This window comes from Corvus hawaiiensis, chromosome 6 (genome assembly GCF_020740725.1).
Source record: "Corvus hawaiiensis isolate bCorHaw1 chromosome 6, bCorHaw1.pri.cur, whole genome shotgun sequence".
NCBI lineage: Eukaryota > Metazoa > Chordata > Aves > Passeriformes > Corvidae > Corvus > Corvus hawaiiensis.
In genome coordinates, this window is record NC_063218.1 from 22,924,107 (window position 1) to 23,159,592 (window position 235,486).

Below are 235,486 nucleotides of genomic sequence, written 5' to 3' on the forward strand. Positions count from 1 at the left end.
CCCTCATTCCCCACAATAGGATGAGGGGAGAAGAGATAAGAATCAGAAGAGTAAAAGTGAGAAAACTCATGGGTTTCAATAAAGACAGTTTAATAGGTAAAGGAAAAGCCATACACACAAGGAGAGCAAAACAAAGAATTCATTCACCACTTCCCATGGTCAGGCAGGTGTTCAGCCATCTCCAGGAAAGTAGATCTCCATCATGTATGATGATTACTTGGGAAGACAAATACCATAACTCTTAACATCCCTCCTTCCTTCTTCTCCCTCCCCCTCTTATATGCTGAGCATGATGCCATATGATATGTGATATTGTACTAGTTTGAAAACAAACTAGTGGGAGACACCAAATTAGAATAACAATAGGGAAATAAAAGGAGGGGGGAAAAAAAATAAAGGTGGATAACACTGAGTTAAATTGACAGAGTCAGGATACAACCTGACTCCCTGTTAGTCAGGGTGGTGGTAGCAGTCTGGTAGAATGGTGGCTGCAGTCCTCCTGAAGCAGTGATCCTGTAGAAAAGGGTCTGCTCTTCACCAGAGGGTCCAGTGGTGGCTATGTAGCTCCTGTCCTCTAGAAATCCAGTAGAAAGGTTGTCTCTGGTATTCAGTCTCAGATTATATCCAGGATGGAATGCTTGGTTCCTCCCTCTGGGTGGAGCATCTAACAATGGGATAATGAGTCATGAGGCCGAGTGTTGATTAGGCTTATTAAGAGAAGATAGTCCCGAGGGAGTTATCTCTGAGTCAGGCGGCAGGACAATGATGGGCCATTAACGAAAGATAGTCTGGGGGGAGGAGGCAAAGAAACACTGCCCCACCTGATTGCAACAGCTCATGAGGATGGTGATAGAATACACTGCAACCCAGGCCAGATATACCTTTGATCAGCTGAGGTCAGCTGTCCTGGCTGTGTGTACTCCCAATTCCTTGTGCATGCCCAGACTCCTTGCTGTTGAGGTGGTGTGAGCAGAAACTGTCTGAACCAAAACCAGCATAAGAAACAATTTCTCAAGACAAGTAACACCATCCGTGGAGCTTGACATGAATACAAAACTAGAGTGGACAAATCTCTAGAAAATACGTAGCTGGTAGAAGCAGTGAACTATGTGCCCTCTATGATCTGCATGAGAGCTTTTTGCATTCTACATGGGAAGATCTATTCCTGCAGATACCTGTAGTGATGTGCCATATTCTTATTTCCTGTATGAAGTTATTTGGAGGTGGGGTTGTTGAAAGAGATGAAGTAGGAGTGGCTGCGGAAGCAAAGTGCAGGTGAGAGTGCTGCAAAACAGGTCAGTTCCATTCTTTGTGCTTTTCTCCCATTTTTGTATGAAGGAATAGTGATAACATCACCATTGCTATTATGCTGTGTAGAGAGAAACCCTATGAAACATGCAAGATCTAGAAGAACTTAATGTCCTCTCACCCTTCTGTTTGCCTCTGAAAATGTTCTATATGGGCCTAGTCTATTTGTGAGTCTGTGTGATACAGAGCTGACTTGACTGAAAGCTCCTCAAGAGAGAGGCTCATCACATACCTACTGTCAGGAGTGGGAATAGACTGGGTTATAAGGTGCCTTGTGCTCTTCTTTCTGTTTACTGAAGTACTGCCTTGTGGCTGGTAAGGGAGTCTACCCCCTAATTTTTGGAGTCTTGCCCTAAAGCTGTCTTTTCAGTTTGGTAGAAAATGTATGTCCCAAATTTCTGAGAACTCATTACTCCTGCTGGACAGTAAGTTTAGGGAGTGCTGCCAGTCAACCCTGTGCAAGGACTTTCAACTTAGAAAGGAATATTCTCTCTCTTAACTTTCTGTCCAAATACTGAATACTACAAGGGAAAGGGTTATACATGAGTTGAGTGATTGAAAACAACATTACAGAAAAGTGAAACATTTGAAAGAAACACCAGTTTCTTCCTCATGCATTAGTTCTGCTGATGGCTGCTACTTTAGGTTTCCCCAACAACACAGGAAGCTATTGGATACAAATAAATTCTCCTTTCTTTTTTATGCTGCTTACTGTTAGAAGATGAATGGTTATTTGGCTTTAAATGGAACAGCAGACTGTTCTGACTGCAGACCCACTGGCTTTGGCTTGCTTTCCTGTCTTAAATTTCTTTTCACACTTGTTTGTGCAGTGAGAAGGCTCCTTTCCAGAGACCTGGCTTAGATGGAGTTCACTGGTCTACACACTGCTGTCTGGTCTTGCTAGCACAGAATGTTCCTTGCATAAGTTAATAAATCACATAATGTGTGATGTGATCAATACATCCTTTCCATATTGAAATTTCGCTAATCAGCTTCTCCAAGAAAGTAGGAGGCCAAACTTGGTACATGCACACTTCAAATCCTGTTATGTCTATCAACATGTTGTGTCAGGGGATTTTGTCACAGATGCTGGCACTGTAAAGTCTGTAAAGCAGTAATTATGATGTGTTTCTGCTTATGAACCACTGTTCAACAGTAGGACATTATTTTTATCCCCATGTTTAGAATTATGTGTTTATTTTAGCTTTAATGTTACAGCTATGGGCTTGTATTCTTAGTTCTGCCACCAACTCCTGTGCCCTGGAGAATTCACTATTGGTCTCTGTCCTGTACTTTTGATTGGACAGCAATACTTCTGAAACCACTCCAAAGTTTTTAGGCAAGGTGAACCACCCAAGGAATGCTTTGTGAATGAGCTGCCTGGTTGAAAGGTAAAGGAGAAACTCAAAAATTCCTTTGCTGATTTCTTGATATCTTATTGTTTGGAAAAAAAAAAAATCAACTATCCTTCTTATAGAGCTTTCCACAGAATAATTTTGACAATTGTTTTAAACCTGAAAATCCTTACAATAGGAAAAAACCTGTTTATTGCCTTAGCTTTATTATACTTTTCTTTGTGTATTACATTGACAAATTCTTGTTGTCTTTTAACCCAGAAAAGCACAAAGTGGTATTTTAAGGGTGAATCTAAGGCAGTCTGAATTCATCCACGCAGACCTGTTACTGAGAAGAAGAGGGGATAGTAAAGTACTTATAACTTTGCTTAGATAAGTGCCACTTTGGTGTGGTATCATAAATAAGGTCTGTGCAGTTTTAACAATTAAATTAGCTACTGGTGGCAATGAGGTGTTGTCTCCTAAATATATTTGTTGGCAAGTGTGGACACATACCTAGAATTGTGATGTGTGATAGGGTGAAAGATATGTCTTTAAAAAATCCCAAAACATTGAAAACCACGATCATGTAACAAAACAACCAACTCCTCACCTTTAGTGGTTCACTTTCTGATGTCTGATGGAACATTATAGATCTGAAGGGCAGTCCTATTGCATTCATCTGACTGGCACTTTAGTAATAACTTAATTTGCTGCAGCTTCAGTATAGCTGTGCTTACCCATTTTAGAGTTTAACTGAGTATTATCTTTCATGTTCTTACTGTGTGGTCTTCTTGTAGCTGAAGTGTCTACTGCCATATTCTTTTGGGAACATTGACTTTCATTCAGAGATACATTTGAGCTATGGAAACGTTTAAAATTAAATAGAAAGAGATAACAGGCAGGCAGTGACAGAATATCTCACCAGTGTAGTGCTAAATTAATTAAACACTGTGAACTCATTAGTAAAGTTATGGAAGATACAGGAGGCTATAATATATATGGATTACATCGCTGCAAAGGCTTTCACCCTAACACAAACTACTCTGGGTTGGGTGTGGGTTTTCTTTTTCCAAACAGGACTTTTGTACATAGAATAATGGCCTTTACTCCAGTCTGGAAAGTCCTCTCTGTTTCATCAGCACAGATGTATGGAAAAAAACCAGCGGGAGAATGAGAGGAACTGAAAAGGATCAAATTAGTCTGTAGAGGATACTGTCAATGGAGGTAAAAGTGAATATGAGCTGATAAAAGCTGCTGTAGTGCTAATGAGAAGCAATGGGCTGAGCATGGCTGCTCAGTGTGCTTCCTAGAGAAGAGTGTCTTAACTCTGCTTTTGGTGTTACATCAGACAGTGTAAAACTCCCTGCCCCAAGGGAGGTACCTGGACATTCCCACCTGGAACCTGAGCATATATTAACCCATTGAACTTTGTGTTTTGTGAGCTTCCCTACCCCTGGATTAAGTCTGTGACCCATCACTTCGACCAATGGATGTTGCAATTGCAACAATCAAGTCTCATCACAGAATGCAAGGCTGGTGACTATATAGCTTTCCACTCTTATCCTTTCTTTCTCTCCTTTCCCTTATACATTTTCTTAGGTGTTATTTTTATGCTTTTATGTTGTTGCTTTTCTAACCAAAATGGCTACAAGTACCTTGTTCTACCTTAATGTTCTAAAGTTTGCAAGTAAAAGTTTGTCATTGAACCTCCTGAGAAGTTTGTTGTTTCTTCGTACACTGCCCAGAGTAAATCAAACAACTTTCTCCTAAACCCACTGAGCAGATAAGGGCATAACACTTCCTTGCTTGGAACTGGGCCATAAGGCTTGGAATATGAAGACATTTACATGTGAGTGTAAATGTGATGTGAGTGACTGGGATGAAGATGTACACTGCAGAAGGGACAATGATGCAGTACAGGAGCCTGCACTGTTCTTGGTTGTGCATGTTATTAGCCCAAAAAGGAACAGGCTGTGCACAATCCAGCCAACTCAGTCTCAGTCACAGATTCCTGGCAAGCAGATGCTATTTAGGACTGGCATCTATTTTAAAGAAACATAAATCAGAAAGCTATTACTTGTGAGACAAAGCAATTAAAACATAGTGCATGGGATTTCCTCTTTCTTACATGTTTACTGCTTGTTCTTTCTCCCCACCTATTGCAGGGGGTCTGATGCTGGTCAGCACCGGTGTGCCACAACCTTCCTAGAGAGAGCATCCTGCAAGGAACAACTCTTCCAGGGATGATGGCAGGCCTCCCCGGGCAGCTGGTGATTTCAGCAAGTGTAGCAATTTCTCAGCTACAAGTGATTCCAGCTCTTGTGATTCAGCCCTTTGTGAAATCACCCAAGGAGAACTTGGGGACAGAGAGACAGGAGCCTCGTTTGGCTATTCCACAAAGGTAGCTTTTATTGTCCAGCAGCCCCTGTGATGGGAAGGCCAGGAACAAAAGCTCCCTGATCAGGGGCAGAAACAGGGGCTTTTTATGGGAAAGGCAGGGGGTGGGGTAGAAACCAATTAGCCAACTGGGTACAGGTTATTACCATATAGAATCAAGGCATGGTGGGGGTGGTTCACTTTGTCACCATGACCCAAGGAAGGTTGCACATGTCTGGGGAGAGTTTTTTTGGCCTTAGGCCTCTCCTCCAAGGGAGTGTAGAGGGTTCCTGTGCCAAGGACTTACAGCCCTCCACACCCACTTTTTAAGGAGAATCAGGGATTTGAGTAATTTGTTGGGTTTTTCATGTGTGTTATTGTCTTCTTACTTTTTCCCCACCTGCTGGTTTTTCTTCTCTGTATCTGGGCTTTCGAGGCTGACATATATCTGCAGCATGAATGTGAAGTTATGGAGCTCTGGTACAAGGCCATCCGCTTTCCCTTCTTTACCCCCATACACATGTGCCAAATGCTTTAAGAATCAGTCAAGAGGACTCCTACAAAAAAAAAAAAATAGCACTGACTTATCTCTGCTCCTCCTACCACCCTAGGGCTCCTTGTGCAGTATTTAAGCATTGTTGTTAGCAGGATGGTAATCCAGCCTCCCTTTGGGGTGCTTGGAAACCCTAAATGGATTAGGCTTTTATCTCACTTTCGAGGGTTTCCTCCATGCACAGACACTGTCTCAGCTGTGTACTTATTCTCGAATTTCAATCTAGATGGTGACCTCTGCATTTTGTTCTGTTGCAGTGGGTGGGGCACAAGGGGACCCTGTTCTCTTTCCTTTCTTTTCCCAGGCATCCTGCATGCAGATGAGTATTCTTCCCATACAGAACTGATGACACTTCAAGTAAATCAGTGCTGCCCCTAGCTGGGCTGCTGGATAGGAACAGGAGATATAACTTGTCTGATCCTCCTTTTTTAATAGTTTTGCCCTGTGTGAAGGGTGTGTCCCACAGCAGTATATCTCAGCATATCCTTAGTGCGTAATTATGCTCTGGAGCTGAGTTTTAACAGTGATAATTACCTTCCCTGTAGTTTTCCAATAAGGCACCTCCACATGCTTTACATGGGTTAATGAATTAAGTACCCCATGCAACATCAGTCTCTCTCATTATGTTTGTTCCATGGAATGAAGGAAACTAAGCATTATGATGGGAATTGACAACAACTTGTAGCCTCATGCAGACCACCCAGCTCTTTCCACAAAATGAAAGTGTACATTCACTCTGAGCTGGATAGCTTTTGGGTCCTGACTTGCAGCCACTAGCTCGTGATGCTAGGCAATGCTTCCTCTTCTTCATGTCTCTGTCCTTTTCACTTTGGCTCTTCCATCTGCCCACCTGAACAAAATCCATTAGAAGAGAGCTGACAACAAATAACACGGGGTGGGAATCTTTCCACTGCACCCTCTCCCCACCCCCGCTCCTGTCCATACAAGATTGATAATGAAACCGATACCTTTCACCAGCGTAATTTTCATATTTAATGAGCGTGACTCAGAAACTATTACATTAATTAGTCAAATCCCACAAACCGTTAATGGTGCACGCAGTAATTAATATTGTATTCAATTAAAAGCTGACCTGTTTCAGGTGCCTTCCCCTGGTTTGGGGGGCTCTTTGCAGATAGCGTATGTTCCAGTGCCTGAGGCCAAGCCTTTTATTTTGTTCCAGTGGTGGGTATGGGAGGTATTTTTTTCCTGTTTAGAATTTATGTTTTTTTTCTCCATGAACATATGCTGGTTTCTCCCCCCAGCCCCCCACCCCTCCATCTCCAAACGTGCTGCTCTCACTATACAGACAACCTGCTTGCTGTGATTTATGGGTTAGCACAGCGCGGGGCTCACAGACTGGAAAATTTCCAGTTTACACAAGAATTCCCTGAAAAATGAGCTTGGTTAATTTATTTCTTTCATTAATGAGTTTGAACTGTGAGATAATCTTTCTGAAATCCACTATCCTCGCCTTCACAAACCCTGAGAAGCAAATAGGGTCCCTGCTCTGCTTACACAGGGCTCAAAATCACACCTTTACTAGCTGTGGACAAAAATGTGTGGTCAAAACCTATTTTTGAAACTTATTTAAAGAGGAGAGGATTTTTTTTCTCACCTGAAGGTAAGGGGTGGAGGTCCTAAGTCCTAATGTTAATGCTGTGGTCCTGCTCATCTGAGTTAGCTCACTGCTATATCCTGCTGAAGCCTGTGGAGTTGCTGCTTATTGGTTCTGTGCGAGGAGGGTGCAGGCTTTAAGATAAGCCCTGTCCTGTTCAGCTGTGGTTCCCTGGTTTCCTAAAATCCACAGACTATATCCAGCAGTTACCTGTGCTGTTTCCTCCTGTTCAGTATGAGGTGAGGAGTTGTGCATAGGTCCACTCCTGATGCTTTTTTCTGCTGATGTCATCTGAGGAACACTGGTTACAGGTGGTGTTGTTGCTTCAAACCTGTTTGGGCCATTCCATCAGAATCATTAACAACAGCCCCTTTGATTGTTTGTGGTATAGTATTATTAATATTATTATTATATATATTTAAATTAATTTATTTTTGTAGTGTGTGTCTGTTATGTTTGGTTGGGTATTTTTTTCCTGTTTCGTTTTTCCTCTGTTGTCCTGGTCACAGTTATGGTATGTTTCCAAGTCCTACATAATACTTCTACTTCTTGCTGAATGGCTTGGAGTATGGTAGCTAATCCTTTCAACATATTCAGAGATCTCGCTTGGGCTGTCTCTGATTTTCCTATGTTCTGACATAAGAAGGATGTGGACCTGTTGGAGCAAGTCCAGAGGAGGGCCATGAAGTTGATAAAAGGAGTGGTGCCTATGAAGACAGGCTGAGAAATTTGGGGTTGTTCAGCCTGGAGAGGAGCAGGTTATATGAAGACCTCATAGCAACCTTCCAGTATCTGAAGGGGGCCTACAGGGAAGCCAGAGAGGGACTCTTCATCAGGAACTGCAGTTATAGGACCATGGGTACAGATTGAAAGAGGGAAGGTTAGGTATTAGGAAGAAATTCTTTACTGTGAGGGCAGTGAGACACTGGAAGAGGTTGCCCTGGGAGGTTGTAGATGCCCCAATCATGGCAGTGTTCAAGGCCAGGTTGGATAAGGCCTTGAGCAACCTGGTCTAGTGAAGTCCCTGCCCATGGCAGGGAGTGGTTGGGACTAGATGATCTTTAGGGTCCATTCAAACCCCTTAACATTCTGTGATTTTGTGACATGCAAGGGGGCAATATTGAATACTTCTCTAAACCTTCTCACTAAAGAGGAATAATGAGGAGCCATTGTCACCCATGCATCTCACAAAAGTTGTGTTTGTAGATAAATATTAAAACATAATTTGTAATAAAATCACCCTGCTTGCTGCTGAACAATTTGGTATCTGCTTTGGCCAAAGACTTTTCCACTGAATCACTGCTCTCTAAACAAATCTCTTGGTTTCTGTTGCCATATTGCATTTTTATCCCTTAAAGAAAAAGATACTGCTATTTGTCCTAAGTTTCTGCAGAACAGAAGGGGAAAATGTGCTCATCTTGAAAATATGCTATTGTTAGAAAGACTTTGAATGAGAAACATATGAAATATCACGGTGATTTCATTCTAAATAAGTTTAGTTATCTTTTAAGAAAATTTAAAAACCCTCTTTGAAACAAAATAATACAGATGCTTTGTAAACATTTATTATTATCCCTTAAATCAATAAAATTTACAAGTTGTTGAACTTCTGAAACAGTTTTCCATTAATATATGAGCTCCTTTATACTGACACTGAGCCTCCTGACAATGGGTTTGCTTCCTGTAGAAGTCTTTTGTGATTCTTTTGTGAATATTTTTAGGAATCCAGGTGCTCTGCAGCATGGCCTGAGAACTTAGTGTGGATCATGCAGGCATGCCAATATTTGACTTCAGTGCTGTGTAGGACAGGGAGAATGTTGCCTCTTGTTCCTTGACAGGAATTACTATTTACTTTATTAAATACCTCAAAAGTACCAGCTGACTAAAGTATCACAAATTCTCTTAACCTGCATATGCTTCTTTTGGAAGGGCAGATATCAAGTGGGGATGACTATGAAAATGACTGCAAGTGCTGATAAGAATATTTGTGTTTTCTGAGCCACTACCACTCAATTTTCACTGGGGGTTGGCCAGTCTTAATGAGTCTCACTCAACAGGAGCCAGTGGGCTGTCCCCTGTTCTTCCCAGATGGCTCCTACACTGCAGTCACTGCTGTGGCTCGGCCTGCATTAATGCAACACGGTGAGCACCTTGGGGCTGGGGAACTGATGAAACACATGAAACCTCCCACAGGACCATGGTAAACATCCCATGATTCTGAGATTGTTGGAGTCAGGAAAAATTATCAGCACTCTTTCCAGCACAAATCCACATCATAGCCCCATACTGCCTGCTGTGAAGAAAATTAACTTTGCCCCAGCCAAAACCAGCACACTGTTAAATGTGACACAGATATTTCTTGGAGCTGGTTGCTAGCTGACAGGTTTGCCCTTCTATATTCTTTTCTTTCAAGAATGGTTTGCTGTCAAAAAAAGCAAGACCTTCCTACATGTTTATATTGTGTTGTACGGTCTTCAATACTTGGTGTTGAACAGAGAGACAGATCTTTGACTTGGAGGGTTAGCTCACCTTTCTTCCTTCTGTTACTGTGCTAGACTGTATGGTTAGAGGAAAACAAGTGAATTTTCCGTTATTTTCAAGGGCAGGAGTTTTCCTCTGAGGAACTGGTGATCTTGACTAAGAAAAGTGGGGGCAAAGCAAAGTTGAGCGCATACTGAAGCTGAGTTCCTGTCTTTCCTCTAGAGACTGAAGTTAATGGGGTGGCATGTGAAATCCCCTTGGTGCACAATGACAGTCACTGAATATCTGCCAGTTGTTTTCCTCTCCTTATTAGGAAGTTTATTGTGCCTAAATGAAGGAAAGTATAAATTTTTTTTTTTTTTGGGGGGGAGTGACATATAAATGTACATACATACTTCATAACAGGAAAAACATAACAATTTTCTAAGTCTTGCCGACCGTGCTTTAGTTTCAGTCTAAGTGTAAGCTCTAAGATAGGTGGGCAAAAATTTCTTTGTTCATGTACAAGAGTGTGGAAGGTAACACAGCTACACTGAGGAGAAACCATGGGATGAGTATTGCTTGATAAACTTGGGATGACAAGAGCCTTTTGCGTATGGGTTTCTTATCCTTCTCACTTGAAAGGAAATCAAAATGTAAATAGGAACATGTTCTTTCTGCCTTTGATTCCTAGGACAGTCCCACTTCTTTAACGTAATTTGCAAATGAGAACAAATTCAAGTAAAACTAATTGACAATCTCTAAAAAGAATCAGAGAAAGAAAATGTGATTCAGCTCTTCTGCTTGAGAAAAAGACATTTCTAGATCAAATTACATTAGAACAGTAGCTATCTGGTTTTTTCTTTCTTTCTTTGTAGAAACAGCTTAATTTGATTTCCAAAAATATTGCCATGAAGAACTGAAAATATTACTTGCTAAGTAACTAATTTGGAGGATAGATAAGAACAAATAGCTTGGATGTACCTGCATTTTATTTTTTAGATTTTTTATCAGGTAGTGAAACCACAAGTGATTGGACCCAATATATTTATAAAAATGCACGGTCATCCTAGAACATGGTTCCACCGAAGCAGTTGTCTGCTTTATCTGCTTACAAACATGATGCTATGTTTTTAGCAGCTCTATTACAGATACCTCACAGAGGATCTTTGTAGGGCCCATGCACAGTTCTTAGCCTTCAGCTGTCACACTTCGGAAAGGCAACAGGGCTTTAAAAATTATTCATATCTGAGTTTTACCCTTCTTAAATCTCTTTGCCTTGACATCTCTTTTTGCTTCATACTAATTTTCTCTTGTAAATGGCTGTTCTTGCTCCTACATCCATTGAGGTCTACCTGGCCTGGGGCTGCTAATTTGTGCCTTTCTCATTCAACAAGTTCTTCAGGGACCTCACTGGTTCTCTCTATAAGGAAAAGGACATTTTTCACTGCCACTATAATATGCTTAACCTGCTGTAGTTGAGCTTCTGGAGGAGTTTCATTGGCATAACCAGTTCTGTAAACCTGCCTATAATATGTCCAAAGTGACAGGCATGTAAATACAGATATGACTGCGAAAATCTGGTAATGCACAACCATAAGGATGTCTGCTTAACAGCATAATGTTTCTGTTACTAGTTAGCTACTTTCTGTAGAGAAAATCTACAGTTAAAAAACACAGTTGGAGAACTTACTGGCAGTCCTTTACCTTATCTTTTCTATTCCAGCTCCAGCTATTTGTTTCCTGGATTCTTATACAGCATAGTTCATTTTATCAGTGGCGTCTTCATAATTTCTGTGGCTCACAGTCCTTTGTCTAATATCTACTAAATCTTCTAGCCTGAGCCCAGAGACTTCTCATTCATTCATTTTTTTTTTCCTAGAGCCTGAATGAGTAACTCCTTGGCTGATGCCCAGTTTGTAGCTACCTGGAAATCTCCTGGTTTGGGAGTACTTGCTGTTTTTACATATTTACATATCTTAATTCATATGAAGACAAGGGCATTGTCTTGGCTTTTACCAACAGTCCTGCAGGCCAAGTTCTGGCCTGATGGAAGATGCATGAATGTGCCCTACTGTGAATATTCATGTACACCATCAGGATAGGTTTCACTTTTTAGGACCGTTACCCATTCTTTCTGTTCCAGTTGAAGCTCCCTCCCTACATCATCTCTATTGCTGTGCTTCTTTCATTATGCACTTCTCTCTGACGTTGCCTGTCCATTCTGCTTGTAATGGAAGTCACCAAGCTCTTGTTCCTGTATGCATCTGCACTAGAATTGTCAAGAGAGTAGTAGCTGTGGTCCAAAGCACATGATTCTTTTAGTTCAAAGGAAAAGATGTCTAGGAAAATGCTTTATTTTGATTTGCTTTTTCATGTTTACAAAGGAGGTACATAAAGGGCAAACAAAAGGGGTTTTTTTGTACTGGTATGACTGGATAAATCCCAGCCTGGGTCAAAGTTGTCTCTCACCTTCCTCCTTTGCTTCCATGACTACCTTCATCTGCTACTATAAACATGTCCACCAACATAGGTGGTTGCTGTTACATTTCATTTCTCCCAGCAGTCTAAGCAAGAAGTAACTCAGAGTCAAAAGATTATCCTTTGTAGCCCCTCATCTTGGATGGACCATCTAAGCAAGGCAAATGTAGTGGCATGCAGGATTAGGCTTGGAAACTGATGTTTGCAAGGAGCCTCAAGTACAACATAAAATGATCTGAAACTTTCCAAGAACAGTTTTGAAGCGTTAAAGATGAGAATCTTCACATTACTCCTACTTGCTCAATGGTAGCTGGATTAGAGGGCGTAAGATTTGGCTTGCTGGACATGGATACCTTTCAGAAAGCAGGGGACATCTGCACTTTCCTGATCACAATGCTGAGAGCTGCTTATGAGGATGGCAGTACCCATGCATGAGGAAAGCAGTTGTGAACTCTGCGTATCTGTGTCTCTGTGTATATATTGTGTGTGTATCTCCATTTCCAGCACAGGAGAGAATCCAACAATATTTCACCCAAATGAGAAATGTTATTCTGCAGATTAAAGCCACTCAGTGCCTGGTTTTGTCTTTATTTATGCCTTTCTATTTCCTTCTCTGCTGACATGGGTGCACATGCCAGGAAGCACTGAAGGACATAATTGGCGTTGTGAAAAATTATTGGGAAGCCAGGACGTTCCCTTGCAGTGATCCCCCCCTTCTCTTTCCCATCTGTCACCATCTAATGTGACAAAGTTTTTATCGGGCATTGAGGCAGAGGAGATTAAAAGTAAATACTGCAATCAGGAAGCAGCTGGGGGGAAAATGTAACACATTTCACACTAAGCTGAACAGCTCATCAACTTAGCCTTGTATATCTACAGTGGATGAGAGGGAGGGAGGACTGCAGGGGGATGGTGTGGTTCAACATGCTTCTCCACACTGGGTGTCTGAAGAGGATCCTGTACAAACAGGACTCGTGCTTTCCGGCGCTTGCTTGCTTTGGGAAGGAAAAAGCCCCAGGAACCCTAGTTCTCCACTTGCTTTTGCAAGAAGCTCCTGTAAAACACTGTTTTCTCAGTCCTTAGTTAATGTATTTTTGAACTCCCTTCCTGCTTTAGTGATGATGTGGGTGCTACCATGTCCTGTTCAGCTAAGAGGGCTTTACCAGACATCTATCTCTGGCTGGTGTGGGCATCCAGATGCCATGCCATCTCTGGGGAGCTGCAGGATGGAAAGGTTGTTGGCTAAATGGGAGACACTACAGGCAGATACAATAATGTTTCAGGCTCATGAAACTGGACACTGAGATATTTAGTATGCACTGTGCTGGGCACTGTTATATTCTGTCCAAATGGATCTGCCTGCAAAGGCCAAGAAACTGAAAATTTTGTATCATATTGCTTTATTCTTATTTGTGCATGTAAAACTTAACGTTGTTGAGCACTACCAGTCATATTCTCTTCTTGCAAAGCTTTTAGAAGTGTTTGTTTTCCTTCGCAAAAATGTTGCCTACTTCTTCCTTTTGTGCTGTGATGATATCACGTGAGCTCAGTGCTGTTGAACAAGAATAGACTGGTGCATGTGGAGGACTGTGAGAATCTTCTCCTTATCCCTAGGATAAACAAAGCTTTGGAAAGTGATGCAGGCTTTCCTGGCATCCCTGCCCCTGTGAATGTGTCACCTGCTATGGAGGGTCAGGATCCTCCTACTTCAGGAGAATCTCAGTTTCCAGCATTTGTTTGGTCCTTGGCTTTATAGCTGAGTGCCAATAAAAGTCCAATCTATGTCATTTTGGCTGTCATTTCCTGTAAGACATTTTTTCTTCAATTTTTCCAGGAAATCCCTGTTTCTTTAATTAATTTTATGTGGTTTCCTTAATATACAGTTACTTTGTCGTTTTCATGTCACTTCCTCTTCAGTGTTGATGAGAAGTTCTGTCATTGTTAACAAGTTTTCTAAGGATAAAAAAAATCCTGAAACCTTTACAGCTACTTGCTGAACAGTTAGATTGAACAGTGTGTCCTAACATGGAGGTCCTTTTGCTGTGCTTGGTAATCTTTCAGGATTCCTAAAACTACAGACAGTCTTGGCTCTGAGGTAAGTTATTGTAGCTTTTGTAGTTTGTTTATTTGTGGTTTTTAGTGGTGGCCTTCAGTTTCCAAACCCTCCTGTGCAGCTGTGGTGGGGAGCCACCTGGTTTGGCCTCATGTTGCCTTTTGGTGCCCTGCTCTGGTAGTATCATTCTGGGGCCATCCAGCTAGATAAACTTGACCAGGTTGTAGAACATATGCCAGCAGTATGTATTTTGTCCACACTTACATTATTGGCTAAGGAACCCTAATATCTCTGTAACATGAAGGGATTGAGGTAAGGATGTCAAGCTCAGAAGCTTGATGTGACCTGACAATGTGCACTTGCAGCCCAGAAAGCCAAATGTATCCTGGGCTGCATCAAAGGCAGCCTGGCCGCTGTTCTACTCTCTGGGGACCCCACTGGGAGTACTGCATCCAGGTCTGGGGTCCTCAGCACAAGAACGATGCAAACCAGTTAGAGAGGGCCCAGAGGAGGGCCACAAAGAGGATGAGAAGGATGGAGCACCTCTCCTATGAAGATGGGCTGAGACAGTTGGGGTTGTTCAGTCTGGAGAAGAGAAAGCTTTGGGGACACCTTAGAGCAGCCTTGCAGTACCTAAATGGGGCTACAAGAAAGCTTAAGAGGGACTTTTTACAAGGGCATGTACTGAATAGGACAAGGGAGAAGGGCTTTAAAGTGAAAGAAGGTAGGTTTAGGTTGGATATTAGAAAGAAAATCTCTGCTGTGAGGGTGGTGAGGCACTGAAACAGGTTGTCCTGAGAAGTTGTGGATACCCCATCCCTGGAAGTGTTCATGGCCAGGTTGGAGGGGGCTCTAAGCAACCTGGTCTAGTGGAAGATGTCCCTGCCCAAGGCAGGGAGTTGAAACTAGATGATTTTTAATATCCCTTCCAATCCAAACCATTCGATGACTCTTTGATTTGCAATAAGGCAAAGGGTCATTATTATACTTTCTTCAGTATCCCTGCATTATAAAAAGTAGAGATTTTTTTCAGTAGCTCATATGAGATCAATAGTTGCTTGCTAGTGTTTGGCAGCTAAATTCTCATAGTGCTGTCTGTAACAAGCTAGTACCAGCCCTCATTATGGACTACTCATGTGCTCTTCTATTGATGCAGTTACATGCTTTATCTTAGGTCAGTGGGCCTTGATCTGACCTTCTATGTCATTGTTTCTCTGAACATCGGAAGGCCACTGTCATCTTACAGACTGGAACTGGAAGCCTTGCTCTTATTCTCTTTCCTCTCATACTGGCATCAAAGCCAGAAGGAGAAAAAGAAGCCACTGTCATGCAGAACATAAGATACAGAGAAAGTAAAATGAGGAGGGAGGAGCTTGGGAAAAGTGCTGGATGGGCACAGGAATGTGTGTAGGAAAGATCAGACTGGACCATGAAACCCTCTAAGGATGGAAGGCTTCTGTACCTACAGCATCCTTAAAACCTCATTTGATGTCCACGAGATTTTACATCTTTTGGTATTGTGTAAGGTATTGGGCAAGCTGCTAGAGTTGACCAAAACAGAGATGGGACACACATTAATCAGGAACTGACTGCAGCTGCATTGGCCTGAACATATCAAGAAACTGCTGAATAAATCCTCCCATGTTTTCCACCTGCCCCAGGAATGCATGTTACATGGGACCTTTCAGGCTGATTCTGTCAATCCTGCTAGAAGAATTTTTTGCCCAGTCTTAACCTATGCCATATTTCTTGTTAGCTCTGGCGTTAATAAAGAATATGGCAAGTAGTCCATAATGTAATAAAGGAGGGAAATACTTTTTCTCTTTTTATTTTTGACTATACTTATTACTGCAATATGTCAGCATGCTAATTCTGATAGGCCAAGAAAGAAAAGACAGTGGTCAACACCTGAAAGTTTTATGTAATTCTAGCACTAGATTATTACCTTTTACATTCAAATGTCTATGAGCTATTTCTTTTTGGATTCCAAAAGAACAAATTTTGGTTAAAATCCCTGAGGAGGTGGGTCTCTCACCCACATTGGATAATTCGTCATGACTTCGTTTTCGGTCAGATTAGAACCCGCATTTGTACTGCAGCCATTTCAGAAGTGATACGGTGGAGAAAAAGACAAGTACTCAGCTTACACCATGGCATCCTGGTAAGAGCCACTGTTGGCATCTCACTTTCAAAGGCACCATATTTATTAGAGAATCTCTGCATTTTTTTTTTAAATGCACCTCACTTAATTCTCTGACAAAGTCATGGAGGTAGAGATGGTGTTGCTCCTTTAAAGCTTTTAGACTGAGTGGAGAAAATATTGAAGTTGATTACCTATCATCTCAGTCATGAGTTCCCTGCTTCACTCTGTATCCCTTAGGCTTGGAAGATATAAAGGCTAGATTCCAGATTTGGGATTCCCTTTTGCTAGATATCAAGATGGAGAACAACAGCAGCTGATCAACCCAGGCACATACTTGGTGCATTTCCTTTCCCATTCCAGGTTTAACAGAGGAGAAGGAAACTGGGTGATTTGCTTCAAGACATTAGTGCAGAGCATCATGCTTTGACTAAATATTCACTCAAAATTCTTGCCAGGAATTTTGCCTGAGCATTCCTCCTGTTTAATTTTTTTGCAACCCTTAAGAGGCACAAGCAACCTATATTGATGGCTACTGATGTTTCATTGCTATTTTCTGTTCAATAGTATTTTTTTAAAACAGAAGGAACTGATGGTTTTTAGCAGCTTCTGCCTGAGGGTGCAGTCATGTGAGCAGGCAGACTCAGCTCTGGGTTGTGACCTCTCCAAGGAATGCTTTACTGCAAGAAGCCCTGTTAGAAGTAGTGCAGAAAGTAGTACTTTTCTAGGGTTAGGTGGATGCTCTCCTGCTAAAGATTCTGCCTTTTGGATAAGACATAGAACTGAAGTTCTGAACTCTTTCATATTTTTAAAAGTGTTCCATGACTGTCTGCTGGGTGTATTGCTCGTGCTTTGTTTGGGCAATACCAAGTACTGTGATGAAGTGCAAGTAACTCAATGGGATTTATACGAGCTTATGAAGCGGAGAATAAACCCCATAGTTTGCACAGTAAATCAATTTGTAAAGTGCTTTGGGATCTTTCTGGATGAAAGGCCCTATATAAATGTAAGCCATGACCATTCATCATTATTGAATATGAAATAGAGATATACACTCTATCAAGCTAGAAGCAATAGGCTTGGGCTCATGATTGCTCACAGGAGCCAATCAGTCATCAGATCACGACATAATGCAGATAGAATAAAAAAAGAAAACCCACAGCAAATCATTCCAAGCAATGCAATTAATGGGCATCCAGTATAAATAGTGATCTCAGTCAGGAAGAGTGGGCTTTTCCTGAGCAGTACAGTTGATGCCAGTGTGCTAGCAGGGGAAGGAAGGATTCCTTGCCAGCAGTATACCATATAAACCTACAGCTAGATATGAAAATATTGTATCTAGGCTTTTCAGAATTGGCTTTTCTTTTTCCATTTGGGAAATGGAACAGAAAATGGTTTTGTAAAGAAAGTGTTAGCTTTTGTTCTACAATGAACCACAGAGATGTTAATTTTTTGCATCAAGTTGTTGTCTAGGGACCTAGTGTTTTCAGCTAAACTTGGTCATCAGATGTAGCATCTGGGGCTCTTGCAATGCAACATGCATATGCATGGCAGGGTATATAATCTGTTTCTGCTGCTTATCCTTGAAGATACCGACTGCTGTGATGTGCTTTGTTTTGTGACAATTAAGTCAAAATGTAGGCTCTCCAGTCCTCTGCTTCAGAAGCCAAGCAAACTGAGGGCTTTCTTCACTTGTGCTGGAGTTCTTTCTGTCTGTATTTTGCCTTCTGAGGGAAGGCAGTACTTTGTATGAACTTCCCCTCCTCCTCCTTTCTGTTGTGGTGATGTCTGTCTGTCAGACTGCAGTGATGCCATGGATATAATATTATGCTCTCATTTTCTGTTTGTTTGTTTGTTACATAAGAGAGATTGAGCTTTTATAAAATATAAGGGAAGGAGGTGAAAACTGAAATAAGAAAGTGAAATAAGAAATATGAAGGATCCCATTTCATAAAATCCATCTTACCACAGATCAGCTTAGGAAGAATGGGAAATTCCCATCTTCTACTACCATGACCACCAAGCAGTAGCCTCAGGTTGTATATAGTCTTTATAATGCCCTAGTACAGACTTGCAGCCTGACATGTTCTGAAATCACTAGATGGGGCAGATACAGCGTCTGAGACTACCCTACTGTGCCAGTGGTGCTGCTAACACAATTCAGTACTCCATCAGAAGTATGGCTGTAGGATTGGGAGGTGGAAGATCCTGGACAGTCAACCTGTAGTCCTGATGAACCTTGTGCACAAGACTTTCTGGCAGCCATCAGTGCAGCTGTGTTCAACCACACTTTCTATAGCTTTAGAATCATGTGTGTGCTAATGGCATATGAAAGTCAGTTACTGCTTGGCCATGTCAAAGTGGAGCAAAAAAATCAGAAATTAGAATCTTTAAGGTTCAAAAAGACATCCAAGATTGAGTCCAATCTTTGACCAAACACTACCATGTCAACTAAACCATGGCACTAAGTGCAGTTTTTTCTTGAACACTTTTAGAGATGGTGATTCCACCATTTCTCTGGGCAGGTCATTCCAATGCTTAACAATCCCTTCAGTGAAAAAATTCTTCCTGACGTCCAACCTGAACCTCTCCTGGCACAGCTTGAGGCCATTTCCTCTTGTCCTGTTAGCTGTTGCCTGGGAGAAGAGGCCGATCCCCACCTTGCTGCAGCCTCTGTTCAGGTAGGTGTAGAGAGAGATAAGTTTTACTTTGAGCCTCCTTTTCTCCAGGTGAAACACACCCGGCTCCCTCAGCTGCTCCAGACCCTTCAGCAGCTTTGTTGCCCTCCTCTGGACACACTGCAGCACCTCAGTGTCTTTCTTGTAGTGAAGGGCCCAAAACTGGACACAGGACTCAGGGTGTGGCCTTACCAGTGTTGAGTACAGGGGGACAATCACTGCCATGGTCCTGTGGGCCACAATATTGCTGATACAGGCCAGGATGCCATTTGCCATCCTGGCCATCTGGGCACACACTGGCTCATGTTCAGCTGCTACTGACCATCACCCCCAGGTCCTTTTCCAATGGGCAGCTTTGCAGTCACTGCCCCCAGCCTGCAGCACTGTGTGGGGTTATTGTGACCCAAGTGCATGACCTGACACTTGGCCTTGTTTAAACTCTTACTGTTGTCCTTGGTCCATTGATCCAGCCAGTCCAGATCCCACTGTAGACCCTTTGTGTCCTCAGGCAGATCAACCCTCCTGCCCATCTTAATGTTGTCTGCAAACTGACTGAAGGTGCACTCGATCCCCTTGTCCAGGTCATTCATTAGAAGGATCATATCAGAGAAGTTACTGAAATTAGCTGCAGCCCTGCTCTGTAAGATATATAGCGTGGTAAGGTGCTCATGTTGTAAAACAGGCAGCCTGGTTATAAGCAGGAGGTAAAGACTAAGTGTATCTCTAACCCACTTGCCCTGAGGGGAAATTTTATTCTGCACGATGTCCCTCAGTGGAGATGGGAAGGGTGTCTGGGCTTCTATTTTTCCTATGTTTGGGTGCAGCTTGCGGTCTCCCTTGCCTCTGCAGGTTATGTTACAGGCTAACAGCAGAGGTCTTGCAAAGACTTCTTAGACTGAATTGAGTCATGATCACAGAGTAAAGAGCATGTATTGAGCAAACCATTAGCATCTTCTCATCAGAGATTAATTAATTAGTAAATACCCATTTTAGGTCTTATCTCAGTAGGTTTCTGAGAACCCATAATAAAGGCAGCAGCTGATGCCAAGGCTGATAAATAAAGTAGAAGCATGTTTTATCTTAATTTTTCTTATCTTTTTTTCAGGATGGGAATTACTTGCAAGGCAGGATCTTGGCCATAGTTTTTTCTTGTATGTTTGAAAATAGTACCATTTCAAACAACCCTTTACACTTATGTCTGACAATGCATATTCTAGCTCTCTTTTGGTTTCCCACATCAGACATCTTTAGAGTGCCTCTCAAATACATGCCCATGAATCCTCATAGATGCACAAACTGTTATTTCACAGCTCTGAAATTATCTTTGCACCATAACATTGCAATTGCATTGTTATTTCTAGCAGCAATCAGTATCTTTTCAGTCAAGCTTTTAATTAGTTAATGTAGCTAATTTTATAGTTTTTTGATTAATTGATTAATCAAGTAATTTTTTGCAGTACTTCTAAAGGTAATGCGTGGTATAAGTACTAAACTATTAGTTGTTGATTTTGTTTTAACACTGTCCTAATTGGCCAAATTCTACCAAGTAGTTTATTCACATTCAATTCTTTAATACTAAATTTGCCACGGAATTCTTTCACTTCATGTGAGTGGATGCTAGTTACATTTAAGGTCAGAAAAAACAAAATAGATACCATCAATTTTATTGTGTGTACAGAGATAATCTGTACAAGGCAGAGCAACATAAAAAAGAGACACTATTAAAATTATCAACTTTCCATTAAAACTCTGCCATGTCACAGGCACCAGTTGGCAGCATAAGCTTCCACAGTTTTTGTGTGCATCTGTTGTTTAGACCATAGATTCATATGTGCAAGAACATATCCTTACAGAATGCTGGTCCCTTTACAAGGTAGTTTCTTGTATATAAGACCAATATATTTAAATAAGTAAGTCACCAAGTGAATTTCTGTATTTGCCAGTGGTCTTTTTTTTTGGTTAAGGCTATAACTGGAAAGCTTTAATATACACTGCAGCCAGTGCTCAGTGTGAGCACAAATAATCTTGTGGCAGCTGTGGAGCTTTGATGACAGAGTTTGTACTAGCCTCGTGTTTTCCCACTCAGCACACTTCCAAGGTTATTACTAAATTCGTGTTAGCAGGTTCTGTAAATGTATCTGTATTCACCACAAAATCACATCTTACTTAAATCATGGGGAAGAAAGGTGAAAAAGGCCTGCTTGCGCTCACTGCTCCATATTGTGGTCTCCTCTCTGGAGAGCTAGACTGTTTTCTGTTGCTTTCTTGACAAGATACGCCCTCTTTCTTTCCCTTCTCTCTCTGTTCATTTAAATTCAGAGTGAGAAGATGAGGGGAATGCTGAACTCCTGACCTTTCCTCCACCCCTCACTCCCCAGCCTTGGCTTTGAACTAGATACTGTGAACCAGAGACCTTTCTTTTGCACACAGGTTAGAGATTGTGGGGCAAGGATGTGTCCCTTTTCCTTCCTTTGACTCTGCTAGCAAATATTTCATTCTTGTTTCCTGTCCCCAGTGGAGCACAGATGATCAGGCTGTCCTACTACATCTGGTCCATGAGGCCTCGGAGAAGGCAAAAGTTGTGGCATCTGACACAATCATTTAAGGGGCAGATACCGCATTAGGAAAAAAGTGAAGTAAGAGGTGGGAGAATACAATTTGTAAATTATGCCTAAATATGCCCTAAACGGTCAGTTGCAAACAAATTCAGCTGCCCTCCCATCTATTTTCTGTTCTGCATGAGGTATATTTACTGTCCTTGAATTACAAATCACATGCTGATTTTGTGGTGTTGCTAAGGCATGCCAAAATGGCATGTAATTTTTGCAAGAAGTGTGGGTTAGAATCCATGTGGTTAGAGAGCAGTTCTGCAGTAAAGGAGCTGGGGGTTCGGGTACACAAGTTGAACATCAATCAGCAGTGTGACTTTGAGGTAGTGAAAGCTGAGCACATACTAGATTGCATTAATAGGATTTTATCCAGCAAGTCAAGGAGTGATTATTCCCCTCTATTTAGCAATCACAGGACTGTCCCTGTAGTCCTGTCTTCACTTTTGGAGTTCTTAGTATAGGTAAGATGTTGACAAAGCGGGGCAAGTCTAGCCAACAATGAAAACGGTGGTTAGAGGACTAGAGCACATGAGATAAAATGAGAGACTGGAAGACCTGAGTTTATTCAGCTGGGAAGAAAAAGCTAAAGGAGGTCTAATTGGAGCCTTCAACTGCTTAATGGATAGTTAAAGAAAAGACAGAGAGAGTCCCAGCAAAAGAATGAGAGGCAATGAATATGACCTGCAACAGGGGAGTTATGATTGTTCTAAGGAAAAAGTTCTTCATAATGGGAGTGGTTACAGAGAGGCTGTCTTCTTCAGAAGAGAAGAGGATTCACAATTTGCCCTGAGCTGCCTGATTTAAGTTTGAAGCTGGGCCTGCTTTGAGCAGGAGTTTGGATCAGAAAACCTCTAGGGTTCCTTTCCAATCTTAATTCTGAGATTCTAAGTGTGATTTTTAAGACAACTACACTAAATCATGCAGTGAGTTAACTTGGAATAAAGCTAGTTCTTTGCTTTAGCCAGAGAAATGGGCAAAGAGCTGAATGACGTACATGAGTTTTGGTACTTTAGCCTTCTCTTGAACTGAATCAGAAGAATATCCTGAAGAAAAGGCTTCCTGAAGTCAACACATGCTTTATTTGGTATTATACAATGGGTTTTTCTTGATGGATGGTTGTATGTGTATGAGCTGCCCTCATACACCTAGATAATGATGAGTTTCAGTGGCATTAATTAGAACTAAAGGGGACAAGTGTGCCCCTGTGAGTTTATGTGTGCTTGATAACTACCTTAGAGAACTGAGTAGAAAAATGAGGGGTCATAATCAGAGATTGAAGTCCTTGCTTTGTAAAACGCCCTACTGAACAGATAATGCCATGGAAGCTAGGCTTGCAGTCAGACATTGTTTAATGTCTTCTTGATTGTTTTTGTTCTGCTTTATTCTGTCAGAGGGAGTATCAGAGTACCATAATCTCTCTTCAGTTCTGCTGACTGAGAGAGGTTTTGAAAACAGAAATCCTGAAGGAGTTCCTGTAGTTAGTGCTAAGTTTCAGGTAGTATGAGAAATGCATTTGTACTCTCTCTTTGTGAGTCTGTTTCCAAATGTTTGCTTATTTTTACTCACTTTATGCTTACCATTTTTAAAATAGTCTAGGTAGGACTTGGTCTTCTGCCAGCTATGGCCAGCAGTACGTACTGTGTCTTGGGATATTGGAAGCAGGCATAGGGAAAACTTTCCTAGGGAGCCTGTGCTGCAGTGAAAAATGTTACCTATAGATACGGTGGAAGTTCAATCATTGGAAATTTCCAAGACTCAGCTAGACAAAGGCACAGCTGACAAGTTCTAGTGATGGTAGACAGCCCGTTTCATGACTCTCGCAAGACCCCTGTTCTCACAGGAAGAGCAGATATGTTCATAGTGTAGCCAGGTGTCTTATATCAAACAATGCTACAAGGACCACTTGAGCTGAGACAGGTGGCCTGTGCTGCACCTTGGGGCTGGCCTGGGTTTGCTGGAGAAGGTGTGGTGTGAAGGCACTTAAAGTGCTATATCTGTTTTCTTCTGGGGAACTGCTGGCTTGCTGCATCTCCACATCAGTTTGCCTCCATTTTCTCACTGTGTGTGTCAGAGGCATGGCGCCAGCAGCAGCCTTGGGAATTGCTAGAGAAATCAGTTTATCATAAACTTGCACAGCTCAGCCCTTTCTTCCACTTCACGCTGGAGTTTTTTGCCTCAAGCTTAGAACCACCTTGTGAAGATCAAACTGTAGCAGGGAGCAATCACCCATTCCCTCCTGGAGAGCAAGAAGAATATGAAGGACCCATGGTTTATCCAGCCTAACAAAGAATTGATGACACTTGCAGCACTGTCCTGCCCTGCTGCACTGAAGATATAATATCTAATGGGAAGACTCCTAAGGCCTGTCTGTTGGAGACAACTAATTAAGCTGATAGATGACCTCTAAGTCGGCTTAGTGAAATCAGTGTTGGTTCCACTACAACATCCTTGTCTGAGTGTGAGAGCAGCTCCTTACATTTTGGCTGGTGCAGGTAGAGAACTGGTTTAAAATGAGATTTTGGTTGAACTGGTAAACTGTTGGGGAAGATGAAACAGGAAAACCTTGTAAATATGATTGCCTGACAAAAGATTTTGGGAATATGAAAACTACAGGCAACATCGAAATGAAAGCCACTTTTGAAATACCAAGTCTTAGTTACTGAACAACTAGAAAACAATGGTATGGCCGACTGAAGTAATCCCCTCTTGATGGAACAATACCCTCTGCTTGCAAACAGGTCCAAGGGTCAGAGCAGACCCTACTAGCTCAGCAGAAGGGGTCCAAAGAGTAGTTTTTAGAAGTTGAGATGTAACACTCTATGGTAATATAAGAACTCTTATAGGCTGTATGTAAATGCTATAGGATTTGTATCTTGTATTAGATTGGTTAGTGACAATTAGAATATTCAGTACAGAAGATGATTTATTGTATTGTAACCAGGACTTCAGACATTCTCTCTTCCACTTCTACTCTTGCTCTTACTCTTGCTCTTACACTCTCTCTCTCACCCATTCACTCTCTTGCTCTCTTGGGCCTGCTCAGAGCTGAGTCTACCAGCTCTGAGCAGTGCCCCAATACCCACGCCCTTTACAATAAACCGACTGTGTCCCGAGACCTGCCTACAGAGATCTCTCGTCTCCATCCGTCTCCGTCTACGTCCGGCCGTCCCGACTGGACCCCCAGAACCCCCGAAACCTACAGTAAACCTTTTTCATGTGTACAAGTGTTTATGTATTATTTTCAAGACTTCATCATTAGGTTTATATGGATGAAAAAGTTTCACTAGTCACTGCCTGGATTATCAATAATTAATTGTTAGGATGAGCTTCACTGCAGTCATGTATTGCCAAGGCTGCAAATAGACATGTTCTCCTGCTCATCTTGGCTTTGATAGACAAAAACCAAGGAGACTGGCTGACCTCATGTTGCTGGACCCAACAGTAATTATGAGACCAGTTACTATACCACAGACCCATTCCATTGATTTGCTGTTGTACATTTCCATGTTGTTACATTACACAGCTGCCCCTCAGATAGGATATGCCAACCCTTTCCAGGAGGAAGCATGATGGCTCTGCAGGGCCCCACACTCACATGCAGTAACTGTGCACTTACCCAGGTTTCATGCTAAGATCTCTGGAGAAACAGCCCAGAATTCTCCATGTTGCACTAACTTGAAAATAGCTTTTTAGAAACTCGTTTCCACTGCACCATGCAAGAACTTCGCAGAATCTTCTGAGGCTGTGTGCACAAGTGCTCTCTGTGTGCCTACGTACCAGGTGAGTCCAAGTGTGCTTCACCATCAGCCCATGCCTGCCTATGACTGAGCTGTGGGACAGCATATGTGCAAGTGGTGTTCTGCTTGTGACTGGATTGCTAATTGCAAGATCATTCAAAGCAAGGCGACGGAAGTGTGATTGAGTGATTTAACTGAACAGTTTGTCAGGCTTGAGGTCTTCCTCTTTTAAAAAAAATGAATACAAGCACTGGTGAGCCACAGCAAAAAAACCCCCCAAGCTTGTGCAAATATTTACAGGATTATGTTGCGGGAAACAGACATTGAGACTTAGAGGTGGCAAAACAGTCAGCCTTTGAAATAATGCTGTGCATGGAGACTATGGGGATGTCAAATGCTGATGTGAACAGGGGCTTGTTTCACATATGGCCACAGGATTTGGTTCAAGTTGTTTGGGGTGATCCTGTTGTGCTATGTAACTGTATGTGTGCTGGCATGGCAGACTGATGGAAGAGATCAGTTTGTGCTGAAATACATGACATGGTCACTAAATCAGTAACTGCAGCTTCAAATAATCAGTTCAAAATAGTCTGGAATAAATCACTCCTTGTATGTACACATTCCACTCTCACCTCTCAGCTGGAAACCATCTTGTATCACATTTGAAGGGAAAAAGCATGACTTAGCACTCTGCACAGAAGCCAAAGCTATTCTGTGGCATAAAGTTGTTACGTGAAATTATTGGTCAGAACTCAGGACCTTTTCCATTTATACCACAGCTTTCTCAACACTGAAAACAGTGATAAGTTTTATGCCCACTTTGTATTCCTTGGGCATGCCCTAATCGATCCTTAAAATGGAATCACAGGACATGCCACACCCTAATGGACTGTGCGGCCTGTTCCAGGACTTCCTCTGACCCTGGGCTTTTGGAACTTTCCTCACTGGTATCTTCTTGCCTTTTTTCAGAAGCTCACCGTGAGTGATCGTAAGGTCTGTTCTTGGTGTGATGTGAGCTTTCAGCCTGATTGCTTGCAGAAGAGGTAGATGTACCTGATCTATTGACTTCTGCTCTGTCCTTGTGTGATCATATCTATTGCAGGTATGTCCAATTGAAAATTGTAATTATGGTTATATACAGGAGAGCCAAACTTACTGCAGTATGGGTCTATATGGATGTCTCAGAACATCCTACATTAACCCACTTTCCAGGGGCCCTTTGCAGTTATGGAAGTTATTAAAAATTTGTGTTTCCTTTATTAAATTCATCTGACTTTTCAAATAACTGAATTTTCCTGTAATGTTGTCACAAGAGGGCAGAATGGGGGTTTGTACATGCAGCAACATTTAGCACAACTGAACAAATTGCTGTGTATCAGCTGAACTGTGGTAGCAGCTGTGTGCACAACTAGCCTGCAGCAGACATGGGGTAATTCCACTTAACGCTGTCTTCTCCTAGGTTAAGTCAAATGACCTTGCATTTATCACATGCCAGAAGCATGCACATGCTCAATTATCAAGCTAGGATTATATGCCACAAATTCTTAAGGCTCAGTAACTTAATCCTCTATTTGAGCCCTAAAGGATGTTTGTGTACCTTGAATGGGTATCTTCCCTATTTTTATAAAGCCAGACTCACGGGCAGTCAGAGTAGCATATTCTGCTCTTTGGAATGATCTGAAGAATCTGCAGCTCATTTCCTTACAAAAAGCTGGTGTTGAAAATCTGGGACTGTGTAAGTAGTCCTGTCCCAGGCAAGGTTAACTTCACCTACTGATAGTTCCCCAGCATGAACTACTTCCATACCCATGGCTGAGTTATTTCCACCGTTGCAACAATCTCAGCTTAAGGGTGACTAAAGTTGTTGACTTCAATCTGTTTGGCTACTACAATAACCACACAGAGCACTTTGAATTAATTCATTGGCAAATACATAATTCAAAATAATTGCTGTGATTTTCCTTCCCATTGTTAATGGACTTTGAAACTGTCTTTCATTTATAAAGAAATCACTCCCAGCTTTGGAATTAATAAAGCACTCAGTGAGAAGTGCCTACTGAACTAGTCTGCAGCTATCTGACCAACTTCTAAGACAAGTTAAATGGATACACATTTGCCTGTACGTAGACAAGTCTTCAGATACGTTGGGGCTAATTCTTGAGTTATTTCAAAAAAGTGCACAACTCCCCAAGAAAACAAAGGTTTTTCAGTTTCTGACTCTGTTAAATAATAATTGGTGACAGCACCGAATTGCATGTCCTCTTCTTTCTAGGTGAGAACCATGAGGCTGTAGTCCAGAAGGGACCTAAAAAAGTGTCCTTTATGATGGCTAAGTCTTTACTAGCATATGGCACAACTGTAGGAGGTGCTGTGCGTAGTGTTTTCCTGCTGATCTGCTTGAAACTACAAAAGAAAGGAAAAACAAATGAAAAAGAGGCTAAGTTCACAGACTTCACGCCTGAGCCATCCAGGTTCCTGAATGAGCCACATGAAAACCGATCAAATACATTCTTCCCAAATTAACATCTCCTCTAGTTTGTTAAGCAGAACCTGTAAGACTCTAATATTAGTATCTTCTATAGTGCTACACACAACTATGTCTGAAATCACCCTTACTCAAGAAGCATTTCTAAGGAGATTACATTGCGTGGTCCCACCATGCAATGGGGAGGGCCACTCAAATCGATGTGACTTATTGGTGGGATTTGTAGTCTCTGGGAACAGTGCCACTGGACAGAAGAGTGTGTGAAGGATTTTACTCTCCTACAGTAAATTAGGAGCTTGTATTGAGAGCAAGTTGCTCTCATTCAGGCCAAGTTTACATGACCTCAGTCTGACTCATGGATATTGTTCCTCCTGTTTTCCCTTTTTCCCAGCTGCTGCTGAACACTTGAGATGGCAATGGCTTGTTATCTGCTCCTTTTTGTGGGTACGGAGGAACCTGTGCTCTGTGTGTGAGCATGCATGTGTGTGTCTGGCTGCCTGTCATTACAGCACTAATGGAAATACTGCACGGATCACAACTCTCAATTAGCTCCTCGGGAGATTGCTGTGACAGCCAGTTACTGAACGGCAAGGCCTGAAGGAATGAATTAATTTGTAGTACACGGCAGTTAGAGTCACAGTGTTAGCAATGGAATAAGACAGCAAAAGACCCTGATTAGACTTCGGCGGCATGGTGCAAGGGACTGTTACCTGGGGGACTGTTACCTGTTACCTTTCTTTTTTTGTCTATCACTCCTCCTGGGGTTAGAAAAGATCTCGGACCGTGAATGAATGAGTTTAGAGCTCTTGTTTGGTTCTTGGAGTCACTGTCTGCCTGAGGCTATTTGGCGGCCGGCAATGGGCTTTCATTCAACACAGACAAGGGCATGCTGCTCTCCTCCTGGCCTGGAGCCAGGGCACAGCTAAGTGAGTGGTATTCAGGGGAGGTAACCCGATCTTTCTGTCCTCTTCAAACAACAGCTCTCTTCCTTATTAGTTCAGATAACCGTGTATCACAGAGGGTGTCCTAAGGCTGGTGCACCAGGGGATGCTGGTGTCTTGCCTTTGCAGTGATACATTTATACACAGACACAGAGGAGCAAAACGCTCTTGGTAAGGCAATCTTGGGAATCTTTATAGACAGTGTACAGTTTCCAGAGCTTCTGCCCACAAACAGCCACATGTTCCCTGTACCCTGGTACCACACTGTTCAAAGATTTGCAGTCTCTTATTCTGTCATTCACAAAGAAAAGTATTGGCTTTTATCAATTATGCAATCATTTTTTCTTAAAATTTGTTTTGACATATTTTATAGAGATGGCTTATTCGAGTGCAGAAAGGATTTGTCACAGTGGGACACCGTCCCTTCTTTACCCTTGATCAACCCCCCAGTGAAAAGCCATGCAAAGCCAGTGCAGTTTTGCACGTGATACTTGTTTCGGCTGAGTCAGATCTGACCCTCTGAACTGTGTGACATGCAGTGCTGGGAAGGAATAAGGTGAAAATAGAAGAATGTCCACAGAGCAGTTCTTGTGGAAGGTAAGAAACATTAAAAGAAAGTTTCTTGTGAGACTGTGTTGCTCTGGTAGGCTAAGTTCTTCATGTTCTGGAAAGAAAGATTTCTGAGTGGGGAGGAAAAGAGAAGTAGTTAACTGACAATGCAACCCTAAAGGTGGTTGTCCTCCATTTATCTGTAAAAGGACATGGAAACAGCACCAGCCAAGTTTTTTTTATGCCATTCTGGTTTTTAGGCACAAGAGGAATCTTTTGTTTTGACCGAATTCCCAAGAATCATTCAGTCTGTGACCCCTGCATTGTGAACCAACAAATGGAGCAGTTAACGTTACCCTTGTTAATAGAAGGCAGGAAATCAAGCCCAAGCGCCTCTCAGCACTGGTGTCCTTGTAACTTGCAAGTCATCAAAGTGGTTGTTCACACGTTTGCAGCTCTGGCAGTGCTCCTCCTGTGGGCAGTATTGCATTGGTGTGCTTTTATTTTCCTTAATTTTGAGTGCAAACAAAAGTCCAAACAGTCGATCTTTTTCTCTTTGCAGCCTGTGGCACTTCTTTGATCTTTGTGTCTGCTGTTTGTATGAAGCGTGTCCCTTGCTGCACATTCTGGCCAGTAAGTGGTGCTCCCCTCTTCCTTCCTGTGGCTCCATCCTTTGTGCAGAGCTGAGAGTGCTGTCATGCATTGCTGGTGCTTTTAGGTGTGTCTCGCCCAGACGGTACGTCATGCTTTGATGTAGTGTATTGATACAATAATGGTATTTCTAATGGGAGTCCTAATGGTGTGTTGTTAATGACACTTCTTGGCACTGTCCCATTGCCCGTACATACTGCTACAGAGGTCCTTGAATAGGTTCCTCTGATGCAGACCACCAGATGAGATGCGTCTCAACTGGGTTTATGTGGGTAGTGTTGAATGTGAAGAGAACATTTTTGTGGCTGGCATGTCTATAAGGAAACTAGAAATACTGAGAAAACGAGACCTTCTGATATTGTATTTTTTGGATCCACACATCCCAGTACTATATTCTTGCCAGTTGAAGAAACATGTCTCTTTGCAAAGCTATGTGACTTTGCTGGTATATGGGATGTGACTTCTCCACTAGCCCTTTAAAGACGGGATCTTTTCAGTAACGTTATTCCACAGTGAATTTTAATGAATCCAGTTGTGATTTTTCCACTCTTGATCACTATCGTCCTGGGGTTTTTTTGCCTGGATATAAAACTCTAACATGCTGACCTGGTACCTGTGTTGAGTTTGTTCTACTATGTAAAAAAACATGACACCAAGCCAGAACTAGTTTATCCTTAAGTGATGGTACAGTTTTAGAAGTAGCAAATAGCTACCCAAATAGTTATGTTGCAGAGACAGGGAGTAAGATGTGTCTGAAGAATAGGGAGGAAGAAATGGACTAAAAGGGAGAAGCAAAGACGATGGGAGTACAGAAAGAGAGGAAAATTGATAAATAAAAAAAAAAAAAAGAGAAGTGACTAAAGCAAGAGAAGAGAGAGGGAGATTCTCTCCTGATTAGAATTCATGAACTCCATTCTTACATTAAGTCTATATATGACACCTGGCCTTTAATGTGAAGCTGCCTACGAGCATTAAAAATTAAAAGCAGAAGGTAGGATCCATCCATCTCAGGCAGCGCTGCTCCCCTCCTATCTGAGCTCTGCACAAAGCTATTACACATTGATAAATTATTTTGGGTAATAGCTGAGATATTACATTGTTTCTGAGTGAAGGTAAAATCTCTCCATGACATGGGCATTTATCAGGAGCGCATTTCATCCTATTTATTATGGTTGAGACGAGATCGCAGGCTGCGGGCAGAGCTAGCACGTCGTGCTGATCACCTCCCCCATCGCCTCCCTTCCCTCTGTCACTTAGATGATGGGATATTGATGGAGCTCATGACAAGTTAATTATTAACTAAAGATATGCAGTTCACCTTTGCCAGGGGAGGGGGCACAGAAGAGAGCAACAATAGTTCTTAAAAAAATAAATATATCCATTGTATCTTAGGATTCCTTTCTCCACCTTCCTCTTCCTTCTACCTGTGGTATTTTACAGCCGCCCAAATAAATCAGATACATTATATGAATACCAGTATGGTCTAGAAGGCCAACAAAAATGGAAGAAGCTCTAAGAACCTTTAGTTTTCCTCAGAAAAAGTTTACACAAAAGTTTTTATCCATTCACTTGGCACTGGAAATAACTAGGGAGAAATTTTTGTTGTCCACTAGTAACAGTGATTTCTCTCACTCTTGAGAGGGCCAGAAAGCACAGGCACAGAATTTTGATTCTGTCCAATAAATGAATACATTCTTTCCTTATAAGGAAGAGATGTCTTGACACTATCTGAATATTTCAGCTACTCCCTTCCACTGAGTGCTGGATATTCCCCTGAAGGCTGGCTGGTTGTGCAGGAAGGTGATGGCCACAAAGACAATGCTTGCTTGCGTGCTCATCTGAGCTCCCAGGCTAAACAGGATGAGTTTGCTGGCACATGAGGGAGAGTTGCTCAGTTAAATGGTTCTGATCCTGAAGTTTGTTGACTAGGTTGGAGCCAAGGCAGTAAAAGGCAGTTGGGTGCCAGAGGTAACTAGTACACCATTTTATACTCAGCTCCTTCTGGTTTGTCCATATATTATGTTGTTCAGGTAGTTCTAGGAAAAAGGAGCCACGGATGTCAACCACCACAACAGTGGTAATTTAGAAAATAATTGCAAGGTAAAATAAAACAGTCTATCAAAGGAATCATTCCCTCCAAATGCTCACTTAGGAAGACCTGACAAGTAAGTTTTCACCACATAAGAGTCCTTCAGGAAAAAATGAATGTCTGTTTGTTTTTCAAAACCCAAGCTGCTCTAGATGTCAGTTTAAACTACAGGCGCACCAAATTTCACGCAGGTTGGATTTGAACCGTACAGCTCATTTAGGACCCATCTAATTCCCTTCCTTAAAGAAAGCATAAGATTATTACTTCTGCATTGGAAAAAAAGAAAAAGGTTATTTTTCTAGTTGTCTTCTTATGAGCTGTGGTAAGGGATGCAAGATCACTACCTTTGTGTCTGCAACAACCTGGTCTACCCAGAGTAAAATTGTACATTCTTCTTGCTGTTCTACTTGAACTATCCCAAAACTTGTGAAAGCTGCTGTGTGGTCTCTATTCTTTTGGTGTAAAACATACTCCTGTGGAGCAGCACTGATCAGGGTAAGGGAAAGCCAGTACCATTCTTTGAAATCCACCAGTTCTGTTCCCTTGGATTAGTGCCTTATACAGAAGTTTCAGGAGCTAACATTTTGTTTTACCGATTTTTGGCTTTTCCTATGAAATCTGAAGTTTTGTTTCTGGGCTAATCGTGAAAGTTCCTTTAAAAAAATTAAATTATTTAAATAAGTGAAATTTCCTATTCTATAGCTGTGAGGACTCTCTCTTTGAAAATACGGATTTCTACTTATTTGCCTGAAAATGGGAAATTTTAAGTACATTTAAGCAGATTGATTTGGATTCTCAGGTGTAACTCTTCCTCTGTAAGACTATGCTAGATACACATGCGTTGAAATTGCTGTGTATAAAAGCATAACTTTCAGAGCCTTCATTTTCTTCATATACTTTGGCTTTTTGAAATCTCTGAAAATCTAGCTGCTTGCTATCATAGGTATGAGAAAGAGAGATGGGATTGGGCTCCCACGTACAGATAAGTGAGTGCTGTCTGAAACATGGTGGGTAGATTAGCAGTCTGGTTTCCGAGTAAGAAACTGCCCATCACTGCAGTAAGGCTAATCTCCCTGTCCTTGTCTGGTCATAGTGATCAGTTTGCCCTCTACTTAATATAATAAGATATATAATAAAAATGTATTAACAACTGTGAACCACCCTCATCCCCCTTCCAAAACCCCCTGGGATCCTCCAAGGTTAGAGGATGTGCAATATACTCACCTCAAAGTAAATTCACGTTCATTATCTTCACCTTTTATTGCACACCTTGTCCTTGTCCGTTGCCTCTCTTGCAGCTGCTTTTTGCTCTGGGCCTTGGTCTGTAGTCCCTGCCTATGCAAGGTATCTGTGTTGACATCACTGGCAAAATACTAATGGTGTAATACCTGGTGGTCCCATTTATCTTCCAAATATAACTTTCTGGTGAGCTTTGTGGGAACCATATCAGGCTGTGAACTTGTAAATATGTGTTCAGGGGGTCTGGGCTCATATGCTGTCTGTAACTTCTCCAAGGCAGAGGCTCCATCACTCTTTCCAAGCAACGTGCCCACCTGCTGGTTATGGTAATGACAAGGCTTATAGCTTTTTTCCTAATTTTTTAGTTTACCTAGACTTTCCTCCTAGATATCTCATAACTCAAGCTGTAATTTCTTATGCAGAGAATGCCTCTCACACTAACACAGGTACAGTTCAGTACTCCCAGATTGTTCATTTACACACAGTTCTGTATTGGTATGAATAAGGAGGCAATGGAGAAGGGATTGCTCTGTTTGAAGTTGGAAATCATTGTGTTTAAAGAATAAGCATTGAAAGCCCATAAGAAGAAGCCTTATATTGAGAGACAATAGTATGAGTACATTTTTGTTGAGGTCCAAAAGTACCTAACCACAGTATAAATATTTTTTGGCAAAAAGATGGTGATGTGTGGTTATATTACCTGCTGACTCTAGAAATATAAGAGAAATCTGAGTTAAGTTTATACAAGATTTATTAGACTTAGCTCAGTTTTGAATGTAACTCAGTGTGATTTAGCTGATCTGTACCTAGGAGAGAATGTGTTCTGCCTGGCAGTGTGGGAAATGTCACAGGGCAGACAAAGCAGCAAATCAGACAGACCGAGACTCATCAGAACAGGGTTCCTTCACAAGAGCTCGAACTGAATGTGGAGTTTAATCAGTGCTGTGTCCTGTTTTATGTGATAAAGTTTTCCCTGAGTGTGAGCTGTGTTGGGCAGGCATCCTACTTGTTCCACAAGGCTTTATGGCTGTGCTGCCGTGGATGGGAGGTCATGTGCTGCTGCTGTGGTGTGCCAAATCTGGTATCCTTTGCTAACCTGGTTCCTTGTCATTTGTTGTGACTGACACAAAAACAGTTGAGAAGGTGCAAGGACTCCAGGCAGGTGGAAAGTTTAGGAACAGCTGGACTGTAAAGTCACATCTACTGAGACTGTATATGTAGAAATTGGCTTTGTGTGCAGGGGCTCAACTGTTGATCTCCATGCCAACTCAGGTCTAGATCTATCCTTAGACTTGCCTTACGTTTTTCAGTTGTGCCAAACTCCTGGCATTAATAACAACTGAGGTGAAGATTGCACTAATTATTTGTGTTTGGAAATATTACTTGGTCATCTTTTCATTGTGGTGAATAACCCCTTCTTCCTTTTATATTCTAGTTCTAGACTAATGGAAATAACAACCCAACTCTTAGCTTTTCTTTCCCTGTTCTTTATTTCTCAGTATCTTCAGCAATTTGCTCTTCATGTATCTCTTACTCATAAGGGAAGATAGCAGAACCCTAGCTGGTCTGTCTTCTGTGGTATCCGTTATACTTTTGTGTTCCCTGAAATGACTGGCAAAACCACTTCATCCTTCAAATCTTTTCTTGTGATCCACTTCAGTATTTTGATGCTTTTAGGAAAACAACTGGTTCTGATGTCAGCAAGAAACTTGATACTTATTAGTATCTATTTGTCTTACAATTTTATATTAAAAGCATATTTTAAAATTATTTTTCCTAAAGTCAGCTACTCTTTCTTCTGGCCAGTCTGCCACTGTATGTATGTCACCTTCTTTCTGCCACTTCTTTCAGTCTGGTGTGTTGTGCCTCAGCTCAGTCTTCACATAGACTTAGGCAGTAAAATGAAGAGTGAGACCTTGTGCATGAGGGAGGTGCGGTGGCTTTGAGTGGTACCATAAAATAAATCATTCCTACTAATCATGTGCTCTAGGCCAGACATGGTGCTGCCTTCCAAACATGGCAAGCACACAGTGAAACACACGAAGTACCACTACGCTCATTCCGTACACCTGCAAGCACTGGGCACCCCCACGTCCCCCACGTTCTCCCCACCACAGCATAAATGGAGGATCATGTTCCATATGCTCCCAGGTCAACCCTCAGAAACAGTTTAAGTAGCTTGGAGAAACACACAGCAACTTAAAGAGTTAACCCTACAGTAACTGGGAGAAAGAGGGGGGAAAGAGTGTAATGGAGGGGTGAAGAGTTTCCATAAACCCATTGCCTCAGCTCAGAGAACCTGCTAAGGGGCAGTGGTCAGAGAGAAACAGAAGGAGAGAGAGAGATATCAAGTGTAGTAATCAGAATGAAAAATGGAGCTCCGGTTACTTTAAACAAGAGCTAATTTATCACAAGAACGAGTGGATAAGTAGCTGAGTTTCAGGCGTTCAGTAAGTTCCCCGTTCTGCTCCAAAAATTATTCCACCCCTGTCTCCATGCTCCCATAAATCATCCCCTTCTTCACTTCTGCTCCGATTACCAATTACTCCTGCCTACGACACACTTTCCCCTGCCCGACACAATCTGATGGGCCCCTGCCTTTTAATTTTACAAATGCTTTTCCTTCTTGCTTCTCAGCTCCCTGTCCCTACTCCTCCCCTCCCCAGTTTCTCTCTGTATCTTTGTTTCCCCTTCCCTTCTTGTCTACTTTTTTTTTTTTTTTTAATTTGAAGAGAGGGAGGGCAGTAATGTTTTCTGGAACCTCCCCCCATGAGGTTGACTGAACTGAAGGAGAGGAATAGAAATTAATTATTTTCCCAAACCTGAACTCTCTTTGGGTTTGTGAATCCTCTTCCTAAGCACATGTTGAATTCTAGACCCAGTACAGCTGTATCAAAGGTGAAAGTCTTGTTCTTGACAGGATGTGTTGCTTTTTGTTGAGTCTTTGAAGGAAAATATAGGGTTTTTTCAAAATTTCCCTTTTCTTTATTGTACACAGAACTTTTTGCAGAATGGAGATATTTTGTGAGCTGCACAGCTGCAGGAAGAAGAATTTTAATTTATATTGTATTGTGCAATTTTTCTGTGTATGCTTCACCACTGCTAATATTTACACTGGAGTACTTCTAGCTAGTTGTCATACAAATGCAAAAGGACTTATCTGTACCAAAACCCTGATTTACAAAAGGCTCACACAAGAAACTTTTGTTGGCTTCGATGACTCTATACATGAAATCAACCTAAACCAAACTTGTACTAATTAGCAAATATCTACTCAGGGAGCATATGTTGAATTTTTTTGTATAGCTACACCTTTCTAATATAAAAAACTTTGATGCTGCTTATGAATGGTAATCTAAAGTATCATAAGTCTGGTGCATTATTCAGATGCTGGATGCATATGCACATGGATTGCATATATAAAAATTCTAGAAAGAGATTTCAAACATCAAAGAACTGGCATACGATAATGTACTGTTTTGCTTCTATACATTTTCTTTTCACACATAAATTATTTCTGAATGTTTGCCCAAGCTACAGTTGGAGAGTTTGAAATCCCTGTATGTCATGTTTATGAGTTCAGCATAGACTCAACAGCTCTGTTTGATTGTAGTAAAATAGTTTCTGGATGCTTCATTGAGACTTAAATAGCCTTTGGAAAGTAAAAAACTGGTTCAGGAGGGCTAACTTGCATGAATCTAACAGATGCTGGCAACTGCTAAGTTGGAAGAGCCATCCCAACTGAAGGGAAATGTTTATGCAGGTCATCAGTCTGGCCTAATGTGCACAGAGCTGTTATTTTCACCTGTAAGACATTCCACAAAGTTGCCATGAAACGTACTGAATCTGAAAAGAGAAAATTCCTTTGCCCTGCTGAGAACAGGGTAGGCAAAGTGACAGCTCTGCCTGCTCTGCTGCAGAGAAAGCAGCTGTCCGGAGCTGATTTTTGTGCAGGATAATGGATGGAGGAGATGGATTACCAAGTGATAAATCACACAAAGGAATTGGCTGGTGCCAGAACCCATGAGCAAGAAAATAGCTGGCATGCTCTGCAGTGGGTATTACCATCTCCATCTAAAGAGTCCCAGCCTTTATGAATAAACAGTAAGACGAAACAGGAGTTAATTATAGCACAGCTTCTTGACATAAGGCTTTTACAGCAAAACAAGAATGGCAAAGGGAACACATCAGTTCACGTTTATCAGACAGTTTATCTTTTTCTCTTTAGGGAAAGAGTTGAGGAAATCCTCTCTGTTCTCATTTCCTCCTTTTATTCTCATTTTGTCTTTATTCACATTTTTCAAAGCCCTAAGTGTTATTTTCTGACCAAGGAGTATCACAGGAATCTTTCAATAAAGAAATAGAGGAGCTAACTGAGCATGACTCAAGTCATTCCTATACCACATGATACATATGTAGTCCCTCCGTCCTGTCAGGGAAAGAATGGTTGCTGGCATTCACTATGTAACTCAGTAATCAATAATACTGCTCCACATCACCCTAAAGACCCGTGATACTCTGAGCTCAGTATACTTTGGGCTGGGAAATCCATGCATAAAAGAGAGTTACTTGGACATGGTGGAAATTTGGCTTCATCCTACAGCATCTTCCTGTGATCCAAAAGACAATATTTTGTTGGGTACTTTTAAGTGCACCCAAAAAGCGTGCTGAGATGCACTTTACATATGAAATCTTTTTCCTTTAAGACCAATACAAGGTAATTCATAATTCTTCTACTGACTATGCACATGAAAATAGAGCCAAAATAGAGCGCCATGCTTCTGACGTGTAGGGAAAGTTGCTGGCTCAAGGTCAAGACTTGTCAGGATGAAGAGTGTTCTGTTTACCTGTCTTTAATAACAATACTTTATTATCATTAAAAGCATAATGGAGAAAGAGGTTTTTGATATTGTTATCTAAAAAGCTGTCTTTGCTGAAGAGAGAAGAATCACAGAATCACAGACTGGGTAAAGTTGGAAGGGACCACAGGCGGTCATCTGGTCCAACCACCCTGCTCAAGCAGGGTCATCCTAGAGCACATGGCACAGGATTGTATCCAGACAGTTCTTAATTATTTCCAGTGAGGGAGACTCCACAACCTCTCTGGGCAATCTGTTCCAGTGCTCAGTTACTGGCACATTAGAGAAGTTCTTCATGTTTTTAGGTGGAATTTCCTGTGCATCAGTTTCTGACTCCTTCCTCTTGTCCTGTTCCTTGGCACCACCAGGAAGACCCTGGCTCCATCCTCTTAGCACCCTCCATTCAGATACTTACAGACATTGATGAGACCTCCTTTCAGTAATTTCTTCTTGAAGCCTTAACAGGTCCAGCTACCTCAGCCTTTTCTTGTAAGAGAGATGCTCCAGTCCCTTAATCATTTTTGTTGCCCTCCATTGGACCTGTTCCAGGAGGCCCATGTCTCTCTTGTACTGAGGAGCCCCGAACTGGACACAGCACTCCAGATGTGGCCTCACCAGGGCTGAGTAGAGGAGCAGGATCACCTCCCTCAAATGCTGGCAATGCTCTTCCTAATGCAGCCCAGTATATTTTCAGGTGTCCAGTACTAGGCTGGCATCCCAGTGGAAACTGCACTAAAGTAAATTGTATTATTCCTGACTTGAGAGTATCCTAGTGCACACGGGCTGTGTAAGCATGAAGATGACAATGGTGATCCTCTTTTGATACGCCTGTGGCAGAAAGTTGTCAGCAAAGAATCAGAAGTGGAAGATATACAAATGGCACTTTGTGCAAGGTGTTTCCAACATGTCAGGTTTCCTGAAATGTGCAGCAAAAGTAGAGCTTATGCAGCTCTCTAGGAGGCTGGGGAGGTGCTGGAAGTCCTCAAAGAGTTAATGAGAGCAGGTCTTTGAACTCGTCATTTCAGCACAATAGTCCTTTGAACTAATATTTTCAGGACAACAGTCCATGGACATGAAAACTTAGAAGTTTTGGATATAATATTTGAAGCCTTGATGACTAGATACTTCTTTAGTAATTGTAACCTGACACTGTTGTTTTTAATAATGTAAAACATTTGACCGAATCTTGACAAAGTCATTCATTATATGTGGAATTAGCCCGTAACTTGTTTCATGACTTGTAGAGCAACCGAGATTCACTCTCCCCAGACATATGGGCACTGGGTTAACATCTGACACACCAGCAGGCCCTCACCAGCACGTGGCACTGACTGTCTCTTTTAGACAAAGATCCTTGAAGCTTTACCTCTATTTTTTGAACATAATTTTTAAAAGGTAGTTTGATAGCAGATTAATCTTCCAGCTGGCTCCTCCCAAGGACCTGGTATATACTGAACATCGACGTGACAGATCTGCTACCTTGCTCTGCTCCCTGTTGAAAACTCTGTGTGAGTGATTTAATGTTCAGAGTTTCCCCAGAAATCCTTACTATTTCACAGCAGTCACATTCTAGAGAAAAAGAGAGTGACCTTAGTTTGCCTTGAATCAAGCTGTCTAAAACTTATGTTTATTAGATGCTCTGACAGATACACTGTCTTATGGCCTTATGAAATTTGCCACAGAAAGAACTTTCAAAAGGGTTTTTTTTGTTGTTACGAAGATTTGGCTGCTAGAAATCTGTTTCCTCCCTGCAGCTTGTGTTTTTTTGGGACAACACTGACATGGTATCAAGGCAGTAAACATTCAGGCTCTGTGTCCAAGCAGAGACAGACAGTTGTGTTGCATAGTCTGAAACCTGGTAGAGCTACCTAAGACTGCAATACAAGACAGATGGGCTTGCCTGGACTGCCTCCCACCCCATCTCACCTTCCTTTGGATCTGATAGGGAGCTTCCCCAGGACCCCCACATACAAGAAGCAAGGGCACTGCATTCTCTTTATCAACTCTTCACCCTCCTTTTGTGTGACACCAGCTGTCCATTCCCCACTTTAAAATGTACTGACTCAGCTGGTTGGGAGCAAGAGCAAATCCGAGAGCTTCACTGGTAGAATACCATTGAATTTGAGGTGAAATGATTTTGTTGAAACCTTGATTTGATGTGGGGTCATAGATGTGCCTGAGGCTTTCTCTGCAGAGCAACTGTGGCAGAAGCAATGGCCATTACACTTCTCCCAGCTTCCTGTTCTCAGTACTGTCACCCTCTGGTGAGAATACTTTGCTCAGAATCCTGGAGAGAAGATTTGTCCCTCCCACCTCAGCTGGGTGCATGTTTGTGAATCAGGAAGGAGGCTGAGAACTTCCTATCTGTTCCGTAGGTGACTAAATGTTTATGATACCATCACTGTGAGAATGGGCCTTTCCCATATCGAGAGATCTTCAGGCTAATACTACCTGCCACATCCATTTTGTCTTGAAAACAAATCTCAGTGAGGAAGGTTATCATGGAGCTCTTTAACCAATCCCCTCATATGTCCATCACAACAAAGAAAAACCAATTAGGCTTTATTCCGTGCTTGCCTAACCATCATCGAGGAAAGAAAAGAGCTGACAGGATTAGGGATGCACTGGGATAGAGGAAAATGGCTCTATTTCAGAATCCTTACCTAGAAGAAGTACCCCTTTTAATTATTTTGGTTTTCAGTGACAGTAACACTGTAAAGGGACAGGACTTAACACTTGAACTGCCTAAAGCATAGTTTGAGTGACCCATCTAATGCATTCAGTCTCTTTCTACACCAACACTTTCTAATTATCTGACACTGAATTTTCCAAATAATACTGTATACTTATTAATTTTCTGCAATGAATTTAATTAAAGAAGCCCGTTTTACTCCCCCAGAGGAAGAAGCTGAGTTAATGTGTGCTATGAGGAGAAAAACAGTTTCTTCAAGCATACAGCAAGATTCCTGCTTGCAAAAACTTTAGCCAGAAGGACAGCAAGGTACAGTGAGACAAGTGGATTTCAGAAGTAATACACCATGAAAATTTTTCACTTAGCATTTTCTGGAAGTTGACTCTGGGATTTCTTATGACAACTGCAAGTGCAACATTGACCTTTCTACAGTTTTAGAGTAGCAGAGTTTAACTCTGTTGTGAAAAGTGTTAACACTCAAGTCTTCATTAACAGAGTAGTGGGACCCCACAGCCACAGATAACAGGGAAAATGGAAAATACATTTCTGAAATCTGTCTTTGAATATGTTACATTCTTGTTAGCTGTTATGTAGAGTTAACCTTACTGACTTAGGGATCAAAAAGAAGCATTTCTGATATTTTTCATCGCAGTTTAATCAGTCAGGAGGAAAGGATTCAGGGTTCTGTTCCTCCCTTACTAACTGAATCTGTGACTTCCCAGAAGAGATGTGGAAGGAGGCAGGGGAACAGTTGCATTGTGCCTGTAGCTTTAGTCAGGGCCAGGCACATTTATGCAGTAGACAATTTCTTACTGACAAAGCACAAGGAATCAGAATACAGCATGATTTTGTGAGACTTGTTTGAGTTTACTCATGACAAATAATGACAGCTTTATGAAAACAAGCACATCATTTTTGAAGTCATTAGGCTTCAAGTATTCACATTTTCCCATATGGGTCTAACCACCATTTTATTTACAGAAGTACAGGAGAGAGAAATAGCTATGTGCATACATTGCAGCATGCACTTATGGCCAAAAGTTTTCAATAGAAACCATTCATGTGGTGCACCAGAGCGCAGCTATGGCTATATGACCTTAGAGGTTCTATGGGGCTCATCTATTTCTTCTGGAGGAAGAGCCTCCAGGGGTTTTTGCAATAGGCTTTCAACTTCTGATTAGGAAAGATTTTGAGCTTGTGCAACTCTCAGTGAAGTAGCTGGTGTTTCCAGGCGCTCAGTACTATTCTGATTTCGAGCTTAGCTAGATTTTGGGGTAGCCTGGCTCTTTTTATTTATGTGCATATTAATGAGGATGTTCTGGCTGGAGATTTTTTATTCCTTTCTATGAACATACCTGCATTTTTATAACAAGACGTGTCCTGTAAATTAACAGATAAATGTTTCTTGTGGTCGCTTCAAATACTCCCCATGGTTCACAGTACAAAAATGTGATGGTTTGTAAACCAAGTGCCTGCCTAATTCAGCTTGCTTTCTCAAGTCTCTCCTGCTGTGGGAGGGCATTTTTTGGGCCACCTACCAAGCTGCATTTTTATTGTTATTAAATGCCTTCATCCCTAAGTGCTAGAAATCGATCTCCTTTAATTCCAGACACTAATATCTCTGGAGAAATTCTTCTTCATATTAATTCAAAACAAGAAGAGGCTAGATAAAAAAAATGGCTAAGTATGAAGAGTCTGGTTATGCAGCTGAGCCCCCAAGAGTGTGTAAGAAAATATAATATTATAGTAAAGAGACCACTTCACGTCACCATTGCTCACCCCCAAAAGGGGACAGAATTACCTAATATTGTGCTGTAAACCATATACCATTAGTTGGCAATAGGGATTTCTCTCTAGCTTATACAGTAGTTTTGTACTCTTAAAGGAAAATGACCTGCACAAGAGCAAAACAGGTGGTGGAATAAAAAGCAAAGAGATAGCTGGCTTTGATAAGATAACTGGCTAGAGCTTGTTTATCACAAGTTCAGAAAATTGTTAGATAAGGTGTCACAAGGTGATTAGTGGAGGAATCATAACGGTGACTGAGTGGGGGGACAGCAACAGGTGCTGCTGAAAGTTGAAATATTATGCTGAAAGGAAGCTTTTCTCAGAACTGATCTTCTCTTCATCATTGGCCTTGGCCAAATGATTGACATGTCCTGATGAAAGGTCCAAAGCTGAGAGGCATTTTCAGCATAGAGATGCTTCCAGTACAGAAATGGAATTATTGTGCAATAGTCCAAAAGCCTGTTAGGACCACTCCTGAAGCTGCACATACAATTCCACCATCCATCCCAGAGGGATGGGTACAAAGGGAGCTGAGCACAGAAAGGTACTAGGGTGACCAGTGACATGGGGAATGTGTTTTGCAGGATAATAAGAAATTTGCTAGTTTAGCCAGGCAAAATTAGGAAAGAGGGGATATTATTTCTGTCTATAAATACATCAAACTGCAAAACTCTCAAGAGAGAGAACAGCTATTTAAGCTTAAGGAAATGTTGGCACAAGAACAAACGGGTATAAACTGGCTGAGAATAAATTAGACTGGAAAGTAAACAAAGGTTTCTAGCCATCAGAAAGAGAAGTGAGATTCTATAATATACTTCCAAGGGAAAAGAAGCAGAATAAATTTTAAGATGGAACTTGATCTTTTATAAAAGGTCTTCTGTGATGGAAGAGAGTAGACTGCATGACCAAGGAGTCTCTTCCAATCTGTACTCCCACTCTTCTCCCCTTTCCTCACCCTGTACTGTGCTACTTCTCTTCCTTGGTACTCTGAGCTCCACCTGCTCCTGCTCTGAAGGCACCATGGATCCCTTATCAGAATTCTGCACTGCAATAGGTTGTTTTTAATCCTCCCCGTATCTCTCTATTTTTTTTCCTTGCCAAGCTTGCTGGGCTGTAATGTTTCCCTTCGTGTAATCCATCACAGACACAATGTCGCTTGTGCAAATTAAAATGCACCTTGGAATAATAAAAAAGGGTGGTTTTTTTTTCCTTCCTTCCCAGCAGCAGTTCCTCAACATAAACCATTTGTCTCTGGAAAGAAATTCAAGAATGTTAACCCTGTGTATGCTCCTATAGGGTACACAGCACCTCCTGTGGGAACAACACTTAAAGGACACCTTGCAGTTGTGGACCTTGCAGATGTGGACCTTGCAGATAGCTGGAACTGTAACCCACTACTTTTCTGTGAAAACATTGGTGATAGGGTCCAGTGCAACAAATTAGAGATGCCCCATGTCAGGACAAAGAGATACAATCCAGAAAAACTACATAGCAAACCTTGTGGTGCTCCACAGAGCTCAAATGGTCTGAGGTGAACGTTGTACATTGGGACCTTTAGAAGCAATAGGAAACTATATGAAACTATAGGAAACTATATGAGTGACAGAAGAGCCACCAAGCTATCCTATACTGCTGTACAGTTCTGGAGGCTATAATTGGCTCATGGATCAGGCACTGGTCACTTGTGATATAGAAATAAACTTACAATGAACTATTGCTGAATGAATTCCATCCTTGATGAGATGCTGCATATAAAAGGTTATGTCAAGGACAGAATTTTATATTTCTTCCTTCTTTCATTTCGGGGGAGGGTGTGAATTTCTCCTCAGTGGCATATAAATTCCATTAAGGTAAAGATGCATTTTAAAAATCTGTTTTATGTGGTAAGAAATGTCCAGAGTTGGACTGAGAGGTAGGCAGGCACTAGAGGATTTGAGTGCTTGGCCATAGAGACGGTGTGGCATTGCACAGCCATCTAGGCTGCAATAACATGGGAATAGTAGTGTGGACAGTAGACCAAGATGGACTACATTCCCTGTGGAGAAGCACTGATGCTTTGATAGAAGATGCTTTCACCAGGTCATTATTGAGAGATAGGACGTCTTCATTATTTGTGGCATAGGCTTTTGGCTTATGGTTTCAGCTTTTGTGCATCCTAGATTTTGTTCAGACAAGATGGATGATTTTTCTTACTTCCCAAAAAAACTGTTTCACCCCAGACTTTGACTCCCATCACAGATGTTGTTTTATTTACTATCATAGTAAGAGGGCCAGTGGGTCACCTGATACTCCCACAGGGTCAGTATTCTTTACTCTCCAGTTCCTCTCTTTCTTCCTGTTTTCCAGTTCAGGAGCTTACTAAGCTCTTCACTGTGTGATCTTACTGGAAACTAATGTTAGTGTTAGTGCGGTAACACTTACATGGCTTTCATGTCAGGCACAGGGCTGGAATCATCCACTTCAATGTGGGGAGAAAGCACGGCCCCAAAACAGGAGCTAGACTAAGCCACGCAGGATGCAGAAAAGACAGCTGGTGTGTGAGAGAAAAAGAGGGCCAAGCTTGGCTGGAAAAAAGCAATTCAAAGCTTCAGGTGTTCAACAGAGGGGATATCTTTATTGTTCTTTATTCTTACTTGAAGTAGCAGTAGTGGTTAGACAAATGAGCATGAGTTCAACAGTTCAAAATGCACAGGCATACTGAACATTGCTAGCTAGGCTTCCAAAGGAAGCTCTTCTCTCTTTGGGATAGCCTGGTTTTGTCCTCACTAATTCCAGCTCTTTTTTTTTTTTTTAACTGAGCCGTAGAGGCTGGATAGGTGGCTGGAACTCACTCTGTAAAGTAGCAAATTCTATTTCTATATCGTGTTTTGTCTCAGTAGCAAGGCTGTTCTATTTTTCAGTTTCACCAGGGGTCCCAAACAAATGACATAAAACCCTGTGGGATTGTTGCTTTTGAATTTTTTTTTCCCCAGTTCTCCTTACTGTGAGTCTTGCTGTTTCCAAGCTTCATCATTATAATCTGAAAATAATAATTCCAAGTTCAATCTCTTCTCAAAATATTTGTTGCAAAAGAAATAGTGCTGTTTTCTTACAGTGTGATTGTCTTTCTTAAGCTCCCTCTTATAATGCAAATTTCATAATTTAAAGAACCACCAATTTTCTGGTAATCTTTCTATCTCCAGTGGTTACAGAGAAGATTTAAATTCCCTTAAAGCCCAGCTTCCGAAGGAAACAAGGCTTAATTGATCACACTGTTTGTCCATGAGAGTCTTTTTCTGTCTATTTCACACATTCCTCACAGTAAGTTTTGTATTGAACCTCTCACCCATAAGTAAATATACCTGAAAGAGATGCAGGGATCTTAAATGTGCTAGGTCCCATCAATTTCCCTGGACAGAGATGACAATTTTTCAGTATCAGAACTGAGTGAAAGATTCCTAACCTCACCACTTGCTAGGTAGACAAAAAGTCCTGAAAAGGGGATGTATGAACATCTTAGTTGTGGGGAAAACTCTGATTGGAGTTTACCTGTTTTTATATGCAGCATAATAAATTCAGCACAAGACACAGATCTCTAGGAAGCTGGGATTCATTCATCCCCCTGCTCACAAAGCTACTTGTCATGGGTTCAGTAGGTGCTTTTAGGATTCCCCAGACATGCTCAGTTGAGTTCTACCTGGTGTGTGAATTTGTACGTTTCTTTCTATTGCTTTCTTCTAGACTGAACTTGCCCTTTCCCCTGAATACTCACACTTCCCCCATTTTGCTTGTGCTCTTAATCATAGGGTGTCTTTAGCAATGCATTCTGTTTAAGTGTCTGTGTCCATGGTCACCCTTCACAGGGTGAAGGAAGGGAAGTAGCCAGCAGTCCTCAGATCCTAAAGAAGACAAGTCCAAGCTAATGTGGCAGAGTCTTCCTGCTTGAGGGGGCCTTACAGAGTTGTTGTCTGCAGTGAGATGAGGGTGCCTGCCTAGTTCATGGACAGTTAAATATGTGGGTTGCTGTGCTGGTTTGGGCTGGAGTAGAGTTAATTTTCTTCACAATGGCTGGCATGGGGCTGTGTTTTGGATTTGTGCTGAACACAGGTTGATAACAGAGAGATGTTTTTGTTATTGCTGAGCAGAGCTTACACAGAGCCAAGGCCTTTTCTGCTCTTCATACTGCTAAGCTGGTGAGGAAGTTGGGAGGAGACTCAGCCAGGACAGATGACACCAACTGATCAAAGGGATATTCCAGACCACATGACATCATGCTCAGTATTTGAAAGGGGGGGAATAAAGAGGAAGGGGGCGTGGAGAGGGGGGGAGGATGTTCAGAGTGATGGTGTCTTCTCAAGTCACCATTACGTGTGAGGGGGCCCTGCTCTCCTGGAGATGGCTGAACACCTGCCTGCCCATGGGGAGCAGTGAGTTGATTTCTTGTTTTGCTTTGCTTGTGTGTGTGGCTTTTGCTTTTCCTGTCAAACTCATGAGTTTTTTCACTTTTACTCTTCTGATTTGCTCCCTGATCCCACTGGTGATCTCCGTGATCACACTGGGGGAGTGAACAAGTGGTGCTTGGGGCTTGGTTGCTGGCTGGGGTTAAATCATGACAGTTGCTAAAAGCTTTAGATCAGCTTGAGAGAGAGCATTTGCTAAAGAAGGAGATTGCAAACAGTATGGAGAATAGGGAGTTGAGAAAGCCTATATATGAATCCTTGCTCTGTTTGGCCTTGGAAGCTCCCTTCCCTTGCAGAGTCTGTTTCCCCAGATGCAAGCTAAGAACAGTAACAGCTATCTGTGTCTCTTGCCAATAGTGGAGTAAAATGAGATGTGCTTGCCAGTAGAAGGATCGCAGAGTATTGTTCCTGTTCTCTTAAAGAGAACTGGGACTTTAGCAGGATCTACTTTCACTGGAGTTTAGCAGGAATGACTTTCCAGTGCCACTTAATATTGAGAGGAATGATCTGTCAGAACAGCAGTGCTTGAAAGTCCTTCCTGGGTCACACACACAGGTTCACTGGGTGTCATGTTTTCTGTTTGGTTCAGTGTGTGAACAGGGCCAACTTGGGCCATAGAAGGAGACAACAGGGAGCTGGTAAAGGCAAAACTGGGCATGATACCCCATCCCATTCTTAATTCTATGCTGACCAATAACCTTTTCCTCACTACCAAGGCTTGGACTACAGCAAGGGCAGCTGCACTGAGCAGAACGCTAATTCATCAAACCTGCTCCTCAGGAAGCCTGACTGAGGTGTTTGCTTTGGAAGCCTTGCTTTCACTAGTTACTGCCATTGCCCTGGTGGCCTCCTCCTGTGAAGATGAGGTAAGCCCCAGGAAGGGATTTTTATGCACCTCTGCAGGAAGGCAAAGCTTTGTGTGGAGTCTGAATCTGGGGGAGCACTGAATGGTATTGGACACTGTGTACTACTTTTTCCAATCTGTCTTAACAGCAGTGTCCCATAGTACCCTTTGATAATTACTAGGGCAGTGTGAGAAAGTTCACGATCATCTAGAGCTCTGTGATCCACATCCTCTTACAGGTCTTCTGCACTGGCATCCAGTGCTGTCCTGACCCTGTCTATTGAATTCAATGCTCTGTGGAGCAGCTGAAGTTCTTAGCTAATTGAAGAGAAATTATTACCTCTTTCTCCCCTGCCCTTTTCTGCAGCAACCCAGGGAAGATGAATTGGTCTGTTAATTCAGAGCAGAAGTAACTTGATTGTTGTGTGCTTCTCTGGAAAATGACCACACTGCCCTGTGCCCATGTCTTGGTGTTTGTTGGTTTCATTGCTCTGACAGCATGAAAGATGTTTGGTTTTGTTCTATTGCTGTTATCATTTATCATCCTCTTGTAAAGCCAGAACCCGCTGCTCACCCATCCTCCCTCTATGGTAGGTTTTCTGCTTCCCCTCCACTCCTGTCCTGGTAGGGAAACTGCTGGTATGCCAGAAACAAACTGTCTGTCCACTGAAGAAAAGACACAGGATCCTTTTTGCTCCCTGAAATGACCGTTGTGATCAATGGTGATGGTTTGACTGGGTTTTGGGTTTTGGAGGAGCAGCTCCAATCATGGAGTGGAGAGCTGATAGTGACCTTATTTTATCCCATAAAGATGGTAGTTGGTCCTGAATCCAGGGCACTGTTATATAGCTGGTGCCTGTGGAAGGACATAATCATTCAAATGCTAGAGATGGTGAATGGGATGCAGTGTGAAAAATCCCTATCCTTCGGCTGAGTAAATATCTCAATGCTGCTTGGGCTGTAGCATGCATGTGTCAGAGCTGTGGAATATGTGGGGACAGCACATACCTGAAAGAGCATCCTGCCATCTTCTGTCTTGTATCCATGTCCCCAGATAATCCATAGGCAGCCCTCTAACTGCAGATCAATGGTACATCAGTTTCTGTGGACAAGCTGAAACAATTCAGAGGGAAGCAGAAATATCTGATAGGACTTGGAGATTACAGGATGAAGGAAGGAGACTTACCATTCACCCCTTCCTTCTCTCTGGCAATGTTTTCAGATACAACAGCCTGAAGCCTACAAAAATATAGTCTGGAACTAGAGGTATGCAGCACACTGCTACTGTTTGTGGTGTTAATATCGACTGTGCTGAAGGATTTGTTTCTCCTCCCTTCCCTGTCTCACTCTTCATTCAGCAGTAATGATTAAGTCTCATCTCCAGAAGCCTACAAACATTGTACTGTGTTTCTAGAAATATTGTGTACACCCTGTACAGGACTCCTCACCCACCTTGGAGAGCCAGGCTGCGATGGTAAGACTGCATGCAGAAGGACCAGCTCTGTGAGGTTTTTAATGATGTGAGCTCTTTTTGTGGGAGGACTGGGTCTGGTGTCCTCCTAGTGGTTTAGAGGGGCATGCATCACAAATCTGCAGCTGGGATGGTGGCACCTTCTCTGATGTCAAGTTCCTTGTGGACCAGGGTAGCCCTATGCTTTCTATGTTTTCTAGGAAAGCAGAAGTTACTCTTCACTGTCTGGTATATCTGGACATTACTTCTTATGTGAACTCTCTGTAATTCTGTATTGCTTGCCAGCCAGACGTGTACTTGTGAGAATTGTTGCATCAAATTGGCTTCCTAACACAGCACTAGCTCTGTTCTTGCTAGACTGAGAAGGATTTTGATAGGTACTGGACCTCATGCAGAAGGCCACTTTGATATAAAATCTTCCTGTAAGCGGAATGATCTCATTCCATGGGCAGGCCATCATCCTTTTCTATACATCTGCCAGAGTTGCCAGCACTAGACTCTTACTATCATTATTTATAGAGCAATATAAATGTTCTGAGCATTTTACAGATACATGAGAAGATTCTCCCTCTTCAAGATGCTGACAGTATCTCATATACATTGGAGAGATGGGACAATAACTCAAGTTCTGAGGAGGGCCAACATGTTGCAAGAGGAGCTCAGAGCAGAAGTCTGCAACAGGAGGCTGTAAGAGGAAAGATATTGGCAACAATTTGGCGCAGGAAGCAGGTGTGGGTGATGTGGCCAAGGTTATGGTGAGAGAACCTCAGAGGAGGTGGCAAGGTAGAAGTCTTAGGACTTGACTAGTAAGAGAAGAGGGAACTAGTGGGCAGTAAAACTGCTATTGATGAATGGATTAAAACCTACCTAGCAAGCAGTGCTCCATTTCTTTTCTGCTCTCAGCACTGAGAAGATTGAGAACTTCTGCACCCTCCCCACTCTCCTTCTACTGCCCTGGCTGCTGAGAAAGAGAGGGAATGATGTTAATGACTGTCGTTAGCAGTACTTATAATTCATCTGCCAGAATGGGACAAAGGCTGAAGTTCACTTGTAGTTGGTACAATGAGAGTTGTGGTGTTTTTTCCGTGGTGACTGTTGGGGTCTGTGTGCAATGTGTTTCGCTCCTCCTTCATGACATGCTGAACAAATCCTTCATTGTTTCTATGCAACTCTAGTTTTTAGTGTCAACTTGTGGGTCCCTAGGCTGGATGCACACCCCTGTTCTAGGTACATATAAGCTTAACAGCAGTGGAGTTGCATGGTTTTTTTACCTCTCCTTTATGGATTCATGTTCCCCTGTGACTACAAACCACAAGTCAGCAATGTCATCTGTTCAAGTCAGCGTATGTGGTCTGCACTGACCTTCCTCCACAAGTATGATAATGATTGTGGGAGAAGACTGCAAGTTTTGCTTTTTTGTGTCTGTGGTAATGGGCAACAGCTGCTAGACTGAAAGACACCCTTGTCCTCCCCCCTCACCTCCCTCCCCGACTTTGTGCCCATCTGGGGCTAAATACTCCTGCTGCCTTTTATTAATCTTCTCCTGGGACAGCACTATCAGTGGCCCATCAGCGTTCAACATGCCCTCAGTCACTAGCGCTAACTCGATTAGGGCAGTGAGGAGTGACTTACAGGGGAAGCTCTTCTCCACAGGCAGTATTTGCATACAGTGATTGATGCTGATAGCTCCTCTAAACACATCCACATTTTGCATTTTAAATAAAGCAATTGCTGTAGAACTGCTCTCTGTCACTCTGTGGGATTGCCAGTACCAGCACAGGATATACCTTCCCTGTCTTGAAACAGCCTTTCTCCTTCTCAGAGGACACTGCAGTGGGATGAGGAGAAGGTCACTGACCCCACCTTATGTTTGAGGGCATGACATTATAACCTGTTGTGTGTCCTGTCTTGTGAAGTGGCTTGTGGAGAGTTCTGGGGGCTGTGTGGTCACTGCCACACAGTTGGTGGGCTTTCACTGGGAAGGTGAAGCTCATGTGGAGTATGTAGTCTGAAGCCTCATGAGTTTCCTTCAAACAGTCTTTCCTTGTCAGATTTCAGGCTCCAAGTAGGCTCCCCCCACAGTCACCACTGTCTCTGTGTAGGGAATAGATGAGCTGACTGCATCATGGAGCACTGAATATATAGGTGTATTATCCACAAGCATTTTTCATATTATATGTATGTATTATGCATGTACACCCCCCCATATAAATCCCATATCAAAAAAATCCATCTCGCAAATTGTCCAAAGAAGCAAAAGATGCCATACTTTATTACAGTTTCTACTGTGGATTTTATTAGCAGGGTGTGTCCAAGTGAAATTCTGATTTGGAAGGGGGGTGGTCCTAAGCCATGTCTGTCTCTGAAGAGGAAAGTGTACAAGGGAGGAAATGGGTATGTTTAACTTCTGTTTGAAGGAAAGACAAAAGGAACAAAACCAGATCTGTGGTGATACTGCTGGTATCACAGGCTGCTTTGCAAAGTGGCAGTTGTTTTATCTTCTTTGTCTATCCTAAGTGTTTTCTTTCTTTCAAAAAAAAAAGGAAATTTGCCCAGAAAGTAACCCCCTTTGAACAGCAGCAGAGACTTCGTAGTTTAGGCTTTGAGTCCCTTGGAGCAGGCACTCAGTCCTCCCCTTCGTCCTTGGGGTGCAGGGTTCACTATGGAGGCTAAATAAACAAAACTCACTGACATCCACTGTCTAGTGGTCCCAGAAAGAATGGCTCTAGAGGCTGCCAGTGCTTTTTGCCTTGCAGATTGCCTGCTGCACTTTGAGGGTTTAACACCTTCAACAAAATTCTGAGGCCTGCTGGCACAGTGTTCCAGTGAGGCCCAGAAGAGTTTTCATTAGGCTTAGTAGGAAATACCTGTTTTCACTCATTCCTGTCATTACTTTCTCATCTTTGTGCTTATCATAAAGGACTTGCCATGTCCTGCTAGTTGCCCATTTTGTGTCTGAAAACTTCATGGCAGTGCAAAACCAGGCACTTCACTACTGGGCTCACGCTGTCTGGCTCTGAATGTGGGAGCTCCACAGTGAAGGTGGCCCTTTCATCTGCTGCCACACCATATTAATTTTGCAAATGTGACAAGCTCAGCTTTGCAAAAATAACGTATTGCCAATGTCTTGTTCTATTTAATATTGTATTCAAATGGTCCTAGTGCTCAGCGACAGGGGCTGGGGGAACGGCTCTGCAGACTTCTTTGTCACTTGAGTGGCAGCTGGCTTCCAGGAGTAATTATAGCTGTTCAGTGCTGTGGTACATCAAACCTCTTGGGGATTAGTGAAGCATCAGGTGCATGGTGACTCAGAGGCAAGAACAGAGATGCTCCACTTCCCAAGCCATAAAGGTCATAATCTTTAGAAATCCTAATATCCACTTAGACTTTGGACTTCAGTGAGAAGGAAGCATTGCAGTGACCTTGCAGAGAGCATTCTAATTTTCCAGAAGTCCAAACAGAGAAATTTAGACCTTAGGAGTTTGAAAGTGAATTGCATTGCCATCATGTGGATGCATGGAAGTGAACATCTAGTCAGAAAATTTCTGGAACCCTTGTTTATTAGTTAGAAATAAAAACAAACTCATGATAGTTATGAAAGTTGTTAAGTCAGAATGCTTATCAAAATGTGGAATGAAATGATAATAACAATTTAACTATGGTACTGTCCAAGTAAACACTGAAGTTAGTTTGACCCAAGTAATATGGGTTATTAGTATGAATTAGAGTCTAACATGTTCATTAATATCACTACTTAGTGATATTTAGGGCTTAAAGAATTAGGTGTTAGAAACATTAAGTAATAAAAAAATGAATATGCAAAATAGCTAAAGTGGTACAGGATCAACATGATTCTTTTATGTCTTCTTCAGGGTGGTATTTCCAGACACTGAACTGCATGAAAAGGTATTAGGGAAAATCCTATCTGCTCTGCTTGAACAATTAAAGCTGTTAAAACTGGTAACTTGTCTCATTTCTACTTAAATGTGATTTTATGTAGCAATTACAGTATCAGAAGCAAACCTGCCAAATTAATGAGTGTGTATTGGGCTCTATGTAATCTTAAATTAATCTAAGTCAACAATGACTACTCAAGATAGGGTAGGTCTGTAAATACTCGCGGTGCAAAGATCTAAACAGAAGATGTGAAACTGTAATAGTGCCTGCCTGTGCTCTTTTAGGGCATGTCAGCTGCAGGCTGGGTGCCTGTGTGCCTCCAGCTTAGGTTTTTGCAGGACACATACCTCAGCTTCTGAGTTTTCTGATTGGGATCCTCTACTACTCTGCCTCTAGCCTCTGATGTTTCCCCATGGGTAAGAACCTAGTATATTACCTGGCTGTCCCAGAAGAAACCCATGCTGGTTTCTGTCTTCTGCTTCAAGCTCCCTTGCTCCCAGCTCCTTGAGTGGAGCATACCCTGTATCTATTGCATGTTCTGCTCCTGATTCATCACATCCTGGCTACACCCTCAGTAGCCTGGCCATAGCTTGGCCAGCATCTTTCATAGGTCACTGCTACCTCACACGACTTGTTCAGAAAAAGGTGTTATGCTGCAATATAAAAGCAAATCCTGAGTCAGGCACAGAACTGAGACACTTGCTGGATCATTCTCTTCAGTGTATCTTACCAAGGAAACTGAAGAGGTGATCTGGCCTTTCATTTCATCCTAACATTCCATCTGGATCAGGAATCATATAAGGGCTCACGTAGAAAACTCTTTGCTAAAATGTTCTTTCATGTGGTTGCATGGTCTTAACATGGTAAAGCACAGTTTGCAGTGGTTTAAGGAGTTATCCTCCTAGAAGATATAGTTCTTGTCTGTTAAGACTGGGACAAGTGAGAGACTGATGGTGGATCACTGGGACATCATGTAGGATTTCTCCTATTGCCATTTTTCTCTGTAGTACCCACAATAATAGAGTTATGACATGAATAAATACAAATATTTCTTCATGCAGTTTTCTGCAGGACAGAATTAGGTGGAAAGAAGGAAGATTTTCTGCAGGACATAGTCAAATGCACAAAAAGTAAAGAGGAATGATCTAAGCAGGAGACCAGAAGAATCAACAGGACTTTTAAAGTATTGAGAAGCAGTGGAAAGAGGGCAAGGACACGGGAACAAAATGAAGTGAATTCTCTGTGATAGTCCTTCCCTGTGATTCTAATTTTACTTGATAATTCAACCAATTTACCTGATTCAGAGTAAAGTTCAGTGGTCTGTGACTTCCCAGATCATCCCAAATGCCTTTTTTAGAACAACTTACAGCATTTGCTACCCTTCATTACTCCAGTATAACAGCTGACCTTAATGAGAAAATTCATGCCTTCAGCAGCTCAGCCACTTCCATTCCAAACTCCTACAGATCTCTTGGATGTACATGATACACTGTCCTGGTGATTTATCTCTTATTTAGCAGCTTGTTCCAACATCTTCTCTCTTGACACTTCAGACTCAGAAGGTGTCTCATCTTCATTACTTGGAAAGGGTAATTCTAGGAGAGACTCCAGTGGGTCTCTCTGGTGCAGTCTGGCACAGAGAAGTACCATCTTTTGATGTCTGGGCAAGTACTTGTCTTTAAGATTTGCTTCTCTTTCTTGTGTGCTGCAGAGACACATACAGCCATCTCTTCTCCCCAAAGAAGAGTACTAGGAACCACACGGATGTGGGAGCAGGAGAGACCCTGCATCTGACACAAATGTATACAGGTTGAGCTGCATTTCAGCAGCTGCAGTTTTTGCTGCTGGGAAGCAGTCCCAGAACTTCTAACACTCCTCAGTTCCTTTTTTTGATTCTTTGCTCCTGGCTATCAAAACACAGATTTGGGGTAACAGGTTGAATTCTGCTTTTTAGACAAAGAGATGATTAGATATTTGGAAGACTAGATATTAGGAAGAAATTCTTTACTGTGAGGGTGATGAAGCACTGGACCAGGCTGCTCAGAGAAGCTGTGGCTGCCACATCCCTGGAAGAGTTCATGGCCAGGCTAGATGGGGCTTTAAGCAACCTGGTCTGGTAGAAGGTGTCCCTGCACATGGCAGAGGGGTTTGAACTAGATGATCTTCATGGTCCCCTTTCAACTCAAACCATTCTGTGATCCTATGATTCTATGATCCAACAGAAAATAAAAGGCACCTAAACTGTGGACTGGCAGGGAAATAATATTGTGCCCATGTCTCCCTAGTCCCATTAAGAAGTGCAGGTTGGGGACTGTGAAGGAGAGAAGTAACAGAAGAGAGATTATTTATTTATTTAACCTGCTTAGCAGCAGTAACTGTGAAGCATAAAGCTATCTGCAAAGGGTGATTGATTCTTCAGCAAAATCCGGAGCACAGAGATGCTGTGGTACTGCTTAATGCTCCCTTTGTGTTATAATCATTTTTTTTTCTCTCTGTTTGTTTCAGAAGTTCTATGTGTTCCTGACTTGCTGGGTAGCTAGTAACCTGATGAGCACTTATGGAAGAGATGATTATTTCATTTCTCCATCATGGCTGGGAAGTCACCAGGATACTTTTGTGAAGGACATCTAGCCATCTCTGCTCACCTTGTGAAGCAGTGCAGATTAGTTGCTCTCCCTTGGCATATCACAGTGAATTGCAACTATTCATAGACATAATCCAGACAGTTTCTGTTGCAGTTTCTGTTCTTTTACTCTTTGGAGTCTGCCAGATGAACAACTTGTGCTGTGGAAGGTGCAGAGCCAGACTCGGTGAAAAGGGCATTTGCTGTGATGACCTGTGTGAGAATTAATGGAACCAGCAGAGTATGGCACCTGTTACCAAGGAGGTGACAGCATCAGTGCTTAGCATGATATGTCACTGACAACTTGGGGGTAAGTTATTTATTCCTTGTGTTGGAACAAATAACACACACAGCGGGCAGCTGTAGGTAGCCTGCTTGTGGAGATATCTTTGCTTGGGAGAATGTCCAGAGGATTGACAGGAGCAGCTCAGCAACATGCTCTAGGACACACAGCAATCACAAACTCCAGAATGAGTCATTGATGCACCCTTTTGTGAACATGTTCCACGTGAAAAGCAAAACCCAAAGACAGTTGTCAAGTCCCAATCCAAGCTAATTCAGCCAATGCCGTGATTAGGTCTCCCAGAATTTGAGAGGTCCGAAGCATTTTTTATATTAGGTTTCAGTCACTTTTTAGGATATACTTATCTGCAAACCCCATTCCCCGTGAAAGAAGAGGTGAGCCAGGGGCCTGCTGTGTGCAGTGAGCAGCCATGGAATGAAAAGGAGGACCCTGCCCCAAATGCTTGCAATAGGCTGTAGATGGCAGAAGGAAGTGCTGAGCTATAATGGCTCAGTGTGCTGGGCAGAGATGTTATCCAGCTGCAATCTCTCTTACAGAATTCAAAATACACTCAGGGTGTATTCCTCTCACACAGTTTTACTCTGCTTGCAGCACAGGCTAGTGGGCTCAGAGGAAATCTGCAAAATGGTGTCACATTTGCTTATCTATTAATTACAATTTTACGCAGTATTTTTATAGTTATGATAATAACCTTATCATTTTGGTAAACTCAAAACATTTTATTTGCCTGTCCACTGAGTTTTTGTTTATCCCTTGCTCATTTACAGATGACAGTACCCATTCCTAAGGTAGTCCAGGCATTTTCTTTTTCTTTTAAAAAGGCAAGTTGGTCTCTTGATTCAAGCAAATTGAGAAATGGAGCCTAATGTATGTCCAGGCAGGCTTTGTTCTTTTTTTACTGGTTGTTTCTCTCATGGTTACATTTCTAGGAACATTTAGAAGGTGCTACAATTTATTTTTAAAAGGAAAAGGTTTTTATTTTTTGTGATCCTTTAGTGTGAATTTTGTAGTGTTTCTATAATTGCTGTAACTCAGTTTGGATGAATAACTATTTGCAAAGCAAATAATCGGAATGCAGCACTGGCATTAAAGCCATTAAAGTTAAAGCACTGGCAACACCACATGTGGCTGTGTGCTGTCCTGCTGCATGGCCTCACTGGCTTATGCTGGCAGGATTTTGAGGCTCTCTCGAGTTGTGCAGTGGAGCCTGAGGTGAACATGGTATTTCTCTGGTTTGGAGTAGTTTGTCCAGTTAACAAGAGCTGCTGCAGCAGCTGCTGTGATCTAATCTGACTGTGGACATAAGTTTGAGAATGATAGGAAAGGATAACCTGACCTAAAGGGCATCAACAGTGTAATTTTACAAATATCCTCCTGTAGGCCTTCCTTTGGTTTGGAGAAAGTTGTTTGGGTGACATTGCATTTCTTGCAGCACTGGAAAGCTGAGCAAAACTTCAGCAATGGGGAACAATAAACATTATTAGCTGGGGTGACCCTCCTTCCAAGTGGAGGGCATCCAGAACAGTGAGCTGGCTGCTAGCCACAGGGGCCTTGTTTTTAAAGAAGCTGGAACACACTGTCCCACCAGAGGTCTGGAGAAGTTCAGGCTGCCACAGGGGACGGGAGATTCACTCGTGGCTTCCTCACCCACATGTTTCTGGCAGTGTGCTGGAAACAGGACAGAAGGAGGGAGTCAGGAGAAAAAGAGACTATCCAGTAGTGGAAAAACCAAAAATATATCCAAGCTAGCCAGGAAAATAGGCTGGATCAGAGCAGGAACCTTATGATGAGAAATCATAGCGCTGTGATGAATAGAAGAAATGTGCAGAAGGAGCGATTTAGGGTTTTCTGCATCTAGAAAAAGTGAGTCTGAGCTAGAAGAGCTCAAAACAGCAGAAGAGCTGGGGATAGCATCCCTAAAAGCTGATGTCTGTGCCAATGCTGGAAGCATCACTCCCTTGGGACACTGCTGAATTTTTATGGTGTAATGACAAAACCAATGGAGGATATGATTGTCTGAGTCTTGGTTACAAGAGTTCATTAGACTGAAAAACACCTGATGAAACCATACTTCTTCCTAAGACTGACCCAGAGGATCATTTATTTGTAGTAGCATTAACTACTGACAAAAAAATAAACAGAGTTTGGTTGATGTGTTTGAGTTCAATGATGTAAACAGTAATAAAAAATTATTTGCAGCATTGACTGCTTTCAGTGTTGCGATGGAAAAGAATTTGCAATGCTGGAAATACAATTATTGAAGGTGATTATAATTTTGGCTTTAGTTAAATTATTTTCATTCCAAGTATAACACTCTCCACTCCAATGAGATTATTTATAACTTATGTATTGCACTTGAAATAATTGGCATATGGTGTAAATTAACCCCTCTCAAAAACATGATTCATGTGCTTTGTTGTAACTGATCTATTAAAAGCAGCTTTGCTTTATGTTGATTCTTGCCAATTTAGGCAAAGCAATTTGAGTTTACACTGTCCTGGCTTTGCCTTATCTGATCACTGCCCTGCTTTTTATAATTTAACAATTGCAGTTACATCAGAGACGTATGATAAAGCTTATTGAAAATATAATGCCAGTTTCTTAAAATCAGAGAAAAAAATGTATAATAATTTCATTCATCGTAATAATTAATTTGTTTCAATTAATGTTTCAAATGGTCAATGTGCTGATTTTAAGCACCTAAAGAAGTAAGAGTTTGGTATTTCTGAATTAAGCAAGCTGGGACTTCTAAACAGAAATCAACTTCTTACTGTGCAATAGGAAGAAATACATTAAAAAATTATTTTGTTCAATATGTCAAGGAATGTATTAAAATATCCTGGGTTTAAAACATTCATTTATATTATAATAAAAGGATTACATCAGAGAAAGACCAAGGTGCCTTACCAGTTTCCTCTATTTTTCAGGTGGATGAAAAAAAGATTGAGGAAAAGACTGCATCCATATAAAGGAGGAAGGATTCCAACCTGTTATTGTTATTATTATTAGGAAAATGATTTAAATAGCCTAATCTTTTTTTTAAGTTACTTTGAAGGCAGTTGTGAGCTCCAGTAGTGCTGTGAATGAAAACATAACTAAACAATGCAATGGGTGTGTACATTCGTGTGTAGCTAGCTACACAAAGAGGGGTGTCTATATGTCTGTATATATGTATCTCAGATAGGGATTACATTTTTGAACTTGTCTTTAAAGCATCAAGATCAAGTAGTGGAAGGCAGCCATTTGCCTTTCTCATTGTCACATTTTCCTAACTCAGTTGGTGCTGAGTGTTCCCAGGGAAGGGGTAAGGCTGGCAGCTGTACGTCCTCCCTGAAAAGAAATGACTGTGGGTGAAATCAAGAGACCTAGATCATGAATAGTAAGGAAAATTGAGCAGGACCTTTGATCCTTAAATTGAAGGACCTTTGATCCTTAAATTGCTGGGACACTTGATCATACCTCCTTGCCATGTTTTTACATTCTGGCCAGTTCTTCTCCTTCCTGTGACTTCACTTATAATTATTTGGATTCTGCTAGCCGAAGAATTTCTAGCCCTGCCCATTTCTGTACAAGGAAGCACACAAAGACCAGGAGCATGACAGGCCTCTCACAGCTGATTAAGGTTAAAAGACTCGCTGGATGCAGTTCTTTTGGAGCAAGTTTGTTGTTTGTGTCCAGCTGGCAGCAGTGTTTTGGATCGGATGATGTGTTTTACTGAACCATCCTTGCACTTTCCAAACCCAAGTCACATCAGTCGCTTACCAGCGTCTCTCCCCCAGCCACCCTAGCACACTGCTAGGTTAGTCCTCCTGCTCCCCAGGCACAGGTGTTCCACTTTTCCCATGGTGTCATTTCAAAAATGCTGCAATGGGAGAAAATCTCTTTGTAAAGAAAGCCAGGCACACAGTGCAAGCTCTCCAGCTTTCTGTTTCTGGAAGTTGAACACTAAAGTTTTCTGTACCTCAGCCAATGTTTGCTTTGATTCCCTGTGTAATACCTTGGCCTGAAAGAGAAAATTCATCATAGAATTATAGAATAGCCTGAGTTGGAAGGGACAGTTCGCTTGCTGGTTTTTCTTTTATTTTGTGTGTAGGTAGCCACAAAAAACTACTGCACTCATTTTTTAACATTTGAAATTTAAGAACATATCCCAGCAGTTAAGCATGCCCTTAACTTTGGTGAGAGAAATGTGTTTAGAGAACTCAGCATTGATTAGTATAGAAATCTGTTTCCCTCTCCAACTAGCCAGAGAAAATGCAGTATTTTCCTAGTATTTCCTGTGAAGCTCATCTGTAAGAGGAAATATCAGGGCTGGCCTCACTTTCTCCCAGTGCTACATGGCCTTACTATGAAGACAACCCCCTTCTCATTTTTTTTCTAATTCCAGTGTGACTGAACACTAGTAAGCAAAGTAAAGAAAGCCTCAAAACACCTAGACAAAGAAGGATGCCCAAGAAATGTCAGTGAGGCAGCCACAACTTTAAAGTAAGGGACCGAGGAATGCTAACAGCCCTTATATGGTGTTTGAAGAGTGGAGCCCAGGCCCTCTGTAGTCCACTGGCTATCCTTACCAATCTCTTGACACCGTCAGCTCTAGTGCCATATTAATTTTCAGAACCCCAGAAGCAACAAATTGACATCCCTTTGCTATATTTAATCTGAAGTAGGATCCATTTAAAGTCCTACTGAGGTGGCCAAATCCAGATCTTCTGTGAATGGATACAACATTCAGAGCACTTAAGCACGCAATGTAGGTGGGCTCTGTGTGACTGTGAGCTGCCTGTGTGAACTTGGAAGGGGTTTGTGTTGGTTCCAAGACTGAGTCCATCACAGTCAGGGTGCTGCTGGCTGTGGGGCTGGGGTAGCTGTTTCCAGTGTAGAAAAAGCTTGTCATGCTTCTCCTTCATCTACAGCTCCATGCCCATCTTGGTTTTTCATTCAGGTTCATTTTTTAGCCTGTGGCCTTTCCTACTGGCCACCACTAATTCAGCCACCACCTCCTCCTCAGAGGGCAGGCTGAGCAGCCTCTTGATTGCCTGGTTTGATGCATCATCCCAGTGAGTGCCATTGCCCAAAAGAAGGACCTTAGCAGTGTTGGCTGAGGTGTGTTGGAGATGGAGGTGCTTAAACAGGGTGGGATGGTGTCTGGTACCTCTGACAGATCAGACGTAGAACAAAAACCTGGGGTCCTTGTTTCTCACATCTCTGCCCCAATTACCAGAGTGCATTTCCTTCTGCTTTCTCAAGCAGCTATGAGCTTTCCCTCTTACACCACCTGACCACCAGATCAATGCGAATGCTGTGACTTTAGCACTTGCATCCACTTCATAAGCACTGGGCAGCTGCTGTAATGCTTACAACACTCATGATGTCACTGCTGGGTTTAAGCCAGTGGTCTATTTTATGATTAGAGGTTTTGTTTTTCACTGGAACAACTTCAAGGCTTTTTCATCGCTAGCTCCTGTTTATTCCTTGCACCACTGAAGTGTAGAATGGAAAGAAAATGAGTGAGTGGGAGAAATAGACTGGTCTGTGGCAGAGACTGGCAGCACTGCCAGTCTTAAAAGTCCTCAGCAAAGCTCATCTCACAAAATCTCAGAAGCTTGCTGAGATTTTTTTTATATGGGAAAGCATGAAATGAGCATTTCCAAGTGAGAGGGGTGGGGGTTTCCTGCTCTTCCGCAGCAAATACAGACAGATCATGCCTTCCCCCACACCAGCCTTTTCTGTGGAGCCATGTGCATTCCAAGGGACAGAACAGAGCAGCTCCTAAACACAATAAACATTACTCTGTCTGCATTAGTTTTTACATTTCTTTGTTTTATTTCTTGTTTTGTTTGAAATTACCTGTACCACAGGAATACAATTTATTTAACAGGTTGTTATTTTTTTAGGAGCAGATAATAGTTAAGTAGATAATGTTTATTTCACTGACTGTCTATGACTCCCTGCATCATTCTCACAGCCTCTGTCTCTCTCTGGCCTCTCCACATAACCCAGCCACAAGAACAGCAGAGCAGCCTTTGGCCATACGATTGATTATAGCTTGTGGATACAAAGTGGAAGCTCTGTTTTCTTAGCTTCAATTGGTAATAAAAGCTCAACATTACATTCTAGGGTCTTTCTCAATTACTTGCCCCTCTAATAGCTGCTTACATGTTTCTGGTGAAGCATGTTTTATTTTATATATTTATAATAGTTTTAAAAAAAAAGATGACATAGCTTACAAAGAGAAAAATAATGCCCCCTTAGCATAAGCAATACTGCAAGGTTCTGATTGTTGTGGGGACATTTCTTGTAGCTTCACAGTTTTGCTGCAAGGTGTAATGCCCAAGTTTCCCCAGAAACCTAAATTCAGAGTGGTAATTTACCTTTTAATTGATCCCCATGAAATTTGTTTTGCATTACAGGTCAGACACTGCTGTTCCCAGAGAAGAATGTGCCCAAAACAGAAGAGCTGGTCACTTGGGAAGAACTGCCTTTTGTAGTAGCTGAGAGGTACATGGTTTTTGTTATCCACACATGCAAATCAGGGGCTGGAGCTGCTTTTACCATAGTTGCTGGTCTGGGTTTATTCACTGTCACTGATACACTTACCTCTACTGCTTCTCTTTTCTTTAAGTCATAGAGCCCGTCTGTTTTCCAAGGCTCGAGCTCCATCATCTTTTGCCCCATGAAGAAGGACAGCTGTATGACTGCTGACTCTGTGAATCCTGTATTACAAATGAGCAGCATAAAGAGCACTGACCCAGAACCCATTTCCTAGTTCATGTCTCACCTTCCACATCCCCAGACTTTTTTGTAAGACTGTGAGCATTCAAAGACCTAAGCAGTAGCTGAAGCTTTTTTTCCTACTTCAAAGTGCATTGGGAGAACTACACTATGTTACACTCCTCTGCAATCCAGCTCACTGCGTAGCTGGAAATGTTCCTCAGCTGTGTCAGTGTGATAGCACTAGTGATGCACAGCAGATCACAGTAACTGGGAAGAGATGATTGTGATTCTGCACTTGTTTGAAGGGCCCAAGAGACCTGACCTGCTTCCCAATTTATGATGGTACAAGCCTTTTAAGGGTTAAATCTAGACAGGTGTTTCTGTCCCACTTCCTGGGGAAGAGTTTCCATTCCTTGCTAAGAGAGTTTAGTATACCCTAAGTACTGTCTGGTTCACTTCCCATCCTATTTCAGAAGAAATGCAAACATTTCCCTGCATATTATCTTCAAGCAATGGAGAATATTCAGATGGGCTCCAAGGTTATGCAGCTTTAATGGAGAAAAAAGTTCCTGGAAAAAAAGGTATTTGGTATCTTTATATTGCTCTGCCAAAGCAGGAGTTGCCTCTATCCCATAGCCCTAATCTAAGAAGCCAGCAGTCTCTGTGAGCTAGAAGCTAACTCGGCAGCTCTCCTTAATTATGTTTTGTAGTCAGTTTCCTGTTACAGAGAGCAGGCCTGAGTCCAAACAAAAGAAAGCTAGAAAAGCCTTTTGGGGTTGTTTTTGGGTGGTTTTTGGTTTTGGTTTTTTTTCCGAAGGAGGGGAGTGTGAGAGTGTGTGTTTGTGTGTGAGTAAGTGACTTTTCCGGCGGGGCCCAACAGACTAAGAATTGCTTCTTAGGATCTTTTCAACCCATTTTGGGACAGCTACCTTTGCACAGCAGGCCAGGACACAATGTACTGTGGCTGAGCTGTGTGGGACTTGGCAGCATTGCAGCAGTGGTCAAGTTAGTCAAACTTGCAGGTGATAATGCAACCCAGCACATCTGTGAAAGCATTTATGCCACACCCAGGAAGAGTTGCCAGAGCGCAGCACACGGCAAGATGGCTCTGTAGTGGTGGCATGCATTTCACATTGGTCCCTCAGTCACAGATAGGTACAGGGATAATGAGTGCAACCAAAAGCCTCTCATTTTCTCCCCAGCTGCCTCTGGGAGGGAGCTGGGGAGAGAAGCACAAATATCCGCTCAAAGCACAAGGCCGCTGTGTAATTGCTACTGCTGTGAGCACAGAAGGAGTCCCAGTTCCCAGGTGCCTTCTGCCCCTTAGGTCTCTGCTGGTTTACTAATATGCCTGAAGCAAGACAATTCCTTTATCAAGTGAGTACAAAATGAGTGACTGTGTAGCATAGGAAGAACTCAAAGGAGATGGAATGGAACTAATTAAAGTACAAGGTGTGAGCTGGCTATGAGAGCTGAGAGGTCACCATCAGTCAGCACCCCTGTGTCTGAGCCTGCCAGGGCAGGGTTCTGCAGTACTGACAGCCCTTGCTGGGACACATTCTGCTCCAGCAGAAAACAAGCACCCAGTGTCTCTGATCACACATCTCAACCCTGCTTTGGAAGACTTCTTCCTGGGGACAAGTTTACTCCTCTGCCACACCACCTTTCTCCTGGGGAAGCCAGGAAAGGATGGAAGCTTGAGGAGAACAGAGGCAATAGAGTTAGTGGTGTCTCAAATGTAGATCAGAGATTTTTTCTCACCTCTACTGCCATGCTGCTGACCACAAAAAAAGACAATACACTCAGTTTTCGTCAGCTCAGGATGCCTTAAAACTAAGTGACCTAGAAAATAAAGTTTCAGGGAACACTAACAGTCAGTTTTGTCAGTCACCTACATTCCCCTCTGGCTACTGGGAATGCAGCAGCTATGGCTTAGGCAGCAGATCTACACCAGGGCTTGGAGACAGCAGGAACCTGGTTACATAAAAGGAATAAATAAACATTTCCCCTGTTCTTCTCCCACCACCTCAAGGTCAGGTATTTGCTTTCTGATCAGCAAGAGAACCTCTTACCAGCCCCAGGTATAATCTATGCTAGCTCTTTTCCTGCTGTTGAGGATAATGGGATGAGGCAGGGGAAGACAGTAGTTGGAGTATCAGGGGTTTCATGCCATCCTCTAATTTATTTCCCTGGGCTGCTGCAAAAAAGCAATCTCTCAGGCTCTAGAGCTGCCTCCTCTGAAAAGCAGTGCCCTTGATTCCTAACTAGAATTTGGCAATAAGCCTAAAGTCTCTGTGGAGCCAAAGAGCTCTAATGAAGTCTAGGAAAGATCTGGTTTGGGGTGTATTTATACTTGGGCAGTAACCATGCAGACAAAGCCCTGTGTTCTCTGCCACAAGGAACAGGTGGGGAATGGCACTCAGCTGAGCTGAAGAGGCAGGTGTGATACACTATGGGGTGAAAAGTGTGCAAGAATTGTAGTTAGCACCACATAGGAGAGGATACAGAGATTATCAAGTCAACCCAGCACTGAAGCATAATATCAGACTCTTTTCTCTTGCCATTTGGGAAAGACTTGCATTTTCTCAGGGACATACATCCTACCTCTTCAAGGGCCTGCAGGGACTGTACATGGGAGGGACTAGCCAGGCGTAATGACACACTGTACAAGGTCGCAGAATATCTTACACAGTTAGGAGCATCTTTCCCAGTAAGAAGTGGGGCCTGTATGTACAAGTGTTAGAGGAGTCTGGGAGGCAGCCTTTTTGTTCAGGAGAGGTCCAGCAGCATTGTTCTCCAAAGGAGCATCTACTCTATGGTAAGAGGCAGAAGAAAGGTGACAAAAAGAAGGACCATGGCTGCTTCCCTTTCTAACTGACCCCTCATAACACCAGCAGATAAAGTTTATATTGACTCTATTCTTCCTCTCTTCCTGCTTCTGTCCCCACTCCCCCTCCAGAACTGGCAGAGGGAGCTGGGGAGCAGGCAGCCTGGACAGTGCTGAGAGCATCACTGATCAGAGGGGCTGAGCCCTCATGATGCCTCAACAAGTGCAAGAGCATAATCTGGTATTTCCCACAGAGAAAACAATGAAAAAAAGAGAAACAGGTGACTGATTAAAAGTTTCCCCCCTTCTGTACACAAGATTCTGCAGTCACGCCGACAGATAGACATTAAATAATTCTTCCATAATAAATGATTGGAGATAAAAGCCGGCGGTGGCTGCTGCTGCTGTTTGGATTGCTCCGTTGTCTGCATCTTTGTTACTAGTTTGTTCCCCGGCCACTGTCGGCTGGTGCTGGGGTTGTCAGACCTTTGCCTCTAGCATTTCTAGGAAGAGTTTATGCATTGGAACTTTGCCCTGCAGTTTGATGCTGTAGAAGTGCTGCACAGCTTTGGCAGCCGTCTGCCGCAGGAGGGGCAAGGTCAGGAGCAGCTTGCCTGCTCGCCGGGGCTCCTCATTGCGCTGACTCAGCTCGTAGTCCTGCAGGGCTTCGTGGAGAAGGTCCTGGAGTTTCTGCACTGCATCCATGTCCTCTATGTGCATGGAGTCTGGGGTGAGGGAGAAAAGACAGCAAACAGACAAGTCAGACATAAGAAAGGAAATCCTTTTTGGTCCTGAAGCTAAAGATGTTTTCTTTCCTTCTTGTCTGTTGTTGTGGGGATTTTTTTGGGTTTTTTGTCTGGCCACCCCCTTCCCCCACCCCAGCAGGGGGTGAGGGGTGTTGTTGGTGCTGGTTTCGTTTGTTTCTTAAGGGGAAAAAACCAGCTTGCTGGCCGGTGTGGTGCTGCTGCAATGAAGTTTGGCAGCAGCCCAGTGTGTTGGCCCTAGCAGTGCAGGGACAGTAAGGTTGCCAGGGGTAGGTGGGTGACACATGTGCCCTGTGTGCTGCCCATTTTGCCAGCCACCCACCCAATGCAATGCAGGGGTCAGGCAGGAGCCTTTGTGATTTGCACTTTCACTTGCCCTCCATGCTCCTTATTGGGAGAGTCACCCTGCAAGGGGCAGCAGCTGCTGTGCTGCCGCTTGGGAGCAATCTCATTAAGAATAATTAACACTGCTATAGCGCTTCATCTGTCTAAACTGCCTAATTGCCGTGCAGCTGCTCAGGGTGTCAGCAAGACAGAAAAGCCCCAGTAGGTCACAACCAGCGTACCCGGGGGTGTTGCCAGACCCACCTTTGTGCATATGCCCCTGTTTTCAGAGACTGACAGCAGCTGCTCAAGGAGCTTCCTGATGAAATAAAGGAAACCCACACCTCCTGCAAGACCTCTTCCCTTAGGCTGCTAGTTAGATTCTACGAGCTGTTGGAGGGGCTAGCAGGGTTTGCAAGGCTCCTTGGTGTGTCTGCGAAGCAAAGGTAGCTAGCTGGTAAGGACCCGGTCCATGGCTGAGGTAGGGAACCGTGTTGAACACATACTGCTAAACTTGTGGGTAAGTCATGGTGTCAGAGGGCGGCACCAAAGAGCAGAGAGGCACAGCGTCACCAAAGGTTTTCTCCTGTTTCATCTTGCTGATACTTGCTTCTTTCTTACAACCATGACAGAGCTGGAGACACTGTTGCCTTGTCTTCATTGTTCAGAGACTTTTAATCAATACTGAAGCCATTGATAAAGATTCCTGCCACAAGGCAACAAATCCAGAAGCAACGGCAAAGAGACAATATGGCAAGCACACATGCAGACATGTAGTTGCACCGCCTGCCATCACAGCTTGGGCTTTGCAGGGTGGCAGTGCTCTGGCTCAGCCTACACAAAAACACAAATGTGAGGACATGGGTTCCCCAGAGTGACAGCAGTGAAGGGGAGGAAAGCTGACTGAAGTGCCAAAATCTCTCTAGAAACATGTGTCATCTTTATGGAGAGCACAACACAAATTAGAGACTGTGAATTGTGCAAGATACATTTATGGTAAAAATGCTATTTATGATGCATGATTTATGAAGTATTACAACAGTTAGGAAAATATTATGTCTAGCAAGAAAGCTGTTTAAGAAGCTGTTTAGAAGGAATGCACTAATTAAGAAGATATTAAAGGGAAGTATTCCCAAGAAGCCTATTGAAGAATGATTCTCGATGCATTTACACTTTTTATCCAAGAGACCAGGCAAAGAAGCGCAGGAGAGGGCTGCTGGGTCATCACAATGGCCTGAGCTAGACACAGAGGTTGATTCCGAAAAGTAGGGAGGAAGAAGCATGTTGCCAAGTCAGTCTGGCAACTTCTCCCAGCCAGGTAGCACCTCTGAAAAATTTCCATACACAATCCAAGAGAAGTGAGTGGGGTCTGTTTCCTGCCAAGTTGCAGAGGTCATTTTGAAGACTGGAAGTATCAAAAGCTGGAATCTGTTTAATGTCCTTCTGGCTAGGGGCACAAGGGGGAAAAGTAATCACAGCCTGTCAGAGTTTGCAGATCCCAGTGGGTGCTAGAATTACCATGCAATGAGCCACACTTCAGGGCAAAGCGGGTGCTCTGCTTTTGGGTACTGCTGCTGCTGTACACTAGACAGAATCCCAAAACTGCCCTTCTGCCACCTGGCTTCTGTAAGGTGACAAGACTTAACAGTACTAAATAACTAAGTGTATACTGTGAGAGAAACTGGGGAAATAAAGATCAAAGTCTGCCCCACCCCCCCCCCCCACCCTCTGCTGAAAGAAGCTCAAAATTGGCAGCTGACTGCAAAAAATAAAACAACATTGCAGGATTAATTTCCTTGCAATCCATCAGTGAACTGGTGTCGATGGCATTGATAAACTGTTAATTACGAAATCAATAGCTATGAATTTTTACAGCTATCAGGGCACTGAGGTGGGGGCAGGCTGCCTGACCATGTCCCTGAGGGTCAGCTGGCCCTAGAAGCTGGGCTTCATACCAGGAGCCCTTCTCCAGCACTGCTGGCATGGGGTACAGGGCAGGTGTGAGAATGGACGAGGCCCATTGCTTCATCACCTAACTCTCTTCTTGGAGCTTCTGACAGGAGCAGGAACCTCAGGACCTGTTAGTACAGAATTTGCTGTGCATCCCTTTGCCAGATCCAGACCTTGCTCACTCCATCTTAGCATTAAAATGCATTGCAGAAAAAAAAAGAGAAATAAATTTTGGCCAGTCTGGGATGTCCTAAAATGAATGTGTGCTGTATGCTAACCTGGAGGGCTCCTCAATACATAGGTTAATCAATTCTTATTCCTAAGAAAAGAGGACCTAGGAATGCTTAAAAATGGACTGCTGACTCTGAAGCATAACAAATTAGGTCTACAGCACCTCTATAAAAAAATGGGTGATCATATTGTTTGGGACTTGCCTGCTGCTCTGAGAATTAAGAATTCATCCCTCAGCTCTCTAAAATGCACTTACTAAAGACAGAGATCCCTTCAATTATCTTTGCCAATCCCAGCAGGTATGTTGTTGGTGTGTCACACCAAGGACTCAGAGATCAGCCTACTATCAGTTTCTTCTCTACTAAAGAGTGAATGAGCTCCCACTTCTATTTTCATTTGTTTGAATTCCTAGAACCAAAGGGTCAGTATATACAGGGCTGCATAAGTCCCTAGAACTTGGGTTGCATGAGCAATTACACCCAGAATTTATCCATATGGGAGAAAAGGCAGAAGACAGGTTTAGGCAGCACAGGTGCTAATCTCAGTGTTCATCTTTAAGCCCTATCTCTGATCCAAGCGAGCTGAAGCCTAGCCCAAACTGCTTTCCTCCCATTTGAGGCATCAGCTGTTTGCATGCAAGTGCACACATGCAGGCTCTCTAAGTTTATCCCTGTCAAAAACACACTAAGAAAAATAACTGGCATTAAAAGAATGTGAAGGTTCAATGTTAAGTTACAATAGAAAAATACACTTTCCGTATTCCAGCTTCCTTAGCTGTGTGTCATGAGAAGCTTTAATTACATGAAAAACAAAATCCCATGCTTTACTTTGATATGTTTCAATACAAATAACAAAGCAGGACTTTTGTGGATTATGCTCCTATGTAGCTACACTTCTAGCTGCACTAGGAGAAACCAGTGAAGTCAGAGTGATTTTTTCCATCCAGCTGAGAACATACTTTGGCCTGTGCCTCCTGACGCTTACCTTGGTTTCTTTACTCCACAGCACTGGAAATGGAACCCCAAAGCATCTGATGAGTGTTGGTTGTTCTGCTCTGTCTTTGTTCAGTGTTACTCCACTCCCGTGGAGATTGTCTCATAAGGTTTACTCTGGGCTCTGGGCTCAGTCCTGAAAGCACAGTGAGCAACAACAGCAGAGAGTGCTTCTGTTGCACTGTGAAGAACTTGACAGCAGTGTCCACAGTATGGGCCAAGTAAATGTCCCAGTGTGGCACTTCTTCTGTCACAACTGCTGCCTTAGCACTTCAGCCTCTCTGAGAAGCCCTTCTCCCTTTTTAATCCTGTGACGCTCTTGGTAGACAGGTTCTTTAACAAGTTGATTACATGACCAATAGCCACCATTGCACAGACGAGAGAGGCTAGCCTTGGCCATCTGTCCATCCCGGTTCAGTGGCAAAGTGCAGGCAGCAATCAAAACTAAAAAAGCAATGTATGAGAAATTGAAAAAGGGAACAAAGTTACGAAGTGCAGAAAAATGATAAGGGAAATGAAGGACATAGGAGGAAAAGCCATGGCTAGAAGGGCTAAGGACAGTAAAGAAGTTTTATAAATATTTAAGGAATAGAAGAAAAATGATCATTTGTAGGGGGGCTCTTTTCACCTGGAGATGATTAACCTATTAATAGCAGTGCAGAGTAGATAGAAGTCCTGAGTATTTCTGTCTTATTTGGAAAAGAGAAGCTTTATATACCTGTGTTGTATGAAGATGATGAAGACTTCATATCTGTTGTTTATGCAAGAAGATATTAGAACTTTTAGGACAAACTTCACAGAAATCAGCGGAGCTGGATAACTTGGCTTTAAGAGTTCTAAAATTGCTGGCTGAGGGTCATCTAGGGCAGATTAATGATTAATAAGTCTTGGTATTTTTAAGAAATTCAAGATGACTGGAAAAGTTCTAATGATGCACATAGTTTCCTAGGTCTTACCTGATAATTTCTATGCTAGCCTGATGTGAACTAGGGCAAAAAAAAAGGAAAAAAATGAAGGTGACATTCAATTAAGATTAATAAGATGGCATTTATAAGACATGTAAATGTGGCACTTAGGGACATGGTTTTGTGTTGGACTTGGCAGTGCTGGGTTAACAGTTGGAAGTGGTGATCTTAAAGGTTTCTTCCATCATAAATGATTCTGTGATTTTACTGCCAGTCAACATGATACTTGGGAAGAGAAGTCTTGTCAAACAAACTTGATTTAATTCTCTGATGAGATTACAAGTTTGGTTGATAAAGTTAACTGCACAGATATAATAGACTTAGGTTTTTATAAGGCACTTGGCTTAGGACCACAGGACATTCTCATGAAAAAATTAGCACAATGCAATATCAATAAAGAACACTTTCAGTTGATTAGTAACTGGCTAGATGACAGATCTCACAGTAGAGAAATCTCTACCACAGTAGCTATCAGTGGTGAATCATCCCTGAAGAAGGAGTTTTCACATGGAAATCCACAGGGATCAGTAAAAAAACCAGCTGCTACTCAACTTTTTTATCAATGACCTGTAAGGAAGTGGTTTTTTTCTTTTAAATTGCTACTGCTAAGGAGTGGATGGATGGCAAACAGGAACAGAATGGTGTAAAATGGTGATGACAGGGCAACCTCACAGAATCCTGGACCACGTCCTTACATTTGAAGTAATATATCCATAGCCAAGGAATGCAACTATGGAACAGGAAGTTCATCATGTCAAGCTGTCAGGTATAAAAAGACCTGGAGTCATAGGACCCAGTTCAACAAAGACCATTCTTTGCAGGCTGAACTCAGGCAAACAGACATTAAAGATACAGTGCCTTTTTTTTTTATTTTTAACTAAGAGAATGATTAATTATTAGAGTCAGCTACCAAGCAAGATGTAGATTCCCTCTCTTTTAAACCTTCCAGCTTCACACTGGGTGTTTTTCTGTAAACTGGCTTTAGCCAAACACAGATACTCATTTCAGGGCTGGGCTGCAAGGGTGAATTCTGTGACCTGCATGATGCAAATTTGGCAAAGAGATCTGATGTGAGACAATGAGACTCAGGGGATGTAGAGGGAGCCCTTGTCACACAGCAGCTTTAGCAGTTTCTCTTCCAGATGGGACTCCTGAGCAAAGCTGTCTGGCTGGCTTTGATACAATGCAGCCTGCTGGATTGAGGCCTGCAATCTACATCCACACTGTCTCCCAGTTAAAGGGGGATTCAGTGTCTCTGATCACTGAACATCTCCAGAAAAGGGCTAGGCAGCCCCAACCCCACAGCTTTTTGAAACTGGGACCAGGGTTTCCCCGTTTGCTGTATCTGACCAACAGTACTGAGGTGGATGCAAGTGTGGCTCACATCCCTTTTCTGAACTCATGACACTGGAGTTGGCTTGCTAGTGGAAAAAGCCTCCACAGACCCTTTTACTGCCTGAAAGCAGCAACCAGTCCATCCCTGTCTGTTCCACTCTCTACTACAGGGTCAGAGCACAGCTGGGGCTCTAGCAGCAGTAAGCCTCATTTCTCCCTGCTTTCCAGCTTAGAGTGGAGCTTTGAGAATGTTGCATGACACCAGCAGAGATTCTTAGGCAGTAGGCTCTAGTCTCCTCCCAGGTCAAATAACAGCATGAGCCTTGACTCCCTGGTTGCAAGACTGGCTGGGCCAGGGCTGTACCTGAGTTGGCGAGGGCCAGAGCTTTGAGCGTGACAAACTCCTCCTTTTCCACCTTGAGCTTCTTATAGCGGCGCACCAGTTGTAGGATGGCCAGATAGAGCTCCAGCAGCCCTGTCAGACGAGAGTGCTCTTCATCCATTATGTAGTCCTCAGCATAGACCAGCTTGTCCTCATACGGCAGGGAGCGGTACACAATGCCCAGGATGAGAATTTCCATCCAGGCGCTCTGCAGAAGGCTCATCTGGTCTCCAAGGGAGAGGTTGGAGAACCCTAACGGGGCAAAAGACAAGCAGGGTCAAATGGGTGTGCAGCAAAGCCTCTAGGAGACTAGGGTCCATAGTTTCCCTGAGATTCAAACCATGAATCCCTACTTCCCTACTGACCTGCTGCTTTAAAAAAAACCCCAAACAACTCAATAAGGTGACCTTGTCTCTGTAGCAATCAGCACACATAGACCTTACCCTCCTCTTTGCTCCTATGCCCACCCACAGCCTCAAACAGGAGTTCTGATGCTCTGATTGCATTTATGGCAACCCAAGGTTGGTGACAACCTCTTTTCAATGACTGCTACTTCTTTCATAGCAGCAACTGCTTTGTACTACATTGCCTTCCCACTCTTCCTCTATACGTCTATATTGCTGCCCATTTAGTCTGTCCCAGCTGAAAAAAAGAGCAGAGAAGAGCTCCAGATGGCAGAAAAGAGGGCTTCTGATGGGATAGGAGGGAATGACACAGGCCTGAATTACAAGTATACTACAATCTCACATTTTGGCCAACACGAGAAAAAGTCCTGCTACAACAAAGCACCAAAATGTGTTCAAAAATGAATACATTTGTGAACAGAATCCTCTTGAATTCCTCATCACACTCTGATTTCCATACCAGCAGCTCTGCCCAGTGATAAAATTACCTTTATGGTGCCATACAAGTACCTAAACCACAGCCAAACCTGGCAGCAATGAAACCAGCACCCACAGTGAACCAAATATTCTTGCCAAATACAGAAAGAGCAAAGATAGACCCTGACAGCCCCAGAGTTCACTTGAGAAAATGGAGAGGACAAAATACAGAGGCAATGTCCACCTCAGGGTGGGGGAAAAAGTGCATGGGAAGGAAAATTGTCTGTTATGCCCTCCATACCTGGTACCCTTGAAGGCCAGACATGAAAGATCCTGGGAAATGGGCACTCAACAAGTCATTACAAACAGGAATGGCAAGCATAGTGTGTTGGTCCTCTCTAGGCAGCTTTTACCCACCACGGACAGGCAGAAATTGTACTTTTTTGGCAGCCCCTTCCTTCTAAAGGTTCGTAGGACTGTGAGAGATGAACACCCAGGCACCCCTCAGCTGGGAGGGTGATGCCCCACCAGCCTCCCCAGACAGTTTTCTCCCCAGATGCATATGAAGCCTTGGGGATCACCAAGAGACCTGTGAACTCATGAGCCCCTATGCAGAAGCCTCCCAGCTCCTCTGGATGCATGCAAGGCTCAGCTGGACTTCTTTATCCCACACCCCACCCTGCTCACAGCTCTTGGCCCCACATCGGGGCTTACGTAGCCAGCCACCATGATGATCATTTGATTTCTCTTGTTATCAAGTTGGCAATTAACAAAAGAGCTGATGATTGCTATATTGACTGACTGTAGGATCTCTTTTTCTATCTGCACTATCTCAGCTAGGGAAGGGAAGGCAGAAGGGTGGGTTAGTGGTATTTATTTATCTCTATGCCATGTTTTGTGTTTGTGTTGCCAGGGGAAGCAAAGGGTGATAATGGCCTGGCAGCCCTTGGACATCCAATTTCCCTTATCAGGCCCCTGAATAGAAAAGAGGCCCCAGGCCACATTAATTAACAGATACCAATCAGCTGTCACGTGCTGTGTGTGCAAGGTCTGAGGGGAGCAGTGGGTGGGAGGGAAGAATCAATAAACCATTGGGGAGGAGTGCCAGAGGGAACAGCTAAAGAGGAGTCCAGGCTGTTGGGACGAAGAGGCGAAGAGCTGCAAATCCAGCTCCATGACTGTGAGACTGATTCCTGTACAGCACAGCCTGTGCTCTACATAGCCCTGATGAATCCCACCTCTTGCTCAGGCTGGGAGGTGGGTGCCTTGTCCTTTACCTCACCCTTATGCCCTGCACTTGGAACTTGTGCTGCTCTGGAATGCAGCCCTCCTGACTCAGTCCAAGTGCAGGCTGCTGCAGCTCCAATGCTTGGGGAGCTGTCTCCCCATCTCCCTGCTGCACAGGGAACTGATGAGATTAGCCCTGAGATGGGAGTAAAGGTGCACAGCCACTGTTCCACTATTTAGAACCCGAGATTTCTCCTTTGGTCATCCCTCTCCTAGCTCTGGCCATGGAGATCAGTCCAGGATTTAGGCTGCTGCCTTAAGTCCATTTTCTGGATCAGTCACATGGCCTTTCTGCATCTTCATTCCCCATCCGGATTACAAAAGGCGTTAGGCCATTGCCTCACTGCAGTCTGCCAACAAAATTGCTTAAAGATTGAGAACCAGTCATGTAGTAGAGGGAGAGGATCCAGGACAGGCATGGCTCATACTTTTCTGCTACAGAGTAAAGCAGAAAAATTGATTTACCCCTAGCAGTAGCCTGTACACACAGCATCTCTATTAATTGCCCTTTCCCAGAGGCTGCTGTGGCAGGTGAGAACAGGAGATACCATATTTTACCCTTTGCCAACAAGAACAGAAGAGCCAGCTGCAATTGCCCCACCCACCTGGGAAAGCCCCTGGCCAGAAGCACTCCCAGATAGCCAACAACTCCAGCTCCAGCAGGTGAGTGGGAAGAGGGAGTGCTATGGTGTCAAGACTGGACTTGAAATGTCTGACAGATTTGGGACTCTTGTCCCCCAGTGTTCACCATGGGGAGTGCAAGGGCTGTCCCTGAATCACTGCAGTAAAGGGACGATCGTATAACTCTCTCATGCTGTAAGAGTTGAGATCAGGAAAAGTAAATGTTATTTTCACTGGGCCAAAAACACAGGCTTTCTATTATAGGATTATAACACTGAGGAACCTCTAGTTGTGAAATTTTCTGTCATCTTATAGCTCCTAGGAATTGCTAGAATACCACTGTTTTGCATTCTTGAGCTGTTGATGGCCCAGCATCCAGAAAACACCTTTAGTGATCCATTTCTTGCTGCTTTTCTCAAAAGGTGCCTAATGCACCACTGCCCCAAAAGAGAAGCCTCTGGCTCTAGCACAGAGCTGCATGCATGTTTTCCTCCTTCCCAGGTGCACCATGAGAAAAGCTGCTTTATTTGCAATAGCTGATGTGACATTCAGGTTGGGTTTTTTAAATTTTTTTTTAATTCTTATTTCAGTGGTTTGGCAGTGGGAGCTCCCAGAATTTAAAAAAAAAAAAAAAAAAGTCACATAATTTGTGGCAAGTGGAGTTCATAATCTGTTAATTTATTATCATTTCTGTCATCCTGGAGGGCCATTAGCAGAGGTAATAAAAGGAGATGTAATTATAGGATCTGAGGCCACTCCAGACACAGCTGCTGTCACTCCACTTGCCATATTTCATTCTGTGCTAGTACTAACGTCTTCCTGGTGAGAACAGCACAACAGCTACCCTGGGAGAGCCTTCATCGTCACCCCTCAAGAGAAGTCTTGTCACCCTGCATCAAAGCAAGAAGAAAAGGTGGATGTTGTTCCAAGACAATTTGCATGGGGGAAGGGTGAGTAGTGGGGAGGGGGCCTCATACAGAAGGGAGCAACTCCACATTGGCTAAGTGTGGCTTTTGAGTTCATGGCTAATAAGGCTACTGAGCTAATAACATTCGCTAAACACAATTAAATCATGCTTTATTGTTATCATAGGAAAGTGTGTTTAAGTTTAACCGATTTTATTTGCTGATTTTATTGTACTGTGGGGTAGAGGTTGGTATTGACACCTGGGATCCTTCAGGGTTGGTATGACTTTAATGTCACACCTTTCTTTACTAATGCCAGTGTGAGTACAAGGCAGGAATATGTGACTTTTTCTCCTTTCTCCATCCTTCTCTGACCAAGAGTTTATGCACACAGGAAGCAGTGTCATGTTTTGCTCAAAATCCCTGGAAGGCAGAAATACAGGGCACACGTAATTTAGACACCTGGCAGGCTCCTGGCCCTGCCCTGCTCTGCCCCCTTGCTGCATAACTCAGTATGTTTCATACTTGTTGCAGAACTATAGAGTATTTTGTTCCATTATTATGAACTGTCTTTTATTATCTTTTTCTCTCAGTCCTGCTCTCTTGTGTAACAATCCTTGAGCTCTCACCTGTGCACAGTCCTGTTAAAAATACTGCTGCTGGTCTGAACCATGCCAGGCTGATTATTCTGGCTGTTACTGTGTTGCAGGGCCTTTGATAAGGAAAATACCCAGAGAAATTTGAGATGATGGCAGTTATGTCCTGATTTCAGAAAGGAGAGGAAGAGCCCCTTTCATAGTGCAGGAACAATCTCTACTATACTCCTGTTCTGGGATAGTATTGCCCGGCTGGAAAACTCTGGAGGAACTCAGCTCATCCCACAGCCACAAGATAGGGAACTACAGCAGGGCACTCTGTGTGAACAGAAATAGCCAAGGTTAGAGAGATGTACAACAGCACCTCACTGGACAGCCATAGCAGCTAATAGCATTGCATTAAAGCCATTCCTGTTAACAGCCCAAGTACTGGGTTAGTAGAGCAATCCAGGCTGAGTTCTCTAATCACCACTGTAACCCCACTTGTGATGAATCAGCTTCAGATGGATTCCAGCACTAGTGATGGGTATAATCCCTGCAGATATGGCAGATCTCATGTAAGAAGGGCACCACCAAGATTAACCTCTTCTCAGAAATACCATCCTGAAAAAGTTTCTTCAGACTTCAGAGTCCCATCTCATAACAATCCATATTCCATATAGCCCAGAAAACCATTAACTCTTGGGTCCCAGGAGAAATACTCTCTGGAAAAAGGGAAGCAGCTACCAAAAAGCCAAAAGAGGAGCAACAGAAAGAAACAAAATACATGGGAAAACTAAACTGTCTGATCACTCATGTTAAGATGCTTCATCAAACAATGAAGAACTTAAAGCCAAGAAGCAAAACAAAACAACACAGACCCGTGCAGTGAAAGACATAGACAGCATGCAATAAATCCTGTGATCCTGTATCAGAGCCTCATATATTCTCCTGACACAAGGGAAGGGGACAGAAGGCAGGAGGTAGCTGAAGTGAGTTGTTTATAGCTTTAGTGAGCTGTTCATAGTGAATGTCTGAAGCAATCTTTGGAAAGCAGCCTTGTAAACCCCAAGGATATCCCCTACGTTCCCTGGCTAGCCTTCTCCACACACAAATCCAACCTATCTGTTTCTGGGTTGGAGAGAGACTAGGAGGGGAACATTTTCCTTTCCCAGTCCAAATCTGGGAAGAACCCAGAACTCAACATTGAGGGCCATATCTGTTCCTTCAGCCTCGGTCCACCCTACCTGCAGGTGTGGAAGACTTGTTATGTCACTCAATCACACAGACACACACTGGATAGTCTGTGAGCCTTCCAAGGCCAGTCACACTGCCAATAAGTTGTCCTCATTATTTGTCAACAAAGAAGGCTTGGGATTCACTGGCAATAGCATGTCATCTATTGCAATGGTACTTGTTCTGTGACAAATCCATTATGACAAGCTTTCTTGAGTCTGGACAAGAATGCCCACTACTGAGAGGGTGTGTATCTGCCTTGTTATTATCACTATAGTCCAGTCACTGCCATAATATTTATTCATCTATAAACACAACAGACCTAGGTCATGTTGATGTAGGGCAAAATCACAAAAGTTCACCGTACCATCCCTAAGGCTGTTCCCAAATGCTTTCACTGGGCCACTCAATGCTGGGTATGACAGAAAACTTCATTGGATCATATCAAAGCCTTCTGCGTAATCCCAGGGCACACACAGGTACAGTGATCAATTTATGCACCTCCATCATAGGCTGCATTGGAGTTTGTTACCAATGAGAGCCCATCACTAGCAGTTTTTTGTAACAGTACTTTCCTCCCATCACTATAGGAAAAAGTCCTGGTTGAGGCCAAAACTGATAAGCAGAGATAAAAAATAGCTCCCTTTGCTGTTCATGCTTACACCCTTGTCATTCCCCATTTACCTGGGATGTGCTTTGCCCAGCCAATGATCACCACCAGTTCCCTGTCTGCCAGGTCACAGAGGGTTGTCAGGGCTTTGATGTCACTCTCCGGCATGGTTGGATCAGGCATGGCATAAATCTTCTCTGGCTCAGCCACCAGCAAGTGGGAGACGATCTTAGTCACTGCACATTTCAAAGGAGAAGTTGTTGTATCTCTCGTGACATAAGGTGAACCCTCCTGGGATAAGACATGACTATAGAGCCCCTAGGACCTCAGGAATGGTTTTGGTCACAACAGAAAACCACACTGCAGCTACACAAGCTGTAGTGATCTGCCTATGCCAAACCAGCTCTGCACAGGGATGACAAAAGCAGGAAGCTGCTGTAATGTTGTCAGTCATTGTCTCAGGTAGGTCCAGTGAGGGGAGAAGGAGGTATAAGCAATCAGTTGGTGGGATGTGGAAGAGTTTAAAGAACTATGGGTAGTACTGAAGAGAGAAATCAGCATGGGACTGGTTTTGTTAACATGGCTTGGGTAAAGGAAAAGATCAGAATATCACTAAATGGATTTACATAATCTCCTAGGAAAGGTGTGGTATTTAACCCTAGGTACAATGAATACAGAACCTGAGCTGTACCTAGGCCTGTCTAATCTACCTCTACGCTATGATCATAAGACAAAATTCTAGTGCTGTTGTCTGATACAGGAATTGGAAGTGACAACTGCTCTGTACCTTTTGGGAGACCAGTGAAAAGAAATATAGTGGCAGCTCCAAGAACCACGTTTCAAGACCAATACGTACATGGCTTTTTAGCTGGGGGAGGGATCTGTAAGCTCAGATAAGTGCTGCTCTCAGAATCCAGTCTCCTTTTGTATTTCTGACGACCTCCACGGACTCGATCCAGACGAACACCTGCAAGTAAAACCAAAAAAGTCCTCGTCATTCCTTAGTGCCTTACGGAACCTTGACATGCAAATACTAAAATTTGCTAAGTAAGATGTTCCCCCTACTCCAGGGAGCTTCCTTCTCCCAAACACTTGAGATCTCAGCTGAACCCATCAATCTCAATACCAGCTACACTGCCTCCAGCTCTAAGCATGCTGCTCTGAGCTTTGCTTTTATTCAAAACATTAATGAAGACAGAAATTAACCCATTCAGACTCCTGAATCACTATCAATCTGATGGGAAAATGAAAAGCTCCAGACCTCAATGCCCTCTACATGATCCTGCTTTTAAAAAGAAAGACTTTAAATGTCAATCAAGACTGCAGTTATAACAATAAGCTTTTAGATTGTTCTTAAAAATGGGAAGTTAAATGTTCTGTGACCTCTCACTGTTTATATTTGAAAAAAGTGACCTATAGCAAAGAGCTAATGAACTATGAATTCAACAGAGATGTTTCAGCCTTGATCAAGTAAGGCAACTGTAATAAAAGTAGAATCCAAATAAATAGAAACAACCTTGACTACAATGAAGCAATGATAAAGATGAAGTAGGGAGACACTGAAGAATTTGTTGCAACTCTTTCAAAATACAGTGAATCAGACTGGAAACTGCACTCCGAAAACAATTCCCAGTGACTGGGAAGTACCAGTCATTGTCACCATGCAAAAAACCACAGCAGCATCAATAGACCAGGAACAGCAACTAAATTGTGCTATTAGTAAAAAATACAATGTTAAAAAGAAACTGTGAAAAAACCCCATAGATATTTGTGCAGTTGTCTGTTATTTCTGACCAGCCAAATAGTCTCTCATAATCAGTCTGTGAAATTGGGGTAACCCTCTTGCTGGGAGAAACAGCTTTGGAAAAAAAAAAAATCTTTCAAAGTAAATGTAGGATCATTTGATTAGAATAAAATTTTGAATTTACACTATACAGGTACTTCCTTAGAAACACACAGGAGTTTATATAGTCTGATAATGGGAACCAATTATGTGATACACTTACTAATCACATTAAATCATTAATATTTTGCAATCATACCACTACATAAACACAAACAACTAAAAGCAAACACTCCACATCAGTTTGAAGTGACACTTTTTGAACAACTTGTACACATGAAAAAACCTGCAGTCTGCTGGCAAATATTCTACCCTAGAAGGAGGCACGTCTGTCACACTGCATTTCAATGCCATGTTTGCTTACTTTGTCAGGGAAAAGAGAAAGCTTTTACTGTAATGCTCACACCAGCCACACCTGCACCACCTGAAACCACAACTTGCAACAACATCTAGATCCCGATACTCTTCGTGGCTAGAGCACCAAAACAATTTGACTGACAGACACTGTCAACTGCTGGCCCCCTAAGCAGAAAGAATACCAGGCCAACAACACTCAGTCTGGCAGCAGTATCTCCCTCCGAGCAGGAGAAGCAGGAATGAGAAGGCATGGAGCTCTGCAGAACAAGGGAACTGCTGCTCTGGGTGGCTGCTATGGCAGGACAGCAGATGTTAAAGATGGAGAGAAAGGTATGAAGCTGATATAGGTGAACTCAGGTCACACTGAGTAATTTCTTTCCCCTGCTCCATTTTCTATTTCTGACTCTGTATGGAGAGAATTCACTGACATCCCTAAGCATAAGTACCACCTTTCTCTTCCATTACATGGTATTGTTTCTGAAAATGTCGCCTATTGCTTCTTTTACCTCCATTTCCAGTGGCAGGTAGCCTTTGGGCAAGACTCCTTCCTGGGAGCCCAAACATGCTCCAGAGAGCAATTTCAAACAGGACAGCCAGGGAATCCCAAAACTGAGGTTATCTAGGGAGATCCCTGAGAAACAGCAGTAATAAAGTCCTGGATGAAGCAGGAAATTTTCATTTTCATTTTCATCCATTATTTCTTTCCCTCAATAAATGTGCCCTGGTTTCTTAAGAAAAAAAGACCTTTATTCCATGCTTTGCTGAATGAATGACACCTACCTATAAGCCAGGAGAGAAGGGAGAGACACAAATTTCTGGAATTGCCAGTAAACCAAACAACCAGGTATGAAAATTAAAAGGGTCAGGAATACACTGTTGAAAGATTGTAGAGGAATCCAGAACAGGCTGCCAAGATTCAGGACTGAATCACATCTTCCCAGGACCCTCCCAGATAAGGGTCATAGGTGAGTGCATTCCCTCACACCAGTCAGGGGGAAGGAGGGAGGGAGGGAGATGCCATTCTCGGCCAGCAGAAACCAACACACAGCCCTCCAGGATGCTTTTGCTGTGAAGTTTGCTAAGCAGCGGGGAGGGGGAACTAGGAGGAGTAGGGAGGAAATGGGGGAAAGAGCCTCCCAAGGAGAAGAATGCCATCCTCCAGTGCTTGGCAGAGGGATAGCTGCACAGGTTGCAGCAGTATTAGGGACCCTCAATCAGATTATAAGGACACAAGGGACTTAAGTGCATTAAAGAAAGATAAGGAAGACGCAGAGAGATTTACCCTCCATCCCTCCTTCCCTCACTGAGCAGATAGAGGTCTGTTTGCCCAAGGACTTCAGCTTGTTAATTTTGAACAACTGTTTGTCCTCCTCTTGTTCCCCTTCCTGTGCGACACTCCTTGAGGCAAATGTTTTCAATCAGCACTTGCAGAGCCACAATTCTACCCTGTCATCACTGCTCCAGCCACAGAGCTGGTGAATAGGCTGAGCCCCACATCCCAGCACACCCCAGCTCCAGCTGCTGAGTGCAATGACCCACAGGTACTACAGTAAACAAAAGCATTTCAACCCCCGGGTCCCTGACTGTGACACTCCAGACATAAGCATCATGGTAAAATCCTGTTCTTAAAGATCTGACAGCCTAATGTGTCATGTCTAGATGGAAGGAAAGGGCATGGCCAAAAATCAGTACCTGTGCTATTTAGGTACTCAGGTTAATGCCTGCTGCTCTGCTTGATTTCCTCTGTGGTTGATTTTAAGACAGGCAGGCTGGTTACAGTGCAGCTCTGAGAGGGACACTAAAGGACAGACATTAAAATGGAGTGGGGAGGTGTGGTGGGTAAGCTCAGAGAAGCAGCATGAAGGAAAACACTAAACAAAGAAGAAATGGAGGGGGATGTAAACTGGGATATGAATGGAAGTGAGAGAGTGTAAGGAGAAGGGAGACAAAAGAGACAGGGCTGGAGCAAAGCTGTATGGCACATATGCTGTAATTGCAAGGGCAGGTTTCACACCACATGTGCAGCCGCCTGAGCGTTAACTGCAAGGTGCAGCAGCCACGTATGAGATGCTGCTGGCCCATACGAAGACTTGCATAGGATTGGTACTGCAGCCTCATAACAAGACAGCAGCAAAACAAAGCTGTTGCCTTCCAGCTCCTGCACAAACCCTATTCTCACATGACTCACAAGTGGCCAGTTCAAAGGAGAGAAGGCACTCGTTCTACAAAAATGTCACCACCACAGGCACTCCTGGACCCTGCTTTGTTGTCAGCAAGGAGGTGAGATGCAACAGTATAGGGCAGAGTTTGGAAAGCACCATCCCTTGATATCTTGCTGGCAGTTCCTTCAAATGAAGGCTATCTATTCTGGAAACATCCCCTCTCCTCCCACTCCCCTGTATTGCCAGAAAGTGCTGCTGTTCATTGAATTTTGTTACCTTTTGAGAGACCCTGCATAAAAGTCCTGGCACCTCATCTGACCTTGCTATGGAGCTGACCCTGGTGTACGCCACAGGGATTGAGTTGCAGCTTGTTCTCAGCTTCCCTGCCTGCCCAAGCCCCTCTGACCTTGAAGGGAGGAGGGCAGGACCAGGACTTGTGCAGGACTTCTCAGCTCAGCACCCTTCCTGGGGCAGGGATGTCAGTTTTCTAAGTGTCCTGTGGGTGCCACTCGTGTTCCAAGCACTCTTGCAGAGAGGTCTGTGCCAGCACCAAGCCTCTGCAGTGGGAGAGCTGATCTGCTGATCGTTCAAGCTCCCTGCATTTCTCTGACATGCCCCTTGGAGAGACGTCTGCCTGACAACTTTGGGATCAGATGTCCCCTTACCGACTTGATAACATCAGGCCTTGGGGTTTTTTTCTTAATGGAAGTAAAATAATTCCAGCTTTTTTTAAAAGCTGGACCCAGGCCGAGACTGTCGGAAGTAAAAATAGCCGAGTATGCAGAGGCAACAGCACACAGAGTCAGGTTTAGTTTCTCTTTTATTTTCTGGGGACTAAAAATACTCTTAAAAGCTCTGTGAAGCTAAGCCCTGGCCAGTGGGAAATGCAGTCAAGGCCCAATATCAGCTGTCGTGTCAAATTACCAGCCTCACCTCACTTTCCATCAAGTCCTATCACATGCCCATGGATTGATAGGAATAGAAAGATCTATCTTGCCAAAAGAGCTAACGGAGGAGCCAAGCTACAGGGTTTGCATGGTACAATATGTGTCTAAACCAAGAAGGACACAACCAAAGGGCAAGCATTGGCAAGGAAGCTGTGGCAAAAGGGCTGCTTTGCTGAGCTTCCCTGATACACTAGCCAGGTCCTGTGTCCACTGCCCACCTAATCCTTGAGCTGCAGTTGCCACACCAATACAGCCTGCTTGCTCTCCCAGGGTCTGAGCTAGGGTGGTGCTCTGTAGCTAGCAGAGATGCACCTGTCCCCAGGAGCTGCAGTCCAAAGTACATGGGTTGGTACTGGCCAAGGAAGATGGAACGTATAGGCTAAGAGCAGAGAAGAAAGGAAGGGAGAAGGGTTGTATCCAAAGTGCCTCCTACAAAATTTCTCTCTTCCTTTCTGCTCTGAACTGCAGGAGAGACAACAGCATGTGGCAATGGGATGAGTGAGCCAGGAGGAAGCCTATCAAAGAAACAGAGAACAGAGATGACCATAAAAGTCAAGCCTGCCAAGATGGAGAAAGAAAAAGACTGTAGGGAAAAGCATCTCTGCCTGACAGGAATGGAGAGGCTGCAAACTGACTAGGCTCTCTTTTGTTACTCAGATTCCAGTTTGGCAATGAGAAAAGATCCCTGTATACTGTTAGGCTCAAACACTGCGGCAAAAAGAGGCCAGTCCCTAGAGAGTCTTCTGGTAGGTAACTGATGTGATTACCCATCTCACCTGAAATACAGGAAAGCAACCTGAGGGTCACAAATCAGCACAGCCAGAAGAACCCAGCAACTAGGCTGGTGCAGGTGAACAAGCCTGGAAATTACACTTGGAAAGAGAGGGTGGGAAACTATCCTGGGGATGAGGGGCACTGGAGATGAAAATCCAGCTCCTGTGTTACAAGAGCTTACAGAGAGATTAGATCAGTTCAATTAGGATGCTGCAGCCTCTTCCACCTTTTATGTTTTCAGGGTTATGTTAGTCAAGTAGGAAAGTTTCTTTGCTGTTGGGCTGACTGAAGAGTCCCTGGACTCAGAGAGACAGGTTAGCCCTGTGATACCTGATGATACCTGGTCCCAGAGGCTTCCACATGCCTTGGAGCAGTGACACAAGGTGTCAGCTCCTCACACAGAAACACAAGCAGCATGTCCCAGATAGTTGGTCCAAAGCATACAGAGCCAGGTGAAACCCACACAGCTTGCAAACCAGTGCTTCTCCTCTGCCAATGCCAGCTGCATGGCTGCCAGCTCTGCAGGGCTATCTGCAGCACTAGCCACTGCTGTCTCTCAAATGTACATCTTTCTTCCCATGCGGAGCCCCTCTCACTTTGCTCCTCCAGTCACTCTGGAAACTCAGGAATTAACAAGGGCTTCAAGAGCAAATGCGAATGAAGTACCTTGCTCTCTGCAACAACTCTCTGTAATAAGCCCCACACCCATACATTCACCCTGTGTCCATGGTCCATGCAAATGTTCTCCTTTCACTGCTTCCCCTCCCAGCCCTCCAAACAGTCTTAAGTAGGCCAGCAGCTCTATTGGTTATGTCACCCATGGCCACAACGCCTGCACAGCAGCAGGCTGAGAGGTACTGTGCGAAAGGAACAGATGCAGGCACATGCCTGCTAGGAAAAGACCAAGGTTGCCGTTCACAACAGGACCTAAAAAATGATAAAGCCTCAGCCCCACTGACTTTCCAAGAGGTGGAACTCAGAAATAAAGCGATGTTTGCTGCCTATAGGAACCTGCAGCCCTAGGTGTGATTTAACTCACCTTACTTTAGACTTTGATAGCTCCCTTCTGTCCATCTGGGCTCCCTTGACAGGCAACAGAGAAAAAGGCACCTCCACATTCAGCTCACTGGCCAGACACTTACCTGAGGAGGCATCATGACAGGTGCTTCTCTTCACTCACTACCAAGAGAAACCCTGCAGGGTCAAACCAATGCTTTCTCTAGTCCAGTTTTCTGTCTCAGTGTGTTTAGGTGGAGCAGATGTTGGAACAGGTAGAGAAGCATAAGCATAGATCAAGAACAACAATTTTTTATATGTGACAGAATGGAGAGGCCCCCACCACTACATGGAGAGAGGTCTACTTGTGATAGAGATCCACAGAGGTGGGGGAGTTAGACCCACCAACACAGCAAGCTCTGCTTTGGCCAGCCTCTTACAGCAGCTCTGCTCAAGCCTTGAAGCATCTCCTCAAGTCCTCACATCACCAGTGGCTTTTCTAATGCTAAGAAATACTGTCCACCTCTTATTGAATTCTTAAATTGGAACAGCTGTGCCAGGAAGTGTGGTGATCTGTTTACTCACTGCTTTTCTGATCCCACATTGTTCCCCCCCCCCCCCGCCTTTCCTTTGCCCTAGCCCTGGCCACTCCCTTGGGCTCTCCCTATCGGTTCCTGTACCCCAACTCCGCCCATGTACCGCCCCTGAGCCCCTGACAAAACCCCCTGCGCCAGCATCACAAGGTCTCTCTGCCTCTGAGGGTCACCAGGACAAGATGTGATTAAAAGTCTTCTTAAACCTTCATGGGAGACCCTTCTCTGCCTCCTTTGCCATCACTGGTTGTAGCGCTGACAGCTGCCAGAGCAAAACTGTGGAGCCGTCCGAAATGGACTACGAGAGGGCGATAATGGTCACACTGCCCTAAGCAGCTCCGCTGAGCTCTCAGGGAAAGCTGCAGCTTGCTAAACTAAATCTAGCATTGCGACAAGGAAGTAAAGACCCTCGCAGGATATCCTGCAGGTCAAGGGCTGGCAGCGTCTTCAAAGGTGTGTCAAGGAACGGGACTGAGAATCTTGGCAGAGCTGAGCCACTGCTGCACACAGGTTATCAGAGGCACATGCCTGAAGTTACTACTGTAGAGCAGTGGGGCCTATATTCGATCCCATCCCTTGCTTACCTTGAAGAATCTTACCTGTGTTGTCAGAACTGCCTAAAAGCTTCTAGGACAACAGCTGGGTTCTAAAAATCCCAGGATGGTTGTTGCAGTTTTTATCTGCTTCCTCTTTTCTGTATGTGTTATAAGAGCTCTAGGCACAGTTTTGGTGACAGAATACATGAAGTGTTTATTATAAACCTGAACCCACCCAGATGTATATCTATGGAGCCTGGACTTCATGTTTGAAAGAATGGAGATCTAGTTAGGTGTGGTACAAACCACAAAATTCAAAATGAATGAGAGGAACCAAATTAAACAGATTCATAATCTATTAGATAAGGGAGAAAGTATAGGGATGGTCCTGAATGTGCAATTCTTATGTCCAGAAAACAGATACCAAATGCCCTCAGCCCAATGTGCAATTTTGTGGACAGTCCATCTGCTGGAAGCCTCCTCTTTGGAGAATTACCATCAACCTGCCAGAGGCAGCACATGCTCTCTGTCACAACTCAGCTCCAGCCACATTGCAAATGCTGAATTTATGCCTTGGAAAATAGTTGGGTGTGGAAGATAGAGTCATCAAGATGCCACTCACTGCTCCTAGGGATCCTGTTTCAAAGGACAGGGGGATTGCCTGCTGTTTTTAAGCACAAGGATATTTTAGAGAAAGAAAAACCATTTTTTCATTCTCTTTTTTCATTTGGATACCTCCAATAGTGATATTTCTGGCAGTGGCTGGAGGCAGAATACTCTATAAATACAAAGCCATTAAACTGCACACAGCAGCAACCTGATCGGGGCTACCTTTTAATTTCCTGACATGAGCTGGCCACTAACCCAATTACCCGGGGTCCCCGGAGGAGCCCTCATCCTTCCCAGGAAGCACAAAGCAAGAACCTAAGCATATTGCAGGGATGTCAGCTGAGCTTTCACTGAAATCAAATATCTTTTTGAGAACACATGGTCTGGAAGCAGGGATGGGGGCAGGAGGGAGAGGCTGCTGGAAACACTTTGCTCCATTGACAGATTCTTGTGCTTGAAGACAGAAATACCCTCCATTTGGTTACGTTGCTGAAAAGGAGCTCTGCTGTTGATTCAGTTATCTGGATTTTAGTAGAGGATGAAGGCAAAGGTATAAGTGGAAGTGGTTTGAAATCACCAATGCTTGGAATCCGTTGCTCAGATACTAGATGACTGCATCAAATTTACAACATCACACAGCCAAGGCTGTCCAGGATGACAGATTTGATTCCTTGTGAAAAATTTACGACATCAGCAGCTGGTAAGTGAAACTGAAGAGTTAGGGATAAACACCAGGGCAATTCCACTGAGTACGGGGTTTCCTAATCAGCCAGGGTCTTGAAGAGGAGATGGATTTAAGAGATAGCTGCTTCTGAAATTTGGAGATTATAGTCTCACCATCTTGTAAGTGGGGATCACCTCCAGCATTCACAGAGATGCAGGCACTTAGCTAACACAAGGGTTGCCAGGTTATTGCAAGTTTCTAGGAGGCACAGTATTCCCAAAGACACCAGGGTGAGGAAGGAAAGGGGAACAATTAACAGGAAGATGAGCTCAATAAGCTTTGTGGCTCTCTTCTGTAGACTTCTCTTGCCTGTTGCATTGCCTGGTGCTGCAGTGTCAGTATCCACACATTCCAGCAAACTTTACATGAGAAATAGTATTAGACAGATAGGAGTCCAAGAGCTTGAGAGATTTGTAGTAAAGAATTTGGGTTCCCTGATGAATTTTAATATGTTCTCTAGCATTTCTTATTGAAATTCATTAGGACCAAAGGAGCAAAGCCCGGAAAAGGAATGGTTGTACCTGGGCTTACTACAGCAAAACGGATACAGTTTTCGGAAGAGTCATGTAGATAAGATAAATCACAGGTCTTTACTGCAGAATTGCCTAACTTCCCTCTTGCTGTTAAAAAGCCTCCCTTGTCTGCATCCAGATCAAGACTATGTTCTTCTACCTTCCTTCCTTGCATTTGTAGACCTCACCCTCACCACACAAGGGTGATTCCCCTGAGGACATCTTACCTTCAAAGACATTCAGAGTGGGGTAAAACACCTCATACAGGGCAGGTTTCCTATCCCAGGAATCCCCACTCCTGCTTTTAGCACATGCAGTGCATGTACTCCTCGGAACTCCTGTCTTCTACTTTCTGAAATAAGGTATACCTGGTCTATCATAGGACACATGCCCAGGGTCCTTTCAGTCTTTGCCCTCTTTCTTGGAAGCCAACCAGTGATGTCTGCAAGAAACTGGGCAGAAGCCACTCATACATCTCAGGAAGTTGCACTTAGGACTCAGTCATGAGCAGGACTCTGAGGAGACAAGTCTCAGCACTGGCAGGGAGCAGAAGACAACAGAACTTCAGCAACATAATATACATTACTTCTATTGAGAAGAAAAACAAGACTCAAAGGCTGGTGGAATATCAATGACATTTCAATACCTGGATCAGATTTTTTTTACAGACATTTTCTTTGCTGCGTGGTTTTCTGCTGTGATGTGACACAATTGCATGTGCATGCACTTCATGAAAAGCATTTAGTGACCTAGCTTTGCTTCCTTTTTGGAACTATTTATGCTCCATTTGGGTCTCTACAGATGTGCCAGCACAGAACAGGGAACAACACAGCTTCAGAAACAACACAATCCTTTGAAGAAGAAGTTCTGCAGGGCTTCCACAGCAGTAAAGGACCAAATACCGAGACAACAGCCAGTCTGTTCTATTTGGTATGGTATGGTTTGGTATATCTGATATTGCCTCTCCTCCACTTGCCTGTCTGCCATTTCCAGCCAAAGATGAGTTCTGTAATGAGAGGCCTTGATGTTTCATTGCACCTCACCTGCTATCTCCATCCCTCTTCCGATGATCTCAGAACAGCTTTCAGGAGCTGTACTGCATTTATGTGACAAGGTTTTGGTAGCAGGAGACTGCAGGGGTGGCTTTTGTGAGAAGACACCAATAACTGCCCCTGTGTCCACTCCAGACAACTCCAAAATGGACCCACCACTGCCCAAAGCTCAGCCCATCAGCAATGCTGGTGGTGCCTCTGTGATAAAACATTCAAGAAAGGGTAAAAGCAGCGGAGAGAGAGGCATGAGAAAATACAGGAAAATCAGCCCTACAGATACCAAGGTCAGAGAAGAGCAGGTGCCCCAGGTTCTGGAGGATATTTCCTTGCAGTCCATGGTGAAGACCATGGTGAAGCAAGCTGCCCTCCTGCAGCTCATAGAGGACTCTGGTAGTGCAGATATCCACCCTGCAGGCATGCAGGAACCCACACTAGAGCAGGTGAACATGCCCTGAAGAAGTTACAGCTTGCGAAGTCTGTGCTGCAGCAAGCTCCTGGTAGGAGCTGCAGCCCAAGGCGAGGAGCCCATGCAGGAGCAGGTTTCTGGCAGGAACTGTGGCCTGTGGGGGACCTACACTGGAGCAGTTTGTCCCTGGACTGTACCCCATGGAAAGGACCCACACTGGAGTCCGTAGGAAGGACTTATATTGAAGAAGTTCATGAAATGCTGTATCCTGTGTGAGGGGCCCCACACTGGAGTGGGAGAACAGTGTGAGGAGAGAAGAGCAGCAGAGATGAAGCGTTATACACTGACCACAAACCCCCAGGCTCGATTCACCTGTGTTCCTCAAGGTGCTGAAGGTAGATGTCACGAGTGAGTTGAGCTTCAAAAGAAACAGAAATGGGAGGAAAGTGGTCTTGGTTTTGTTTTTCTTTCTCAATATTTTACTCTCTCATTAACTGGCAATAAATTAAATTAATTTTCCCCAAGTCAAGTTTTGCCCATGACAGTAATTACTGAATGATTTCCCTGTTGCTATCTCAACCCACAAGGTTTTTCAACATATTTTCTCCCTCTCTCCTGCTGAGTATGGAGAGTGAGAGAGCAATTTGCTGGGCACCCAGTGGACAGCCAAGGTCAACCCACCAAACTGACAACAGAGGAGGATGAACACCACTGTCCTTGACACTCTGCAAGGTGACACATAGGACTGTGACTTCAGAGAGGCAGCAGAGGTGTGGAGGGCAAAGTGGTGAGGTCATGTTTAACCAGCCAACCAATGTCCTGAATGAAACCTCTGAGCCCACATACACAAGCCATGTGTCATCTCAAATTACATCTGCCTCTTGAAGACAAACAAATTGCTGTAGAACAGAAAGGTTATGGGTGGCTAGAGCATGAATGGCAAGGGTATATTCTTCCTAAAATTGACAAGGTATACTGAGTTTTTAAAAGAGACCTGCCAAACTACTTAGAAATTTCTCTGTCTCTCATTCCAGAAAGCCAGGAAGATCTAGATCTACTCTGTAGAGCCCAGAGTTAAAGAACTACACTTAGTCATTGTAGGCACAAGACAGACAGTGATGGGAGCAAAGGGAGGCAAAGGGGTGCGGGATTCCCAGCTCTGAACAATGCCTCTCAGCTGCAAGTTGCAGGGCACGCTTTCCTTCACTGGCCATTCCCCCACGCCAGACATGTATGCAGGTATCATCTTCTCCATTCGGGGTGAGCAGTATCACAGGTTGCTCAGGCTTCCCTGATTTTTGCAGAGCAGAGGGGCGTGCCATTCTGCTGGACAAAGCTATGAAGATGCCCATATTCACTGCCTGCAGGCTGGCAGTTCAGCAAGGGAAAGAGCAGCAGAGAACAGGTTTTCTGGGGACAGTGCCTCTCTACACGAACACTGGGACTGGAGTCTGCTGGAATGCTGGACTTCAGATTCAGCAGGTTCCTACCTGAACCTGCTAGGGCTAATTACTGCTCCCTGGGGGCACACTGCAGATGGAAGGGGAAAGTGAGAGACAGGCAGACAGACAGGCCAACACTTCAGACATCTGAGCCAGTTGGGCTCTGTGGGCAGAGCTTTCTGCTTGCCACTTTCCCCAGTGAGTCTTGCCTGCCCTGCAGCATCACGCCAGGAGAACCTGAGACAGCAAAGCTCTGGTGTCCATGCAGTTCCCTTGTTGCAATACATTGATCAGAGCTCTCTTAAAGAAAGTGGCCTGGATATCTGAGACACCTATTGATTGCTCCTTTGGCTCTCTTCCTGCCCTGATCCTCATTCACTCGGCACTGCCTGAATAACCTGCACGTCTATGTTAGGGCCAGTCTCCCTGGATCTTAAAGGGCTACTTTCACAGCTTTTTGCCTACCTGCGGCCTATGTAGGGAGGAGAGATGTCTGGTGACCCTTACATGCAGCCCCAAGGGAAGGGTCCAAGTCTCTCCTGCAGCACCAAGTTGAGCATTTCAAGTGTAAAGCAGACCTTGAAGTCATGGTTATTTGTCTTTGCCATCCCTGAGTACTGATGCCTTTTGCTTGAAGAGCAAGCTCATGCCACATGCCCAGCAGGCAGCAGGTGGCATGTACATCATGTGTGGCAACAACAACCAGGAAAATGAGAAGAAATCATAAACTCCTTAATTAGTTACTAATGGAATATCATATTCTTCTTCAGTAAAAGGATAGTTTCTTTACCCAGAAACATCCCCACTAAGTTACAAGCCCAGTGGCTTGCCCAAGGATATCAAGGAGAAAACTGTGAAGACAAGAAGTGATTTCTAGATCTTGCCTTTAACCAAAAGACTGCTTTTCTCTAAACTTTTGATAATCAAGCAGAACAAAGAATATGGTTTAGCAACCTTCTGTCATGCATGAACCCAGGAATGAAGAGAGAGGTACACCAAGGCAAAGTAGGAAGTGGATCTATTAAAAGGAAAAATAATCATAGCCCAAATATCAAGAGACATCTTGTCCTAATGAGAGTTTGGAGACTGCAGAATAGGCTCTCTGGGGAAACCAAAACAGCAGGGATTTTTAAAAACAGTTAAACTACTAGAATGGTACATTTGGGAACACTTGTGCCTTGGCAGAGAAAAGGGATGGATGAGCTAATAGGATGACAGATCAGAGATGGAAAAGACCAATGAACCTTTTCTAATCTGAAATCCCTTGTCAATTCTGCATTTTGAGCAAGTCAAACAATTATGCATTTATTCTTTCTAGAAACTCTTGGCTCTGTGGAGACCAAACAGTGTAACACCATTTTTCTCCCTTCTTGGATTTGGCTTTTAAAGATGTGTATTTATTGAATTCTGTATACTAATACTTTGTGCTTCCACCAAACTTCACATAATGTTAACTAATCGGTCCTCACAATTCTTTTGCAAAGCAAAGCAGTATGATCCTTGTTTCTCAGCTTGGGATACTGAGCAAAAGAAAGAGAAAAAAACATGCCTGCCCAACATCACTTGACCACTCTGCGTTAGGACACAGGAGCTCTATTTGCAGATTGCTAGGGTAGTCTCCTCTGCTCGTCTTGATATTATCATGTGCTCTTGTATCCCACCGCTATCAATAAATCTTTATGCTGTATATTCCACAGCTCTAAATATTATGGGCAGGATCACAGATAGACTAATATCAATAGCAAGCCACCCTTCCCCAGTGACTTTAATGATGCCTGATCAATCCCTATATGAATAACTAATAACACTTCTGCACAAAAGCAGCCATAAGAGTCAACTTTCAGTTTGCCATGAGTAGTATCCCACAGGCTTCAGGAATTCAGGCACAGCACGGTGTGAGTGAATTTACACCGCTTTCCAACCTAATTCTGGTCTGGAAGGAGTTAACTCTTTTCACAGAACTTGGAGTCTAAAACATAAAACCCTTTACAGGACCCTGCTCTGAACAGTGCTGAACTCCCAGAACTGGAAGCAGAAATGCCCTGACCACACAGCTGTTGCAGTGGGGATACTGCAACACGCATATATCAAACCAGGAGTCCCGTGGAAAGGAAATATATATATAGACAGACAGATTCTTGATAGCTGTTTCAGAGATGTTTATTTCTCCAGCCGCATGGCCGGAGCTCTGCTGAGGAACTGTTCCAGTCACGGGACCAAGGGTCCTTCTGCCCGCGCAGGGAACACAAACCAACCAATGGGAACGAGGCTGAGCAGGGGCAGGGGAACCCCGTGTCTGTGCCCTCAGGGCCCCTCTCCCAGGGCTACACGGCAGGGGAGGGACCCCAACACCTCACCCGTTTTATTTTAATAAAAGGAGAATGAAAACAACTGGATAAACATAACAAGAACAGTTTCAAAACAAAACAAGCCACCCTCCTGAGTCTTTAAATGTCCAAACAGATTCTCTGGAACATCTTAGGGCTGACAGAAGGGAGACAGAATTCTCTGAGCATGCTTTGTGGGGAAACTGAGGCAGGAGAGGGTTTAACTTCTTCCCTCCCCCTTTTCATCCCCCACTCGGCATTGGAAAGGGATTTTTGGGGAAACAATTGGCAAAAGCATGGTTTTGTGAGGGAAACCATGGATGAAAAAACGGACTGGGAATACACTGGGGGTAATAGGACATAGGGTAAAAGGGAAAGGTGGGATTAGGAAAGGGAAACTGTAGGGGGGGCTTACAATGGAGATACTGTCTAACATGACTACGATTTTTTGCATATATACTGCCTTTTACAGGAACACCATCAGGCCCAGTGACCTGCGATGCTTGTAACCCTTTTCTCCCTAGTACAATATTAAATTCCACCACCTCTCCATCTCCCAAGCTTGGGATGCATTTTTCAGGGTTATTCTTTTTAATAGCAGTTCTATGCACGAATATGTCTTGCTGGTTGTCACACCTTGTTATAAAACCATAATTTTGCTTAACATTATACCATTTTACTATCCCTAAGGTCTTAGTTGCTATGATTTTTTCCTTTTTCCGAGTGGCTGCTGTTTTCTGTCTCGCTGCGTCTTTGCTGTCTCTTTCGGTCGCTCCCGTGTTGGAATTGTCGGAGCTGCTGGTGCCTGCGCGCTCTTCCCGGGGTCGCGTTCGGGGCTGCGCGGGCCGGGCCGGGCCACGCCGCTCAGTTCTCCGTGCGTCGCCTCCTCTGGTCGCAGCTTCGCTGCCGATGCCGGGCGCTGCACCCACATCTCGGCCGGGCCCCCGAGCGATGACTCCCCCGCGCCCCGCTCCAGCGCGCGTCTCGGCTGGGCGCGGCTCCGTTCCACCGCCATCGCCGCCAGCCGCTGCCCGCGTGCCGCCCCTCTCGGTCGGGCGTTCACGGGGCTCGCTCCACCACGCGCTGCACAGGACCGGGCGGGCACTGCCGGGTCCCGCCGCGCCTCGCTCCGCCACCGACACTGCGGCTCGCGTGGCTCCGCCCACGCGCGGGAACTGCCTCGCTGCTGCTCTCAGAGCGCTCGGTGCACGTGGCCTGGGCCGCACGGTCCCTGCGCCACGCTTCCCTTCACCAGGACACAGCTGACATTGCTCAACAGTCTCAGTAACTAAATAATATTCACGAAAATATTCTTCCATCGGCATATATTTTGACTCCAATATTAACTGTGTCCAAACGGTTTTCCAAAAGCCCTTGGTAAGAATTAAATCCCAAGAAACATAGAAAAAGTTCTTAAACAACCATGCCAGGAAGTGTTTCAGTTCTTTTTGAGCTTGAATCAAGCTAAAATTTACAAATCGTTGTTCAAGAATCATTTTAAGTTTAAGATAAATGTCCATATGCGGCTCTGAGAGCCAAGAGTCTTCCCACGGTTCCTCCATAGTTTAGATACGGAATAGCAAAGCAAAACCAAGAAGAGGAATCCAAAGTTTCCAGGGTTTACTCACACAAATCAGTCGCTTAGGGATCGGGGATCGTTCTGCTCACAAATCTCCACCATTTGTTGCAGTGGGGATACTGCAACACGCATATATCAAACCAGGAGTCCCGTGGAAAGGAAATATATACGGACAGACAGATTCTTGATAGCTGTTTCAGAGAGATGTTTATTTCTCCAGCCGCATGGCCGGCATCTGCCGAGGAACTGTTCCAGTCACGGGACCAAGGGTCCTTCTGCCCGCGCAGGGAACACAAACCAACCAATGGGAACGAGGCTGAGCAGGGACAGGGTAGCCCCGTGTCTGTGCCCTCGGGGCCCCTCTCCCAGGGCTACACGGCGGGGGAGGGACCCCAACACACAGCACACCAGCACTGGCTCCTGTGACTCTGTTCTCCCAGCTGCCAGCTCCAAGAGGCTCAATGCTCAGATGCAGGGCAGCAGAGACACCAGCAGCCAGCAAGCCTGAACCTATGCTGCTGCTCTGCAGAATGACTGGAGCCACTACAAGCTTTTAAGGTTGTTTTATGGGATTCATATGAATAGGCTACAGTGCATTAACAACGTGCACTCCCACTAAAGCCAGTGTCACCAGTGTATATTGGCTTTAGTGGGTAAGGGGATACATGCCCTCCCTGAACTACCGCATGAAGAGAAGCAGGTTTCCAGGGTCTCTAACTACAAAGTAGGTGCCTCCCTCCCAGTAGGAGATCAAAATCCTCCGAGTCTACCACCGCTACACCCAGGTCAGGAAGGGCCAAACTACAGAAGCCAGCATCTCCTCCCCTTGTAACTGGTGTGCTCTAGAAGGAAAATATTTAACCACAGAAACTACACATCCATCAAAGAACAAAACGGGTTTAATGTCTAATCTACATTCTTAACAACACTGGCTGCCACCAACCTGCCTCTCAAGAAATGAGAGAGCTCTAGTGAGAAGCAATACACACTCAAGTAAGATTGTACAATTTATCACCAGCTGCTGTGATGTGATGACCTGGAAAAAGGTTGTATGCTGGCACCTTGGCTCCAACATACAGGACTTGTGCATAACCACAGCCAGCGGCTGTTTCTTGTGGTTAAGCTGAGAGGATCTCGCTCTGCCGGCCTAACGATGCAGAGGGTTATGTGCAATGCTTCTCCTTCCTTCCCCTCCTCCCCTCACTGCCTTTCCCAGAGGGACCCAAGGGAAACAAACCTTTAAAGCCAATCCATAAGAATGTGTTTAATTGCCACTGAATTCCCTGTGGTTCCTCTTGAATGGACAAGGATTGAAAAGGGGGGTGTGGGAGGAAAAACAGCACAGGAGAGAAGCTGAACACTGCTCAAAGAGCGCTGAACAGATCAATAGGCTGAGCAAAACACAGGCTGAGTGTGCAGGGCAGGGGACCCACTGCTCCCAGACAAACCTGTGCTACCAACCATCTTCAGAAAGTCTCCTGAGTGGTAATACAGGCAGACCTTCATTGCACATGTTGCCACACCTCTGCATTAACTCCATCCTTCCCTTGCGAAGAGCAGCTGACCCAGTCATGATCACAAAAGAGCCTTTCCTCCTTAACACTGAAAAATTATTTGGGGACAAGAAGAGCAACACCCTCCAGCCCAGGGTTCCTTTGGGAAAGGAAAGAGTCTGGCACCACCAGTTTCCAGTTATTTGTCAAATACTAGAAATAATAAGTACTAAAGTAGTAATAAAGTACTAGAAATAATATCTGAGCATGAGAGCACTGACTAGAACCACTCTCCTCTCTGGACTGCCCTCTTGGTCACTGCCCATTTTGACTCTTTTACAAAGCCTGTAGAAAGATACATTCAGAAACACAAAGAGGGCAAGCATAGAGTTATCCTGGGAGATTCTGCAAGGTCTGAAATCCCAGGCACTGTTGGGACACAGAAAAATTCTCATTCTGACTCTGTCTTACCTTCTTTTAGCATCCCCACTTTGAGGCATTTCATGAAGCGACAGGCCTGACAGGACTTGCGCCTCCGTTTCGTGATCTCACACTCATTGGTGGCTGGGCAGCTGTATTCAATATTCCCTGTAATCAAACACAGAGATGGTCACCCAGGAATCACGTTCTCCCCAAGGATCCAGGGACAGGCTGCAGTGCCCAGATATTCCCACCACCATCAGTCTGTATATGTTGCATGTTTGCTCACTCACTTGCACACATACCCTCTGAGACTATACCCAGCTGACCTAGCCAAGGGGCTGACTGCAGTGCTGGGCTTTCAGGCACGTGTCCTCCAGGCATGTCATCATCCCTTGTGCTGCACCCCTTGTAACCTGGCCTGTTCCCTGAAGTCCAGGGATGAAAGTGGGAGCAGTTCAGACATTACTAGCATTTCCTTTGCTGCCAGTCTTGCTCCTTGTCTGTGGGATGGATGTCACCTGTCCTTTCTTGTCCTGCTTGGGGAACCAGGGAGCTCAGAGACAGCATTTCCTCCTTTGCTTCCTCCTGCTGGCTGGTATACTACAGGTAGCAGGGAAGCAATAGGTCTGCATTGAGAAAGGTGGGTAAGACATCCTGTAAAATGAACATGGGTTCTTTGTGCAAAGCTTTACAGTTTTACTTTATTAGTCCTTGTGCACCTGTCTCTCATCCCTCTGCACAGAGCATTATCTTTTCTTTCCTTATTCCCTTTTTTTTATGTTTACCCCACCACACTGCCTCTAAGACAAAAAGAGAAAGAAGCATCCCAAATTTATTTCTAATCACATCATATTTTATTATAAGCCAAGAATATAACTGAAACATGGATGCGAGGGTCTGATAAGAGAATGTAAGTGGAATTATGCTGGATCACAGTGTAAGGCAACAATTATTTAGTACTAGCGGACAAGAAACAGAGATGGCTGTCTCCCTCCTGCCATTCACTTTGAGGTGATGTTTCTGAAGAGGGCTGTTCAATGTTTGCTGTGGAGCCGGACTGGAAATGTAAACTTGGCACTGATGCATTGACAATGACAATACATTTAAGGCAGTCTAGTTACTGGTAAATCAGGCAGCACTGAAAAGGCTACCTAAGCTCTACAGTCAGTACAGCAATGGAAAAGCTGGTTTAATGGTTTAGAGCAGGAAACTGAGATTCAAGAGTTCAATCAGAACTGTAGGGAGAAGTGTAGGTAAGAGCTGAAAGAACACACAGTATGAACTTTGTATACCATCAGACTAGAAGTAGAGTTTACAGTTTAGTAATACTGGGACAGGACTTGATTTTTATTCCTCCTTTTGTAATGGATTTTTGTGTTTTGTGCAAGACCATTCCCTCCTCTAAATAAAGATCAACAATCTGATACATATCAGTCTCTGGGGGTGGTAACTAGACCTTGGGGTTCACTAAGCTGTTGGGAAGCCCCCTGGATTTTTGAGTGGAAAAACAGAGCACAGAATCAAAAGAAAGCAAGCACCATTTGATTTATCTCATTATGCTTGGCCCATGCTGAGTGAAACCCCAGGAGCACACAATCCCCCAAGCCTAAAGGTGATCAGCCTACTAGCTATAAACATTCCACCTCTTCTTGTTTTGTCACAAGACTTGCAACTTCCCCCTAAGCTTCAGCCTAGCCACACCATTCTTCTCACCATTGCTCATCTGCCCCCAAATGCAGTTTTTCAGCTAGAGCAGAGTGTGCAGCACAAGTTGCTTCTATTCAGGCTGTATTTCGTCATTTTGCAGCATCTGAATTTCAATAGTCAGCCATGTATCAACATTCTCAGAGAGCTGGAAATTGAGATTCAAGCTAGATCTCAAGGTAATAAACAAATTCCTGTTCTAGACGCAGAGCTCCAGCACATTACAGACCCATGAGTACAGTGGCCCTGATCTCATGATCAGATACTTGCCATGCCCCACACAGGCAGGAACAGAGCAGGAGCAAACCTGGGAAAAAACTCAGACACAGTCTCAATTTGGAAGGTTTTGCCTTTGTCTGAATGCCAACCTTTCTCACCAAAGCCAGGATGAGAGCTCTGGAGAGATGCAAGATTTCATGTTTTGTGGTCCAAAAGCCAAAAATTTGCCCCCTAATGCGGAGACACTACAGTAAGGGCACTGAGCCTTTATAGCAGTGGGAGACAGTGACAGCTCTCATCTGGAAGCTCAAGGTCCCTCCACAGTGTCAAGCAGATCCCCAAGCTTCCCCTTGCCTATAGTCCATGGATCTCTTGACAAGTGTATTACTAGAAAGAGTCTCCAAAACCTACATCACAGCTAAATGGGATAGTGTCAGGGTATGTGAAGGTGTGAGTTACCACATACACACTCTGTGTACAGCCTGAATAAGCAGTTCGCAAAGACATGTCACTACTGGGATCATGATTGCTAAAGGAGCCTCAGAGGAGGCTGAGCACTGGGTAAGCTCTCCTTCCTGGACAGCAAAGCAGTGGCCACTATGTAGTGCAGCAGCCCTGTACGTTGCTGATTAGCACAGATGAAAAAATACACCGAGCCTGGTGGGACATCCCGTTCAGGATGCTTGTTGTCTTCATATTGAACACAGGTTCACGTGCCCCTTCCACACACTGTGCCAGCCTAAAGGAAGTGAGCATCAGCAGCTGTGTCCTACAGCTCTCTCTACAGGTACAAATGCTGCAGCTGAGGCCCACTGTATCCTCTTCACACAAGACAATGCTGCCAAAGTAAATGGAGTTTTATATCAGGCCCAAAACCATGCTGTGCACTGCAGAAATTGAGAGCCACAGCTGGAGGCAATGCCTGCCATTACTGCAGAAAGCAGAGGCATCACCAGGGAAGGTACAATCAGCATTAGCCAAGCAGAACTCGACCAGAAAAAACTGTCATCTCCAAAAGTTTAACAGAGTTCTCTGATTTTTTTTTTTTAATTTTTTTTTTTTTTTTTTTTTTTTTTTTTTTGGTGTCTCAATTTCTTTTATGGGTCCTGGGGCTGGCTGCCAGCACAGTGAGTTGCTCACAGCTCCCTGTAATTTCTGTAAGTGCCCTGTGATAAAGTGATGAGATTAACTCATCGAAATTCCAACAGCCTCCCAGTGGCTGGCGGTCACACCACCAGCCCAGCTGCCAGCACAGGGGCCTCAGAGAGAGCTTCCCTTCACTGCAGCAGCTGGGGATGCTGCAAAGTCCTGCAAAAGAGCATCAGCACACAAGGGTGCACACAGACATGAACAATTCTGTATGCAAAAACAGAATGTGAGTCAAGTCTCTGTGTGTCATGAACTGTAGCTTATGTGACCCAGAAGGAAGGGGCAAAAAAAGGGATAATTTAATAGACAAGGCCTTGCTTTGAGCTGTTTCTTATTAGAGAGATGTCTTTTACTTAGAAAATATTTACATTTAATCTGAAAAAATGATAGAATCTCACCGATGTCATGGCACAAGATTTACCTAAAAAATGGCTTCAAAAAATCAAGTGGTAGGTGAACAGATCAGAGTTTGGATTTCTTCTAAGCCTTCATATATCACCTTGGAGGGCAAATTACTTCCTCTCCATGTCCTAGTTTGCGTGTCTGTAAAATGAAAGGAACACCAAACCTACCTTCTGGGGAGATTGTAATGCTTTATTCATTAAGGTTTAACTGTACTTTAAAGCCTTTAGATGAGAGATGCTACAAAACAGCAAAGGACTATTAAAGTGATAGATCATGTTTTTTTTATGCTGGAGAACTGCAAAACTACCCTATTTTCTGCAAAATTAGACCTCTGACTGTTAAACAATTTGGAATATAATTTCTAGTGCACATATAATAGGAGCATCTGAAAATTGTACACCAAAACTTGGTCATTCAAGAGACCCTATATTCACCCTACCTCTCTTGAACAGGATGGACTGGGAAGACACGAATGCCTCCCTGAGCTTGGGGAGCACAGTAGAGTCCCACCCATCTCCTGCTTAAATTATGGATAGAGTCCTCAGAGGAGCTGAGCTTGAAATCAGTAGAGCACTGAGGACACGAGCTACTCCCTGTTTACTGATTCTGCCTTTCTAGAAAGCCTTCCTAAAAGGAAACTCAGAAAAGACTAAATAAAAATAGCCAAGAAAGTCTTTAAAGCTAAATAATTTTCAGCTTCTAATTGCTAAAAAAGCCCATCTTGCTTTTTCTGGTTTCTTCTTCATTGCTATCCGCTTCAATTAGACCTTCTAACTGAGGCATCATAGCTCAAGTCCTGGTGTGAGGAGAGGTACTTTGTGAAAATCAGAGGAAAATCTCTCAGTTATCTGCATGAGGTAAGAAGGGTTATTTTTTAAGCCTCAGCTTTCAAAGAAGAGGATTCAAATGATGCTATGAGAGGAAAAGGGAATACATATAGGTGTAACACCAGCACTGCTTGCCTCCTCTGGGTGGCACACCTGGCTCCTGTTCACAAAAAAAGGATTTGGACATTTTGCAAAACCTCACTCAAATCAGCCTCCTGCTTGCACAAGCATGCAGGGTATGGGCCCTGGGGCTCCCTACTGGCAGCAAGTTTGTCTACAGGGTTTCAGACATGGAAATATTTTACAGACCTTCCACAGAGAAGATCCTTCTGCACAGAGCTCGTTGTACAGATGTACTGAGGCAAACAGAAAACACTAGATGAATAGAGCTAAGGTTGCACTGGAGACAGCTTTTTAAATTCAAGTGATAGATCTGTGAATAGTAAGCAGCAGTCAAGCACTAGATGATGAAATACTGCACTTTCCCTGGTTAAGTTTTACAAGTTTTTGGAAAGCTGTGAACTCACCTGAAAAGTAGCAGGCATGTTTCTAAGGACAGGATAGGACAGTGCCTGGCAGATGTGGTGGCTACTGTAGGGATGCAAAACCTCCTCTGTGTGTGTGGATTGTAATGCTCTTCTGCTCAGGAAAAACTCTCTCAACTGCTCCTCTTCCTGGGAGCCACTCTAAGCACTGTAACAACCAGAAAGCCCTAGAATCCTTTATTACAAGCCTGTTATAAATCCCTACAAGTCTTCTGAGCTGCATTATCCACCTTTTAAGCCCCTTATTCGTGTAAAGGCATCCCAACACAGCAGTTCTGTTGCTACACTCACTGAGTTTGACGCTTGCAAGACTCAAGCTGGAAATCCACAGACGCAGGCACTTTGCCTAAGACACAACTTGCCTATCCAGAAGATGATGGTAAATGTGTCTCTTTTATCTGAATCTCCAAGGTTTTGCTGAGCTTTAAGCTTTTTTTTTATATTAATGGGTCATTTTAGAAATAGCCTTAATTTTCACCATTTGAAGACGAAAAATAGATGCAAGGTAGTTATAGTCATGATTATGTTGAATAATAAAGGACTCATTGTTACATAGCACTGTTATTAGTTAATGTTCAAAATAGGCAAAACTACCTACTAGTTGTAACAATTAATGAACAAAAGAGAATGACAATATGATTGACTGATACATAATGCTCTATCTACTGAGCAAACTGTTAAGAGAAGGAATAGAGTTTGACTGAAAATTTGTATCCTGTAAAAAATCCAGTATTTGCCTTTGTCTAAATTTGGATGAAAGGATTGGTTAGGATTTCCATGGAACGGGAATTTAAAAAGCCCTTATTTACAAACATTGCAAACTATCTTTTATGTAACAGACCCATTCCTTTACATTCAGCTAACATGAAATCTTTGGTTTGGAATCAGACCTCTCTTGATCACCAATAGCAGCACACTTAAACATGTCTGAAATTCAGATTCTCTCCTGTCTGCACTAGCTTGTACATTCCACAATATTCACAGTCCAGTGAGGTAAATGCAGACTGCCACCAGAATATAATCCCATGAAACAGTACAATGACAGAGAAACAGGATTAAAATTTTGTCAGACAGCCTAGCCGACCAAAAATGCTTCAGGTCAGTTTAGGATTTCTGACTCTTCCTCAAAGTATGGGAAGTCCAACCCTGGGGTTCAAAATATCATGTTCAGACTGAAAGGCCTGCAGCCCAGGGGCACGTTCTCTCATGTCACCTCAGGTTTTCACTTTTCTGTCTCAAGCACTGCCAATGCTGTAAAGTGGAAATGACACACAGGTTTCCAGGCCTTGATCCTTGGGCTGTGTAATACAACACGGGAAAGGACAGAGGTGTGACTTTCCCCCGTAATCTGTGGGACAGGTTAAGGTGTGTTGTGTGATCCTGTCTTCCTGTCTTAGTTCAGGAAAACCAAACACTCCATTTCAGCTAGAAGGGAATCAATGGTTTGGATTTTCCTGCTTTCTTTTTTTTCTCCTATCATCAGAATTTTTCTTGGGGAAATCTGAATTGGTAAAAATTCCACTTCTCTTTGGAAAAATCCTACTGACAGAAAACTCCCACACAGCAATATTAGTGACCTCAGAGATAATCAGCCATGTCCATGCTGGCTCTCAGTCTATCTTCTCCCCATCATTTGAAAAGCAACAGCCCTTGTGTTCTCCATGACAGCCTGGCCTCACCTGGTCAAGAGAGAAAGTGAGTTGCAGAGATGTCATGCTTAAAGAAGGTCTGCAGCATCTTCCTGCTGCTGCTACAGCAGCAGAGGGAGTCAAAAGGCTATTGCAAGATATTCCTGCCTCAAGATATGCAGCTTTTACATGAGTTAATGCAGCTAAAAGTCCCTAATAGGTAGACTGGGGTAATTTGTAGCAGGGGAGTGGGGAGCTAGTTGGAAGGGGGATTTTGTGTGAAGCTCTGCTTCATGATCAGGGGTATCTAGATAAGGCTGTAGTAGTCAAGTAATTCAGCACAGATTTAGATCCATTTGATGGCAGTATGCACATGGTAAGGCCAGCAGAGTAAGTACTGTCATAGTCTGCATTAGTTTTTCATCTATCAAGACACACAGAGAAGTGAAGTGGCTCGTCCAAGACCACAAAGCCTGGTGATGAATTTACCTATTCCATCTCTTGAGCATCTGGGAAATTCTGGGGTCATTGCTCCATCTTGGTGATCAAACCATTGAGTCAATGCTGCTCCCACATACTGAATCATGGCAAGTTTCTTGATACTAGGATACTGAGAAAGCAGTTATATAACATACACATCTGCATGCTTTCTGCAAAGCCTACATTGATATTAGGCAGCCTGGATGAAGATGTTTTCACTTTGTCTGTAAGATGCTTAATACAGCTACTGAATATAATGGAGTTGCAGGGTAAACACCTTTTGGAAATGCTCTTGCCTTCTCTTTTCTCTTGTGATCCTTAAATCTTTTTCCCCTGTACACCCAGGGCTATACTTAGATATCATGCCCACAGCAGCAGAGCCCTGGGAACAGTGCGTTTTCTTGACTCAACCAAACTCTGCGGCCCTATTTGCTGCCCGCTTCCCTGGGTTCAGCCTTCAGCTGCATAGCTGAAATTGCTCACCCTCAGGCACAGCACACTTGACTCTCACACTCTTAGGAATAAAAGCATTTTAGTACCTCAGTTGCCAGCCCAAGCTGATGACAGGGCGAGAGAAATTTCCACTTACTCCTTTTTCCCCGTCTGTTACATGTTAACAGGCAATCAATTAGGTAACCACAGGGAGAAAAAATATGGCTGTGCTGGGGAATGGAAGCTGGAGGGAAGCACTCTCCCCTCTTGGGATTCAGTCAGCTGACATATTGCCCGGCTGATACAGGCTCCAGGTACTGCTACCATGCATCATTTTCCTTTGATTCTCTCTGAAAACTCTTTGAAAGTTCCTATGTCTTTTTCTCCTTCTCCAGGTCTCTTCTGCTCTGCCACAGGGGTCCTCCAGTATCGCTCCCATGAGGGGTTAGTTATCTGGTGTCTTCCTGTATTAGGAGACCTTAGGCCTTTGCTTCAGAGTGCTACCCTGTCCCTGCTTTAGCACCTGGATGTGCCTAAAAGAAACACTAGGAAGGGTCCTCGTGCTGGAGAAGGGATGAAGTCAGTGCTGACAGTCAGAAGTGCAAGTAAAAGTTCACATTCAATCACAGAGATTCAGCAATGACAAATCACAGAAACTCTGCCAGGGAACAGGCCAATGCCCTAGAGATGGCCATGGCATAATAAAGAAGGAAGTATCAGTGGGGCAGAGTAATTATTTCCACAGCTGGATTTCCACATTAAGGAGAGACATCAAAAATCTATGAAAACAAGATAGATATAGTGACTTTTGCAGAGACCTGGGATAAACTGCACCCTGCACTGTTCCAGAGCTGAACATCCCCAGCAACAGAGTGTAATCAGATCCATTCAATTAACAAAGTGAGTGGTCTCTCCACATGTGCATTTCTTTCATTTCACAGGAGGCAAGGGAGTATTGCTGTGGTGGATTGACCCCAGCCAACAGCCAAGTACATGCACAGCTGCCTGCTCACTGTCCACCTGCCTTCAGACAGCACACCGTGCTCGGGCAAACCCAATACACTTTCCACTGGAAGATAATGATCCTGTCTTTTTTCTAGTTAGTGGAGGAAATAAAGGGGGTATCTGTACGTCCCGACACTTTTGCTCACATGGGGCATGTGTATATAAGTATACCCAAGCATCCACGGATATTGGAGGTTGCCTGGATGCACTCCTGCTTTTGGTTATATTGTTGTAGCCGCACATGTGCACATGTGCAAGCACACCTTTGGCACTCACGACACAGGCATATCCCTCATACGTGAATTGTACATGAAGGAGCAACACGCTGCAATTCATCTATACATGCATGCATTGAGGTTTTCAAAATCACCTGAGGAATTGCTCATCCTCAGTAAGACTGACAAAAACTTCATCTTCTTCAGTGCCTAGTTTTTTTATCTTCAAAGAAAGATTATGTTAATGAAAAAGGTTGGTGAAACTGGAAAAGGAGAAAAAGACTGACTCTCACACAAGTTCTCTGTCCAGATTTGTGCTGAGGTTTGTATGGAGTTCATGGCTAGATATTAGGACTGGTAGGAGAAAGTTAAAATCTCTCTACTCTTGTAATGTTGGAGCTTTCACCTCAAGGTGCAGACATGTCTACAGAAATGCCATCTCTTGGCAGAGGCATCTACTCTTCAAATGGGCCTTAAAACACCTTTAGAATGCAAAGCATTTCCTTTCCAGGCCTTACTCCACTAGCTGCCACATTCTCATAGTATCAGTACCACTGGCAGAGGCAGGAAGATCCACTAGTCCAGATACCCAGATCTAGTAGCCAGTCAGGCAAGGAACTTGGCAGATGTTCCTACGATCACATAGCCTAACTTCATGTCCATGTTAATTTGGAAGAAATAGAACTGAGCAGGAGCGAGGAAGCATACAAAAGGATGGAGAATTGGGTGCACTACATTCATTCTCCCTTTCCCCCTTTTATATGACACTGCAGTCTCAGCAATGTCTGGGGCCATGTCCCTTTATCTCTATGGAGTGAATGCCTCAGTTTCCATTCCTTCCCACCATACCTTGAATAGTCCTCTTGAAGAAGGCTTTACATGCCTCACAGGAAGCCACGCCGTAGTGGTACCCAGAAGCAATGTCCCCACACACCAGGCACAGCCGCTTGGGGATTGCATTGAGCATGTACTCGCACTTGGTGGGTGAGTCCTCCATGATGGCGCTGGCGCAGTCGTCGTAACGCTTCCGGCAGGACCCGCCACCAATCCCTGTGCCATTGAACATGGGTGGCGAGTCTAGGCCATTGGGGTGGCCACCCATGGCGATGCCGTAGCCACCGCTAGCGTCGGAGGAGCCGCTTGGGCTGTGGTGGCTGATGGCGTCGATGCCAGAGGACGGGCTGGAGGGCTCGGTCTTGATGAAGGACCCACAGCTGGAGGAGAGGTGCCGCTCCTCCGTGGCCATTCTGCCGAGCAGCCTGCAGGGAGAGAGCAAAGGCACTCAGCAACCTCCTGGCCAAACCCAGTTCCAGGTTTAGTCAAAAGAGAGCCCCCCTTTTGCCACCTCAGTCCAACTCCAGTAGACTCAGATAGTTCAACCCTGCGCAGGTTCTTCTTCAGGAATAATGGTACAATTGACTGTGACCAGCCTGCCCGCTCCCCACAGACTCACTCTAGAGTAAAGACAAAGCTCTTCATGTAGATCATAATTTCAGGCTGTTCACAGGCTGCAGTGCTGGGAAGGGGCATGAGTGCCAATGAAGCACAATCTACCCAGAACACCATCTACCCCCAGACAGCAGAAAGAAGCAAGCTTGCCTGTGGCAGACCAGGTGAAAAAGATGTTTGTTAATACAGAATGTGCTGCCCTGGCTTTAAGCAAAAGGTTCAGGAGCAGTCCCTGCAGAAAGGACATGCTCAGATTGGATTTTCATTTTTTCGTTTGTAATACAGAAGTCTTTGATTAATTTTCAAGTTTCGCTCCTTCTCTCACCCCACCTCACCCTTTATCCCATCCTGCTGCACTATCATCACTAAAAGAGGAGCTTAGAAACTGAAGGAAAATCATCTGATCAAAAGTTTCTTCTGTCTCAATCTTAAATATTAATCTTTCTTCTATTTACTCGTATTGGGCTTTTGCATGGACACACAAATTCCCACTTCTTAAAGAGAGGTTACACTCTTAAGTTTACGGAAAGAACTTCACCAACTTTTCAAGCTCTTCTTATTTATTTTAGTCACAGATAGCCTTATTTTTTATTAAAATGTTCAATCTTTTTTTGGAAGACTGCTAAATTTTATGATATTTGCAGCAATGAGTTCCAGGGATTACTTGTGCGGTGTATGAACAAACAAATCCCACTTTTATTTGCCTATGATGTATTTGCAGCCAGTCAAACTCCCTGAACATCTCTTGACTCTCCTTCTCAGGAAATGTAGTTTTGCCATGTTCTCCTCATTCAGCTCTTCATTATCTATATGATTGCTCTTCACACAGAAGTTTTTGCAGATCTCTTATCTGCTTCATCATCCATCTCTGAACTTCCTCTACTCTGGCTATTTCTGTTCAGTCCAGAACAGAGTTCAATGAGCCAGCTCCTCAGTGGAGTGAAACTGGCACCGCTCCATCACTTCTCCAGCTGAAGGTCTGGACAGTAGTCAAGACAAAGGCACGCCATCAATTACCTAGTGACATTACAATATTTTCAGGGTTATTTTCAGTCTACGTATAATGTAACTCCTTGCACTGTTTGCTTTTTTCCCTCTTTAAATGAAAATCTGAATTGTTACCATTTCTTCAACAAATAGTATCAGGAAGTTACTTACTGCAACACTTGATCTTATTCCTGAGCTGCTACAGTTAATTTAGAATCCATTAAGATGTATGAAAAATCAAATTAATCCTTCTGGTGTGCAATGTTTTGCAATAGTCAACAGTGTATTTCATCTGCCACTGTGCTGTGCAGTCCACACACCCAGCTTTATTAGGATCCTCTGGAGTTCTTCAGTCTTCCTTGGTAATTTGATTTCATCTGCAGTCTCATTGTTCATGCACTTCCCAGATCATTAACACATGGATCAAACACCACAATACTGATCTTTGTGGGTGATGCATGTTAACCTTTATCATGCTGAAAATTGACTTCTCTTTCTTTTTTGAGTAGGGTATGCCTACCCTTTCTTTCTGTCTCTTACACTTATTAATTGATAATAGTATTAACCTGAGAGGTTAAAGTTTCCCTTCAGCAAGACAATTTGTCACAGTCTTCAAGAAAAACTAAACATTGCATTTTCCTGATGACATGGCCAAAGAATTCTGACTGACTGGAGGTGCTTGACCTTTCTTCTTGGAAGCTCTGCTTGTTTAAAGTTACCACACCATGGTCATGTGGGTAATTTCTATTTCTGTTTCAGCCTATTTACCTGGTATTTGTGGCAACTCCTTCTGCCAAGAGGTCAAATCCATCAGGGGACAGGACAAAACATTCTGTGAATCGGCAAGGCTGAAGTGCACAAGTTTATATATCACATCTGTGTGTCTGTTGATAGGAATATAGATGTTTGATATGCAGTAAATTCATAGTCCTGTATCCTTATGATCTCATTTGACCTAAGTATCTCCTAATTTTCCCTTCTCTGTTTCATCCTCAAAGTTTGACCTCATCTCCTATCTCTGGGATCGATCAGCCAAGTTTGTTTTTTGGCAAGACTGTTGACCTTGAAAGTATGGACAGGCATCTCACGTTCCTCAGTTGCTTTGCCTGGTGTTACTTGAGAGGAATCCAGGGTTTGGTCCCTCTCAGAGACAGTGTGATGAGTTGATAAATGCCCATGCTTTGCCCAGAGGGCCACAATGAACTAGAGGTCATGGTGCAGTTACAGAAATTGCTGCAGGTGCATTCATCTCTATTCCCACAGGGCACCTAGACAGATTGCAGATCTTCTGGTATAATGCCAGCTGACTGTGTGAAGGAAGAGGAAGCTTTGCTAGCTGAGACTAGATCTTAGCACCTCACAGCAAAGCTGAAACCTGCTATGCTGGCCAGGTTCTGGAACCTCTCCCTACCTGAGAAGTGCATCTGTGGTAAAGAGATAAAGGTCACTGGACACAGCAACATGAGATTAAGGTTAAAATGGAAGGTAAAAAAACCATAAAACACTGTTCTGCACTGTGGAACTCCACAGTAAGAGGAGATAGAGTTGTAATTTTCAAGGCAGACAGAGGAAAACATTATGAAAAAGGAATGACAGGGAGATGAGCCGCACTGGCAGATTCCATCAGTGGAGTCCAAATCCCAACTTCTGTTTCTTAAATAGCCCAACATTCACAGAGGACCTCAAGAGGACTTACCAACGTATTTTGCTTCACCAGAGAGAAAACAAAAAATAAAAACAAAAAATAAAAAGAAAAAAGAAAAAAAAAAGGAAAAAAGAAAAAAAAAAGAACCTGGGGAAATAAGGAGCCTTCCTTCCCCAAGGCATGCGAACAGTGAGTGTTTGATGGTGAATCAAGAAACAAGCCCCCTACATCCTTACAGCTGAGGACCCTCCTGTTCCCTTCCAGCAGGCAGCAGTACATAGCGAGTTCTGGTTAGATGTGAATGTGTGCTTGAGAGCAAAAGCCCTTAACACCAAGATAGATCAAAGATTACAGCTAAGGTGACTCCAGCCATTCCAGAGCATCTGTTTTTCTTTTCTGGCCTCTGACTTTTTGCAAGTCTCATGGAGATCCCGTGCTGATTTTTAAACAGTCAGAGTGTCCCCTGGCAATGAGATACAACATCTTGAACTTCAAGAAGAACAGCTAAATGTTTTTTGCAAAGAGTTCAAAGTGATGAACAGCCATTTTGCTTGGCTCTAGTTACCTTAATAGGAATGTAAAAGGAGAGAGACTTGATCCAACTCTCCTCCGTGCTGGCACAGGAAACTCCGTTACTATTTCTGTGCCCATGTAACAGGCTTAGAGGTTCTAAACATTTCGTTCTTTTCACCTTTCCTCATCATAGGTCATTCCTTCTAATCCCTTTAGCATCTTTGTGGTCCTTCTCTGGATTTGTTCCAACTTCCCTGGGTCTCTGTTGCAGCAAGGTGCCCCGAACTGCACAGTGCAATGCTGCAGCACTACAGGGGAGAGTCACTCTGGAAAGCACACAGCCAGGAAGACATATGGACCAACTGAGCAGTAGCTTTGCCAGACATCAGGCTGCACATCAGCTCACACAATTTGATAGCCTGTCTCTTTGGGACCACTCTGAACACAAGCTGCTTTTGCCACTGTGCTCTGCACAACATGAAATTTGGAGATTCTTCTTGTTCCAAAGTAGATCCAGTATCATCTTTCAACTACACAGTGCTAATTATCACTTGTTTTACGAAAGCCTGTTCACAATGCTCATTTTTTCAGCTCTTCTTTTTTCTACTCTGATTTTTTAAAGCATCTTTTGGTTCTGTCAACTGTAAATTTGAGTGTGATCACTTTTACATTTTCTTCCAGGTGACTAACGAGTATTTACAGTGAAAGCACTGCCCTTTTGGACACCATCTTTGCAGAAGGATAAAGAATATCTCTAACCCTTCTGTTTACACTCTGTCATTTAATCCATGATTCATTTCACAGGATTTGTATCAAAACCAATTTGATCTAATTTCCCTAATAAGATTTTGCACAGCTTTGTGTCAAAAGCCCATGCACGGTCCAGAGTCAGTCTATTCACTGCATTCCTTTTGCCCACTAATTATCTAATTGCATCAAGAAAGGTTATTGTCTGCTGTTCTCCTGTTTCATAAACCCACTGCTGTTTATCACTAACAATGTTGCTAGCCTTTATGAGCTTGTAACTGCCCTCAGACAAGCGTGCTCTGACCTCAGTGATTCTGGATGTAAATACTCAGGTTTAGACCAAGTCAAGACTGTGCTTTAGGTTTTTATCCATGACTGTTCTCTCCTTTGGGCGGCAATGTTGGTTAATGTTACAAGTTTCCCCAATTCTTCTCCAGCCTTTCATCTTCTGCTATTTGTCTGCAATGGCTGGTATTTATACATTAAAGGCTTATGAGTTTAATGCTCTTTTGAGGAAAACAGCAATAATAAGAGAGGGAAAGACTGCTAGATGGAGAGGACCAGAAAGGGATATAAGACTAGAGTTATAAAATTAAGGCAGTAGTGCCCCCAATTTTTGTTCTTTTGCACTTCAAGGATTACAAGTTTGACGCAGGTAAAGCTATTTTATTGCACATCCTTTGGGGTTATTTTTGCCTGAAATAGTAATTTGTAGCTACATTCACCTCTTTACCCCACTTCTGGATTTGGAAATTACAAGAATTCAGTAGTCTTTATGTATAAGAGAGAAAAAAAAAAATATCCACCACTCACACCTGCTTAGCAGGACAGCCAGAACACCCACCTTTGTAACAGAAGGTAACTTCTCCCCACCGGAGGAACTTTTTATCAGCTGAAAGTATACACAACTCAGTAACTTAATACCATCTGAGCATCGAAGTGCTCATGCAAACTTAAGTATTTGACCCTCTACATTCTCCAAGTAGCACTCACTATTCCAAAACTGGATCAAAAAAAGTTTAGTGACAACACTGCTGAGCTTCCTTAGTGGCTGAAACCTCATCTTCAACAGGAAATGCAAGGGTGGCTCAGTTCTGTACTCCAGTTTCCTGAAGAAAGGTACGGAATGGGCATCAATTCTGCCATGTAGTCCAGTCCCTTCACCAGTATTTTCTGATTTAGTCACGAAGTTACCAACTCAGCATGTTGGAGATTTCCAACAGCAAGACTGAAATTATCATAAAAATGCATACTGAAATACAGCTGTAGAACTAGTATCAGCTGATGGACAGGGAGAAAGAGAAAACACTCAGGCCCTCCTCAGGAAAATTCTTCCCTATTCTGGGCACAAGGAGAAATGCAAAAGATCAGAAGTGGGCTTTTTTTTGGGTCTCACACTGGATATGGATTCCAGACAGAATGAAATCTTGATTTTCTAAAGTTCCCTAAACTGGAAAACCCTGCAGGTAAGATGCCTGTACAACTTGTAACTTCCAAGAGCCATATGGCTGTGCTTGTGGAACTGCAGTTCAGTCCTGAAGTCCTCACAGTAGATATAAGTTATACTGACAAAACCTGAGAAGTCTGCCAGTACAAAGCTGCTCACTTCAGGCACCAGCTTGTGACAAAAGCATACTTTGGATTGCACAGAAATTTTTAAACCAGTCATGGAAGATGAAAGTCGTTTTAATCTGCAGAAACACCAATGATAAGAGAGATAAAACATGCAACCTCTTCTCTGGTACAGACCTATTTCTGCTATCAGTATTTGTCAGTTCAGATGAGATAAACCTGCATTGCATGTGTAAATGGGATGTGCACATCATGGAAAATACAGAGTCTGTGTCTTTTGTGGGCCACATGAGAGAGCTCTGCAGTCTACAGTAGACTGACAAACAATGTAGGTCGGCTTCTCAAACACTGGCTGCAACTCCAACAAGCCAAATTTTGTCAGGTGTTTTTTTTAGATACAGGAGACAGAAATAAATAATGTTTTCCAAGTGGCAGGCTAGATGTGACAGCTGCAATAACAGCCAGTGTAATTTTAGGTCATTTATGCAAAGAGTTAATGTCATAGAGCTGAGCACACCTGTTGGTCGACCTACTCTTACCATGGACAGCTCACAAACACGCTCCCACCCCTGCCTCACCAAGAACACCCACCAAAGTGCTAGGGAGGAAAGGGATCAGCACCCACACTTGTTTCTCCCACTCTTCTACTCCATATGGACTTCAAATGAGAGAGCCATCATTTAGAGACTTTATCTATACTGACAGCTCCTCTCCATTCAACAGTCCAAGAATAATGGGATCTGCCAATGTGCCACTTCACTCCTGTACAGTGGATAACTGTGGTAACTCAGTCACATCAGGAATCTCTTCTGGGCTTATTCTGTCATACAGGAACATATCCTGTTCCCAGGGCAAACTTAATTGCTATCTGAGAACAGTCAAGAGCTTGGGTAGTACCATCGTGATGGGCATGATCATAAACATAAATCACCAAGTTACCAGTGCATGGACATTAGAGATTTTTTGCTTCAGTCACAGTATTTTGCATTGCTATAAAGGACAAGAGTCAGAACTCAGCTCAATTTAACTATTTTTCTCTGGAGTGCAGATCTGATTTCTAAGAGTTCTGCCATGTTTCCTAGTGATAGCACCCTTTGGCTTGTATGGATTATGCTCCTATTCTGTAGTGTGGCAAACCCCAGACAGTCAGTTTTCAAGGCATTTGTCTATAATATGCCCCCCCAATACCACATGCTTGTCTTTAGACAAGCTAGTGCTCACATTCTGACTCTTACACAAATAGTACTTGCTCGTCTAATGCCCAGTAGATATTTTATCCCTTTGACCCATTGCATAACCAGAGCCCAGCTACATATCAGTAGATCTTCTCTAGCCTAAGTTAGCTCATGCTGAAAAAAGCTGCCACAGCAAACCATCTGGAGGCTGCTTAATAAATAAAAAAGGCTCTCATGGGCAGAAGACTTTATGGATTTCCTACTAGCCTTCATCCCTCTCCTCATTACTGTAATTTCTCTTCACCCTTACGACAACAGTCTTGTTAGTAAATGGTAAAAAGTATTACACAGATGAAGTGACAATTAATCTGGAGGTGTGACACATATTATCAGTTCACTCTCTTATTAACATACTGCCTTTTGAAGGTACCTTGCCCTCTGGTGTACTAAGTGGCACTCCCTCTAGAGTGAATTGCTTTAGCACTTGAGCTAATGCCTCTTGCTTATACTTACTGTTGATACCACAGCAAAACAAGGACCAGGGTTGACTTGCTGTTCACTATTTATCCAAGTTCTACCACCACTCTTTCCCCCCCCATGTTATCATTCTGTGTTTCACATTTCCACTTCTTACCCCACTATTTCTACGTTCACAACAGTTCAACAGTTTTGCCTGCACACAGAAAAGCTGCAACTCAATCCCTGTTGAAATGCTCAGCTAGACCTTCATTTCTTCTTGAGTGTCTTTCTTTATACTCTGCCTATCTAGAGCACTTATAATCTATATCTCTCTAAGCACCTCCAGTGTCCTTCAGACACTTGTGAATGAGACCCATACAAAGGAGGCTCAGAAGAGCACATTTTGAACACTTATACATCAGAATTTTGCTTCCACCTTTTCAGATGGGCAAGGAAAGGAAAACTTCTAGCACTGCCATTCATATCACACTTACTTTTGCATCACAGCCTGATCCAACATCTCATCTCTCACGGACCTTTGACTCTGTATCCTCTCAGCATTTCTGAGAAAAACTGCCACCAGTGCAAATTCTTCAGCCTGCACTTCCTTGCATTTCAAGATATTCACTGAAGACATCCCCCTTCAACCTTGCCTACAATTCATGGTGAACAATGGCATGAAAAAAGAGAGACCCAGAGGTATTGCTTAATTTTTGTAAGTATTTGAGGAAGGAGTTAGGATGGGAGATGCATATCAAAGACATCACCCAAGAAACAAATATGCAAAGAGACTTAGTAATTGACATTTTTTAGGAATACTAGCTTACTGAAAAGGGGGACTTCGGGTTTATCAAGACAAAATATGAACTTGAATGTTATTCAACCTGGATGCATTTAGAAATTCTCTGGGTTTTAGCTGGTAATATTTTTTGGGAAGGTTTCTGTTTCTTACACTTCAACAACACAGTTGTAGTGGGATTCTGCCTCCTGCCTCCTTCTCCCACCCTTGCCAAGACAATCCAGACAGATTAGATGGGCTTCACCTAGATTCCACCTGTAGCTCTCAGAGAAATCTGTAACTAAGTGCCTCATCATTAGAACATTGCTCAAAACCTGACAGATCCTGAAAAACTAACTGAAATTAGTTTCACATAAATTACAGCATGGGAAATAACAGAGGGCAATTAGTGCTTTTTAATCCAATTTTTTTTTTAACCCTGACTCTCCAGAAAGGATTTCTAAGATGATACAGTGGCAAAGCAAGGTAACTGTGAGTGCAAACGCTGGATATGACATATGGAAGATGTCCCAGAATCACTGAAAAAGTACGGAAGTGCAAGTAAGTTAGGCTGTCAGTGAGGACAGAAGCACAAGAGAACTACATGGAGTCAAGTACAGACAAGAAACCTACACAGTGAGGCTGAGATATAGCACTTGAAAAAGCAGAGAAAGGCAGTACATGACAGAGGTAACTGTAGACCAGGCTCCTTTCCTGCTAGTGAATACCACAGGCGTAAGGAGAATAGGTTACATATGGAAACAGTGGTTTCCTTCTGCACACCTTGCACTGCTGTAACATATAGGATTATCTTTAGCTACCTATTTAGAATAACCTCAAGGTTCAGTTTTGCTGAGTCTCTAAACTCCCACCTTTGGTAGGTATTTAGCAGATCTCTTAGCACACACTGCGTGTATTAAGTAGGCAGCTGTATCTGACCCAAATTCCAGCTTCTAACCCCCATAACTTACTGTAAATCCGTTTCATTTGCCCATCTTGCTGACTGTCCCCATTTCCTCTGACTGACAAAGCAGCTTTCCATCCACTCAAGTCCAACTCTACCTGACACTCCACAGTGTCCTGCATTCTTACTTGCCTGAACCAAGAGATGAGATCAACAAACTGCTCCTTAGACAGAAACTGTGTAGCAGAACAAACACATCATTTTCCCCAATACTCTGCAAAACTTGCATGTTCCTTTCTCTAGATTAAAAAAACTCCCACCAAGCAAACCCCCCCTAAAAAACCCAGTTCAGCCAAAACAAATTCTAAAGCAAAATACTTTTCAATTATTTCAATTTTCCTCACAAACTGGCATCACTGTAGGAAAATTTAACTAAATGTAATTACAAAAACCCCACAAAAATATTCCTTTTGTCATGAATAAATTATTTTCTCATCCCATGAAGTTTTCAGTTTTCTCTGTCTCTGTTTTTGGATATGCAAGAAAGGAACACAAGCTTGCAAGCGTTTTAACCTCAGTTTCTCTTCCTCTTCCATTTTTTAGCATCCCTGCTAATGGCTAAGCAGAAGCTAACAGGCAGACATAGCAAAGCAGACAGGCAGTCAGGCACCAGCAAAGAAGCTACACAGTTGCTTTTACACTTTCATATAGTACCTTTCTGAGACAGCTTTGAATGTTACATAGCTTTATTCTGTAGGGTATCTGCGTATATCAGGAATGCATAAATTTATTGTGCAAATACACACAACCCCCTTCTCTCACATCTCGCCTTTCCTCATCATGTGGATGCACCTAGATACCATTCCAGTAGCTTTGCTATAGAAGCCAAACCATGAATTCATACTTCCTGATCATCACAGTGAGTATTCAGACCTTTATAGCAAGCATAATGCAGTAAAGCAAAAACAAACAATCAAAAACCACTGCCTAACTGAGCCATATCTTCCACAGTCTGCACCTTGAGGCACAGTCTTGTGTCTATCAGAGCATGGGAAGAAGAAGACCTTTACATATGTCTGCAGGCGGTCCTATCCCATATTTAAGAACAGTTTGTTCTCCCTCCAGAGGTCTGGAACCCTTTGCTGATGCAACTAGGAGGGGGCCTGCCCTCCTTAAAGTAGGGACCCAAAAAGAAGCAAATTTCAGCAACTGATGGCCTGGTGTGACCCAACCAAAACCAGCCCACCGTGACGGCATGTCCTCCCCGCTGTGCTTGTTCCCTTTGCCCTTGGAATGCTATCACTTGTTATCACGCTGACTTCTCCAGATGGGGCATTTTGGCTATTGATCTGATAAATAAACAGCCTGCTCGCTCGATCAAAATGTTATTTTGCATTTCAATTACTGTTCGCTAATGCAACCTTCATCCCGCCAAGAGTGCTGCTGGCAATGACACTCGACCTGGCACAGGCATTTGCAAGCAAATTCGGCAGCACCCGCTGCAAGCACCTAACGGGATTACCAACCTCCATTAGATGCATAGAGAGAGGAGACGATGGACACACAGTAGTGGGCTGAAGGGGAACAGACACGCAGAACAGAACAGAGCGGCCTGGACAAGGGGTAGGGAGAGGCAACAAGGCAGCTTTACCAGATATTTTGACGGTGAGAGGTCTTGAAAGCTAAAGACTTTCCCTCCAGTGAACAACCCCAAGAGCTCATAGCACTGAGCTGCCTGTGGGTGAGCCATGCAAGAGTTCAGAGCAATGGGAAATAGAAATCAATGTCTGGTGACAAGCCAGCAGTGAGCACTGCAACCCATCAGGGCACATAGGGTCAATTCTAAAGCAAGTTCTGGAGCCTAGCTCCACCAGGGTTCAGTAGGCCCTAGAAATACACACAGCATTCAGTATCTAAACTTGCAGGGAGGAATCCCTCTTAATCCTTGCTGGATTCTTCTGGGAAATATGACTACCTCTGGAGAATCTGGTGGTGATACAGGAAGAAAGGGGCATCCAGAGGTGTAGCTAAAATCTCTGGCAGGTGCTGATCTCTATTAATTCAGCACCCTGTTTACAACAGGGAATCCTTTGCCAAATCCATGAACTGGTTTCACTCAAACCCCGTCTACAATAGGAAACACAACACAAATACTAAGTCAGTGAGCAGCCACCAGCAGTGAGGTCAGGCATGACCACATCGATATGAGACAGCTTCTAGTCCCAAACTCTTCTAGTCACATGACACACTTCCCCAGGTAGCTGGTTTTGCACCAGACTCCTGCATGATGCAGAATGTACCTTATCCCTCTTTCTTTTTCCTACCTTAACTCCTAAATGAAATGTAACATATATCACAAAGTGACACAACCATTTGCCAATGTATGCAGATGGTGGTCAGTGCTTTCACCACCCCAGGCACGGTTTGCCTGTCTGGACTTAGCTCCCAGCTGACAAGATAATATAAGTCAAGTAAACGCATTTCTCTCAACTTCCAGAAAGCCTTTGTCAAAGACCTTTTGCCAGGCCTGGACAAATTTCTCCCATTTATAAACAGACAGCATTCAGACTGAAATGCGAGTCATCCAGGAGTTAAAAATAAACAAACCCCTGTAACACCCTGAGATTATATAAACAAAATGCTAAGTATAACACACTGAATGAGATCAATGTGATGCATAAAGACAGGATCTATAACTCCACACACTCACACTTCATCTGCACTGTGTGCCCAGTCTTCCAGTTCCCTCTGCCCTTGGCAAACGAAGTCGCTGTCCCGCACCCATCTCTCTCTAACCAGTCTACACTGTAGACCTTACCCTCCCAGATCTGTGGCCTCTGTGCCTACTCTTGGGAGCAGAGTTTTGGGAATCATTCTACATTCTTATCACCACTTTGTAACCATGCCCCAAACACAGCCCAAGGACCCCTACACATGTTGTGACTCCTAGTCACTGGCTCTGTGCTTCTGACATGGGGCAGTGAAGTACAGTGTACTGAGCCCTTAAAATGCAGTCAAAATGTCTCAAAGTCTAATTCCAGCCTCAACGCTGATCTTCTTATAAACTTCAGCAAGTCACTGCAGCTCTCCAGGACACTGCTTTCCCCAGCTGATGTGGGCCTGAAGGACCTACCTCTCAGGAACACCTTGAGAGTCAAACAGCAACTATGATTGAAAGCATGGAGTGTGCAGATGAGTGTGGTAACCAGAACGATGGACAGATGAAATCTATGCTCACATGATGTCCTCTGCTCCAGATTATCAGCAGAATTTGAACCTCTATCTTCAGCACCACAGCTCTCAGGTTTGCCTGTGTAAGTAGTGTGAGTAGCTAGTGTTTTCCTGCATGCAAGCTAGCCAGAGGAAGAAAACACTGTCTTTGCAAATTTGTTTCTATAATACACACCAATTCTGACCTCCTCCTACACCTCACTGTACTTTAAGCCCAGTCCCCTGTGACCCAGTCTACACAATAACCTAATCTCTAATACTGCCTAATCCTATCTCCATCTCCCCACATGCTATTTCACACATCAGCTGCCTCCTGATCACACCTCCATACAACCCATTTTTCTATTCTCCTTTGCAATTATGCTTCACTCTAAGTTTTTCATCAAAAATTCATTTTTGTTTAAAAATGCTATTCTGCTTCATTACAGAACGAAGTCAATTTTGGAAATGATTTTTACTGTAAAATTTCCAAAACAACTCTAAAAAATTAGATGTTGAACTTTGCTTTGTTCTTAGCACTTTGCTTAGCCTGTTACATGTTGTCTCGTGTTGTTTGATGAACTACTCATGCACTGTTTCAAGAACATAATGAAACAAAATATTGGAACTTTTTTCTTTTTGGGAGAAAATTTTATTGGAATTTCTACTTTGCCTAAAATTTCACGTTGCAGTCAGATTTGTGATGAAATAACATTTTCAAACGACAAATATTCTGTGAACCAAGATTCTAATTTCCATGCAGCTCCCCTCCCTCTGTCTTCCACCCAGTCCTCTGCTTGTGCTTCACTCAGCAGGCCTCTTTTCTCTACTTCTATACATTCAGAAATATCTATGTTCTAATGTACACAGAAATGTTTTGACACTTCATGCTATCTTCTTTAGGCAGGCAACATAGAGAGATTGAAACTGAGAAAGAAACTGCATCTAAATCATCTGAAAAGGTGGAATTCTACATAAAAGTTCTGGAAATTCAAGAGAACCATAGAATCTGTGCCATCAACTCATATAAAATGGTTATCCTGTATTACTCAGAGATTAACCATGTGTCAAGGAGCATCCTGCAGCCAAAAATCAATCCCTCTGATTTGAAAGCTGAGAGCTGTTGGAGAAACACAGTTCCACTTTTTCATCTGGTGCCATTTAAGCTTTACCCCATTCCTTCTGCATCATAATGAAATCACTGCTGGCATGTGATCAGAAGCTCTGAAACCCTGGCTGCCTATCAGTTTACAAAAATTGACCTGGACATTCTAGCCACTTTGATGAGAGTCTGAATGGAACTTCTTTCTCATTCACTGATGGTAAGGAGTGCTACTTCTTACCACCCCTGTGACCTACAAAAAATGCTTCATTTTACAGCTTGCTGAGGAAAAAAATGTTGGAATTGAGCACAAGCATCTTACCTGCTACCTAACCTTACCCAGAATTTTCTAGCTACAGGGGAAATAAATCAGAAGTAGTTGGTACTGTATCCTGGCTCTTCATTTAAGCCTTGATCCAACTCCTATTGAAATCAAATTGTGATTTCTATTGATCTGAACATGAACTGGACCTCAGGATCTGAAAAGTCATCTGAATGTTGAACACTGCAGCTATCCCATGCCCTTTACAGGATTTCTGAAGACTTGTCTTCAGTCTCTTGAGACTGAGTCTCTGGAGACTTGTCTTCAGACTGTAGTGTTTAACTACTCCTTCTCCAAACAAGCTTTTGTTTCAAATGTTCCTGGGAAGGAAAGGACGGTGAACTTTTCCCAATAGAGGACTTCCTCAGAAATTCCCAGTTACACTAATAAATACTCTTCTCCTGCCAGTCACACTGCACATATTGATGGCCCTTCCCACACATTGCAAATCACAGGGTACAGTGCATCCATTCACACATCTCCATCTCTGGGTGACATTCACTGGCCTGAGCATCTCCTGGAAGTCATGTGCTGCCAGCTCTAACAGACTTGTCCACTCTGTTCCGTTCACTCCAGAGAGAAAATTCAACAACAACAGGCTTCTTAAACACATCTAACACGGATTCATTTATTTCCTTGGATTCATCCTAAGCAGATATATCAAAACTCTAAATGTGTCTGACAACTTTCCTTCTTGCAAAAAGGAGGCAAATTCTGTTCACATTAAAGCAATCTTCTCACTTCCCACTTTCCCAACCTGGAAATAGCATTATTCTCAAACCAGGATGAATTTAAGGAACCCAAGATGCAAACCAAAACAGCTACAAGTAGCTAAACTGTCTCCCAGGCTGTACCAACCACCTTCCCAGAGAGAATTCCAGTCCATAGGGTTAACAGCAGTTACTCTGTAGGAAGATCACTGCCCTTCCTAGCTACACCTGAGCTGCCTGTTCTGACTTTCTGAGGTACTGGCTGCAGTGCTGTTCACCCCTTGGCATTCACAGCATATGGTACAAAACAGGCTGAATCAGCAAGGGAGCCACAGCAACTGGATTGCAGTGCTAGGAGAGGTTGTTCCTGACTGTGCACTAAGCTGGTGAAAACATGAACTTCAGTGTTAGTCTTCCTATTTTTTTGTGAATAATTTAGCTGAGGTGTTTAAGTTCTTGACAAATCTGCAACCACTTTAAAGTTCCTCTGTCCCTGCAGAACTGCTGGGTAGGGTTTTAGGCCACGAGCTGTTGAGAGAGTGCCTTGTAATATGCTCCTTCCAAACAAAAAAAATTAACTGTCAAATTTGGTGCAGCAAAAAACCCTCACTCAACTACAAGGTGAGATCCCTCCAAAGAGACCCATGGCCTGAAACCCTCCTGCAGGGATACAAAACCAGTCGGATGAGAGACAAGGTTGTAAGTATGTAGCACATTTCCTGCAAGCCTACTGTCTTAGATCAGTTTGGAAGATTAAAACAAAAATAGGAGTTTTGTCCATCTTCAACATTGAACAGTGGAAAACATGTGTTTAGCAAAAGCACTGGCTTGCAAACCAGAGCCATTATTCAGGGCCCGTAGTCTTCCACCAATCCAGGTAAATGAATTTTGGTCACACCTAGTTAAAAAACAGCAAGAAGGCACATTTTAAAATGCCACTTTGCATTACAATCCCCTGCTTCACATTGTGCTTGGAGAAGCCTGACCTAAAGTAGCAGTAAAAAGGGAAGAGGAGTTATGGATTCTGGTGTATCCCGTCAGAGCAGTGTTTATTCTAATCAATCAACAGAAAAAATAGCAGCTGAGAGTAATTATTAATAATCAAGTAAAATTGGATTATTTCTGTGCACTACAGTGTTGTCTGGATGGGAAGGCTGCTATAGAAATAAAGTTCATCAGAGCAAGCTACTGAAATAAAATTGCTGACCACAGCAGTTCATCAGGGAAGGTGGAAAAAGGAACCTCAACTAAGCATGTGGTATACTATCTACAGAGCTTGAAGGCTAAAATAATTACTTGAAGGCGGCTCAATGGCTGAGCTTAGGCATTGAATCAATCCAGTTGTACATCCAAATAAGAGCAGCAAGACCTACTGCCAACGTCTTCCATTTCTGAGGTATCTGGTTTTGTGATTCCTCATTCCCGAAAGCACAGTCAGCTCCTCTCCAAATATGCACTGCTTGAAAGGAAGTTCCTACTAGCTTCAAGGAGAGTTCCTACTTCAACACAGGTGCCCTGCAGTTACACACAAGATGCTGGGCACTGACCTGGTACTGGGCACATACAAACCTTCTCTGAATATGTTGTGTCCTCTGTAGCTGTGGTTGAGGCTGATTTTACACTCAAGCAATGCAATTGAAACATCATAAAGGGCCACTCTACTGAACACTTTGCAATGTACTGAAGTCAGGAAATCTGGTGTTACTCTGCCTAAACCAACCCTAACGTGCCATTGCACAGAGAGGGTCATATTCACAAACACAAATACTGAATTTTAACTACAAAACATGCACTTTTACTGCAAAACCAATGGCTCAGTCAGCTTCACCCACAAACACATAGGTGCAATTATATTAGTCATTTGTGTCCAGGAGTGCCTTGCCTATGCAATCAAATGGGCATCTTGTAAATACTTTGCAAACACAACCTAAGAGCCTCCGTCTGAAAATATAAGGCAGACATGATATTAATGGCCAGACTGGGTATAACCCAGTAAAGCTCCATTGCAATAAATGGAATTGTACCAGTTAAAAAATTCAGGCAGCAACTCCTAGAACACTATACTCCTGGCAAGAAGAAATAGTACCCAGCTGCAGGGGGAATACAATACTGCTACTGAAGGAGGTAGAACTTGGAGTTTTCTGACATCTGTGTGTGAAAGACTTCAGCCATAAAACTGAATTAACACAGCAAACATTTTGTGTTTACCAGCTTACTAATTACATTTTCAAATTAAATATTTACTCCTATCTTGAATATTTCTATAGCACCCGAAAGAATTGAAGATGAGTTATTCCCCCCTTTATTTTAACAATTTCTTAAATTAAAAGAATTCTTTATTTTAAAAGGGTCAGGGAGAATCTGGAGAGTTTCTTCCCCTCCCTGTCCTGCCTCCAACTGGTTGCTACACAACAGCCACTACGTATCATACAGGAACATGGGATCTGAAGAATGAAGGTTAGCTATAAAGCTGTCAGTGGATGTACATATCTACTTCTGCTTAGTTTAACAATCCCCAGGGTTGGCTTTTACATATCACCTGGAGCAAACCACCGCTTTCACCGTCTCACTGCAAAGACCAGCTGTGCTGGTCTATTTATTTCTTTATAATTTTTTTTTTTTTTTAATTTCAGGAAGTAAGGAGGAAGGAAGGAGATACATGTGGTTTAATATTTTACTTCAAGCTGGATCAGTCCTGAAAAGTTTTGATAGTGTAGATCATCTGCCAGAGCAAAAGCATACTATTACTTCTGCAATGTTAGGGGTGTGCTTTAAGCAGCAGCCCACAGAGCAGGATGAAGGAATGAGAAGAGGAATAAACAATATGGATAAAGAGCATGTCAAGTTCTCTCTGTTTGCATGGGAAGAAGGGGTTAAGCCTGCTTTGAGGTTCACTTTGTTCTCCATGGTTTGTGCAAGGCCATCAATCAATCAGTCTTCTCTCTTTCCTCCTTTTTTTTTTTCCTGGGACCCACTGCAGGAATATCATGCCCAGGATCTTGTTTAAATCCACGACTCCTCTCTGTCAAGCCAATTCTTCCAATCCTCCCCCTAAAGCCCCCCTCAAGACACCCCCTCCTCCTCTCCCCGAAAAGGGGCTTTCTGAGCTCGTTTTGCTAATGTATTCTCAAACCAAATTAGGGGCTCTGACTCTCGGTGAAGTTCGTGAGTTAGTTGCCGCGATGCACTGAATTAAAGATACCATCTCGGACTCAAATCAGATTAGAGCCCACACACACACATGCAAAAGCCCACTTTCTAATCAATTTTATAAAGGGCCTTCAGCAGAGATACACTAATGGTATTGAGCTAAGATCTTTAAACTAAGTCTGCAAGAAGTCTGCGGAGATAAAACACACACTGTATTAAAGAGAAAGCTCTTCACTGTGCCCTTCCCACCAAGAACCCTGTGCACATTGGAAGAGCATCTCAAAATACAAAACAGCTCTCCCGAACCTGAGATGTTCCCTCATATCCTCCTCTCCTCTTCCTACTTCAGGCCTTTAAATCACTTCTTTCATTCACTTCCTGTCAAACTGCTGCAGAAGGTCCCTGCACAGAGGGCAGAGGAGACAGGGGAGTTACAGAGCCATGATACATGTTAAGAATTAGACATAATGAGAACACATGAACCCTTTTAGGCTTGTCACATGAATCTGGAAGAAGTGGGCAAGGTGAAAAATCAGCTGACCAGCTTCAAGGAGAGTTCCTACTTCAACACAGGTGCCCTGCAGTTACACACAAGATGCTGGGCACTGACCTGGTGCTGGGCACATACAACTGAGATGCCACAACAGCCACATCCTGAGAAAGATGTCACTAAGCGTATGCTAAAGGACTTCTTTTAGAGAGCAGCTGCTCCACATGCCCAGCATCTTCACATCCTTCTGTCCTCATCTCTCTGTTTAGCAGTTGAAGTTCTCATCTATGGCAACAGTTTTCCTTCTCTGAAACCAACATTCTGATGTGAAAAATAACGTTACATAAGATGGCCCACAGAAGGTGACTATGAAAGGGAGAGAGAAGGGTTTATAAAAGAAGCTGCAACTGAATATTGAATAGACCAGCCATTGCTCAGTCACCACTAACCAGAGAATAAGGCTATCTCTGAATACTCTGGTTATGTCAGGTTTTCTGTGTCAGATCACGGAATAATCTTCTGCTCTGTTTTAATATTTTCAGTAAAAATACCTCAAAACATTTCAAACAAATTAGAAAGCCAAATCTCAGACCCCAACATTAATCTTTACTTGCTTTCTAGGATGTTGTTTCTAACAAAAGGACAAGAGGATGCTTGCTAAGGTAACAGAAATTCTGTATTTCAAAAAAAATCACTGCAAAAATTGAAATTAACCAGCTAGAGAAAGCAAAGGGAGCTCAGCAAGAGAACTGTGACAGATGGGGGTCTGACTACTCTGCACAGAAGGCTTGCTGAGCAAATTTTCTCAGAGCTCGGAGGGGCTTCCCTGAGACAGCTTCAGGACTCACACCACTGTGGAGTTCTACAATGATCATGTGCTGAGAATGACTCCAGTTTTCAATGCAATTAACCTTTCCAGCCTAATGAAATGGGTCTATTGGCTGCAGTGGCAGCAAGGAGCCCCTTGACTCTGGCAGGCTCCTCAGGACAGGTTATCGAGGTTGCAGACTGTTACTGCTCCACTTCTATTTGCAGGCTGCAGCTAATTGATGCCAGACCTGAAAGGAGTAGGCAATGCCAGCCCCAGTGTTGTACTCCAACATCATATTGATCCTTGGGAGCAGGGACTTGGGTCTGTGCCCATTGATCTGCTGTGTCACAGGCAGCGTTCTTCCAGGAACGTACCCTGGGCAGCAGAAGCACACAGCTTGGAGAAAGACTGAAAGTTCCTCAGATGGGAAAGCACACGGACCACACCAGGGTTGATACTACCTTGTGACTTAGGAAGAACCACATCTGGGATGGAGCCTCAAGCTTTTGTGCTGTTTTATTCTCCAGCTGGGAAAAGACAGGCATAGCAGCCTTCCCAAGGGTGGATGACAACTGCTGTATCCTACGGGCTGACACTTTGGAGTCACTTCCTTCCTTTCTAGCTGTTGAACTTTGACAGGTGGTGAGGGGGTAAAAGGGATGGATGCAAATCTGGTATTATGGGATACGGCCACAAACACACAGTGTATGTGGAGGGAGGGAGGGAGAAATGGGTACCTTTGACTCCTACATCAAGCCATCCTGCCAACACAGCCCACAGGGGTTTCAGTCTTGGAGTTCCAGAGAACTAAAAATCAGACCCACATTTATGTACGACTTTAGTAGTCTCTATTGAGATTCACCCTGCAGTGCTTAGTCCATCATACTTTATTAATTTCAAACCTACCACAGGGGTGTCACCAAACTTAAGCACCCAAAATATTAGAATCTAAATTATATGCTTAAAATTATTAAAATGGCATTAAACCCCAAAAAATAATGCAAATAAACCAAATAAAATAATGCAAATTAAAAAAATAAATTTTTGTCTTCTGTGTCTGTTTCATGCTCTCAAGCTATGATACCAAACTTCCTTCCATAATGCTGAGGGAAAAAATTTGCATTAAGAAACAATAATTATTTTCACACACCTTCCTCACTGCCTTTTACAAATTGTTGCCATATTTTTCAAACACCCAGTGTCTTTGTCAATGTTCCAGTGTGATAAATATATAGCAAGGACACATTCAGGACTTGGCTTCATGTCCTACTTGAAACTCTAGTTCCATTTTGTATACTTGCTCATTGGAAGATAAAGAAAGGAAAGAGGAGCTGTCAACAAGCTGGCCTTAGGAGCTTTGAGATGCATTGTCCATGTGCACCTTACACTGGAAGGCTTTCCTGTGTTGTGTGTAGACCTCATGGAACAGCACAACCCCCCCATAGTACGTCAATATTCAAAAGCAGAGGAAACAGTGCAGGAAACAGAACACGCATATGGAAATACATTTTGAAAAAACTTAATTATTGTTAACATCTTTAATAATGTACAGCTATACGCATTCTGTGTGACATCCAGTAGTATCTACTTCACCTGGAGGGCAGCCGAGAGATTACTATTACACAAGATGACAATTTTTGAATAGAAATAATTGATTTTTTTTTTTTTTTTAACTTTTGGCTACAGAAAAGACAAATTCAGGAAACCCAGATCTCTGCACAAGACAGGACAACAAGAATTGTCATATCTGGCATGTTCAGTGATGTCTCAGTTCTTAAAGAGCGATTTCCTCCCCTGTCATTACAGAGACAGTCTGTCGCATTTTAGCTCTACTGAGTATTTCAGGACAACTACAACTGAATCCAACACAGGGAAAAGGATCTCCTACAATCCCAAACAAGCATCGTATTCTCATTGCTGCACTTCAGGGTCAGTGATGTGTGGTCCCATTTTCCTGGGAAATGGAGGGTAGGCTGCTGAATAGCACCCTGTCACAAAAAGGTAAGTGCTGCCGAGGTGGCAGTCTCCAGACAAGTGAAGATGCAATGTTAGTGTTTAAATCACAGACATTAGGTGGTGAAGGAAGGAACTACGAAGTAATATTTCTGTTGTGGAGACCTTTATGCTTTGCTTGGGTCTGAACAGAGCCATGTGGTTGCAGGGCACGTCAGGCAAATAGATGGTGAACAGAGACTTGTAGAAGCCTCACAGTACAGAGACTTCCAGTGTCAGCCATCCACAGACCACCTCGTCTGGTGCTGGTACAAAGGAAAGTTTCCTTATTAGAACTTTCTTTTAAAAGAGCCTTTGGCTATGGGGGTCCTAAATTTGCCAAGTAAAGGATGATAATGCAGAACTGCCCAGGAGATAAACCTAAGTAGTAGCTTTGCCCTCCTTACTGACCTGGGAAGTAATTAAACCATCAATATCAGCTTCTTCAGGTTACAAAGCTTCCCAGAACAGGAGAGCCATATATCATTCACACTGGTAAAATTCAAACACTTTAACTTGTTCAGTCTGGGGCAAAGCAACCCTGCAGACTAGGGGGAGGCCTCGATGAGGTAAGAGGAGAAGTGAAACTTGAGTGGCTCTAACAGGCATGTGACGCAGTCTTGGGAAACCAATTTCACTAGTGAGACAGAGACAATCAGAAGAAGATGAGAACCATGGGGGGGAAGGGGATGTAGAAGAGAAATTAACTCTGAAATCTCTAAAAGATGTCAGAAAACAGAAAAATAAAATTCCAATAACTTTAAGTCAAAGGCAATCTGGATCAGACTAAAGCAGATACACCTCAAAAGGAGAAAGCCAACAGGTAAGCAGAAGCAAGAAAAACACTTTGTCATTTATGGCTTTGGCACATAACATGAATAGATGCAAGACACAGACAGTGTGATACAAATGCTGCCAAGATTAAAAGGTCTCTGAAATTAGTGCCTACGCACACACTGCAACACACAGAGATCTCCTCACCAAGGAGGAGGTTTTTGCAGAACTACAAAATGTGCTTATCTCCACTATCTGAGTGTGCAAATCAGGACTGGCATGTGCAATGTAAGTTTATACATACACATATAGGAATATGCTTGGAAAGAGGCAGAGTACTATTTGCTGAAAAATCTGTGTCAGGGCAGCACTGATGCATTTGCACAGCACATAAGCTTTCATCCTTACTATAGAAATTCAAGCTAAACAGCCCAGCACAAGGCACCCATCTCCAGGAGCTTCTTTCCCACCAAAGCAAAACTGGAAAACAAATTAATTTGTGGGATGATGACTGGGACAGGACAGGTTGTATTATTAAAGGCATTCTTCTCATTATGAAAGCACTTCACTGAACCAAAGTGTTAGGCAGTGTCCTATGTATTAAAGATCTGTCTTGGTACATAAGAACCTGCATTCCAAAGACAAAATAAAAGATAGAGAATGTTTTGATGCAAAATTTACAGATAGGGACAGAATCAGAGACTTGAAGTGTTTGCTCAGTTCACCAATGGAAGTTATAGAAGAGCCAGGAACTGGGCTTCGATCTTTATTCCAGCTTTAGAGCATCCAGCCTCCTTAAGAAACAAAGTGGGAAAGCTGCTTAATCACAGGAGTTACTTTGTGGGCTTCCAAGAGTGATGTATGTACTTCATTTATTGGTAGGGACAGAATAATACCACAGGAAAAAAAATACTTTTAACAACAACTACAACAGAAAACACAAGAAAAAAATCTGCAAAAACTTTTTGATATGCTCCAAAACTTCCATTATAAACATATCTGAACAGTTTTCAGGATTTCTTTTTCTTCATGATGTATGTTTGATTTTACTTCAGTTATTTTAAGAGAAAGATCATTTTCACTCAGAAATTACAACAATGCAGACATAGTTTCACTTCAGCACAGCAAGGAAAAAAAAAATAAATCAATTTTCTCAGGATAAAATGTTTGCACTGCCTTAGGAAGTTAAAAAAAACCCCCAAAACCAAAACACTCTAGAGATAATCTCCACTCACTGGGAACATGAACCAGACAGCAGAAGGAAGTCCTGGGCAGGAGAAACATCCACTTGGGTGTCTGCAAGAGAAGGAAGGAAGGAAACAGGGAAAGGTTCCCTCTGCCAGGTCAGAAAGCATTAACTCTGCACTCTGTGAGCACCGCAGGGTTTGGGGAGCCTGTGCTGCCATCTTCAGGGATGCTCTCACCTTTCTGTGACCCAAAATCACAAATGGAGGAAAACAAAAAGGGGAAAAATTTCCACAAAAAAATAAGGAAGAGAAAAATGAGATATCAGCTCTGCTCTTTTACCTCTGGGATTGCTGGTTGCCTGGTCTTGACTAGCTCATGGAGAAACACAGAAATTAAAATTGGGAAAGCCAAATAAATCCTGCCTAGACCACATGCATCCCCAGGCTGCACTAAAGCTAACTAATCATTGCTGTTTCGCCCTGATTTCTCTCTCCTCTTCTAATGCAGAGTGGGATTATTCACTGAGCCTCGATGGCAGATGCTCAGTCGATGATGCTAACTAACCATCTCTTCTACAAAGCAATTTCGAAGAGACAGAGTAAGAGACCCCGACCCTTTCCCACAAGGGCTGAATTAAAATGAGTTAATTGTGTGCCCACAGGCTTCTCAAAGTCCTGTTTTGCAAGAACAAATCACAGGTATTCCAAAAACTCATGTATCTGTTATTCTTCCTCAAACAAAACAGTGAGATTTGAGAGATTTGAGTTGTTGTGGGGATATGTACTGCGTAATAACAATGGTAAATTGAAGAGGACAAACCCGATTCTCATTGTTTCTGACCCCGTGTTCATGTGCGTATCTTGAATATTTTTAAAGTGCTTTCTGATATGTGCAATTCTCCCTTTTTTTCCTGCTACAACCCATTCCACATTGTTGTAAATTCTTTGCCTCTTCTCTTACTTCTTACCTTGTTAGACATTCCTTACATTTTTCAAATTGCTTTATGGGCTTCCAACCACAGGGCCCTCATAGATCAAATATTACACAACAAAAACCAATTCACTAATATTGTATTTTCAAGCTGAAGATCATGTTGTTCGCCACTGACTATGCCAAGACATGACCTTCTTTGCTGGTCATAACACTGACTGAATGGGCACTGTATTCTCCAGATCTCTCTTGTCCTCTGGCCTCACTATCCCCACACCCTCAGCAAATATGACTGCTTCATCTTTTCAATTCCTCTGAATGACAAAATAGGAAATAACATCTTTATTCAAATTAATCACCAAGTATTTGCTCCTACTTAGGTCAGTATAGTTGCTGAAGGTTACAGAAATAAAATAGTACTATTGTATTTTATCAACATTAACAATCCATTTTTATTTAAAGCTTTTGGCTTCGTATTTTATTTCATCCAGGTTACAGTTATTACTTCACGAAGTGGAAGAGTTCCTTTTTTATGCACTCAGATCGCTGTAAAAAAGTACATTAGAAATTACGATTTATAGTGAATAAGAAGTAACATGCAGTATGTTCTACCCACAAGGCTACTCAAAATTGTATGCATGTTAGGAGACCATTTCACTCATCCCATCTCTGAAGCCTAACACAGCATCTCTTCTGCTGTGTACAGACAGAGCTTCTGATGCAAAAAAAAGAAAAAAATTGTTTCTCCCATTAAAACTATAATGGAAAATAAGGAAAAATGTAGACATCTGAGCTGAAATTCAATCAGAACATTGGAATCCACCAAATAACCAATACTGCAATGCCAAGGTGGATACCAGGGGACACAGGACAATCCTGATCCCAGGTTGAGGTGCCAGCTCTCAGACCAAAAAATTTTTGATCAACAACACCAACTCTTGCCCTGCCTTCCACATTTGCTTGCTTGCCTCCTGCTCAGCTTTGCTAACCTGCAAGAACAGTCAGGATCACAATTTAGCATAAGTGTGAATGAAAGAGGAAGGAAAATGGAAATGGTTTGCTCCTAACTGTAGAGACTCATACTAAACAAGTTGACTGAACAGAGTAGAAAACTGACAGATTATTTTAGTCATTCCACAAAATTTAATAGACAGTCATGTCTCACGTTGTCCTCGTCCTTCCTGTGATCCATCACATGCACTCAGCTTGGTCCATCTGTTTTGCTCGTCTCTCAAAACATACACCTGCCTTCCCCCATGCTGGCCCTCACTTCACTCAACCAACTGGCTGACATTGTCTTGCAGACAGTGCCTGTGATGCCCCTCTCTGCAAGACCTACATCTACTAAAAACACCGGCAGAAAGCAACTCACTAATGATGGGGGAGATGTGCAATGAAGGATTCATGCTTTGTCTTTCTGAAATCTGTACAAAACGTAAATGCACTCAGTCTATAAAACTGGACAGACTGCTCTTCTTTTCGCCAGTGCTGGCCTGCGGGAAAGAACAGAGCTGTCACATCCTTCATCTTTTGAGCTTTCTGACCTCTGCCTCGGTGCCTTCTCTGCCGATCCCTTTCCTTTCCCTGTTCACACCACACTTTCCAGGGCAGTACCGTGTTTCACCTCTAATACTGGGAGTGCACTGCAGTCTGGGCCCTGGGAAGAGGCATTCCCTATGTCATCCTGGAGTGAGCCTGCAGATCTGCTGCTCTGTGCCTCTGAACCTCTGTGACTGCTCCCAGAAGGACAAGCAGAGGCACAGGGGAGTTGTGTATCACACTGGGTGCATGCATGCTGCTGCAGAGGAGGGTATGAAAGACAAACTCTGTAGGAAATAGCAGGCCACCACAGGGGAGCATGAAGAGAGCCAGCAGGAGACAGCTTATCCATGCTGTGCTTTGGTCTATGCAGTAAGCCCAGCCTCTCACTTTCATAAGTGCTAAATTCACACAAAAATGTTTTTTTTAAAACCCACCACAGGCGATTAAGCTGTGATCTAGATTAATTAGCTGCCATATTTCATTTTTAAAATCAGAACTCGCCTGTGCTGACACCAGGGAAACTTATAATATTTTCACTCATACCTAACTGCCTCTGATTTTTCACACTGCCTAGAACTGAGCAGCTGCTCCCAGCCTCACCCATCCATGCCAGGCAAGTGCCTGCATCTACTGCAGGCACCCATCCAGGGTGCTGGGATGAGGGTGGAGGACCAGGGACCTCCTAATGAAAGTGCTGACCCTGGTGTAGCCTGTGTGCCCCAAGTAGCATTGCTTCAGTGTTGAAAACAAAAGATTGATGAATTGTATAATGTACTTTTACTGCTGTTAATTTTTCTGAGTGCTGCTGTTTTGTGTCTCCTGGAGGCTAAAAGGCCCCTTTGGCCACAAAACAATATTTACTCCATCCTGGCAGCTGGGCTGCTGGAGGCAAAAGATGCATCCTTGCTCCCCAGGTGATAAGCAAATGTCAGAATGCACATCATGAAAAGGACATACCTGACAGAGGCTCAGCACCACAGCATGCAAACATGGCTCAGCTCTACCTCCTACTCCTGTGAAGTTCTTTCACTTTGCTCCTTCAAATCCTTCCAGAAAGCAGGAGGTAGGCGACAGTACTATTTAAGCAAGATCTTACAACTGACTTTTTCAAAACTAATTTCTCAGGTGGTAGACTCTCCTGTCCAGCACTGTATTGGTCCCTGTCCATTAAAACTGTAGCTCCTCAGAACAAATGCTGTTCAACTGACCTCCACAAAGTACCTTTTAGTCCTGATAACACTTTACATAAGTGTTTACATAAGTGTTGGCTCAAAGAGCCCAGTCCCAAATCTCCAACCCCTACTGGAATTCTTTCATGGATTTAATAAGTTCACACTCCTGTTGCTTTATGTACTACCTTTACAGAAGTCATCATAACAGCACCTTCCCTAAGCCAAGGAGATGCTCTGAGACTCAGTTCAGCAAGAAGCATCTCCTGCAACAGAGACAGAGCTTCACAGAAGATATCCTTGCTTGCTTTAGCATAGCTGGAGACACACAAGAGGCATGCAGAGGGTTCATGCATAAAGCACATAGGAGAGGCAGCAAATTAATTTACACCAAGAAGTAGAAGACAGACACCATGTTACTCTCCTTATATTCATTGGCATATGAAGTATTTATATGAATAACAATGCAAATTATTCCTCAAAACCAGGTGAAACACAGAACCTTCTTTTCCTTCCCCATCTCTGTGTAAAATTTCTACAATTCTACAGTTCTGCAAGCACTGCACAACTGTAAAGAGCTGCCAGAACAGGAACTACAAAGCAATTCCATCAGCCCATCAGCCCATGAACTTCTCAAGCAGAAGAGGTTTGCCATGTGTTGTTCTCTGTTCCCTCCATCCCACTCAGCAGGAAGGACTTAAGATAAAAGTAAAAGATGGGGAAAAACAAAAACCATTTCTTGTACCATACTGCAAGACCCAAAAGGTAAGCAACCTGTAATCCTGCAACGCAGGCATAGAGACTTGGAACCATATTAATACCCAGCAGTTGCCAGTAGAACATGCCAGAAATTTTTTTAGAATTGGTTGGTGGTCCCCGGTTCTCTCCTTTTCCAGCTCACTGACTGAGCTTTTTCTCTGGGGGATATCCTGTAGTATCTCTATCCCCATGAAAAACATCAGTGAAGACTTTCCTTCTTCCACGCCAAGTCACTGTTCCTCTAACTTGCCCCAAATGATGTTCAGGGCTCCACTGACATCCCACGTCACAGCAGTGTGTCATTCCGGCCTTCTCCACTGAAGCAGAAGTGCAGCACAGGCCTCCTACCAGCTGCTAATGTGTATCTTTCCTCTGTGGTGGCAGGGGTGCTAAATAAATCTCCTCATCCCAAGGGAACAGTTCTCTTTCTTCAGGCCCCATGACAATACACACAGCAGCTCTTCCCAATGTCAGGAGCTCCATTTCAATGCTCCTCTTCCCTTTGAAAGATCCTGCTGCTTTATGTCTTACCACCTCTCCCCAGGGCAATTTGCTCCCAGCACCACCCAGCTTTCAGGTTCCCCACCATGGGGGCAGGAGGCAGGCTGTGCTTTCAGCCAGTGACAGGGTCATGACAGGGATATCAGGCAGAAGAGACCTGTGCATTTGTGTGGGCAAGCTTCTCATGTGTGCCTCTTCCTCACCTCACAAGGATGCTGATCACTACTTTCACCTTGCAGCAGAAAGACAAAACGAGACAGTCTGCAAATGCAAAGGAAAGCCCATTTCCAGTGCAACAGCCACATGGTGCATACTGAATTAAAAAGCTGGGAGAGAAACAAAGCAGTAGTTTTGCAAGTTTTGACCCCAGTTTGTCAATTTTGAAGCCAATTCTCATTCAGTTTTAGCAAAAGACACCGGTGCATGTGCTAGCAGAATCTTTCTTCCTCCTCTGTGATCTCTCCTTTTCCTAAAGCTGTTGTATTCAAATTCCAGGTTTATGAAAGAAGTAATGGCTTTGCGTTATCAGAGGATCTTCAGCAAAGTTAAATGAGAAAAGGTGTGAGAAACAGATGTATTCTATCACACCTCAGACAAAAACCTCAGTCACAAGTTGTTGTCAAAATGCGGCCACAGTGACTGGACTTTGCCGCTGGCTTTTCAGTCACTGTTTCTCTGTCCCAGTCTGACCTCAATCTCCATGACACAGGTTCTACCCTTGCTTGTCCTTCCCCAGCACACCATCTCCAATCAAACACAGTTCCAGCAGTGCTCAGTGGAAGTATACTGTTTACAATCCAAAATGCTCAAGATCGTTCTGAATCATCAACTGTCCTTCAGATCTCTTGTGTAGAGCAGTAGAATATTGTCTGACATTGCATCTTGCATTTCCTTGCAGCATCAGAATTCTCAGGATACTACAGAATCAGATGGTACTAAACTTAGACTTCCCACCCACAGGGGCATATCAGCGAGGTTTTGCTTAAGGCACAATTTGTTACATTTGCCACCTTCTTTTTCTTGATTTTATCTATTGCTATAAAGATGCAATTGCTATTCAGCTTGATAGTGTTACATAGATAGATACCTTAAAAGAAGCTTAAAACCAGAGTTGTGTCTCTTCTTCCCAGCTATCCTGTTGCAGTCTTCTTTCTCCTTTGCACAGGGGATGCATGGCTTTCATCCTCATAAATTTGGCAAAGGGCATTCTCCTCTGGAGATCTCTGGAATTCTCCACATGCTGGAATGCTTCTTTGGAGTCCTGCTTTACTCACCTCTGGTGTGTTTTTATCCAGATAATATTCTTTGCAACTTCAGCGCGTTCACACTTCACCTGCTCTCACACCTCATTTGGCATTTTGTCCTCTGTGCATTTTAGCAATGCATCAAACTGCTCCCCAATTACCACTATGCAGCCTTCTCCAACATACTCCAAATTATTCCCAAAGAGGTGAAAGAATCATTTCATGCATTAGAAACATGAAACCTGAACTCTGAAAGAATCAGCCAGTGATCTGAGGCACTAATAGCACTTGGCAGAGTTTTATGGAAAGAAAATCGCTTGTTTCTGCCATTACCATACAAAGATTTAGTTGATTCCTGTCCTGTCACTTCAATATGATTTTTTATATGGGTTCCAGGTATTTCTTCTACTGTGATGTTGAACTGAATGACCTAATGTTAATCTTGTACCAATTTTACATTGGTGTAACCAACCTGATTTTCACAGTTCCTTGTCATTTACAGTAGCAAAAACAACAACAGATTCATATTCAAAGCACCTTAGAAGACAGTTTTAAAAAGAAAGTTCCCAAGCATGCTCAAAGCTTGTAGATGGCTTCTTCATCTTGTGGTTTCTGCTTATCTAGTTTCCCATATAAATTCTCAACACCAGCCTCTTTCTTCAACAGCAGTGACAGCATTTCATGGTTGTTAGCTACTCTCAGAAGATGAAGTAACCTGATATAAATTACCTATTGCTGCAAGTGCAACAGAACCTGTTAGCACAGTAGTCACTTCTAGAAGGCTGCAAGTACAGACTACATTATTACAGGTAGAAGGTTTTCTATCATGGCAGAAGTCATTTTAATATGGCATTCTCCTCAAAAATTTTTCTCTATGGCTATTAAAGGGTTTTTCCCTGCTTCAGTAGCCCACATCATGAACAGTGGACTACATCCTTGTCCTAACTCTCACATTGGTGATGTACAAAAGCTACAGCGAGACCACTCGGATGTCATTCTTCCAGGAGAAACCAGAGACAACGAGGATTGAGAACAGCAGTCAAAGTAACGGGCAACAGCCAAAAGAATGGACTGCTCCTGGTTAAATCCGCATTTAATTGTTGCTCATTGCTATTCATTTACCCTGACTGGGTAGCTGATAAACAACATGATAAACCAGCTACTGAGTAAGAAAAAGATAGAGGATATTTAAAACAAATACCTCTACATATTCATCATACTGTGATGTGGATAAGCTATACTCTAAATTAGATGAGAAATTCCTGTATATCCTAATGAGACACAACAGATGCTTTTGACGAACCAATTGTAATTTTAAGACAACATACCTGTCGTTCTTAGCTCAGGTTGCCAGAGCCCAACCATTCAGGTCTCAATGATCTCCATGACAGTTATACTCCCAAGGAACTAGGTAGGGGATACTTCTCTTCCACATATGTTTAGCCTAAATGGATCTAAAATTTCTGTGTGTCACTTTATTAGGAAGTGACTGACAAACTAGAGAGAGTTTTAAGACACCATAAAAGGATCGGGCAAACTCAACTATCATGTAAAAACCATCAAAGGACTGGACTGAACTGAACTGAAATACAGTAGGGTTTTTCTGAACATAAGCCAACACTTTTTCACTGCTCTGGGTGACCAAGCACTTGCACAGGTTGCCCAGAGACGTTGCGGTGTCCCTGATCGTGGAGATATCCAAAAGCAGTCTGGACCTGGTCCTGAGCAACCAGCTCTAGATGGTCCTGCTTGAGCAAGGGGTTGGACCAGATGACCTCCAAAGGTCTCTTCCAACCTCAGCAATTCTGTGATTCTGTGAGAAAGCAAGAGATCGCTCCACTTTGGAAACAGTGTACGTAACACAAATGATGCAGTCATAAAGACTAATGTATTTCTCAAAGGCTGTGTGAAACTCATAGGCAAAACATTAAGGTTTCCCCTTCCCCATCAAGCTTCCTTACCATGAGATCTTCACAGACTGTGGAATCATCCTTCAGGCATCCAAACTTATACTAGGAAGATGCTGAAGGGAGTGCACGGCAGGGATGCCAGAGAGCCTCCCTGGAGACTCCGTGAGGTCCATGAACATGGAAATGCTCTCTTAATGCAATAATGAGAGCACTGCCAAGATGCCCAGGAGGAACCCACATGTACTTTTAGAGGAGGACAAAGTAATTTTAACGTTTTCAAAGAGCTGGCCTCTGAAAACAAAGGTGAGACTGCTGCCCTCCAGGCCGGCCCCGCAGCCCCCTGTGCAACCCGGCGCACTGTCAGCGGAGCCCTGCAGATGGCTGCAGAGCTCTTCCAGCTCCTACCTGCGCTACAGCAGTGGGCACTTGGAGGCAAGGACACTGGCCAGTCCTGCACTGAAGGAAGCAAAATTGTTCTCCTTTCAAAAGATGGACACTTCTCTCTATGCTGCCTTTACTTCTACCCAAATATAACAGCCAGTCACCTGCAGGCTGAATATCGCTGTCTTTAACCTCACAGAGATCCTCCGTTTACAAGTTTTCCCACGACGACAGCTGAAAGACAGAGATGCTGCGGCCCTTGAATGTGACAGTGAACTCTTCGTACACAAGAACAATTTGTTGCTCAAGATGCTTTTCTCAACAAGGGTCTGTAGTCCTAAGAAGCTGTTATGGAGCAGATATTTGAAAAGATGTATCCATTCCTCCTCATGCCCACAGCAGCCACATCTTCTTTTTCCCTTCCCGAGACTCCCACCTAACGGCGTCGAAGGTCTCGCAGCCTTCTTCTTATACCTCACATCAGGATCAAGCACTGTTCCTAAAACAAGCCACCTTTGTCCACCGTCTTTCCCTTAAACTCCACCTTTAGCAATGAATCCTTTAAAAAAAAAAAATTAAAATTGAGATCTCCATCACTTTGGATGCCCTTCTTCCTCCGAAGCCATGTCTCCTACTTCCTTCTCCCCTCTCCAGTGTTACACAGCAGATCTGTGTAGCGACAGGGGGTTTTGCATCACAAAATTTTGTGTGCAAATCCTTCCTCTATCTCGAGGGATTCATGAGTTTTTCTGTGTCTACCTTGTATCAGTTACATGCTTTGAGCACAGGGTAGCCTGATGTCTTGCAGGTCTCTCAACAATTATGGACAGCTCCCCATCACAGGCACACTGACATTCAGTGGAATTCAGTGCCCAAGTCAGACCACTCTCCTTGAAAATTCTGCAGTACGATACCATTTCCTCGTAGTTTATATTTACCTGGTCCCTTTCCAATCTATCCATCTGAATCAAGTAATTGTCTTCTAAGAGGGAGTCAAGAACTTATAATAGACACCGGCTGCCCATTCTCTTTTAATCCATCCAATATTAGACTCGTTAGTCATCAGGATAACAATCCTATTTGCAAATCAGCTACCTTTATCAGATAACCAGTGGGACCTAGTACAATATCTATTAGTCCAACAATATCACAACCAAGATATATAACTGGTTCTGTACAAAAACCTTTCTTCTAATCCTTCTTAAACTCAACAAGACTGATCGGCTTTTATTATTCATGAATTAATTTTTAACTCTTGGTCCAGCAGGGGAATTGAATCTATAACATTTTGCAGAGACCGAAGCAAAGTAACAGTATGTTGAAAAAGTAAACCAGCCAAAAGCAGGCATTTTTTCTTCTTTCAACAAAGAATTAAGAGGGTTGAATCTATTTTTCCCTAAACACCCAAGGGAAAAGTCTAAGGAAAATTAGCACATTCAAACACATATAGATACCACATCACTGTACTGTGAGAGCTTTTGGTTTTGTTTCATAATTATGTTATTTTTTAAAGGCCATGGAATTAAATGTTAGTATTTTAAAAAACAAGTCCATGTTAGATTAGGAAATCAAGAAGGGAAATTTCAACAGAGACAGTCCATATTATGAGAGAAGTAATGATCATGGGCAGTGATTAGGGTTTATAGTTGCTCTGTAATGACAGTCCCCTAACTTTAATTGCTAGGAAAAAAGAAGCTGCTCTGTAGGAAAATAAAAAAACACTTTAAAAAAGAGTAAAAATACAGTTGTCAGAAACACTGTAGGTGATGAAATTAAAAAAACCTCCAAAATATTTCATAATCAAATAACCTTTTAAGTTATTCCATAAGGGGAAGCATACTTTATTTTGTGTCTTACTAAACCAAAATTGCATTTAAAAAAAAAAAGAGAACATTTCCAAAACCACCAAAAATTAAATAAACAGATAAAAGAAATTCCAAATCACTGACTTTTATGGCTATGGCATTTAAGCCCATCTTTATCTTGACAATGGTATAGCTGGATCTATGTTCTGCATACTGTTTTTCAAATTACTCTCTAATAGTCCATTTAAAGAAAATCTCTGTTCCTTTTTAAAAAACACCAGTTTACTGATTTATAAACAGAAGATCTAACTGTAGTTATTTAGCCGCACCTAATCCTATATAATCCATAATAATATATATTCCCAGAGAAACACCCAGTTTTTTCAGCGCAAATGTTCTAGATGATGTATTTGTACAGCATTTTACATTTACTAAACACCTTCTATGTAAGGCCATGAACAGATTTACAAGCTTGAATTAATAAAGACTAGAAACAGCCTTGTGATGAAGACAGACAGTCCTATCCTTATTGCTTTTTCATTTGTTCATTTATACACTAATACACACAGAAATACGTAACCACATGCAGAAAGTCTTGCGTATGCATCCTAAGAGACACTGGATGGATGAGTGAAAAAGTACACTATGCAACATCAAATGAACACTTGATTATATATAAAATTATATAGTTTATATACATGTGTTCTGTTAAATCATAGTGTGTGCACGATTATGTAAAATTAAGTGCATACACACACCCCTGACAGACATCCATCCATGCACTCACATATCTCTGTATGCAAGATAACTCTTTCCTGTCCTACTTTGGCACATCCTAGTCCTTCACAGTGTGCTTGGTGCCCCTACACAACTTGTACCAATTATTCCAAAGGAGATGCATCTGGCATCATCTATGTAAAATAATATCTATGAATGCGTGATACACTTAAACATCATCTTCATGAAGTCATATTTGCTACAACCTATTAAGGCAAAGAGAACCCACGGCAGGTAAAGTCATCATCCTCCACAACGCCCAAGCACCACAATGCAAGTTCCCATGTTGGGATTCCCTTGGCTGTGAAGGTGAGTCTGGATTGTACCAGACAGCTGTGGCCTCCTCCCTACCGCAGTCCCTGGTCAGGCTGCACATCACTGCTCGAAGCCGCTGTTTGACACAGGTGTACGGAGAGCCCTGATCCAGCCAGGTACCTTTGCACTACTGACTAATCTGATAACAAAAATTACCTACTGTAGAGTGTCAGGCAATAGGCACCAATGATTTTTAGAATTTTTTTCAGTGTCTCCCTGTACCATTACCCCCTTAGCCTACAAAAATGACCAAAAAAACCCCCAAAAACCCCCTTATCAACAGAAATACAAAAACTATTAGGAAACTGAATTAAACTCTTAAGGATAAAAGCAGAAGCAACATCATATATGTCTGAAAAGGAACTGAAGCAGGACTGAATTTATGTGTTCTAAAGAATTAAATCACTCTTCCTCTACAGCACTTTCTGAACTGTTAAAACTAGATGGCAATCACATGCCATACATGGTCCAGAAACAAAGAAAAATAAAATGACAGCAAGTCCTTAAAATTAATGTGTAAATATAAATTGTTTTTAAAATTATAAGCAAAGCATGTAGAAAACGTATACACTGAAAATGTGTATAGGTTAATTCTGGTTGTGTGCACTACAAATAAATTTTAAACCAAATCCCCAAAATCGGTAACGTCCTATGTTCTCCACCGCTATGTTGCCACGTCTGTGAAAAACTCATCTAGATAAGTGTAATTTCTTAAATCATGAAACAAATATGTTTGAGAAATAGAAACTTAGTTTAACTGAACAAAAACAATACAGAAGACTCTGGAAAAACAAAATCTGTTGAAGAATAATTCTTTAGTGTCCTTCAGCTCTTTAATTTTTTAATACGGAAAATGATGTAAATCTCAGTGAGAAATTTGGTTTGTAATCATTCATGTCAGTACATTATAAAAAGTACTTGCGGACACTGACAGAAAATCCTATTTCTGTTTTATTTTCACCCAAGCGCTTATACGTCCTTAAAATTATCATCTTCATATGCAAAGTCATAACAGGAGAATTGAACATTTTTTTAAAGCTGTTCTTTTGACCTTTGTCTTGAGTGAAAGGACAGCGAGACAATACACTCACCAGCATTGTTCACAGTGACGGCTCCATCACCGGAGACTGAGGGCCATTATTACAAAAGGGAACTTTAAAGTGACATGAGAAAAAGGGGAAAAAACCCTAGAAAATAACACTTCTTAATAAGCTGTATGTACAAGCCCCCGTTCAGACCGGCAGACATACAGCAAGAAGAAATCTTCATGTAAAAAGATCTGCAGTAAGATACAGATAATCAATTCAAAACAAAAGGTGCTGTAAGAAATTTTCTCCTGTTATGCAGGATACTCTAAGGTGGAGGTCCCACTACCATCACCCACATTATAGGCTATGCTAATTTAAGAAAAATACATAATCTTTATTAAAATACATGGTAAATCAAACACAATGCAGGAATGGAAAAGGAAAATTTGGACAGAAAGAAGGGGTTCTCATCAAACGCTCTTATCCTACCAAGAAGAAACTAGAATAGGTTTCCTTTTCCTTCCAAGCCTTCAACAGGATGCAATATTTGAGAGATGTCCTTACCGTCACGACAAAAAATTGTATAAAAAAGGCCACCCCTCCCTATATTTAACTGATTTCCTTTCACATACAGAAAAATGCAAGAATAAATAGAGTTCTGTCCAAAACAGGAACAGTCCTATCACAAATTTTATTGCAATTTCAGTCTTATCTTGAAAACAAAAAAGAAAAAAGAGACGATTAATATGAAAAAGTGAAGTAGCCCCTTTCTGCTTCCTATGCACACATAAGTTTGTGACTTTTTGAACTGATTCTGTGTTGTTCACCAAATCCATATGGATCAGGAATATCTTTTGTAGGACAAAGAAGTCATCCTAAGGCTGACTAGACTGAGATTTGCCAGGATTCCATAAAATGAATAGGATTTGTTAGATATTTATTCCTCCCCCATTCAGAAAGGGAGTGCAAGAAAATTCCGTCTCAGCAGGGACAGAGAGCCATCGCAGGTTGTGTGATAACAGCTTGCCACCTGCTTTTTGCAAGTTGTCTCTGTGAAGTGCAAGGGGCACTGAGTAGTAACGTTGCCTGTGGTGATAGGAATGCACTGAACAGCTCAGTATGCAAAAGCACTTACTGGTACACAGCGCTCTTCACAAAGGGCATTGCAGAATGCTTTCCAGGCTGTGTCAGAAGTGCTAGGAGGGGAAATATTAGTGCATGTGTCACAGGAGGAACATAAGCACTTGCTATCCAAATAAAAGAAGGTATAAGCAAATACGGGTACGATACTGCTCATAGCCAAAAAAAAAAATGGGGGGGGGGGGGGGAGGGGAGGAGGAATAAGACAGGAAACTTAGCAGCAGTCACATTAGAAGGAGCATTTCTCTGCAAGAACAGCGAGGGTTAACAGTGACATATAAGCTCCGGTCCAGTCAAGATAGGGTCAAATGATGTGCAGTGAAAGTTTCAAGTCCTCAATCCCCCAGAGCTTGTTTGCTAATTACATTTGCAATTACAAACATGACAAATATATTATTATACAGTGCGTTCCACCTTGAGCAGACATGTTTCTCCTCACGGACAGTCACTGCCAGCAGCCAGACTCTCAAGCACTGGAAGAATCAAAGGGCACTGTGCTCCAGCTGCAAGCATCATTTTTTTGTGGGCATTTCTATTTCTCTGAAGAGACAGGGCAAAGCTTTAGAGAGAGGCAGCATAAAAAGGATGGAAACAAATGCGAAGAGTAAGTTATTACAATTTAATTCCTAAGAAGTAAAACTTGCCAGGTCAATGGCTATTACTAAAAAGAGTACTAAATTGTGTTCTGTTCTCAATGACAGGCACAAGGCACTTTATACATGCAAGCTACATAGAAATGACTACATTCAAAATTCAAATGCAGCTAAAACTCAAATGCAGCAAAGACAGAAAGAAATCAAGTGTTTCCTTTATTTTTTGGCAAGGTCACCATAACTATCTACTGCTAATATCTTCCTTATTAAGTCCCTTCACTAAACAAACAACCATTCTGATTCATAGTTTGTCATGGAAACTCTGATCTTTCCCTCTTTTTTCCCCCAGTTTCTAGAGCAGCATTACCTAAGAAGCTCACTGCTGGGTTCTGGGCAGATGCTGTATTTACTTGCTCACACTGCACAGACTAAAAATTCTGTTGTGCTCCCTGGCTGTAATGCTACTGCCAGGAGCTCCACAGAATAAAGAACAGGTCTGACTGGGAAGAATTTCCTACTTATGCAGTCTGCACTGGAATTGGGGATGTGCAGCACTGTGACCCCCAACTCCTAAACCAAGGAGCACAAGTTAGAATAAGAAGTTGGGGAAAGGATTTTGGCTTTTATATTCAAGATTTGTCACTACTTTTTGCTTCTTTTACTATTTCTTTCCTTAATTAAATCTCTCCTAGACATTTTACACGCTTTGGAGAAGTTCTACCTTGCTCCTGACAGAATCCGTAAATTTCATCTACACTCACGTTTAAACCTTTTACCTTCTCCCTGTTTCTGTTCCCTATGAGAATTTGTATTCTTCAAGCCCTGGGAAATTTTGTAAAGACACCCACTGACACAATGCACAAAACTTCTTACTGAACCTAAATAATTTGAAGAATACAGGTATTTTCAAACAACATGAAATTCAGAGCTGTAGTGACAGTACAGAACCAGGGCTGGGAAATAACAGCGGAAAGGGCACAGAGAGTAGAGCAACATTCTCTTGGAGAGGAAGAAAACGGGATGTGAAATCTCTATCACAGCAACTTTCTCTGATGCAATCTCTCCAAAGTCTTTCCTCTCTCAGGCTAAATGCAATATTTATTGATTACTTCAAATCAATACAATGAAAAAATCCTATTTTTTAAATATATTGATCTTTCCATATTTCTCAATAATTGATAATGATTAGATCATGTTTACTTTTAAAAGTGGAATTAGAAGAGGAGGGAAAAGTTAATACAAATACTTTAAAGGTACCGATTTCCTCATCAGCTCCACGCTCACTAAGCTTAGTGTAGTGAGACCCCATTTTATGATGGGAACCTTGTCAGAAACCCAGTAACTACACCAATTCCTTATAGAGGTTTTTCAATTTATTCTGTCAACAAAACAAACAACTCCATCCTATTCTCTCCAATTAACAACTCCTCCCAATCCCAGCCTCTGAGATATATTCAGAGCAGACAGTTGCATTCAGATTCTCTGACTCAGATTTCCTCCCATTCACAGAATATTGAGATTTCCAGTAACCTCTGAAATCCAGTCACATTACTTCAGTCTGCGCATTAGAGTCAGTGACAGCAGCTTTGTTAATTCTCTGCCGCAAGATCTGGAATTTGCTCCTTCATTGCCTTAAAATTCCAACACTATACCTTTCCATCTCTCTATCAAATATGTAATTTATTCCTTTCAACTTTTTCCTTCTGTTCATAAAATATTTTTTATTTTTTTTACGTCAGTGACTCACATGCCTTTCTTGTACATCAGAGGAAACAGTGTAAGAGACCTATCATCTGGCAGGATGCTCTCATTTGCCAATGATTTTTATTTTACCTTCATAATGGATCCTTGGTCAGTTTCTGTCTGTCATGTAGAACATTAACTAGAAACAGAAATGGCAATTTTGTAGTGCTATCAACATTTCTAGTGGCAGAAATGGCAGTTTTCTGCCTATAATGAGGCAGAAAACAAATTCTCTGATATTTGGAAGTTAATACGGAAAAGTAAAAATGCTGTATTCTACTCTCCTCTGAAAGAGCCTTAGGTTTGCGTATGAGAGAGATACAACACCAATGCTCCATATGACCATACATATGCACATACATATGCACAAACAAATATTTACAGATGCACACGTGTGCTTGTGTGTGACTACAATGACATATTTTATATGGCAGAGTGTACATCTGTGGTGTCTGCACACGCATTCCTTCCTGCTGTACCGCAGACAGACGCTGTCAGTACAGTTTAACTAATGTATTCTCACCATATGCCCTCACCTGAGAGACAAACTGCAGGTACAAATCATTGCCTTTGTTAATTTCCCAATTCCAAAATGCTTTAAACAAATTCCAATTCATACAAAAGCTTCTTCCTTGGAGCTGCATCGCCTACCCCAGGAACAATTCTCCCAGAGGTCAGTACCAAAATGTAGTAAGCGGCTGCTAAAGAGCGGATTTCTGTGTAAGAAAATAAATGCATACATGGCCTTAGAATACATGCACAGGAGGTCAAAATTAGGAAGAAGCATTTTCTTACCCTCCCTGAAAGATTCTGCACTGAGAAAAACCACACAACCTGCTAATCAGAACTTCCACAGGTTCCTGGTATAATTGCTTAGATCAGTACACACAGGCAATGGAAAGGGAACTTTCACTGCTTGAGGAAAATAAACACAAAACCTGAAGAACAAATTAGGAGCAAGGAATTCCTTTGTTTAGTTTTTGTTCAGATTCATTTTGGGTCTGACTGTTACAAAAATTAAGATCTCATCAAACTTCAAGGTGAAAGGAGTCACCTCTCCTCTCCTTTGCCTTGTTCATTCTCTCTCTGTTTCAATAATTATGAGGTAAAATACAGTTTCCAGGGAAGTGTATGGATCATATATTGAGTGACCACATCCACTTCTCTTCCAATATTTTAGTCTTCCCCATATTTTTTCCTATAACTTAACAAGCAACTCAACAAGAAGGAGCAGTTTGCAATATTTTTAAACTTGTTCCAAATTTAAGGTTTAATGTTTAAAAAATGCCATCCGCAGAATTAAAAGTGGCATTAAAAAAAAAAAGAAAGAAGATAACTTAAAATCATTTCAATAGCTAGCAGTCAAAACAGTAAATCAGTGCAGTAAGAATAATATGCTTACACAGCTAGTTAGGGATACAGGCACAAATACGACACCTGTATTTACATTGTATGTTCACAATGTAATTGTGTTACAGTGGGAGAAAAAGATGGTTAAACAGATATACACTGGGCCAACTCATCCTCAGCTACAGGAATGCAATGTGAAATCTAGTCTTAATAAAACCAGAATGTAAATCAAATCAGTACCTGACACACTGCACATATACCTTTATATATATTGTATTTTTAAAGCTGCTCACATCTTACTTCTCTCAGCAACTTTTTTTAGACTTTTCTGCACTCCGTTAAATTAAAAAAATTGAAAAAATTGAGGTTTAAATATTCTAAATTATATTTCTCTATTTTACCAAACCTCGACAATGTTAAAGAGAAGGTCAGTTGGCACACAGAACCAAGCACCTCTTTAAACAAAGAGCTCTCCAACAGTTTCTCATCTCAAAAAGCAGCACTCTCTGTCTGCTGTAAAGCCATAGGGGCTCAGTGGCACTTCCCCCAGGGCCACCTTCATCTGTCTACTCAGCAGCCAAGGAGTTGTGCATATGGGTAAGGTGCACTTGACATTTTTGAGAGCTGATTTAGAGCCCATGAAAAAGTAAAAATGGTGAATGGCAACACAACATGCAGATTACTTCTTACTGTTTTCATGTTGTTTGAGTTCCTTTTCTCAATGCCAAAAGTAAAAAAAAAATAAAAGGAAAAAGTTAAGAGACAATATAGTAAGTGATGAAGATCTAGCTTTTCATTGTAGCATTTCGTTCTTTTCTTTTTTTTACAAAGGTAGATGCATCTTCTATTTTTGCCTTAATGTTAAGACTCCCAGCAGCATACAGAATATATTTCCCTTAAGAAACTGTTTGTTTATTTTTAATTCAAAATGGAGCAGCCACAAGTGCAGCACCAGTGGGGAAAAGAAAATCACATGGGTTAGATTATTAATTTCTATTAACAATACTAAGTCTCATTTTAATGAAACTGCTGGAAGCTGGGGATTAAAGGAAAGAGAAATGAGTGTAAAGACAGATGGACTATCAGAAAACAAGATACAGAAAGACAAATAAAAGCTGAAATGAAGAAATAGAGGTATTTGTGGATGATTTGTTTGATTTTAATTATTTTAATTCTACTAAATACAATGTGTTCTTAAGACAAAATCAATGAAATAGGCAAAATTACTTTATTCCCACCTCTGATGACACCACAAAACCTGCATAGGTGACACACAGATTAGCATGCAAACACACAAAAGAGGAGTCTGCTCAGGGCGAGATTTATTAGAGAAATGCATTTAAAATTAATTGTTCCAGTCAGCTGGATGTAAATGCTGAAAAGGTTTTGCCTTGTTTCCTAACTTCCCAACAGGACCAAACCAACCTTAACACACCAAAGTGATTTTAAACACAGCATTACCAGGCACAGCCCACTTCGGAATACAAAGAGCAGTAGCAGATGCTAAGGTATGAGCCACCAGTCCCAGCTTGGGATGTCTGTTTGCCAGCCCTCCGACTCACTCCACTCTTTCCCTGGGCAGGCTATCCAAAACAGTAGTCTGTGGGAACTTGAATTTCCATAGTGCATTTCAGATGAAAAGCAGACTTTTGAAATAAAAGACAGTGCTCTAGTGGATCTGCTTCATATAATTTTATATGCACATCTCTTTATAGGCACCTTGTAATTCATCTAATAAAAATCCTAGCACAGACGGAAAGTAAAACTGCGCAGAAAGGACTGTCAGCACTCACTGTTAGCTGCCTGTTCCTAGGAGATGAAGCATTAGAGGGAGAAGTTACACGGCAAGAAAGAAACACACCAACACGCCTACCCTCCCCGCCAAGTGCTGTTCCGCGGACTCCGCCGCACCTGTCGGCGCGGAGGTGCACCCTGCCCTGCCCTGCCCGCGGCCGGCCGCTCCGAGACACCCGGCACACGCGGTGCCCCGCGGGGGCGGGCGGCGGCGGCTCTGCGGCACGGAGGCAGCGGGACTGCGGGGTCGCTGCCCCATCCCACCCGCAGCGGGACGCAAAGCCGGTCCCAGCCCGCCCCCGGCCCGCCCGGTCCCGGCACGGCACACTCACTGGTTGTGGTAGCCGAGCGGGTCGGAGATGCACAGCTCGGAAATGTCCATCAGTCCAGTTTGAGCATTCCCGGTTAGAAGAAAAAAAAAAAAAAGGAAAAAATAAAAGAAGAAAGAAAGAAAGAAAGAAAGAAAAAACACAAGGTAACAACTAAACTGCAGCGGGCTGGGAGGGCAGGGAGCGCCGGGAAGAGGAGCCGGCCCGAGCCCGGCGGCGGGGCAGGGGCGGCGGGCGGGCGACGGGAGGCAGCGCCGCTCCGCTCCGCACCCGCGTGCGGACACACTGACGGCGGCAGGAGGCGGGCGGCGCGCAGGACACGGCCACGGGGGATTTCGCCGCCCCGAGCCCCGCTGTAGCTTTAACGCCGGGAGACGGATGGAGACGGCAGGGCGGCTATTGGCTCCCTCGCAGGGGCTGGGCTTGGAGGGCGGCTGGGGGAGGCACGGCCGGGGGGGGGCCGAGGGACCCGGCACCGCAGCGCGGCCGGCGGCACCGCGCAGCTCCGGCCCGGCACGGCTGCGCTGCGCCGGGACGGGAAGGGGCATCCCGGTCCGGGGCCGGAGGAGTCGGGGCGCCGCGGGGCTCAGTGCGGGCCGGCAGCCGGGCTGCCCCTGGCCCGGCGGCGCGGGTGACACGGGTGACACGGGAGCGCAGCTCCGGCTCGGTCCCGCCGCGGGAGCGGTCGCAGCGGCAGCGCACGCGCCCCTTCCCTCTTCCCCACTGGTCTGTCAGTCGTGGACAGCGGCTGCGGAGTTCAGGGTTGTGCAAAAACTTGAGGTAAAGGGTGCCCCGTGGACTATTTACACGGGCGTGCCGGCGGGCGCAGCAGCCCACATGCTCAGCACAGGGCACCAGCGTGCCACTGGAACATGCGTGTCCCAGGCACTGTTACATGCAAACACACGACTCCACAAACACGCACTTCGTGCACATGCACAGACTCGCGTCTCAGCGCGGCACAGCCTAATCGCGGCACTCGGAAATCTGTTTTCCCGTACCTATATCCATTCCCACAAACGTGTGCAGAAGAGCGCCCGAATCCCGTTTCAGAGCAGTGTAATTTAGATATCACTTCAGTGCAGTTTATGAAACCACACTGCAATAAGTCAGTGAGATCAGACATTCAGGATAACAGCACATATTCCCAGGCACAAAAAACATAGCTACAGACCCTCAGAAATCTTCACAAATATCAAAACTGCTGCACACAACTAATTTCACGAAGCACACATTTTCAAAGCTCTGCATATGTACCGACTGCTGCTAGAGTCCGTGTGCTTTCACAGTTCCTGCACACGTTTTCACGCTCACACAATTGCTCTGCATATTTACAGCCACACACCAACACCTATCTGAAGGTCCCTTTCCATAAAAGCACACGAACCTCTCGGGCACATGCCTACCACACAGAGTCTTGCACTGAACGCCTGACTCACACAGAACTGCACTAAAGGGTCTGTTTGCTCCTTGCTACCTACTCTCTGCCTCTCATACTGCACTCACAAACCTCACTTGTGTCTCTCCTATGCTTCTAGTTCATGTTTAGATGTTTGCTGCTCAAATATATAAAAATATCCTTTACAGGTAGACAAAAACCAGAGGTCATTCTAAAACAAAATATGTACAATTATACCTGGATAAAAGCTTTGTTCTCTTATCTCAGGCAAATAAAATTTTAAAAAGTAGAAATTAGGAGGGTATTTCTAAATATAAAACCCAGAATGTAATTTGAGGCAACGATGTACAACACCAGGAGAAGCAAAGGGCAGACTAGAGCTTTTTGGATGACGGGGGTAATACAGCATAAAAGAAAATTCAATGTGGCTCAGCTATAAGCAATAAACACAAGATAAATTAGGCTACAACTTTTCATACAATCAGTATTTGTAGAAACTTGAGAATATTCAGAAAAGAGGAATGCCCAAATTCAAAGCCAGTGTAACTACCTTCTCTACCAGAGATCCTAACAAATGCATATAAACTAATGGTGTGCCCCAATGTCTCCCCAGGCCATGTGAGGACAAGTTCTCTGATTCTGATCACCTATATTTAAAGAATGTCAAGACAGAGATCTTTTATGGTAAAAGGTATACATGAAGACAGGACAGAAAACAGGTTAGTTTAAAAAATGGAGACAGAGAGAAGACATATCCAGTTTTAAGAGTACAGCAGAATCTGATTACCTGAATGTTGCAGGTGGCACAATTCATATTATACATTTTTCCATGATGCAGAATTAATACAAGTGAAACACATATACATATACCTTTGTACACTTAAGTGATATATCATCAGAGCAGAAACTCTAAGATGCTTTAAATGTTGAAGAGACAAGAGAAAAGCTTTAGCAAGGCATTAGCATTAGGAGGGCCCAAGATTGTAAGGAATCTCTCTAACCACATCGGAGAACACCTGACCAAGTAGAGGCAAGGACAAAACCAGCACCGTTGTGTTTCCAACAGAAATCTGAAGCCAGAGAGGACTGACTGGTGACTTAGTTGCCCCATGAAGAAGATTCCTGTTGCACAGTAGCAAGAGAGGCAGGAGGAAGCACACAGGGTCAGGGTCTGGGCGGACTACAGTTCAAGAACAGTCAGGGTGTTTGCAGTGAGCTGATTTTGACAGAAAGCAATTTTCTTCAGAAAGGTGCATCCTGGCTGTATCCTGACTGGGCAAAGATTAGCTCTGGTGTAGGCTCTCAGTGAATGGGAGACCAGAGTGGGAATGGCTTGGCAGGCGGGTTCTGCTCTCCCAATAGCTGATGTTTTAGTTTTGCTCTTTAACTTTTATCCAGGCTGAGGTGAGGCAAGCAGGGAGCCATGAGATTGCCTGGCACAAGGTCCACAGGGCTGAATTAACTGATATAAACAGTACAATAGTGGGTTTGTACTCTGGAAATGGGCTGTTGCTGACAGAGGACTACCTGGGTGAAGTGGGCATTTGCAGAATGGTGCAGAAATGTAATATTAATCTCTTCTGACCCAGTGCAAATGGACAAATTGAGCTTCCACTGCCTTGAGAGTAAGCTGTGCAGAGGTCTGACCCTTCCTTTCTGAGAAGGATAGAAAGGAACAGTCTGCTGGCTGGGCTTGATCTGCCAACCTGAATTCCCTAAGAAAGAGAGCAAGAGTCCTGCAAGCTGATTATGGAACCTCAGAAGGCTTCATCCTTTGCAAACATACAGCTGAGCTCTTCTTACAGCTTTAGCCAATTTCTCTTCCCTCAAAGAATAAAGAAGGAAACACTGATCTCAACATGGCTATCCTTCAGATACATGTGGTTTGTAAAATAATTCCAGGATGAAGTTAGAAAGGACTGTAAGATTAAGCTGGTAGATCTGGAAGCAGAAGAACTCTGTTAGGGTAAACCCAAGGCAGAACTCCACATGCAACAGAAGCACTAGGCTTGGTTTGTGAGCACAGCCTTTGTTTGCTGCCCTGACCAAATCCTCCCCTGGAATTGCTGCTCTCTCACTGCAAGAGGGGCAGGAAACCATCCTGGCCAACTCAGTCTGTGGCCTCTGAACAGAGCTTACCCACAGGTGCTCCGGTAAGTGCTACCCTTTGGGATGACTTTCATAAGGCAGCCGCTGGCTTTTGAGGTCACCTGTTCTCTTCACACGTTGTCCCAATGCAGAGCAACAATGTTCCATCAATGTTAGCCTTGGACAGATCACAATCAGAGCACTATAGGCTGATGGACTGATAGGCAGTATCAGTTCTTTGAGACATGCAATATGGAAAGAAAAGAAATGAAAGAGAGAGAAGAGAGAAGAGAGAAGAGAGAAGAAAAGAGAAAAGAGAAAAGAGAAAAGAAGAGAAGAGAAAAGAAAAGAAAAGAAAAGAAAAGAAAAGAGAAGAAAAGAGAAGAAATGAAAGGAAAAGAATGGAAAAGAATGGAAAAGAATGGAAAAGAATGGAAAAGAATGGAAAAGAATGGAAAAGAATGGAAAAGAATGGAAAAGAATTATGAGATATGTCTCTAATTTTCCTGGCTCTTCCAAGATATAATGGATAGAGACTTTATTTGAAGACTTTTCCCCAGCCTTTAATGACCAAAATGACCAATCTGGTTTTGATAAACTATTTTTTTACTTTTTAAAAAAACTTTTATCATGGAATAAGGATCAACGGATCAACTTTCCAGCAAGTTGACTGATTGATTGACAGAAATTTCATTTGCTCTAATATAGGAGTAACCTGGAAATCATGCCAAACAAACTTGATTTCACTTGTTGATAAGCTTCCTTTTTTTTTTTTTTTTTTTTGGACTAAGGAAAATGCAGAAGAGGAAGAAATCTCGTTACTTTCAGAGTTTGGGATGGATTTTTTCCCTTTTGTGAAGGCTCTATTATTGTATTTTCACAAGTGAGTGAAATGCTGTCTGTACAGGGCAAAAAAGATAATAATTAGGAGACCTAAACTGGGCAGAGCAGTTTTGTGTACACAATTTTTAATCTTGTCTGCTGGGAAAAGAGGAGTTTGATGACAAGAAATCTTTCCCAGCCTCTGTCTCATTTAAGTTACAGAGGGGTCATTGAGTTGAATTCCGAAGACAAGCCTTTCACACCTTTGAGGGCAATAGAACTGCCTGACTTCACACAAGTCACTGTGTTGCATGCCCTGATCCCTCTGCTTTGCAGGGCTAGTAGCCCTAGAGAGAAACTGAGGTACTCTGAACACAGGTCCCTGATGCCTGGTAGGCTTTTTACAGACCAGTCTTCTTTATTTTGGGCTCTATTCTGTTTTCTCTTACTACACCCAAACACAACAGTTTGTTCTCCCCACCAAAAGCAATGTCTTCTTTTCTACCAAACTCCAATAGATTTTTTTTCCCAAAAAATCATATTGGCCTTGCAAACAATAAGCTTCCATCTAAAGGTATAATGATGAAGCTCAACATCTATTTAAACAGAGAATAGTTTTCACATTGGGATTTTTCAAACAATGAACACCCATCTGAATATCCTTAGATATACTTCAAACATTACCTAGTCGTTAGAATGTGTTATAATTCACAACTTATAGACTGCCAAATCCTACCATAAAGAGGTTATGTGGCTTTCCCCAGATCAGTCTGAGCAGATCTGTAGCACAAGAGTCTGAATACAAGTGTCTTAACCCTTACTGTCATGCTTTAAATGATGATTCTCTGTCCCAAAACTGTGACCTTTCCTTAAGTTCTGTGCTTGGATACAATGATGTTATGAGCCTTGAGGTAGGACAAACATAGTCTCTACATTGCTGATGAAAAGTCAAGGCTTTCTTTTAATAACCTTTTGTTTTGTTTTGTGGTTTTTTTGTGTAGGGCCAATGCTGTTTTGTGTGGTTTTATACCCATTTTTGTCTTTGCAGTGCTAATAGCAGGACTCAGTTCTAGAGCAGACCATGTTCCTGCTTACATCATAAATGAAAGCTCACTGCAGAGACACACATGCACAAAGACAAAGGAAATCTAACTTTTGTAAAATTAAAACAGAGCATCAGAGTAAGAGCCAGAGTATTTTACCAATTGGGAAAGAATAAAGGCAATCAGAAGAGAGACATTTTGTTCCAGATTATGGAAGAACTTGTAATAAGAAACATATAGAGATGCAGGGGAGGAAATGATATAGCTGGGATTATGTCTTCTGCTCTTTCTTGCCTCATCAGTTAGCTGAGGTATTTGATAAGAACTTCTATCCTACTTGCCCAGAAATATAGCAGTGTATCTTTCTTTCATGTTTTGGCAACCTACCCCTTAGTCAGTCTTTGCCTAACACTTGTTTAACTAAGTGGACAGAAATCATCCTCAGAAAAGATAGGTACTTAGAGAGGTAGGTTGATCTTGTAGGCTTAGAAGACTTCAATGAAGAGCTGTGATCCAGCTCTAGCTTTGGACCTGTTAGTGATTTTTTTTCTGTGATGTAATACACTAACCCTCAGCTGGGCTAGTCTGGTCAGGGAGAACATGGCCAGGACCTTGACTGAAAAGTGATCTTTATTCACACTCACAACTACACAATTTCTAGCACAGTAACTGCTATTTCCTATATTCTTTCAGCTGCAGCAAAGCAGAAATTAATCCTTCCCCATCCATGATCCTAGGTATCCAGAGGGCAGCAGCTGGGCTATTTGCTCAGCTACTGGGAGGAAGGAGAGAACACAAGGCATCAAAGAATCTTTACCTCTGCTTAGCTGTTGGAAATCCTCCATCACAAGCATGGCCTTCCTAGTATGGCAGTTCATCCTGTCAGATGGGACATGAAATCAAACAGCATCTTTTCAACTTTAGCTTTCCTAAAATAACACTAGCTTCAAATACACCAGCTTCAAGTCCTGTATTGCAAAAGGCCAAGGAGGATGGTCAGTAGAACAGGGGGTGCTTGCTCATTGCTCTGATTTGGGGAGATGATTAGCTGGTTCCCTCTCCAAGCCCATGCACTCCAAGCCCACCCATTCTAATCACCCTAGGACCCTAATTTTCACAGTATAAGCTTACTCACTGAACTGGTCGAAAGAAATATCTTCTTGTCAGGAGAAATAACAGTTGCTTACTCTTATGCTGCATGTCAAAAATGAAAACACTTTTGGTGTGTGCATTGATAATGTCAAGTGTCTCAACCCAGAAATGGAGTGGGACTTAAAGAACCAAAACGCTTCAGAGTTACTACTGTTAAGGAAGTATGCTTGCTGAGGGTTAGCCCGTGAGGCTGAAGGTTTCCAAGTCTGTGATGGAAACACATGCAAGATATTATTATTTCCCAGCAACAGCAATAAGGTGGCTGCAGTTTGAATATTATGATATGACAAAAAACTGGGTAAGTGTGAAGGTTCCTCTTCTCTGGGTTCTCTGGGTAGGCAACAGAGTTCTTTTAGAAAATGAGGTAGGCAGTTATAAAGAAGAAAAGCAGTGAAAGGACTTTTCTTCCCAGGGTGTAAGGGATGAAGAAAGCAAGGATTAAAGACCTTCCTTTCCCTGCAGGAACCTCCATCAGTCCTCATCTGGGCACAGTTGATAGAAGACTATTGACTTCACCAGGTCAGCCAGGCCAAATACAGAGGAGCTCACCAACAGTGGATCTATACAAAAGTATTTAACAGTGTGATGAACTTGAAGGTCCCAAGTGACATTAGCAAACTTGATATAGTTTCTGTCTGGAAAAAGCAGAGATATCAGATGATCAGGACTGCTCTTCTGGTTACGTTCTCCAGCCTCAGAATATTCCAGTTCCTAATAGTAATGGACTACAGGTTTTGGCTAGAACTACGTATGACGGGCCAGCTTCACTCTGATATGCTGTATCAGCAGCACAACAACCTCAACTCTCCTCTGCTCTGAATCTCCAAACAGTTCAGTTAAGTACATGACCTTTTTTAAGATTTATTCTGTACTAACTTGAGTGTTTGAAGAACAATGCAGATTTTTTTCACAGCTCCCTCTTGAGTTTATGTATTACTTGAATAACATTTATTTCACTTGTTGGACAAGAGAAAATTGCTGTGACAGATTATTTAATTAGACAACTTTGCCAACAAATCCCATCCCAAGCTTCTTAACATACTTTTAACTTTTGAGTACCATCGTGAGATACATGTCTGCATCACATTCAGATACCTTCAAGTAAAACGCATTAGGAAATCACTGTCCTACAAGTCATTAACATTCAAACACTGTGCCTACACATCATGAATGATGAAGTTTTTGCTGCACATTTATGAAAAATAAAGAGAAAAAAATAACAAGAAAAATAATCCTTGCTTATACCACAAAACATCACAGGCAGGGCAACTCAAGACCATATAAACATGTTTGCTTTAGCAACACAATATATGAACTTACAGTGTCAAGACAGCAGCCAGTCATGAAGAGACAGATGCTGGTTACCAGAAAAAAAGCTCTTCCATGCAAAGGAAAGGAGAAATTTCACCAGCTCAGTTCTAATTCTGTTGTGCAGCTCTATGTATTCCAAAAGACAGCGATCTCTCTCATGTGTGGAAGTGTTACAGTGCAGATACTGTAACACAATGTATCAAACAAGGAGGGCTGTGGAAAAGAAATATATATGGACCAATTCCTGATAGATGTTTCAGAGATGTTTATTTCTCCAGCTGCATGGCTGAGGATCTGCCGAGGAACTGCTACAGTCACCGGACCCGAGGGTCCTTCTGCCTGCACAGGGGAACACAAAACAACCAATGGGGAACGAGGCTGAGCAGGGGCAGGGAAACCCCGTGTCTGTCCCAGGGCCCCTCTCCAGGACCACATGGCAGGGGGGGAGGGACCCTGACATTTCACCCATTTATTTTTAACAAAAAGAGATTTAAAACTTAACATTGAAAACAACTGGACAAACATAACAAGAACAGTTTTGAAACAAAATAAGCCACCCTCCTGAGTCTTTAAATGTCCAAACAGATTCTCTGGAACATCTTAAGGCTGACAGAAGGGAGACAGGACTCTCTGAGCATGCTTTGTGGGGAAACTGAGGCAGGAGAGGGTTTAATTTTTTCCCTCCCCCTTTTCATCCCCCACTCAGCATTGGAAAGGGATTTTTGGGGAAACAATAGGCAAAGGGGTTTTGTGAGGGAAACCATGGATGAAAAAATGGATTGGGAATACACTGGGGGTAACAGGATATAGGGTAAAAGGGAAAGGTGATATTAGGAAAGAGAGACTGTAGGGGGGGCTTATAATGGAGATATTGTCTAACATGACTACGATTTTTAGCATATATACTGCCTTTTACAGGTACACCATCAGGCCCAGTGACCTCTGATGCTTGTAACCCTTTTCTACCTTGCACAATTTTGACTTCCACCACTTCTCCATCTCCCAAGCTTGGGATGCATTTTTCAGGGTTGTTCCTTTTAATAGCAGTTCTATGCACGAATATGTCTTGCTGGTTGTCACATCTCATTATAAAACCATAATTTTGTTTAACATTATACCATTTTACTATTCCTAAAACCTTAGCTATGGTGATCTTTCCCTTTTTCTGAGTGGCTGATGTTTTCTGTCTCGCTCCATTTTTGCTTTCTCTTTTGCTTTCGGTCGCTCCCATGTTGGAATTGCCAGGACTGCTGGTGCTGCCAGGGCCGCCGGAGTTGCTCGTGCCTGCGCGCTCTTCCCGGGGCTGCATTCGGGGCTGCGCAGGCCAGGCCGGGCCACTCTGTTCTCTGTGCGTCGCCACTTCCAGGCACTGCACCCACATCTCGGCCGGGCCCCCGAGCGATGACGCCCCCGCGCCCTGCTCCAGCGCGTGTTTCGGCTGGGCGCAGCTCTGCTCCACCGCCACCGCTGCCAGCTGCTGCCTGCATGTTGCCCCTCTTGGTCGGGCGTTCACAGGGCTCGCTCCACCATGCCCTGCGCGGGGCCAGGCGGGCACCACCGGGTTGCGCTGCTCCCACTGCAGACGGGAACTGCCTCGCTGCTGCTCGGAGAGGGCTCGGTCCATGTGGCACGGTCCCTGAGCCAGGCTTCCCTTCGCCAAGATACAGCTGACATTGCTCAACAGTCTCGGTAATTAAATAACAGTCACAAAAATATTCTTCTATCAGCATATATTTTGACTCAGAAATTAACTGTGTCCAAACAGTGTTCCAAAAGTCTTTGGTAAGAATTAAATCCCAAGAAACACAGAAAAAGTTCTTAAACAACCATGCCAGGAAGTGTTTCAGTTCCTTTTGAGCTTGAATTAAGCTAAAATTTACAAATCGTTGTTCAAGAATCTTTTTGAGTTTAAGATAAATGTCCATATGCGTCTCTGAGAGCCAAGAGTCTTTCCATAGTTCCTCCATAGTTTAGATATGGAATAGCAAAACAAAAACAAGAAGAGGAATCCAAAGTTTCTTTACTCACACATCAGTCACTTAGGGATCGGGGATCATCCTGCCCGCATTAGCCACCATTATGTGCGGATACTGTAACACGATGTATCAAACAAGGAGGGCCATGGAAAAGAAATATATATGTACCAATTCTTGATAGATGTTTCAGAGATGTTTATTTCTCCAGCCGCATGGCCGGAGCTCTGCCGAGGAACTGCTCAATCACGGGACCAGAGGGTGCTTGCCCGCACAGGGGAACACAAACCAACCCATGGGGAACGAGGCTGACCAGGGGCAGGGAAACCCTGTGCCTCCCCCCCAGGGCCCCTCTCCCAGGGCTCCATGGCAGGGGGGAAGGGACCCCGACATGGAAGTACAAGCCCCTGGATGTCTTTGAAAAGATCTTATTGAATGAGTTACAAGTCTTAAAATTTCTCAGAGATCCCAGCACAGAGGAAGTTGTGGGCAGCAGTAAAGTCTTCTCCTGATAGACTTGAACATGTGTCACTGTATTTCAGCAAAAATGCCTTCATCCTTCAAAGTCATGTGTTGCCAGCTTCACCGTTCCCATGGCAGCAGTAGAAAGGATTACTTTTCAGTATCATTGTTAAGGCAAACTCAAATCTCAGTCCCACGCAGTTGGAGGGTGACTTTGGTGCTGCAGCCTCCTAGCAACAGGTCCCCTTGGTCTCCACATAGCTTACAAAAGAAAATCCAGTATTGTTTTTTTTGCTAATCTCTTGAACACCTTTATTTTAGTGGTGATCAAAGACTACCAGTGCCTCCCCTCTCTGTTCCTCTGTTGAACATAGCCATCTTCTACTAAACATTTCCAGTCAGCTGAACTCAGTAGTACTCAACTCATCTTTTAGACCTCACCCCTCAACATCTCAACATTTGGTAGTAGTTCATAACTACTGCAGTCAGCAACCCAGTAAAGGGTAGGCTTTTGTGGCATAACTTCCAGAAGTTGTTGCTACCAGGTTTGTCCTGGGAGCCCTACAGTCTGGGGACAGCAATTCTCCTTGTTAAACCCATTGCTTTTCCAGAGTACCAAGAAGTTAGACAGAAACAGGACAGAAGGAAATTGGGAAAGAAAGACTGTCACTGCTTCAGATACAGAGGTCCTTCTAACGACCAATGATGTAGCACCCAGAGGGCCCTGCCCTGCTAATGAGATAGAAGGTACCAGACAACAGTACTGCCTTGAGATGCTACTTTGTTTCTAGGCTCATTTCATGAGGATACTCATTAAAGTGACTGGTCAAGGGGGATGGTTAACACCAACAAAAAACATAAGTCATTACCCATCAACCATTTGGGCTGAATCAGCCCATTTGGCATTGTAACCGTAGGCAGGGCAGCTGCATTCCACCCAGACAGACTAGTGCTTCTTCCAAAGGTACTGTAGGGATGACAGTCATCAGCCTGCAACACAACACAAGGCTCTGCTAGTACATATCCCACGGGATACCTGACCAGCACTGTAAGGATGTTCAGAACATGCCTTGCATGTCCTACTGCCAGGCTGGTAGGTTCTGCTGGTAGAGGTAGCGCTGATACTTCTCTCTAGACAAACCTAGATGACACCCATCAGAGGAGCAATAAATATCTCCAAGGGTTGCATTAGGATACTGTCTTGGGGTGACTCTATGATGTGTATCCCCTGTTGCTGCTCTATGCCCAGAAATTAATTTTGTGCCTTTCTGCGCCTTTAAAGTGAGCCCAAGAGGGGGGAGAGAAAAAAACACCAAGTGAACTTTTCAAAGCTTGTTCAAGGACACAGACACACACTCCTCTGCGTTCTGCTCCTGCTGCAGCAGCAAGAGCGGAGGAAGCACCCTTCTTGCTTTTCAGACAGCTTTCGGCTCCTTTTCTCCGGAGGGAGATGGAGAGTTGAACTTTGTTTTCCTAGGACTTCAGTTTTTCTGTTCTTGTCTTTTGGACTGTTTCAACATCAGAACACATCGAGAGAAATTTCCACCGAGGCCCCGGAGGTGGGCCCGTGACCCAGCTCCGAGGAGGAGGAGGAGAGAGATCACATCTACAGAAGGACTCTGAAATCTTCCCAGGTTTCTCTCCATGGCAAGAGGTTTTATTATTTAGCATTATTATCCTTTTCCTGTGTGTTTGTTAAATAAATAGTTTTTATCTCTTTCACTTTCCTCCGAGGAAAATTTCTTTTTCCCGAACCTGGTGGGGGAGGGATGGTTGTAACCTGCCTTCTATCAGAGGATAATTTCCTCCAAATTTGTCCAAACCGACACAGATACAAACCAAGAACATTTAGATTTGACTATCCACTTGCTATTTAAGGAGCACTTTTTCTTTAATCTACTACAGTTCATATATACAAAGTACAAAAGAAACAATATAAGGTCTAAATATTTATCAAGCTGTCAAATGCCCATTAGTGAAATGCTGTAAGTCAGCTGAACTGAAAAGTGAGAGCCTACACTCCTAACTTATGTACCCAGAGTTTTACCTACACACTGTGGAGCAAGGGATAAGCACTCAGATGTCTCAGTGATTAGCTCTCCCAACAGCAAAATACATCCCAAAAATGTAGTGTCTTAGAGTAGTGTAAGAGTTATTAAGTGTTTGTAGGATGTCCATGAGCATCACATGTGTCCAATGCTCTCAAGCAAGGGTCAGTGCTATCTGCAATACCCACAGAGGTGTCCTGCAGAGATTTGTCAAAATAAGTTGTGGAGCAGCCTGGGAGAACCGGAGAACTGTGGCTTCACTGGCACTACTGTACTATTTCACCCAGCCAAAACTCTTGACACTATATAAATATCCCCCAAACCCTTCTCTCTAAAAGAAGAAATTGTTCCTCTAAAACTAGTATGAGAAGCTGGGTCATCAGATGAGGGCAAAATTGGTTTAAAAGCCATTAAGAAGAAAGCAACCTAGGCATTCAGGAGCAATCACAGCTGCTTGGGCTGATCAGGAGAGACAGAGGGAATTATTTATTTATGGACTTCCTGCTCTCCCTGAGCGGATGTCTCCACTGGGGAATCTTTAAGAGGAGTGGGGAGCAGGAGGCAGGTGCTGCTTGGAATCCTCCAGAGATTTTCCTGGTCTGGGCCTCAGGAGAGTTGAACACAGTTCATGCTCAAAGCATCCTGGAGCCATCAACTTATCTTTCTCAAAGCAAGAAAGGCAAGCAAGAGCATCACACAGATCTCTGCTGGGATGAAGCACATGGAGAGCCCCAGGCACCCAGACTGCCATGCAAGCTTTGCACAGCTTTCAGCAAGATCCCTTTAGAGCAATAGTGCTTGAGTACACAGCCATTTCTATCTTCTCGTAGTTCAGCTGCTTCCCTTTAAACACAGATCAAGTGTCTCTAGGGACCCAGCAAGCATTTAACAGACCTGCCTGATGGAAGGACCTCCAATGAGAAAACCAAGACCTGAAACTCCCACTAGACATCCTCAATTCAATCCACATCTGAGAAAGCAACCCTGAAGTTACATGCAACCAGATCCTAACTGCACAGAAAGCACGTCAGTCTAGTCTGTATCCACAGCTCACCTAAATATTTTACACTTAAGGGGAGGGAAAGACTAGCAGAGTAAACACGAAGAAATATGTGAATTGAAAAGGTCAGCATGGAAATACAGAATTATTGATATGTTATCAAGAATCCTTTTGCAAGATACAGTACTGTCTTTCTCAATGCGATTTCTTACTGTTTCCCAAAAATGAAGGATGAGGAGGAGTTATTCCCTAAAATCACAGTTGATAGTCTTCTCTCAGTTGTTCACTAAAAGAACACCCTTCAGTATTCAGAGTTGATCCTTCATAAGTAACTAAAAAAATCTGTAGAGACAGACAAGCAGATCTGCCCAGTCAGCCAGATCTGGCAACTATCTTCTTGTTCTGGCTTTGGTCAGAGGACAAGAGAGGGGTACAAGGGCATGGAAACTATCAACCTCTACCAGAATTTTTCACTAGAAGATGTTGCAGAAGAGTAGTGTTACAAGAGGGTCACTGATGGGGACTGAACAGATTATGTGAGTGGTGTAGCCTGCACCGTATCAGTTCATGTCTGTCTGCAATTCATTACCGATCGAATGTCAGAGATTGAGATGAAAAGGGCAGGAGCAGATGGCAAACTACTGCTTTAGACACATCTCATCCAACTATCCCAGTTTATTTCTGCTCCGCCTCTGCTAGTATATCTTGCATTACTCCACAGCAATAATGTTCTTCCTTAACTCTGCTCTCAAATCAGTACATTGTTTTGTACCATTAAAGCTGCTGCAAAGGCAGTTGTGGTAGCAAAATAACTCATTAAGCATAAAATGCTTTGGGAAACCTTTGAATAGGAAAGGACTGAAGAACAAGAGAGTATCATCTTCATCAAGATCGGTGATCCAAGACAACCTCAATATCAAAAAGGCACAAAATCTAACCATGAGGGTGTTTTAGCAAGTCCTAACTCAGCCTGCCTCCTCCCCAGTCTGCTCCTCCCCACACATAAAGGGATTTCTGCTACTTGTAAATATATAAAACCAAATTTGTTCTCCCAGTTTGTATTCCTCCAAACAAAGGGCAGTAAAAAAGGGATCCATTTTCCATTCAATAAAATGGGTCTTATTTGGCCTCTCAAAGGAAAATTCTTTTGCTGCCCATTCAGAGACAGATTACGTTTTTAGAGTTGTGTAACCTTTGTCTCCCACTCTGGGAAGTGCATCATTAAGCACTGACAGCTACACAGCCCTGAGAGGGGACTGCTCCAGAGATGGCAGCATCCCCCAGGGAGCTAGAACCAGCAAGCCAGGGATCTTCGGGGAGCTGTTCTGCTTTGACCGTTGACTTGTGGCTTTACAGGGCCAAACCAAATACGCTGCTAGTCCATAAGTGCTGGGGTTATTAATTTGTGTGCTTTAACATACATTGTTTGGGGAATTCAATTTATCTCTTACTTTGCTAAGTACAACTTTAGGTTCTAAAATCCTGCAGAGTATGTAGTATCCTTTGCCCCCTCATGCTCATTTGCCTTTTTTATTTCCCTTCCAACTTGCTAAAAGGAAAAAAAATCCATTTTGATTCTGTTCCTGGCCACTTGACCTTGCATTCAGAGTGTGGCACACCAACTTCCCCTGCCACAATGGTCAGGTTACAAAACCAAAATAAGAACATTTGCCTCCCTGCTGCTGGGTGCAGGCAGCCCATGATGGTATTAGTGATGCCCAGTGTTCACCTCCTCTCCTTGCAGGCTTTCTTTGCATGAGAATGTTACCACAGTATAATTCAAGGTCCAATTTGAAATAGATTAACTTAAGCAGGTGCAAGAGGCACTCATTACTATTGAAACTTAATCTGTTTAGACAACTAATGAGCAAAAATGAAGCATCCTCAAACTGGCAGGAGAGCATTTACAATTTGGATTTTCAGTAGTTTAAAAGGATTGTTACAAAATCGATGCAATTTAAAGTGTACATCTTACTTGTGTAGAAATAGTCTTTTCTGAACTGAGGAAACAACAGCACTGGTGGAATAAATAACTGCCTGTGCAAGGGTGCTACACCCATTAATGACTACTACAAAGCAACAAGGAGAAGTGGCTGAGGAGGTAAGGTCTCTTACTTGCACACAGCCCGTTAGGAAATACTGCATGCAAATTGACTGTCTAGAAGCATGCAAGAAAGGGCATCCAGAAGTGACAGCCAGGTAACAAAAGTTTCAGAGACATCCCAATATATTCAGGATCCTCCCTTGCCTGGGAAACACGAGAGGAAAAGAAAAATAAAACACATGTGGGTGCTTCTTCAGAATGTTTGCTGCTGCTCGTCCAGCACATGCATTACACGGGGGTGCAGATGTTGCAGCCAGCGGAGGATGCAGGTTAGTCCTTGTAAAGTGAGCCCTGCACAGAGCAGTAATGTACATCTTGCAGCACTCCTGCCCTACGTCCCTGCCATCCAAGGCAGCCCACAGAGCCCTGTTATGAAGAAAAACCTCTCAGAAGATGCAACAACCTTTGTGAGAGGCTGGGGCCAGAATCCACTCCTGTCAAACAGCTCTCTGGACCAGGATGTGACTGCGGCTGGCGAAACATGTTAGCTAATGAAGATTGAGGCAGGCAGGCAGAGACGATCCCTTCAGCCTGTTAATCCACTTATGGAAGGCGAAGGGAAACCTGAGCTGAATTCCTGTGCTCTCTGCAGAGGACTGTACTGTACTGGCCTTAGCACTCTAGGCAAAGCAAATCCAGCCAGAGATGGACCAGGGAAAGCTCTGAGTGCAAGACTAGTGCTTTTGGGAGACAGGAGCAAGAGCTGAGGCAGGAAAACGCAGTCCCTAGGGAGAGAGCCGGGGCAGGATTTTGTGTCCACTGGGACCTAATGAAGTAAATTGAGCTTTACTTGCCCTCTCGCTGGGAGAAAGCAAGAAGGGCATGTGAGCTTTTACACCACAGCAGGTCAGGGAGAACGAACACACCTTAAATGCTTTTCACAGGGCCAAAAATGTTCCCAAGAATCAGATCCCTGGATTAGCAAGTCGGAGTGAATATTTGTGCCCAAATACCCTTCCCAACAGTGTCAGTACTCCAGCATTGCCTCCTGTCCCCCTTAACTGGCGTCTTTTAGGGCTGATGGGTGCCAATCCCAGGAAATGTCAGATTATCCTTAAACCACCAGAGGGTGCTCCCCATCTCAAAGACAGCGTCAATGTCACAGATACACCCAGACAGCCAGAGGAGCCCTGATTTCCAGCAGTCGTGGAATCCAAGCAAGGGAAAAATTAGAAAATTAATAATAAATAACAATTAGCGATTCTGATCCTTTGCCTCACTTCTGTTTTCCCATCCCTCCTGGCCAGGCAAGCTAAGGCCCCCTGTCCCATTTGTCCTCTGTGTCCTGCTCAGTCAGGTGATTTTCCTCACACTGAAGATTAAATCACTTTTATTCATTCCTCCTGGATCATGGATCCAGAGCAGGAAATAAACACTTTCTGCTTGGCAGGTCTGTACGAGTGAGACTCCATCTTGCCTGCCTCTGAGCAAGGTTAGGGTCATACCCTCTGGTCAGATGCAGTTTTTGCAAATGAAGGCCTGACCTTACGCCTGCACTGCCACAATGGTGTGGAGGCCACTAGCCCTTGTGTTCAGGTTCATTTACCCCACTCTGTCCTAAACTGGTTTTCCAGAGAGCAGAGTGCCTGTTGTGCAGGGATGCTTCAGGATGGTGTTTTGAAACATCAGTTTGGGGGCACTAACAATACCTAACTCTATCAATAAGACACCTGTAGGGAAAGACTGTTCACTTTGGTAATTCAGTGGCCCACAGCCTCCCTTCCTTCTCTCACTGAAGGGAAGCAGAGGCGTGTGTCTGTGGTTGTACACTAAGGAGTTGTTCACCTGGCAGCACACCACCCTGTGCCTCAGCTTCCTGCCTGCATAGGTTAGAAGTAATACCCAAGAGTTGTATCATATGTTGAGAACAGTGCAGTTAGTATGAAATTATAATGGTTTTATTCCACCCTGAGATTCAGAAGAGAGCTTAAAGCATGCCAAGTAAGATCAGACACCTATGCAAAACAGACTAGCTCTGCTGACGTGTCTGGCATAACATCTGTTTGTCCTAGCCCCAGCTTAATTTGATAGTCCAGGTTTGTATATCCCATGGGGAAACCAGCTCTCACTGATGGCTCCCACCCAGCACATGTGCTGTCTCTTGCTTTCTGACCCTTACAAGAACAGATTGTTATATTTTTTAATTGTCCTTTCCTTTCCTTTTGCCACTAATGCCAGACCCTGCCTAAGGGGATTTTTTTGAGAGTTCCTCCACGTGGGTGCCCTGGCGTCACTTTTTCTTATGTCCTCTTTAAACCACACAATACATTTATCTGATGAAACTGTTAAAACTGAGCAGTTAAGCCACTGTAAAGGACACTCATTCAGTCTCTTACACAGGTTAACATATGTTTGATAGGTTTGGCTTACTTAATTTCCTGAATGAACCATTTTCTGCAGCACATGTGAGAACCAGTGCTTTCCAAGTCATCAACTTGGCAATAGTAATACTAGTCAGCCTTGAGAGAAGCATCACATTCTACAGCCTAAACAGGCCAACGAATTCTTCTTCTAGTATTTGAGAGAGTTAATAAGGGGGGGGAAGGGGGAAAATATGAGAAAAAAAGATTTTATGGCACATTTCTAAGACGTCTTAGACATCTGCAATAGACAACTCTAATTCCTGCAAACAAGGTGTCAGGGATACATGACACAGGTCTACTTCCTGTAATATTCATAACATTCTCTCCTCAAATTATAGCAAATATCAGACATGCCATGGAAAGGTTAATCAGCATTAGGTTTGTACACTGATCATCCCAACACCATTAGCCTTCTACTTCTCAACTTGATAGAGTTTAACACTTCTGCATTACTATTATAGTCACTACATACTTCATAGAATCAAAGAACAGTTTGGGTTGTAAAGGACTTTGAAGTTCACCTAATTCCAAGCCCCTGCCATGGGCAGGGACACTTTCCATTAGACCAGGTTGCTCAAAGCCCCATCCAATTGGGCCTCGAACACTTCCAAAGATGAAGCAGCCACAACTTCTCTTGGCAACCTGTTCCAGTGCCTCACCACCCTCACAGTAAAGAATTTCTTCCTAAAATCTGCTGTAAACCTACCCTCTTTCAGTTTGAAACCATTCCCCCTTGTCTTATCACTACGTGTCCCTCTTACATTTGCTCCTAAACAAGCACAAAAGTAGACATCAAAAGTGTGGTTATTTAAAATTATGTACTTTTAATGTTATATTTCTGCATACTTTCAGTAAGGCCTTAAGCTTTGCCATTCTTCCTACACACGTTTCAGCAAAGACTTCTGAAGAAATTTCATAGCCCTAGTGACACTGTCCTATTGCATATTGCTGCTGGAGGGTTTATTGTTTTAATTACTGTTAGCAGGCTGTTAGTTCTCAAATATCCAAAATTCCTTCACTGTTAAGAACAAGAGCATCTGTCAGTTTTGCTCATGATGGCAAATTACAGGCAGGGTCAGATCTGCCTTTCTCACTCACACAAATCTGCACCTCAGTGGAGATTACAACATATAGAATACATAATACATAAATGAGCAGGTTTTGACTACTGCATTTAGTTGATCTGCAACTACATGAAATGGCAGCACTTAATCCAAATGGAGAGGCTGGGACAAAACCATCCTAAGCTTATAAATCTGCAAAACTTGACAGGACTCATGAAACAAAGACAAAAACTGCATGTTAAATAGAGCAGAATACAAGTGAAGTCAAGAGTTAGGAAATACCACAATTGTGTTTACTTCTGAAAAATACTCTTAACCCTCATGTCGGTATGCATTATTTTAGAGTCCATAATTACAGGATCATATTTTTTTCAGAGTAACCCATCTCAGACTGCACTCAGAAGGGATTTTTCCTATGTAATGAGCAACTGCTTGAGATGCTGGTTTCTGCTCATTGTTCACTGTGTGGCCCCAGGCCTTATTTACTGCACATTATTCAAACCTGGCTCTAGAGATTTGTTCATTTCCCTATGTGTTTTTCTATGGGCTTGTCATTACACTGTCCAAGAGCTTCAGTACCCTAAGATCATTTATTTCCACATACCTCTATGAGAGAAGAAGGTATTTTTATTCCCATTTTATGGATGAATGACTGAAGATGGTGTTAAAACATATTTGCTAATTCTGGGTGCCTACTCTGAGACATGAATGGCCTGACTGATCTGTGCTTCTATAGCTTTGGTTCAGTGGATTCTCATTCACTTAATTTGCAGCTGTAAGCACTCAGTGTTTCTGTAAAGTAGGCCCTTTGGGTCCAAAAAGGTCCCCTATAAAATAAGGAACACACAATTAAACAACCACTGGCATAGCAGCTGCTTCAAAAAAACCTGAAAACTATCATATAGCAATGGTCACATACAGAAAAGAAGTCAACTGGCAGGTCAGAATTTCACTGCCTCAGCTATAAAAGCTTCTCTTTCTCTCCTGCAGTCCTTTGTCTCACTCAGTACACACCTGACAAATGAGGCAGGGGTCCTACAGATGGTCTCTTTCACTGTGCAGCTCTGATTTACCTCAGAGCAGGTCCATCACATGCAGTGAATGAGGCAGGGGTCCTGTGAAGGAAACAGCACACAGGGATGTAGCTAGAACATGAGCTGTACAAGACTCACAGTCAGGTAGACAGAAGTGCTTGAAGAGGATAGCTGGTCTTTCTCCATCTTCCAGTTTTTGCATTAGTACCATTTGACATGCCATTTTTAGAGTTTGTTGTTACTTTTACAGCAAATTCCATCATGAAGCATTACAATGACCCTTTCGTGGATTATCAGAAGGGATGAATCCATCACATGGGCCACTACAACCAAGGCAGTAAACGGGCTGCAAAGGTAGCCCATCCTCCTTTGTGAAAATTGTCATGAGGAGCATGAAACACTGAATGAATTTCAGACACTGGTGAAAGCTGAGAAATGATTCAGAGGCTCTTCCAACTATTCAATCCAAGTCATGCCTCTCTCCTCTCCAGATCACCCCAGCCCACTTTTGTCTCTTCACTGTCTCTGCCTTCCCACGCTAACCGCTAACCGTTTCCTTTGCCCTCATCTCACCCTTCCAAACACTATTCCCCCACACTCCACAGTCTTAGCTTCTTGTTTGTCAACTGCTTTTAACTACTTGCTTCCCCTACTCTCCTCTCTGCCCAGCCCCCACTTGCCCTGTCTTTCCATTCCTGTTTGGTGGTCCCACTTACTGACACTGGCTGATTTAGAGCTTAGCAAAGAGGAATCTTCTTGTTTTGTTTTTAAATGAAACGAAGGCATAATTCAGGACTTTGTCTTTAGAAAATAAAAATTGCTGGTTTGGATAGGAATTTCCACAAACAAATCAGAGGGTTAGAAATTGTTTATAGCAATGATTAAAGCTTAGCAGTGGTATGAAAAACTGAAATGAAACTCTACTGGATGCACGAGTAAAAAAAAAGATGGTGCTACTAGTCTGTTTGCTGTATGTGGAAATGGAAACGAAGACAAAAAATTTAGGAGTTGGTTAAGCAAGAAAGAGTGCTGCTGCCATCTCTTTTAAAGACTTTCCATGGTTAGCATTTGAATGGCAGGCCTTCGAAGGAATGTGGAGCATTTGCACTCCTTTGTAAGCTATCCTGGTACCTTATAGATGCTAGTGCTTACTTGATATCGGCTCCTGCACGCATCTCAAGCCTGCATCAGCTGGACATACATGTCTTAACATCTCACAATCACGAAAAGAGGGCTAGGACCTGGTCAGGTGTTAGGTACATCCTTCCCTCCCAATGGATAATGCTATAGCAGCATTATATTTTCCAAACAGGCTGGAAAAATATCTGTCAAAAATTTTAGCCCCTCCCAGCCGGTCTGTTCTAATGCTCCTGTATCAGTACCAGTTTGTAACGTCAAACTTGAGACGTCCCACACTGCAATCAAAGCCCATTTACTTCCAGCTCTATCAACATCAGACATAGCAAATCACTTTAACCACTTCCTCTTGGTCAAAGCCTCTTACTATTTGAAGGTACATTCCCCAGATCTTGCCTAATACCTAGATTTCCAAGACAGAAATACTAACCTGTCTAACAGAAGCAAATTAGCATTTCAGTCCCTTTAACTTCATTCCTGGGCATCCAAGTTTATCACTTGGAAGGCCAGAGAGTTTATACTAACATCCAGAACAAGAAACAAGGTTGCAACTAGCCTGCTGGCTTGCAGTAGACAATCCAAATTCCCCCTCACTTCCAGGGAAACTCACTGGAGTTTAAAAAAAAAAAAAAAAGGGAGAGTGTTAGCCCTTAACTGAGGCAAATCTCCCACCTGGATTCAATTTCTCACACACTTTCAAAATCTTGATGTGGGATTTCTGGAATTTTGGGAAAAGAGAAAATTCTGATAAATCAAGTCTATTATGTGTTACATTCACTATGTAGAACAGCAGAATTTCTTAACAGTTTTTGATGAGGCTGAGAGCTGTTCCCATGGTCCTTACATCCAGCGCTGTGCCTTTAGTACAAACCAGACAGATTTAATATGAAATAGTTCCCTGGAAACTGGAAGTCCACATCCTTGGTGCATGTAGGTATGAGTGTACAGAACAGCCAGAATTGTGACCAGAAATGTCATAAACTTAAAAATGTGGGATCTAATATTAATTAGATAACACAGATTTGCCTCCAGTGTTACAAACTGTGAGTCCCTAGGGAAGCCAGGAGCCGTTCCATGAAGATAGGAAACAGAGGACCCTTCTCTGCCATAGGTGTTGTGATGGGGGAAGGTGAACTGACAGCTCAAAGGTGCAAGCAACTGCTCTGTACTCTGTGTTTGCACAACTGCTTGAGAGCATATCCCTTGGTGATGTTATTCACAGGCCTTGGCCGACAGTAAATAAGACGGTGGAGCTTGATTCATGAGGGATGACAGGAAATCTATAATGTGTGGGCTCTATAATCTGCTCGCTACTGCGTAGCAAAATGAAAGAACAACAGTCCAATTACCAAGTCCTTGCTGATCCCAAGCACATCCTCCAGACCTTGTTCTGCTCAGAGCAGTGGGAGTTTATTGGCAACAATGGAAATCAAGCTCTGGCACATACCATCTTCCATTTTGGGATGGCAACAGTATTTTGGAAGCATCAGACTACCTTACAGCGGATAAAAAAGCAGCCAAGACTGTGGCATGATTTTCAGAGAAAATTTCCGGAGAGCAACAGGCTGCTGAGCTTAGTTCACCAAAGGACTGTTCATGTGGACACTAACTGCTGCACTCCACTATCGGCACTGTCTGTCCCAAGGGGTTGGTTGAGCCAGGGAGCAGTGATCTACCCAGCCTCTTTGTGGGGGACTGTGAACATCATTCCCCTGTCATAACACAAACAAATCAAAATGTAGCTCCACGAAACTAAAAACGGCTATGGTCCAGCAGGACACAGCAGAGGGGATACAAATGATGACCAAAAAAAACACTTTAAGGGGGAGGAGACAAAAGATGGGAGGGGTGTGTGTATTCCGGGACCAGACAGAAGAGGGTTGACTGAAGACAGTATTCATACCAGGTGCAGAATTGGCTGCAAGAGAGAAGGGATCAAGTCTGTGACAGAAGCAGTCACAGAGCAGACTGCCCTCATACCACCAGTGCTGAGGACACATGGAAAGATGGAAGAAGGTTTCTTTCAGACAAAACAGCCATGGTGGCAGTGAGAAGGAGGAAGGCTGATAGTTCGAGACAGAAGAAAAGAATTTCACTTCCTACTGTGCAGTGTCAGAAAATCCACAGGGAAGCCCCAGGCTGGGAAGGCACAGGACAGCCCAGGTGAGGATCCTGGTAGCTTAGAAGAGCCAGTTCTCTCATTTTTCTCTAACTGAATGAATACTTTTCATTCCTTGTGTCACTGGCCCTTACCACTTAACACTTTTCAGATCTATCTTCTGCCCTCTAGGAAAGGGGTAAGGGGAACCTTTCCCACTCTGGCAACAGGTAAACAGCATGTCAGGGTGGGGAGAGCAGACAATTTCCACTCGATCCCTAGCAAAGGCCTTCTTTGCTGAGTACACACTCTGGGGACTGCCGTCCTTTTCCCGCTTCCCCCTACAACAATCTCTGCTGCCACCTCCCCTCCCTCGTTATCTGTCAGTAAACAGTAATTAAAGAAGTGGCCTGCTTGATAAAGCTCCCGCCTGCCCTCACACGGTGCTGCCCTCTCGGACGTGTCTAATTAAAATCCTGATGAGAAGATGAAGAAATCCCAGCAGCTGGGAGTCTGCTGACTCTCTCTGCGCTTGGCCTCTTCATTACTGACGAGGAGGCAGAGAGATATTAAGGACCCCGGGAAATGCTCCGACAGACCAATCAATAAAGCCTTTTGTGGGATGTGATGCTCCGCTCAGGACTGCTTTTTGAACTGTGTGGGTAATGAGGATGCTGGAGCGTGGCTCACTGCATGGGGCTGTTGGTGCTGGACTCCCTTACTAGTCCTGCTGCACTGCCTCTCCCAGGAACACACTCAGGGCCCCCACAGCTTGGCAGCCACTCCCACCATATAGTGAATCCACACAGTTATAACAGCTGGGGCACTTGCCTGCCCCCCACCAATCCAGGAATCATTGCTTGTAGTGCCAGAACTCTGCCAAACCTCTAACCACTCCATCAGTTCTATGCAAACACAGAGTGTGCGTCTGTGTACATACAACTGCAAAATCCTGAGGGCCAGTGCAAACCTTCCCTAAGCGAAACCAGCACCACACACAATGTGCACACCGGTGTGCTTAAATGTGCTCTTATTCATGAGAACGCTGTGTTTTCACTGCTGTCCTGGGATTTTGTGCTAGGGTGAGAATGTTGGCATGCACAAAATGAAACAGCAAAGGTTTACACAATGTGCACAGCAATATCGTCATTGTGAATCATTATATTTAGACACACTTCACTTCATGCAAATATATACACTACATGGTTTTATTCTTGTGGGAGTTTTTTAATGTGAGATCAGCTTTACCTGGAAACAAGCCCATTTTCACTGTCCAATTCATGTTTACCTGACACACCAGAGATTTCCTTGCTCTTAGTGTCAAGATGAAATAAATAGTAAAAAGATGGAAGCAGATCTATACTTTCTAAAGTTTGAAAGCACCTGTTAGGCACCTGCTTCCACGTCCCTTCTGAGCAAGCCCACAAGAGGTACAGCACCCTGGCAATTAAGATCATCTGCAAGAGCGGGGGCTCATACATGGTTGCAAATACAAGTGCAAAGTATATGTGCATGAAGGACATGCACATTCCACATGTGAAATCAATAAAAGAGTGAGCTTTCATCTGTCTGAGTTCACACCTCTTGCTTCACAAACCACTACTGCTCATGCAATCAGCAACAATCCTGCAATAGTCGGTGCTTTTTTCAGAGTCCCATCTAAGTCCTTGGATGCAGTTTATTCAACAGACTCAGTTGCTTTCTTTCCCACTCCCTCAATTGCAATTACTTTTACAGACCACATGTACTGGGGAAAAAAAAAAAGCTTGAGAAAAATATATTTCATAAAAGTCTCATATATTAAAAAAATATTTATTTCTGTTCCAATTGCCATAATGTCTCCCCACTGTCCTTCTTGTCATGCCAGGTTCAAGGAAAAAGAACAAATCATTCCTGGACTGGTTTAATACTGAGTTAAACTTGCCAAAAAACCCAAACCATCTCAAAACAAATAGTCAGTAGCAAAATACGGTCAAGGAGTGATCAGCCAAATACAGCAGCAGTGGACTCAATGTTAAAAGCTCAGGAATGCTACGACAAAGGGTTCTTGGAGAGTCCTCTGGAAAAGATGAACGAAGAGGGGCAGCAGACAAGAGGTCCCACGGCAATGGTGACAGAAGCACTGTCACTGGGAAGTTCACTGCTTCTCTTGGCCCTCGGCCTCCCTTGGCAAGAGATGCTGTTGTGCAGATCAAGGCAGCAGCTCTGGATGCACAGAGCTCACCACGCAATCCCTGCCTGTCCCACTACCTGTACTTGATGGAATGACACATTGCTGCAGCAGCTAATAAATAGAAGTAATTTGATTAGCTTTCCCTAACTAGCGATAAGATCCTGACAAACCCTTTTTAATGCGTTTCTGGAGCAGGATGAAATTGTTTCATTTGGCAAGCAGGGCCCCACGGGAGTTGCCTCCAAGCTCCTTTAGTGAGAGGTAAAAATATGCCAATCATTAATGAGGGGAGAATTACGGAGACTTTAATGCAATCAGAAAAGAGGAGCCCTGAGGCAGCTGGGGAATAAAACCTGCCCTTAAATCAGAGGCAGGCAGCCGGAGCGTGGAAATAAAGGCATACACAAGCATGTACATGCACATACACATACCTACCGCACACACACAAACCTTGCAGAGCTGCTGTAAATACACTGGGAGTTCTGCCTGGGCAGCAAACACCTATCTCAGCAAATGGTATCCATTTTCCCCCAAAAAGCTTTTTTAAAATCACAGTAAACTACATCCACTTGGCAGCCCCCTCCCTCTGTCAGGAGGGGACCACTGCCCAGCAGAACTGCAGGTTTAAACATCTAAAAAGCCAGAGCTTTCTGTGAAGGAGGCTTATGAGCTGCTTGGGTGTCAAGCAGCAGCAATGAGGCAACTTTGCCAAGTGGAAAGGTGCCTCTCTCAGGGCCAGACTTGCTTCATGAACACAACATGTATAAACTGCTCACTGTCCTGCACTTATGCCACAGGCAGCATCTGTGTATGGTGAAAGGCACCTCCTCCCATCCCCTCTCCACTCCCTCCTCAACCACTTCAGTGAATTCCCTCCCTCGTGCACAAATCGTGTAACATTTATTCCTTAGCAAAACAGAAGTCTTTAAGTTGCCGGCATTTTCTCTGGCCCTAGTGGCCTGGCTAGTTCTGATTTTGCAGGGGTGTGTGTGTGCTCTTTCAGAAACTCCTTCTATTACAGAAAACATTCCATCTTTCTGCAGTGATGCTCTAACCCTTGCTTGCACAGTACAGATGGCTGCATCAGCACGGACCATGCCAGAGAATGCTAGCTCCTGGTTTAAAGGCATAAAAAGCAGGACAGGAGTTTTCCCATATATCTTTCAGATTCATCTCGTTTACTTGAAAATAATGAGCAAGAGTACTGGGATATCAAACACCAGACACCTTTCCTCTGCCAGATACACAAAACATGATGCTACAAAGGCTGGGCATGTGGTACTTCAGCCCTTTTTCCTAGTTTGGATTAGCACTAACACACAGAGAAACAATTGAACGGCTGCTGAAAACTCTAAGAGGAAAATCAGTTCTAATTTCTGGCTTTAATATACCCTTGAGGGGATGTGAGACAACTGTTTCTTCCTCCCATAACTCCTGCACTATAGTGAGAGAGTGTGGCACCCCTGCCTTCTGCTGGATGGAATGACTGTCCTGCTTAGAGTGCACTGAAACAATACACTCCCGTATTGAGAAAGCTACCCTGCTGCTTGTTCTGCCACTGAGATGTATCAGACACCTCTGCCACAAAACGGCTGTGCTTCTGCACCGTATTCTCACATACACTAGACAACCATGGAACTAAAACACCGGGACAAGTGACTACCAACCATCTAGCCCTAAAGACAAAGCAGTTACATAGTCACCAAGACGGAGTAAAATATTAAGAACAAGTAAAGAGGGAGCTGTCCTGAGACATGGAGCTTGAAGCTTAGCAGGTAAGTTAAGGTACAGAGCTGGCACATTCCCAACCATGTACCAAGAGCAGAGCTGCATGTCCCACTGTTAAATGACCATAGAATATTTCTCCCCAGGCAAGGAGGCCTGCACATCCCTCAGCAGCAACTCCTACTGGCTGCTTGAAACATATGATGTTGGGCTCCCAAAGTAGTACTGCAGAGCTCTTGTAGCTGAAAGTTCAGAATGAAAAGCACCTCAGAAGAAAAGAAAACCTCTGGGGTTCTCCCATATTCTGAGTATCTAAGACTGAGAGATCAAAGCAATCTTGCTGTTGGGTATATCACTCAGACAGACTGCATGCCCTCAAAAGTCAGAGAAATCACTTTCCAGAAACACAAACAAGTGAGAAGACCCTACCACAGAAACTACCAAGACTGCAAAAAATAGCTAACAGGAAATTCAGCATGGCTATTAGCACAATGCTGTCTAGCATCTAGAAATTATATTTCTGTCCCTTTTGAGTCAGGGCCAATTTTGGCCCAAAGTTCCAGATGAATTCAGTGATTTCCTCTAGTCAAGAGCTTTAGGCTATTCAAGACAGTTACTACACTCCTTCCCTGGATTGACTTCTAGTGGTGATCCATTTTTTACTGTCACAGTCCAACCTAGTTTGTGGTGGCACTCAAGCAAGCAGAGCAGCCTTGTGTCTTCCCCAAGCAGCAGGCAGAGGTCTGAGATGGTGTCACACACTGTGGCTCCACACACAGGCCTGCCTTGCTGCAAGCAACTCCTTCTCATTCTGGTTTGTTATGATTAAAAATGCACATCACCCAGCGAGGCCTTGGAGTGGAACTCAGCTGGAAATTGGATCATTAATATTCCTTCTCATGCCCATTGCCACAATTTCTTACCTCTCCACAAGCAATTGCTAACAATGCAACAATTTAGGGTCTCAGACTAAAAGTGAAGTCAAGACTAAAATGCTCATTGTTACTCCAATTCATCAACCCTTGTCCATACCTTGGCATCTCATCAAACTTATGCCAGTGTGCTGCATGTCAGATGTCTTTCCACCCTTTGAACTGCCTTTCCCCAGTTTATCTACCAAAAGCTCTTAAGATCCATATCATCTTAAACCATCAGAAACAGGATTCAAGATTATCCTCATTCCTGAGCAGATGGAAACACAAGGAAGGAAAACAATTAATTCAAATAATCTATCCACTCATGGTTTTAACTCTTGGTCACCAGACTTTCCACACAGTTAAAGTACTCTAAATGGGTTGGAAAGAAATGCAAACCAAGGGTAGAATGTACCACATGGTGGAGAATCCCACAAATGTACAAAGGGGGATCTTTTCTTATCTAGCAAAGTTATCTACACAAGCTCACAACAACCCTGTGTGCTGTTACTGCTGCAACTTATTAACTGGGCAAGCTGGGAGAGATGTGCAAATTCCCCACCACTGCTACAGTGATCCCTTGACAAAAAGGATCCAGAAGCATAGAAATGGCACAGGACACAGAGCAAGTGATTGAAATCCCCCATAAGTCTCACTGTGTGCGCTCGTTGGCCTATTTGAACTTACCTTCCTGTATGGTGTTTACATCAGACAGCAAAAAGCACAACACAATCAGGACTACAGCACTGATCATGGAAAAATAAAAATGAATAGGCATCTTTTCTCTTGGGACTTTAGCATCACCTCTGTGGACACTGGTACCAGGCAGAGGAAGTCTGTCCTTGCTTGTCAACTTACTGAGCTGAAATTCCTTTGGCTGCAGGCAGCACAGCATCCAAGAGGTTGAATATCTACTTTAGAAGTGGAGAAACCTGCTAGCCAGCATCTAGCATAAGGCAGCTGGGAAAACATCACAGTTCACAAGAATCTGGATGGCACCAGCTATAAATTCTGCTCCAAATACCTATTAATTCTCCATTGCCTTACTCAACTACCTCAAAAACATCTCGTCCCAGTAAACATTTTGCATCTTAGGTGGATAAACTGTTTGGGACTCAAAGGATCTGTTACATATTATTGAAATGCCCCTCAAGCTGAGGACTTGCTTCATGTGCCTCTCCATAACACAAATACAATACAAATATCTTCAGAATTAAGTGTTTGCTAATTATTACAAGGGCATGATTTATTTTTAAACTGCTCCTGCTACATGCAAATTTGCACGTTTGGCACTTACATTTTGATGTCACTGTTTCTTTAGCTTTATGTCAGAAATAATAGTTTTCAATGAAAAAACTCTGAAAGTAAAACACATAGCTACATTACCAGCCACCTCAGTGCAGAAACATGAATGGTGGCCATCTCAGAGTGATGAGCTTCAGGAAGGTACACAGCAGTATCAGCTCAAAGGAATTCGGAAAATGAGCTGTCCCATCAGTCAGCTGGAATAAACAAAACCCTGCCACACCAATCTGAGATAAGCACAAAGAAATAAAAGAAGAACCAGCGAGTCTGGAATTATATGGCTGGTCTTACCTACTTAAAATATGTACACTTTTCAAAACCAAAACCCTAACAAACTTCCTCTGCCGCGCCACAGACATTTCCCTTCAAGTAAGAGGAAGTAGCCACCACCACTGCCTGTTCCCTTTAGCAGCTCAGTCAGTTGCTGGCATCTCATCTTAGCGCTCTGTTCACAAGGGCAGAGCCTTGGTGGCCCCTGAAAGCCAACACAGCTCCAGCAAACAGAAATCTGCAGCCCACAGAAAGACAGGCAAGTGTTACATACATTAAGCGTATTTTAAAGAAACAATAGATAAGAACAGAGCTCTGCTATAGGATTTATCAGCTCTGGACTGCTTTGAAACTATACTACATGTAACATCCACAAGGACCAGTGAGTTCTTGTGTATCACTGAAAGCCACAAACTCTGGGTACCTCAGTCATTCAGCCTCCTATCAATGTTTCAGTGTCAGCTTTTCCTACCTGAACTGAGAGGCAGTCCCAGAGTTTTCCTAATCCAGGCCCCAGCTTCCCCAGCATTCCCGGGGCCAAGTTACATGCCTTTCTAGACATCCCTCTCTGTGAGCACGAGAAGGGCAGAGCAGAGGGTGCTCATAGCAGTCTTGTTTAGGGAGCACTGGCTATCATGCCACAAATTAACTTAATCTTCAATTATTTAGGGGGGACAGGCAGAAAAATCTTGAACAGTTTCTTCTTTCCTGCCAATTGTTCCCATCTTCTACTTCAGTTCTGGCTGGATTCCCCCTTCCCCCTGTCCTCAGCTAGCACTGCCAGGCTCAGTCCTCCTCACCCTAGCCCCCCCTCCCCAAGGACAAGCAAAGTTATTACAATAATGAATTAGCCAGGCTGCTTACTGCTGCCAGTGGCGAAGGCAATTATCCCACTCCACGTCCCCAGCCACTGCTCAGCTCCCTCATAAAGAGAGGCTTTTGGGGCCGCTTTGTGCTTTGATTGGAAATGAAGAGATTGCTAATTAGGGAACCCCTGCTGGGATCGGGCTGGCAGGAACAATGGTGAAACGGACGGAGCACACGTCCATTTGGGGGGGGGGGGGTGGAAGAGAGAAATGTGAGCCCCTCTGTAATGTAGTGCATCCTCTACTCACACCATAAACAACAGGGCAGACAATTTTATAGAGATTTTCACCTTTTAAAGTATGCTAATTTGTTTATAGAAAGCAATAATTTGGTGTGTGTTTGCATAGGTCAAAGCCTGTAGTTTTTGTGTACAGTATGGATTGACGCATGCGTGCACGCGTACACTCTTGAAGAAAATGCCTCTAGAAACAACTGTGGGTATCTACACAGCTGACCCTATATTTCTTGTTATTCACTGGGCAGCAGACATCAATCCTGCATTAACAGGAAAAGGTGCTTAGAAAAGCCTGTTGATGAGTATTAACATAGAATTTTAATGCCTGAATTCACAAATCACCAAAGTTGAAAATGGTTTACTAAATTAGCCAGTTCACCTGAGGCTTGCCCAGTAACTGCTTCCACTGCTTTGCCCAAGAGCTTTAAATGACAAGTGGACCTCCAGGAGGAGAAAATTTCACCATTAACACAATATTTTCTTATACTCATCTTGAAATTTCTTCTTAATTCAATTGCTCTAAATGTCCATGGAGGGTCACAGGAGCTAAATTCACCTTTCTCATCTGAAAAATTGTGCACCAAAAGATTAGAAAATATCTCCCTCACAGTGCACAGGCACATGTCAATTACTTCACAAAACTGCACCAACAGCCCTTATACACATAGTGTGCTCTGGTTTTGGACTCCAGCGACTTTTAACTCTTGTCAAAGAAAAAAATAATTCTCCCAACATTTCAACACAGAAAACATACCATTTATATACAGCCTGTCAACAAAGTAAATGCCTCACTTTTTTGTGCAAAGCTGATAGAAAGCAGTTGGAACCTATCCTGCATTACTTGATTAACTACGTAATTCATCAGGGGAGCATACAAATGCCACGTTAAAACTGAAAATACAGTTTTCAACCACATATTCGACTTACCATGCAAAAAATTTGCATACTGTTGATTAGTGCAATACATACACTATACACTAAGTGATTTATGTAAGCTAAAGCAAATTTCAAATTTGAAGATTGAATTTACATTTCAGAATTCCCTTGCAGATACTGAAGCATTTGAATATACAAGTGTAATATTCCCTGAAAATATTTTCAGTAAAATAGAAGTCTTAACAGAAAGTGATCAGTAAAGGGCAGAAACACAGCTGAACTGAAAATGACTTTCAAATTCACAGACTATTTGCTCACCTCTAGTGTTTATATCCTTCAAACAATTGTAGGTAGTTTTCACGTTCCCTTCTTACTCATCACTTAGCCAAGATTCACATATTTAGTTCTTTTGATCTTCCCTCATAAAAACAATCCCTCCAGCTCTGTTATCATTTTTGTTGTTCTTCTCTTACTACCTTCCAAGTTTCCTCTGCATTTTTTGCTGCCAGTGCCCAGAGCTGAACATCTCACCAGAACAGTACCAAGCAAGAACACTCCCTCACTGCTTCCTGGTGTCCTGCCTGCACACAACACAATCAAGTCTCATACAAAGGCCACTGTTTGCAGCCTGCCCACTCTGCTCCCTTGGCCTGTCATGCTACAGTGCCAACACCAATGACACTTGTCTGTCACTACCATTGCCCCACACTCTCTCATTCAGTTCTCACCTGTGTTCCACTTACCTGATGGGAGTATTTCTCCTCTTGTAGGTACAGTCAGAAAGTAAGACCCTCTGCTAAAACCATGCTTACGGTTGTTTTAGGTTGCTGACAACCATGTGTTTACCTACTGCATGTATAAAACCTGACCACTTAAAAGCAAAGAAACATCTACCTAGTAACACCAGAACCCAAACTGTAATGTGGTGTACAGTGGCAGAGCTTGTTTGCTTTCACTGCAGCTGTACCAGTTTACACCAGCTGAGAAGCTATTTCCATAAGTCTTGGATTGCCCATATCACAAACAATCACAGTCAGAGAAAGTACAAAGAAGGGTATATTTCACTGCAGCAGCTGTTATTCTGATGTATGAAGCCTCTTTACCTTGATTTCATAATCCAAGCATTTACGTTATGGGGATACAGCTATACTGAATGTACAAGCAATTCAATGTACCTACCAATTGGTTCAGGAATTCTTTGGTAAAGCACTTACCATTGCACTCTTGATAATCAAATTCTTATTTAACAGAAGAGGAATAAAACTTGTGGTAAAATTATGAATGTACAGGCCACCTGTATTTGAGATTGATGAATGGGCCTCATTACTACATCCATTCACAGGGTCTGATTTTGACTAGCCTTAATATCCTAGCAAAGGGGGATGAAAGAATGTGGTCTTCTCATGGCATTATAGCAGGCAGGGCAGGGGGACAGGTTGGAAGAAATAATCAAATGTTCTAAAATCCTGAAAGACAGAAGAAAGCCCATTTTCTCTCAGATTGATTCTATTGTGCCCTTAGTAATGGGCTACTAGTTCTGTCCTCATGTAAAACTCACTTTCTTTTAGACCCGAACTTCCTTGAAGTAAGCGTGTTCTTAATATTCATCCCTGTGGAAAGCTGGGAAAGTATGAACATAAAAGCACCCAAACCAGGATTTCTCCCCCAAATTCTTTGTGAGGCAATACAACCACATTCTGCCACACAGAGTATGGGCAAACCCCAAAGGCTTTTAGAGTGTATTGAATTTCTTTCTCTAGTAGATTTAAGTGTAAGGTTTTGTATTTTAAATTACTAATGAAAGAATCACATCTCTTCCTGTCCTCTGCAGAAATGTAGATTTTCCTTTAATTTGACACCAATATGTGTTACATTCAGAGAGCATAAAACAACATTCTTCCTGCCTATTTGTTTCCTTTAGGAGTTTAACTTTTACAAATTCAGTTGTAGAAAAATGAAGTTGCTCTACATAGGCTTTTTAATACACCTCTGTTGCAGAAAGAAGAGATCCTACCATCCTTCTCAACTGAGCCACATTTGTCCTGCCTCCTCCCTTGTGTTAACACTTGTGTTTGTACAGCTCAGATTGAGGAGGTGGTCTGGGTTAAAAATTCCATAAGGTTATCTTAATTCAAACTGACCACATGCAGGATTACTGGAAGTCCAGCTGAACACAAATTCCTGTACATGGCATATGACATGCAGCAGTTGTGAAAGTTGTGAAACCATTAGCAATGTCAAAAGGTTTCTTAAAAGCATTCATACCTGGGGTATTTTTCTTTGAAAATGTTCCCATTTGTGTAGATAAATGATGACATGGTTGAGACAGAATGAGATTGAAAGACATAAGTTACTGAACTGAAAAGCATGGTGCTGTCAAACTAATACCTGCTTGAAACAAAACCTATCCGGTGAGAGATCTGAGAAGCATAATAAATTTAATTCCAAGAATAGGCTAAAGGGTGACCTGATCTAATTGTAAGTGGAGGAAAATCTAATCGTGCAAAGTTCTTTAATCTAGCTTTAAAAGAATATAAAACAAGATTATTCTTGGTATCCGAAACTAGACAAATTTCGCTTAGCAATAAAGACATTTTTAAACAGTCAGAACCAGCCATTGGGACCACTTGTCATAAGGCATGCTGGTTATTCTATCACAATGTCTGTAACTCAAGGTTGTACATCTCTCTAGTAGATGTTGATGTTGAGAAGCTGCCCAGACAAGTGCAGGAGTTACTAGGTGGATTTTAGATTTTAATGCAGTTAGGCCTAAAACATGAGTAGTATGGGTTTGCCTTAAAATCTGTTTAGAGTCCTCGTGGTTCTTTGAGAGTTGTAGAAAACGACAAGTGTTCAAAGACAGCATCTGCTTTTCTGAAGCTGTTCACTGAGTGTTTGTGCTGTGTCTGCTATCCAATACTTGTTTGTTCCCAATAAGCTTCAACTAAGAGGAGTCATACATGGCTTTCATAAGGCAATTTCTTATACATTATCATAATTCTGCTATGAAAAATTACTTATTTTTGCCAGGGGACACATGCTTTATCTACCAGAAAGTATAAAGCATATACAAAGAATGTGTAAAGGCTAATGGCAAATGCTGTGAAGTGCACACATCTTAAGCAGAAAAAGCAGTCAGTTAAATTTGTCCACGTCTTGAATTCAATAATCTTTAGGTTGGTTAGAGGTGAGGAAAATGAGATTTAATTCTTTTAAAGTCTCCTTTACTGTTTTGAAATTTAGTTCAATCTTCATAGAGCAAGTTGCTGATGAGAACAAATACTATAAATTCATCACATCATGGTTACAAAAGAGTGAAGTGAGCTGCTCGTCAATCAGTCAAGCCCAATATGTTTGCATTGCTAGCAAGGTTTGCCTACACACTACTACAGTATTCATTTTCAGTACGGGTGCACTGAAGTCAAGCTGAGAACTCTGCTGTAACACATGCTCATACACAAGAGAGGAAAAACTGTTCTTCCAGTTTCTCACATATGCTGGCTAACCAAACATGGCTCTACTATTAACAGATAAAACAAATCCATCATTTAATTCAGAGTGTCTCATAGTATTGGGAAAAATACTGCTCTATTCTTCTCCATTACATGTTCATTTAGTACTTTATTGCCTACTGAAGGCTTCTCAAAGGCACACACTGTTGTTCTCCACCCCCCTCTGTTTGTGTTATTGCAGGCTGTGTTCAAAAACTGATCACCTGTTCCTTCTGCAACATCTCTCAAACATCAGCTTCACTTTCCTACTACAGCTTACTGCCCCTTGGCTCTCAGCAAAGAAAAGCTATATTGCCTTTTGTCTAAAGGGATCACACCAGCTTTTTTATCCTTATGGATTCTACCTTTCCATAAGGGTGACCCAGGACAAATTATGTTCACCTCATCATTCACCAGGAAAGGCAAAGAACTTAGAAAAAGAAATTGTGTATCTACTGAATATTTTTTAGAATTTTCTTTACTCTGACATGAAACTGTTAAATACTCTGGCTGAATTCGGTGAGCTGTCTTTCAAAATCACTTTCTGAAACAACTCATTGTAGGAGCAAAAGTCCTTGATGATATTGTTAATTTTTAGGAAGCCCAAGTAATACTTAATCATCTGAAAAGCTAGGCTAGCACAGCCTGGGGAAAGAGAAGACAGCAACCATCAAAGTCGTTTGTGTTCTCAGTTTCAAGTACCTGACTGAGGAAGCAATCTCTGAATCCTGGCAGATGCAGACTTCCCTTATAGAGCTCCAGTGATGCACCCATGAGGGCTGCAGCAAGGCTGGCCCAGATCACAGGTGCAGGACTTGCCAGGTGGTAGCCTCTTGAAAAAGTTCTTGTCCAGGCTTGAGAGAGAATGTCCTTCTACACACAAAGAACTTCTACCTTTGACTGGCCTTGAAGACAGGTTTAAAACAAAGAAAGGAGTCACTAAACTCAAAGAGTAAAACATTCTTTTAGAACCACAATAAAGACTATACAGCAGTTCAAGACACTGATGCAAGGTTGTGGCAGGGGGCAAAAAACAACCCCACAGAGTCTACTGGAGGCAAAGAGCATTTAGAGACAGGACTTAAATCCAAAAAGTATTGGAGAGTGTAAACAGTGAGGAAGGACTGGGAAACATGAGAGAGAACTAGGGAGAAGAAAAGAATCAAGAACTTATCGTAACTGTATAACTATGAAAATTTCTCCTGTAGTAGAAGGAATTTACCTGCAGAACTGTCATCCCAGAAGTGAACAGGCGTGGAAGAAAGCAATGCAAGCAAAGCAAATCAAAGAGAAGAAAAAGAATGGAATAACCCAAGAAGCTTTTCCCCCTCTGACTGTTGTGATTTCACAAACTGGAATATTTGGTAAACTTAGGGGATTTGTACTAGTATCACAAAATACACATAGACAATGGAGGACAAATACTTCCCCCCAAATCAGTGGTATGTTACTGTTAAGAAACAGTTTCCCATGCTCAGAAGAGGTTATAGGCTTCCCCCTTTAAGGAACATTTAAGCATGGGACTATTTTTTCTTCCCTAATGATAGGAGAAGGAAGTGAAGGAGGTCAGAGTCCTGTAGATCTCTGTGCACTCCCTATGGTCTAGTTTAGGAGACTTAAAAGGATTCAGATTAACTGGGGTGGCTTTGTTGATTACACACAGAGAGGAAAATGACCCCATGTGGTAAGTGTTTCCAGGACAGCTGCTCCGTTGGTGAAACACTGCTGCATTCCAGAAATAAACTCCTACAGTCAAATTAGCAGCTCGAGTCCTCTCCACAGAAATGTGCCTTTACTAAAGTTGCAGCATTTCCCAGATGAATGGGAAACCAGCAGCATAAATTCCTGCTTAGCTCCGCTTTTAAATAGAAAATGGTACAAAAAGATGTTTGTACATTATCAAATCAGTCTTCATAGTCACATAATTGCCCCACATTACTGATGGGCTCAAAACAAAAAAGGAAGTTTGGAATATTTCTGGTTGGGACGGAGAGCTAAACCTAGCATGGTTCCCCAACACTTCAAGCCTGTCACAAGTTTTCCAGGTCTGAGGGCTTTTCAAGACTTCAGTGTAAAACATTTTGGGTTGATTCCCATGCACATCAGTACCTACCAATGCAAAATATTGAAATATGCAAAAGATTACAAGCTACATGTGTAGCAGGATAGGAGGTACTGCTGCCCCTTCCCTGGCCTCTTCTAGCTTCCAAAAAGTAATGCAAAGCTGTCCTCGCACCACAGAGGAGAATTCTGGCCCATGAAAGTAAATGTGCTCAGAAGCCTCGAGGCATTTCACATTTTACTGAAGACATACAGCAGCAAAACTACATGAGACTACACGAGATTCCAAGTTTACCCAGGTTTACAATTACAAGTTTACAGATGGCGGTATTGGTAAAGGCCCAAGAAATTCTGGGGGAAAAAAGCCAGAACACCAAGCTACAGTTTTCAGCAGATAAGAGGGCACTTCTTCCGTACTCTGGGCTCACAGGATAGGTGTACAAGAAGCAGGTTCCACCATATAACTGCTGAGTGCAAGATTTTTGTGGTCCTTCCTCTTTCTCACACTGTACTCTCATCTTAGAAGAAAAATATCTTCTTCTTGTCCAAATTCCTCCTCTGTCAGGTAAGACCTGGGAAGGTGTTCCCACATGCTGCACTGCAGAAAGAAGGTATAGCAGGCATATCACTCCCTCTCACTCACAGATGGGAAAGGCGAAGCCAGAAGCCATTGTCAAAGTTACAAGGAACAAGTATCAGCAAGACAAAGGCCCTGCTGGGTGTTCTAATGTAGTGACCATTTACTTCAAGAAACCTTCACCAGCTGATGATACAGCAATGCAAATCTCCTCTGCCTCAACACACCACCAAACCAAAACCCATCAAGTGACTAAACCTTCTGCAGAGCTCCGCATCACAGAGCAAAGGATGCCATACATTGAAACAAAGTTCCAGCTGCTGCATAATGTGGTCTTATACATAAATACCTGAAAGTGTCCTCTAACCCACTGCCTCTTTCCCTTTGGGCCTAACTTCTGCCCTGAAAATGTTACCTCAAGAATCACACAGTCAGAGGGAAGGAGCACCGTACAGAAAGGGTAAATTCAGGAAGAATCGTTTCCGCTTAGCTCAGTCTTGCTCCGTGGCTGCAATCTTCACTGCTACTTTCAAAGTGGCACAGCTTATCTATCCTAGGGACTTTTGCAGCTTTAGAAACACTACCTATAGCAGGAGGAAAACATTCGGGGTGAGCAAGATTGGATACCCCAAAATACAGATTCTACATGTCTGTAGCAGAGTATCATGTAAACAACTAACTGCAAAACGTGACAACACCAAATCCAGTTGTAAGAAAAGTTATTAGGAGAGCTACACCAGGTCAAGTTGTCACTTAGTCCCATATTCTGCCTCTGATATCAAACACTGACATGTGCTCTGGGAAAGACTGTAAGAAAGGAGAGTTTTACCCCTGTTCTTAACCTTGCTGGACCTTTCAGTATGTTCGCAGCCTGTGGCTTAGACCGTTCCCTCTAGACCATAACGTGTACTTGCCACTAATGGGTCCACATGTCCGATAAATGCCTTTATGGGGATATCTTTTTGAATCCATCCATAACTTTGCCACTGAATGACACAGGCAAAAAAAAAAAAAAGACTAATTTTTTGTGATACAATATTTAATTTGTTTTATTTAAAGCACTTCTTTTTAGAGAGAAAGATGACTACCTCATTGAAAAAAGTAAGGAAAATATGCATGTATGTAAAGATACTGAGAACATGAAGCAGAGCTCTCTTCTTAGCTAAGAAAATGGAGGTGCTACTTTTGCAAAGCAAAGAATTAGGCAAGTGTTACACAGGAAAATATAGGCCTACGCTCTTCTCGGTATCTTTTAGTTAAGTCCGTATCAAGTAAAGCCACCTGTACTCCCAAGAAGTCACACTTTTCACATTAACACAAATTCCCATCTCAGTTACCCTCATCTTTCTTCTAGCCACAGACTTCATGGCTGACTACCCCTAGTAGTCTCCTGGTTTGAATCAGGTTGGAAGCTCTTTCAGACAGAAGCTGTCTCATGGCTAAATGCAGCAGCCCCAGCAGTAGGGGTCATGTCATGAAACAAACAAGGACAAAACACAAGCAACATCCAAAGGTGCCTGTACAACTCATTGCTATAATCTGAGAGCTAGTTAAGAAGAAGTAGAACAGTCAGAGCATGATTTATTAAGTAGTAGATAATAATTTTATATTACATAACATACAATGTTGCATACGATATTAAATTCATTATTGTGAGCCTCAAATGTTCAACTACTGATCAAGTCTCAAAATAAACATAATTATATATTCTATTATGCATTGGTGGTTATTCATATAAGCTCTTTTTTTTTCTTTTTTTCTTTTTTTTTAAGAATGTAGTTGGCATTGCTTTTTAGTTGTTCCCTGAAACCTTGTGGTATAGACACTTTTCTTCTTTTAAAAAAAACCTGTAATTTTTCTCATCATTTTGTTTCACATGGTCAAGATGTAAAGTCAAACATCAAGTGCTGCAATAAAGTTGTTGGCAACATCAAAGAGGATGAAGTATAGAAATTATATGTAGGGTAATTAAATGGCTCTGTATTTTATTTGCATATCTCTATATATAAGCTGGCCTGACTCAATAAAGAAGCATTTCACAATAGCCTTTTGGCCCTCCTAGCTTTGTGCAAGATTTTGCAATATGCTCCAAATGGTCCCAAGAATTCTTGGTCTTCTGACCTTGCTATGGGAAGCTGCAGAGACCTGCCTGAGATTCCTCAAAACACAGCACATCCAGAAAGAGAAATGGTGCGAAGGATGTTCAAGTACAAAGCAGAGACAAAAGGAGATAGGGAGCATCATAAGCAATCTGCTCATTTATTTCTACAGGTGAGAGTCCAAATCTTGTAGTTATCAGCAGTGGTCCAGCTAATGGTGTGAGCCAAGCCCAGTTCATCAGCTGCTTGCCGCTGGTGCTTCAGAGGCAACAGTGCAAGGGCTTCCCCAGCCCACTGTGCTACAAGGACAACTGAGAGCCCAGACACGGTCAGGGCCTCCACCTCTCACAGGCCCGTGGTTGGAGAATCACGCAACAGATCCTCAGAGCTGACATTCTGCAGTGCAGTGCTCCTTGAACATGTTTTGTGCACCCCCAAGGGTCGTGTAGCTGAGTGACAAAAAGTACTGCTCCTCCAGCACCTCTGCACCAGGTGGGTGTTTCTCCTCCTGCCACCCTGAGGCCAGAAAGAAATACCTGACTTCTCAGGGCAGGTTTGGGGCTTCAGTGCAAAGGAGGTGGGATGTTTCATCATCCACTTCCCATCAGCCCACACAAGTGGCTTGCCAGGAGTTGGCATTGGGATCACAGGATAAAAAGCACTTATACCACCCTAGTTCAACTTACAAGGAAGACCTGGGAAGACTGAGTGATGACTGCCAATTGACCAGAAAGGTGAAGGGAAGTAAACGGATGGGAGAGATTAATATCCTGTGACGTGACAGCCTGAGACTTTGTAGAATCACAGAACAATTTGGGTTGGAAGGGACCTTAAAGATCATCTCATCCAACCAATGCTACAGACCATGACACTGCCAGCAAAGACTCAGTATAGCAACTCACAAGCTACCATTTGCAGCCAATCTCCATTAAACACTATAAAATACAAACACATTCTGAGCTACCTCTGCTCAGTCACCTCTCCCTGGGAGCAGACACACAAGTGGCAAACTCAACATGTCTAGCACGGGGTTTTTTGGAATGAGTTAGCAACAGTGCAGCTCTTCCTTTGCACTATCCTAGGTAAACAGAGGCTGTTGCTGGTACAAAGTGCCTCAAAGTGGCAGGAACAGCATTATCACTTCAGTGCTGTTTCCTGAAGGATCAATAAGCCAAGACAATCAATTCTTCTGGCTAGTCCTTATTCCCCAGGAGAAGCTGTGACTCTCATCCTCCGCCATTTAACTCTTCACAAACATAGCAGCAGCCCCATTAATTCTGTCCTCCTTAAACACACATTTCCCAAACCCATGTGCCAGGAGAGATTACAGAGCTGATAGTACTGTATCCAGGTGAACCTGGTATTACCAAGAGGTATGGCCCATTACTTCAGCACAGTAGTAACACACCTACATATACTTGGAGCACATGGAGGTATTCTCATGACTGATTTCTTTGTACAGGACAGAGGGACCAAAGAAACTGTAGCTCTCTATCCCCAGCTACTTCTCTGTGCAGGGAGTATAAGGCAGTCCCAGAGCACCAGCTGATGCTCACAGAAAAGGCTGCATAGACAGTAGATGGCATGAACAGTCATTACAGAAAGTCACAAGAGTGGAGCCTATTTAGAGACACAAAAGTGAGGTTCAATACTTTGCAGCAAAAAGAGAGTAAGAAGGATGGGAAGAAAACTCAGGAAGAATGGAAGAATCATGTGATTATTTGCAATGTGAAAAAGGGAATAGAGATTACTGGGGGCAAAACAGGGCTGTACTCAAAGCTTGCAGTAACACAAAGCATTTTGCTGGGATCATGCAATTCTCCACAGACAATCAAGAATGGGAAAGCAGGAACCCAGTTAAGAGATGGGCAAAACATATCTCATCAGTGAAGAGGCTCACCTTGAACTGAACAGGGAACCTGTTAGAGCTAGAATTGAAGAATGACAGTGATACAAACAGCTTGGTCTAAAGATTGGCATGAACATGTTTAAAGCTGTACACAGCAGTTTCCACCGAAAAAGCAGTGGGACTTGAGATGGGCTCCTAGAATGTCTTTCTGAGCATTAGAGAGGATGCTGATGCAAGTAATCTCTTCCCAGCCAATGTTGCACTCAGAAAATCTTTGCCTCCCTCTCCCATGCAAAGATAGCATTCACCAATGTTTATAACTTGAGTGTTGCCACACTTAGTGCTACAGACTGTGGATCTAAAAAGTATGACTGGGAAAATCCTATTCGTATGAGCTCTTCACCAATCTACCTGAGTTCACATCACCAACAGGGAAAAGTTGAAATCCCCTGTACCAGGCCATGGGAACATGATGCAACAGGGAAGAATTTCTTATTTAAAGGGAAGCAGTAGAAAAATCTGCCAATGACAATAAGTGCAATTTTAAAAAGTCCAGGAAGCATGTGGGGGGAAAGAAAGGTCTAAGGATGAATAAATAAGCAAACAAAAAGAAAGGCAAGCCTGGTGGAAGACATACTCTCTTCTCACCCAGAAAGTTACCCTCTAGGTCCTGTGAGCTTTAGGAGGATGTCGATCAAATGCTTGTTTTAGTACACGGCTTCTGGTCATTGGCTCAGGCCTACTACAAAGAGGTGATCACAGAAAGCTGGGGGAGGAACTTGTGGAGTATATTTCCTGCTGATCCAGCAAACACAATTATGAAGAAAAGAGAATCCATTCTGAGAGCAGCGTGAAACTCTTGTGAGCAGGATCATTCGCATCTCTCATGGTTGAGCAAAAGGAAAGGGCAGCAATTCCTTAATGAATAAAAATAGCCACTCATGCCTCCTTCTCATATATGCTGGGCATATGCTCCCCAGTATCCAAAAAGCAAGATTTAGTTGCAAGATTCATCCCTCTAAAAAAAGTAATTTCCCCTAAAGATGTTGCACTTTTTCTAGAGACTTTCAGGAGTGCTGAGACTTTAAAACTGTCATTACTTTGAGGACATCATGTCAACTAAACTGTGCTTCAAGGTTTTAGAGCTGCAGTATTTCCTTTCTTGAAATTCCTATACTATTATATTTTTTGAAGTACTTGTACATGCAAGAACATGGTAGCTTTCTTGGGAAAGTTGAAGAACACTTTTCAGTCTCCCAGTTCTTCATAAATTGTATATATGCCAGGCAAAGCAGCCTAAAATGTGGCCACCTTCAGGGTAAACAGCAGCAAGTCATTCATAGGATTCAGCATAGCAGTGGAAAGGACAAAAAGAGGAGAAGGAAGTGTATTTTGCCTGAAAGGTCAGCAGGGGAAATCTAAGTATAAACTGCTAATCTAAGTATAAACTGGCCACAGCAGAATAGTGCTGTGGAAAGGAAAGGAAAAGGTTGAGGCAAAAAGAAAGAAAACTGCTATGGGAAAGAGACGAAGGCAGGAAAAAAAATGTTACACAGTTTTCAGCTTAGCCACAGAAAGCTCTGGTTTCAAAGTGATCTGCTGTAGATTCCAGTGATTAGAGGGAAAGAACACAATTAATATGCATTTCAAATGCATTTAATAAAGTACATTCTAGCTGATGGTGCTCTCCTCAGCAGGTCCAGGCACAGAGCACAAAGAGAAAGGGGCCTCAGGCATTCACATCAGGTCACAGTTTTAAATAATTTTAAAACTAGGGCAAGGTGCCAAATCTTACCTCAAGGTGCTACATCCAGATAGACATGTCAGCAAAAATGCCAAGTTTGGTGTATACAGGATGACCATTGATACACACAGCTCCAGATGAAACAGTGACTTACTTTTTTAGCCAGAGTTTACCACTTTTGAGTAACAAACCTGGAGCTTCATCTCAACAAGGGTCACTAAGACTAAACTCAGACCTAGCGTATAGGAAACACCATTGAATGTTACATGAGAAGTAAGTTAGTCTTCTATTTGCTTGTTGTGCCAAAATCAGAAAACCTTATTGGTGGCTTGTACAAAATGTATTTTAAAAAACAAACCAAAAAACCCAACCAAACAGCAACAAATAAAGTGAAGCAGGGCAGCTCTTGTTCCCAGCACAAACCCCTCTTGTTTTCAACTATGCACCTATCTCAGTGATTTGCAGTTTTTCCCATGGGCCAATCAGCCACTTGGGATTTATAGAAGATTGTTCTCTGTAGATCTTGGAGGTATTTTGATGGCAGTCACATATCATTTTACAGACAGGGAAACTGAGGAACACGAAGATATGGTTTGGCCATGTGTCAGAAAACAACAGGTTTCTATCCCCGTTCCTTTTCAGGACCTCTTTTCAGAAGAGAGGCAGGATCATGGCACAATCTTGATTTTGTGCAGTTCACCTGCTGCAGACAAATTTTCTAAGTCCCAGCTTGGAGCAAAAAAGCTTACTACTGGCTAGTTCACAACACACCAGGCCTTAGCAACACAGAAGTCCTGGGCTTGCTGCAGGCAGGCAGGCCTGCTCTTTTTCGGCAAAAGAAAGGTCTACTCAAGCTGCCCATGCATGTATGATGAACTCATCACAAAAGCAATCAGGCATTAATTTGGTCAATCATTCCTGTCACAGCGAATACAGTTCTTCAACTAGACTATTTGATGCAAGACTCCAGCTAAAGTGAAGGACAGAAAAAATGCCTCGAAAGGTACCAGTCTACAGAAGTAGAACAATTTAGATATTGACTCATCTATACTGGCTTTTTTTTACTTTTTTAAAGAAAAGGTTACCCAAGAGTTAAGTAGAAACAAAAATAAATAGCAATAAAAAATCAAATCGTGTCTTCCAGGCATTAATAATAAAAAGGCAACCCACCCTCCAATCTTTCTCATTTAGAAGAGTATTTATTTGGAGTTTCTCTTAGGCGGCTGCAGGCACTGCGTGCATCCTGCTTCACTGAAGAAGAGCCTTTTTGAAGCATCACTTGACTTTGTTTTAAATATCTTGCTACAGTTTCCATTTTAGCTCTGTGAGATGATTATTTTCTCTCAAACTGAAGTTATACAGCAGTTGAAAATGCTGATGGCTTAACTGGTTTCCTTTTTTTTTTTTTTTTCCCTCTCCACAGCAGCCCTGAGGGGTTTTAACTCTTTCTTGCAGCACTCAAATCCTGCTTTTGGAGTTCAATGTTTAACTCGCGCTGGGAGACTCATAAATATTCGGAGTCACTCTCTCCCTCTCTGTTTGATTAGGAAATGAGCCTTTAACTCAATGTAATCCCCAAGCCATTAACAAAAAAGCCCTCAACAGCTCCACTATTAGAATTTCACTCCTAGCCCACAGAGGATTGAATTAGATTAACATAACTACCCGCAATCTGAGTTTATTTTCTGTGCCAGATAGAAATGTGTCTTCAGGAAAGGAAAAGAAGAGAGCTGGAGAGCAGGCATAGCATAATGAAATGTAAAAATAGATGAGAAATAGATGGACAGATGTACAGGTGAAGTGATAAAAAAGGTAAGAGGGAGAGATAGCTACACAGCCTTTAATAACTGGCTGCTGGCTTTGGGGGTTTATGCAGAAGGCCCCTCAAAACACAGAATTGTTTCAAGAAGAGTATTTTTATCCTGCTTGTGTTTACTTCATATTCTCAGGGATTTACAGTGAGACACCTGAGCATGCTGTACTCTAGACACCTGTGCAGCAGATTTGGCACTGGTTTTATTTATAATTCCCAAGAGATGTCATACTCAGCAATGAAAGGAGAGGCGTGGAAAAGAGAATCTGCACGTCAGTCATTACTTCGCAGTCAAAGAAACAAATAAACTGGGATGAAACAAAAGATGTTTGTTGGGGTTTTTTTAAGGAATGAAAAAAAATCATGCAACAGCATATGTACAGTAAGTCAGTTCGGAGGTTGATAGGTGCTTAGCCCACAAAATGTGAATCATTAGTGAAGCAGAAACCAAATAACAACCACTTTCTACTACATAATGCATTGGTCTTCCCTTTAACCACAGGTAACTCCTTCCCTCCAAATAAAAGTGGTCCTATAAACCATTGATTTTTATGCCACAGGACAGTAGGTGCTTGGTTATTTTTTTTCCATAGAGGTAATTAAAAGATACGGCAGGTTTAACAAGGCAAAAGACTCACATGCGGTTGAAAGAGAAGGGTGAAGTCCAGCACTTATGTGGACAAACCTATAGAATAGTCCAAACAAATTCTTAAGACTGAATCTTTTATAGCTTTATATTTGGAAGACTTCTTTGGGAATGCTCAGATTTCTGCAAAAATGTATGGTAAATGAGGGGGGGCCTTTTGCAGTAATTTCCAAGCATAGTCATGGTAATATTGCTTTTGTGTAGGGAAAAAAATTCCATTTTTATTTTTATCAGTCTCTTGGTTTTTGATTTTTAGTGGGACCTCAGACCAGCTATATGATAGATTGTTTGTTAGTTACAGAGTCAGCAATTCTAGTCCTTTAATGCTTTTCAGAAAAATCTGCTCTCCTTTTATTACAAAATAACACTGCATTATCACAGAGAAGCAATAAATGTAATATCATGGCAAAACAAACAGAAAAGGACTTAAATAATTTAAATATGTTCATTTTTAAGTAAAGCAAAAAACCTTAATAATCAAAATGAAGCTTCATATGATGAGAACTATCAGGCTCACAGTTTTGTTTTATTTAGGAGAAAAAAAGCTTCATAGCAGGCAATGTGTTATAATGATCTTTTGGGGCATTATTTGGGCATATTAATTCACCTGGTTTATCCATATTCTCCTAAAAGCCTTCCTTATATCAGAATTCTAGCTGAATAATGGAGTATTCATATCAGGGGTTAAAAACTTAGAAAGTATCAATATGTAGTCAATATTTTTTATTCCTAGGACTTAAGTTAAATGCTTTAAGTATTATAAAATGCACATCAAAGAAATGCAAAATAAAGAACTAAAGAAGAAGCCTATTTGTCACCCTTCTACAGTCAATCCAAGCAATTCATCTACCAAGTATTTCTCAGAACCTGATGTTTTAATAGTGAGGCAGCTCTGGTTTTATTATTCTATTTTTATTAGACACTTGTTCCTCCAAATTATTTTAAGTTTAGCTTCATTTTATTTGTTGTTACCTTCAAAAATGGTAAAGGGGGGGGGGAAATTTTCTAGAACAAATATTTAGTGAGAAATTTATGCTAAAAAACTTGACATACCAAAATTAAAATTGTAACATTAAGGGTTGGGGGGGGGGGGGGTGGGGGGGGGGTGGGGGTAGACATAACAAGGTCATTTTCCTACACTTAGAAATAAATATAAACCCTAAATTTTGTAAAAATTGTAACACAAACCTCTGAAGCAAAAATATGAAACAAGAAAAACCTCTTATATTTTGACAAAAAATATTATACTAAAAGCTATTAATAAAAATTTTGGACTAATTATTGTTCTTCCTCTCTTCATATTTCTACTAAAAGCTATTAACAAAAACCAATTTCTGACTAATTATTGTTCTCCCTCTCTTCGTATTTCTGTTAACAAAAATAGTCCAAAAATATATCATTGTTTAAACATTTTGCATCTTGGCTGCTTTAAAGCAAACATCTCATTGGTGATGAGAGAATAAGTTCCTTCTCTGATTATCACTGTGCCAACTTTGCAAAGACTTGCACCCCTCTTTTGTCATTGAAGATACTTCAGTTACTTTGGGACTTTTAAAATTAAAGAAACATCAATTGCTCAATGATAAACTCCTTCAGTAAAAGCAAAATTTCAGTGTGTGTCTGATATGACAAGATTTGATATGCAGCTGGGGGGGTGTTGGGTTTGGGGTTTTTTTTTAATAGAGGAAAGGTTGTCGCTTGGTTCTTTTAAGACAGGACTACTAAAGTTTCCAGGTTTGCCTTTACCAGCATGGGATAAATAGCACCTGTCCTTGGTAAGCCCTTAAGCAGAGTTACGTTATACATTGACCTTTTTGGAATGCCAGCAAACCTGGCTGTTTCTATTCCCAAAACAAAACTGTTCCACTCAAACTTTCATTTACTTATTTCCAGAGGAAAAAGCCACACTCAAATAGATAAACCGCCTGATTTCAACAAAGTTCTGAACCAACTCCTCTCCTTGTGGGTCGCACTGACCTTCCTTTGACAGAGTGAAAATAGAAAAAAATTATTACCTTTAACTATATCAAGATGCTGCCATAATTTTTAGACCAGATAAAAGGGTTCGTGCAGAACAACATTTGGATTTTAAAAAAACCCCAAAAAACAAAACAAAACACAAGCCCATAAATGCAATAAAAGGTAGAAGTTCGTTACTTACATGCTGCAGGATGAGAGATGAGGCTCGAGGCTGGAGTAGAATTTCCCTTGCCCTCAGGTGTTTCTAATTGCTGATTAAATATCTTTTGGTTCTGCCTGCACCAGCCGACAGTCCCCTCTGTGTCTCTGCCTCTCTTTGTGACTAGGACACAGTACTCCGAGTCCCAACCTATAAATAGATCCCAGCTCTGTGATTGATATAACAGGCAGCTGACAAAAAAAAAAAAAAAAAAAAAAAAAGAGAGACGAAAGGAGAAAAAAAAAAAAAAAAAAGAAATAACCAGGTCTTAAGCAAGGCAGCAAAAGCTGGGCTTTTAACTCTGCACTGTGCCCAGGGAGGAGTCCCCCACAGTCACCCGTGGGCATCAGAAAGAGAAAGTGCAAGGCAATTACTTTCCTAGCAGCATTACAGCAACTTGAGGCATGTAAAGCAAATGAACAAAATTCACTGCACAAAGAAGGAGAGGGAAAACACAACTGGTAGGCTGCATCCAACTCTTTTGCAATTTAACAAAAATAAATGCCATTTTCAAAACAAGTTGGGAATTCTGACAGAACGAGAGAGGAGTTCAGAGCTGAGTCCTGGGGGTTGGTCCTGGCATGCTTGTATTTCTGCTGCAGAATAAACTAGTGGGTAGGTTGGCAATTTAACAGCTCGGCAGTCTACTTAGGGTCTCTGCCCACAAACACTGTTTGATGAGGCTGTTCCTGCAAACAAAACTGAGGGCAGTGATGGTACCTCCCTATTGACTTGGCACAAGTTACTTAGCTCTAAAGGACCTGAACCCTCATTTCTGCTTGTGTCCTTGGCTGCCAGGAGAAAGTGATGGGTTACAGATATCAGCAAAGCTCTCTTACAGAGGCTGAGCTGGGAGCCCACCATCTGGACAGTGACTTGAGAGAACACATCACAAATGCTTCTGGTCTGGTCCTCATTACCTGACACAGGGGTAATGGTCCTGGATTTTCCCATATTTAGTCCCTACAGAGTCTCCTGTTAGAGCCACAGTCATGCAAGGCCAGTAACTTTTCCAGCAGGCAGCTGGCTCTCCAAGCCTTTGCCAGCTCCTAGATATTCATGATGTCCAGTAGAACCTTAGTGACAAGGGAGTTCATAGCAAATGGAATCAAAGGCAAGGCAGCTGATGATGAAAACCAATGGGAGAATGGGGAAGAAGAGGAGGAATAGTAGGCAGGAAGAGGCAAAACAGCTTTCATGACACTGCTGTCTTTGGCAACATCTCCTACAATCAACCCTAGCACCACACTCACTTCTGCTGGCAAAAGTACTAGTGCAAACAGGGTACCAGACCCACCAGCCTTCTTTCCAACATATTGCTAGGCTTGCTTGAGCTGAGATGGTAAAGTGCTAAACTCATAAGGAGCAGGATAAAATCCTCAGGCACCAAGCCCATGCTGAACTCCATGGTTCTTTGGCTCAATGGCTAGCAGTACCTGAAGTATTTAAGCTAGTTTAGACATGTCTACACCGCACTGCAGCTGCTGCTGTTGCTGGAGTAAAAGAAAGTTGGGTCAACAAGACCAGCTATCCCAAATCAAGGCAAGGACCCACCACATCATAGCCAAGGTCTCATTCAGCTACTTCAGCTATTGATTATATAGAAAGATACAGTAATTTCCTCTTTTTGGGCCAAATCCTGCTGCAGGCTTAATTCACCTCATATCAGTGTCCCTTCTGTCTAAGCTGGTAAGATTTAGTCAAGGAGTTTTACAAAAAAATGCCATTTTTTCTGGTGAGGGGCCTGATGAAGCACTGGGCAAAGACTCATGATGTTTAATCATTTTCCTCAGTTGAGCTACTGTCCTGTGTGAAGTCTGGCTTGTTACTTTACCACAGCTGCATATCCCTCAGCTTTAAAAAAACAGAGATAACAATACTTAACTCTGCACTTTAAAGCACTTTGATACCTACAGATGAAGACCTACAAATGAAGAGGGGAAAAAAAGTATCTGACAGGCTGAACTCCAGCATGGAAACACACCCTCAATTGCCTGCTGGATTCTGGTCCTTCACCTAATTGAATCAGATCTCAGATCAAAAATTACCTGATAAACAAAGAAAAATTTTATTTCTGCCCTCTCATTTGGCTTGGCTAGTACAAGATATTTTGGGCTTTAATACTGAGAGCTGTAAAATATTTTGAACTACCCATTGCTGTAGGAATTCTAGACACGCAGTACACAGAATAATCAGGCTGAGGCATGGCAGATGAAGGCAGATCAAGGTCCCAAAACCTAAATCCAAAAGTCACTTCTGAAAAACTCAGCTTTAACTGTCAGACTGTTCTTTGCTGTTATATACTGCTGACATCTAAAGTTCTTCAAATACTCTGTCAAGCCTTGTGTTGTATAGAAAAGCATCATCCTTATCCCCTTACATTGTCATGGGCCAAACTGATGCTCTGGTGGGAAAACCCATGATGTAGTCTAAATCACAAGGACTTTTTGGGCACATCTCAAGCAGGTAGCTGGGAAGTTCTATTCAGTTCTTAGGTCCATGTCCAGTGCTTATCATTGGCATCCCGTACCTACACAGCAGAGGAAGTCCTGGGCATACAGTAGCACCCCATTCTTCCACTTTCTGCTTGAAGGGTGAAGGGAGGAGGTCTTGACAGCATGCCACAGTTAGCTACTATGAATGGACCTTGAATGGAGTCAGCATTCCTCCATCCTTCCTCTCTGCCTTTAGACAGCAGGATGTATGACTTTAATTGGTCCCCACTGGGGTACCCAACAATCCAGAGAAGATCTGCTTTAGACAAAACTTCAAACACAAGTTCCCCACCCCCACTGTCAGCACCCTTGTGCACAAACACCACTTAATTCCGGACTCCAGACTCAGGGCGAGGCAGGGAAAGAATCCAAGAGTGGAGGCCATAAGACTGAATGCCCACTCAAAACACTGCAAAAAGAAAGCCAGAAGATTTCAAAAGCACCTTCAGATACATTAATCATAAAAAAAATTAAAAATAAAAAAAACGAAACATTAGTGACTTGTAGACTCTATAAAGGCTCACCTCATTCCTTGAGTTATCCAAGTACAAGCCATTGTAAAGTGCAAGTGCAGTTTTACAGTATTTTCTACTTGTTGCTTGGGAAGGTATATTTTAAAATGCTTCTTGCTAGGGCCACTTTGATCATGCACCTGTATTTCAGTCTCAGATCCTCAAGTCTACGGTGGAGGTAAAATTTCAGTGCTTAATTTCCTTCAGACACAGAGTTTGAGTTTTGCACATATAAATCTGGGTGGAATTCACTCAGCTGCATGCAAGCTATTATAGAGGAATGCAAAATATACTTTCCTTTTAAAGACAAAAACAAACAAAAATTCACAGATACCTTTTTTTAGATAGGGCCAAAGCAAAACCAGTTGAAGCTTGAAAATACTGGCCCAATCAATGGAATTTTCCAATTCCCTCCACCTGAACATTAAACCACACAGATAATCTTTGTCCTGTGAGCCTCAAGATGCTTTGGTGCAAATCTGATTTACATGTTGTAAGTTTAGACCTCAGAGTCACAGCAACTTTTATACTAGGAAATGCAGGTATGAATACAAGTATTAAAAGATAAACTGAAAGTCATCTTTTGCAGTTTCCAAGGCAGCCACAAACTATGAAGAATAATTATAGCATACAATAAAAAGTTTCTTCATCAGAGTCACACTACTTTGAAAGAGCCTCACAAATCCAAAATTTCTGAACAGCTGCATTAGTGCCCTCCTGGATTTAGTGAGGTGTGAGCTGCAGATTTCAAACAGGGACTACTTACACACCAAAAAAAAAAGTTCTAAAATGATAATTTTTACATAAAGGAGATCAATGTCAAAAACCCCAAACCAACAAACCTTTTCCAAGACTGTGAAAATTACAAGACAAGAAGTAAAAGATAAAAGAATGAAAAAGTTTGAGTAGCAACTCTCTTCTGGATGCTTGGCACACATAGTATGACTCTTAGATCTAATAGGTAGTTAAATATACTACGCATTTTGATACAAAGTAGATAGTCTGAAAAACTGCAATTGCTCAAGAGGGAAATGCTGATATTATTGCAAGGAGTTTAGTTGTTTAATTCCTTATTTTATTTTAATGCTATAGACTTCATATTGCTTCAATATTTTTTTTCTGTGCAACCAGTATCCATAGCAGGGCATTTTTCTTGCACACATTGAACACAAAGTTCATATGTTTGCATCCAGTTTTTTCATGTACTCTCCAGGATGGTGCATGCCAGGTTGCCATGTCAAGTCTCTGTCATCAGCAGGAAAAGTCACACAGTTCTGTTAATACTCTTGTAAACTTTGCTCCTTCTTTAGTTCCTGTATATTTTGCTATTTTTCAGTAATGTGAAAATGACTAAGATTTTAACTCAAGTCCCCTACCAGATTTAGCCATACCAGCTAAAGGTGTTAGCACCGTCTAGCTGCTGGCCAGATAGAGATTAGGACTTTAACAGTTCTTTGGCAGAAGGGAATCTGCAAACTTTCTGAATAGCTACAAGTAAAGTACCTCAGGCTAGGACTAAGGAACTTTCCTGGATTAGGCAGCACCCAAATCTATTCTTTCATTTTCAGACTTGTGGGCAGAGAAAAGTCTTCACCTGGCACAGCTATTTGTAGAATTAGACTGTGGAGAGGGACCATCTGTGGCTGCTCAAGCGGAGGTTATGCCACTGGCTTGAAGAAGAACAAGAGCAAGCACAGAAGAATGCTCCTCTCCCTCGTCTTTCTGAGTCTACCGGTAATAACAAGGCACTAATGAAAAATAGCTTGGCCTGAGCAACAAAACACATACCAGAGTGCATTCAGAGACTATCCAGAGCAAGCATTCAGTTCTACACATACACACAGAAATAAAATCTGTAAGGATTAACTAAAGCCTACAAGCGCTAGGACAATCATATGCTGCATTACATTTAAATACACAGCCTTTGTCAGTCTATCACATACAGTATGATAATACAGTCCCTTCTACCCTTACCTCACTTAGATCCAAACTGAACTTTCACTCCTACTACACAACCTTTGCCTAAAAGGGCTTCTGTGTTTTCACCCATGAAAAAATAAAAAAAAAAAACCAGAATAAGAATTCTTGGATGTACTCCTGCCTAAATTATGCAACCACAATATTCACTCACTGGAAACCACCACCATCCTCTTCCAACGGCACGCTGCAATGCATTCCTCCAGCGCTGGGCTCTCAATTGCATCATTTGGGGCAAGCACTTTCTGCACTCTCCATTTGCGGCAGACGCTTTGCAGAAACTCATCAACTGTTGTTGTACCACTTGCTCAGGACCTTGTTTAGCACCAGCAAGTCCACACCTGTGCTGGCAGAGCATTAGCTGTGCACTCAAACAAATCTCAAAGCAGCCCGGCAGCCTACTACAGTCGGCTTCAGGCAAGAGATAGTGTTTCATGTTCTCAGTGACCTTGGCATGGTGGGGGGGGGAGAGGAAGCATGGTAACTGTCATAATAGAGCTGGTACCAATTTTGATATCAGTAGAAGGAGGACAAAGTGAGATTTAAGCCAGCTCTGATGCCAGATCAAATAGAGACCCGGATTGCCAGAAACATCTTCCCCTTGAGTTTTTGTTTTGTTCTTAGCTCAGATTCCTTCAGACAACTTCTACAAAACCCAAACAACTGCATTATAACCACAGACAGGCCTAACCATGATGTCTGGCTCCACATCAAAACTCCTTACAGCCAGAGTGTTAGCTCAGCTCCCTTGAAAAAGCATCACCGTTTTCCAAATTTGTGTGTCGGCAGGGCTGTTAGTCCTCTCTCTTCTCTCCAGGGAAAGGCTCCATACTCTTTGTGCGTCGTGCTTGATTAAAAGATACATTTTAAAAAATAAAAATGAAGGGAAATAACGGATGAAGTTCCTCAGAGGAGCAGATAATCTGCCTGCAGACACCCAAATGGGGAATAAGCTTTTCCAGGAGAAGCCCTCTGCATGCAAGCTGAAGGGTTTCATCTGCCTCCATTCCCAGTGAAGACATGCTGGCAGGCTGGCACAACTCAGCAGAGCTCTCAAAAGAGAGTGAGATGTCATGCAAATTCTGCAGCTTCTAAAGTGAGGAAAGACTAATTTGGCAGTGGGTCCTACATGAGACTCCTCCAAAGCAACATCATTCATCTTAGTCCTGCCTGATCTCCCAGCCATATTAACTGCGTCTGAAAGAGCCCTCATCTCTGTCCTGGGGTGGGACTCTCACCAATCTAAGGAGAGGGTGCAGCTCTTACCCCTGTCAAAATACTATCAGCCAAGTGTCATTCAGCATATCCACACCAGGTGTCTGTGGCCAGGTGCTGGCTGTGGGGTGGCTGCAGCCTTAGTGAAGAGAAGCCAGGGCTACCCCATGCCTGATACAGCCTGTTCCAAATGGCTCCAACCCGCCCACCACAGGACACAGCTGACCCCCTTGGCCAAGATGGTGGTGCCTGAGGGAAAACATGTTTAAGAAAGGGCAGAAAACACTGCACAGGCAGTGAGGAGTGCAAAATGGCCCCACTCAGGTCAGAGCAGGAGGGGAGGAGGCACTCCAGGTGCTGAAGCAGACAGTCCCCCCATGCCCCTACCGAGGCCACAGGGCAGCAGGTGGATATTTCCTGAAGGAACTGCAGCTCACAGCTGGCCAAGGTCAGCCCACCACAGTGTGTCACAATAGACAGAAAAATCCACTTCGTTCAGTAGCTCTCCCTCTGTACCCAAGACCTAGGCAAGCAAGTGCTCCTGGCCAGGTGATCTCTGGGTGATGTTGCTACGGCTTCTGTTCCAGGCTGGATATGCCACAGGGACAGATAGGAGAAGATAGGCAACAAAAATAACCCTGAACAGTACTAGAAACTGTCTTGATAATATGGGAGAGACTATTCTCCCACACAGATCACACCAATCTACAACTCCTGACTAATGAGGAAATGAAACAATTGTGTTTGGGAGGCACTTGAGGGCACACATGACACAGCAAAGTGTATGCAGATGCCTGCCTCAATTCCGTTGCTGGCAGTGAAGTTTGGTCACCATAATACTGTGGATAAATCAAACACAAAATGGTTGGCTAAGCATTACCCCCACAGAAATCTCCCTAGCACATAAAGCTACAACAAGGTTCCCTTGCACCTCTAGGGGAAAGGGAATCTGCGTTTCCAACTAAAGCCTCTCAGCTCTGTGCCATTTAAAACCACTTCTGAGCCCACTATATGGCTGCCAGGCCTTTGGCAGAGAGCTCTGGGCCCTTGTAAAATGTCGAACAGGTATAGACCCAGGTAGCATCCTTCTCTCCCTTGTCTCTCTTTCTTTCTTTAGGGTAAAAATAGCAAGTTCTGCTGAACTTTGGCTCAGCTTCATCTTAGCAGTAAGTGTGGTCATTTCTTCCACTTCACTGCAATTCTGTTGCAGTCTTCCTTGCCTCCTCATTCCATCACCTCAAGTCCTTCTTCATCTCAGTGTTGCCAGTCACCTCTGAAAGCTCTCCCAACCTGGACCCGTCCTGCTTGGCAGCTTGGAGCACCTCAAAACTCAGAGCATTTCCTCTTTAAGAGAGTGGAGAGAGGGGAGGGAAAAACGGCAAGAGCCTTTTCTTTAAATGTAGTTTCCCATATGTGCAAGAAAGAAGAGTTTCACAAAAGGATTTAGCATTCCTTTCCTCTGTTCTCCAGGCAGCCAGAAACTCAGCTCTTCAGCACGGAGCTCATCCCAGATGAAGAAGCAAGGCTACGGAACACAGAGGGGACAAGCTGCAGGGGAAGTCTGTGCAGCTGCAGAGCTTTACTGCTTGTTTCAGTCACTCAGGACTTGGTCTGAAGATGCTTTGTGCTGAGAGAATGTGAAGGAAGGGACACACACATGGGCCCAGCAGAGAGGTAGCAGTGCCAGAGAGTACTGGGATAATGCGCCAGGTGCTCAGACAAGTGCACCACAGCTGTCCCCACAGTCCGATGGAGTCACATGCTGCCAGACAACAGAATGCAAGGCTGAGAAAGAGCCAAAACTCCAATAGTTTCTCTGCAGACAACCCTGTGCATGTGCCACAGAGAGCATCCCCCTTGTAATGCCTCTGCGGCCTTCTTCCCCCTCCTCCTCCCGTTCTGTGCTCCTGGAAGTGCTGTGGACCACTTCTGGGCACAAAGGTATCTTGCAGTTCATCAGAGACATTCGAAGCTGCTGGAACCTGAGCTGGAGATCAGGTATAGCACAGTCCATAGCAAGCTATATTGCCCTCCATACTACCCTCCTCCTCCCCACCCCCACCCACCCCCTGTAAAAAGATGTCACATTCACCAAGGCTTAACAGCGAGAAGGGGGAAAAAAAATTGTCAAATTCTTAACTTCAAGTGGATTTACCCAAAGCCCCTTGGAAACAGCTCCTTGAGGAAGGTTTCTGATGAGCCCGTGTTCCAGATGCAGACATTTGGTTGCTCAGTCCCTTGCTGTTGCTTTGGTCTGTGCTCTTGCCACACCTGGACCTGTCCTCACCTGGAATAACCAGTCGCTTCCATCCATTCTGCCTAGGGCCCTGCTGCTGTTGGGAGGTGAGGCCCAGCTCCTTTTCTGTTCCCTCCCTTAAGGAATGTGTCACGGGCACGGCCTCACACACTCATGCACCGCCTTGCTGCGACTGCCCACTGAGCATAGGGAGGAAGATCTAAAGCACTCACAGTAGCTTCTTCCCTGAGACATCGTGTACCACACAACTGCCCTGTGCTTACAAGCTTGGGGAAAAAAAAACCCTGTGAAATCACAACCTTCCTTTATCACCTCTGTGCAACAATAAGCTCTGTGCCAGAAGTGTTGGATTCAGCCCTGTGCACATTTTCAAGGCTGGGCAGCAGTATCACTTTGCAGCCAGGCAACTGGAACTCCCAGAGAAGTCCCGTTTTTATGCCACACAGCAAATAAGGGTACATCAGCAAAACAAAGCTATACAGGACTACTTGAGCATGCTCTGAATGAGCTGGTTTGGATTTCAGCAGAAGGACAGCCTCATTCATGTGGACTTTATATCCAGATGAGATCCAGGCTATATTAATTCAAATGCAAAGCACCATGAGATTGTATCTAGGCTGAATTATCACTGAGTTAATACACCTTAAGTAATACAGACAAGAACAGGCCCTCTCTTTCTTGAATACATTATGTGCCTTGCCATGAGATCCTGGGATTCATTTGCCTGGTGAAACCCCATGGAAACTTGAAGGACAGACTACCTTCTTCTCTTTGGAAGCCTGTTCTCCAAAGCTGTTGCGCGACATACGCCTCATTCTCCCAAAGAAATTTCTTTTTGACACTTTATCAGATGACACCATACACATTCTTAAATTTGTAAAAATGGGATGTTAGAAAACATGTAGCCTGTAGAAATGTTTTCATGTGTCCTTCTCAACTTTTCAAAGAAAACAGTTAATGTTTAAAAAAAAAAGTTAATTTATTTTTCATTTTTTTCACTGGTCATTAGGCAGAAAACGAGACTCTAATTTAGAGACATGTGGACTGCTGTTTGTAATCATGGGACATTTCATATTTCTTGACTGTATTAGCAAATTCCTGAAGAAAATACTTTCCTAAACCTCAGTGGTTCTCTTCTGAAATTTAACAAAACACTTCATTTTTTAAGAATTATTTTCAAGTCTTCTGTGTTAACTACTATTGTTCTGAGTGGTGGCAGTAATCTGGAGAAATTGTTACTTACTCTGGAAAAGCTTAATCAAAGAGCCAACAAGCAAACAAAACTTGACACCCAAAGCCACAAGGAAGCAGTCCCTTGCCCTGAACTGCTCATTCATTCCCTTCTTCAAAGGCGATTTCTTCAGCCAGGCTCTGCATAAATGCAAACTCTTATTCAGCGCCTTCTTCAGAACGTGTCAGACTGTGCAGAGAAACTGCTTCTGCATTGCTACATTATGTTTGCAAAATGTTACCTGTTACCCTTGCAAACATTGCTAAGTGAGTCATGGACAGCCTCAGTGGTCTACGTAATGGCAAGATTGCAAACCAAAGCTCTTCAGCCATTACCTTTATTTAGTGTTCAGAGCGAGCAAAAGTAAGGAAGTTCATGGACAAAAATGTCATTAAGGTTGTGCCATGACAGAGATGACTACATAGGTACTGTTCATCTCTGAGACTTAATGTTTCCAGGTGCCTCATAAATGATAATTTTTACTTCAACTAATTACAGACATGCTGTGGTGACTCCCCAGACAGACTTTTATGTTATTGGTCTTATTATTATTATAAGCAGCATTCAGAACCTGTGGTCCTTTGACACTTAGCACCACACATATGTAAGTATGCAAATATGGTCTTTACTGCAAGTACTTTGTAATTTGAGGCCTTGTCCACATCATTTTTGTGCAAATGTAACTATCCCATTTCACAGGAATGATTTTACAAGAATACTTCACTGAAAAAAGTTATGTAACTATAACCACATTTATGTTAGTCTAGCTTACATCCTCAAAGAACCTATGCTGAACTAAGTATGTTGTACCAAAGTAATATTCATGCCAGAACTGTACCAGGTTGACTACACTGGGATCCAAAATCACAGTGAAACCAGTACTCAAAGAGTCTGATGAAAACTGAGGCACACATAAGTTGAGGGCAGACGATACGGTCAGTACAGACATCAGCAATTTTATAACTGCACTTCAACTTTACTCCTTTAAGAATCTTCTATCTGAAACAAAGATGCCCTGTTTGCAATAGCTTTCTCTGTTGTGTTTGACTGGCTTTTAAACTCTACTATACTGAGGCTGCACTGTTACTCACCTCTTACTAAATTCCAGGGAATCCACATGGATTAGCAGCATTATGAATGTCCACAAAGAAGCAAGCTCATGCCTCACTATTCACTAGACAATCTGCGAGACACTGACCAACCAATGGATCCTCTGATGCACTCACAGTAAGATGTGAGCCTCAACTGAACTCTTCTGTAATTGGGGCATTTGGACAGTCCCTGTCCCATGTGGGTTTCCTGGACTCTAATAAGCATGAGCTCATTCTGCAGTCTTTCCCTAAGGTATAATAATAAGGTCTCTGCCTGTCACCTATTTCATGAAACTTGTGTGAACTTAATACCTTCCAGACTCTGACTGGGTGCAAAATGCATTTGAAATTAGATAACAGATTCAAAAGCTACACACACTTACCCAGTGCAATTAGACACTCAGTATTCCCTTAGAAAAGCAGGCCAAACAATAAATTCAAATTAAACTGACAGGGCATTTTTCTAAGGAACACAATTATCTGTATTTAATTTTCTTTAAAAACAAAACAAAACCAGACAGACAAATGACACTTGCAATGAAACAAGGCCAAAAAAGAGCTGGATGTGGAATCAGGAGCCCTCACCTGTGCAGTGCTCAGCTTCACTCTTCTAGTACTGCCATATCCCTCCTTGCTGATGAGCATCATTCCACCTCAACCCCACTCTGCCTTATGTGAAGCATAGGAAGAGGGTAGGCAAGGGCTTCATGAGTGATCCTGCATTCTGTAATCGGTGGCAGATTTAGGGGTAACAGTTTCCTTGGCCCCTGAGATGTCAATGGACTAACAACAATCTTTCACATGCTGATAAATTGTCAGTATTGTGCACAAAACTCTTGAATTGAAAGCCAAATTATTCTTCCAGATTTAGTGCTTCTTTTTACCAGTTTCTCTGTTTCAAACCACCCCGGCTCACTCTAGATCTCTTAGGGTGCTTGAGGATTTGAAGTGGTGATGGCAAGCTGCAACCTGGATAGCTTTTTTCCTTCTGTGCTCTATTACTCCAAGGAGGGTGGGTAGATCCTCTGCATGTTCCAATACTAGACAGGTTTCTTGGAAGAAAATGCAGCAGACAGCTACATTCTCTAGAGGCAGATCACAGGATGAATAGATCTGGATTGTGTTGGTCCCATGAGGTATCAATTCTATGTCTTTGTCTTATCACTCCATTCCTCCCGCTTCACAAACCCAAAGCACTTTCTCTGAATAATCACAACTGCACTGATTTCTTCCCTCTGCAAGGGAACCAGAAGCCTGCACTGATATTTTTAGGTAACCCACTTGCTCTGTTTTCTTTCCCCTCTGTGGATAGATCCTTCACTTATTCTAACCCATAATCTCACATACATTTCTTGTCTCTTTCTTGTTCTGGCACTCTCTCAGAACTGCAAATGCAGCACCTACTGCTTACATACAGGACGACACTATCGCTTTATGCTGGGGTTTTCTTGTGTTCAGCCCTCTCCCAGAGCTGAACTAGAAGGACATGACCAGAAGTACAGAGCTAGAGACTGCAAAAATACCTTTATAAAAGTAGTAAGTTGCTGAATATGATACAGAAAGCCAAGCAAAAATTCCAATTACTATTTTTATGATTATTCATCAAAGCTGATAAAGATCCCATTCCAAAGGAAGCGGGGTAAAAACCCAGCCAGCAAAAGAAGGTAATCTACAACCAAAGAAGTTTCTCATCTATATTCTCTCCTGTTTCATAGTGACAGTTGGAATAAAATATCACTGCTCTGACAAGCAAGTGCCAAGTTTGTAGATGTATGAACAACAAAACCAGTAACAAAGCAGGAGAGGATCAGTCAGTCCTTTTGTGGCTGCTGCTGTCTCCAAAGAGTTCCCCCTTCAATTCTAACCATATCCTGGTTTTTCATTTTTATCTTCTGCTTTGGGAATCTTAGGAATGTCATTTTACACATACCTCTTTCAGCCTGTGTGCTTTGTCCTACTCATCTCCTTTTTTTCCTCATGCTTTCCATTCTCGATCCCAGTCGTTCAGTTTCTCTTTCTTTTTCTTTTGGCCCACAAACAACCCCCTTCCCCTGCATGTCAACAGCAGTGGGAAGTAACCTAATTAATAGCTTCTTGACAGGCAACCCCACACATGTACACACCCATCCCCCAGTATCCCACTGGCAATTCAACAGTCCTCTCTCAAGAAAGGAAAATATTTCCATACTAATTAATAACAACATCAGGTATTTCTGGGCAGAAGGATCTGGGATTCCCATCTGGGCCTAGATCTCTCGAGCTGATGGAGCAACTGTACCTCAGAGCCCATTTCCTTTTCCAAATCCTTGTGTTATTAACTGTTTACACTGTTCTCAGCATCCAACACCTTTGCAGCATGGCTTCTATGTTAACTGGTATCTGCAATCAAGTTCAGGCTGAATTCGTTCAGCACTCAGACTGGTTCTCTCATTTAGCACATGGCACTTGTTCAGAAACCTACATTGTTTCCCTTCTCTCTTCTCCACCAGGATTCACACTAGCCAAGGACCTTTGCATGCTGTGGTTCTCAAAGGAAACCGATGCTACTAGATCCATTTAAAATGTCTCGCTGCTTGACTTCCCCTGACATCCACTTCCCTGTCTCTGTTTCTGCCACAACCACTTGCAAAAAAAAAAAAAAAAAATCAAGCATGGTTTTTGAAGTATTTTACAGAGAAGGAGCAGTTCTCAGGCTGACTGATCTACAGCACGAATTTTTTTTTCCAGATGTAGTAGGATAGTCCTACTCCTGTATTCACCCAGGAGAGGGGAAAGGTAGCAAATGCTTCATTAAGGGCTCTGCTCAGAGATGGGCTTCCAGAGAAGAGAGGAAGCATATGAGAATTTTGCTGTCCTGTCTTGGAATCACCAACAAGGGAGAGTTGTGTCTTCTGCCTCTAGAGGTGACCTGACACAACATGACTACTTGCTTCTTCTGCATCACAGGCCAGAAAAAAAATGAAAAGCAAATAAAGTGCGAGAAACACCAGTGCTTCTGAAAAAATTGCCGAAGACAGAGCTCTTCCCAGTAAGAAGAAACAATACAGGTCCTATACCATCTATCAGCTCCTTGAAGCTATGACAAATAAGCAAGAGTATTTCCTAGAAGCCCTAGGAAGGCCTCGTGCTAGGGGACACTAGTACTGAAGCATGACTGCCGTTCTCCATCACATACACTGGAGGACAACAGGATGTCTCCGGGGACTGTTGAAGAAGCAGAAACACCAGAGGCAGCTGCAGAAAGGTTCACAGTATGCAGGAAGATGCCCACAAGAACAGGTCCTTCTCCTGCACAGAGCAACCTGGAAGAATACTTCCAGAAAAATATAAAATAAATGTGCAAGAAGCACATTTATGAAGCAGTGGGCCAATGAAAGGCATCTTCAAAACAGAGTAATAAGGAAGGAAGAGTAAATCAGAGAAAATGAAGATAAGTGAGGTGCCCCCAGTTATTCTGTCACAGCAGTGCTGCCTGCTCAGCCTTCACAGCGTCACATCCTCCACTTCCCATGCCACCCTTCTTCTGAAGAGCCTTTCATCCTTCGGCTGCTGTCCAAGCCTCAGAGCATTCTCACTGTCCCCAGTGTCTGCTTGACCACAGTGTGGCCCAGTCTCCCCCATCTCCAGAAACAACCATCCTTGTACAGCAAAGCACATGTTTCCATCTACAAGGCTGAAAGAAGGAAGGATGAAAGGAATGAAAGAAGAAAGGATCCCTCTCAAAGAAGGGGGAAGAAGGATGGAGACAGAGGCAAATAGGAGGGAGAGTGAGAGGGGCCATAAATTCCCTTCTAATTCCAAATAATTCCGATTACACGGATGAGTAGTTTTCAATCAGAAAGATAATCTCAAAGATAGATGGCAGGATAATTGCTCGTCAGCGCGACGTAAATATTGTGTCGTTTCTATTAATCTCAGCGAATCGGGTGTCAGGGTTGTCACTCATTCATCAAAACAAATTAAAAAAAAACATATTAAAAAAAGAGAGAGATGCTGGAGGGAGGGGGATGTGTATCCAATAAGCAGCTGAAGGCGTGCAAGGTAATGAATGCTGCTTACAAGCTGTTTGCATTTTTTAGTTTCTAAAAGCTAAAAGTAACTCATGCAGTAGATCTTTATTAAACTCTCGGTAGGCACTGCAAGGGGCACTGCTGCACACAGGACTGAGCAATAGAGCTGCAGAATGGGACTGTGGTTGCGAAACGAGGGAGGGAAGGAAGTGGACAATACACCCTAGATGATGTGGGGGTGAATAGTTTGGGCATTAACATCAGGCAGGAGGTCCTGCAGAATCACTGTATCTGGAAGAAAGGACAGATCATAGCACAAAACAAAGGCAGTACCTCCATCTGCCAAGTCTAGGAGTGGGCAGGGAATGGAGGTTGATGAGGAGAGGTCAGCTAGCAGGGCACACAGTGCCTTGGTGCAATTTTGCCACACTGGCTGCAGGATGACAGCACATCCCTGCCCCACCACTATATCAACCTGTCTGCCTAGTATTTCATCCCCAGGCATCGTGCACCTCCACCCCCTGCCCTTGCAAACCACCTGGCCTCAGACATCTTTCTTACAACCCTTTGGTCCCATGACTCCACTGTATTGGCTTAGTTCATTACTGCTGACCCAGCAGGACCGACGCCCCCCTGCACCCCCCAGAACTCTCCCCCTCTCCTGGAACATGGTCACTTGCCTGGGACAGTGCCCTTGTCTGGGACCTACAGGTAACAGCTTGGGTCACGCACTACCCAGCCACCAGTGTTTCCCCGCTGACTACACAGAGAAATTCCTTGGGAAGACCCTCATTCCATTCTGATATCCATTTCCTGAGGGCTGATGCCACTTTCCTCAGCCCAGGGGCCCTAGACTTAGCTTCTGTACAAGGGATTTTCTCTAGTGGATGCTGGGCGGAAACTACCACTCACGTGACACAGCTGGCACAGCTTTACTGGTAGAGATCAGGTAGGAACAAATAACCTCAAAGAAAAGGTTCCCCATACAGCTTTCACCTTACCCAAGGATATAGTCATATCTTTGCAAGAGTGGAAAACTTCTGCTTGACAGTAACCTCCAGCCATGCCGTCCTGTGCTGCAATTCACCAGAGCTGGTGAACTAGTCAAGGCTAGACTAGCATTTGAACAAGTAAGTTCCCCAGAAAATTCAGGCATGGGCAGGAGCAGTTCATAACTGTGCAGGAAGGTTCTCCAAGCCAGGACTGTTTGAACCTGCTGCTCACTGCTGTGATGCAACAGGGAGGCCTTTCAGTGCGTCACGGTCATCTGTAGTCACTGAAGTGGTGTTCTTCAAACAAGTCACCACAGTTTGCTCTTGAACAAAACTCTTTCCCTTTCCTTGCCTGTAGTCTGGAGCAGCCAAAACACTACCTGAAGCTTGTGCTCTTGACTGATGTATCCTAAGTACCTTGAGATGAAAGAAATGCAAAGCTATTAAGTTTTTAGACCAGACTTAGTTTGTCAACAAGTCAGACAAGTTTTGCCCTCCTGAGCTCCAGGAAGAAGCTGACAGGTTTTGGCTGTAAGTTAGCCTAGTGCTTTGCAAACAGCCCCCTAACACAAGGACCTGAACCAGTGCCCAGGGGCTGTCTTCACTAAACGGATTTGAAAAATGCTGATATTTCATCCTTGGCCACATCGGTGTTTCTGTTCATTTACTGCTCCTGTTTGCTAAGTGAACTTATTTATTCAAAAAGCCGTTCTACTGGTAGCTCCTGTTGAAATTTGGAAAAAAATTCTCCATGAATATCCTCCTGCCAGGCTACCACAGAACTAGTCCCAATGTAGGACAAGATTCATTAGGATTGAGTGCTGTTCTCACTGCACAGTCCTTTGGGACAGAAGGAGCAGGGATACTTGTCCCAGCAATACATTTAACCTGTCAATCCAGCCAGCAACGCAATATCCGCTGGGGATTTCAGTTGCTTCTGTGATCCTGCCTTATCTCCCTACATCCCCCGGCATGCCCACCACTCGGTGAAATGTCACTTCTCTCTCCCCTTCTTCCAAGATGGAAGTGAACTTGTGTGCCTGGCAGGGGTCTGACAGACATGAGCTGAAAGGCTGTCAAGGACCCACTGAAAAGAAGGCAAGCCACACTGTGTCAGATTTCGGGGTGTAACACTGCAGCCTTCTGTCTGCTCTTGGGCTAACTCTAAATGGAACCTTTGATAGGCAGCCAGGCAGCTGTCATCACAGGGTCAGCTTCAGAAGCAGGAGGGTATGAGCACCTGGGAAGCACATGCCAGTGAGCAGAGAATAGCAGCAGTATTGTAAGGCTCAGTACTGCAGGGAACCAGGAACACCAGAACGAGAGGAGAGTCAAGCATTGGATAATGGGAAAAACCAAGGGCATCCATCCATAAGTCCTGAAAAAACCCCAGTTCCACAGTGACTTCTCAGGGGTGAAGTGTCCCACAAAACCAACCTCCAGCTAACTCCTTGGTGCTCACTTCCCTCTCTGAGAAATTAGCCTAAAGGAGAATCTTCAAGGGGAAAGACTGCAAAGGTAATTCTCTTCAATAACCACCCAATGTTGTTTTTCACTTCCATGGATGAGGACTGTATCAGCCTCTGACTTCCCTATGACTGGTGTCAGAGCTTCTAAACATGACTTAATGCTCAAGAAGGATTTGCCATTTCTCTGTATGTCACACCTTTCCCAATGAGTGCCTGAATGGCTCTCTACAACAAATGACTGAGCTCCCCTATGAAGGATGTGAGGGAAGAATAAAACCACACTGAAGGGAAGCTCCTCATTTCCCTTACTCAATGGTCTGATCCCTATGCCCATGGAAGTTGAAGTTAGAATTATGAGCTTAAAGAATTAAAACTGTATAAACTGTACATACCAATACACAGGTAATTAACTTACTAATTTAGTCAGTGCTCTCACTCCTGAACAAGAGTTGGTCATCTGTTTAGTGGACTTCTTTCAAAGTACATCTGCAACAGCTTTGCAAGATAACCAGCTGACAATCTAGACCTTCAGGTAACACTTTTTTCAGAGACATTCTTGGAAAACCAGCATCTGTGGAGTGAAAGTTCTGTCACAAATGAGAAAGCAGATGAAACTGAAAATGTTAGTAAAGAATAAACAGCTAGTCTTCAGAATGAGTACAGCTCAAAAACTTAGTCACACCAGGGTCTGTGCTAGGGCTACTGAGGTATGAGTCACCTGGAAACTGAGAAGAACAGGTGGTAGAAAAATGCAGATGATAGCTTCATTTAAATTAATCAAGATAAAAGTGGACTGAAAAGAACCTCAGAGTGACAAAGCTGGGTAAGAAAAGCGGAATACTGTGGGTGAAATCCAGCATCAGCCAAAGCCAGGCAATGCAGACTACCTTCAGAGAGCACTTCAATATGCAATTACCTTTGCAAGAAGTTCCAAATGAATACAGGAAACATAGACAGTTAAATGGAAATGACCTTTCACTCCACCGTAGTGACAAGGGGAAAAAAAGAGCAGGGAAAAAAACTGGCCACTTATTCAGATACACCAGGGAGGAAATACTAAGTGATAATAGACAGGAATTTTTGTCCCTGTGTTCTGTGCTCTACCATAGCACTGTCTCCAGTAGTATGCCAGAGGAATCTCTCAGGACAAATGTTGCTGCTTTCCATCTTTCTCCTTCCTTACACACCACCATAAAGAGCAAAAGGAAACCATGTCCTCAGAAAAATCTGTAATAATTAGTTAGCACCAAGTATCTCCTGGAAGAGAGCAGGAACAGGAGAACAAAGGTGAGACAGATAAGTTTCTGGAGAATATAGAACATATGAAACCACATTAACTCATGGGACTTACCCCACCAGGTAGCACTGAGTTAAGTAGCACAGCTTAAGCAGGATTAAAAATAGTATTAGATAGGTATTTGAATTACAGTGTGATTTATACAGGCTCTCCAGTTCTCCTCACTGATGGCAGCCAAACCTTGCTGCAAGAATACCATAGTAGTTTAGAACAATCTGCCTCCTCACATAAAATTATCATCATGACAGAAATTCACTTAAAACTCATAAGCTGGTAAAACTCTGAACATCAATGAATAACTGCACTCAAGCCCACATCAGTGACTGGATGCCACCTGAGGGAATATTCCACAACATTTATAGATAAATTGGGTGGCAGCTCTTTGGCTTAAGTGGTGATTTGTCTTTAGGCTTTGTGTACTGAGAGTAGTTTCTATATCTAATTTCCTTACAAAAAGAGATAAGAACATACAAATCTGTCCTCTGAGTTTGCCAGTGTGCTGCCAGCTGGACCCACCCTCTTGGAGAAAAGCCAAAGAATATCCAAAATTGGGGGCTGAAGTCAATCTCAGAGCAGTTGACAGAGAAAAACACCTTTCCTCCAAACTGGACTCTTCTGATGCATCAGCCAGGCTGGGAAACAGGACTCAGGAGCAGGGAGATAACTGGTGCAAACTGGCATGATAACTTCTGTACTTCTGCACATGTCATCCCATCTAGCTTTATGTCAAGTGCAGGATGGCTCCTTTCTGTGTAATTCCCCTGCACCTTCTTATATCTAGACTGCCCTCCTTTGTCTCCCTAGATGAGGAGAAAGGTGTGGTAAGGTAAGTCTGCCTTGTTACCCAGAGGCAGAACAACTGTACTGGCCACTAGAACCAGCTTGCAGAGGTCAGGCTGGAAAGCACTGCAGGGTAGAAAGAGTCATCAAAGGGAAAATTGATAAGCTTCCTTCCCTTGTTACATTTCCCATCTCTGCCTTAGCCTTCCATGACCTTTACAGACTGGCAACCCACCACTGCTAAAATCCCCCTCTTGCAGACAGCATTTCCCACATACTGTAAGAGCCAGGACCAGCCAGTTCCAGTATCTAAACTGAGTAGCAACAGTTCATTCAAAGCTTTTTGTAAAAGTGATTCTTGAGTCTGTCAGGATCAATGCTACTTTACAAAACAGCTTTAATATATATTCCATTTAATCTTCTCGCTTCTTCCTGCTCCACAGCAGAACCTCTCAAGACTGGCAAGGTGCATGGTACAACTCACCCCAAGGAAAGTGCATTTGCTTCCCCTCAGCCTCTGTCAGCCTCGCCTGAGCACTACAAAGGCTATGTAGAGACTTTATCACTGCTGTGAGCACTTCTGGGAGTGTCCATGACCCTTCTCACGGGAAAGCCCATGCATAGAGATGCACAGCACTCAGGGCACCCAGCCGGGAGAGAGAGACATGCAGAATTGTTCTTCAAGGCATGGATTTTCAGAGTCCTCTCACATCACCTACCTCACTGACCAGAGCTGCCACCTACAGCTGGTGGGAGATGTAGGAGCATGTTTACCACATGTCCCAGCTGAACAGGACAGTCAGGGCTATAAGGGAGAACATCCTGCAGCAATGGCTCAAAGCAGTCTAGGTTGACAATGAGGCAGATTCCCCAACTACGTAAAGGGTGAAAGTTAACCTCCAGTCTACTGTTCTCTTTTGTCTCTCAAATGCTAAATGGACAAAACACAGAAAATGATACTCTAATGCCACAACAAAAGCCCGGGGCTCCCCGACCTGAGTCTGGCTCACTCACATTAATGGCTCCCTGGCACTGGTCTCATTACTTCCCTGCCCCTCTGTTTCTCCACCAAAGGTTACCCAGGGTATAGTGTTGAGCAGGAGGCCATGCTTGCACAGCTCTCTGGAGATGCTGAGAGGGAAGCACTGGAGAAGGCCAGAGCAAGTTGGCTATAGTGCATTTGGCCATTGATCTCACTCATTTTCTTCCTTGTCATTCTGCTCCTGAATTGTGGCAAAATCCTTCTGCTCCCACCCCTGACTCTCATTCAGACCCCTTCTGACACTGTGATTAGGTACTTTGCCCTGTGGGCACCCTAAAGGTGGAGCTCTTTACAAAGAACATGGGTCCCCTGATGCAAAGCACGAGCACTGACTCAGTTGGGTGCACACAGTGCTTCTGACCACTCTCCCACTGGCTCATTCATCAGCACTCAGATACAGTCTACAGGCCATAACCAAACCTCTGGGAAGCCTCTGGGAGGTCTTCCATTGACTTCCTCAAATAATGAGGCAGCCTCATTTCTCTCTCCACAGAGCACAGTCTCAGATTTCCTCCAATGGAGAGCGAATTATCAGCTTCTAGACACCAAAAGAATACTCTGACATGGCTGCATCTTCTTCTGGCACCTTGGTTTTTTTAGGTTTCTCATCTCCACATATTGTGTTCAATGTGGTTTTCTTTTACACACACATGTCCTGGCAGTAGGGACCTTTCTTTCTTACTTTGCTTCTAATTTCAAATCCCTTAACATCTCCACACTGCAGGCATTGGTTACAGTGCTCCAAATTTAGTATCCTTTGCACATTTAATTAATGGTCCATTTACCACCTCTTCCATATATCTAATGAAAAGGATTAATCATACCAGCCTGAATGGTGATCCCTGTCCCACCTCACTGACCATTCAGGCTATTAAACAACCAGCTTTGCAATGGCAAAGACCAGATCTTTCTATCTCAAGCTTATATAATTCTTTTACAACCATCATCATACTATGATCAGTTTTAAGTCCCCATTCCTCCTCCTATCTGGAGAACAACCACATAGTTCTAACAGGATTTCATATAGTTGAATCAAATTATTCACCAGTGATCAGATTCCTGTAAAATACTAGTCAAGGAAAACATGAGTGAATAAGCAACAACACCTGCAAGCCAAGAGCACTTTCCCAGCATAGTTTATTCTCCATGTTATCTTCACACATGCCATTACCTGCTTCCAGGTGTTCCACATTATTCCTATTTCTTTCACACCTCACTTTCCAAGGTGATACCTCCACTGCAAGAACCCAAGTCTTTCCACCACCCTTATCAGTGATCCCTATCCCTTATCTATCCTCCCTCGAGCACTTTTCTCTTGCAGATGTTCTCTTACTGTGGGTGACAATAAAAAGTTTTTCAAAGTATGTTAATTATGAAATGCAGAGCAGAAATAACACTGGACCATTACAGGATGAGGATTGTCACTTCACAAACAGGGAGAGAGGCAAAGGTGTTCAAGGCTTTTTTTCCTCTGTCTTCAATACTGACTATGGGCTAAAGAAGACACAGTGCCCTGAGCTGGAGAACCATGACTGTGAGAACAATTAACTTCCAGCTGACCTTGAACTTGTGTGGGGTCTGCTGTTCCAGCTGTATCCCTGTAAGTCTATGGGGCCTGACAGGATTCATTGAGAATACTCAAAGAGGAGCTTGATGTCATCACAAAGCCTCTCTCAATAATTTTAGAATGGTCTTGGGAATCTTCCTGTTGACTGGAAGCTGGCTAACATTGTAGCAATTTTCAAGTAAGGCAAAGAGGAAACTTCGGAATCACTGGAAATTACAGGTCTGTCAGTCTCACTGCAGTGACTGGTAAAATTACGGAGACAATTATTCTGGAAGGTGCTGAAAAACACCTGAAATGCAACGCAGTTATTAGTCACAGCCGGTATGGGTTCGTGAGAGGAAAGTCCTGCTTGTCAAATCTGATTTCCTTCTATGACAAAGCAACCCACCTGGCTGATCAAGGGAAGCCACTCCACGTAATGTTTTTGGATTTCAGTGAGGATTTTGATACTGTCTCTCACAGTATCCTTCTGGACAAAGCACACTGCTGGATAAACAAATGATGAGATGGGTGAGCATCTGGTTCATGGGTGAACCATAAAGGTATATAGTGAATGCAGTGACATCAGACTGGTGACTGGTCACTAGCGGGGTTACACAGTCCTCAGACCGTCCTTGGTCCAGTTCACTTTGACATCTTCAGGATGCTGAAGGTACAGGACTGGGAGGAGCTGTTGACTCATTTGAAGGCAGAGAGGCTCTGCAAAGAGACCTTGAAAACTAATGGAGATGGGCAATCACCAGCCATATGAAGGTTAAGAAAGATAAATGCCAGGTTCTGCATCTGGGATGGGGCCACCCTTGATGTAAGTACAGACTGGGGAATGAGGTGCTGGAAGGCAGTGCTGCAGAAAGGGACCTGTGGGTCCTGATCAATGACAAGTTGAAAATGAGCCAGCAGTGCCCTGGCAGCCAGAAGGGCCAACCCTGTCCTGGGAGGCATCACGCCCAGCATTGCCAGCCGGGCAAGGGAGGGGATTGTCCTGCTCTGCTCTGCACTGGGGCGGCCTCACCTCAAGTCCTGGGGGCAGTTTTGGGTGCCACAATGTAAGAAAGTGTCCAAAGGAGGGCAATGAAGATGGTGAAGGGTCTGGAGGGGAAGCCATGTGAGGAGTGGCTGGGGTCACTTGGTCTGTTCAGCCTGGAGAAGAGGAGACTGAGGGGAAACCTCATTGCAGTTACAACTTCCTTGTGAGGGGCAGGCACTGATCTCTTCAGTCTTGTGACCAGTGACAGGACTTGAGGAAATGGCATGAAGCTGAGTCAGGGGAGGTTTAGGTTGGATATTAGGAAGAGGTTCTTCACCCAGAGGGTGGTTGGGCACTAGAACAAGCTCCCCAGGGAAGTGGTCACCGCACCAAGCCTGACAGCGTTCAAGAAGGGTTTGGAAAATGCTCTCATGTACATGATGCAATTCTTGCAGCTGTCCTGTGCAGGACCAGGAATTGGACTTTGATAATCCCTGTAGGTCCCTTCCAATATCTCCTCAGGATATTCTATGATTATATGAAAAGCTGGGGTAGGGAGAACAAAGGTACGTGCTGAAGAATTCAAGAATTTGTATAAAGGTATCTGAAAAAAGTAGCTGAAGGTACTTGCATTTCGACATGTGGGCATGCCTGTGGATGTGAGGGTCACATTTTCCCCCGGAAAGCTTCTCACTGCAAATACCTCCATTTAGAAGCACATGGAAATCTCTATTTCCCTCTGGGAAAGCGCTAGTAATAGGACAGCTTCTCAGCAGAGCTACTTCTCTCACCTGAGGCCACTGCAGGTGTGCTGACAAAAACAAAGCAACATCTGATACTGGGCTGGAACCTGCCCTCTTGCCCTGAGGCCAGAGGAGGTCGAAGAGGTGCTCCCAATAACCACCTCTTCTCCTCTCTCAACCTTCTTCCAGGCCTGCCAACAGAGGAATTCTCTCTCTAGACTTCTTGCAAGAAGGAAGTGAACACAGAAAGCCTCTCAATATACAGTGGAACTTTGCAGCTTTGATTACAACTGCTGCGTTTAAGCTGTGGAACACTAACACAACGCTGACAGGTACACCTTGAGGGAAATAACACCAACTGTCTTACCCTGGGACTTACAAAAAACCATGCATTTATTTTTATCTGAACTTCTCTTAAGGAAGAGAGCAGGGCAAATATGTCTTTCCAATGCGCATGACATTTTCTGAGGTCCATTTTCCTCCTCAAGGAAGGGGAGAGATAGAGCCAGCATGAAGGCAGATGCCCAAGCATGAAAGCAGACTTCCTTCAGTAAGAGGCAGAGTGACACTGCATGGAGTTGCAGGGAAAGGCCTTTAAAACCCCTAAACTGGATCCCTCAGAGATCTTGATTTCTATGAAATAAATGTACTTGCCCAGAGCCTGTGATTGGATTTGCTCAAGCAGCAAACACTCAGCTTCATCAGTTGTTGCCTAAAGTCCAACTCATGAGAAGACCCTCCACATGCTCCAACCTGCAATTTAGCCCTTCCTTCCTGGCATCTCACATCCCTTGGTAACAAACCTAGGGCAGCCAGAAAGCTCTCTTACCTCCTCCATGCACACTACCAGCAACTCCGTGCTGGCTGTGGGGTGACTGAGAAAAAAGAAGCTGAAAGTAGCTGACTTTACAGACTATGGGTTTCTCTCTGACCTATGACTTCCTTCTGATCCATTTTCAAGAGGTCCAAAAATCCAGTAAACTAGGGCCAATCACCCTCACCTGTGTCCTTGGGAAAATCATGTATTTAGTCCCCTTAGAATGTATTTTGGGCACACAAAGGAGAAGGTGGTGATTAGGAACAGTCAGTGTGGATATTCCAAGAATAAATCATGCCTGACCAACCTGATTCTCTTCAATGATAAAATAATAGCACTTGTGCACAAGGGGAGAGACATGGAAGGCATTTATCTTAACTTCAGCAAAACATTGAACACAGTTTTCCAGAATGCCTGAAGACTGATAGTAAACCGTTATGAGTGGACTATCAGATGAGTTAAAAACAGGTTGGATGATGAAGCTCAGAGGGCTATGTTTATACACCACCCGTAGGCCAGTAACAAGATACATGCAGGGGACCTGTCCTGTTTAACATCTGTATCCATGACCTAGAGGATGCAACAAAGCACACTCTTATCAAGCTTGCACTTGACACCAAACTGGGAAGACCAGTTGATATGCTTAAGGCAGGGCTGCCATCCAAAATGCCCTAGAGAGGCTGCAGGGCTAACATGAACCTTACAAAATTCAGCAAGGACAAATGCGAAGTCCTATACCTTGGAAGAAATAATCCACTGTGACAGTACATACTAGGGTCTGCCTGCCTGGGTAGCAGCTCTGTTGAGGAGGACCTGGGGGCCTGATAGGTCTTAAGCTGAATATCAGCCATCAGTGTGCCCTGGCAGCAAAAATGGCCAGCAGTGCCCTGCGTGGTATTCACAGAACTATAGCCACACAGGTTCAAGGGATGTAGTTATTCCCCTTCACCTGGCATTTGTCAAACTCCATCTAGAATACGTTGTCTAGATTTGAGGCCCTGTTACAAGAGAAAGATTGATAAACTGGTGCAAGTGAATGGAGGGTGAGCAAGATGATCAGCAGTTTGGAGCATTTGTTCTGTGATGAGAGACTGAGGGACCCAGGTTTGTTTAGCCTGAAGAAGGTTTTAGAGGGACCTAACAGCAGGCTTTCAACCAGCACCTTAGTGAGAATATGGAGACAGGCTCTGTACAGTGGGTTGTGCACTGGCAGTACACAATGGAAACAAACAGAAAAAGAGGTTCAAACTGGATAGAAGAAAAAGCTTTTCCAGCATGAGGTCAACCAAGCACTGAAATGAGCTGCACAGACAGGCTGTACAACCTTCATTTTTGTAGGCTTTCATGATCTAACTCAATAAAGCCCCAAGCAACCAAGTCTGAATTCAGTGTTGACCCTGCCTTAAGCAAGGGACCGTATCAGAAACCTCCTGACATCCCTTCTAACCTGAATTATTTTGTAATTCAATGATTCTACAAGCAGATTGCAGAAGACATTAATTTGTTGCAGAAGTATTTCTGGAGTAGGAGCAGGTGAAGAAGCGACATGACCTGCCTGCTACTTCCCACCAGCTCTGCAATTACTGCCTCTGCACAACAGCTCTCCTCATGGCACCTATGAACAGATGGGCCGCCACCAGAGAGAAAAACAGCTCCTCTAAGATGAACACCTGACCCTGGCCACTGCCAAGCCCATCAAACTACAGACATTTTTTCTAGTACCTGTGAGGGAATGACTCATGCCTTATCAGAGGTATCACTGACCACTCTGCCAGCAACAGCAGTGCTCTGAATGCAGCATGCTGTACAAGTATCAACTTTTCCAGTATGTCTCTCTAGAAGAATACAAATCCTTCAGAAGAAAACCCCTAAAAGGCTATTTGTACCAACAAATATGCAAAGCTATTTCCATGGGAGCAAAGTAAACTGGGCCTTGGGAAGAGCTGCATCACAAAGAAGTTGGACCAGTTTATTTCTTATCTTCACATCTTTAAAAAAATGTTATTTCCCTGTAACATACACATAGAGCTGTCTCCTTATAAAACTAGATATTGTGGTAGAAAGAATATCCTTGTCTAGGCCTAGCTAGTTGGAGAAATGGCAGAAATCTGTAGGTACTAATTCTCTCTAAAACCCAAAGAATACAGGATGGTTCATGTCATATATCTTGTGATGAAGGAGATCCTTTGTTTTTTATATTCAAGACAAGAGGAAATATCTTTCAAAAGTAAAAACTTTCAATTGGAATAACTCAAAGAACTCCAAAGACCTCACCAGTGATGGTACTTAACACCTTTTTAAAAACAAAAAAACCAACCCAACATGAAACATGACTGAAGTAATGACAGTGAAAATCCTGTAGCTTGGAAAGGACAAAAGGGATGTTAGCAGGGAATTCTAGATCAGTTAAACTTGATCTCAACCTGAACAAACAATGAAACAGTTAATCCAGAATTATACTGCAAAAAATAAAATCAGAGGCTAAAAATACAGTGAAAAGTAGGTCTTGCTGGGCTGCTAGCCTCTCTCTCCAGTTCTTTCTTTTGTTGTTGGGGTTTTTTTCCCCACTTTTTTTTTAAAAACATGAATGCAGGCCCGGTAGGTAAAGACAGCTGGGCTAATGCAGCATACGTGGGCATCTATAGCAAGGCTACAGCCATGGCCAGTTTAGGTGTCATTTCACATGCATTGTGCAGGTCCTAACATACTCCTGGCCCAGAAAACAGCCTACTGTCCCCGTTCAGTACATGCACCAACCTCAGTCCCAAATGTCCTCTGTGCATAGGCAGGCAGTAGTCGCAGTCTGATGACAGTGGCATGCTGGCTGCAGGGGAAAAGCAAGCTGGATGTGTTGCTTTCACTAAGTCTGCCCAGTGTACTTTACTCTGCACATCCTGGAGCCATGGCAAGCTCTGGGCTGGGCTGCAGTAGAGAGGAACACGGCCTTCAGTCAAAGGACTGACACGCAAGAATGGCAGGGCAATCTACGTTCCCATGGAAGGAGAAGGGTAGAGCTGGAGGTTTCTGGTTATGGGCAGGCTGCAGCCCCTGTCTCTGCAGAAACAAGTGTCATGATGAACCTGGGGCAGTGTGACACAGAACAGGCACCTGGGCAGGATACAAAAATGTGCCTTGGTCTGGGGCAAGGAAGACACTGGGCAGAGTTTTCAGGAACCTCATGAGGAGAGGAACATGTAGAACAAGATTCTTTGGCCCAAACTTCCTTCTGTGACATCTCAAGTAATGAATGTGTGCTGTGAGAAACCCATAAGGTATGTAATCCATGGATTAAAAACAGGCTCTCTATTTGAGATTTGAGAGCAATTGTCAATGGTAAGATCATGTTACACACAGACATTAACAGAAGTCTGTACTGACCCATTGCAATTCCAGCTCATTGTTGGTATTGGTAAAACATACAGATGGATGGGATGAGTTAAAACATGGAAACGAAGCTGCTCTCAATGACAAGACTCACATCATTCTCTGTAAGTCAGCAATGCACAGCTCAATGCAAGATAAAAAGTTGGAGGCACAGCATGAGCTCTCATGTAACCCTAGGATCTACAACATGGGAAAGATTAAAAGCACTATGCAAACATCTTGCATAACTCAATGAGGCAGTTGCTAAAGCCCTTGTCCCGCACAGGTGCAAGCTTTTTGTCCCCTTGACTAGTCAAGACTGAGAGAATGTGCTTACCATGGTAAAGCACCTGAGAGCACAGCGCCAGTCTTGTAGAAAGAACTGTAAAGGGATACAGAGCCAAAAAGTTGAAGCTGATGGATTCAGTTCAGAATGAAATACTGCCATACTGCCTCCTAAAGGCAGGGGGAATTGCACACCAGTCAAGGGAGAAAAGAACTCACAGTGGCTTACACCTGCTTACATAAGTTACAACACGGAATTGTCTTCAAACACTGCTTACCAATCCTTGCAGATGTCCTGGAAGAAATTCTGTTGCAGGAATCTATTTTCACCTGATGAGAATATACCATCTTGGACTGCTGAAACAAGACAAACTGTGTGCGTCTGAGAACATATTAAATGTCAGCTATCTTCAGAGGACCTGCAACAGGACTCTAGAGATATAGAACAGATCACATAAGGTTAGTAGAGACATGACTGTATCAGCTGTTTCCAATACTTCAGCTCCCCAAAAGACCCCTCATCACTGTATGTCAGTAATCAAAGGACATGCAGATACTGTCCCAGAAAATGAAATGAAAGCTGTTTCATAAAACAAATTTCATTTTTACTTGGAGCCACCACAAATTATCTGTGATGCAAGTCCTCTTTGATAGGTAGGCAAAGAGACAAAGTAGCTCTGGGTGCTCTAGTATCACTCCATAAAAGCACTGAAAGTCTTAGCCTGCAGTAACTGATCCCTAGCTCTCTATCACAACAGTTCCCATCCTATTTCCCCATAGTCCCTTTTGTCAGGAGGTGTTGTCTATTCAATCCTTGTTGGAATGATTTTGGAGCACTGTGATCAGCACTGAACCAAAATCGCCCAACCCCTGTGGACCTTTTCCCCTTCCTACTATCAGAATGGGATTTCATCTTGATGTTCAGAGCTTGGAGACCCAGAGGTCAGAGGCCACCACACGATCCACTGAGCCACCCAGTCCCTAGATCACAATGTTAACAACTCACCATTTATCTTTGTTACTGCAGCAAGTGTCCAAGGCAAAACAGTGCCAAAGATCATATCTGTTGGGATAACCTATTGATTTGTGTCATATTCTGCCCAATCCCTATTTTATTCTTGCTCAGGCAGAGGTCAAGTCAGGTTAAAAATAACTCCTTCAGTCTGAGGTGCAGGACTGAGGAATTTAAAGCCAGGCTGCTCTTCCCAAGGGTGGGGGTTCAAAAATCTCCAAGACAAGCAACAGAATCAGAAATCTACAGCAGTTGTGAGCAAGACTTTGTAGTCAGGGAGCTCAAGACATGGCAAAAAGTTTTGCAGCTTTAACCACGAGAATTTTTTTTTTCTCTGTGACAGGGAATAAATCAGTCATCTTAGTTCATTCAAGCAACTAAGCATTACAAAAGTTTACGTGATATACATACACAGTAAATGCTTTGAGGTACCAGTGCAGATTAATGCAGATGCTGTTACAGCATTCACGTCTCCTAGCCAAAGTACACTGACCAACAACAGCATAATTCACGGTCCTTATTCCACAGGAACGTAAAATTTTGACCTTTATTACAGGGATCAAAAAAAAAAAATCAAAAAGACCAGAGCTGAAGCAGTTACTGCTGTTCCTAGCATTAATGTTCATGTGCCATTTTTGTCAGAGAACTCTCTAGGTAGATGCAAATTTTTATTTAGATTATTTTATCCCATTTCAAAACATTGGAGTTAAATTGCCAACACTTTAGAGATATTTTGCCTTCCATTAACATTATGCCCTCCAGGAAATGAAATTTTAAGCTAATACACATTCACCCCTCTTTTTCATTAAAGAAACATTATGTGCATGCCAAACAAAAAACATTTCTTTATAGAATCTACATGATCTCCTGAAAATTTTGCCCAGTGATGCAAAAGAGGATCTTACCTTTACTCTGGCTTCATATTCCCACTCTCATATACAGATTAGATGATTAAGGAACATAGTTTTTTACTGCATCTTCTAAAACCAGAATTTTTGACACTCGTACTAAACCTCAGCAGACTTTCAGGGACCTAACTGACTAACAAAGGGACCCAGACTAACAAAGGGACAAGTCCTCTTTTTCTCTCCACACAGATTTACGTCTGAGTATTATTCACCTAATGGCCACACTACTAAAGGCCTCGGAAGTCCTCTCTAGAAGAAAGGAAATTAAACCAATCTATGCTACCATGTGATAGAAATATGGACTCTGAATGACAGAGAATAAAACCTCCCACCAACTACCAGCACCCGTAGAAGAAGAGGGGGTGTCATGAACTGTGCAACATGCGTCAGAAAATTCGCTCACTTTCCCAATCAAATGTCAACAAAATATTGCTTCCCTTTCTACATCTTCCTTGGACCTGAAGGGACAGTATATTTTAGGAGCACTCTGGATAAGAAACAATTAAGGAATTCATCGCCCTTGTGCAAAAGTAACATGGAAAGTGTGCAGCACCTCCATGGAAGTGATCAAAAAACCCAGTTCTGCCAGGACAGTTCCCCAGATGGGATGAGAAAATCTCTGTATAAAGTAGTTCACTGAAACAAAGCAGTAAAACCACCCTAATGTTGCAACAAAAAGCAAAGGAAAAATCAGGCAGGGCTGAAGTTTTCCTGGGCTTTCAGACAGGCACAGGGGAGGCAGGCTGGCTCACTGCACACAGCATCCTGCAGTTTTGGCAGAGGAGAAGGGCATGTGAGAGCAAGCAGGGGATACTGAGGCAAAACTTCACAGCACAGACACTATTGAGAAACAGGAACATGTTTGTCTCTGCCCTGTCACAAAATTGACCTGCCCCATGGTCAGGCAGGCTCAGAGATGACTAACCTTGCTGACTGTCACAGACAGGTTTCTGTCTGTAACACCCAACAGGTGGAAGAGCCAAAGGGCAGTTTAAGTCTCAGCTATACCATTCCTTGTATGATACATGCTCCAAAGCCACTTCTTCCCTTACTATATTCTTTCAGTGGCCATTTCTGGAACAGCAGGGCAGAGTCCCACTCTGGGCTGCAGGAGCTGGCCACAGGAGCCATCCAGCTGGGGCTGCTCATTTACAGGTTAAAGAGGAGACCTCCAGCACAGGCAGGAGGAAGAGCAGACAGGGGCAGGAAGCAGCAGAGACCTGGCAAAGCCCTCTTCTTTCTACTCGCTCTCTAGTGGTTCTGTGGGCGTCATCTCCCTGACTACAAAACTCCAGAGCACCCAGCCATACCAAAATCAATAAACAATTTATACGCAGCCCAGGGAACTTTGCCACACTCAATAAAAGTCTCCAGTCACAGTTATGGCTTCATTTCACCTTAACATCTTCTTTAACTGTCCCTTCTTTTCAAGATCAATTAGAGGCACGTGTAAAGAGGAAAACAAACAAAAACCACAGCCACACACACACCCCCCAAAACAAACCAAAAAACAGGGAAAAAATTAAAAAGCAAGGTCAAACTAAGCAACCCAACTTCTCCTCACCACTCTCCTGAGGCAAACATTAAAATTCAGGGACTGACAGATAACACATTGGGACACCTTGTTTACACATGCTTCTTGCAGCCCCTGGTTCTGGGCACAGATAGCAAGACAGCAGCCTTATTTAGGAGAGCTGGAGTATTTGATAAGACTCAATTGAGCCTACAGAAGACACGTGTTCCCTGCAATCTCAGTGGAAATTCAGCACCTCTGAAAAATTCCAAATACAAAGAGTGAAACTCTACCTACCCTCAAAAAGGACACAGATCAGACATTTTTAAGTAGATATTCATCTTGCGCTAGGATGATCCAGTCTCACTGTCCCAGTCAAGCCTTGGCTTTGATGAGACATCCAGAACCCCGCCACTGAATCATCTTCTTTACTCCAGTGATTTGCAAGAGGAAAGGGATAATGAAGGAGGGTAACTTCCATTAATAGCAACTGGGGGCAAATAGCTTTTGATCTCTCTTTCACTTTGTGAAATTGAGGTGCTAATATTGCTTTGATGTTGTGTATTCACTTTAAAAGTATTAGAAAAGTTGTTTGTGTTTTCTTGGTATCTTATTTGAAAAAACTATTTCTGCCTCTGGGACATCTGCTCTTGAACAAAACAAAACAGTGGAGGGCCTGGCCCATTTGCCAGACTTTCAGTCCTTATAAGGCTTCTTGACTTCAAATGTTTCCTCAGATAGAACCCAAAGTCTCTGCCCTGGCTAAGCTAAGCCAAGTCCACCAGCCACTGTAACTGTTGCAGACAAGAACAGCTGAACCAACCCTTTTCACTGTTTTACAACTTTTAAGAGCCAGGCAATGTAAGATTCAACAGCTCCATGCCCCTGATGCCAGCACTGCCTTTAGGTCCTTAACCAGATATGTACAACAGAAACTGGCTGAAATCATTACAACTCCTCAATTCTTCTCACTGCTGCAGGAATCAGCAAGGGAAGATCTGCTTTGCATTCATGTCATCAGACACAGGAAGGAGTCAGCTGGGAGCAACCCCAGGTAAGCAACAGCTGGGGCAACTGACCTGTTCAGGGAAGACACTGCTGAACTGCTGCCACTCAACAGCATTGGTCCAGAAAATACTGTTCCCACAGGTAGTAAGTTTGGCCTCTTACATAGCTCTTAGAAAGAGGGACCTCTTCACTGAAAGCAGTTTTGAAGTGCAAATAATGGAGACTGCAGAAAGCAGAACACCACCTATCAGCACGCCGCTGTCACCAGCAAAGCATGTCCCCAACTCAGGCCTCAAATCTGAAGTGTACCTATACTGAGCCTGGGTCTCCTCTTGTGTCTCCTTCACCAGAAACAAAGAGTACAAGGGACGAAGTCTGGGGACCAGCAAACACCATTCTCTAGCTGGCTCCCACTGTTTGGTAGGGCATACACAGAACTAAATGCATGCATACAGTCAGCAGGGCAGTCTGGCTTTCAAAATGAAAAACCCAAAGAAGGTGGACAATAGGTTAAGATACAAGGAATTAAAAAATTGCCCAGCTTTCAACCCAAATCATATTTCTCTGTTAACATCTCCAAAATGGGAGCTCTGTTCTCCAGCTAGATCTCTATTCAAAACACATCTACGTCTTATCTTGGTTCTTCTTCCTGCCTGCACATATCTTCATACATGTATCCTCCCTGATGACTTTCAGTGTGCTCTAGCTAGCATCCTGAGATGCCCTGGCTCAGGTCCTGAAAGTTAAGGACAATTAATTCAGCAAACAACAGTTTAGCAGTATCTCTTTTTTGCCATTTTATTTCACACTGATGTCATAACAGATCATGTATTATTGTGCCCTTCCTCACTTTTACTACTTGTGGCCTACACCCACATCCTTCTCTGTTTGGACAGTATGTTCTCTGAACAGTAAATGCTCCCATTCAAAGTCTGTAAAGCCTCAGTGTCAGATGGGCTTCAATATTGACCAGAACCTTCTAGGGACTATAGTAGGACAGAAAGTGAGGGAAGACTGAGTTTACAATGATACACAGGCTACAGCAGTAGCTCAGGGCACCTTGGTCCCTCAGCTTCTTTGAAGTACTTCTTTTCCAGAAGGCCACTTAGTCACTTTTCTTCATACAACCTTTATTGGAGGAGTTTAGAGCTCTTCATCCACCACTCACTTGATACTGTGCAGATTTTTCAGCACACTCACACTAAAATAGCCTAAGTTTGGATCAGATGGAATGAAGCATTTCAAAGTCGGTTATGCAAACCTGCACCTGGTTATATTCTCATAATTTGAAGCCTCTCAGGGAACATCAAGATCACCAATATATTAAAGCATACATCAGAAACTAATAGGGTGTTAAATATTTCCAATTGAGAAGAGCCTACATGTCTGGGAGGAGACATCTCCAGTAAAAAACTGCATGCTGCTGCATCACAAGCCTTCGGCAAGAGCAATGATTTTCTTACGTGCAATATTTTACAGATTGTTCAAGGCTAAAGAAAATCTACCTTTGTTACTTAAATGCAAAATATCTCAGTGATACCCTGTGATAGACAATTGGTCATCACCTTGTGCCATGGTGCTACTGCCTGTATGAGTGGGTACACAGCAAGAAGCTCTAGAAACCGGGACCTTCAACAGAATGCAGTCACAAGCTACTGGTTTGGTTGGGAGTGTTTGGGGGAAGAGAAGGGGTCTAGAAAGAATAGATATGGAGACCAAATAATGAATGCCCTAAGTTAGTCACTGCATGGAGCCACTAAAAACTTGCAACGAAAGAATTCAGTCAGAGTATCACCATGACAAAGGGAGGGATAAGATCTCATAAACTATCCACTGGTAGGAGTCAGAAGAGAACCTTCTCCTCCACAAACATCTTACTACATATTTATTACACATCAAGTTTATATCTACCTGGAAAGCACCAGTTAGAAGCAAGGCAATCTCCCAGGCGGTGGCAAAGCAAGCTTTCCATTAGTAATTCATAATGTCACCAAGAAAAACAGAAGGAGCACAGCATTTTCAGAACTACTCAAGATTCTCAGCTGCCCATGAAACCCAGTTTTGTAAACACAAGTAAGCTGATGGGTTTTTTGTTTTCCCTTAATGTTCAAACACTTGGCTATATCCAGCCAAGGTCAGGAGGAGATCATTAGCAAAACAGTTTCTTAACCACTTTCAGGGACCTGATCCTAAAAAAGTAAGAAGCCGCTAACCACAGGCTATATAAGAATCATCTGCAGCTGTAGAGCAATGAGACCGATCGTGGCTGAGGCACTCTTTTTGCTTTTTTTTTTTTTTTTTTTTTAACAAGCAAGCACCCCATATAGAAGCTTCCTCCTTTTGCATACCCCAAGAATTTCCATGTTCAACAGAAAACCATTATCGAAGCTGAGCAACCAAGAGTCCGTATCTAGGGATGGGAATGGAGACCTAGTAGGATGTGTAAATGCAGCTGAATCACGTAGCCAAACTGAATAACATCCAGTTCATAATGACATGTCATAAACCTGTGCCAGAATATGGGGAAATGGACCAAATGGTTTCCCAAAGAGAAATATAGACTGAGTCTAAGCTTCTAAGCACTGCATTGCATTCCCTGGGTACAAAAGGGAAATGGAGGCACTGCTTGAGAAACATGTCACATTTCCCTGATCCCTCTACTGCTGGCAAAACTGTGATTTTATACAGGAAAAATTGAGCACTAGCAGGGTCTGGAATAGAAAGGATCACAGCTGTTTTTCTCCCTGCCAAGGTGACAGTCCTAAGGGCCCAACAAAGCAACATATTTGCTTGTCTTACTCTTTCAAGGATCTCTTCAGCTGTAGCATTGTACTGGACCCTCCCATCCAACAGGGATTGCATCCAGTAGCTTTAATTGAGAGGAAGAAGTATCTGATACAGGAATACCCTGATGTTAATGCCTTGCCAGGGATGCAGGAAGTACTCCAGGATGCCAAGAGGCCTGACAAATGCACAGTCCCTTGGGACAAGGTTTTTTGTGCTTTTTTATGGGCTGACGCAGTCTCCGGAAGTGGGAGTGGAACTGATAACCAGCAATGCAGGTCATTGCAGCACCTGAAAATAAGGCCATCCTGCCCTTTAAATCAACCTGCTTTATGCTTTACTAGATGGAAAAATACAGCCACATATTATGCTCTTTCCTTAAACACAGACCCTCCAAGCTTCAGGAGCAGACAGTAACTGCACTTCTGCATCTGAGAATTACTCAGCACGGCTCATCTCTGCCTCGGACGGCAATTGCATTGCCTGGGTTGCCTCACTACAAGCACAAGAGAGCTGGAGAGTCAGACTATCTCTTCAGCTGTGGAGGAATGTAACCACTGCATCTGTGTGCACCCAGGCACACGGAGGTGAAACAGCATTGAAGCACTGGCACTCCTACCCTGGACCTGGAAGACAGGAGAAAACAGAGACCTTTCTGGATTTGAGTGCACACTCCAATCAATCAGACGTATTTCAGGCATTTGTTGTTCGTTGGTGTTCATGTTTGTTTGTGGGGTAGTTTTTTGGGTTTGGTTGGTTGGTTGGTTGTTGTTGGGGTTTTTTCATCCTTTATAAATGGCAGTTCTTTCCCTTCTGGCTTAGCAGAGTCCTTCAAGACCCCAGAATGCTTCAACACTCCCATCTGACAAATTTTCATCTACCTAACCTACTAAAAGGGAACAAGAACAAAATATTTGCGTTCAACAGGACAAATGGATTTGTAAAGTTAGATGGTGCAGGGCAAGCTGAGAGTTGTTTGTTGATATGACAGAGAGTTTGAGAGTGGGCTTAAGTGACAAAAATGTGAGAAAGAATGACACCTGCATTGCCCAGTGTGTCCCTCATTCCGTCTCAGATAAATTTGTCACTCCTGTGAAATCCTCACTTGGACATTGTGTCCTTCCTTGGTGACTCGAATGCTTAGCAAGCATCCCCATTAGCAAATCCTAAGCTTCCCTTTCACAAGTAGCAGAGTGCTGTAGAAGGCCACTTTGCCAGGCAATAACACCTGCTGGAAAGAAAATTCCTGTAAGCAGATTCCTTGCAACTGAAGCAGCAACCTTGACCAGTCACTTCAGAGCCCCGTTACATCCATAATGATACTGTCTCCACCTTTCCCTTCCCCCCAGCATGAAAGATGAGTGGTTGTGTGGAACGAGTCCCCGAGCTGTGATGGGAATCCGTCTCGCTTGGCTGCAAAAAATATATATATCCTGGTATGGCTGTGATGAATCCTTTCATTATTCATCTGCAATTGCCCTGCTACTGCTGCTGTTCAGTTCTCACTCTCTCTCTTTCTTTTATAAATAAAAATGGAAACAGATTAATGACAAATATTGACAGAGCTTGCTTTTAAAGAGCCACACCTGAAGGTGGGCTATGGGGGAGAAGCAGTGGCAGAGCCACATCAGAGGGATGGGAAGACCAGGAAAGACTATGTAAGAGATGGGAAAAGATAAAGATGCTCACTCCAGCTGGGCTAGATGAGTACTGACTGGAGCAAGGTATCCTTCTGGTGATGTGGACCTCAATTTGCTCCAACAAATGAGCTCTGGATTAACAGCTATGCATCCAAAATATCTGAGGTAACTAGAAGCAGTCAGTTGTGCTGTCAAAGATACTCTGGAGCAAAGTTTGCAGAGACTAGAGCAAAACGCAGAGGGGCAGTTACACACAGATCACCGGGTGATCAATAAACAGTACCTGATACTGCTGTTTGTCCCACTCTGCTCTGGATGACCAGTGAACATCAAGGCTCTAGTTGGTGCAACTACCAACGCTACCCATATTATAGGAGTGTGACTCAGATGGACCAAACAAGTCTGTGACCAGTCAGGCCACAGGTTGAGACAGTGAGTGAATGCATCCAATGGAGGCAAACCTGGCCTCATGCTACCCTTCCCTGTCTATTCCCACTGCAGTAAGAAACACAGCAAGTGTTATACTCAAGTAGCACTCCAAGAAGATGAATTGTTCATTCCTATTTAACATTTCATCCCCTTATTGAAGAAAGCAGGAGAGGAGTGGCAGAGATGATATCTAGCTCGTAGAGGAAGTGTCTTGGGGTGACTTTATTATGAGTATCCCCTATTGCTGCTCTATGCCCAGAAATTAACTTTGTGCCTTTCTGTGCCTTTAAACTGAGCCTGAGGGGGGCAAGAGGAAAAAAACTGAGCAAACTTTTCAAAGCAGTTTGTTCAAGGACACAGATACACACTCCTCTGCTTCTAACAGCAGCAAGAGCAGAGGATGCACCAACACACTTTGGGTTTACTTCTCATCTTAAAATAACCTGTTGTAGCCATTCTGAGCAGATGGGCTGCAGGACACAGAGCTCAAAGTCCTGGCCTCTTATAACCAAACTATACCTGTTCTTTGTAGGTCCTGGCGCATTTTCTCTCATCACACAAACAGATGCAAGACCTGACCTACAAAACGGCCAACTCAGACTGCTTGTTGTGCCATGCACTGCTGCAGCATCACAGAGAGGGGCAGAGAGCTGCAGCCACTGCACCTGCCTTAGTATTTAGCCCAGATGTTGCATCTTAAACCTCCTAGGTGCTGTGTAAACCCCACG

At 43.1% G+C, this 235,486-nt stretch overlaps 1 protein-coding gene across 2 annotated transcripts; it reads right to left on the minus strand.

Moving 5' to 3' along the window:
• Positions 1 to 62,020: 62,020 nt before the first annotated feature.
• Positions 62,021 to 197,494, minus strand: ESRRB (estrogen related receptor beta). 2 transcript variants are annotated; one of them, XM_048306102.1, is made up of 7 exons: positions 197,337 to 197,494; positions 106,994 to 107,403; positions 97,584 to 97,700; positions 79,617 to 79,727; positions 78,835 to 78,996; positions 72,688 to 72,957; positions 62,021 to 66,487 (listed from the first exon to the last, which is right to left on the minus strand). In XM_048306102.1, coding segments are annotated over exons 1-7 (1,317 nt in total). In that variant the 5' UTR covers positions 197,339 to 197,494; the 3' UTR covers positions 62,021 to 66,242. The 2 variants fall into 2 exon arrangements, with proteins under 2 accessions (XP_048162059.1, XP_048162058.1); XM_048306101.1 differs by lacking the exon at positions 197,337 to 197,494 and adding an exon at positions 149,436 to 149,673.
• Between the last annotated feature and the right edge of the window lie 37,992 nt (positions 197,495 to 235,486).

Coding starts and splice junctions, on each gene's coding strand:
- ESRRB (XM_048306101.1), bottom strand. CDS start 149,485: ATGGACATTTCCGAGCTGTGCATCTCCGACCCGCTCGGCTACCACAAC. Junction 79,728..97,583: donor AGTGGGGATGCTAAAAGAAG/GTAAGACAGAGT, acceptor TTTTACTTGCAG/GTGTTCGTCTGGATCGAGTC. Junction 66,488..72,687: donor TCTGGCCCTCGCCAACTCAG/GTACAGCCCTGG, acceptor CCCTCACCCCAG/ACTCCATGCACATAGAGGAC.